This window comes from Cetorhinus maximus, unplaced genomic scaffold (assembly GCF_964194155.1).
Source record: "Cetorhinus maximus unplaced genomic scaffold, sCetMax3.hap1.1 HAP1_SCAFFOLD_260, whole genome shotgun sequence".
NCBI lineage: Eukaryota > Metazoa > Chordata > Chondrichthyes > Lamniformes > Cetorhinidae > Cetorhinus > Cetorhinus maximus.
The window spans coordinates 73,894-362,251 of NW_027596220.1; the positions used below are offsets into that span (position 1 = coordinate 73,894).

Genomic DNA, 288,358 nt, shown 5'->3' on the forward strand with positions numbered 1-288,358 from the left:
TTTTCCCCTATATCATAAGCTGCCTCCAGTTGCTGACCATGAATGGTTAAGGGGGGATTGAAATTGACAACAGGTCTGAACATTTTATAGTCAACATTGTGTAATGGCCGGAGTATATATTTCCATTACAAAAACAGAATTACCTTAAAAAAACTCAGCAGATCTGGTAGAATCGGTGGAGATGAAAAGAGTTGACATTTCGAGTCATCATGACGCTTCAATAGAACTGAGTAATATTTGGAGAGGGGTGAAATATAAACAGGTTTAAGGTGAGGGGGAGGGGGTAGAAAAGTTGGGGAGGGTGGTTGTAGGGACAAGCAAGCAGTGATAGGAGCAGATAATCAGAAAATGTCACAGACAAAGGAACAAAGAGTTGTTGAAGGTGGTGATAATATCTATACGAATGTGCTAATTAAGAATGGATAGCAGGACACTCAAGGTAAAGCTCTAGTGGGGCTGGGGTGGAAAGACTAACAGTGCATTAAAGGTATAGATTTAAAAATAATTCAAATAGGTGGGAAAAGAAAAATCTATATAAATTATTGGAAAAAAACAAAAGGGAGGGGGATGAAACGGAAAGGGGGTGGGGATGCAGGAGGGTGTTCAAGATCTAAAGTGGTTGAATTCAATATTCAATCCGCAAGGCTGTAAAGTGCCTATTCGGAAGATGAGGTTCTGTTCCTCCAGTTTGCGTTGGGCATATTTCCATTGCCTCTTCGGATGTGGGCTTTGCTGGCTAGGCCAGCTTTTATTGCACATCAGTAATTGCCCTTGAGAAGTTGGCGATGAGCCGCCTTCTTGATCTACTACAGTCCATTTGGTGTAGGTACACCCACAGTGCTGATAGGCAGGGAGTTCCAGGATGTTGACCCAGCGACAGTCAAGAAACGGCCGATTAAGTTCCAAGTCAGGTTGCTGTGAGGCTTGGAGGGGAAATTCCAGGCCGTGTCGTTCCCATGAGCCTGCTGCACTTATCCTTCTAATTGGTTTGTTTAATGAGATTGTGAATTGCTTTCAAAGGAGACTTGGAAAGTTGTGATGTGGAATCTTAACGTACGCTGTTTTAGAGAGAGAACATTCATTGTATAAATCATTGCAACTTTCACAATCTGCCAGTGGTTTTATCTGCTCCAGGCTCTGTGTATACAGGGTTGCTTTTAAATTCAAATCCTCAAATACCAGGGGTGAAATATGAAGTCACACTCTCTGGATTAGTAGCCCTGTGACCTACAGATTTTCCATCTCACTCCCAGCTGTCCTTGGCCTGGTGCCTAATAATCTTCATCAATCACCATTCTCATCAAATTTACACTATATACCAATGATTTAATGAGGGGACTGAGTGTTCTGTGTCCAAGCTTGGTCACATCACCAGGCTCGACAGTAAATTGTCCTCAGCTTCGGCTGTCCCTCGACGCGATGATGATGTCTCCTCATGCAGGCAACTTCCTGCTGTGGTTCTTCATGGGGATGAACAGGCCGATTCTCCAGCCACAGAGCTTCGGGCACATTGGGCAGGATGTCCCACCAGGTTGTGGGATTCGCAGAGCAGGATTTGCTTCCTTCCCATTCCTTCCCTGCGGCCGCTCTGCCTCATCATTAAGACATGGCGACTCAAAGCGTGATGGAGAATGATGGACACAGTGTCGCCATTTTGACTGATTGGTAGCGAGCTCCTCCCAGCCATTGACGTCAATGTGTTAACACTTCAAATGTGAGACCTGTAGGGCTTCGTTGATAAGCAGACTTTTCCCTTTGCCTTCCCTTATTAAATATGTGATAAATTTGATAACGTTGATTGATGAGACTTTGATTGTTTGATAAGTGCATAGTAGTTTCATGTTGCTTCTATTCAATAAACCTTAGTATTATTAGTGAATTCAGTGTCTGAGACTCGGCCTGATGGTTCTGCCTATATATGAGCTGAGTGAGGGGAGTGGGATGCAGTGACTGAGGGGAGTGGGATGAAGTGACTGAGGGGAGTGGGATGCAATGACTGAGGGGAGTGGGATGCAGTGACTGAGGGGATTGGGATGCAGTGACTGAGGGGAGTGGGATGTAGTGACTGAGGGGAGTCAGATGCAGTGACTGAGGGGAGTGGAGTGCAGAGAGTGAGGGGTGTGGGGTGCAGTGACTGATGGGATTGGGATGTAGGGACTGACAGGAGTGGGATGTAGGGACTGACTGGAGTGGGATGCAGTGAGTGATTTAGTGACTGTTGGAGATTCGGGAGGAGAAAGCACAGTGACATTGTTGTGTTTCCAACTGTATAAATGGAGAAGTGAATCATTTTTTAAACTTTCCTACCAATTAAATGCTATCTTGAGGTTCTGCGCACTCGTCAATCTCCCATGTCTCCTTACTTCATTGCTGATCCAGGGATATCAACAACTTCTAAATCTGAGGAAGATACTACTAACAATTGCACTGCCCGTGTATTATCCAGCCCAACAGCATCTGAAATAAGAGTTATCATTCTGGAGGGGGTATTCTACAAATACCATGTAGTGACTGAGAGAAGTGGGTTCTCGTGGGTCAGCAGAGTAGGATGAAGTGACTGAGACGTGTGAATGTGAGTGACTGAGCGGAGTGGGATGAAATGACTGAGCAGTGTGAATGTGAGTGACTGAGGGGAGTGGGGTGCAGTGACTGAGGGGAGTGGGGTGCAGTGACTGAGAGGAGTGGTCTGCAGTGAGTGAGGGGAGTGGGGTGCAGTGAATGAGGGGAGTGGGGTGCAGTGAGTGAGGGGAGTGGGGTGCAGTGACTGAGAGGAGTGGTCTGCAGTGAGTGAGGGGAGTGGGGTGCAGTGACTGAGGGGAGTGGTGTGCAGTGAGTGAGGGGAGTGTGATGCAGTGACTGAGAGGAGTGTGATGCAGTGAGTGAGGGGAGTGTGATGCAGTGAGTGAGGGGAGTGGGGTGCAGTGATTGAGGGGAGTGGGGTGTAGTGAATGAGGGGAGTGGGGTGCAGTGACTGAGGGGAGTGTGATGCAGTGAGTGAGGGGATGTGATGCAGTGACTGAGGGGAGTGTGATGCAGTGACTGAGGGGAGTGTGATGCAGTGAGTGAGGGGAGTGTGATGCAGTGAGTGAGGGGAGTGTGATGCAGTGAGTGAGGGGAGTGTGATGCAAAAACTGAGGGGAGTGTGATGCAGTGACTGAGGGGAGTGTGATGCAGTGAGTGAGGGGAGCGTGATGCAGTGAGTGAGGGGAGTGTGATGCAGTGAGTGAGGGGAGTGTGATGCAGTGAGTGAGGGGAGTGTGATGCAGTGAGTGAGGGGAGTGGGATGCAGTGAGTGAGGGGAGTGGGATGAAGTGAGTGAGGGGAGTGGGATGCAGTGAGTGAGGGGAGTGGGATGCAGTGAGTGAGGGGAGTGGGATGCAGTGACTGAGGGGAGTGTGATGCAGTGAGTGAGGTGAGTGGGATGCAGTGAGTGAGGGGAGTGTGATGCAGTGAGTGGGGTGCAGTGACTGAGGGGAGTGTGATGCGGTGACTGAGGGGAGTGTGATGCAGTGACTGAGGGGAGTGTGATGGAGTGACTGAGGGGAGAGTGATGCAGCGAGTGAGGGGAGAGTGATGCAGTGAGTGAGTGGAGTGGGGTGCATCGACTGAGGGGAGTGGGGTGCAGTGACTGAGGGGAGTGGGGTGCAGTGACTGAGGGGAGCGGGGTGCAGTGACTGAGGGGAATGGGTTGCAGTGACTGAGGGTAGTGGGGTGCAGGAACTGAGGGGAGTGGGGTGCTGTGACTGAGGGGAGTGGGGTGCAGTGACTGAGGGGAGTGTGGTGCTGTGACTGAGGGGAGTGGGTGCAGTGACTGAGGGGAGTGGGGTGCAGTGACTGAGGGGAGTGGGATGCAGTGACTGAGGGGAGTGGCGTGCAGTGACTGAGGGGAGTGGGATGCAGTGACTGAGGGGAGTGTGGTGCTGTGACTGAGGGGAGTGGGTGCAGTGACTGAGGGGAGTGGGGTGCTGTGACTGTGGGGAGTGGGATGCAGTGACTGAGGGGAGTGGCGTGCAGTGACTGAGGGGAGTGGGGTGCAGTGACTGAGGGGAGTGGGATGCAGTGACTGCGGGGAGTGGGGTGCAGTGACTGTGGGGATTGGATGTAGGGACTGAGAAGAGCAGAATAAGTGAAGGAGGAGAGTGGGAGGTAGTGACAGGTGTTCAGTGAGGGTTTAGAGAGCAGGCAGGCATTGGTGGGTTTCAGATTGTATGAAAGATGAAGTGATTCATTTTCTGAACTTTGCAACCGAGTAAATGATCTCTTGATGTGAAACACTCTGATATCTTCCATGTCTCCTTACCTCATTGTAGATCCAGAGCCAACACCAACTGCGCAATCTGAGGAACACTTGACTCGAGAATTCACTGTCCCTGCATCATCGACCCCAACAGGATCTGAAATAACAGGTATCAGTCTGGAGGGGATATTCTACAAAATAATCTTCACACAACATAATCATGCAATCTCATACTGAAGGGAGTGGGATGTAGTAACTATGTGGGGTGGAACTGGGACTGATGGAAATCAGTGACCGAGGGTAGTGGGGTTTAGTGAGTGAGGGGAGTGGGATATATTGAGTGAGGAGATTGGGAGTTACTGACTGTGGTACAGAGAGGGGCGACATTGATGGGGTTCAGACTTTGGTGGGTTTCAGACTGTATAAATGATGAAGTGAATAATTTTATAAACTTTCCTACCAAGTTAACGCTCTCTTGCGGTGATCCATCCTCTGCAATCTCCCATGTCTTGCAATCTCCTATGTCACTTTACTTCACTTCAGATCCAGGGTCAACACCAACTCCAGAACCTGAGGAACACTCAAGAATCCACAGTCGCTCTATCATCTGGCCCAACAGGATCAAAAATAACAGGTATCAGCCTGGAGTGAATATTCTACTAAAAATCTTCACACAATCCGGTTGCTGTAAACTCACACTTTAGGGAGTGGGATGGAGAGGCTGAGGGGACAGGGGTGGCATGCATGAGGGGAGAGGGATGCAGCAGCTGAGGGGAGTGGGATGTAGTGACTGAGGGAGTGGGAGGTAGTGTCTGAGGGAAGTCAGATGTCGTGAGTGAGGGGAGTGTGATGCAGTGAGTGAGGGGAGTGTGATGTAGTGACTACTGTACAGTCAGGAGTGACAGAGCAGGGTGACATTGATGGGTTTCAGACTGCATAAATGATTAAGTGAATAATTTTCTAAACTTTCCTCCCAATTAAATGTTCTCTTGCTGTGACTAAAACCAGAGACATTTGCTGTAACTATTTAACTTACTGAAACATCTGTTAGTTCCAGGCCGGAATCTGACTAACTCCACAACTGAACCTGAAACACATTTAACATTTTAATTCTCACTTTAAACCAAATACATAAATATACTCACTCAGTCTGTGTTTAACTCAGGCCAATGTCTCCTCTCACTGACTGTGTGTTATTACTGACTGCACACTGTAAAAGCTCCTGTCTTATGTTGAGCTGTGATGAGGTCCTCTCTACCTGTGGTTCCTGCTACAGTCGACAAAAACTATTCAGGCTAAGGTGATTTAAAAAAGAGACAATTATTTGTTCAGTTATCTTACTTAAAAATCTGGGAGTTCATGGCCAGGTTCTGACCCTTATTCTAAAAATGAACGTGAAACATATTTACCATGCAAATTCTCAAAATGAACCAAATTGCCAAACATACTCACTTTTGGATCTGTCTCAGAAATCTCCAGCCTTCTTAAGGCAGCTGCCTGCTTAACAGAATATTTCTAGGTCAGAATCAGAATCTCTCTCGCTATTCATATTTACAGCTCTATTACCACATAGCATTGATACCCCTCCCTCTCTCTAATTTATAACTTACATTCCTCCTGTCTTTGCACACTGGGTTGCTGTCTCTGTCTCTATCTAATTCATTATTTGCATTTTTCCTCTACTTTCACACTGAGTCCCTCTCTCTTTCTCCAATTCATTAATACATTCCTCCACTCTTTGCAATTTGGGTTGCTCTCTCTCTCTAATTTATGAATTGCAATGGGTTTCACACTGGGTTACTCTCTCTCATTTATTATTGTTATCCCACTATTTGCAGACTGGGTTACTCTCTCTCATTTATTATTTATATCCCACTATTTGCAGACTGGGTTACTCTCTCTCATTTATTATTTATATCCCACTATTTGCACACTGGGATGCCCTGTTGCTCTAATTTATTAATTACATCCCTCCTCTATTTTCACACTGGTTGATCTCTCTCCCTCTAATACATTAATTGCATTCCTACTCTATTTTCACACTGGGATGCTCTCTCTCTCCAATTTATTAATTGCATTCCTCCTCTATTTTGACAATGGGATTTTCTCTCTCTAATTTATTTAGTACATTCCTCCTCTATTTTCACAGTGGGTTGCTCTCTCTCTCATTTATTAATTGCATTCCTCTTCTATTTGCATAATTGGTTACTCTCTCTCTCTAATTTATTACTTACATTCCTCATCTATTTTCACACTGGGTTAAGCTCTTTCTCTTCCACTAATTTATTAATGACATTCCTCCTCTATATTCACACCGGTTTGCTCTCTCTCTCTCTCTAATACAATAATTACATTCCTCCTCTATTGTCACACTGGGTCTCTCATTCTCTCTGTAATATATTAATCACATTCCTCCTCTGTTTTCACACTCGTTTACTCTCTCTATCCCTCTCCAAAAGTCATTAATTACATTCCTCCTCTATTTTCACACTCGGTTACTCCCTCTCTCCCAAATTTATTAATTACATTCCTCCTCTATTTTCACGGCAGTTTCTCTCTCTCTCTAATGTATTAATTGAACTCCATCTCTATTGTCACACTTGTTTACTCTCTCTCTTTAATTTATTAATCACATCCCTCCTATTTGCACAATGGGTTAATCTCTCTTTCTCTCTAATATATTAATTGCATTCGTCATCTATTTTCACACTGGGTCTCTCTCTCACCCTACTTTATTAATCACATTCCTCGTCTATTTTCACACTGGGCTGCTGTCTCTCTCGTTCTCTAATTTAATACTTACGATTCTCCTCTATTTAATGCAGGTTTGCTCTCTCTCTCATTTATTTATTCATGTTACTGCTCTATTTGCACAGTGAATTGCTCTCTCTAACTGATTTATTTCATTCCTCTTGTATTTGCCAACTGTGTTGCTTTCTCTCCCCCTAACTCATTATTTGTACCATTCCTCTATTTGCACACTGGGTTACTCTCTCTCTCCCTCTAATTTATTAATTACATTCTTCCTATATTTGCATAGTGGTGTGCTGTCTCTCGCTCTCTCTGTTATTTATTACATTTCACCTAATTGTCCACTCGGCTGCTCTCCCATTTCTTAATTACATCCTCCTCTATTTGCACACTGGGCTGCTCTCTCATTTATTAATTATTTTTCCCCAATTACACAGTGGGCTGTTCTCTCTAATTGATTCATTGCATTCCTCTTCTATTTGCACTCTGAGTTTCTCTCGCTCTTATTTATTAATTACTTTCCTCCTCTATTTTCACAGCAACTTACTCTGTATCTCTAATGTATTTATTGCATTCATCCTATATTTTCAAGCTGTGTTCCTCACTCTCTCTCTCTCTCTATCTAATGTATTAATTACGTCCCTCCTATATTTTCACTCTGACTTCCTCTCTCATTTATTAATTAGTTTCCTCCACTGTACTCACATTTGGTTGCTCCCCCTCCCTAATTTATTAATAATATTCCTCCACTATTTTCAAACCAGGTCTGTCTCTGTAATTTATTACTTACTTTCCTCCTCTATTTTCATGCCGCCTTTCTCTCTCTCTAATTTATTAATTACACTCTTCCTATGTAATCACAATGGGTCTAACTCTCTCTCTCTTATCAATCACATTCCTCCTCTATTTTCACACTGGGTTGGTCTCTGTAATGTATTAATTACATTCTTCCTCTATTTTCAAGCTGTGTGCCCTCTCTCTAATTTATTAATTATGTTCCTCCTCTACTGTCACACTTGGTTACTCTCTAATTTATTATTCTCATCCCTCCTATTTTCACAATGGGTTACTCTCTCACTCTCTCTCTAAATCATTAATTAAATGCCTCCTCTATTTTCACACTGGGTATCTCACTATCTAATTTATTAATTACATTCCTCGTCTATTTTCACATTGGGTTACTCTCTCTCTAATTTATTAATCACATTCGTCCTCTATTTTCACACAGGGTTATTCTCTCACTCTTGAATTTATTAATCACATTTGTCCTCTATTTTCACACTGGGTCACTCTTTCTAATTATTCACATTCCTCCTATTTTCACATTGGGTTTCTCTCTCTCTCGAACTTATTAATTACATTCCTCCTCTATTTGCACACTGGTTTGCTCTCTCATTTATTTATTATGTTCCTCCTCTATTTGCACACTGAATTGCTCTCTGTAAGTAAGTTATTACATTCTTCTTGTATTTGCACACTGTGTTGCTTTACCTCTCTGCCTAACTCATTATTTGTACTTTTCCTCTACTTGCACACTGGGTCCCTCTCTCTCTCTCTCTCCCTCTAATTTGTTAATTAAGTTCCTCCTCTATTTTCAAACTGGGTTGCTCTCTCTCTCTCTCTCTCTCTCTCTAATTTATTACTTCATTTCCTGCTCTATTTTCACACTGGGTTACTCTCTCTCTTTCTAATTTATTACTTAATGTTGTCCCCTATTTTCACACTGGGTTACACACACTCTCTCTCTCTCTCTAATTTATTCAGTAATTTTCTCCACTATTTTCACACTGGGTTACTCTCTCCCTCTAATTTATTAATTAATTTCCTCCTCTTTACACACTGGGATACTCTCTCTCTATCTCTCTAATTGATTAATTAATTTCCTCCTCTAATTTCACAATGGGTTACCCTCTCTCTCTCTAATTCATTTATTAACTTCCTCCTCTATTTTCACACTGGGTTACTCTCTCTCCCTCTCTCTCGAATTTATTAATGTATTTCCTCCTCTATTTTCACACTGGGCTATTCCCTCTCTCTCTAATTTATTAATTAATTTCCTCCTCTATTTTCACACTGGGTTACTTTCTCTCTATTTTATTAATTAATTTCCTCCTCTATTTTCACACTGGGTTACTCTCTCTCACTCTCTCTCTCTCTAATTTATTAATTAATTTCCTCCCCTATTTTCACACTGGGTTTCCCTCTCTCTCTCCCTCTAATTTGTTAATTAATTTCCTCCTCTATTTTCAAACTGGGTTACTCTCTCTCTCTCTCTAATTTATTAATTAATTTCCTCCTCTATTTTCACACTGGGTTTCTCTCTCTCCCTCTAATTTGTTAATTAATTTCATCCTCTATTTTCAAACTGGGTTACTCTCTCTCTCTCTCTCTCTAATTTATTACTTAATTTCCTCCTCTATTTTCACACTGGGTTACACTCTCTCTCTCTTTCTAATTTATTAATTAATGTTTTCCTCTAATTTCACACTGGGTTACTCTCTCTATCTCTCTAATTGATTAATTAATTTCCTCCTCCAATTTAACAATGGGTTACTCTCTATCTCTAATTTACTAATTAATTTCCTCCTCTATTTTCATACTGGGTTACCCTCTCTCTCTCTAATTCATTTATTAACTTCCTCCTCTATTTTAACACTGGGTTACTCTCTCTCCCTCTCTGTGGAATTTATTAATTTATTTCCTCCTCTATTTTCACAATGGGTTATTCTCTCTCTCTCTAATTTATTAATTAATTTCCTCCTCTATTTTTACACTGGGTTACAATCTCTCTCTCTCTAATTTATTAATTAATTTCCTCTTCTATTTTCACACTGGGTTACTCGCTCTCTCTCTAACTTATTAATTAATTTCGTCCTCTATTTTCACACTGGGTTACTCTCTCTCTAAATTGTTAATTAATTTCCTCCTCTATTTTCACACTGGGTTACTCTGTCTCTCTCTCTATAATTTATTAATTAATTTCCTCCTCTATTTTCACACTGGGTTACTCTCTCTGTAATTTATTAATTAATTTCCTCCTCTATTTTCACACTGGGTTATTCGCTCTCTAATTTATTAATTAATTTCCTCCTCTATTTTCACACTGGGTTACTCTCTCTCTATCTCTCTCTAATTTATTAATTAATTTCCTCCTCTATTTTCACACTGGGTTACTCTCTCTCTCTAATTTATTAATTAATGTTCTCCTCTATTTTCACACTGGGTTACTCTCTCTCTCTAATTTATTAATTAATTTCCTCCTCTATTTTCACACTGCGTTACTCTCTCTCTCTAATTTATTAATTAATTTCCTCCTCTATTTTCACACTGGGTTACTCTCTCTCTCTAATTTATTAATTAATTTCCTCCTCTATTTTCACACTGTGTTACTCTCTCTCTCTAATTTATTAATTAATCTCCTCCTCTATTTTCACACTGGGTTACTCTCTCTCTCTAATTTATTAATTAATCTCCTCCTCTATTTTCACACTGGGTTACTCTCTCTAATTTATTAATTAATCTCCTCCTCTATTTTCACACTGGGTTACTCTCTCTCTCTAATTTATTAATTAATCTCCTCCTCTATTTTCACACTGGGTTACTCTCTCTCTCTAATTTATTAATTAATTTCCTCCTCTAGTTTCACACTGGGTTGTTCTCACCCTCTGGTGTCCATGGGTATCTTCGCTGCTCACGCAGCTCCCTCCTTATTGCGATGACAGACGCAATAGTCGCTTGCTGTGACGTCATGGCCGTCCGAGGCTACGCCCTTTCCTCCGTCGCCCCTGGAGAACTTCTCTGCCTGTCCCAGCCTTACCTAAGATGGCGGCGGTGGCGATCCGCTCTGGAGCCGGGCGGCGTGTGCTTGGCGCGGCCTAACTCCCTCTGGCACCGCGGGGAGAGGCCCAGGCTCTTTTTGCGGCCTGGTCCCGGAGGCAGCCTCTGTCGGTGCCTCAGAGGGAGGATTATTCAATAAGTGATAGAAATTAGCCGGAGGGCAACCGATAATCGTCAATTAACCATTAACATCCCCTAAACTCAAATGTTCAAAAATACTAATTAATTCCCCCAAATATTAACATAATCCAACATTCAGCAATTTCCCTGAGGAATCCTGATACTTTCTATCAGATAATTACAATTCAAAGCTTCAATTCACCATTTGGCGGGTTTAATTTCAATATTAAATTAATATCAGTTCAATATCTATTGAATTCCAATCACATTTAAACAGATTTAATGTTAATGTTTATATAAAATTGAGATTTACCTCAACTGAACAGTTTTAATAATCATATTCAGTTTAAATTTGTGTTTGTTCTGTGAATTAATATATGGACAGATTTAATTGCAACATTTAAGTTTCATTGATCAGTTTGTACAAACTCGTGTCTTTTTCACGCTGTCGATTAACACATTTAATAATCAGATTGAAACATGTTACTTTGATCTGTCAACTGACGTATTTAATGTTAATATTTACTAGATATTCAGCCAAAACTTGAGTTTGTTCCCTCAGTTCACATATTTAATAATCAGGTTTACATTATCTAAACTGGCATTTGTTCTGCCAGTGAACCTATTTAGAATTGGTGTTCAACTCTTTCGAGTTATCAACAGTCACAGATTGCAACTCTTTCGAGTACAATCACAGTTCTTGGTTTCCGGGAGTGGGACGTGAACCCACAACCCTCTGATTCAAAGGTGAGGGTGCTATGAACTGAGCCACAGCTGACACCTCCTCCTTGGTGTTCAAACTCTTTCGAGTTATCAACAGTCACAGATTGCAACTCTTTCGAGTACAATCACACAGTTCTTGGTTTTCCAGGAGTGGGACATGAACCCACAACCCTCTGATTCAATGGCGAGGGTGCTATGAACTGAGCCACAGCTGACACCCCCTCCTTGGTGTTCAAGTTGTCTAAAATTGTGTCCTCTGTCAATTAACATACCAATAGTAAGTAATCTCCACTCGTGCTGTTTCCTATTGATTAACAAAGTAATCTTATTTCAAACGTGTGTGTGTGTGTGTTCTGTCAATTAATGCATATAGTATTGACATTTAATTTATCTAAACTTGCGTTGGAATCATTTGGCAGATTTAATAATCATATTCCATTTAAACTTGCATTTGTTCTGTTAATTTAATTTAATCTATTTTGTGAGATTTAATTAATTTAATTTTCAAATGTAATATATTTTAGATGATTTCTTTAAATCGATATATTCCTGTCAATTAACATATTTAATAATCGCTTTTACTCTAATTAAACTTGTGTTGGTTCTGTCCCTTAACACATGGTAATAATATTCAATTTGCCTAAATGTGAGTGCCTTCCACCAATTAATATAAACATATAGCAGATTTATTCAATGTTGATGTTTAATTTAATACATTTTGGTAGGTATATTTAATTTCAATAGGTACTTTGATAACTGTTGATGATTTAATTTCAGTAATACATTTAATATATTTTGGCATGTATATTTTCAGTATTCAGTTTAACATATTATTGCAGATTCATTTACAATAATAAATTTAATAATTGGTCAGTTTCTTAGCATAAATAACCGTCTCTAGCTCGTGAACCCCTTCAATATCTTAGTAAATCTTCACCAAATAATTCACTTCTTGCTCTGCTCAACCGTCAACAATCATCAAATGACCGGCGCAGCCCAAATAACAATTTGGCTGAACATCTAATCTTCAGGTTTACTTTGTCCAGCTTTGCATTTGATCAACAAATTACCGCGTTTAATAAGCAACTCTGCTTTTCCCAATCTTTTAAAATATTTAGTACACACATTTGTTTTACCTAAACTTGGATTTGTCTTGTCAGTCAACAAATTAATAATTAGATTTACTTTATCTAAACTTGTGGTTGTTCTGTCACTTAACACATTTAGTATTAATATTCAAGTTATCTGAACTTGTATGCCTTCTGTCAATTAATGTAGTCAGGACTAATATTAAATACATTCAAAGTAGTGTTTTTTCTCTCGATTCAAACATTTACAAATTAAATTTAAACGAATAATTTTTTTCTCGATGTATTAATTTAATGTTAATATTTGTTTCTCGATATATTAATTTAATGTTAATATTTAATTTATCTAAACGTGCATTTGTATCAATTGGCAGATTTGGAACATTCGATTTACACTTGCTTTTGTTCTGTTAATTAACAATTAACAATTAACAATTCGTAAAAATATTTAATTTTCTTTAAACATGTCTTTAGTCTACCAATTAACATATTTAAATAATCCAGTACTTTCAATTAATCTATATTAATCAGTAAACAACAGCTCATTCTAAAATTAAATAAAACTTGCTTTTAATAATAACTTGGCTTCATGCTTAACAGCATTTTTTTTCCCTAAACTTCTCTTTGTTCTATCACAACTTTTCAATAAATGACTGATATTTTCGTATTGATAAGATTGTAAAGGTTTGTAAGAATTAGCATAACCTAATATTAACTCAGCTATATATTTAATAACTGTAGTTATGTAAATTTGTGTTGTTCCAATACATTAGAACAATTTACCGTTTATTAGCCTGGCTAAGTCTGTAATAATCAGTAAACATTTGCACAATCAATGGTATAACTCAGCTTAATACATAATACTCATAATATAACTAATCTAAACTTGCCTTTTTCTGCCTAAATAATACATTTGTCAGGTTTTTAGTACTTATAATTAATTTATCAAAATTTGTGTTTGTTCTCTGAATCAACTCGTTCATTAAATAACCCATCATTAATTTTCTCAGTCTGTATTATCAATAGTTAAACAACAACATAAATATTTAATACTTGTTGTACACATTTAAGAATTTTATTGAATATTTCATGATCATATTTAACCTTTGTATTCAAGAAATATTTATTATTTCACATTTTTTCGCTATTTCAATAAATTATTCCGAATCGATCAGTAATAATCTAACAAACAAAATAATTTATGATTTAGGTGAACGTTTAGTAATTTATCGAAATATTTAAAACTCATTCTCAAACTTTGTGAAGGTGTTTAAAAAATAATCTCTTACTGATCCGGCAATGATGCGGAAGAGTTAATCTGCATTTACTTAAACTTGTTAATTCAGAAATAAATAAGTAATCACTTTATCCTTTGACATATATCGGCAAACCAAATCCAATCACATCATAATTGGAACTATACATTATTAATTCCAAATACAGAATAATCTGCAGTAAATAATCCAAGTATTTTGAGAGACTATCTTGAATTGGCCGTTAATAATCAAAGGTTAACCTCAATAACGAGCCTCATTGAAAAGTGAGGCACAGGGCTTGGTTCGTTCGAAACGCGATTTAGTCCAGGCGATTGCAGATATAGAACAATAATCCCCTCCTTTACTTAGGCTGAATTTATATTTTTAACAAACAGAGAGTGTGGGTGAGGCAAAGAAAACTGAAGTGAAGAATGTGAAGCCAGTTTTAAAAGGGGCGCTGGGACAATCGGTCTGAACTGATTGGTAAATCAGCCCAGGGGTTGTTGAAGAGGAGGAGAGTTCCCCCTACATGGCGGATGATGTTGAGGAGGAGTTGTTGGGATAGACGGAGGCAGCAAGAGGACGACAGCTTGCTGGAGGAGCGCTCACGGGGTGAGCCGAGAGGCAGGTTGAGGTGGAGCGAGAGGAAAAGGCCGCCGGAGGGGATAATGACCAGATGAGTGCGGAGGAGACCCAGGAAGGTATGGACACCAATAGTGGTCGTGTGGCTTCACTCTGTATCTAACCCCGTGCTGTACCTGTCCTGGGAGTGTTTGATGTGGACAGTGTAGAGGGAGCTTTATATCTAACCCCGTGCTGTACCTGTCCTGGGAGTGTTTGTTGGGGACAGTGTAGAGGGACATTTACTCTGTATCTAACCCCGTGCTGTACCTGTCCTGGGAGTGTTTGATGGGGACAGTTTAGAGGGAATTTTACTCTCTATCTAACCCTGTGCTGTACCAGGCCTAGGAATGTTCGATGGGGAGGGTGTAAACGGAGCAATGCTTTGTATCTAACCCCGTGCTGCACATGTCCTGAGAGTGTTGTATGGGTACACTGTAGAGGGAGCACATTCTGTATTTAATCCTGTGATCTACCTGTCCTGGGAGTGTCTGAAGGGGACCGCGTAGTGGGAGGTTACTCTTTATCTAACCCCTTGCTGTACTAGTCCTTGGGGTGTTTAATGGGGACTGTGTAGAGAGAGCATTACACTGTATCTAACCCAATGCTGTAACTGTCCTGGGAGTGTTGATGTGGAGAGGGCAGAGGGAGATTTATTCTGCACCTAACCCCGTGCTGTACCTGTCCTGTGAGTGTTTGATGGGGACGGTGCAGAGGGAGTTTTACTCTGTATCTAACCCCGTGCTGTACCTGTCCTGGGATTGTTTGATGGGGACGGTGTTGAGGGAGGTTTACTCTGTATCTACCCCCGTGTTGTACCTGTCCTGGGAGTGTTTGATGGGGAGAGTGTAGAGGGAGCTTTACTCTGTATCTAACCCCATGCTGTACCTGTCCTGCGAGGTTTGGATAGTGCCTCACTTGGGAATTGGGTGGGATTTCTCTCTTTCCAGTCAGCCCCTGAGGCTATATTTTGGGGGCCGGCGCTGGACGGGTGAACGCTTGATTTTCACTCTCAAACTCTGTTTGCTCCACCTCACTCCAACTCTCCGAGATTCTGGGACCAAGGCAGCCCCGACAGTCACTTCGACTACGGGCTGGAAGCGTTCAAGAACTGCGTCTCCCTGCGCCGAGGAGCCTGGGCTAACGCTGTGTGCAGCGCTCCGCAGCACTGGATCTGCAAACGGAGGTCGGACACGGTCCCGATCAAACTGAGGGTCAGTACTCGGGGAGTTACCACTCTGTCGGAGGCTCAGTAAAGAGGGAATGCGGCACTGGCGAGGGTCAGTACTGGCGGAGTACCGCTCTGTCTTTGGGTCAGTACTGAGGGAGCGCCGCACTGTCGGATGGTCAGTACTGAGGGAGCGCCGCACTGTCTGTGGGTCAGTACTGAGGGAGTGCTGCACTGTCGGGGGTCAGTACTGAGGGAGCGCCGCACTGTCTGGGGTTAGTATTGAGTGAGCGCTGCACTGTCGGAGGGTCATAACTAAGGCAGTGCCGCACTGTCGGAGTATCAGTATTGAGGGAGTGCTGCACTGTCAGAGATACATGCTGCCTCTGGGTGGAGATAGCAGCCAGCAGTTACAGCGCTGGAAATGGGAGAAGTTGCTATGCGGTGACTTTGTGTCCAGTCTGGCTGCAAGAAGGTGATTCGCTCGTTTACATCTACCGAAGGATTAGAGAGGAATTCAAGTCTCAACATCAGTAAATCATTTCTGAAAACAATACACTTTGTATTTTAAACTTGTGGACTGTTATCTAACATAAACCAGAATTTAGCAATTATTCAGGTATTAAAGTTGTTTTATGCCAGTGATTAAACGGAAGATCAGTCTCCAGTTCTTATTCACATACTAATATCGATTTTCTCGCTGTTCTGCTCCATTGACTCTGCAGTTATTCATTCATGGGATGTGGGCGCGTCGCTGGCCCGGCCAGCATTTATTGCCCTTTTTCAGAGGCATCTTTAAGATTCAACCACTTTGCTGTGGAAGCCGCCTGCAGATCAGACCAGGTAAGGTCGGATTTTCTAAAGGACATTAGTGAACCAGATGCGTTTTTACAACAATAGTTTCATGGTCATTATTAGACTTTTTATTCCAGATATTTATTTAATTCAGATTCCACCATTTGCCGCGGTGAGGATTCGAAGTCGGGTGTCCAGAAAGTGCTGCTGGGTTTCGGGTAATCCAATGACAACACCACTACCCCATCGCCGCATCGAGTATCGGTTTTCTCTCTATTCTGCTCCATTGAGTCTCCAGTTATTATTAATATATTAATTTTGATTCGCTCTCTATTCTGCTCCATTGAGTCGCCAGTTATAAATATATTAATTTTGCTTCGTTCCCTCTTCTGCTCCATTGAGTCTCCACATTATTAATATATAAATGTTGCTTCGCTTTCTGTATTGCACCATCGAGTCTCCAGTTATTATTAATATATTAACATTGCTTCGCTCTCTATTTTGCTCCATTGAGTCTCCAGTTGTTATAAATATATTAATTTTACTTCGTTCTATATTCTGCTCCATTGAATCTCCAATTATTTTTAACATATAAATGTTGTTTCGCTCATTATTCCACTCCAACCAGTTTCCAGTTATTCTTAATATATTAATATTGTTTCGCTCTCTATTCTGCTCCATTGAGTCTCCAGTTATTATTAATATATTAATATTGTTTCGCTCTCTATTCTGCTCAGTTGTCTCCAGTTGTAATTAATATATTAATATTGTTTCCCTCTCTATTCTGCTCCATTTTGTCTCCAGTTATTATTAATATTGTTTCGCTCTCTGTTCTGCTCCATGGAGTCTCCAGTTATTATTAATATTGTTTCGCTCTCTATTCTGCTCCATTGTGTCTCCAGCTATTATTAATATATTAATACTGTTTCGCTCTCTATTCTGCTCCATTGTGTCTCCAGCTATTATTAAAATATTAATATTGTTTCGCTCTCTATTCTGCTCCATTGAGTTTCCAGCTATTATTAATATATTAATATTGCTTCGCTCTCTATTCTGCTCCATTGAGTCTCCAGATATTATTAATATTGTTTCACTCTCTATTCTCCATTGAGTCTCCAGTTATTATTAATATATTAATATTGCATCGCTCTCTATTCTGCTCCATTGAGTCTCCAGACATTATTAATATATTAATATTGTTTCACTCTCTGTTCTGCTCCATTGAGTCTCCAGTTATTATGAATATTGTTTCACTCTCTATTATGCTCCACTGACTCTCCAGTTATTATTAATATATTAATATTTCTTCGCTCTCTGTTCTGCTCCATTGAGTCTCCAGTTATTATTAATATATTAATATTGCTTCGCTCTCTATTCTGCTCCATTGCGTCTCCAGTTATTATTAATATATTAATATTGTTTCGCTCTCTATTCTGCTCCATTGCGTCTCCAGTTATTATTAATATATTAATATTGTTTCGGTCTCTATTCTGCTCCATTGTGTCTCCAGCTATTATTACTATATTAATATTGTTTCGCTCTCTATTCTGCTCCATTGAGTCTCCAGCTATTATTAATATATTAATATTGCTTCGCTCTCTATTCTGCTCCATTGCGTCTCCAGTTATTATTAATATATTAATATTGCTTCGCTCTCTGTTCTGCTCCATTGAGTCTCCAGTTATTAGTAATATATTAATATTGCTTTCTTCTCTGTTCTGCTCCATTGAATCTCCAGATATTATTAATATTGTTTCACTCTCTATTCTCCATTGAGTCTCCAGTTATTATTAATATATTAACATTGCTTCGCTCTCTATTCTGCTCCATTGAGTCTCCAGACATTATTAATATATTAATATTGTTTCACTCTCTATTCTGCTCCAAAGAGTCTCCAGTTATTATTAATATATTAATATTGTTTCACTCTCTATTCTGCTCCAAAGAGTCTCCAGTTATTATTAATATATTAATATTGCTTTGCTCACTGTTCTACTCCATTGACTCTCACAGCCCAGCCTGTCACGTGATGCCCTGTGTCTCCGTCCCAGCGGTGACCTCCGGGGAATCATTTCCCGGGTCATAACCTCATTCTCGGGGTCGCCACTTCACTTTCGTCTCCTTCCCTCTCCCCAAAATGTCCGCCGGAAGTGCTGAGCCAATAAACCGTCAGAATATTCAATAATCGAATGAATCTAATATTAATATGTTTCATTTTGATGCATATTATCATTAATCGGTTTAATTATTCAATAATATTAGTTATTTATCATTAATATATCTAAATTAGCTTAATAATCAATACTACTCAGTTTAATTGTTGAATAATCTATTAATATAATTATCCATTAATTATTCTATTGCTATTTTTAATAAATCTAATTATTAAACTTAATCGAACATTAATCCAAATATTAAATCATCTCTATTCCCTAGATTAGACCGTCTAATTGTCTGTACTGAGGAGGGCGATAATCTATAATTAGGAGCTGTAAGTATTAATTAAATGTAATTAACTATCACTTATGCATTTTTTAGTTAATCTCAGTAATTTATCATTAAAATAGATAATTATCCATTAATCATTAAATATCACTAATATTTGTATTAATGATTCAATAATCAACATCTAATTATTAATTAATCTTAATAATATGACCTTAATATATCTAATTACAAATTGGTATTATCCATCACATCTGCCGAATTATTAATGTCAACATCCTGTTATTATTTAATACTTCCAATTCATACTAGTTGTTTAATGATTGTATTTCTTATGTAAACATATACACTCTTTAATCTAACTAATTACAAGTTAATGTCAGCAATTTATAGCGGGTGCCTCTTATAACTAATTTCAATGTCCACTGTTAACAATCCGAATTAATTCAACAAAGCTTCGAATTAATTATTCATAACTTGTTATTAATGCAGGTGTAATCATTATGAATTGCTTAACATTGATACATTATAACTTTATAATCTGTTAATATATAAGTTTTAATTTATCCCAGTTATTGATCATTAATCAGCCTAGTGATTAATTGGCTTCACTGATCTCTAATTGTTAATTTTTGCAATAGTCCATCATTAATTTTGCCAGGTATTAATTTTGCTTATTAAATTAACTTTTTCCATACTTAATTATTAATTTACCTTAATCCATTATCTTCAGACTCATTTATCAATTAATCTCACTAATCCATCATTAGTATACTAAATATTTGATTGATTTTAATGTGTTATTAACATAATCAAATAACTCTTAATCTGAATAATCCATCATTAGTTTATTGATAAGACATCTCAAATAATACTTCTATTTCTAACAATACCAATGTAATACTTTATGCAGAGCAATGAATTAAAAAATAATTCAATTCTCAAATCTTTATTGAACAATTAATATGCAATCTCAGACGCAAGCTTTAAACAGTGGTTATGTTGAAATAAATTGCAAAAAAGACACAAAATTAAGAATTCCTCACACTGTAAAACCCGCAAATTGATCCTTAGACACTTCAAAAATAACCTCCACTGCCTGAATCAAAAAGTTAACCCAGCTTCATAGTTGGATTTGTTGAATTACTCATCCGGCTGAGTGAAGTGTTTGAAATTGATCTGTGCTGGTGAAGGTTAGAGTACAGGATAAGATTATAAGGGGAGTTGAGGTGAGTGGACATCTCTGTCTTTGGCACTGGTTGATCAGTTGAGGGTGAAGGTGGAATGAGGGGGTCTAAAGGGCTCCCTAGGAACCCTGGGCGGAGAGGAGTAGATGATGACCGTGCAACAGGAGGGGATGTCGAGTCCCTTGAGTACGACGAAGATAATGACATGCCCGACCTCATCATGGATATCGAAGATGACGTCTCGGACGAACGGGATTACGAGGAGGTCGAAAGCCAAAGTGAGTGCGAGTGAACAAACTCCCGAACGGCACTGGGTCCATTCTCCTCACCCTCGAGCCCCTCCCCCAAACCATCACTGAGTAATACCTGCAAAACATCCCTGCTCCCTGACTTTCATCGTGGCCTCGTGCGCACCACACATTATAATAACTCCAACATTGGTGGCCAATCCTTTGGATTTCCCTTCGCTGACTGGGCGCCGCACTGTTGGAGCGTCATTGAGGGCGTGCCACACTGTCGGAGGGTCAGTCCTGAGGGAGTTCCGCACTGTAGGTGGGTCAGTACTGAGGAAGTTCCCCACTGTAGGCGGGTCAGTACTGAGGGAGCACCGCACTGTCGGAGGGTCAGTACTGTGGGAGCGCCGCAATGTCAGAGGGTCAGTACTGAGGGAGCGCCGCACTGTCGGAGGGTCAGTAATGAGGGAGCGCCGCACTGTCGGAGGGTGAGTACTGAGGGAGCGCCGCAATGTCGGAGGGTCAGTACTGAGGGAACTCATCAAACTGCGGGCCCCACCTGTCACCTGAGGTTGATGTAAATGTCCTCCCGGCCAGCACTGTAAACGAGCTGGGGGATTGGGGACATTGCTCCCCAGGACCCTGGAGCCAAGATTTCCCCCTCAACCCACATCACTGGGAGCACAGATGATTTGGGTCCTTATTTCCTTGCCATTTGGGGTTCTTGCTGTGTGTAAATTTGGTGACGCACTTCCTGCACTGCAACCGGGTCAACTGCTCCGATTCCATGCTCTTTGGCTGGTGAAGTGTGATAGAGGAATGCAGTTTTTATTCTTCCCTTTTCTTTCTGTGATATCAGGGGCAGCTCTCCATGAAAAGAGGGTCCAAACTATCTTCTTGGCATTGGCCATCGCTGGTGTCGTCGCCTGTGTGGGCCTACTTTGCCTAGTGGCATACTTTGCAACGAACTGTAAGTACACAAGCACGGCTGGTGAGACTGCTCTGTCCAGTTTGTTCTCCTTACTTATGGAGAAATATACTTACACTGCAAAAGTTCAGGCAAGGTTCACTGAGCTGATTCCTGGGACGAAGGGCTTTGTCATAGTGGCAAATGAATTAGGAAGAGGACTGGGCCCCTCGAGCCTGCTCCGCCTTTCAATAAGATCACGGCTGATCTGATTGTAACCTTGACCCCACGTTCCTGCCAACCCCCTGATAACCTTTCACCCCCTTGTTAATGAAGAATCAATCTCACTCGGCCTTAATAATATTCAAAGGCTCTGCTTCCACCTCCTTTTGAGGAAGACACTTGCAAATACTCACGACTCTTTGAGAGAAAACACTGCTCCTCATTTCAGTCTGAAATGGGTGACCCCTCATTTTTAAACCGCTTGTTCTCCATTTTCCCACAGTTGGTATCATCGTCCCTATACACTCCCTGTCGACACCCCTCAGGATCTTAAAATTTTCAACCAAATCGCCTCTTCCTTTTCTAAACTCCAGTGGATACAAGCCCAGCCTGTCCAACCTTACCTCATAACACAACCCGCCCATCCCTGGTATTAGCCTGGTAAACCTTCTCTGAGCTTTTTCCAATGTATTTACATCCTTTCTTAAATAAGGTGTCTAATACTGTGCCCAGGACTCCAGATGTGGCCCCACTAATGCCCTGTATAACTGAAGCATAACCTCCTTACTTGTGTATTCGATTCTCCCTCGCAATAAATGATAGCATTCTATGAGTTTTCCTAGTTACTTGCTCTACCTGCAGACTAACCTGTTGTGATTCATACGCTAAGACAGCCAGATCTCTCTGAAACAAAGATTGGACAGTTTGGGCCTGTACAAACCGGCATTCAGAAGAATCAGAGGTGATCTTATTGAAACATATAAGATCCTGAGAGGGGCTTGACAGGGTGGATGCTTCCCCCTCGTGGCGCAATCAAGAACGAGGAGACACAGTTTCTATATGAGGGGCCTCCCATTGAAGATGGTTTTAATTTATTCTTTGGGGTGTGGGCGTCGCTGGCATGTTACCCATCCCTAATCCCCGTTTCCATGGACTGAGTGGCTTGCTTGGCCATTTGAGAGGGCAGTGAAGAGGCAACCACATTGCTGGGGGTCTGGAGTCACATGTAGACCAGGCCGATAAGGACAGCAGATTTCCTTCCCTGAAGGACACTAGTGAACCCGATGGGTTTCTAGAACAATAAATAATAGATTTATGGTGGCCATTATAGAAACTAGATTTCAATTACAGATCTTATTGATTGAATTTAAATTCCACCAGTTGCTGTGGTAGGATTTGAGCCCCAGAGTACCAGCCTGGGCCTGCTGCATTATTAATCCAGTGACTTTACCTCTCACCACCACTGACTCCCCAAATGACATAAGGCATTTTTTTTCCGTGTTTTTCCTGTGTGGCTTGTTAGTCTGCGGATTTCTCACCCCCAGAGAGCAGGGGAGGCCGGGTCATTGAATATATTCAAGGCTTCGTTAGATCTGTTTTTGATCAACGAGGGAGTCAAGGGTTTTTTGTGATGTGGGGGGAGGGTGAGGTGGGTGGGTGTGGAGGGGCAGGCAGGGAAGTGGAGCTGAATCTACAATCAGGTGAGCCCCGATCTTATAAGTCCATAAAGCGTAGGAGTAGAAGGAGGCCATTCAGCGCATTGAGTCTTGTCCGCCATTCAGTGAGATCATGGCTGATTTGATAATGCTCAACTCCGCTTTCCTGCCTTTTCCCCATGCCCCTTGATTCCCTTCCTGATTAAAGATCTGTCTACAACAATCTTGAATATACTTAACGATTCAGCAGGTACAGGTGCAGCACTCCACAGATCCACCACGCTCTGAGAGAAGAATTTCCTCCTCATCTCTGTCTTAAATGGACGTCCCCTTACTCTGATATTATGCCCTCTGCTCCCAGACTCTCCCACATGGGGAATCAGCCTCTCAGCATCTACCCAGCCAAGCCCCCTAATAACATTTCAAGTTTTAGTAAGGTCAAATCTCATTCCTCTAAACTCCAATTACTACAGGCCCAACCGACTCAACCTCTCCTCATAAAAAAATCCCTCCATCCCTGGAATCAACCAAGTGAACATTCTCTGGGATGCCTCCAACGCCAGTTACCTGCTAAGTAAACTAACTAGGACTAAAACTGTTGACACTATTCTAGGTATGGTCCAAATGGTGCCTTGGATAGTTTTAGCAAGATTTCCCTATGTTCATACTCCATTCCTTTTGATATAAAGTCCAACTTTCTATATGCCTTCCCGATTACCTGCTGAATTGTATGTTAGCTTTTTGTGATCCATGCACAAGAATTCCTAAATCCCTCTCTGTCATAGGTTTCTGCAGTCTTTCTCCTTGGAAATAACATTCAGTTCCCCTATTCGTCCTGTCAACGTGCTTAGCTTCACAGTTTCCCACCTTATATTCCATTTGCCAAGTTTCTGTCCACTCAATGAACCTGCCTATGCCCCTCTGTGGGTGCATTTTGATATCCCCACCACTTGCCTTCCCACCTATTTTTGTGTCATCCACAAACTTGGCGATAGTACATTCCCTTCCACTATCTAAGATATGGATGCATATTGAAAATAATTGTGGCCCCAGCACTGATCCTTGTGGCACTCCACTTGTTACAGGTTTCCATCCTGAAAATGCCCCCATTATCCCAACTCTCTGTCCTCTATTAGTTAGCCAGTCCTCTATCCAGACTCATATGCAAACCCTTACACCATGGGTTCTCATCTTTTTAAGTAGCCTTAAGACCGGACCTTATTGAACGTCTTTTGGAAATACAAATATATCACATATACTGGTTCCCCTTTATCTGTCCTGCTTGGTTCCTCCTCAAATACTTCTAATAAATTTGTCAGGCATGATTTCCCTTTGTTGAAGCCATGCTGACATTGCTTGATTATATTTTGAATTTCCAAACGTTCTGCTATTACATCCTTTATAATAGACTCTAATATTTTCTCAATGACAGATGTTAAGCTAACTGGACGATAGTTACCTGTTTTTTTGTCTCCCTGCCTTTTTGTATAAGGGTGTTATTGAATATTATTGAATAATTATTAGTGTTATTATTGAGTTGTTAGTGAATTATCTGATTGAATGGCGAAGCAAGGTAGAGGGGCCGAGTGGCCTACTCCTGCTAATTTGTATGATTTGATGATCCTTACATCCCTTCTTCGTGGGAGCTTTCTGTGCACAATTTGCTAGCTGGAGAGTAGACAGGAAGCTGAGAATTCATTATTTATTCATGGGATGCGGGAGTTGCTGCCTGGGCCAGCATTTATTGCCCATCCCTAACTGCCGCTTGAGAAGGTGGTGGTGAGTTGCAGTGCATCTTGTAGATGGTACACACTGACTGCACTGTGCCCCGGTGGTGGAGGGAGTGAATGTTTGTGGATGGGCTGCCAATCCAGCGGGGCTGCTTTGTCCTGGATGGTGTCGAGCTTCTTGACTGTTGTGGGAGCTGCACTTGTCCAGGCAAGTGAGGAGTTTTCCATCACACTCCTGAATTGTGCCTTGAAGAAATGGCGTATACGTATAATTCCTGGGATGAAGGCGTTTGCTTGATGAGGAAACCTTGGACAGGTTGTGCCTGTAATATTTGGAGCGTCCAATGAAAATATGAATTAGGAGCAGGAGGAGGCAATTCGGCCCCTCAAGCCTGTTCCATTTTTGAATGAGGTCATGATCTGTTTGTGGCCTCAACTCCACATTCTGCCGAACCGCCCCACGATAACCTTTGAATCCCTTGTTAGTCAGGAATCTATCTAACTCTGCCACAAAAAAATATTCAGTGACCCAGCCTCCACCACTCTCTGGGGAAGAGAGTTGCAAAGCCTCACGACCCTCTGAGAGAAGAAATTCCTCCTAATGTCCAATTTAAATGGGAGACCCCTTCTTTTTAAACAGTGCCTCTCCCGCCTCCTTCATTCTGGTCTCCCCCACGAGGGGAAACAACCTTTCAGCACCGACTCTGTCAAGTCCCCTCTTAGAGTTGAGAAGAATGAGAGGCGATCTTATTGAAACATATCAGATCCTGAAGGGGCCTCGACAGGGTGGATGCTGAGAGGATGTTTCCCTCTCATGGGGGAATCTGCAACATGGTGCGGGTGGTCTCGGTTTCTGAATAAGGGGCCTCCATTGAAGACGGTGATGAGGAGTAATTTCTTCTCTCAAAGGGTCGTCAGCCTGTGGAATTCTGTCCCCCACAGAGCAGTGGAGTACGACTCACTGAACATATTCAAGGCTGAAGAAGTCGAGGGTTATCGGTTCCCTGGCGGGGTTGGGGTAAGGCAGGAAAGTGGAGTTGAGACCACAATCAGATCAGCCATGATCTTACTGAATGGTGGAGCAGACTCGAGTGGCCGAATGGCCTACTCCTGCTCCTAACTGTTATGTTATTAAATTAATTTTGGTTTCAAATATGATTTTACTGACACAATTCTAACTTAATATACCGGAAAAAGCATGACAATGCAGCGAGGCCTACTTGAAATTGCAGTGTTTTTCTTATTGACACATCGATTTATTGCCCATCCCTTTTTGCCCTTGAGAGGTAGTTAAGAGTCAACCGTATTACTGTGGGTCTGGAGTCACGTGTAGGCCCGACCGCGGGTAAGAACGTCAGATTTACTAATTCCCCGAAAGGGACAATACTGAACCAGGTGAGTTTTTACTCCAATCGATGGTCATTTCATGGTCATCAGGACTGAGAGGAACTTTCAATTCCAGATTTTATGAATCTGCAGTGGTGGGAATTGAAACCGTGTCCCCAGAGCAGTAGACTGGATTGCTGGTCGAGTGGCTTTACCACGACACTGTCATCTGTCACGCTGAGATTAATGTCTATAATGCATTTGGGAAATATTTTTTAAACCTCGTTTAGTGGTGTATGTGTCTATGTGTGTGTGTCGTAATTGGATTAAATCCAGCTGTTCTGGAGGCTTTGATGAACATAAAGAAGTTGGTTTGAATGTGGTAATTTGGTAAACATGGGGAAGTTTTGTCAAGGGGGCAGTTTGTATTTTTAAAATCCATCTCAAAGTAATGAGTGAAATCTTGCACTTAGCCATATGACGCCAGGCAATGTGTTTCGCTTTTTTTTTCTGGTTACTGATAAAATTCGTGGCATGAAAGGATGTTATTGTTAAAGAGGTAAAGTTAAAAGCCCAATGATAGAATGGGAAATTCACATTCAAAGAGAAAGCTGTGTATAAAGGAGAAAGGGGATTGTGTGCAAGGTAGAGGCTTTGTATTATCCAACAAGTGTGAGAAGCCTCAAGCTGCTGCCTGCAAGGATCCAGAGGTGAAATACTTTCACTTTGATTTTGATTGTCCAGAGTGTGCTTTGCCAGGTATCTGTTTAAATCTATGCGATTTACTGTTGCCTTGCCGGGGATCTAACTCAGTCAGATTAATTAGGGGATTTTTGTAGTTATTATTGTAGTAATTTTTGGATGTATATGTGTTTACAATCCTCCTTGTATTAATAAATGTTTAATTTAGTTTTATAAAAAAATGCCCTTGAGACTCAGTGGTCTTATTACTGCTGAATCAAAGCCTGCCCCTGGAAACATACAAATTGAAAAAATGGGTTATGACAGTTGCTTCAGGTTTCCTTCTGGGATTTGAAAAAATTCAGCCTTTACCACTGTCTGTGTAATAATACATCCCCTGTCGACGAGAGACACTTGACAATCTGGAATTGGTTCAGAAACTGAGAAGCGTGTACTTCGGGGAAAGGAGGTTGTTTATCCCTGGTCCGTGGCCCAGTATGTGTGGGGAGGGCCACATCGCAGTGCAGTGTAGGACTGACCACTGACACATTTCTCTCTTTTTCTCTCACTTTGCCTCCACAAGACGTGGGTGCCTCGGAGAATTTACACAACGCGCGGGACAGAGTGCAGAACGCCACTGACAGCTTACACAAACTCCAAGAGCAGACCCAACTGAAAGACCAACAGGATTGTACACGCTTCCAAAACACTACCGAACACTGGCTACACCTGTTCTGCGAGAAGTATGGTGAGCATGTGCCCCTGTCTCCTCTGACAAGTGGGGTGGTGAGAGAGAGGATCAGGCTCATTTCAGCTCTCCACCACGCACTCTCAAGCCTGTTAGACATGAAAAGAAGGAGGTCCATTCAGCGCCCTCCTCGAGCATGTAACACAGGAACAGGCGGAGGCTCAATCAGCCCCGCGAGTCTAATTGGAAAAGTGAGAAGCCCTACAGTTTGGTTGGGGGGTGGCGGTGGTGGCTGCTGAGGAGTCCAGCATTTTTCAGTCGGTGTGTGGGTGTGACGTTTCCCAAAGTTTCTGGAGGGGATGACAAATCCCACACTTTGTGGGTTAAGGAGTCACACAGTTTAGGCCGGGGGGGTGGGGGTGGTGGTGGGTAGTGAGATGCTGGGGAGTTCCACAGTTTGGTGGGGGGGAGGGGTCAGGTTTCCCACAGCTTTTCTCAGGGAGGGTTGAGGTGTCCAACAGTTTGGGGGGTTGGGTGGTGGTTGAAGTGCTGTGGAGTCCCACAGTTTGAGGGGGTAGCAAAGAGTCCCAACGTGTGTGCAGGAGGGCGAGGTGATGAGTCCCACAGATTGGCAGAGGGGGTGAGGATACACACAGTTTGGGGGGATGGGGTAGGAGTCCCACGGTGTGGGGGAGGGGGGGGGGGGAATTGGTGAAGGGTCACAACATTTAGAGAGCACTCTTAACGTTGCTAGCTGAGCATAGATTCCTGAACGTTACCACTTTTCCCTCTCTCAATGCAGAATGTCCCTCGAGTACTTGTGATCCTGGCTGGCTCCAATACTCAAGAAGCTGCTTCCGGTTAACGGATACCAGACTTAGCTGGGAGCAGAGCAAGGAACTGTGCTCAAGCAAGCAGGGACACTTGGCCATCGTCAACAACGACCGGGTGCAGGTAACATGTCTCCCCTCTGCCCTCACCTCCAACCAGAAGTGCCAGGGCCTCTCTCACTCCCTTGTCAATAAGATTGAGTCTATCCAATCAGTTGCATATGCTGAGTTCCTCTTCCCATCCACAAGCCCACCTGGCTAAACTTTCTCTAAGACCACCTCCCCATTCCCAACACCGCCCAAGACCTGAACACTCATCTTTCTCGCGTATCTCCCATCATGCCCTCTCTGAGCTACAGATTTGTACATAGGCTGAGATGTTCCAACTACCTCTAGCAAGGTGGTCCTTTCAAATCTCTACTGCTGCCCCAAGTTCGCAAACACCACATTCAACATGGACGCTTCTGGGGCCTTAAGCGGAGCCAGCTTGGCTTAGGACATTCTTGGTCCTAATGTTCTTTCACTCTTGAGATTTGTATGTTAAACTATCTCTCTCTTTCTCCCACTCTCTCTATCTCTCTCACATTCAAACACACTCTTCAGCTTGGCTATGTCAGAAATTCAATTCACTATCAATACGAGTCCTTCATTTAACATGATTTTTAACTCTCTTTACACGCAGCCAGAACTTCAATTGAATGGTGCTGGAGAGATAATTCCTCCACTCCAGCTTGTTCTAAACTCTCAACCCCAACTGCTTGAACTGAAAACCACCACTTATCACTCCTTTTCAGCCCTGTTGACCCTTTGTTTCCCTATTGTTCATCTCCCAGGTAACCTGGTCACGTGATCATTAACCGGGGCCCAGCTGTTTTCTCTTTCATACCAGGAATAAGATCTTAGTTCCTGAAGGAACCATCCATAAAAAATGTAGTGCGCACCCCGCAAAATCACGTGAACAGTCACCAGACCGAATATCCCCTCCCCGGCCACCGGTTTTAGCCAAGTGCAAACATCCCTCTTTCCTCAGCCACTGTCTAACTCTCCTTCAAACCTGCCATCATCAGCCCTGTCCTTAAAAACAACCTTGAATTCTCTTTCCCACTCCGTCCTTGCGAGTGACTATCCCATCTCCAAGCTCCTTTTCTCTCCAAAGCTCTTCAACGTGTTGCCCACACCCTATTTCCCCATTCCCATCTTTCCCCAGTTTCACCTTCACCCTATTACTCCCTTTACAACATTTCCTGTTTACCCCGATGCCTACTAACGATGCCCTTCTACTTCCACAGAATTTCCTGTTTGAGCAAGCTAAAGAAGCCTCTTATTGGATCGGAATGACAGACTCGGTGACTGAAGGGATCTGGATGTGGGTGGATGGGACGAAGGTCATGGATGGGAAAACGTGAGTAACAGAGTGCGTCAGTGGTCGGGGTGGCAAAGGGTCAGCCCCATGTTTGTTTTACGGTGGGCAGGGGGGGTGGTGGCGATGGGATTGACCGAGGGGTGGCTGAGGTGGAGATAGGCTGATGCTCTGGGGCTACTGTGTGAGTCGGAGGAGAAAGGCCTAGTAAAGGGTGAGTCAGAGGGTCGTGAGAATCAACATGAGACGCGCGTTCGATGGAGCAGAGATCAAATTAGGTCAGGAGAACAAAGGCCAGCTTGAAGGTCACAGGTTATATGAGGGTGAGGGGATTAGGGGTCAGACTGGGTGACAGGTTGATTAGGGGGTCAGGGGTTATGTAAATGATCCGGGGTTAGGCATGATGTCAGGGGTTAGGCAAAGGGTTGAGTTTAGGAAAAGGGTCAGAGTGAAACAGAGGGTGAGGGAGGGTCAGGGCTTAGGCTGAAGGTCAGGGAGTGGGGAAGACATGAGGGTGTTTAGGCAGAGGGTGAATGGTTATGTAGGGAGCCAGGGGTTAGACAGAGGGTCAGGAGGAATCAGGGTTAGGCACTGGATCAATGGTGCAGAGGTCAGTCTTGGTCAAGAGAAAAGAGGACACTTGAAATTCACAGGTTACATGAGGTTCAGGGGTCAGACTGGGTTAGGCACAGGGTCAGGGGTCAGATTGTTTAATTTGAACGGGGCGGGGTGGTTGTGGGGCTCTTTCTGCTCGTATGAGATAAAGGATCTCAATCCCGCCAGTTGAGCACTGACCGCTTTCATGTTTATTTTTTTGCTTTTGCTTTGCCCTCGGAAGGTTCTGGGGGCCGGGACAGCCGGACAACGCCTTCAGCAGGACGTACAGGATGAGGGAAAACTGCGGCCTGATGAGGCTGCGGCGCTGGTACGACGAGGCCTGCGGGGCGAAGTTCCCGGCCATCTGCGAGAAGAACGCCATCCGCCTCCACCTGATCTTCCAGCGAATGATGCAGAGCCGCTGAGGGAGCGCTGGCCTGGCATCTGCTCCATTATTCCTACCATTGTCCTTCATCTGTGTGGGGGCTGGGGAGGCAAAATAATGGCAAATCGTTCTGCACCCGTTGTTGCGTTTGTTCGTGTTTTACAGAATGGGCCGGGGTGGTGGGGTTTCCCGAAACGCTGAAAAGTGTCTGAAGACGTCCGTCTCTACGGGGCCCTGTGATTGTTCAAGGCCGCAGGTAGTTGACAGGATCCAATCTGGTTTGTGAAGCAGAAACCGAGAACAGACATTTTCTTCATTGAGGAAGTCTGTTGACTTGGTCAGTCTCTCAGCTCTGCTCTCTCACAACCAGTGCCCCAACTATCCCCTATTTATACACTGTTTTATTTTATTAGCTAACTCCAAACTAATTAACAAATTGACAGCCTCTGCAAGGGGCACAGAAACAAAATGCACGACTAGAACTTATCTAATGAAATTGAAATGATGTTTTCCCAATGAAAAATAAGAACCACCACCTGTTTGTCTTGCACTTAACAATGTAATTGACATGACATTAACACAGTTTAACAATATAATTGACTAGATATTGACAGCTGATTGGAGTCATTTGTCTGGAACCCGAGATTCCCACAATCCGCTTTGTCGACCCTTTCACACTCGATCTTTCGCTCATAAACTACAACCTCATCGGTATGAAAGAAGGGCAGACTCTGGCCATCATTCCCTGAGGAACAGTCACAATGTCCTGTCCATGAGGCCAAGGGAATTTACAAGCAGCCCTCCCCCCACCAACCACCTCCTCACCACCACCTGCTACACCACCACCTCCCTAACAAATGACACAGGCCTCCAACACATATGGACTGGACCACGTAGTTTGAAATGTCGGCTCCCCTCAGGTGAGGTTTCAGGCTTTTGCATTTCTGATCTTGGCTTGATCGTGTCATTAGAAGGTTTAACCGGTGTGGAGCCGTGGGGACTGCCGCCAATTTCTTCATGTGTCACTTGGTCTGAATAAGTAGGCGCCCTTCATTCCATTGAAGTGTCTTACGGTTCCTTCCTGCCTGAGCATTGTCGGAGGGTCAGTAATGATCGAGCGCCGCACTGTCTGAGCGTCAGTACTGAGGGAGAGCTGGACTGTCCGGGGGTCAGTACCGAGGGAGTGCCGCATTGTCTGAGCGTCAGTACTGACGGAGAGACGGACTGTCCAGGGGTCAGTACTGAGGGAGTGCCGCACTGTCTGAGCGTCAGTACTGAGGGAGAGACGGACTGTCGGCGGGCAAATACTGAGAGAGAACCGGACTGTCAGAGGATCAGTACTCAGGGAGCGCAGCTCTGTCTAAGGGCCAGTACTGGGGGAGAGCCGTACTGTCGGAGGGACAGTACTGAGGGAGCGCAGCTTTGTCAGAGGGTCAGTATGAAAGGACACATGAAGTGTTGCAGGTTCAGTACTAAGGGAGAGCCGGACTGTCGGAGGGTCAGTACTGAGGGAGCGCTGCCCTGTCGGTGGCACAATACTGAGGGAGAGCTGCCCTTCTGCTAATTAATATAATCTTTCAGCAGATTTTTTTAATTTTGATATTGAATGTAATGTATTTTTGTAGATATATTTAATTTCAGTAGGTGATAACTTTTTATAATTATTCAATTTCAGTAACACATTTAATATAATTTGGCAGATTCATTTTCAATATTAAATTTAACAGTTGAACAGATTATTTGCATAAATCACCGTCCCCAGTTCCCGAGTCCCTTTAATATCTTAGAAAATATTCAGAAATAATTCACTTCTTGCTCTGCTAAAACATCAACAATCATCAAATGTGCGGCGCATCCCGCTGAACATCTAATCTTCAGGTTTAGTTTGTCCAGCTTTGCATTTGTTCTGCAAATTGCCGCATTTAATAAGCAACTCCGCTTTCCCCCCACCATTTAACATATTTAATACTCAAATGTGTTTTACCTAAACTTGGATTTGTCCAGTCAGACAACATATTTAATAATTAGGTTTAATTGATCTAAACTTGTGGTTGTTCTGTCATTGAACACATTTAGTATTAATATTCAAGTTATCGAAACTTGTTTGGCTTCAGTCCATTAATATCCTCAGTTCTCATTTTAAATTCATCTAAAGTTGTATTTTTACTATCGATTCACACATTTATTAATCACATGTAAATGTGCATTTGTTCTGTCAATTGCTGAATTTAATGTTAATATTTAATGTATCTAAACTTGCGTCTGTATCAATTGACAGATTTAATAAAAATTTTCGATGCTGGGCCTAGTGACCCTTTGACAGTGCAGCACTCCCTCAGCACTGACCTTCCGACAGTGCGGCGCTCCCTCAGCACTGACCCTCCGACAGCGCGGCTCTCCCTCAGCACTGACCCTCCAACAGCGCGGCGCTCCCTCAGCACTGACCCTCCGACAGTGCGGCTCTCCCTCAGCACTGACCCTCCGACAGTGCGGCGCTCCCTCTCTACTGACCCTCCGACAGTGCGGCGCTCCCTCAGAACTAACCGTCCGACAGTGGGGCGCTCCCTCAGAACCGATCCTCCGACAGTGCGGCTCTCCTTCATTACTGACCCTCCGACAGTACGGCGCTCCCTCAGCACTGACCCTCCGACAGTACGGCGCACCCTCAGTACTGACCCTCTGACAGTGCGGTGCTCCCTCAGTAATGACGCTCTGACAGTGCAGCGCTCCCTCAGTACTGACCCTCCGACAGTGCAGCGCTCCCTCAGTACTGATCGTCCGACAGTGCGGCGCTCCCTCAGTACTGACCCAGCGACAGTGAAGTGCTCCCTCAGCACTGACACTCCAACAGCGCGGCACTCCCTCAGCACTGACACTCCAACAGCGCGGCGCTCCCTCAGTACTGACAGTCCGACAGTGCAGCGCTCCCTCAGTACCGACCCTCCGACAGTGCGCTGCGGCGCTCCCTCAGTACTGACCCTCCGACAGTGCGGCGCTCCCTCAGTCCCGTACGATGAGCCTGCAAGCCGAAATTGCGACACACCAGGGGACTCCCAGGGACTGAAATGAGGTGAGAGGCCACAATCCTCACGTTGAAGATCAGCTTTATTTCGGAACAGGAACATCACGCGTGCCAGAGAAGAGCAGAACGCCCCTCCCTCTGAGGTTTCGGTGAGGATCACCACCCGATGTCGTTCGAGTCGGATCGATGCGGTGTGAATGGCATCCGAAATTCACTGGGCATCAGAAAAGGCCACAAAGACCTCTTCGACAACCACCACCCCGTCTTCACCCCGGCTGTCCGAAGGTGGTTAGAGGATAGCGTCCGACTTCACCCCAAACACAGGGCACCTGGTTCCCCGCCGCACTGCTCCAGCATGTCCTCTCGCAACAACAACAGCAACTTCAAACACCGAACACGGGAATCGAATTGAGAGAAGCATTTCCAACACCCGCCGTCACATTTTGACGTTCCACCGCCCTCGCTGCCGGGGCCCTGACTGGTTGCGGGGACGGGCATCACAGGCTGATGGGCGGTTTCTCCGCTCTCCGTTTGCAGATCCAGTGACCGGCCTGGTTACAAGCCGCGTTGGCCCAGGCTTCGTTGCGGATCATGCCGCATTTCTTGAACTGCTCCCACTCGTAGTCGAAATAGTTGTCGGGGTAGCCCCTGTCCCAGAATCTGGAGGTGGGGAGGGGACCGAGGGGAGGGAAAAAAGTGAGTCAGACAATGAGAATGAGAGAGCGAAGAGTGTGGGAGACAGATGACGAGAGAGAGAGAGAGACAGATGAGGAGAGAGGGAGAGGGAATGCACAGGAGAGACAGACGATGAGAGAGTGTGAGTGAGTTCAGGAGAGAGAGAAAGCGGGAGACAGACGAGGCGAGAGAGAGAGAGTGGGAGAGACAAACGAGAGAGAGCAGGAGACAGACAAGGAAAGAGAGAGAGCAGGAGAGACAGACAAGAGAAAGGGGTAGAAAGAGGAAGGGGGGGTGGTGAGAGGTGGGGAAGATAAGCAGAGATGCAAGGAGAGAGAGAGAGAGAGAGATCTCACATTACAAACAGGGGAGATAATCTATGCCGTGTAGCCAGCTCACTGTCAACAGCAACACGGCTGTGCTCAGATATTCTCTACTCGGTTTTGCTGTTACTTCTGCGCTCAGTATTGGGGCTAGGACATAGGGGAGGAAAATCCCTCTCACACGTGCTCTTCCCCTTAAAGCTGGTAAAGGACTGTGGGGAATTTGGAGCTTTGCTCGAACAGGACCGATGCCACAGGGGGTCCCTCGGTTTCTCATCTTACAGAGGCGGACGCTCCTCTGACCCCGTGCGGGTCCAGACAGACAGCAGTGATTTGTCAGCAAAATATAATCATTTTCATCATGCAATTGGAATTTGTTGTGAGGAGAGGAATAGTGTGTGTCTGTGTGTGTGTGACTCAATTCGTTCACGAGATGGGATCTTCGCTGGCTGGGCCAGCATTCATTGCCCATCCATAGTTGCCCTTGAGAAGGTGGTGGTGAGCTACACACCATGTGATGTGGGTGCACCCAATGTGCTTTTAGGGAGGACAGTTCCAGGATTTTGACCCAGTACCACTGAAGGAAAGGCCAATATATTTCCAAGTCAGGATGGCGAGTGGCTTGGAGGGGAAGTTCCAGATGGTGTGGTTCCCATATGTCTGCTGCCCTTGCAATTCTAGATGGTAGTGGTTGTGGGTCTGAAAGGTGCTGTCTAAGGAGCCTTGGTGAGTTGCTGCAGTGCATCATGCAGATGCTACACACACTGCTGCTACTGTGCATTGGTGACGTTTGGAATGAATGTTTGCGGATGGGGTGCCAATGAAGCGGGCCTGCTTTGTCATGGATGGTGTAGAGGTTCTTGAGTTTATTTGGAGCTGCACCTATCCAGGGAAGTGGAGAGTATCCCATCACACTCCTGACTTGTGCCTTGTGGAGGACAGGATTTGGGGAGTCAGGAGGTGAATAACTCGTTACAGGATTCCCAGCCTCTGACTTGCTCTTGTCGCCTCAAGTTGCCGTGTACATGAACTGAAGTGAAGGGAAGTCACATTGAATTTGACAGTCCAGGTTATTGTGTTCCGTTGCCTGGGTCTTTTGAATCTGTGTTTTACTGTTGTCTGAATGGAGATATAACTGGGACTTAAATTAACTAGTGAAGCTAGGACTTATCATCTTGGTAATTTGCAAACCTGTGCATCCACTTAAAATCATTTCTTTTTTTTTTAAATCAGAAAAGGTTAAATTTAGTTTTCTAATAAACCCAGAAGATTTTTTGGTCTTATTACTATTGAATTCAAGTCACGCATCTCGAATTAAATACAAATTGTAAAACAGTCGGGGTGCTGGTTTCAAGTTTCTCTCTGGGTTTTGAACAGCTCAGCATTTACCATCTGCTGTGCCATAACAGGTTCAGGAAGGGGACTCACCAACGTCCACTCAAGTGGCAATTAAGGATGGGTAACAAGTGACAGTGACACTAGGCTTTTCTCCTAGTGGAAGAATGAAGAATACTGAGCCCGGAAGTAACCCCTGCGGGATTAGGACCGACTGCAGGTCCCCTGCTGAATAGAACACAATTTGATATTTTTCAACACTCACTTTAGCTCATCCTGGACATCAGTCCCATCGACCCACTTCCACGATCCCCCTTCAGCGGTCTCATTTAACCCAATCCAGTACACCTTCTGTACGTCATAGCCAGCGACGAACTTCTGAAAATGAGAGGGAGAAGCAGTGAGGCAATCTCCTTCTACAGGTACAGCACGGACATAGACACAGTAAAACTCGCTGTAAAGTTACAGCACAGGCATACACACAGAGTGAAGCTCCCTCTACACTGTCCCATTCAAACACTCCAAAGGCAGGTACAGCACGGGGTTAGATATAGAGTAAAGCTTCCTCTACTCTGTCCCTAAAAAGAAACCTCCCAGTTCTCCGCTCACCTGCTCCTTCCTGTTGCGAATGACCAAGAGGTCCGCACCCTGCTCAATGCAGTTCTGCCGACTCCCGTCCCAGTCCAGGACATTCTTGGAGAAATAGTAGCAGTTGCCCCCGTAAGGTTTCCAGAATCGGTGGCACAGCTCACTGCTGCAGTCTGGTGTGTGGGTAGGGGAGAGAGGGAATGATGGAGCAGAAATGAAGTCAGAAAAAAGAGAAAAATGAAATCAACGTAGATCACCATAAGTTGAGCACTGTGCACAGTTCTGGTCGCCTCATTACAGAAAGGAAGTATCTGCACGAGAGAGGGCACAGAGCAGATTTACTAGGATGTTGCCACCCAAGACTGAAAAATTGCTGCGAAGTGGACAGATTGGAAAGGTTGGAGCTGTTCTCCTTGGAAACCAGGAGGATGAGGAGTGGCTGGGTTTGGGGGCGATTTGATCGAGGGGTGCAAAATTATGAGGGGCTGGGATGGAGAAGATGGGAAGGGACAATTTAAGGGGTTGCATTTGATAGAAATTCGAGGGTTAAGCTGGGGGGCGGTGGTGATTCTGGAGTGGGGTTCATTCGATCGAAGTTTAAGATATCAATGGGAGCAGGTGTCCTATGGAGAAGGAAACCTGCCCTCGGTGCCGGGTCCGGCCTACACGTGACTCCGAACCTGCAGCAATGTGGGTCACTCTGAACTGCCTTCAGTTGAAGGGACAATTGGGGAGGGGGCAATACATATTGGCTTTGCCAGCGTCGCTCACATCCCAGCAACAAGTAATAAAAAAACATGAACAGATTCGGTCGAGGGAGGGAAGCTGGTTTATAACCGAGGATAAGTGTAAAAATGAACAACAGGGTGGTAGAAATTTGGCAGCCGCTCCCCAAAGACAAAAGAGGTTATCGGGACAGCACTTACTGACCAACTTGCAGAAGGCCGACAGCCAGTTGCGGAAGACTTCTTGGAACTTGGCGCACTTGCCCGTTGGGACTTTCACAGCGAGTTCGTCCTTCAGTCTGGAAGTATTATCTTCCATGGTTTCAGCAGCCAGCTTCTGCTCAGCGAGGGATCTCTCTACCGACAAGCCTGCACCACAGTCAGGTCGGTACAAATCAGAATTGACGGCGGCCTGTGTGTGACTCCCTCTCAGAGGGTCAGAACCCAGGGAGCGCCGAACTGTCGGAGGGCCAGTGCTTAGGGAGCACCGCACTGTCGGGAAGGTCAGTGCTGAGGGAGCGCTGCACTGTCGGAGGGTCAGCACTGAGACAGTGCCATGCTGTTGGAGGGTCAGTACTGAGGAGTGCGATGCTGTCCGAGGGTCAGTGCTGAGGGAGCGCTGCACTATCGGAAGGTCAGTGCTGAGGGAGTGCCACATTGTCGGAGGGTCAGTGCAGAGGGAGTGCCGAAATGTTGGAGGCTCAGCATTGAGGGAGGAGAGCTCTGTTCGAGGTTCAGTACTGAGGGAGTGCCTCAGTGTTGGAGGGTCAGTGCTGCGGGAGTGCTGAACTGTCGGAGGGTCAGTGATGCGGGAGGACAGTACTGTTGGAGGGTCAGTACCGAGTGAGTGCTGCGCTGTCCGAGGGTTAGCACGGAGGGAGGACCGCACTGTCGGAGGGTCAGTTCTGAGTGAGTGCCGCGCTGTAGGAGGGTCAGCACGGAGGGAGGACCGCACTGTCGGAGGGTAAGCACTGAGGGAGCGCCGCACCGTCGGAGGGTCAGTACAAGAGGCTTTGTAAAACCGAACGAAGGACGGAGTCTTACCCTCAAAGAATAACACCAGGGCAGCAACAGCAAAGAGTCCACACAGTGCAAAGAGAGCCAGTGCCAGCTTGCTCCATTTTGAATTGAGGACTCTTCGTGTCTTTGATGCTGTAAGGAGGTGATGATCAGACATTACTGCCACGCTCAGGAGGATGCCCGCTCATCTCACCCTCGCACCGACCTTCCTGCACACCCCCTCGCACAGACCTTCCTGCACACCCCCTCGCACAGACCTTCCTACACACCCCCTCGCACAGACCTTCCTACACACCCCCTCACACAGACCTTCCTGCACACCCCCTCGCTCAGACCTTCCTACACACCCCCTCGCACAGACCTTCTGGGACACGCTCGCCTCCTCCTTACCCATTACTTCCGGAGCCCTGTCGTTTCACCTCACCCACACCAGAATTTTTGGGGTGCAGCGCCTTGGCGGGTGGATTGGGAGAATTCCAGCGCCTTGTGGGGTGGTTTGGGAGGGGTCCAGCGCCTTGGGGGGTGGTTTGGGAGGGGTCCAGCGCCTTGGGGGGTGGTTTGGGAGGGGTCCAGCGCCCAACGTTTTGGGGTCTTGGCGGCTGCCGTCTCTTGGGGGCTGCCGTGTCTTGGGGGCTGCCGTGTCTTGGGGGCTGCCGTGTCTTGGGGGCTGCCGTGTCTTGGGGGTTCAGTGTTTCAGGGTGTTAGGGGTTTCAGGGTGTTAGGGGTTTCAGGGTTTTTGCGGTTCAGTGCTTTAGCGGTTCAGTGTTTTGGGTGTTCAGTGTTTTGGGGGTTTGGGTGTTCAGCGTATTTGGGTTTGGATGTTCAGTTGATTTGTGGTTTACTGTGTTAGTCGGTTGAGGGTTCAGTGTGTTTGTGATTTGTGGGTTCAGTGTTTTGGGTGTTTGGGGTTCAGTGTTTTGGGGGGGTTTGGGTTCAGTGTTTTGGGGGTTCATTGTTTTGGGGGTTTAGGGGATCATTATTTTGGGGGTTTGGGGGTTCAGTGTTTTGCAGGGTCGGGGGTTCAGTGTTTTGGGAGTTTGGGGGTTCAGTGTTTTGGGTGTTCAGGGGTTTATTATTTTGGGGGTTTAGGGGTTCAGTGTTTTGGAGGGTCATGGGTTCAGGGTTTTGGGTGTTTGGGGGTTCAGTGTTTTGGGAGTTTGGGGGTTCAGTGTTCTGGGAGTTTGGGGATTCAGTGTTCTGGGAGTTTGGGGGTTCAGTGTTTTGGGACTTCGGGGGTTCAGTGTTTTGGGTCTTTGGGGGTTCAGTGTTTTGGGACTTTGGGGCTTCAGTGTTTTGGGACTTTGGGGGTTCAGTGTTTTGGGACTTTGGGGGTTCAGTGTTTTGGGAGTTTGGGGGTTCGGTGTTTTGGGTGTTTGGGGGTTCATTATTTTGTGGGTTTGGGGGTTCAGTGTATTTGGGTTTGGATGTTCAGTTGATTTGTGGTTTAGTGTGTTTGGGATTTGGGGGTTCCGTGTTATGGGGGTGCAGTGTTTTGGGGTTTAAGGATTCAGTGTTTTTGGGTTAGGGGTTATGTGTTTAGGGTTTAGGGGTTCAGTTTTTCAGGGTTTTGGAATTCGGTTTTGGGGCTCAATGTTGGGGGTTGAGTTGTTTTGGGGTTCAGTGTGCTTGTGGTTTGGGGGTTCAATGTGTTTGGGATTTGGGGGTTCAGTGTGTTAGGGTTTTGGTGTTCTGTGTTTAAGCATTGGGGGTTCAGTGTTTTTTGGGTTCACTGTCTCTCAGGGTTTTGGGGCTCAGTGTTGGTGTTCAGTTGTTTTCGGGTTCAGTGTGTTTGGTGTTTGGGGGGTTCGGTGTTTGGGGGCCAAGCCTACCTGCTTGCTTCTCTTCATCCAGCGGATGCACCTCCTCCGAAGGGCGCTCCCTGAAGCCGATCTGGTCCAGGAACCTCACCTGCATCCCCAGCATGGCTTGGGGGAGGCGCTCCAAGTCGCTCTGCCTGTCCGCCAGGGCGCCTGGCAACCCCGTCGGCTCGTCCGCACTGTCCGAGATGTGCATACCCACCATGGTACCTTCGTATTCCTCCAGGGGCATGGAGTCAGGGCGCAGGATCCTATCGACCTCCTCCTCATCCAGCTCCATGCTCTCCTCCCTCATTTCCCTCCGTCCCAACAGCCTCTTCAATTTACCCAACGGCGATGTGGTCATTGTTTCTTTCTGCCTCCGTGTCCCCTCCCTCACTCCCGGCTGTGAAGCCATTCTTCTCAAAGATTAAATATCAAATGTTTTTGGGCTTTGACGAGTTAAGTCGAATTGGACAATTTCCTGAGCAATGGGCAAAGAATTTCAATTCTGGCGAATGTTGCACATCACACATTTCACGGCAAATAATTATTGATGTCTACTTTTAATTAGTGACTTTACATGGGATTTTTAGATTAATCCCTCACCGATATTTAATAAAATTCAAATTATAATTTATAAAAAATTAAATTAACATTTAAATAATGTTCATGTTTTAAAATATTAAAAACAATTACTTATTCTATTAAGATGAGTAATTGATTGACAATACTCAATTAATCGTAAAAAAACTAATATTAGGTGAATAGGGGATTAAAATTCACTGAGAATGTGGTTTGACCAGTGACAATTAAATGAATTTTCTCTTTTAGAATAATTATTGGTAGGTTAGTTTAATTACTTAATTATGACATGTATTAACATTTGCAATTACATGACAAAATTAAGTAATAACGAAATGCATTAGCATGTTTCAGTATGAATTAACAAATATGAAGTGAGACTAACTAACAATCAGGTATATTGATGAGAGACTAATTGCAAAATATATTCAGTTACTGGCGTATGTGAGTTCAGTGTTAGAGGCGTTTGGGAGTTCAATGTTTTTGGTGTTTGGGGGCTGTGTTTGTTGGTGGGGTTTGAGGTTTAGTGTTTAGATAGGTGAATAATATACTTAATTATAGGTCAAGTTTATCATTGAGATGACTGAATATTCTGTCAGATTAGTGATAGATTATTAAAATGAATCTATTACATATATTGAGATAATTGAATATTCAGACAGATTAGTGAAGATTAAGATTAATCGATAATTATATATTATTGAGATTATTGAATACACAGACAGATTAGTGACAGATTATTAAGATTTATAAAGGAGTACATATAGTATTTTTGAGATTATTGAATATTCAGATTAGTGCCAGGTTATTAAGATTAATCGATAATTAGATATATTATTATGATTATTGAATATTCAGACAGATTAGTGCCAGGTTATTAAGATTAATCGATAATTAGATATATTATTGAGATTATTGAATATTCAGATTATTAAGATTTATAAATGATTAGATATATTATTTTGAGATTATTGAATATTCAGACAGATTAGTGACAGATTATTAAGATGTATAAATGATTAGCTATATAAAGGATGGATGTTTGATAATAAAAAGCTATTTAGAGATTTGGATGGATTCCTGATACTATTTGAATTGAATCTTGTTAATGATCTATTATTCTCTGGATTAATATTGATTATAGATATTAAAGACTAATAGAAGATGATTTTTCCTGGTTTCTATGGTGATGAGTTCGGGATGTGCTCCAGCCGGGGGCCTCCTGCTCCTCCACGGGCCCAGTTTGAAGCCTCCGCCTCTCGCAGCCTCTTCAGCCGCCCTCAGGGAACTGGCTGCGCCGCCTGACTCAGCACATCCGGTAGGCAGGGGCGGCCATCTTGGTAACGAAAGGAAGCGGCCGGAAATGAGGTCCCGACCCCGGAAAAGATTCCCGGGAGGTCACCACTGGGATAGAGACACAAGGCATCACGTGACAGACTGGGCTGGAGACACAATGGAGCAGAACAGAGAGTGAAACAATATTAATATATTAATAATAACTGGAGACTCAATGGAGCAGAATAGAGAGTGAAACAATATTAATATATTAATAATAACTGGAGACTTATTGTCTTAACTCACTGGCATAAATAAACTTTAATATCTGAATAAAATTGTCACATTCAATGAGATAAAATTCCCCACACTTTACAACAGTGAAATAATACAAACATATTTCACTCAATTTAAGTATATTGTTTTCAGAAAGGTTTTACTGATCTTGAGACTTGAATTCCCCTCTGATCCTGTGGTAGACGCAGGAGAGCCTATCGCCTTCTTGCAGGCAGACTGGGTAGCGACAGTCACAAAGCCCCTGCGATTGCCGCCTCCCCATTTTCCAGCGATGTAACTGGTGGCTGCTATCTCCACCCAGACGGAGCATGTATCTCTGGCAGTGCAGCACTCCCTCAATACTGAAACTCCGACAGTGCAGCACTCCCTCAGTACTGACCCTCTGACAGAGCGGCACTCCATCAGTACAGAAACTCCGACAGTGCGGCACTCCCTCAGTACTGACCCACAGACAGTGCAGCACTCCCTCAGTACAGAAACTCCGACAGTGCGGCACTCCCTCAGTACTGACCCACAGACAGTGCAGCACTCCCTCAGTACAGAAACTCCGACAGTGCAGCACTCCCTCAGTACTGACCCACAGACAGTGCAGCACTCCCTCAGTACAGAAACTCCGACAGTGCGGCACTCCCTCAGTACTGACCCACAGACAGTGCAGCACTCCTTCAATACTGACCCACCGACAGAGCAGCACTCCCTCAGTACTGACCTACAGACAGTGTGGCACTCGCTCAGTACTGACCCACAGACAGTGCAGCACTCCTTCAGTACTGACCCTCCGACAGTGCGGCACTCCCTCAGTACTGACCCTCAGACAGAGCGGCACTCCCTCATTACCGACCCTCAGAATTTGATCGGGACCGGCTCCGACCTCCGTTTGCAGATCCAGTGCTGCGGAGCGCTGCACGCAGTGCTAGCCCAGGCTCCTCGGCGCAGGGAGACACAGTTCTTGAAAGCCTCCAGCCCGTAGTCGAAGTGACTGTCGGGGCTGCCTTGGTCCCAGAATCTAGGAGTTGGGGAGGGGGGAACAAATAAGGTTTGTGAGTGAAAGTACAACTTGCTCCCTGCCACCCCCATTCCCCCCATTCATTAACCATTAGGGGCTGACGTGAAAGAGAGAAATCCCGCCCAATTCCCAGGTGAGGCACATTTTGGCACCCACAGGACAGGTACAGCACGCGGTTCAGTACAGAGAAAGCCTCCCTCAACACCGTCCACATCAAACACTCCCAGGACAGGTACAGCACGGGGTTAGATACAGAGTAAAGCTCCCTCGACACTGTGCCCATCAAACACTCCCAGGACAGGTACAGCATGGGGTTAGATACAGAGTAAAGCTCCCTCGACACAGTCCCCGTCAAACACTCCCAGGAGTGGGAGAACACGGGGTTAGTCGCAGTCAAACCGGACTTCCGGCCTTATTCTCCATGGCCTGGGATAAGATTGCCGTTGTTCTTGGTTTGATCCCAGATTCACCTGCACAGCTACTTCCCCCCTGCAGCCCACACTTTGGCCTCGCCCGGTACTCACATTAGGTCGTCTTGTCCAGGTGTCCCATCCACCCACATCCAAGCGGATTCCAGCGGATTGTGCTTGATTCCATTCCAATATGCACGGCTCAGGTTGAACTGGGCCACATATTCCTGGAAGGGCAAGTAGTCAGTGAGAATCATTCACATCAAGTGCCAGGTAAATGACCACCTCCAATGAGTCAGAATCCATCCATCGCACTTTCACATTCAATGCCATCACCATCACTGAATCCGCCACTATCAACATCTTGGAGTTTACCATTGACCAGAATATGAACTGGAAGCGCCAGATAAACACTGTGGCTACAAGAGCAGGTCAGAGGCTTGGACTCTATCGAGAGCAACTCACCTTCTGACTCCCGAAGCCTGTCCACCATCTACAAGGCAGAAGTCAGGGGTGTGGTGGAATTCTCCCCACTTGCTTGCATGAGTGCAGCTCCAACACTCAAGAAGCTTGACACCATCCTGGAGAAAGCAGCTGGCTTGATCGGTACCCCATCCACAAACATTGACCCCTCCACCACAGACACACAGTCGCAGCTGTGTGTACCATCTACAAGAGGCACTGCAAGAATTATCCTTAGACAGCACCTTCCAAACCCACTGCCGCTACCATCTAGAAGGACAAAAGCAACACCACCACATGGAAGGTCCCCTCCAAGCCACTGATCATCCTGAATTGGAAGTATATCGGCCGATCCTTCACTGTTACTGGTCCAAAATGCTGGAACTCCCTTTCTAACAGCACTGTGGGTGTGCTTACACAACATGGACTGCAGCAGTTCAAGAAGGCAGCTCATCACCATCTTCTCAAGGGGTAACGGGGAGGCAGTGGTGCAGTGGCATTGTCACTGGACTTGTCACTCAGAGACCCAGAGTCGTGCTGTGGGGTCCTGGGTTCAATTCCCACCATGGCCGATGGTGAAATTTCAATCTGATAAAATAAATCAGGAATTAAAGTCTCATGATGACTATGAAAACCCATCTGGTTCACTAATGCCCTTTAGGGAGGAAATATGTCGCAATAACCTGGTCTGGTCTACATATGACTCCAGACCCAAAGCAATGTGGTTGGCTCTGAATGGCCCTTTGAACAAGGGCAATTAAGGATGGGCAGTAAATGCTGGCCTAGCCAGCGATGCCCACATCACATGAAAGGATTGTAAAGAAGATGGGTCGTCATAGTGAAAATTTCCCTCGCTGGGGTGAAGCCACAGGCAGAATCTAATTGGCCAAATATTTGGGTGGGTGGGAGGACAGGCGGGCGTGGAGATAGAGGAATCTTAATACAAAGATGGTTAGACCATTGAATTAGATAGCTCTTTGAAATAGCCAGGACAGGCACGGCGGCCGAATGGCTACATTCTACATTGTTATATTAAATTATTCCACAGTGGGGAAAATCTCCCTCTGCATTGTGCCCATCAAACACTCCCAGGACAGGTACAACACGGGGTAGAATACAGAGTAAAGGTCCCTCTGCACTGTCCCCATCAAACACTCCCAGGACAGGTACAGCACGGGGTTAGATACAGAGTAAATCACCCTCTACACTGTCCCCATCAAACACTCCCAGAACAGATAATGCACGGGGTTAGATATAGTTTAAAGCTCCCTCTGCACGATCCCCATCAAACACTCCCAGGATAGTTACAGCATGGGGTTAGATACAGAGAAAAGCTCCCTCTACACTGTCCCCATCAAACACTCCCAGGACAGGCACAGCACGGGGTTACATACAGAGTAAAGCTCTATCTACACGCTCCCCATCAAACGCTCCCAGGACAAGTGCACACAGTTTCAGGTTTTACTTACATGTTCCTCCTTGCTGCGAATCACCAAAAGCTAGGAGCCCTGCGATATGCAGTTCTGTCGGCTTTCCTCCCAGCCCAGGATGGTCTTTGAGAAGTAGTAGAAGTTGCCTTTGTAAGGGGCCCAATACTTATGGCACAGTTCACTGGTACAATCTGGGGATGCCAGGGAGAGAATTAAACCAGTCATGATGAGGAGAAGACCGACATTACAAGTGCTGAACGTAGGAGGACAAACCATCACCATGGCGGCACTACGGACTCATCATCATACACCGACCAATGGCTCTTAATCTGGGCGGTGGAGTGGGAATGATGGCGTCCGAGCATATGCAGGAGAGGACAGTGGAGAGAGAGAGTGTGGGATTGTGCAATGGCAGAGACAGTCACGGTGTTTGAGTGCGTGACATTGTATTAATCGTAATACGTGAGAGAGTGGGTGCAAGAGAGACAGAGTGTGCATTTATGAGAGAGAGGGAGAAAGTATGTTGGTGTGTGATATAGGGAGTGAGTGTCAATGTTTGTGTAAGGGAGAGAAGGAGTCTGTGTGCGTGAGAAATACTTTTTCTGCGTGTGTATGTTTGTGAGAGACAAAGCGAGTGTGTCAGTGAGTTTGGTGTATCAGTGTGTGTGTGTGTACATGAGTCAAAGCGAGTGTGTCAGTGTGTGTGTGCGTGTGAGACAAAGCGAGTGTGTCAGTGTGTGTGTGTGTGTGTGAGACAAAGCGAGTGTGTCAGTGTGTGTGTGTGAGACAAAGCGAGAGTGGCAGTGTGTGTGAGACAAAGTGAGTGTGGCAGTGTGTGTGTGTGAGACAAAGCGAGTGGGTCAGTGTGTGTGTGAGACAAAGCGAGGGAGTCATTGTGTGTGTGAGATAAAGCGAGTGTGTCAGTGTGTGTGTGTGAGACAAAACGAGTGTATCAGTGTGTGTGTGTGTGTGAGAAAAAGCGAGTGTGTCAGTGTGTGTGTGTGTGAGAAAAAGCGAGTGTGTCAGTGTCTGCGTGTGAGACAAAACGAGTGTGTCAGTGTGTTTGTGAGACAAAGCGAGTGTCAGCGTGTGTGTGAGACAAAGCGAGTGTCATTGAGTGTGTGTTTGTCAGGCAAAGCGAGTGTCAGCGTGTGTGTGTTTGTCAGACAAAGCGAGTGTCAGCGTGTGTGTTTTTGTCAGACAAAGCGAGTGTCAGTGTGTGTGTGTTTATCAGACAACGCGACTGTGTCAGTGTGTGCGAGTGAGACAAAGCGAGTGTGTCGGTGTGTGTGTGAGACAAAGCGAGTGTCAGCGTGTGTGTGAGAAAAAGCGAGTGTCAGCATGTGTGTTTGTCAGAGAAAGCGAGTGTCAGCGTGTGTTTGTCAGACAAAGCGAGTGTCAGTGTGTGTTTGTCAGACAAAGCGAGTGTCAGCGTGTGTTTGACAGACAAAGCGAGTGTCAGTGTGTGTTTGTCAGACAAAGTGAGTGTCAGTGTGTGTTTGTCAGACAAAGCGAGTGTCAGTGTGTGTTTGTCAGACAAAGCGAGTGTCAGCGTGTGTTTGTCAGACAAAGCTAGTGTCAGCGTGTGTTTGTCAGACAAAGCAAGTGTCAGCGTGTGTTTGTCAGACAAAGCGAGTGTCAGCGTGTGTTTGTCAGACAAAGCTAGTGTCAGCGTGTGTTTGTCAGACAAAGCGAGTGTCAGTGTTAGTTTGTCAGACAAAGCGAGTGTCAGTTTGTGCGTGAGTTTGAGACAGAGCGAGTGTGTCCAATGTGAGTGAGACAGAGAGTGAGTGTGTCCAATGTCAGTGAGACAGGGAGCGAGTGTGTCCAATGTGAGTGAGACAGGGTGCGAGTGTGTCCAATGTGAGTGAGACAGGGAGCGAGTGTGTCCAATGTGAGTGAGACTGGGAGCGAGTGTGTGCAATGTGAGTGAGACAGAGATCGAGCGTGTCCAATGTGAGTGAGGCAGAGAGTGAGCGTGTCCAATGTGACTGAGACAGAGAACGAGTATGTCCAATGTGAGTGAGACAGAGAACGAGTATGTCCAACGTGAGTGAGAGACAGGGAGCGAGTGTGTCCAATGTGTATGAGAGACAGAGAGCGAGTGTGTCCAATGTGATTGAGACAGAGCGAGTGTGTCCAATGTGAGTGAGACAGAGCGAGTGTGTCCAATGTGAGTGAGAGGCAGGGAGCGAGTGTTAGTGTGTGTGAGGAGTAAGGGAGAGAGTATGAGTGAGTGTTAGAGAAGGTGTGAGTTCATCTCTGCCTCTGTGTGTGTGCATATGTGTGTGCATGTGAGTGTGCGGAGGTGTCAGCGTGTTCGTGCACAAGGGACTGGGAACTGTTTAAATCCCCTCGGGCTGTACAGCTGAAAATGAATGTCTGCAAATGATTGTAATATTCATTTATTGTATTGATGCATTTTGTGATACACGTTGTAAAAGTTGAACCTTATTGTAATTTTTTGATGGTGATTTTGAAATGTTGTTGAAGATACTTTGTGAATGAAGTATATTTTTGCAAAAAAAAAGGCGTTTCTTTGGAAAGTGGTGGGGGTTGTGGAAATGGGGTGGGGGTTGTGGAAATGGCATGTGGGGGAATAGTTGCACAGGGAGAGAGGGAGGGAACTTCCTGCTGTCTCGTTGTGAGCAACAACAGGCCCAAAACTTACTGATAATCTTGCAGAAGGAGCGGAGCCAATTCCTCAAGGTGTCTTGGTAATGAGCACAGTCAGATTGTGTGAGCTCCAGCTTCATGGAGTCGCTGACCTTGCTGTACCTGTTGAGGGCGGCGTCCAGGGCTGTTTGTTTCAACAAGATCTCCCGTTTCATCCGCGCACCTGTTGACAGAGCAGCCGAGGGAATGAAAGGACTGCAGGTATCTCTAGCCCCGGGCACCACACGCCCCTCCCCACCCCATGGAACACACCCCCACCACCCAGGGACACCCCCCCACCCAGGGACCACATCCCAAACCCCCAGCCCCTAGCCCTGCCGAACTGCTTCAGGAACGTGTTCAGCGCTGGGACCTTCATCGAGGAAGCAGAGTTTCTGCACGGCAAAAATCACCAAAACAGCTTGGTGATCATGGAAAGACAACCTGTTTGATCAGACTTTTTTCTCCCTCCTTCCATGGGGTGTGGGCTTCGCTGGCTGGGCCAGCATTTATTGCCCATCCCGAATTGCCCCCTTGAGAATGTGGTGGTGAGCTACCTTCTACCGCTGCAGTCCATGTGGAGTAGGTACACCCACAGTGCTGTTAGATTGTACGGCGCTGTCGAACGAGCCTTGGTGAGTTGCTGCAGTGCATCTTGTAGTTGGTACACACACTGCTGCCACTGTGCATTGGTGGTGGAGGGAGTGAATGTTTGTGGATGGGGTTCCAATCAAGCGGGGCTGCTTTTTCCCTGATGGTGTTGACCTTCCTGAATGTTGTGGGAGCGGCATTCATCCAGGCAAGTGGAGAATATTCCGTCACACTCTGGAATTGTGCCTTGCAGATGGTGGACAGTCTTTGGGGAGCCAGGAGGTGAATTACTCTCCACAGGATTCCCAGTCTCTGACCTGCTAGATGGATAATTGTTGGCCTCAAGACAGGCGGGGAGATCTCATGCCCTGTTCTGGCACGAGTTGGCATGGGATCATTCAATTTCACCCCAGGAGGAACATGGCAGCATCAGTTTAATATCTAAATCGGCACTCCCTCAGTATTAACCGACCCACAGTGTGGCGCTCCCTCAGTATTGACCGTCCGACAGTGCGGCGCTCCCTCAGTACTGACCGTCCGACAGTGCGGTGCTCCCTCAGTACTAACCGTCCCACAGTGCGGCGCTTCCTCAGTACTCACCGTACGACAATGCGGCGCTCCCTCAGTACTGACCGTCCGACAGTGCGGCGCTCCCTCAGTACTGACCGTCCGACAGTGCGGCGCTCCCTCAGAATTGACCGTCCGACATTGCGGCGCTCCCTCAGTACTGACCGTCCGACAGTGCGGCGCTCCCTCAGAACTGACAGCCCGACAGTGCGATGCTCCCTCAGCAATGACCTTCCAACAGAGCAGCGCTCCCTCAGTACTGACCGTCTGACAGTGCGGCGCTCCCTCAGCAATGACCTTCCAACAGAGCGGCGCTCCCTCAGCACTGACCGTCCGACAGTGCGGCGCTCCCTCAGCAGTGACCTTCCAACAGAGCAGCGCTCTCTCATTAGTGACAGTATTCGTACCGTGTACTGCCAGCAGGCTCAATCTCCCTTTCACCCCTGCAATGTCCCTGCCCCATTCTCTCTCCCCCTCACTCCCTCTTCTCCATTCTCTCTCTCTCTGTCTCTCTGTGCACCACCGACTCATGTGTAGTGGTCTTGTCCCTGGTATCCTCAAGACCCAGGGTAATGTTCAAGGGAGCAGGGCTCGAATGACAGGTGGGAATGGTAGAATTTTAATTAAATAAAATCTGGAATTAAAAGTCAAATGAAGGAAATCTGCTGCCCTCACCTGGTCTGGCCTACATGTGACTCCAGACTCCCAGCAATGTGGCTGATTCTTAACTGCTCTCTGAAATGGCCTAGCAACCCACTCAGTTGTACCAAACCACTACAAAGTCACAAATAGGAAAGGAAACCGGATGGACCACTGGATCGACCTCGGCACTGGAAACGACAACGGGAATCTAAGCCCTGTTGACCCTGAAAAATCCTCCTTCCTAACATCTGGGACCTAGTGCCATCATTGGGGGAATTGTCTCACAGACGAGTCAAGCAATAGCCTGACACAGCCATCCTCACAAAATCATACCTTAGAGATAATGACCCAGACACAACCATCACCATCCTGGATACTAGCACGACAGGCCCAGCCGAGGTGGGAGCACAGTGGTATACAGTCGGGAGGGAGTTGCCCTGGGACTCCTCAGCATCAACTCCGGACTCCATGAAGTCTCATGGCATCAGGTCATACATGGAAGAGAGCTCCAAAAATATCCCCATGCTTAATGATGTGGGAGCCCAGCACATCAGTGCAAAAGATAAGGCTGAAGTATTTGCTACAAGCTTCAGCCAGGAGTCGATGATCCACCTTTTCCTCCTCCGGAGTTCCCCAGCATCACAGATGTCAGACTTCAGCCAATTCGATTCACTCCACGTGATATAAAGAAACGGCTGAAGGAAATGGATAGTGCAAAGGCTATGGGCCCTGACAATATTCTGGCAATAGTACTGGAGGCTTGTGCTCCAGAACTCGCCGCGCCCTTAGACAAGCTGTTCCAGTTCAGCTATAACACTGGATCCTACCCAGCTTTGTGGAAAAATGCCCAGATGTTTCCTGTACACAAAAAGCAGGACAAATCCAAACCGGACAATTAACACCCAATTAGTCTACTCTCCATCATCAGTAAAATGATGGAAGGGGTCATCAGCAGTGCTATCAAGCGGCACTTGCTTAGCAATAACCTTCTCACTGACAGTCAGTTAGGTTTCCGCCTGGGTCACACAGCTCCTGACCTCATGACAGCTTGGTTCAGACATACACCCAAGAGCTGAACTCCTGAGGTGATGTGAGAGTGACTGTCCTTGATATCAAGACAGCATTTGACCGAGTCTGGCATCAAGGACTCCTTGCAAAACTGATCTCAACTGTAATCTGGGGGAAAATCTCTGCCGGTTGGAGTCATACCTAGCACAAAGGAAGATGCTTGTGGTTATTGGAGGTCAGTCATCTCAGCTCCAGGACAACACTGCAGGAGTTCCTCAGGGTCGTGTCCTCGGTCCAACCATCTTCAGCTGCTTCATCAATGACCTTCCTTCCATCATCAGTTCAGAAGTGGGGATATTCGCTGATGATTGCACAATGTTCAGAACCATTCGCGACTCCTCAGATAATGAAGCAGTCCATGTCCAAATGCAGCAAGACCTGGACAATATCCAGCCTTGGGCTGACAAGTAGCAAGTATGATTCGTGCCACACAAGTGTCAGGCAATAACCATCTCCAACAAGAGAAATCAATCACTGCCCCTTGTCTTCACTGGCATCAGAATTGCTGAATCCCCCACTGTCAACATCCTGGGGGCTATGATTGAGCAGAAACTGAGCTGGACTAGCCATATAAACACTGTGGTTAAAAGTGTAGGTCAGAGGCTGGGAATTCTCCAGCGAGTAACTCACTTCCTGACTCCCCAAATCCAGTCCACCATCTACAAGGCACAAGTCAGGAGTGTGATGGAATACTCTCCACTTGCCTGGATGAGTGCAGCTCCCACAACACTCAACCAGCCCAATTGATTGGCACCAGACTAAACAGCCCAATTAATTGGCACCACGTCCAGAAACATTCACTCCCTCCACTGCCGACACACAGCATTGTGTACCACGTAGAAGATGCACTGCAGAAACTCACCGAGGCTCCTTAGACAGCACCTTCCAAACCCTCAACCGTCTAGAAAGACAAGGGCAGCAGACACATGGGGACACCAACAACTGGAAGTTCCCCTCGAAGCCACTCATCATCCTGACTTGGAAATATATCAGTCCTTCCTTCACTGTCGCTGGGTCAAATTCCTAAAACTCAATCTCTAACAGCATTGCGGGGGTACCTAAACCACATGGACTGCAGTGGTTCAACAAGGCCGCTCAGTACCACCTTCTCTAGGGCAATGAGGGGTGTGCAATAAATGCTGGATATGGCCAGCGATACCCACATCGCATAATTACATTAAGAAGAAAATATCTACCCAGCTTTCTCTCTCTCTCTGTGTCCCGCTTGCTTAATCTGTATCTCTGACACATTGATTCACCATATCAGTCCCGTTTGCTCTCTCTGTCCTGCCCACTGACTGTATCTCTGCCCTGTTCTCTCTCCCTGCCCAGCTCACTGTGTGTGTCTGTGCCTCATGCACCCACCCTCCGCCCTGCTCACTCTATATCGCCTCAGTGATATAGCTGGCCTTACCTTCACTGTACAAGATAACGGCGATGATTGCACAGATAGCAGCGATAGTTAGTGAACCAATTGCAAGCTTCTTCCACCCGCTCCCACAGAACACCTGCCAGGATGTCTCTGCAATGACACGGTCAAAGGAAAGCTCAGGTCCGGGAAGGGGAATGGGAGCATCACTGATGGATGAGGAAGGGTTGGAATGCCAACTGCTTCAAGGAATTAATACACAAAACTAACAGCGATCTACACTGTCCCCATCAAACACTCCCAGGACAGGTACAGCACGGGGTTAGATACAGAGTAAAGTTCCCTCTACACTGTCCCCATCAAACACTCCCAGGACAGGTACAGCACGGGGTTACATAGAGAGTAAAGCTCCCTCTACACCGTCCCCATCAAACACTCCCAGGACAGGTACAGCACGGGTTTAGATACAGAGTGAAGCCACACAACCTCGAATGGTGTCCATACCTTCCTGCGTTTCAATCGGCGAGTCATTGGTCTCCTCCGCACTCATCTGGTCATGATCCAACTCCTGCCGAATGTTCCTCTCGCTCCAACTCACCCTGACTCTCGGCTGATACCGTGAGTGCTCTCCCAGCGAGCTGTCGTCCTCCCGCTGCCTCCGTCTATACCAACCATCATCATCCGCCATGTAGGGATAACTCTCCTCCTCTGCAACACCCCCTGGGCTGATATTCCAGTCAGTTCAGACTGATTGTCCCAGCGCTCCTTTTACACTTGGCTCCACATTCTTCACTCCAGTTTTCTTTGCCTCACCCACACTCCCTGTTTGTTAGAAATATAAATTAGTCCAAAGCACAGGAGGGGATTATTGTTCTATATCTGCAATCGCCTGGATTAAATCGGGTTTCGACTGAACCAAGCCCTGTGCCTCACTTTGCAATGAAGGATTATCGCTGCCAATGTATTTGAGATGAATTTCACATCGATTGGTGAACAATGACTTTTAATTCTCGACTTCGCTTGAAGTGCAGCTTTTCAAATTAATCATTCGCTCAATAATTGTCTCTACAATTCATGAATTATTTGTTATCATTGAAAGCCGATGTCTCTTAATTGATGCTTATTTAATGAGCTTCTTAACGAATTAGAATAACAAATTTTAATTACAGTTTGGTGGAATGATGCTCATTGGAGGCTGGTTCTTTAGGTTAACCATTAGTTATTAATGACCAATTCAAGATAATCTCTCAAAAGACTAGGATTATTCACCGATTATCCTGTAATTAGATTTAATAATTAATAGTTACAATTATGATGTGATTGGATTTGCTTTGCCGAGATCTGATAAAGGATAAAGTGATTAAATAGTTATTTCAGAATTAACTAGGTTAAGTAAATACAGAAAAAGTCTTCCGCATCATTGCCGGATCATTAAGAGAGTTTTCTAAACATACCTCAACAAAGGTGGAGATTGATTTTTAAACTTTTCGCTAAATTATTAAACGTTCACCGACGTGTTAAAGTATTTTGTTTGTTAGATTATTATTACTGATTGATTCGGAATAATTTATTGAACACCCAGAATATTTAGCCAAAACGTTCGATGGTCCAAACATTGAATATTTAGTTAGCGTGGATGATGATTAATTAATTATTCCAAAGTAATGACTGTAGTAGAGAATTAATTTGCATGTGTTAATATATGAAAGGAACACAAGTTTAAAGAAATTTACTATGAATATTAAATAACAAGTGAAATTATTATTTAGACTGCACAAATATTTCCAGATTATTTAGTGATTAGCACAGTTCTAAGCAGAATAATAAATATTTTGTGAACTCAAAGGTTAAATATGATTATTAAGTATTCAATACGATTCTTAAACATGTACATAAAGCATTAAATATTTAGATTGCTGTTTGACTATTGATAGTTACAGACAGGGAAAGAGTAATGATGGATTATTTAATGAATATGTTGATTTAGAGAACAAACGCGAATTTTAATCAATTAATTATAAATACTGAATACCTGATGTATTATTTAGGCAGAAAAAAGTCAAGTTTACATCAGTTATGTTATTACAATTAAGCTAAGTTATTCCATATATTTTCCAAATGTTTTCTGATTATTAAAGATTTGGCCAGGATAATAAACAGTAACTTGTGCTAATTTAATGGAACAACACAAATTTACATAACTACGGTTATTAAAATTGCAGTCGAGTTATTATTTAATCTATGCTAATTCTTACAAACCATTACAATCGTATCAAGACTAACAGATCAGTTATTTGAGAATTTGTGATTGACAGAATAAACACATGTTTAAAAAAAATTAAATGCTTTTAAATATGAATCCAAGTTATTATTAAATGCAAACTTTTTTTTATTTAGATTGAGCTGTTGTTTACTGATTAATATAGATGAATAGCAAAATATATTAAATTCAATATCAAAATTGAATAAATCTGCTGAAAGATTAATTGGCAGAAGGCACACAAGTTTAGGCAAATGGAATATTATTACCATGTGTTAAGGGGCAGAACAACCACAAGTTTTTAAGAAGTAAAAGTGATTATTATTTTTTTTAATTGACAGAAATATGAAGATTAATTAAATCAGCCACAATGTTAAATTTGAAAATTAAGTAATTGTAATTATTGAACTAAAGGTTTCAAAATTTATTTAAACATGTCCCCTCATGTGACTGTGTCACAAGAGATGGGACATGTTTTTATATTTATGAACATTAAACAACCTATCAACAGATATTAAATTAAATGAACAGAACAAATGCAAGTTTAATTGAAATATGATTATTAAATCTGCCAATTGATTCAAACGCAAGTTTAGATAAATTAAATATTAAGATCAGGTACGTTAATTGACACAACAAGCACGTTTTAAATCTGATGACTGTGTTAATCTTTGAGGAAACAGAACGTGTTTAGATGAATTTAATACGAGAAATAACTATATTAATTGGCAGAAGAGACACACGTTTAGACAACTTGAACACAAAAGTGAAAGAGATTCACTAACAGAACCAGCAAAGGTAATTTAGATAAATTAAATCTAATTATTAAATATGTTAACTGACAGGACAAATGTCAGTTTAGAAAAAGGAAAACATTTTATTTAACAAGTTAACTGATTGAACAAACTCGAGTTTAGGCTGAATGTGTGAACTGATATTAACACAATATTAGACGAAGTAAATATAAACATTAAAAATCTCAATTGACAGATCAAACAAACATGTTTCAATGAGATGATTAAATGTGTTAATCGACAGAGTGAAAAAAACACCAGTTTGGACAAACTGATCAATGAGCCTTAAATGTTGCAGTTAAATTAATAGGTTAATTCACAGAACAAACACAAATTTCAACTAAATATGATAATTAAAACTGTTTAATTTACCTAAATATAAGTTTTATACAAATATTAACATTAAATCTGTTTAAATGTGATTGGAATTCAATAGATATTGAATTGATATGAATTTAATATTGAAATGAAACCCGCCAAATGGTGAATTGAAGCTTTGAATTGTAATTATCTGATAGAAAGTATCAGGATTCCTCAGGGAAATTGCTGAATGTTGGATTATGTTAATATTTGGGGGAATTAATTAGTATTTTGGAACATTTGAGTTTAGGGGATGTTAATGGTTAATTGACGATTTTCGGTTGCCCTCCGGCTAATTTCTATCGCTTATTGGATAATCCTCCCTCTGAGGCCCCGACAGAAGCTGCCTCCGGGACCAGGCCGCAAAAAGAGCCTGGGCCTCTCCCCGCGGTGCCAGGGGGAGATAGGTCGCACCCTGCACGCGCCGCCCGGCTCCAGAGCGGATCACCACCGCCGCCATCTTAGGTAAGGCTGGGACCGGAAGAGGCGATCTCCAGGGGCGACGTCAAAAAAGGGCGGGGTCTGAGGCGCAGATGACATCAGGGCGAGCGACTGAAGCGCTGCCATCGCGAGAGGGAGGGAGCTGCGCGCGCAGCCAAGATTCCCATGGACACCAGAGGGAGAAGAACACAGAGTGAAAATAGAGGAGGAAATTAACTAACAAATTAGAGAGAGACAGAGAGAGTAACCCAGTGTGAAAATAGAGGAAATTAATTAATAAATTAGAGAGAGAGAGAGAGAGAATAACCCAGTGTGAAAATAGAGGAGGAAATTAATTAATAAATTACAGAGTGAGAGAGAGAATAACCCAGTGTGAAAATAGAGGAGGAAATTATTTAATAAATTACAGAGTGAGAGAGAGAATAACCCAGTGTGAAAATAGAGGAGGAAATTAATTAATTAATTAGAGAGGGAGCGAGAGAGTAACCCAGTGTGAAAATAGAGGAGGAAATTAATTAACAAATTAGAGAGAGAGTAACCCAGTGTGAAAATAGAGGAGGAAATTAATTAACAAATTAGAGAGAGAGAGCGAGAGAATAACCCAGTGTGAAAATAGAGGATGAAATTAATTAATTAATTAGAGAGAGAGAGAGAGTGTAACCCAGGGTGAAATTAGTGGAGGAAATTAATTAATCAATTAGAGAGAGAGAATGTAACCCAGTGTGAAAATAGAGGAGGAAAATAATTAATAAATTAGAGAGAGAGAGTGTGTAACCCAGGGTGAAAACAGAGGATGAAATTAATTAATGAATTAGAGAGCGAGAGAGAGAATAACCCAGTGTGAAAATAGAGGATGAAATTAATTAATTAATTAGAGAGAGAGAGAGTGTAACCCAGGGTGAAAATAGTGGAGGAAATTAATTAATCAATTAGAAAGAGAGAGAGTAACCCAGTGTGAAAATAGAGGAGGAAAATAATTAATAAATTAGAGAGAGCGTGTGTAACCCAGGGTGAAAATAGAAAATGAAATTAATTAATAAATTAGAGAGAGAGAGTGTAACCCAGGGTGAAAATACAGGAGGAAATTAATTAATAAATTAGAGATAGAGAGAGCAACCCACTGTGAAAATAGAGGAGGAAATTAATTAATAAATGAGAGAGAGAGTAACCCAGTGTGAAAATAGAGGAGGAAAACAATTAATAAATTAGAGAGAGAGAGAGAGAGAGTAACCCAGTGTGAAAATAGAGGAGGAAATTAATTAATAAATTAGAGCGAGAGAGAGAGAGAGAGAGTAACCCAGTGTGAAAATAGAGAAGGAATGCAATTAATAAATAAGAGAGATTGAGAGAATAACCCAGTGTGCAAATAGAGGAGGATGCAATTTATAAATTTGATAGAGCGAGTAACCCAATTTGCAAAGAATGCATTAATGAATTGGAGAAAGAGAGAGGAACCCAGTGCAAAAGTAGGGGAAAAATGCAAATAATGAATTAGACAGAGACAGCAACCCAGTATGCAAAGAGCGGAGGAATGTAAATTATAAATTAGAGAGAGGGAGGGAGATAAATGCAGTGAGCAAATAGAGGTCTAAAAATGAATAGTGAGAGAGAGAAAGCAACCCAGTGCATAAATATAAGGAGATGTAATTAATAAATTAGAGAGAGAGAGAGACAGAGCAGCATAGTGTCCAAATTCAGGAGGAATTTAATTAATAAATTAGAGTGGACAGATTGAAAGCTAGTGTGTAAATAGAGGATTAATGTAATTAATCAATTAGTGGGAAACACATTGTGCAAATGGAGCGGGAATGTGATTAATAAAATGCAGAGAGAGCAACACTGTACAAGTAAAGGTGGAATACAATTAATAAATTAGAGAGATAGAGAGTGAAAGCAACTCAGTGAGCAAATAGAGGAATGCAAATAATAAAGTAGAAAGAGAGAATAATTTAAAAAATTAGAGAGAGAGCAAATACCAGTTCCTGTCTTTTGGCAGTCTAATAATTTCCATTGTTTTTATCTGTCAAAAATGTAGAGTGCATCGCTCAACACATAGTCCGGGACCTTGGAATGTGGCAGGTTGCAACTTTCGTTCGAGAACAAGTATTTACAATGGAGGACCAGCAGGTTTCAGGCAGAGCAAAGAGCGGCTTTAATCCAGTTGGTGATTCTCCAGCTGCAGCTGACGATTGTCTCAGTGTTTGTCCCTGGGAAAAGCCCATGGAGCACAGAGTCCTGTGTCACAGAACTGCTCGGAATGAACCCCAACAAAAAACACTATCTCTCTCCAGAACTTTGCAAATGCGCATTCCACAAGGCACAAAACAGGGTGGCCGGGCGGAGGAGTTGCAATAACATGGAAAAGATTAAATACTGGAGTGTCTGTGTGTGCGTGTCTGTGTCTGTGTGTGTGTGTCTTGGTCAGCAGTTCAGGTACTTGCTTATTCTTTATTCATTCTCTGGATGTGGGTGTTGCTGCCTTTGGCAGCATTTGTAGCCCATCTCTAATTGTTCCTTGAGAAGGTGCTGGTGAGCTGCATTGAGCAATCTACCCTCTGCTGGACACTGTCAGAATCAGACACTCAGACATGCACTCTCACTCACACACACATACACTCCTTTACCAATCTCCCCTCTGCTAGATACTGTCAGAATCAGACACTCAGACATGCTCTGTCACTCACACACACATACACTCCTTTACCAATCTACACTCTTATAGATATTGTCAGAATTACATAAACCCACAAACACTCAGACACATACACACACACGCACACCTTTAACAATCACCCTCTGCTGGATAACTGTCTGAGTGACATAGAAACAAACACCTTTACCAATATACACTGCCTGAATCTTACACACACACCACACACACCTTTACAATTCCCCACCGTGTGTGCGTTCGCGATCCCTGATGTGTGTGTTTCCCCTGTGTGTAATAATACATTCATTATTCTGTTTGTAATTATCAATTGTCAATCAGTCAACAAGCCTAATATTTAACATCTTATGTACATAGTTGAGGATTTTGTTGAATATTTAACAATCATATGTAATCTTTGTCTGCCTTAACTGTACACTTTAAAAGTCCCTGTCTTATATCGAGCTGTGACGAGTCACTCTCTTTAGGAGCAGCTGGTTTAACTATTTAACTCACTTAAAATTCTGCTAGCTCTAGGTCTGAAACTGACTCTCACACCAAAGCTAAACCGGAATCAGCTTTACCATTCAAATTCTCACATTGAACCAAAATTCCAAACATACTCACCCTTGGCTCTGTCTCAGAAATCTCCTCTCTTACTTCTTTTGGCAGGTACCTGTTCAACTGGTTATCTCAAGGTCAGAATCAGACTCTTACTCTAAAATTACTCTCATTTTAAAATTAAACTTCTATCAGGTTTAACTTTTGAATTATCACTTTAAACCAGATTCACAAAAATACTCATTTCAGTGTCTGTCTAACTCAGGCTAATGACTCCCCTCACTGACTGTGTGCCCATTACTGGTTGTGCACTTTAAAAGTCCCTATCTTATATTGAGCTGTGAAGAGTCACTCTCTAGCTGAGCTTCCTACTGCTGTCATCAAAAAATATTCAGCCAAGGGTGATTGACAGTGAACTGCCAAAAAGTCAGTTGCCTGTTGAACTAGGCTGCTGACCAATGTGTGCTGCGATGTTTGAAGGTGAGACTGCCATTGGCTGCTGCCGCTCCTGGGTGAGGGTAGCAGCGTCAATGAGGCAAGGGGGGTTACCTCAGGAGCTGGTGGTTAAAGGGGGATTCAGACCATGAAATCTTCATGTGTGGATTATGAGTTCAGGTTGTAGTTCCTTATCATACATTATGGTTTTACAATCTGGCCGACTCCCATCTAACAGGAGGGCCAAATCTTTCTTTCAGTGATAACACACCTCTCAAATCAAATGGATTTAAAACGCTGGGTGCCAGATGTCACATTTATTCAGCAAACATTAATCAATGAATAAAACGCAAGAGGCAAAGCTTCAGACAAAAAGCTGCCAATTTTTGGTTGAGAATTCAACCGGGTTAGTCACCAGCTCTGAATACAGATCAATTGGACCATACGGACATGGGAGTGAGGAGCAGGAGTAAGGCCATTCAGCCCCTCGAGCCTGCTCCACCTTTCAACAAGATCATGGCTGAACTGTTTGTGGCCTCATCTCCACTTCCCTGCCTGTGCCCCCCCCAGCCAACCAAATAACGATTTGACCCCCTTGTCGAGCAGAAATCTGTCTAACTCAGCCTTCAATATATTCGATGACCCGGCCTCCACTGCTCTGTGGGGGACAGAAATCCATTCCACAGACTAACGACTCTCTGAGAGAAGAAATTCCTTCTCATTTCTGTCTTCAATGGGAGACCCCTTGTTCTGAAACAGTGCCCCCCCAACCCTTAGGACCCTCTCCACCCCACTTGACGGGGAAACATCCTCTCAGTATCTTTGTTTCCATAAGGTCGCCTCTCATTCTTCTAAACTCCAACGGGCACAGGCCCAACCTGGCCAACCTTCCTCCATAAGGCAGCCCCCTTCATCCCAGGTATCAGCCCAGTGAATCCTCTCTCAAAGGCTTCTCATGTGATCCGCCCCTTTCTGAAGTGAACAGGACAAAATTTATAGTAACTGAATTGCTAACTACCAGTTGCAATACCCAACCTTTCAGGCGTCTTATTTTCTCAACTGTACAAGGGACTAGTTAGACCATACCTAAAATACTGTGAACAGTTTTGATCCGCATATTGAAGGAAAGATGTACTGGCATTGGTGCCAGTCCAGAGAAGGTTCACTAGGTTCATCCCGGGGATGGTGGGATTTGCTTAAGAGGAGAGGTCGAGTAGGTTGTGCCTGTACTCACGAGTCTAGACGAATGTCATGCGAGCTCACTGAAACATAAGATTCTTAGAGGGCTTGATAGAGTAGATGCTAAGAGACTGTTTCCCCTTGTGGGAGAGTCTAGGCCCAGAGGGCATAATCTCAGAGTAAGGGTAAGAGTATGAAGAGGAATTTCTTCTCTCAGAGGGTAGACAATCTGTGGAATTCTTTATCGCAGAGGGCTGTAGAGGCTGGGCCGTTGAGTATATTGAAAACTGAGATAGATAGACAGATTTTGAATCAGTAAGAGAATCAAGCATTATGGGGGCAAAGGCAGGAAAGTGGAGTTGAGGATTATCAGGTCAGGCGTGATCTCATTGAATGGCAGCGCAGACTCGATGGGCCGAATGGCCTATTTATGCCCCTACCTCTTATGGTCTTAAATCATAAAACAATTCTTCTGGCGTTATATCAAAAGCTATCACAGATGATGATTCAGCACGCAAACCAAAAATTAAATAATAACCCTGAAATACAACATCCCACCCCACACACCACCACCAATGAGCCCACACCCTCATGCTCCCGGAGACTGTCCCTCAGTCCAGAAATCTGGTTGCAACCCACTCGCTGACCAACCCGGATCTCCCGGGTCATTTCTTCTTCTCCTCACCGGGATCCACTTGTAATTTTGGCAGCAGCTTCTTGCAGGGAAGATATTTTTTCAGCATTTCATGTACCTGGGAATGGACAATTGAAGAGTCAGGTTGGAGGGAAGGGGAACGCTGTTACTGAGCAACTGACAAGGGGATCTCAGGAGACATCCATGAGCCCCTTAGCACGAGGGAAATTCCTTCCATGAACACGAGGGGGAAACGTGCCCCCCCTCTACACCCGAACAATCCCAGCCCCCTCCACACCAGCTCACTCTCTCCTTATTCAGCGTTTCGGAAATTCACTCCCCACTCACCACTATCAGTTCAATCAAACATCTACCAGAGAGTGAGGAAGGGAAATCTTATCCCTGCCCTCGACTCAATGCCAACTGGAGATGGTCAATCAATGAAATGCTTAAATAATGCTGACTCGGGTTTTTGATAAGGTGATGCCCACAGCCTGAGAATGACTGCAGGATGAACCCCCTCACCTGCTGGAGATGGGCCTGCTTTTCCTCGCGAGTGTCCAGTTTGTTCTTCCCGATGTACAAGGCTTGGACTTCGGCATTGTTCTGGTCAGAGTGTACGTTGCTGAGGTGCAGGACCACTGTAACATCGAGAGGACAATGCTTCAGACACACACACACAAAGCCCTGGGCAGGGTTAGAGGTGGGAGTGAGAACTGGTAATAGAGGTGGATTGGAGGGAGGGGTTGTGTAGGGGTGGGAGGAAAGGGAGGGGCATGGCTCGAGGATCAGACTCTGTCCACTCCCCTCGCTGACAGACTGAATGAATCTCCGTGATGAAGTTGTATTGTGATAAGATTATCCTCAAATTGAGTTGACAAGTCAGGTACCTGAGTCTGATGATCCAACTCTGACAAAGGATGGACGCCGAGTGGAATCTCGACTACTTTGTTCCTCAGATCCCTCGTTGTGTGATGTCTCCCGGTCTGTGATAGCAAAAGGGAATGTTACTCAAGTGCTTGCTGAACCCCCAAATCCCCAAAGCGCTGTACCCCAAAACCCCAAAAATTCTGAGCCATTAAACTCCGAAATACTGAACCCCAAAATCACTGAACTGCAAAACCCACAAACACTGAATCTCCAAACTCCACTGACATTGAAACCCCCAAACACCAACTAAGACTGAACACTAAAACACTGAAAAACCAAATACCAAAACATTGAACATTGTTTCAAGTTGACATTTAGAGAGATAGTCAGATTCTGAGATGAGCAGCATTAGTGTCAGTTAACTGTCAACCTCCGTTGTCTCATTAGTTTTTGGTTATTTCAGCAAGAAGCTGAGATGGAGAGTGACTCATCACAGCTCAATATAAGACAGGGAATTTTACAGTAGGCAGTCAGTAATGGACACACAGTCATTGAGAGGAGACATAGGCCTGAGTGATACAAAGACTGAGTAAGTATATTAGTGAATTTGGAATTTGCTTTAAAGTGAGAATTCGAATGGTAAAACTGTTTCAAGTTCAATTTTCGAGTAAGAGTCTGATTCTGACCTAGAAATATTCTGTTTAGCAGGCAGGTGCCATAGGAAGGCTGGAGATTTCAGAGACAGATCCAAAAGTGAGTATGTTTGGACATGTGATTCATTTTGAAAATTTGCATGGTAAATATGTTTCAAGTTCATTTTTAGAGTAAGGGTCAGAATCTGGCCATGGACTCGCAGATTTTTAAGTAAGTTAACTGGACAAACAATTGTCTCAGGTTTAAATCACCTTTTCCTGAATAGTTCCTGACGACTGTAGCAGGAACCAAAGGTAGAGAGGGCCTCATCACAGCTCAATATAAGACAGGAGCTTTTACAGTGTGCAGTCAGTAATAACACACAGTCAGTGAGAGGAGACATTGGCCTGAGTTAAACACAGACTGAGTGAGTATATTTATGAATTTGGTTTAAAGTGAGAATTAAAATGGTAAATGTGTTTCAACTTCAGTTGTGGAGTTAATCAGATTCCGGCCTGGAACTAACAGATGTTGAAATAAGTTAAATAGTTACAGCAAATGTCTCTGGTTTTAATCACCGCAAGAGAACATTTAATTTGGAGGAAAATTTTGAAAATTATTCACTTAATCGTTTATGCAGTCTGAAACCCACCAATGTCACCCTGCTCTGTCACTCCTGACTGTAGCCCTGCTCTGACACTCCTGACCAGTCACAACATCCCACTCCCCTCAGTCACTGCATCCCGCTCCATTCACTCACTGCATAACACTCCCCTCAGTTGTTACATCCCACTCCCCTCAGTCACGCCACCCCTGTCCCCTCAGCCTCTCCATCTCACTCCCTTAAGTGTGAGTTTTCAGCGACCGGATTGTGTGAAGATTTTTAGTAGAATATTCTCTCCAGGCTGATACGTGTTATTTTTGATCCTGTTGGGCCAGATGATAGAGCGACTGTGGATTCTCGAGTTGATTGTTCCTCAGATTCTGGAGTTGGTGTTGTCCCTGGATCTGAAATGAATTAAGGAGACAGGGGAGATTGCGGAGGGTGGATCACTCAAGAGAGCTTTAACTTGGTAGGAAAGTTTAGAAAATGATTCACTTCATCATTTATACAGTCTGAACCCCACCAAAGTCTGAACCCCAACAATGTCACTCCTGAATGTACCACAATCACTAACTCCCAGTCTCCTCACTCACTCTATCCCACTCCCCTCACTCACTAAACCCCACTCCCCTCACTCACTGATTTACACTCCCATCAGTCCCAGTTCCACCCCACATAGTTACTACATCCCACTCCCTTCAGAATGAGATTGCAGTGATTATGTTGTGTGAAGATTATTTTGTAGAATATCCCCTCCAGACTGATCCCTGTTATTTCATATCCTGTTGGGGTCGATGATGCAGGGACAGTGGATTCTCGAGTCAAGTGTTCCTCAGATTCCGGAGTTGGAGTTGTTTCTAGATCTACAATGAGGTAAGGAGACATGGAAGAATTCAGAGTGTGTTTCACCTCAAGGGAGCATTTACTTGGTGTAAATGTTCAGAAAATGATTCACTTCATCTTTCATGCAATCTGAAACCCACCAATGCCAGTCTGTTCTGTCAGCCCTCACTGAACAACTGTCACTACCTCCCAGTCTCCTCCCTCATTTATTCCGCTCTCCTCAGTCCCTACATTCAACTCCCCTCAGTCCCTGCATCCCACTCTCCTCAGTCCCTACATCCCACACCCCTTATTCCCTACATCCCACACCCCTTATTCCCTACATCCCACACCCCTCAGTCCAGATGTCCCAGCTCCCTCGGTCCAGATGTCCCACCCCCCTCAGTCCAGATGTCCCACGCCCCTCAGTCCAGATGTCCCACCCTCCTCAGTCCCGACATCCCTCTCTCCCAGTCCCGACGTCCCTCCCTCCCAGTTCTGACGTCCCTCCCCCTTCAGTCCCAACGTCCCTCCCCCCTCAGTCCCTAGGTCCCTGCTCTCTCAGTCCCGACGTCCCACACATCTCAGACCCGACATCGCACCCAACTCAGTGTCTGTGTCCCACTCTCCTCAGTCTCTAATACCAACTCCCCTCGAAACGCTGCTCACTCACCCCTCAATGTCCAACAGTCACTAACTCCCAGTCCGCTCAGCAACTGCAACCTCACTACACTCCCCTCACACAGGGTACCCCACTCCCCTCAGTGACTGCACCCCACTGCCCTCAGTCACTGCATCCCACCCCCCTCAGTCACTGCGTCCCATCACCTCAGTCAGTGCATCCCACTCCCTTCAGTCATTGCATCCCACTCCCCTCAGCCACTTCATCCCAACCCCCTCAGTCGCTTCATCCCACTCACCGCAGTCACTTCATCCCACCCCCCTAAGTCACTTAATCCCAAGCCCCTCAGTCACTACATCCCGCTCCCCTCAGTCACTTCACCCCACCCCCCTAAGTAACTTTATCCCAACCCCCTCAGTAACATTTTCCCACCCCGCTCAGTCACTGCACCCCACCCCCCTCAGTCACTGCATCCCATCCCCTGAGTCACTGCATCCCATCCCCTCAGCCATTGCATCCCACTCCCCTCAGTCACTTCATCCCAACCCCCTCAGTCACTTCATCCCAACCCCCTCAGTCACTTCATCCCATTCTCCTCAGTCTCTGCATGCCAACCCCCTAAGCAACTTCATCACACCGCCCTCAGCCACTTCATCCCACCCCCTAAGTCACTTCATCCCAACCGCCTCAGTCACTTCATCCCACTCCCCTCAGTCACTTCATCCCTCTCCCCTCGGTCACTTCATCCCACTCCCCTCAGTCACTTCATCCCACTCCCCTCAGTCACTTCATCCCACTCCCCTCAGTCACTCCATCCTACTCCCCTCAGTCACTTCATCCCACTCCCCTCAGTCACTTCATCCCACTCCACTCAGTTCCTTCATCCCACTCCCCTCAGTCACTTCCTCCCACTCCCCTCAGTCACTTCATCCCACTCCCCGCAGTCACTTCATCCCACTCCCCTCAGTCACTTCATCCCACGCCGCTCAGTCATTTCATCCCACTCCCCTCAGTCACTTCATTCCACTCCCCTCAGTCACTTCATTCCACTCCCCTCAGTCACTTCATTCCACTCCCCTCAGTAACTCACATTCACACCCCTCAGTCACTTCATGCTATTTTGCTGACCCACGAGACCCCACTGCCCTCAGTTAGTGGACCCCACTCCCATCAGTCACTTCATTGTATTTTATAGAATATCCCCTCCAGAATGATATCTCTTATTTCAGATGCTGTTGGGATGGATAATACACAGGTACTGCAATTTAAGTCGTATGTTCCTCAGATTTCGGAGTTGTTGATATCCCAGGGTCCGAAATGAAGTAAGGAGAGATGGAAGATTGATGAGTGTGGAGAACCTCAAGATAGCATTTAATTGGTAGCAAAGTTTAGAAAATGATTCACTTCTCCATTTATACAGTCTGAAACACAACACTATCACTGTGCTCTCCACCTCCCCCCCCCCCACCCACCCACCCCCGCCCTACCCCTGAATGTCCAACTCACTCACTGCACTCCAAACCCCTCACTCACTGCATCCCACTCCCATTGGTCCCTACATCCCACTCCGGTCAGTCACTACATCCCAATCCCATCAGTCGCTACATTCCACTCCCGTCAATCACTACATCCCAATCCCGTCAGTCACTGCACCACAAACGCCTCACTCACTGCACCCCACACCCCTCAGTCACTGCATCACACCCCCCTCAGTCACTGCATCACACCCCCCTCAGTCACTGCATTCCATTCCCCTCAGTCAGTGCATCCCACTCCCCTCAATCACTACATCCCACTACCCTCACACTCTGCATCCCACTCCCGTCAGTCACTACACCCCACTCCCGTCAGTCACAACATCCCATTCATTTTAGTCACTGTACTCCACTCCCCTCAGTCACTACTCCCCTCTCCCCTCAGTCACTGAATCCCACTCGCCTCAGTGGAATAATACAGAACCTTAAACGAATACAGATCCTGAAACGAATAGAGACCCTGAATGAATACAATGAATCTAAAACCGACCTGAAACTAATGCACACCTTGCAACTAATACAGATCCTGAAACTAATACAGATCCTGAAACTAATACAGACCCTGATAATAATGCAGACCCTGATAATAATGCAGACCCTGAAACTAATACATATCTTGAAACTAGTATACATCCTGAAACTAAAACAAATCGTGAATTAATACAGAGTCGGAGAAAGAGTATTGGAGGGCACTTGCTGATGGAGACCGAGAGGGACAATAACGCAGCAAGTGTCTTGGAACCATAATCTGGGGCAGACACAGGGACGTAGTAAGTGAGAGAGTGACAAACAAAATGTAGGAGATTCCGGAATTTAATGGGAAAGAGAGTGACAAGTACGTGAAAAAAGAGAGGGAGAGGGACAGATGTAAATCGAATGATGGTATGTGACAGAGAGAAGCAAACAGGGATTGACAATGAGGGTGAAGGAATGGGAGTAAAAAATGGTTTGAGAGAGAGTGACAACAGAGAGTGAGAGTAAAGGAATATGAGTGAAAGAGAGAAGGTGTGTGAGAGATTGACAAACATGGAGTGAGAGTGAAAGAATGTGAGAGGAACAGAGAGTTTGTGAGAGACAGTAACAATCAGTGGGTCGGAGTGAGAGTGAAGCAATGTGCGAGAAAGAGAGATGGTTTCAGGGAGAGTGACAAACAGGGAGACAGAGTGAAAAAATGTGAGAGAAAGAAAGATGGTGTGATAGGGAGTGACAACAGGGAGTGAGGTTAAGATTGAAGGAGAGCGAAACAAGATGGCTTGAGAGAGTCACAAACGGAGTGAGTGTGGGGGCTGAATGTTCCTGGTCCCATTAGTGCCCAAAGGAGGGGGTTACTCTTGTGAGAGTGTGCAGACAAATAGAGCGGCTGGTTACCTCCTCTTCAGTATAGAAATGGTTATTTGGTGATTGATGTAAAGAACAATGAGGGATCCTTCATGTTGTGGCAGATTCGTAGCCACCGACTACCAGGGCTGTGCAACTTTCAGGTGGGGCTGCCCCAGCGCCAGACCTACCGGCTCTCTTAATAATGAGGCTACATGGGGAGTTCCCATTATTCAGCATCTCACAGTGAGCTTCGCAATGGACAATTAGGAGACGGCCTCCAGGAAAGATTGTTCCCTCATCTCACAATCCCAACATCAGTACTCGGGACTCTGATTGGGTCCCGAATTCATGGTTCCGAAGCTCGCGGGAATAGTCAGGTCACAGGGAGAAGCGGAGAGAGAGAGATAGAGACAGATTGAGCTGAAAGGAATTCAGATGAGGTGTGAGCTGTGGATGGAAGTGAGCTCTGTCAGTGGGTCCTTTTCATTTCCCAGTCACTGTGTGAATCCTGAAAACCGGATCACGTTATTTCAAATTGCATTCTAGTTCCATCCAATGTGTCTGTGTGTTTGTGTGTGTGTCTGTGTTTGCATCTGTGTGTGTGTGCGTGTGTGTGTGTGGCTGTGTGTATGCATATCTTTGTAGTATTTGTGTGTGTGTATGTGGGGGTATGTGCCTGTGTGTGTGTTTGTGCCGGGGGGGGGGGAGTGTATCTATGCGCGTTTGTGCCTCTGCGCCTCTGTGTGTGTCTGTCTATATTTATGTGTGTCAGTGTATGTGTGTGTCTGCATCTTTGTGTCTGTGCGTGTGTGTGTGTGTCTGTGTGTTTGTGTTTGTGCCTGTGTGTGTGTCTGCGTGTGTGTGTCGAGGGGCTCACAATTCTTCCCTCTGCTAATGTTCATCATTTCTGATCAGTGGTTTCTAACTCGCTGCTGTCTGATGTTGGTGAGTGTCTGTCGGTTTAAATGATAGAGGGATTTCAGAGACATTGTTGTGCTTTTACTGGCGAACATTTAGATTTGATTTAATCACATTTATCTTTATTGATTCTCCTCAGCATTATTAAAGTACTAAAGGTTACAATTAAAGAGCCCAATGGAAGGCGGTGCAGGAGAAATATTTAGCACGAAGTTTCAAACGCCAGTTTTATTCATATTGTTGTTGTTCCCTTGGATGTTCAGGAGAGCACATGTGGAGGGACTTGGCGGTGAACCTTTGCACTCTCACCTTTTCTCCCTGCGTCAATGGGCGGAGCGGGCGGGAACTTTCGCTCCGACCCCGTCCATTGTGCCCGACACAGGAAGCAGGACCAGGCCCTTTCCATTGTGACGTCATCAATGGGCCAAGATCACTCCCCCGTTCATTGTACAATCTCAGGACTCTCCACACTTTGTTATGACGTCATCATGGGACTAGGTCCCGCCCCCTGTCCATTGTGCCGTCACATGACCCACCTGCCATATTATAACGTTGTCATGGGGAACGGATCTCACCCCCTAGGCATTGTGCAGTCACGGGTGCCGCAACTCCCGTTATGCTGTCGTCATGGGAAACAGCACCACCCCCACCCCCCCGCCCCCCACTTGCTCCCCGGGAACTGTGCGGATTTGGTGCCTCACCTTAATACTCTCACCATGGGCATCAGGCACCTTCCCCACACCCCATGCCGGAGGCCGTGCTATCCAACTCCTCCAGTCACTCTGTCGAACGGCACAGCACCCCCACCCACTGGGAATGTGAATTAAAATGAGAAAATGCTGGACTTTCCCTGAGTCATTTCCTCTCTCCTTTTTGAATGAATTCCACGATTGGTGCAAAGGGACATTTCAGCACCTGCTTCATTTGCTCCCTGAGTTTTCTCAGGGTCAGGGCATAAATACAAGAATTGGTGGAGCAGCTCAAGAGCTGCAACATGAAGCCCAGTTCCTGAACATAAGGATGCAGTAATATGGAGTCATAACCCAAACTTTGCATCCGGATCCATACAGAATACAACATAATTGTTGCCCACAACAGCAGGAAATTTGCCGAGATAGTAAACAGTAAAATCATGGATTTCCTTCGACTCTCCATCTCCGGATCTCTGAGACCCTCTCCACTGCTCTGAGCCCAGAGTCTCCTGCGGGCTCTGCTGCTCACCAAAATGTGTCTGATGGTGAAAACATTGAGCAGAAGAACCAGGACAAATGGGACACAGGGAGTAAGAATGTAATGGACAAACTCGATTGTTACCCAAACCGTAGACAAGTAAACATCTAGCGTTACAGAACAAAACCAGGGCAGGTTCCTCATTTGATACCGTCCGGTGAACATGAAATACCAGAAAAGGTTCTTTAAAAAGCTCAGCACAGTCACTGTTCCAAGTACCACAGCTGCTGTCTTTTCGGTACAGTATCTACATTTCAAAGTTCGGCAAGATATGGCTACAAATCGGTCAAAAGTGAAAGTGACGGTGAACCAGACTGAGCAATCAGTGGCTGCATAAAGCAGCACGGCATGGATATTACAGATACGAAGGAACCACAGGAAACGAAACTGCTCCCGAAAAACAATTGGAATATGCCTCAATACCATGTCGAATATAATCACCATTAAATCCGCAGATGCCATAGCCAACAGGTAGTAAGTTACACATTTGGTGAGACCACACTTTCCGCGGGAAATGATCAGAATTGTCACCGATATAACTGCGAGCAAGGGAAATAAACAGGAAAAGAATACATTAGTTTGGCAGAAAAGTTTAGTTGATAACTTATTGTCATTTTTGATTGTGTCACTGTAACCATTAATATATTTAATTGATTTTACCTGAAATAACAAATGGTGGAGGTTTAAAATATTGTATGTCTGGATAGATTAAATATTCAAAGTACAACACTGATATTGTCGAACTCAATTTTATTGGAGATGCAGGAGCACAGCGGCATTGGGTGCCTGTTCCCAATATTTGAACACGTCAGGCGAGGTTAACAAAAGCAGTTAATAAAGCAGCAAGGACCTTCAGCTTGATGAATGGGTGCAAACTCCAGAAAGCTACTCTACAACTATTCAAAACACTAGTTTGGCCAAACGAAATGTATTGTGCCGAATAATGTGCAGGTCACTTTAGAAATAAGGTGAATAATGTCTAGAGGTTCGAGAGGAAACAGGCTGAATGGCACCGCAGGTGAGTGATTGCAATGAGATGGATAAATTGGAGAAGCTTCTTTATTATCATGAAGAGTGCAATCACAGAATGGGTGCAGCATGGTCGGTTGGTACTCAATACATCTTATCCATGCTGGGCCACTGACGGAGCAATTCGCTGGTGTCACTTCCAAAGCCATCTCCCTTGTTCTACACTTATCCCCTTTTCAGGTACTAAACCAATGCCCCTTTTCCTCGGTTGGGCCTGGCTCCAGCACATTCTCAGCCACCGCATCCAGTTTTCTAATAAAGGTTTTCCTCAGGGGGACATCGCATCTTTTTCCAATTACCTTACATCCTGCCCTCTGATTCCCGATCCTTCCAACAATGAAAGGGTTTCTCCATGCCTACTTTTTCCAGACCGTTTATAATTTTAAATATCTGTTCAAGTCGCCCCTCAATCGTGTGTTTTCCAAGGAGAACAGCCACAACTTTTCCAATTAATCTACACAACTTGGTTTAATCATCTCAGAGCAAATTGTCGTCTGTATTTTCTGTACCATCTTTGGTGCCTTAACATTCTTGTTAAAATGAGATTTCCAGAGGTCGGCACAATGATCCAGCTGAGGACGAAACTGCGTTTTATGGAGGTTCATCATCTCCATCTTCCTTTCATACTCTATGTGCCTCCTCATAATGCCCAGGATGCGGGTAGGTTAATGAACCACTGTCTCAACCCATCCTCCCACATTCACTGATTCAGGCGCATGTACATACAGATCACTCTGCTCCTGCAATTGTGTGCTGAGAAATTAACATTAACGTGTTCAACATTTTGACCAGTTGAGAGAAATTGTAGAAAGATGCAGTTGATTTTCCTTTTGCTGAATGGGTGATAAACGAATGGCTCAGATATAATCTGACTGGCAGAAGGAGCAGACGTCTCATTTGAAATACACTGACACTAATGTGGTGCTGCCTGTTCTTATATTGCTTTTCAAACGTGCATTTGTTAAACATTCGAAGGCGAAAACCTCTCTAAAGTGGTGAGGAGCAACAATATAAGAATGAAAATATTCGCTTTTGGCCTACCAGCCCATGTAACTCTCTGAGCACAGGAACGGTGGTTAAGCGGGATTGATTCCAGTTAGATTACAGGCAGCAGAACGTGGTATCTGTTGAGTTTTATAAAGATTTGTAACCAGGAGGTGAAGTTTGAGCAAGCTGGTGGTGGTGGGTGGTGAGTGAGAGGACGATTCTGGCTCGGTTGACATTGTAATAGACGGGTCTCAATTTGAAAAAAAAAGCCCAGATTTTGTGTTTATGAAGCAGATGTGTCGAGGTAGGATTGGATATATGTGATGTTAGGAGGGTCGTCGTGGGCCGTATTTCAGATAGATGTATATTGGGTAGGAACTGAGCTAAGGCCATCAGCAAACCCTCTGGTTGTACAGGAGGAATTGGGCTTGGTCGCGATATGGGGAGGGGGCGGGGTGTGTGGCTGGTGGAGGATGTGTGGATGGAAGACAAATTTTCGGATGCAGTCAGGTGACACTGGCTTCGATCCTTACAAGGCTCAACTGAAAAATAAGAAACAGGAGCAGCTAATCAGTGAAATGTGGCTTCCAAATATAATAGCTAGATAGAGAGACATCCAGGGATATCAACTGAACCGAAGATACGAATGTGAATTTCAAGCACAGCATTGCAACTGAATATTCTGTACGTACTTAAAAACTGGAGAGAGAAAGACTTACGATGCACACTAACAATAGCGAGCATTGGATAATAAGAACGTCGAATAACTGAAGAAACATTGGGAACCGATATTTCAATGCGATTCCATAATAAATCGCCAACAGATAGTGAACATACCAGGGTAACCCCCTGCCTCTTGTATGATAACAATCGACTGTTCTCAGGTATTATTCCATTGTTCAAACATTCCAACCTACAGTTCTCAGATTCTGATCCATTGTTGTAAAAACAAAATCTATCGTTATCAGATTCTGATCAATTGTTGTAATATTCCAAACTATTGTTCTCAGATTCTGATCTATCTTTGTAATATTCCTCAGGTTCTGATCCATTTTTGTAATATTCCAATCTATTCTTCTCAGATTCTGATCCATTGCTGTTACATTCCAATCTATTGCTCTCAGATCCTGATCCATTGTGGAAAAAGTCCAAGCTGCTGCTCTTGATTCGGACAGATCATTATAATAGTCCAAAGTCTTGTCCTCTGTTTCTAATATATCTTCTCCCTCGCTTTGGATCTGCTGCTCCCTGACAGTGCAGCATTGAGGATCCGTGTTATAGGATGAGATGGCTGATTAGAAGGATTCGCATTTTAATTGAATTTTAATTGCTTTATTGGCACAATTAAGGTCCATGGAGACTGATATTATTATGCCACGAGAAAAGGTTTAACTTAACCCCTTTCTATTGCACCATAATGAAACAGCTTTTTTGCAGCTTTTGTGGGGATGTCTGAGATTTTACGAGGGAAGGAAAGGTGGAAATCGTGGACACACTAAACATTATCCTTCAATCCTCCTTGGATATCGGACTATTCCCAAACTGTTGTCAATGTTGTTCCCTGTTTTTCGAAGGGCAGATGGATAAACCTTGTATCTGCCAATAAATCAAAGAATTGTTAGTGAAACGTTGTGTTATATCAGAGATTCAATAATTTGGGGCAAAATGAGTTTGTTGATTAGAAAACATGGGTTTATAAAAAACTGCCAGAAGAGACACATTAATGAAATAATGCCTCTGACAAACTCGATTAGCGTCGTTGATGAAGTAGCAGGTAGTGTTGTTGATGAAAGTATGTTTTTTATTAACTATACGGACTAAGAGTGACCACGTGCCAATTACGGTATTTGTTGGGAAACAGTAACAGATGGTTCAACAACACAAGCACAATTGCCTGAATGCTACAGATTATAATCAGAGATGCTACACGCTCAAATTTGCTCCTTCCTCCAGAGAATTATCTTAGAACATAAAAACTTTTGAAGCTATTTACTTCTTTAGAGATCACCCAGAATGCCAGTGCTATGTCGCTTGTTTTATACTTTCTCAGTTCCAGCCATCCTCAGCCTTAGGACTTTCAATTAACATGTATTTAGGAGACTCATTCCCTTGTTCTCTTTTCTCCTCAATATTTCCATGTTAATCCACGATTGGCTATATTTTGTCACAAGGCAAAGGTGAGGACCGCTGTAGATTTTTTTCAGTTTTAAACCAGACAACGTTCCAGATTATTTTTCCTCATGTAACCCAGACTGAGATTAAATTTACTTGCATTCCACGTGATGAATCTTGGGTTTAGAGATTTCGCTGCTCACTGCACAAGCCTAAGTAAGTGTCATCAACTGGTTAATTTCTCACAGTGAACTTTCGACGGCACCTGTCCCATTTGCAGCTAAACAATCTCATAAAACAGGCAGATCAATAGAAACCAGAGATTCTCACAAAAGTGCTCACATGCCCGAGGGGCATCTTCAGGTGTCTTCTCAACTAGACCTTTAGTTTACGTATCCTTAAATGGAACATATTTCACTGATTTGAAGCAATACATAGATCTTACTGACCTTCATGGATTATGCTTGAACTAATTTAGATCTAATGCTTTAACAAAACTTCTCGACCGTCGGCCCTGAGTGAAATGATAATAGCCGCTATTTCTTCACAAAAAAAGCCAAGGAGTATTCACCCATTGTTTAGTACCTGCTGCTATATGACTCTTACCCTTCTAATCCGGTCTGTTAGATTTGGCCTGAGGGGAAAGGAAGCCTCTTTCATATAGCAGCTTGTTCTGGTCTGGAGAGCATGTCTGGAATTGTGGTGGAGGAATGTTCAATCGAGGCATTCAAAAGCGCGTTAGATGACAATTTGAATAGAAACAATGAGTAGGGTTATGGGGAAACGGCAGGGAAATGGCATTGAACTGTAATGCTCATTCGGACAGCCAGCGTGGTCCCGATGGGCAGAATGGCCTCCTTCTGCACCATCACAGCTCCGTCATTCTGTGATCCTGAATTTATCTTCACGCGTCCAAACGTTTGAAAGTGAGAGCATTTAATTCTACGCACCTCAAAGTTTTGCGTTAAATGCAGGGTGGGTGAGACGGGGTTGGGTTGGTAAATGCGGGAGGTGGGATAACGACAATCAGATGTTCATTTTTAAGGGAGGACCGCATTGTCAGAGGGTCAGCACATAGGGAACACTGCACTGTCAGAGGGGGAGCACATAGGGAAAACTGTACTGTCAGAGGGGCAGTACAGAGGGAGCGCTGCACTGTCTGAGGGTCAGAACTGAGGAATTGTTGCACTATCGAACTATCAGCACTGAGTTAGCACGGAGCTGTCAGGGATTCAGCATAGAGGGAATGCCGCATTGTCGGAGAATCAGTACTTACGGTGTGCTGCGCTGTCAGAGGGCCAGTGCTGAGTTCAAAGCCCGGTATATCACCCACCCTCCCTCTCTCTACCTGGTATATCACATGGCGCAGCCCCGCTGATGGTGTACTTGGTATAACAGCCTTCCGCAATCGTGATCCTGGAATCTCACTCACACTCGCAACTTTTACTTTTTATATGTTCCCACTTCCCCGGTGCACCTGGAACAGGTACCTCCCCCACTGTAGCTGCTATATACCTTCATGCCCTGGTGTGCCTGGAATACGTCCAACCTCATGTACCTTTATTATCCGTCACCCTGCCAGTGATAGACATCATCCCCCCTAGCTGCTGCTGCTTTTGTTGATGGCCTGATTGCTCTCACAACCAGGGATTTGCGGGACCACTGATGACGCTCCCCTTCCCTCTGTTCTCCAGTCTGTGTGGGTCTCTGTGAAGCGCTGGCAAATAACAGTTTATGGAACAGACTCTGTCCGTTTGTTGTGTCACCATAATGGCCGCACCCTCTCCCACTCCGCCCTCTGCCTGATATCAGCCCAGCAAACATGTCCTTTGCTGATGGAAAGAAAAAATAAAACGGAAAAGTAATGGATATTCTCAGTCAGTGAATGTTCAAATTCTCGGGTGGATTAAAGAATTAGAGTAAAGGGATATTTCAGCACAACTGCTCCCTGAATTTAACCTCGGTCACGGTGTTAATCCCAGCGTTTTTCAGCAACTCAGGAGCTGCAGCATGAAGCCCGATTCCATCACAATATATTCTAGATCAATTTACACATTCCCCAAGAACGATATCTTGCTCCACATAGAAAACAGTAGTAACATTGCCCACAACAGGATGAAATTGGCTGAGATAACGAGCAGTAAAATCATGGTTTTCTTCCGACGCTCCATCTCTGGGTCTCTGGGACTCTCCCCACTGCTGTGAACCTGGAGTCTCCTGCGGGCTCTGCTGTTCACTAAAATGTGTCTGACGGTGAGAACATTGAGCAGCACAATCAGGACAAATGGGAGACAGGGGGTACAAATTAAGTGGGGCGATGGTGTAGAGGGATTGTCACTGGACATGAAACCCGGCATCATGCTCTGGGAACAGGCGTTCGAATCCCGCCCTGGCAGATCGTAGAATTTGAATTTAATAAAAAATTTGGAATGAAACGCACAATGATGACCAGGAAACCATTGCCGACATTTGCAAAATACCACCTGGTTCACTAATGATCTTTAGAGAAGGAAATCTGCTGGGCAACATGTGCCTCCAGACCCACAGCAATGTGGTTGACTCTTAACTACCCTCTGAACAAGGGCAATTCGGGATGGGCAATAAATGCCAGCCTAGCCAGCGACGGCCAAGTTCCATGAATGAATGAAATAAGAATGTGATGAAGGAACTCGACAGCTGTCCAGACGGCAGCTGGTTTTGGAGAGATTATCCTGCAGTCAGCATCGCGGTGAAACAGTCTGCAAAGACTATCCTGCAGATATTTTTGAGAATAAAGATAGTGACATCAAAAAGCAGCGCGAGAGCGATGGAGAGATCAGAACCAGCGCGAGTGCGGGGATGCTTGAAAAAGTGACGTCAGCACAAAGGTGAGAGCTGATTGGTGAGTCACGGGAAAGTGTATTCCCCTGGGTAAGCTAAGGAAAGGTAAAAGTTATGTATTTTTTTAATTTAAAATACATAAATAACATAAAGTGTCTTATTTACTTTATTTAAATTAAAGTAAAGAACGGGTGTTTTTTTCAAACTAGAGGCACGGCAGGGCAGCTCAGTCCCATGTGAGAAGTAGTACAGGCCGCCAAACATCCATAGAGAAATGGATCTTGGCAAATTTCAGAGCAGTGTAAAAATAAAAGGGTAGTAATAGTGGGAGATTTCAATTTCCCCAAGATTAACTGGGTTAGTCATAGTGTGTTAGTTTTAGAGGGAGATCAATTCTTACACTGCACCCAGGAGAGCTTTTTAAGCCATTAAATCGAAGTAGGGGCGGTCTTGGACTTAAGTTTAGGGAATGAAGCCGGGCATGTGGCAGAGGTGTCAGTGGGGGAGCGTTTTGCGCATACTGATCATACTCCATTAGATTAACGTCGTTATGGAAAAGGACAAGAGAGTGCCAGAAATCAGAGTTCTAAATTGAAGAAAGGCCAATTTTAATAAGATCAGGTATGATTTTACCAGTGTTGCCTGGGAGCAGCATATTTTAGGTAAATCTGCTTCAGGGAAGTGTGACTCATTCAAGATAGAAATAGGGAGAGTGCAGGACCAACATATTCGAATAAAAAATAAAGGCCCGGACCAATAAATCCAGGGAAACCTGGATCTCGAGGGATATACAGGATTGGATAAAGAGAAAAAGAGAGGCTTATGGCGGTTAACGAGAGCTCAAAACTGTGGAGGGCCTATAAGAGAATAGAGTGTATAAGGGGCAATTTAATAAGGAAATTAGGAGAGCAAAAAGAGTGTATGAAAAATCATTGGCAGGAAAAATAAAGAAAAATACAAAGTTATTTTACAAGTTAATTAAGAGTAAGAGGATAACTAGGGAAAGATTAGAGCCCATTAAGGACCATGGTGGAAATTTGTGTGTGGAGCCGGAAGACGTAGGTCAGTTTCTAAATGAATGACTTGTATTGGTGTTCACAAGTGAGAGGGGTGATAGAAATCATGCAGCAGGGCTGTGAGATAATTAAATAATTTATCACAGAAAGGGAAGAAGTTGTAAGCGGTCTGACAGGCTTAAAATGAGATGAATCTCCAGGACCAGATGAAATTGATCCCAGGCTGTTGAATGAGGCAAGCGGGGAGATAACAGGGGCGCTGCAAAAAATTTTCAACACCTCTCTGACCACAGGAGAGGTCCCTAGGAGCCAATGTGGCACCGCTATTCAAGAAGGGAGGAAGGGATTTACTAGGGAACTAGAGGCCAGTCAGCCTATCATCAGTGGGTAAATTATTGGAAGTAATTCTGAGGGCGATAGTTTATCTACACTTGGAGAGGCAGGGAAAATCAAGGACAGTCAGCTTGGTTTGTTTAAGGAGATGTAATGCCTGACTAATTTGATTGAATTTTACGAAGACGTGACCAGGTGTGTAGATTATGGCAAAGCATTTGATGTAGTCTACTTGGACTTCAGCAAGGCTTTCGATATGGTCAGGAGACTGATAACGAAGGGAAGAGCCCAGAGTTGCCAAAGCAATTTGGCGAATTAGGCCCAGAATTGGCTGAGTGGCAGGAAGCAGATGGTGATGGTCCAGGGGGACGGGGGCGGTTTGTGACTGGATGCCTGTGTACAGTGCGGTTCCACATGGGTCGTTGTTGGGTCCCGTGCTGTTTGTGGTATAGCTATAAACTATTTAGATTTGATGTAGGGGGGTTGATCAGTATGTTCGCGGATGGCACGAATATAGATGAATATTAATGAATCTTGATGAATATTGATAAATAGTAAGAATATGAGCCATAGATTACAGGTGTATAGAGACAGGCTGATCAGATGGGCTGATCATTTTCAAATGTAATTTAATCCAGATAAGGGTGAGGTGATGCAATTGGGCAGGACGAACAAGACACGGGAATATGATGAATGTTATGATCCTGGGAAGTACCGCGGATCAGAGAGATCATGGTGTGCATGTGCAGCAGTCCATGAATGTAGTGGGGCAGGTAGATAAGGTGATGAAGAAAACATATGGGATACCTGCCTTTATTAGACGAGGCATAGAATATAAGAGCAGGGATGTTCTGCTGAATTATATGAAATGCTGGTTTGGCCACATCTAGTGTATTGCGTGCAGTCTGGAATCCGCATTATAGGAAGGATGTGTTTGCATCAGAGCGTAGAGGAGATTTTCCAGGATGTTGCCTGGCCTGGATATTTTTAGTTATGAGGAGAGATTGAACAAACTGGGGTTAGTTTCGCTGGAGCAGAGGAGATTGAATGGTGACATTATTGACGTGTATTAAAATTTCAGTCTCATACAGAGGGTAGGCGGGATGGAAATTTCCCCGTTGGTGGAGGGACCAATAACCTGGGGGCATAGATTTATGTAAGGGGCAGGAGGTTTAGAGGGAATTTGGGGAAGAATTATTTCACCCGGAGGGTGGTGAGCATCTGGAACTCACTGCCTGAAAGGGTGTTCGGGGCAGAAAACGTCATAACATTTGAGAAGTATTTGGATGTGCATTTGTGATGCCCTGACATACAAGGCTAAGGGCCTATTGCTGCAAAATGGGTTTAGAATATTTAGGTACTTATTTGACCGGCGCAGACTCGATGGGCCGATTTTTCTGTGCTGCAGACGATTTTGACTCGATTACTCTATGTCTGAAATTGTATTATTCCAAAACAAAATCATGGATTGTTCATCAGCAAATAAGAATCTGGTAACATGAAATACCAGAAAATTTCTTTAAAAAACTCCGCACAGTCATTTTTCTCAGAACCATTTTCACGGTTCAATATTTACTTCTCAGTTTCTGGAAAAACATGGCCACAAACCGATCAAATGTGAATGTCACTGAACCACACACAACGGCCAATGGCTGCATAAAGCAGGACGGCATCGGTATGACACAGACGCATGGCCCACGGGAAATGAAACCATTCCCAATAAACAATCAGAATGCTTGTAAATAACAAGTATCAGTTTGTTTGAAGTCACTGAAATTTTCCACTATGTTGCTGCATCCAGTGCCGTATTGACACTATTGTACATGCAATAATATGATTGTCTCTGATATGGTGGGAGGCAATAGAGATTAGATGGCAATAAATATGTTACTGAAATTGCTGAACTCGGATGTTATCATAATCCTGTCCCCCTGGATTCTTTAACTGGTATAAAAATGTTGCAATCTCCAAAACACTTGTAATTTTGATGAAGAAGAAATGAATAATTTCTACACGCTTTATAGAATTAAGAGGCATATACAGTGAGACTTACCAGGGATTCCAATAATAGCGAGGATGGGATAGTAACCGGCCTGAATCACATGGAGTGCCTGATAAATCCGGCTTTCCACTGGCAGCCAATCAAATAATGTAGAAAGTAGATAAAGCGCCTCCAATAAACTCCTACTCATTGTTGTAACATTCTGATCTACTGTCCTCAGATTCTGATCCATTGTTGTAACATTCCAATCTATTGTCCTCAGATTCTGATCCATTGTTGTAACATTCCAATCTATTGTTCTCAGAATCTGATCCACTGTTGGAACATTCCAATATTTTGTTCTCAGACTCTGGTATCCTCTCTCCCAGTTTTATAACCGCGGGTCCTTGTTCCTCATGGAGCTGATGCCCCCGCTGACAATATGAGGTAACACAATGTAGCGACTCCCTTATTAACAACAGTGGGAAGCCCCCCCAGTGAGTTATTTAGGATCCATGGAGACTAACATTAATTACAGCCACTGAACAAACAGGCTCATTTAACCCTTTCAGTCCAATTGTACATGCACCACACTAAATTGGAACAGTTAGCTGGTCCATCTGGGATGTAAGAGGGTTTCTGAGGACGGAATACTGTAAAGATAATCGTGTGAAGCAGAAAATCGGGCAAATGTCGGAGTTGTTTCGTTAAACTATCGCGTGGACATAAGCATGTCGTTGTAGGTGGCATGACAAGCCTTTTAGAGTATTAAAATAGCAATATATTTTTATTGTTAAACAGAATCAGAGTTTATGAAACTAAGAAAATCAGACAACACATATGTAAATATTGGTGAAGCCTCAGCTGGAGTACTTGTGTCTAATCCTGGCCAGCGTTTTTCATGAAGGATGTGAGGGCCTTGGAGAGGGTGCAGAGGAATTTTACTGGAATTGGAACAGGGATGAGGGGCTTGAATTACGTGGGGAGACTGGAGAAGCCGGGATTGTTTTCCTTCGAGCAGACCAGGCAAAGGGGAGGTTTAATCGAGACATTTAAAATCACGAATGTTTTTGACAGAGTAAATAACGAGAAACTGGCGATTCTGTAAAATCAGTCAGTAACCAGAACAGTGAGTTTTAAAGTGATTGACAAAGAGGCAAAGAGCGTTTGAAGAGTTCTTCGTACAAATAAATCTGGAATGTTCTTCCTGAAAGGCTGGCGAATGTAATTAATCAATTAACTGTGAAAATAGAATTGGATGAGCACTTGCAGTGGACATTTGAACAGCTAATGGAGGGGAGGAGCGAAGGGTTGATTAGATAGGTCTGGTAAAGAGTCGAAACGGACAAGCTGGGCCACATGGCGTCTTCCTCAAATTTATGATTCTATGGCTCTGTTGCATCAGAGGCCATAGGGTACCAATATTATGTTTACAGTTGATTTTTAACAGAGTCATCCAGACAGAGGCTGGACATTATTGTATGCTGATGGATGCAAGAGCGCAAGCAGACACACTCACTTCTCTCAGGAAATCGTCTCAGAAACTCCTCTCCGGAACTCCTCTCAGTAACTTCCTCGTATCATGCCGTTCATAGATTACTTCCTTGTCAAATTACTCCTTCCAATGTGTATCACCTCACATTATTGAGGATTAAATTCCATCTGCCAATTCTCTGGCCCTTAGACCATCCCTTGTATATCTTCCGGTAAACCAAGGCACTCGACCCCACTGTTGACCACCAGACCAATCTTTGTATCATCCGCAAATGTACTAATCCTACCCACAACATAGTCATCTATGCAGCCATCTATCTTCTCAGGGACTCCTCTCAGGAACTTCTCTCAGGAACTCCTCTCAGGAACTTCTCTCAGGAACTACGCTCAGGAACTCCTCTCGGTAACAACTCTCCGGAACACCGCTCAGGAAATCTTCTCAGGAACTCCTCTCAGGAACCCATCTATGGAACCAGTCTCAGTAACTCCGCTCAGGAACGCCTCTCAGGATATGCTCTCAGGAGCCCCTCTCAGGAACCATTCTCAGGAACCCCTCACAGGAATCCTCCCCAGGATCCTCTCGAAGGATGCCATGCCAGGAACTCATTCAGTAATTTCTCTTAGGATCCGCACTCAGGATCTCCTCTGTTAAACGTGTCTCATGAAGCGCTCTCAGTGTCTCCTCTCAGGAATCCACTCAGGAATTCCATTCAGTGACCCCACTCAGGAAGCCCCCTTAGGAACACACCTCATGGACGCCTCTCAGGAACCACCCTCAGGATTTCCTCGGAGGAACTCCACTCAGGAACCCCTCTCAAGAAACCCTCTCAGGATAACATCTCAGCAACTCTTTTCAGGAGCCCCTCTCACGAACTCCTCTTCGGAACTCCTCTCAGGAACCCCTCTCAGGAACCCCTCTCAGGAACCCTTCTCTGGAACACCACTCATTAACTTCTCTTCGGAAACCCTGTCAGGAACCCCTCTCAGGATCTCCTCTCAGGAACTCACCTCAGGAATCCCTCTCAAGTACTCCTCGCATTAACTCCTCTATGGAACCCCTCTCCCGTACTACCAATAGCAAATCGCTTTCAGGAACCTCTGTCACGAACTCCTCTCAAGAACTACTCTCAGGAAGTCCTGTAAGGGAATCATCTCAGGGTCCAATCGCCAGATCAATGCTGAGTAACTCCACACAGGAATCCCTCTCTGGAACCAGAATCAGGAAATCATCTCAGGGGCGCCTCTCAGGACCACCTTTCAGTAAACCTTCTCAGTTAATATCTTCTGTAACTCTGCTCATAACGCCTCTCAGGGTCTGCTCAAACAAACTCCTCCCAGTTTCTTCTCTCAGTAAACCCTCTGAGGAACACGTCTCAGGAACTCCTCTCAGTACCATCTATAAGGGACCACTCTCAGGAACTCCTCTCAGTAACTGCTCTCTGGAACTCCAAACAGGAACCCCTGTCAGAAACAACCCTCAGAAACTCCTTTCTGGAACACCTCTCAAGAAATCCTCTGAGGAACCCCTCAGATGAATCCCTCTCACGATATCCTCTCAGGAACCCCTCTCAGGAACGCCTCTCAGTAACTCACCTCTGCAACTAAATCTGTAACTGTTCTCAGGAGCTCCTCTCAGCAACTCATCTCAGTAACTCATCTCGGGAACCCTTCTCAGGAATTCCTCTCAGTAGCTCCACTCAGGAAACCCCCTCAGGAGCCCCTCGTAGTAACATCTCTCAGGAACTCCACTCAGGAACCCCTCTCAGGAACTCATCTGAGCGACTGGACCCTGGACCTCCTTTCAGGAACTCCTTTCAGGGACTCTTCTCCGGAACCCCTCTCAGGAACTCCTCTCAGGAACCACGTTCAGAAACTCCTCTCAGGAACCTCTCTCAGGAACTCCCCTCAGGAACACCTTACGGAGATGAGGAGAAACGTCTTTAGCCAGTGAGTGGTGAAACTATGAAATTCGTTGCCACAGAAGTTTGAGCAGGCCAGGTCATTGAGTGTGTTTAAGACATAGATAGATACGTTCTTGACAGGTATGAGGATCAAAGGTTACAGGGAGAAGGCGCGAGAATGGGGTTGAGAATTTTCTCAGCCATGATTGAATGGCGGAGCAGATTCTATGCGCCAAATGGCCAAACTTCTGCTCCTATGTATTATTGTCTTATGCTCTCAAAAACTCCTTCCAAGAACTCAACTCAGGAACTCCTCTCAGTAGCTGTTCTCAGGAACTCCTCTCAGTAACTGGGCTCAGTAACTCCTCTGAGGTACCCATCTCAGGAACAGCTCTAGGGATCTCCTCTAAGGAACCACATTCATAAACTGCTATCAGCAACCCATCTCAGGTACTCCTTTCTGGAACTCCTCTCAAAAACTCCTCCCAGGAACCGCATTCAGAAGCTCCTCTCAGGTACTTCTCTCAAGGACTTCTCTCAGTAACCCAACTCAAGAACCCCTCCACTGAACGCCCCTCAGGAAACGCCCTCAAAAACTCCGCTCAAGAACTGCTATCAGGCACCCCTGTCAGAAACAACTCTTACAAACTCCTATCAGGATCAACTCTCAGGTATTCCTCTCAGGAACCCCTCTCCGTAACTCCACTAAGAAACCACTCTCAGGAGCATCTGTCAGGAACTCCTCCCAGGAACCCCACTCAGGAACGCCTCTCAGTAACTCACCGCTGTAACTCACTCTGTAACTACTCTCAGGATCACCTTTCAGCAAACCCTCTTTGGGACTCCTCTCAGGAAGTCCTCTCAGTGGCTCCTCTCAGGGACACCAGTCACTAACCTCTCTCAGAATCTCCTCTCAGGAACCCCTCACAGGAACTGCTCTCAGTAACGCCCCTCGGGAACAACTCTCAGGAACTCCTCTCAGGAACCCCACTCAGGAATTCTTCTCAGGAACTTCTCTCTTGAACTTTTCTCAGAAACCCCTTTCAGAACGTCTCTCATAATCTCCTTTAGGAACTCCACTCAGGAACTCCACACAGGACACACCCGCATGATCTACTCTTAGGAGCCCCACTCAGGAGCGTCTCTCAGTAACTCGCTGCTGAAACTCACTCTGTAACAACTCTCATGATCACCACTCAGCAACCCCTCTTGGGGACTCCTCTCAGGAAGTCCTCTCAGTAGCTACTCTCAGGGACCCCTCTCATGAACCTCTCTCAGGATTTCCTCTCAGGAAACCCTCAGGCGAACTGCTATCACTGACTCCACTCGGGAACAAATCTCAGGAACTCCTTTCACGAACACCACTAAGGAATTCGTCACAGCAACGTCTATATTGAACTTCTCTCAGGAACCCCTCTCAAGATCGCCTTTAAGAACTCCACTCAGGAACTCCACTCAGGAACTCCTCTCAGAAGCTCCTCTAAGAAACCACTCTTACGAATTCCGCTCAGCATCTTCACTCTTGGGCTTTTCTTAGGAACAACTCCCTCAGCGACGCCTCTCAGTAACCACTCTCAGGAACCCTTCTGTTCCTACCCTCCCTACCTCCTCTCATAACTTCTCTCAGGAACTCCGCTCAGCATCCCATCTCAGTAACTCCTCACAGAAACCACTCTCAGGAATTCCATTCAGGAACATCACTCTTGAGCTCCTCCCAGTAACTTCTCTCACTAAACCCTCTGAGTAACAGCTCTCAGGAACAACTATGTTTATTCCCACTACGCGAACACTCTGAGGAACTCCTCTCAGAAACAGTTCTCTGGATCTTCTATCAGGAACCCCTCTCAGAAATACCACTCAGCAACTCCTTTCAGGAACCCCTCACATGAAACCCTCTCACGATCTCCTGTCAGGGAGGACAATCAGGAACTCCTCAGGGGAACCCCTCTTAGTAACTCCTCTCAGGAACCCCTGTCAGGAACTCCTCACAGGAACCCCACTCAGGAATGATGCCCAGTAACTCAACTCTGTAACTCCCTCTGCAACTCATCTCAGCAACTCCTCTCATTACCTCCGCTCAGTAAAGACTCTCAGGAACCCCTCTCAGTAACTTCTCTCAGGAAAACTTCTCAGGAGCCCCTATCAGGAGTATCTCTCAGGAATCCCTGTCAGGAACACCTCCCAGGATCCCCTCTCAAGAACACCACTCATCAACTAGACTCAGGAACCCTTCTCAGGATCCCCTATCAGGATCTACTCCCAGGAACCCCTCTCAGGAACTACTCTCAGGAACTCCTCAACAGAAACCACTCTCAGGTATTGTCGCGGAAAACGGAGTGAACACTCAGACCCAGGAGGTTTGTCTCGGAAGCCTTTATTAAATCGTGATATCACGGAGAGCCCAGTAGCATACAATGGAGCTAGCTGACACTCTGAACAAGCATCAGAACAGACACATAGTTATAGTTAAAGTCGTACATATCAAAGAGCTTGAAGGTGATAAGACTGTCTAACCTTCAAAAATTAATTACATTAAGAATCATTGTCTTTGGTATGCAACACACAATTAGTCTATTCTAATTTATGACTATACAGGATATTGGGGGAAGCCCATCTGGTAATAGAAAAGTGAGATAGAGCAAAGATAACCATGCTTGACCTTATCTTTAGTGCTAGGGGGTGTACACTCTAGAGAACAGATTTCCATTGCTTGATCCTTTCTCTTTGTGTTGGGGGCAGACATTCTAGCCTTGTCTCAAGGATTCTAGGAAGCTTGTTTATGATACTCCTTTTCTCCTTTCCTGGTCAATTAGCTGGCAGCTGCAGGTGTGCCTGCTAGAACAAAAGAGGGAACTGTGCTGTTGTAATCCACTGCGGTTTTAACTGTTTGACCCTTAGTTGTCCTGTAGATATATTTTATTCTTCCACAACCCCTCTTGTTAATCTTTCAGATTAATACCAATGAGGAATAGTATCTTCATCATCATAGTGGGGCTCATAACCATAAGGAAAAGGCCGAGCCCTGGCAGGATAAACTTTTTCTCCCCACCAGTGTATTTCGCTGGGGCCAGTGCATGTCAATTGAGGGACAACTTGGAGCTCCTCTTAATCCAGTAGAGACACCGTTAATAACCTCGGAACAGCAAATTCGCAGAGCAAAACATGCACAACACCCTATAACACATGGTATGACCAACCCAATTAAAATGTATAGCAACCAACTTCCCCAACTGGAGAACCAACCTAGTATTAGAGACCACCAAGAATCTTTTTGACAATAATTACTCAAACTTTCTGTTTCAATACATAATACAAGCTTGGTAACATCTGATATATTGTTGCCGGACAATGTATTTTACAGCGAGTGGCGTGGACCCAGTCTTCCTTCTCTTTAACCTTCAAGGCCGTTCGAGTTGTTAGCAGCAAAAGGTAAGATCCTTTCCACCCTCTCATGCAATTCAGTCGCTGTTTTGCATAGATGAAAATGAGTAAAAATCCAACATTTAGTCTGATGAAGTTGCGAGGCTAGGGCCTGCATTCGTTGAACCACAGATTTGGTATTCCATGCCCCCGCAAGGACCACGCAGGACAGGATCCAAATCAGAGTCAGCATTCTGACGGCTCAGTTAAATTTCTTGCACAAGCCCTTCCATCCAAGGTCAGAGTTCACTTGACGTGCGATGCGTGGATCCACTAGTGCGTCCTTCAACCTTCACGGCCATATGGGGGGTGAGCAGGACTTGGAAAGGCCCTTCCTATCGAGGTTCCAAACAGTTCTTTCTCTTGAAGGTCTTCACTAGGACTAGGTCCCCGGGCTGGTATTGATGGCAGTCTTCAATGGTGGGCTTTTTCTGAGCTTCTACTACCTGTATATGTAAGCTCTTCAGAGAATTACTGAGCACTATACAGTATGTAATCATTCCCTCATCCATAGCGTGGATATCCATTTCCCTAGCAGACAAGGGTCGGGTCACTGGGAGGCGCATAGGACATCCCCTTACAACTTCATAAGGAGAGAGGAAGGTGGGGTGAGAATGCATAGCCATGAGCGCCAAGGGTAGAGCTTCAGGCCATTTCAAATCAGTTTTTTCACATAATTTAGTTTGTTTTTCAGAATACCATTTTGTCTTTCCACCGCTCCAGTAGACTGGGGGTGGTAGGGGCAGGAAAGGTGATGGTTGCATTGTAAGGCCTTCTACAGTTCCTTTATAACTTTAGCAGTAAAATGATCAACAATTTTACAACAACAACAGCATCATTTCGTCGGGTGAGATACGCCTCCACCCATCGCGAGAACAAACATACTTGAACTAAAACATAATTATATTCCATACATTTAGGCATTTGTATAAAATCCATTTGTAGGTGTACAAATGGGCCCCATGGCTGGGGTCCCGTACCAGCACACACTGTGGGCGTCATGCCTGGGTTATGTCATTGACATAGGTATGACATGTATTACTAATACAATGCCTATTAGCATATTAATATTCACTATACATTCAACATTCATTCTACATACACGTGTTAAACCCCTGAGCTGGCAACCGGTCAAGTCATGATTCTTTTGTCGTAAGCAATTCAATAGATGCTCATTAGTTACCCATGAAGGGACTACCCCTTCTTTAGTCTGTCTTAAATTTTCTCGGGCTTATTCCAGTGCCCAAGATCCATAGGTTTTGCATACATCATTTCTGCTCGCTTTGTCTAAAATAGTGTTCCCTATTTCAATTAATTTATTGATAGTCCCCGCATGACTTTCGAGCACGGTAGCCAGACTTTGGATTAACCAATGATGTTCCTATATTGAATATCATAGTGGCATCATTTATCAGGCTGCGCTTAACGCAGGTCCCTCACAATCCTCATCGCATCTCGCCACTGAACTGAACTTCTTCAGTCACCAATTGGCGCGTCAGAGCCCTATAGAGTGCTTGGGTATGGATTGAGCACCACTGGGGAGGACGACACCGGATACATTCAAGACTATGGGTACCAGCTCATGGTGTACATTATCATACAATACTTCTGATTAACCAGTACCAAACCATTCGTCGGTCCTGAATGCATAGTTGGCCAAGATGGATTAGTCGGTGTGGTTGAGGGGCTTCAATTATCTCTACTCAGACTGTGAAAGTAGAGGTGGGAGGTTGCTGGGTATTGGCGGACCTCCCATGCTCGATCTGAAGCAAACCCTTACTACAATTTGAAAGCACTTGTTCTCCTACTGTTACATTTATCATTCCCCGTTGCGAGTCAATCGGCACTGTCCATGCTGTACCAAAGTTCCTCCTGCTGTGCAGGATGGGCAGTGATCTTCCCCGACCTTGTTCCCAGTACTGATCGGCCCACGACCAGGATCGTAGATCTGTGGAAACATTAAAATTGGCTCCTCTTCTCTGTGTTACCGCTTGGTCAATTGTCATGTAGCTTTAACTGTGTATAATGCCTCCATTTACTTCCGATTCTCATATCTACAAGTGCGCATGTATCACCTCCATAATTACCTGGTATGGTCCATTGTTGCTCTTTGGATTTGCCTGTTTCCATATCCTTAATCACCTGTCGGTCTCTGACTTCCTCTCTCCTCTCATGTAATTGCCTACTTAATTCCCTTACATTGTCCTGCATTTTTCCGTTCTGTGGCCCTACATCTCCTACTATAATACCTTCAGGTATATGCACGGCCCTTCCTGTTATCATTTCAAATGGGCTGAACCTGGCGGTCCTGCTTGGGGTAGCCCACATTGCATTAGAATATTGGACTGTTCCCTGTCTCTTGATTGATGTTTTTTTTTTAAGTTCAGTTCATTCTTTCCACCATCCCTGGCCTCTGAGCGTGGTAAGGAATATGAAATTTCTGTTTAATCTCCCTAAGATTACACACTTCTTTAATAACTCTCCCTGTGAAATGAGTTACCTGATCTGAATCCATTTGGGTAAACTCCTTCCAGTTTACTCTCTCCTGCTGCTGTCTCATGTCAGACCTCAATTCCTTAAACAAGTCTACAATGCACCTTCTTATCCTATCTTTCAATGGCTCAGTATTTTCACTTCCAGTGATGGTTCTCTCTGGGAACCGCTTAACTCTGCCTGTCGTCAAGGTGTTTATCCTATGGTTTTACATTTTGTAGCTTGCAGGCACATGAATATAGTCAGTAATACATCTATTTAGCCTTTTTCCAGCTTTCCCTTTACCTCTAAGTTTTCTCTCCTGACCATGGTCATCCTTAATTTCTCTGGAGTTCAGTTTCTCTATTGTTTTGATTGTTTAAAATGTTTCCTTACTCTTTAGGCCATGTTAACTATTCCATTTCAACGGGGATCTCTGTGTCTAGAACTTTGCATATCTCCCCCTGTGCAGTTCTAATGCCTCAGCTGATGGCCAGATTATCTTATCTTGTTCATGTTGCCTGGAGAGACTTTAAAATATTTTCATAACAGTTTTAAAAGCAGAAATCAGGTATTGACATGTTTTGCTTCCTTTTCTTCTTCTGAAAGATTTTATTGCCTTAAAAGAAACCCACTAAATTGTGTCTGACCCTTTTCTTTTAGAATTATCCCAGATTCATTAACTCTGCCAAAAAGTAGATTTCTGCTAAACTTTGCCAAGGTCTTGAGCTTAGCTTCATATTTTTGGGAACAGACTTACAAACACAAAAGCTTGCAGCATTTGAATTAGTGCCAATTGTTGTCAGAACTTTGAAAATGAAAATTCCCTTTGAGAACTTTATCAAGAACCAAACCGCAAATTTTTACACTTTGTAAGAACTGTAATTTACACTATCAAAATTAAAACAACCTCTTTTTCATGTGTAATGATTTGTATCCAAGTTATAATTTAAGTATATTTATCGACACATTCTTTATCTTAGATAGCATCCTAGTGATTCAAAAGTAACCTGTTAAATTACACTGCACTTTACATCTCAAGATTGTCCCAAATTCAAATTCCAGTCCTTTTGGAAAGCAAATTTCCTTCAATACTTAATTCGCCTCTTCTTAAGAAACCCCTTTTTATCCATTGGAACCATCTAGATCTTATGTTTATGTCTTTTCGTTTTCCTAGAAACCTTCTGAATTTCAAGCAATTTCTTTTTCTCAGAATTTTAGAATACTAACTCGAATGTATTAATCCCAATCAAGTTGGAAGCTGATGATGAGGGTTATTCCCTACTAGTCTGCGAGGGGATGGTACAAGGGTTTGTTCATCTCAAACAAACGCAAGCCCTGTTTTATCTTTACACTACCTTCAAATTACGATTTTTGCCAGAAATCTCAACTCAAACCATATACTCAAAACTTTGGAATATTTGAATAAACTTTTCCTTTATTCTAATATGGGGCTTTCGACTCTAAAGTGCTCAACTACACACACAAAAGACAATTCAGGGAAGAAAACACATTAAAGCTCACATACAAATGCTTCATTGCACACAAAAAAACACTTATATAAAGGTATGTATCGATACTCCTATAATATTGAACTTAACTCTAAACGAATCTTCGAGTAGCAGTGGGGGAATAAATGGATCTTGAAGGCTCCACCTATAGGGACCTTCAAACTGACGAAAGCTCACATTTTCTCTGCTGCTGCTTGTAAATTGCTCATTAACCCCCTAGCGGTTCCCTCTCTCTCTCTCTCTCTCTCTCTTCAGCACAAACAGCTCTTGTAACTTAGATCAATTCATTTTTTTTTAAGTTACAGAAAATTCAGTATCGGACTATCCACCTCCCTTAAAACATATTATAAGCGCTCAATGTGTCCCGATTAAAAGTTCCAGCTGGTGGAAAGCTCTCTCCTTTACTTTGAGTCCATTTAACCCAATCAGAAACATATTGGCCAATTTCAGGACCGTAATGGACACAAAATAAAACACAGAAATTACTTACTTCTCTCCCCCAGGGCACTCGAACCCCTGGGTATACTACTACTACTTTTTTACCCCCATCCATTTTTCAAAACAACCCATCATATAATCAAAATCCCAAGTCGGAGCTCTGGCCCCATTAGCCACTCCATCCCACCAGGCCTGGATGACGGGTATTTTATAACTCCCACCATACAGCCATTCCCCTTGTGTCCAGCCACATAAGTCACTGCTAAAAGGCACCGCATACCTCTCATCACCCGTCTCTTTTTCAACAATGTCGGCTGGCGACCCCGGAGGGACCAGGCCTCCTAACTTTTGTCGAGCCCTGTTTACCATTTGCATACGTTTTTCCGTTTTCTTGCCCATCTTCAAAGTTCCTGACTTTGACTCTGGCTTTGGTTTGTTTTTGGATCCCCGTGGAACCAGGGAGGCGGCAGATGCCGCTCTGCTGCTGAGACCTCACATTTTTCTGAAAAGAAAACACAATTAGCAGCGCGGCGCGTTTCCTACCCTATGCGCTCACCGGTATTTACGAATTCCTTAACAAGTCCTCCGATTCTTTGGGTCACTTAAGTCTCTTTGGTCGGTAGCTGCCCTTTTACTCGCCGTCCCCTTCTCAGCTGGGACGCTAAATCACTGCAATCCCCTTTCAGCTAGGATGCAGTTCGCACTCTCCCTAACTTGGGAGAGGTATTCCTCTCTTTTTTCCGCGAGGGTTCTATTTTTTTAGAGATCCGACGAGCCAGAATTTCAAGCACCACTTCAACTTAAGAGGCCACTGGACTTCAGTAGGACCCCATCCTCGTCGCCAATTTGTCGCAGAAATCAGAGTAAACACTCAGACCCAGGAGGTTTGTCTCGGAAGCCTTTATTAATCATGATATCACGGAGAGCCCAATAGCATACAAGGCAGCTAGCTGACACTCTGAGGAAGTATCAGAGTACACACAAAGTAATAGTAAAAGTCTTGCATATCAAAGAGCTTGAAGGTGATAAAACAGCCTAACCTTCAATAATTAATTACATTGAGGATCATTATCTTTGGCATGCAACACACAATTAGTCTATTCTAGTTTATGACTACATAGGATTTTGGGGGGAGTCCATCTGGTGATAGAAAAGTGCGACAGAGAATAGATAACCATGCTTGACCTTATCTTTAGTGCTAGAGGGTGGACAATCTAGAGAACAGATGACCATTGCTTGATCCTGTCTCTTTGTGTTGGGGGCAGACATCCTAGCCTTGTCTGAAGGATTCTAGGAAGCTTGTTTATGATACTCCTTTTCTCCTTTCCTGCTCAATTAGCTGGCAGCTGCAGGTGTGCCTGCTAGAACAAAAGAGGGAACTGTGCTGTGGTATTCCACTATGGTTTTAACCGTTTAACCCTTAGTTGTCCTGTAGATGTATTTTATTCTTCCACAAATACAGAACACGGCTAATAACTTACTCCCTGAGTGTTTCCCGGATTTGCTGAGTTTATTCGACATTTCTAGCTTGGAATTTGCTCTTGCACTTTGGGAAAAGATCATCGGAGTCAACTGTCACAATGATGATAGAGTGGGTGTTGGTTGACTCGCTGTGGTGATCGAGTGGATCGGGCCTGTCTTTCTGGAGACCAGATGAGGATCTGGGCTAGTAACTATGAAGACAGTGCAGGTGGCAAAACCTGCACTGCAGTTACCAAACGTTCACGTGTCCTTTCGCTTCCACAGCAGTGGTGGGTCCTGACTGATTCGTGAATATCACTAGCCGCCAAAAACGTGCTCATCCATTGCCACAACACCTGACTGCCCACAAGCTGTCTCCATGACTAACGGGCGCACCGGGGTGGGGGTGGTTGAGTATTGCACCAGGTACATTACAGGATGTGAAAAATTTACATTGACGACAGGTGTTTGGTTTTGATATGCCAGGGACAAGCAATGAGCATAGTGGTGCTAATCGTATAATGGGGCAGATCTTATTTTGGTTGACAAGCAAACATGGGATGATACATCCTGATTTCCTGGCTGATGTACATAACAGACCAGATAGGCTTTTGATTTCTAATGTAGAGTGGAAAATTCTGGATACAACAAATGCTCAAAATAAGGAGGCTCTCCGGATGGAGCGACTGATATGCCAAGTAAACAGGTAAGATGGGGCGATGTATTAGGTAGATAGGAGTAGAGGAAAAAGGTCACGAAGCACAATCCGTGGAGCGTGATATATACCAGCAGCACCAGGAGAGGGGGATGGTGAGCCAGCATACTGGTGCAGGTGTGGTTAGGGAGGAAAGCCATTACACAGGGAGAGGTATAATGGGCATAATGGGATGTGTATATATACCTGTACAGTGGGTTAAGTCTGATTGCAGAACAGATCGAGAGATAAAACAGGCACGGGGCATGTTTTTTTTTCGTGCACAAAGTGGGGGAGTAGGCTATACGTGATGCAATGGGTGGGTTGATATAAAAGGTAAACTGGCAGAGGGGTAAATATATATTACGTGCTGTAGGGCAGGCAATGAGAAACACGATTTTCCAGGGAAGAAGGAGATGTGTACCAGGTACGCTGCGGGGGCTGGGGGTGGCGGAGTATGGGAATATGCCAGGTGCAATGGACGGGGGGTGCTTCGTTCGGTTTTACCCGGGAATGGGTGTAATATGCCAGGTAAATCCGCGAAGAGGATGTATATCAGCTACAACTGGGGGCCTTGGGGATATATTACAGGAAAAGCAGGGAGGAGTAGTTATATACCATGACCACCGGGGGAGGGGCAGTTGCAGAAGTTCCATTGGATGAACGTAGAGTGGTATCCAATGAAAGCAGCGAGTGTGGGAATATATGCCGGCCACACTGGGGGAGTATGAGATTCACACCAGAAGATCGGGAATGACTAAATTTCTCTCTGGAGGGAGCGCTATGAACCGCATCTCGGGGGAGGGCAAGGCCATGGCGGGTCACGAACATAATAAATTCTCTGTCTCTCTCTCTATCTCTCTCGCTCTTTCGCTTCTCTCATTCTCTCTATCTCCCATAAATATACGTTCAACGTCTTAAATAGTCAGTCGAATGCCTATAATACTGGATATTGTTCCTGCATTTCAGCATTTTGGTAACTTCAACTGACAAACTGACAACTGAAAAACTACTTTACAAACCTCATTGATGGTTATTTAATCTGTAAGTGGTCAGGACTTTGCAACATCTATTTCACTGTTTATGGAAATTCGACCAAAAAATTCTCACTGAGCACCAAACATGGAGCAGGGAGATCTCAGGCCCCATCATGGTTTTACCTCTGTCAAGATCGGCACAGGACCTCCTGTCACATTGTCGGATGAGTGATGGAGGCAGGGGATTACGGGATTCATGCAGTAATCCTGACAACCGCACATGTAACATGACACAGAGTCCGAAATGCAGGCAATGGAAGCCCACACGTATTAGTATCGAATATAAACATGGTAAAACAACCAAAGATGCTGCAGAGAGCATTATATGGCAAAGCGACAACAACAACTCATATTCATATTGCACATTTAACACAATCACGTGGCTCAAGTTGCTTCATATTAGCTCCACACAACACAACTTGACAACTGATCAAAGATTTAGTCAAACGGGTCGGTCTGAAGAATTATCTTAAAGGAGGACAGAGAGGCAGTGATTTGGAGCGGTGCTGGGGGCGGGTGGGGGAATTCCAGATCATGGACTGTAGGCAACTGAAGGCAAGTTCAGCAATGGTTGAAAATCACAGTCGAGGAGGTTCATGCAGCCGGAATTAGGCGACCACAGTTATCATGGTGACTTGTCGGGGAGGAAGAAATTACAGAGATAGGGAAGGGAATGCCATGAACAGACGTCACAGACGTAATTGTGACTTTTTTTCGCAACTGACCAACGAGCCAAAGATGAGATTGTTTCCCTCGCCTCCTGTCTGTTTGCTCAAATATTATTGACTTTTAGTGAAGCAAGGACTGGAGGTGTCACAGGTTATCAGATCCAGGTGAGGGCGCAAAATACAGAAATTCCGAATAAGAACACCATGTTTTTCTAAAAACAATGCTCGCCTTTCAGACAAAAAAAGAGATGGGAGAGATCACTAAACAGGCAGAAAAAACAGCTTTCCCAACAGCATTCGCTTGTTTTTGCTTCAAAAGTAAAAAAGCGCGTTATTCCATCTATCTTGTTTAATGTGAATACCTTTGTGGGCTGAATCTTTATTTAGCCTTTAGTGGTAAGAGGGATTATTACACACTTTCCACTCCCCCAGTGAAGCTGACAGGAGTCAGTGTATTTAAATAGATGCTTATTACCCTCTGCTTATTTTTGTCTAAGTCTAATTATTGTTTTAACCTTGTTGCTCTGATCAATGCGCGGAGGAGCGCGGATGGGAACATTAATCTGCCTCAGAACGCCAGGAGGGGACTGATTTAGACAGACAGCATTGATACCATCATTACTTTTAAATTCACCAACACATACCCTCAGTGAAAGGAGAGTGAAATGGAGAGGGCAGGAGAGGGGTTTGAGCCTATGTTTACAATACGGCGCAATAACTCTTCAGATGTTTGCCGAGCAGAGACATAATCAGGTTAGTTACATTATGGTAAAAAAAAAAATCAGCAGCTTCTCTCTCCCTCGGCCTCTGTTTATTTCTCTCACTCTCTCGCTCTCCCACACACACATATCTCAACTCTCCCTCTCTCTCTCTCTTTCTCATTTCTCTCTCTCTCGTTTTGTCTCGTTTGTTTTCACGTTAATAACATTGCCTTCACGTTTTTCTATGTTCCCGAATCCAACTCATCCATATTTCCTGCGCAGTATTCTCGGGACTGGAGCTTTTAAAGAGGGAAGGTTTGGCTTATTTGTGCGTACGTGCCTGTGGTTGTCTCCCTATCTATATGTGTGTGTCTTCTTCTTTGCAGGAGTAACTTTGTTTGTGTGTGTGTGTTTTTTTATGGATGTGTGTGAGTGCGCGTGATAGTGTGTGTGAATGTGAGTATGCCTTGAACGAGTGTGTGCTGTTTGAGTCAGCGTGTGTGCGTGTGTGCAACACAGTGGGAAACAACCCTTCGCGCCGCACACACTCCCTGGATTGGTTCGTCAACTTAAAGCCCCTAGTCACAACTCCTCGACCGAAGAGAATTAAATTTTAATTCCAAAGAAAAAGGAAAAAGAGGCAGATTCGAGAACAGAAATTGCACTCTACAATGCAATTTGAACAAAGGAATGCTGTTTATTGAAGCCCTTTTCATGCAAGTACCGCCCCCACCCCCCAACCCCCTGCCATCCCCCCGTTCTTGAAGATGTGCTACCAAGCATGGAAGTCCCCCGCACACTATAAATATTTACTAGAAAGAGCAGTGTTTTTAAAAGTATCTATTCATATGTAATCTTTATTTATACCCAATACAATGTTTTCATATGTGAATCTGCACGAGGAGCTTTTTTGTGGACCTCTACATTATGAGGGATGACTATTTTTTTGATTATACAGCCAGGTAGTGTGTCCTGCGCTATTAATTCAGCCACCATGAACGATCGGTGACATATATGGAAAACAGCACACTGTGCACCTTGTAGGGGAACTGGGAAGTGCTGACGTTCCAGCTCTTCTTGCCCATCTCAGTGGTGGATATCAGGGATTTGGAGTTGCTATCATAATGTAATCCAGCGAGAGATATGGAAATACAGAATGCGATCGGGTTACAGCATTTCACATAACAGTATTTAGTAAAAGTGCCATCATCCCGTTCAGTTTATCTGCCAGGAATCGCGCAATGCCAGAAGCTTAATCTGCCTCAGGAGGTCACTGAACTCACTGCAGTGAAAAGGAAACGAAATCCTGACCCCGTGTTGTTATTGCAGCATTAAACATATTATTCTGCTGGATCAGAGACCTAGATGGTGAAATTGCAAAGCAATATTCGAGCTGAGGGTTTGCTGTCAGGCGAGTTGGATTTGATTCCTGCACTCAGTCAGTTTATAACCCGTTTTCACAATGACATCGTTAGGAGAACAACGGCACTGAATAAGACAATGAAACACTGTTACATTTAAATGCAGGCTGCCATTTCTAAATATCAAGAGAGGTAAACGAACATATTAAGTCGCCACGCACGGTTTCTCTGACCTGCAACTATGACCATCACACGCTCATTGACCATGGATACTAAGCAGCTTCCAATGACCGGGGAGGAGTGGTGGGTGCTTTATATTCCCACTGGCTCCGTCCTCTTTGCCGCTTTTTGATAACCCTGAATTTTTCAATGGTGTCTTTTGTGAGAATTTCAGATGAGGGCAACCGTGGATTACCCCTCTAAAAGCAGATATGATAGGACTTCACTGTGTCAGGATGCATGGAATGGTGAATCTCTCTCCTTTCAGATCGACTCCAGTTTCCTGATGAGGAATATCCGGGAGTGGTGGCTACCATCTGGTTTAAATCATTTCACTCAATGTAAATCAATGGAACTTTATGCATTGTTGGGCTGTGAACGTCTGCTAATTCATATGAATTTTCCCTGGTAAAGGGGGTAAATTTCAGGTTTGAATGGAATTGGGATCGCCCTATTTACTAGGATAGTGAAATAATTAGAATGTGGGAGACAGAGAGTAGGATGAAAGGTGGTATCCTCTAATCGTTCGGATGTGGCCGAACGTGTCAGCTCAGGCTCTGCACGCAGCCTTAGCTGCCAGTTCGGTAAAAATCACAAACAAATCTGATGCAGCATTATGGAGCCTTATATCAAAGTTAAATGTAGGCACTTAGTGAGACAGTGACCAAATTATATAGATATGTTTGTGAAATTGAGAAGGTGCATTTACCTTTGAAACGGAGTCGTAAACCTAGGAGAATAGAGGCAAATTCTGAGAGAGCAGGAGGCCATTCACTTAGGTCATAAACAAAAGCTACATTATTGCATGAATGGTCATCAACTACGAGAATGGTGCAGCCCCCATGGCTAACTCAGGAAGTTAAGCGTATTGAAAGAAACAGTGCACAATTAAGCCGGAATTAGCTTTATGCCTGAGACTGAGAAAATTTCAAAAAATGGAAAATTGTTCCCAAATACAACTTATTTCTAGACATTAGGAGATGCCTAGAAATAAATGTGATAATAGGCATAAAAAGTGTCTTCAAACACAATGGAAGGAAGAGAGGAACTAAATGTTAGGCACGTAGTGTATGAAATATGTAAATTAAGCAGGGAGGTCAAGGAGTTGGCAGCTGAATGTATTTTAACAAGAGCGAAATCCCATTCACTTATCAACAATCTGCTGAATATATTTTAAGAGCACTAAATTAAATTCACTTATCACAACACTGCTGAATGTATTTCACCCAGCACTGCATCCCATTCACTTATCACCTCTCTGCTGAATGTATTTTACCCAACACTGCATCCCATTCACTTATCACCACTCTGCTGAATGTATTTTACCCATCACTGCACCCCATCCACTTATCACCACTCTGCTGAATGTATTTTACCCATCACTGCAACCCATCCACTTATCACCACTATGCTGAATGTATTTTACCCAACATTGCATCCCATTCACTTATCACCACTCTGCTGAATGTATTTTACCCGGCACTGCATCCCATCCACTTATCACCACTCTGCTGAATGTATTTTACCCAGCACTGCATCCCATCCACATATCACCACTCTGCTGAATGTATTTTAGCCATCACTGCACCCCATCCAGTTATCACCACTCTGCTGAATGTATTTTACCCATCACTGCACCCCATCCAGTTATCACCACTCTGCTGAATGTATTTTACCCGGCACTGCATCCCATCCACTTATCACCACTCTGCTGAATGTATTTTACCCGGCACTGCATCCCATCCACTTATCACCACTCTGCTGAATGTATTTTACCCGGCACTGCATCCCATCCACTTATCACCACTCTGCTGAATGTATTTTACCCGGCACTGCATCCCATTCACTTATCACCTCTCTGCTGAATGTATTTTACACAGCACTGCATCCCATTCACTTATCACCACTCTGCTGAATGTCTTTTACACAGCACTGCATCCCATCCACTTATCACCACTCTGCTGAATGTATTTTACCCGGCACTGCATCCCATCCACTTATCACCACTACGCTGAATGTATTTTACCCTGCACTGCATCCCATTCACTTATCACCACTCTGCTGAATGTATTTTACCCGGCACTGCATCCCATCCACTTATCACCACTCTGCTGAATGTATTTTACCCGGCACTGCATCCCATCCACTTATCACCACTATGCTGAATGTATTTTACCCGACACTGCATCCCATACACTTATCACCACTCTGCTGAATGTATTTTACCCGACACTGCATCCCATACACTTATCACCACTCTGCTGAATGTATTTTACCCGACATTGCATCCCATACACTTATCAACACACTGCTGAATGTATTTTACCCTGCACTGCATCCCATGCACTTATCACCACTCTGCTGAATGTATTTTACCCAGCACTGCATCCCATCCACTTTTCACCTCTCTGCTGAATGTATTTTACCCAGCAGTGCATCCCATCAACTTATCATCTCTGCTGAATGTATTTTACCCGGCACTGCATCCCATCCACTTATCACCACTACGCTGAATGTATTTTACCCTGCACTGCATCCCATTCACTTATCACCACTCTGCTGAATGTATTTTACCCGGCACTGCATCCCATCCACTTATCACCACTCTGCTGAATGTATTTTACCCGGCACTGCATCCCATCCACTTATCACCACTATGCTGAATGTATTTTACCCGACACTGCATCCCATACACTTATCACCACTCTGCTGAATGTATTTTACCCGACACTGCATCCCATACACTTATCACCACTCTGCTGAATGTATTTTACCCGACATTGCATCCCATACACTTATCAACACACTGCTGAATGTATTTTACCCTGCACTGCATCCCATGCACTTATCACCACTCTGCTGAATGTATTTTACCCAGCACTGCATCCCATCCACTTTTCACCTCTCTGCTGAATGTATTTTACCCAGCAGTGCATCCCATCAACTTATCACCTCTGCTGAATGTATTTTACCCAGCACTGCATCCCATCCACTTATCACCACTCTGCCTAATGTATTTTACCCAGCACTGCATCCCATCCACTTATCACCACTCTGCTAAATCTTTTTTAAACAGCACTAAATCCCAATCAATTATTACCACTCTGTTCTCCTACTGATTTGGGTTTGCAATATAGCAAACTCCTCGGTTTAATTATTACCATCTTCTTGGTAAATCCTTAAATGGCATCGCCCTGTCACCATCTTTGAAAAAAAAAATTTTCGGGTCCTCTCAATCTCCGAAATCAGTGCTCCTCCTGTTTTCTTCAGTTGTCTAACACGGACTCCCTTTAACTTGGCTGCCTTCTATTGCCGCTGTGATATGATCTGACATCCCCTTCCCAAACCGTTGCGCCCTGCCACCTGGCTCTGTATTTTAAATCTTCCTAAAAATCGATGTTTTTTTTAGTAAGAATAGGTTCTTCAGCCTTCCCAAGTAGATCATCTATACAGCTGAATTGGTTGATAGCATTAGACTGTGGAAACCATCTTCGGTCGGTTAACAATTTATTATCATTGCCTCGCCCGTTAGACTATGATGCATAGAAGGAGATGTCGGATTTTGGGCACATCGAGACTTACCCAGGATTCAATGTGGTCATGGCTGATCCGATAATAGTCAACTCCACTTGCCTGCCTTCTCCCCATAACCCTTGATCCCTTTACTTATTAGAAACCTGCCTATCTCAGCCTTGGATAGACTTAAAGGCCACCTATACCGCCCTCTCCGGTCGTAAATTCCACAGATTCACTAGCCTCTGAGAAAATAAATTCTTCCTCATTCCTGTTTGAAATCGGCGTCTCCTTACTCTCAGATTATACCCTCTGGTCATAAATTCGGCCACAAATGGAAAGAACCTCTCAGCAACTAGCCTGTCAAGCCCTCTAACGAATCATATCTGTTTCAACAAGGTCGCCCCTCATTCTTCTATAACCCAATGAGTCCAAGCCCAAACAGCAAAACACTCCTCATCAGAAAATCACTCCATACCCGGTATCAAACCTGGTGAACTTTCTCTGGACTTCCCCCAAGGCCAATGTAACTGCCCAAAACTCTCTCCTCATACTTAGAACTGATAACTCAGACTGAATAGAGCCTCAGGCCTGGTCGCAAAGCAGGCAGCCAATCCAAATCCAGACCACGGCCAATTCCGAGCCTCGATAATCCCCCATGATCTGACATGACTGAAATTTTGTGACCGGGCAATGTGGAGTCCAGGTCTCCAGTCTGATTCAGTCGTCACCCCACATTCCGGGTAGGTCCTGCTTTGTTTTAGGAAAATATCTTTTGGTTTGAGTCTTGTAACGTTTCAATGAAAGGTAAATGCTAAGTAAACCTAAGCAAATGGACAATCTAAAGGATAGGTTCATTTTGAGTTAACATGTCACAGCTATAAAGACACGATCACAAGCAACAGAGAGCGTTTCATTAGTTTCGGAATGGTGCCAGTAAGTCTGTGAAACATTGTTTCGCCTTTGATGGAAATATACATTATTCGCATGGTTTCCCAGAATAAATGGGAACTTTGGAATTCAACCTATTTAGTTTGTATTTCTACCTGGAAGTCGGCTGTGTGTGTGTTCGAGTGCGTGTGTGAATTTTTTGCCAAAGAGACAATGATCAGTGTGGAGCCTCGGTTAGAAAGCTATTTTGTTTCATTCATCTCTGTGTTTTTGTGTTTGCTGACAGAAACAATCATTTCAGTTTGGGTACAGACAGTTGCAGCAGTAGTTTTCCATTTGTGCAGTCTGCATGCCACAGAGCCGAGTAATGTGATATGTGAACTTCAATACCGATGTGAGTCCAGATATTGAGGCCATAGGTCCAATACCTGGTGGATCATATCAAACACCTCGTCGCTACGGCTGCTCACAACAGGCAAATCAATCACCATAATCGTCCTCCACGTGTTTTTAAAGCAAAATCAAAGTGTCCAACATTGGATGTCATTCTGCGTTTTGACAGCACTTACTAAATAATCCTGGTTTTGCTAAGAATTACATTGTCAAGCAATTTAAATGTATCAGTCGCGCTCACAGAGTGGCTCACTTACGCGTGATAGATATATTCACACAGGGGGCCCTGTCCCCTGCAAACAGAAAGAACATGCCTATGCATTGTGACTTTTTATTTAGACAAAACCTCGGGGGACAGTCATTCCCTGGTTCATTCCCCATGTTAATACCCTGAGTAATCAGGGCCGTCTTGCCTGGTTCGAATTTTAGGAAAAGCTTGGCAGTTAAGTGTCCGCTGGTTCATTCGGCATAGCAGTGACCCAGTAATCAGCGTCCAGCTAATCACCACCCTCTTTTCATGCAGTATACATTTCACCCTTTGAGATTTGCTATTCTTGCAAATCTTTCCTGATGAGTGCAAGACAAAGAGCTTCAACCGCATTTGCCTTATTAGTGCAATACTCATGTCCTGTAAAACCAAGTGGCTATCGATAACAATGTCAAACTCACCTGACGAATCCTCTCAAAGTTGTGAGCACACCTCCAAATCGTATCCCACGAAAACTCTATGGAAGATGTCATATTGTTGCTCCTGTAGCCATTTCATTACGGAAACAACTTTCAAAAATAACATAAAGCACATTTCTCCTTCACGCTCATTACGTTTATGTGCCGAGCCAATCTGCTCTCCAACAAATAGGAACGAGGTGTGGCCTCTGGATTCCCTGTCCCATGCACTAGCTTGGGGGATTTCCTTCTTCCAATTCTATTTTAAGTGCGCGTATTTCTCTATCAAAAACGTGAATCAACGTTTGTCTTTCTAATTCTCCGCCTTCCTCGATTTCCTTTCTTTCAAACGTCTTCCTCTCTAGTTTGAATTGTCTCACCACGTTAATTCTGGTTAGCAGCAATAGATGCGAGTGCTCTTTTCCTCCTTAAGGTTAATTATAAGACAATATTTCTTCTCTCCAGGAATCCCTGAACAAAGGAAATAACCATGTTGAGATTTCGCTGAAAACAGCAAAATTCAAGGTGAAATCTTGTTGGTTCATATTCTGGAAAATTCCAGCACCCCTTTCCCGTCTTTCCACTGAGAGATCCGGTAACACCCCCGAATTTTATCCGGCCCTTGGCAGACAAAATAACTTGTTCAAAAGAAGTAAATCCCCAAGAGAACAATGGAATGCAAACCAATGTTTTTTTAAAAATTAACTTCACAACTAAATTCACCATTATTAGAGGTTTAACATGTGGATGGTTTTGCAAACTAAGGGGTAAATTTCATTTGAACAAGCGACAAAATAAAGGTATGCTCATGGAGTAAACAGCATTCACTTTGCTTACCCCAGAAACGGGGCACCACGTGAAATCATGCAGTTTTCTAACTCGACCCTCGCTCGGATCTCGCATTTTCCATTCAATTGCCCTTCCGTCGTTTTCATCAGCTGGTGTATTATGTCAGACATCCCCAGACATGGTTACCACCGACAGGCTGCAAGTCTACGAGCCCTCCCTCATTCCGTTCACGACAGCCTGTTGGCACCGAACCCCTTCTCTGTCACAATTTTAAGTTCTAGTGATCCCTGTCAACACTCAAACTGTATCAAAGGGCCTTGCCCAATTCATAATCACTTCCCCTTCCTCCTATCACTATTATGGCCTTTCCCCCCGTACAACACGCATAACAACACGGTCTCTGCTCTATTCTCGGAGAGCTGGTTTTCCACAAGGATCAAATTGCGAAATGACATGAAGAAACCTGTTCTATATGGAGTGAACCATGGCTGTTTTTATCCACATGAATTCTCAGTATGTTCTAAGCTGCCAACTATTAAAATAGACTGCTATCCAGAAAACTCTAATTGGCAATCAATTTGCCCTTTCCTTGTGAAACGCAAGCTATTACACAGACAAGAATTACACAGGAAAAATACATTATTGAGCTTTTGGTATACTCTTCAGTCCACATTGCCCTCAAAGGGGACATTGAACAAATAAGAAAATTAAGGCTTATTTTTCCCAAGGACGTGAATGGGCCATCACATGATCTAATGATGCCAAATCATCATCCTCGCTCTAAACTCTCCCTTGCAAAATCATTAAATTAGTTCTGATTGAGAAAGTACAAATTGCCTTAGGATGAAATTTTGCTATTCCCTCTCCCCACAAGCCAACGTGACTGTTCCGATGTTCTTTCAGCTACCAAGAACTGCAAACTTATTAAACAGTTGTGCAGCAGCAAAAAGTAAAAGGAGGGGGATTGGGGGGTGGGGCGGGGGGTGGGGGGGCGGGGTGTGGGTGGGGGGATTGTTGAAGACAATACCCATGATGAAGCACCATAAATCACTCTGACACTGACAGCCAATTGCTCAGATACTGGCACTGTGTGTATTTTAGAGGGTGGCAGAGAGGGAGATAGAACGCTGTATACTGGAAGTAGGCCAGTGTGACGTAGGACTCAGGTCTTTGGATTGCGTGGTGGGCCATGAGTTCTGCTGCATTTCATTCAGAGAAGGAGGTCGATGTGACAGCATTTCGAAAGATGCTGAGGGATATGTTCACATGGATGTTTGGTCCATCGCCAGGTCCAATAGTGCACTATGTTCTATGTAAAGCAGTATGGAGGAATCCAGCAGCATAACTTACTCATTGCTTCACGCAGAGCTGGGGAGCTATCCTCAGTGTAAATGTGATACCAGCGTCATTACCACAGTTATTGATTTAACAGCGTCACAACCGATGCCAGATGGAGCAGATTCCATTGCAGTACAATCTGAAGGCATCTCACGTCTGAGTGATTCAGTCGAAGCGAAGAGTTCAGTAATGCAGGCTTAGCTTGTTGCCATGCCTGCACAAGTTATTGCAATGCCAGCTCAGGCTGCTGCCATCAGAAATGTTGATGTCACTATTCAAAAGGGCTTGCAGGGCTTCACAGCAGACAGGCAAGCCGCCCTCCAACACATTAAAAGGGCAACTGAAGCACGTCCCCGCCGGAGCAGGAATGACTCCGTGCATCAAACAATTGCTTTCCGCTCTTAGGTACATATCGTTCATTCTCCCAGAAGAGACAACCTTTTATTTCCCGGCGCCTTCCTGTCGGCCTGTGTACGCTGCTGCTGCCAAGCCGAGGTCGGGCAATCTGAAGCACGGCCTCTTAGGAACAGGGCTGCTCGAGGGTGTGCACCAGCACGACCTGCACACCGACCAACTGAAAGTCAGTATTCTTCCAACCACCATGCTGCAGCCACTGGGCCCAGACTGGGTCGGGGCTCTAGGCCAGGTGTGGGCACATGGACGTATAAGACTATGGATTCGGGGGCCACAGAGACCTTAGATGGCCAGTCGACTATCAGTAACGAAGTTTAAGATAATTTAATAAGCAACAACAGTTTATGTATGATGCATGAATTAATTCGGCAGAAAAAAGGAATTTGGTTCGTGAGAACTGGAAGCTGTTTATTGATCTCATGGGGCGAACAGGCAGTTGGCACACAGCTTGCTAAGCTCAGTATGTTCTGACAGGAGCATCCTGCACTCCAATCCAAGGGTTAGGCAACTCTTCCCGGGATCCTGCTCCTCCCCCTCCTATCCATATTTCATATTCAGAGTTCAGCTGCCTGTATAACACTAGAGCCTCCCCAAGTGTGCCCCTGCTTCTCGAGTGCTTTTTAATGTACCTTAGTTTACCGGGGGCTGGTAGCTTACACAGTGTCCATTACATATTTAAACTCTTCTGATCAAGGGATATGGGACAGGTTCCAAAACTGTCAGTGTCGTTACCTGCTCCCCTTTTAGAGGTCGGAATTTCTAGCTTACACCATGCTGATGGACATACCCTGGCCTCTCGTGAAGACTTGCACAGATAAGGGAATGCAAAAGCCCCCATCCTATGCACTTAGGAATGTCAACGTAGAAACCTGAATCAACTGTCCCTGACGTGTCTGGAGGCTGATTAAAAATGTTTTATGTTTAGAAATGGAATTTGTAGAAAATGTTTTTCTGGAGAGAGAAAATCGATGCTGTTTCGCTAACCTGAAAAGAGTTCTTTGCAATGAGGAAATTATTTGTCCTTTTTGCGCCATGATTCCTTACAGATGGCAGTTACAAAGGGAAAACAAAAGATAATTTGTTGATTTCTGAATGAAACTGATTAACGGTTTGGTTTATAAAGTTGCAAGATTTATTTGTGTGGTAGCTTCCATTTCTGAATTGTGCCGAAGAGGGCACAGTGTTGGGGAAAGAAAGGTCTGCGTCTAACGTTCACTGAGGGGTTGTTTTTGGATTCACTGGTGCGACAGTCAGATGAGGCTATGATCGGCTGTCCAGTCAGAGAGGATCTGCGTGGGTTTGTGGGATCCCTTCCTCTCCATCTTCCCCTTCCGCCTCCTGCTTCTGCTTGGCTTCTCTGCCTCCTGCTAAGTGAAGAGGAAACATAGTATGCATTCGTTGCATAAAGAGCATCATTATCTTCCCCTCTAAAACAGTGGGTAGTGACCAGTTAGATGTCTCGATAAAATAGCCTTTATCACCTTCATTAGCAATAAAAAGCACTGTTCACCCTCCCGGCAAAAGGGTAGATTGCAGTGAGAAATGGCACAGGGAAGCAAATATATTTCATACTGTCCTTCGCTGAGGACAATTTGGAGCATTTATGCCTGTTGACCTAAAGCTGAGAACACATTGCTCCCTCTTACAGGACCCTGTCGCAGTCTGAGCCTCCTCTGTCCATTCTACCGGCCAAACTACAGACCAAGGTAGGTAAAAACATTTGCTCCCGTGATAGGGTGCGGGAGTTCAGAGCAGAAACATTATTTTCAGATCCATAGCCTTCACAACGCGAAAGAAAACTTCCTGTAAGCTACATTTACTTGAAGTAGCAGTACAAAACACACCAATGACTTTAATCCACTTAACAACCACCAGTAGAAATCAATCAGCAACTCTACAACAAAGGGTACTGTTTAGAGGAGTGCGGGTCATTTTCGTTCTTCATCGTATGTCCATCACTGAGGGGCGAAGGGAGGGCGATTTATGGAGGGTTGAAGTCCGAAATGGCGGCTTTAGAACGGGGAGGCGTGCACGCCTATCAATGGAGCTATTAAATCAGTCAAACAATGAAAGTTGTGCGCTGCGCTTATTTAGCCCATAAGCTCTGCATATTGGAGACTCGATACAACGCGTCCTAAGGGCAGATGGACTATTTTGTTCTTGGACAGGGAGGCAATCGCACTGGTTTCCAAATCCCGTCGACCCTGGTACATAATAAAAGGGGGAGGCCATTCAGCCCTTTGGGCCTCTGGCACTGCGACAGGAAGAGGCCATAAATTCACTTGAACATCTATTTTGGAACAGGTGAGAGGCAAGGAGCACCTGGAGTCTGCACCAGAGTGTAATATCATATATGTGACCTGTTCACTAACTCAATTCCACCAACATACCTCCAAATACCTTCATACTCTTTCTGCTAAAAGTCTCAGCCTCAGTCTGGAAAACCAAAGTTTACCCCTTTGTGGGAGTGAGTTCCAAATTTCCACTAACCGTGGTTTCATATTTTGTTTGTTGCTGTTTCCTGGAATGTCGGTGGATTGACAAGTGCAACTTATTATTCCCATCCCCAATTGCGATTGAACTGAATGCTGTTCTCGGCTATTTAATAGCCAACCACATTGCAGTGGGCGTGTAGCCACATTTCTCGCAGAGCTCCTACGTGCTGAAGATTTCATACCCTTACGGACATTAATGATCCAGATGGGTCCTTACAGAATCCGTCACTATTAATGGGATGAGTTTATAAGTCCAGATGTATTAACTGAGTTTAGCTTCCACTGGTTGCCGCAGAGAGTTTTGATTAAATTGTGCCACTATCTCCCCGAGCTGCCTGCCGTGCCTCCTGAATGACACACCTGTAAAATCACTTTGTTCTCGACACGGCCTTCAGAGAGATTCATTTATCTTAAACACACAATCATATTGCTTAATCATCCATTATCAGCATTGTTAATTCAACCGCTCCACTATATAACTCATGCATCGCACAGCAGCGTTCGCGTACACCCGGGCAGTGTCCCCCCAGCTGCCAAGATCAATATATCATCTGTGAGATGAGGAGCGAATATCTGAACAAAGTGATCCAGTTGCAGTTCGCTGCTGGCAGGATCCGACACAGGCTCTGTAAACTTCAGTGTGCTTCCCCCAGCTTTGCATTCCAAGCCTTTGTAGATTAAATGGGGGGCGGGATTTCTCTTCTTGATTTTGGCTTCATTCCACTCGATAAGATCTGAACTTCGATCAGCTGGTGTTTGCACTTCTTGGCGGATCCACTTTCACGATATAGGTCTGAGAAGCTTGTGGTGTGCAAGCAGAAAGCAGTGATCCAAGGTAAGTAACACGTTTCTCTCAAAGAATTAATGTGAGCAATATGATCTGGTTCAAACTGCTGTGCGATTGATTGTATGTTGGGAATTTTCTGTAGATGTATGTTTAATTCATTTTCGCTCTGTGAGCGTGAGTGCAAATCTCAATTCCCACCACCAGCCCCACAGCCCCGATGAGTTGCTGAAGTGTTGCTGCTCTTGTCTATCCAGGTGTTTAGAGTCGAGTGTTTCGAAAATGTGAGCGAACACGAATGCTCTTTTTAAAAAAAACTGTTTCCATTCGAATGATGGGATATAGAACAGTGCAGCCCTCACCTATCACCGAAACCTGGAGTAACGCAGAGTTCTTCTGCACTTTTGGCGAACGAATGTCCGCTCATTACTGATCAAGAAGCTATGTTTTATCTGTCAGAACAGCCCGTCCAAAAGTGCGGAGCTCATTATGATCTGGCCCTCCGACAATGCAGCACGACCTCAATACAGAAGGTTGACAATGCAAAACTGCCTTAATAGATCCCTTCCGAAATTGCAACACTCTCTCAGCACAGAGCCTCAAAAAGTGCAGCACTCTATAAGTACTGATCCCCAGCAGTGCAACGCTGCCTCAAAACTGACCCTCTAACAGTGCAGCACTCGCTCAGTACTGAAACCCGACAGTGCAGCGCTCCCTTAGTACTGACCTTTCGAGAGAGCAGCACTCCCTCAGTACTGACCCTCCGACAGCGCAGCATCCATCAATACTGACCCTCTGACAGTGCAGCGCTCCTTGAATACTGAACATCCAACCGTGCAGAACTCACTCAGCACTGACACTCCGATAGTACAGCGCTCCCTGGTTGCTCACCCTCTGACAGTGTAGCTCTCTGTTAGTGCTGCTAAACAAAAAGTGCAGGCAAGGAGTATTGGGCTCAAGTTCCTCGAGTGTGACTTCATCGCTCGATATTCCTCCTTAGAGTCGAGACTTTTGTCGACATTTTATTTACACAGTTGTAATATAATGAAAAACCTTAACCAATATTACAGAGCACGAAGAAAAAACATATATTGCCGTTATCACTGAAAAAACGATTATGCACTGGACTTTGAATTCTATAAGGTCAATTGACTTAGTGATTTGCAACAGCTTTGAATCAGGGAACTGGAGCTTATTTTATTGTGATTCAGTTTCACTGTTTCCATCAGACCTGAATTCAATTCATTTCTCCCTCATTCCTTCACTCCCCTGGCCTCCCACTCCGTCTATCACTCACTAACTCACCTCATTGCTCACCCATCAGCATGAAGGTGTAAAACATTCCTCAGATGCATTCGGCGAAACACAGGGTGTTGTTGTTCTTATTAATCACTCATTCAAAGGATGTGGGCGCTGATTAGACGAGCGTTTGCTGAAAACCCTAATTATCCCTTGAGAATGTGGTGTTGAGCTGCCTTCTTGAATCACAGCAGTCCCTGTAGTGTAGGTGCACCCACAGAACTGTGAGGGTGGGAGTTCCAGGATTTTGACTCAGTGACAGTGAAGGAATGATGATATAATTACAAGTCAGGATGGCCTGTATCTTGGAGGGGAACTTCCAGGTGGTGGTGTTGCCATATATCTGCTGCCCTTCTCCTTCTAGATGGTCGTGGTCGTGGATGTTGAAGGTACTATTTAAGGAGCCTTGGTGAGTTCCTGCAGTGCATGTTATGGATCGTACAAACTGCTACTGCTGTGCGTCAGTGGTGGGGGAATTAATGTTTGTGGGTAGGGTGACATTCAAACAGGCTGCTTTGTCCTGGATGGTGGCTTCTTGATTGTTGTTGTAGCAGTGCTCTTCTGGAGAAGTGGAGAATATTCCATCACACCCCTGACTTTTGCCTTGTCGGTGTTGGGCTGGGATTGGAGAATCAGGCGGTAGGTTTCCAGCGGGATTACCAGCCTTGGCCTGCTCTTGTAACCTAATCATTTATATGTCTGGTCCAGTTCAGTTTCTGATCAATGTTGCCTCCCAAGATCTTGATGGTCGGTGTTTTAACAATGGCATTGGGTTTGAATACCCCTACTGTCCTGGACCGAATGCTTTCCGCATAAGTGAACATTACTGAAATATGAAGATATTTTCTGTGTACTGATTGGGCGCCACAATATCTACTTTTCAACAGAGAGTGCGGCATTTTCTAAAATATAATTATCAGGCTGTGAAAACATTTAGGGCGAACTGTAATCCTGACGGGCGCTACGTAATTGCAGGTTTTTAGGGATAACAAATGATTCTCCCGCAGACATTGATCATTCTGACTCCCAGCTGCGGGGAGATCCATTGTTTCATGGCACCACTTGTGTTATCACTGTTTAGGTCGCATCTGATGTCTGGTTTGACCAATCAGGGACCGAGAAATGTTGATCTGTCTTTTCAGCAATGGCGTCCATGAGTGATGAAAACCCTCGCGGGAAGATTGAGGACATTTTGAATACGTTCGACAATCCGAATCTTCAATTCGTCTTGAGGCACATGTTAACCTTCAGAGACTTCATCACCTGTAAGGCCGACACTATCGCTCTAAGTTATGGTTTCCTTGAATTTATTTGTTGCTTGGCTAAGAATAATAGAGCTGAAACATTTGCTTAATTTTGATTCCAATTTTGGAGGCTTTAATTGTCGTCTCTTCCTTTATACATTTTATGCCTCCACCCATTCTTCAATCCTTCCTTTCTTCCTAAATCCTTGCAGTGATTCCCCACGTGTTCCTGAATAGCATGGCAGGTTTACAAAGTGTTTAAGAGGGCCTATGGAATCCTTTTATTTCTTAACTGAGGTATAGAACAGACAAGCATGGCGCATATACTGCATCTGTGCAAATCATTAATCAGGCATACATGATTCCTGAGTGCAGCGCTGGTTACCGTATTACAACAAAGATCTGATTGTATTGGAGAAGATACGGTGGAGGCTTTTGGGGATCGGACTGGAAAACTGCAGCTGTGCAGAAAGAATGGATCGGCTGTGATTGTTCTCCATCAAACAGCGGAGCCAAGGGGTGAATTGGTTGAGATGTACAGAATTATTAGGGGCCTGGCTCAATAAGATATGAAGGAGAAATTTCCTTTACCAGAGAGAGCAGTGATTAGGTGGCATAGATTTTAGTTGATCTGTGTTAAAAAATGGAAAGGGAGTTGAGATTTTTTTGTTTCAGACAGTGGGATGCAGGGTTCCGCAACTCATTGCCAGAAAGTGTAGTCGAGGCAGAACCGCTCATCTCACTTAAAAAGGGTGTGGATACGCACATGAAGTGTTGTTGGCTGCATGGTTACATAACAAATGCTGGATGAGGCGAGACGGCTCGTTTTCCAGCTGGTGCAGACACGGTGACCCAAGTGGCCTCTTTCTGTATAGTAACCTTTGCAAAATTCTATAGTATTGAGCAGGTGGTGACTATTGTAATAAAGTTAGAGATTATTTTGCGTTGACTTTTAAGAGGATGAATCCTTTAAGTTTATGAATGGTTAGGACAGGGTTGAATTGGAGTGAATGCACTCAATTGCCGTGGAAAGGAATTATCTCCCTATCCATAATCATTATTGACTGATGCTTAGAGAAGGACTCATTTCTTCATTGAGTAAGTGGGTGTACTGTGTAACGCATGAGCACAGGAAATGTTTCTGGCAGGCAGTTTAAAGTGACACTGGGAGAGCACTTGTATAAAGGTGATTGGAAATATGGGATGCGAGGCTGAGATGAGAAGCGAGAATGGGATGAGACTTGGGTGAAGTCTAAACACCACCCCTCGTTAACTTGGCTAGGTGAGCAATTACGGCGCTCTATATTCTATGTACTTCCAAGAACTTTCCTTCTTCCTTCCCCCCTTAAATTTCATCCCTCTTCCCAGCATTCACTACCTTACATCATTCATTTCTTCCAAATTTACTTCCCTCCTTCCCCGTTTCTATTCGGTATTGTCTGCTGGAGTGAATGACCTCATGCACTCTGACAAATGCTTCTCTCTTATTTCTAGTTAAGGTCTCTGGAGGTCTGAAGAATTCACGGCAGAGGATCAGTGATCTCCTCGACCGGTGTGATGACAATCTGCTCGCCTTCTTCTTTAATCAGTTCTTAGTCTTCAGAAAGGACGTTCAACGTGAGTTCTGCAGATAGATTGTAACTGTTCAGTTGAGTGATAAAGTTTCCTGCTCGTATGAAGTCCACATTCCACCATTAACCTGGGATCCACAGTCATTCACTGGATAGGGATACAGAACTTTAACATTTTCATATATGCTATTAGCAAATCGCTCTGTCATTTCAATCCTCCAGGCATTCAAGCACTCCTGGCTCCTGGCAATCCTCCATATCCAGGTCATTGTACATTTTTGATGATCATCACTTCGCTATTGGCAGACATGTCGTGATGTACCTTGCACATCACCTCCGTGGCACACTCCCCAGTCAATGAAATGCCCAGTCCTCGGTCTCCGATCTCAAGCAGTTTTCAAATTCTAACTCCACAGTGCGAACGTTTGGCAGTGGATTCTGTGACTGCTCTTCATTTCACTTACAGGAATTATCTCCAGTGGCGACCGGGACAATGCAAAGACTCGTCGACAAAATCTCGTCTGTCTCCTCGACCAGGCAGAGGAAGGAGATCTGATCGCTTTTGAGCAGATTATATCAAGCTACATCTCCATTGCTCGAGGTGAGTCACAGTTCCTATCGTCTAAGATCTGTCAAAGCCCACGCGTGCCAACAGTTTATTATTATACAATCAAAGTTCATGGAAGTCCACAATTTATTGTTATACACACAAAGCTCATGGAAGCACATAGGTTATTATTATACAATCAAAGTTCATGGAAGTCCACAGTTTATTATTATACACACAAATCTCATGGAAGGACATAGGTTATTATTATACAATCAAAGTTCATGGATGCCGACAGAACACTGTACAATCACAAACATGTTGAGATTGACATGTGCACATTCGATGCCACATCAAGGCCATGGGCCTAGTGGTGCAAAATTGGATTAGAATAGTTGGGTGATTGAATGGCGCAGGCCCGATGGGCCGAAGGGCCTTTTACTGTCCCTTAAACCTCTGTGAATCTATGATTATATTCATCATGCCTTGGGGCCTGCGTCTGCTGGCAAAGGAGGCGAATCAGATTCCCAATATGCATAGTGTTTAACTTCTGTTTGAGGTTTTGCCTCATGCTGTTAACCATTGGTCAGCCATGAAAAATGTGTATGATAATGATAACCATTAGTTATAGAGCACCATTTAGAACACAAACTCATCGCAGCGATTGACAGCAATGATATCAAACAGTTATTTAACACCACTTCACATAAGGAGGTGTGAGCACAGGCTAATGAGGCTTCGGTCCAACGGGGTGATTTTAAGGAACAGAGACAATTGAAGAGACACGAAGGCTTGGGAAAGGGATACAGATGTTTAGAATATAAGCAGTTGGTAACTAATGTTGGAGCAGTTAATAATGATGGTGCTCAAGAGGCCAGAAACCAAGGAGCAGAAATGGAGGGTTTGCCATCCGGTGTTCTCTGTGTTCCGCTTCATCCCATTCTCTAATAAGCCTCCGCTGTTGGCACTACCATCTCTGTGTATCTCACGTAAAGAAATACGAACACGAGTAGCCCATTCATCCGTTCAAATCTCTGTCCTCATTCAATGACCTAAATTTATCTAGACGATTGTGGTTTAAGATAAAGCAGATAAAAAAGGCCCTGTGACAGGCACAAGCAGAGTAAAACTGTAGACAGCCTATAGAAGTATAGGACATACAGGTGCGAGGTTAAAAAAGGAAAGTAGGAAAGCAACAATGTGGTAACAATAAAATTTGGCAAGTAAAATCAAAGAAAACTCCATTATTCTTTATCAGTAGATTAGGAACAAGAGAATAACTGAGGACACGGTCCGGCCTAACCGAGGCCTCCATGGAAACTTGTGGGTTGATGCTGAAGATGTGGGCAGGGTCCCAAATGTGTACTTTTTCTCTGTCTTCACTAAGGAGAGGGATGATGCAGACATTCTACTTAAGGTGAAGACATGTGAAAGCTTACATGCAATAAGCATAGTTAGAGAGGGCGCACTGAAGGACTGGCTTCACTGAAGTTCGATAAATTACCAGGGCCAGATGGATTATATGCCAGGCTGTTAAAGGAAACCAGGGAGGAAATAACGAATGCCCTTAAGACTACTTTCCAATCCTCACTAGATACAAGCAAGGTAGAAGAGGATTGGGAGACTGCAAGGGCTGTACCAAATTTTGAAATAGTTTGTGTGGGAGCGGCCATAAAATTATAAACCAATTAGTATGTCTTCACTGGTGGGCAAATAATTGGTATCAATTGTGAGATGCAGGATATATTGTCACTTTGAAAGGAAGAGATTGATTACGGATAGTCAGAATGGTTTTCTCAATTGATGATAGTGCCATACCAAATTAATAGACATTTTTCACGAAGTAACAAGTCGGATTGATGAGAGCAGTTCACCGGATGTTATAAACAAGGATATTCCCAAGGCACTTGACAAGGCCCCGCATGACAGACTGGTCAAACAAGTGTGATCCCATTGGATACGGGGGAAGGTGTCAATCTCGATCCAAAGTTGTCTCATTGACAGGCGACAAATTGCAATGGCCGATGGCTGTTTTTGCAAATGGAACGCGGTTCCCAGTGGATTTCAATGCGCTCAGTGTTGGGGCTCTTGCTGTTTGTTGGATATATCAATGATTTGCACTTAAATGTGCGATCGGGAAATTTGCAGAGGAACCAATAATTGGCCCTGCATTTAGTAGTAATTTGGAAAAGTGCTGCCTCCAGGAAGCTATCAATGGTTTGAATGAGTAGGCAGAAAGTTGCCAAATAGAAATTAATCCAGAAAAAGGGTGAGCTAATGCATTTGGTGAGGGCAACCCAAGCAAGGGGATACTCAATAAACAGGAACTTATTGATAGTGGCTGAGGAAGTGAAGACCTGGGAGTGCTTATCCACAGGTCCTCCAATGTTGCAGGGCACGTGGATAAGGTGGTAAAGAACGCAGATGGAATGTTCCCTTTATTGGATGAGGTGTTGAATACAAAAGCAGAGATGCAATGTTGGAATTGTCCAAAAAGCTGGTTAGGCCGCAGCTGGAATTTTGTGTAGAATTCCGGTCACCACATTATAGGAAGGACAACAGAGTTCTGAGACAGTGCAGAACGGATTTACAGGAATGTTGCCAGGTCATTAAACGTGGCGTGCGGTGTGGCGGGGTCTGTGGGATTAGGGTGACACAAAGAAAATACATTTCACCCAGAGGATACTGGGTGCCTGGGATTCACTGCCTAAACTGGTGGTTGAACCTGAAACCTTCAACTCAATTAAATGGTACCTGAAACGCTGTAACCTGAATTGCTACGGAACAGGTGCGGGAAACTGGGGTTTAAAATGAGCTACTGGTTGATTTATTTTTCTCTTTCCATGGCCGGTGCAGACACCGTGCGCTGAATAGGATCCTTCTGCGCTTTATCTTTTCCGTGGTTCATAACTCTCACCCCTTGTCCCCCTAACCCTCTGGACATATGGTTGACAAAGCTGCGAATCTACACCTCAATTGTAATAATTGTTCAAGCGCAAATTCCCATTTTTGGAAGATCTCTCTTCACAACATTACAGTACCTTTACAGTGCAGGAGGAGGCTATTCGGCAAATCGATTTCTCTCTGGCTATCTGAAAGAGCATTCCGCATAATCCCCTATCCCTTGCATTATCCGTGTAACCTTCTATATTCTCTGTTTTCAGGTAAGAATCCAATTCCCTTTTGAAAACCTCGATCGGAATTGTATCTAGCAAATTCCAGGAAGTTTGTTCCGGATGCCAAATGCAAGCTGGCCGAAAAAAAAACAATTTCCCTCCCGTCCTTTCTGCACGTTTTGCTAATCGTTTTGAATATGTGCCATCTAGTTCTTGATGCTCACTTAGGTGGGAACATTTCCTCACTATTTACCCTGTTCATACTCCTCAAGATCTTGAATACCTCAACCAAGTCTCCACTCCTCTCTTTCTTTTCTTCAATGGAAATTTTTCTTCAATCTTCATAGCTACATTTCTACATCCCGGGGATACTTCTTGTGAATCTCCTCCGTACTCGATATATTGTCTTCACATCCTTCCGCAAGTACAGTGCCCGAAACTGGACCTGCAATCCATATGAGGCCTAATTATTGTATTATCCAAGTTCAACATGATCGCCTTACTCTTGTACACAATGCCCCTATTAATAAAGCCTAAGATAGTATATGATTTACGAACTGTGCTGTCAACACACCCTGCCACCTTCAAAAAACCTATGTACGAATACACTGAGATTCCTATTTTCATGCATCTCCTTTAGAAGCTCTCCCTTCATTTCATACCGTCTCACCATAACATTCCTGATGAAACGGATCATCTCACTCTCTCTGCAATGAACTTTATCTGTCTCTTCTATGCACAATCCTCGAGCACGTCTATGTCCATTTCAAGTTCAAGATTGTCCCCATCACAGTTGACAACAAGTTCAATCTCCATATCATGTGTAAATTTGAAATCATGCCCTGCCCACCAGATTCTGGGCCATTAATATATACCAGGCAGAGCAAGGGGGCCCCAGAACTGATCTCTGAGGAACTCCAAACCTTCCACCAATCTGAAAAACAGCCATCTATCGCTCCTCTCTGTTTCCTTTCAATCAGCCAATTCCATATTTAATTGCCTACTTTCCTTTTTATTCCATGGCCTGGAATTTCGCTCACAGGTCTGTTGTGTGGCACTGTATTAAATTAATTTTGAAAAACCTTATAGACAACATCAACAACCTTCCCTTTATCGAACTCTTAACATTTAAATGACATTTCCTTTTATTTCAATCAGAGAAGTTCAGGCCTAGTTTTTTATTTACCTTTTGTACCCACCCACCCAACGAACATCCCCAAAAAGCCCCACCGTGCTAAAATGTCCAACAAGCAGATCTATTTATTTATTCATTTATTTTTGTCAATCCTCCATTTCAGCTCTAGTTAATACCGTGAAAATGGCGGGTAGGTTATTTCTGAATGTTCAAAATTCAAGGGATAACATACAATTTGCTTGATCCCCTGCCTCCCAAAACACCACCACACCCACACCCCACCACACCCCAGACCCCCACCTCCCCTTTTTTATATCTTTCTTTCAGCCCAAGGCAATGTTGCCCTTAGCCTACCCTGACTTGCTCCAAGTTATAGGCAAATACATGGCAGAAACACTTCAGGTGTACTCGACCCAGGTGTTTATTTAGCTGAGGCATGACTGATCAGACACCCGTGTCGCCTCTTTAGTTTCATTTCGCTACGTTGAAAGTCGCCTTGTGAAGGTCACTTTATTTTGTTGGTGCAGAAATGTAAAACCAGTGTTTAAGCCACAAACATTGCTGTATGTTTCCAGCAACAGCAGCTGGCAGGGCAGAGAATCCTCGTCAAATCATCGACTCTCTTCTGGATAAGTCTCAGCGCCGTCTTGCAACATCTTCTAACGATGCGGGAGCACGGTGTCCGTAAGCATCCGTTTACATTAACATTCTTCAAATGATTCGGGGCTCATTGTGAGATACAGGAAAATCATCCACCCTTACCCAATTTCAAAGAAATTTTTGTATATCTTTATTTTTACACACGGAGGGAAGCGGGGGTGGGTGGTGGGTGGCGGGGGGGTGGTTATTGAGGAGCCCAATATGAACGCATGTACATAAGTAACTAAAGGCCAATGGACAAGTAGATAAAACTGGGACGTATTAAGGGTACAAGCTGATGAGATTTAGCGGGATTCTTCGTGGGATCAGGGCTTTCATCACGTGGTGGTTTCTTGCTATTCACCGGAGAGTATAAATAAAAACAGGCCAGTTCCATTGCCCGAAGGGTGGTTAACAACTCGCTCTAAAAAAAATAGGGTTTCAATGGATAGCGATTGTACAATGCTGCGGCATGGAGAGATCCGAATTTCCTCTTACATGAGACACAAAGCATTCGTCTGCAGGTGAAACAGCTACCGGAGGGAAACTGAATGTTCACCTTTATTGAAAACGGTTGGATTATAAGTGTAGGGATGTATCGGGGCAACGGCGCAGAATGCGAATGAGCGTTTTTCAGGCAATATTGATCACATTATGTGAGGAATAATATAACTGAATTGGAACTACTCCATAATAGGTTCAATATTTTTTATTCTTCGAATGATCAGCTTAGCTCGATACTCATGGGGGTGTGGAAGAATACGAGGAAACGCTTTGAAATCGTTTCGTAATCTTGATGGGAGTTAAGGAGGTGGATAGTGTGTGAATGTTCCCCTCATGGGGGATTCTAGAAGAAATGGAGCGTCGATTGGGAATCAGAGGGCGTCTATAACTGATTACGCCCAGGAGCATGTTCTCCTCACAGATGGTGCTGATTTGTTACCATTATCCATTCCAGAGAGCTGCAGAGACCGTCATTACACCTCAGAAACATAGAGAATAAGAGCTGGAAACGGTCATTCGTCCCTTCAAGCCTGCTCCAACATTCGATGTGATCATGCATGACCAATTACCTCAACGCCGTGCTACCACTCTTTCGCCACACACTTTTGACATCTTTAGAGAAGTGAAACCTGTCTATCTCCTCCATTAATATATTCAGTGCGTTGGCCTCCATAGCCTTCTGTGGTAGAGAATTGCACACGTTCACAAACATCGGAGAGAAGAGGTTTCTCCTCACCTCAGTTCTAAATGGCCCACCCTGTATCCTGAGACTTTGACCGCTTGACCTAAATCACCCCCAGCCAGAGGATGCATCATCCGTTCATCCAGTCTTTCCAGCCCTGTCATAATTGTTTATGTGTCAATGAGATTCCCTCTCTGTCTTCTAAATTCCAGTGAGTACAGGCCTAGTCGGCCCAGACTGCCCTCTTAGGACAATCCTGTATTCCAAGGAATCATTCCAACGAACTTTCGCTGCAGTCCCCCTATGGTAAGCATGTGTTTTATTAGCTAAGGAGAGTAAAACTACACACAATACTCCAGTTGTTGTCTCACTGTGGGCCTTTCCAGCTGCAGTAATGAATCCTTGCCCCTGTACTCAAGGACATTGATGGCTGAAATAGGCAGAATTTGAAACAATCAAGGTGTCAAGGGTAATGGTGAACAGGCAGGTAAGTGGAATTGAGATTAAAATAATATCAGGCATGAATGGCAGAGCAGACTTCAGGGGCTACGCGCCCTGCTCCTGAATGTATAATAATAATAATTATTAATATTATTGCAATTATTATTATTTTAATTACTATGCTCTTATACATTAGAGCTCATTCATCAAACAGCCAGTGTTGAGATAAAATGCGGGGGTGGGGTGGGGTTAGGGGGGAGTAAAGGGGGTTGGTGGTTGGGGAGGACGGGCAAGAGCTGCGAATAATTTAGCAGCTCGTCCTGAAAGCCAAAAACGACACACCAGGCAGAATGGGCTCCGTCATATCTGCAACAGACTGTGGTAATTTCATGTTGCTCTTTGAGCAAAAAGTTCTGGAACATGGAGAGATTAAATTTGTGATTCGGTAATACTGAGCACTGAATACTCCACATGTGGAATATTCAATCCGATTTGGGCATTGCACTACTGGTCTGATCTATTGACCATGGAGAGAGGGTGCGCATGTTTATAGAATGATATTGCAGTTATCCGGCAGGTTAGTATTGTTTTAATTATGTGCATTGTTTTGCTCCACAGGCATTTCTGCTCAGCTTAATCCCTGATGTTTTACAGCTGCTGACTAAAAATCACACCCTCACAGTTCAAGTGCACTATCATCCTAACGCTGAAAAGCACTCATTAAAAACTGTACTTAAAATTGCACCTGTCGTTCCCGGTCCCTGATTAAAACAGCTTTGGAATCGACACACAGGGAAAGGGCTGGGCCTATGAGTCACGTGGCAATGCAAGAGGCATGAGGAGAATTGTGTATAATTCGAGTCAATCACCTGTGGAGTGGAATACGAGCCTAGGATCCGGTCACTGCTCTTATACCAGTGAATTACCCTTGAAAGTGTCTTTAGTGAGATGGTGCCAAGACAATGCGGCCCCCTTGAGAACTTAGGATATGCAGAACAACAAAAAAATCCTCAAATTCACATTGGCATGAGTTTTGACCACACGCTGTATAATCCCTTCCTGGTTGCTCAGCTTTCTATTTTTACAAATATTCCAGTGCATTTCATTCGGTCCAACAGTAAAGGTCATGCTTATCAGCTAGCTCTCTGTGATTGTAAGTGCTTAAGTAACCATCACTCAACTGCCCAAACCATGATAGTGCCCCAGCTATATCAGTTCACTTTGTTCATTCGCTCCATAGTACTCTTCACTGAGGGTTTTACTCTGTGAGCACTCCCCTGGCCTATGCCTGCGGGAATCCCGTCTCCCTGCTCCCTCTTGCACTGGGACACAGTTTACTCCACCCCTCCCTGACCAATCATCCTTCCTCTCTCCTCACTGCTGCATTGCTGTCTTTTTCAGCCGCTCTCTGCCACATTTGCTCAATTTTGCCTTGTGATCCATTTAACCCATAACTTTATCTTTCTACTGTAGTTTTCAGTTTCTCACTGAACTCTCTCACAGTGACTTCACCTGTCCCAGGATGCATTGGTAAGACTGTTCTTCACCGCAAGGCGGTTTAATTGGTCAGAATTAGATGGGTTTTACACGTTGTCTCCGGTAGGGAATGACTGATCAGTGTTGAATGAAATGTATGCCATCTTAGTTTAGTGCGTTTGCTTGGAGATTATTCTGGGGCCGTGACCTTCTTATTGCAGGGAATGTTGAGCGGAAAGCGTTTATTAGTTCTTCCCTCTCAAATGGGAGGGCTGATCTGGCTGTGCTTAGAGACCTGAATATCGACCCGATTGATTGTGCAGCGTTTAGGGAAAAGCACATTCTCCTGTCACATTCGATTGGGCAGTGTCAATGGATCGTAACACTCTGATGGAGCATTAAACTGAGTCTCTGGGATTTTTAATTATTTATTTATTATCTCGGGGGATCTGGGCGTCTCTGATAAGACCAACATTACTTGTCCTATTAAGTTTAGCGCTTTGCCAGCCATTCCAAAGGGAAGTTGACATTCAACCACATTAATGTCTATGCACTCACATATATTAGATCTGATCGCGAGATAGCTTCATGGGACAGTGTTAGGAGACCTTACGGTGCCTGGTAACATTGATTGCCTGATATTTGTATGGCGCGAATGCTAATTGCCAGCTACCAACCCAAGCTTGAAAGTCGTCCATATTATTCCATATGAACACGTTCTGCAAATACAGAGGAGGTGTGGAGCATTGTGCAGTCATCCAGGAATATTCCAACTTAATGGTGATGATGGTGGGAAGATTATTGATGAAGCAGCTGAAGACGGTTGGGCCATGCAAACCACTCTGAGGATCCCCTGCAGCAATATCCTGGTACTGAGATGCGTGATCTCATACAACGGCCTTCCGTTCTGCTAGGAATGATCCAAACAATGCAAACTTCTTTCCGCCTGCCTCACCACCCGCTCCCACAACCACCAATAACCCCCACCCCCCCCACCCCCATCACACACACACCTTCCCCACCCCTCCCCCCCCCCCCACCCCCCACCCCCCCCACCACCTCACCACAGACCCCAAGCCGCTCCTTTTTCCAATGAATACGAGTTTTGCTCGGGCTCCTTGCTGCCTCATTCGTTCACGTGGTGCTTTCATGTCAATGACTCGCGCCTGATCCCTTGAGTTCAGCTATTTTGTCCCCGGTTGAAACAGTGCTGCAAGCCTTTAATGAGGTCAGGAGCTGATTGGACCTGGTGTTACACAAAGGGAGAGAGAGAGAGCAGATTTCTGCTGATTATGAGCCGCTTCATGGAGCTGTCAACCACATCTTCCGTCTTTCAGATGAGATTACACGGTAGGATTTAAACAGGTGAAAAAGTGCCTTGCACTCTGAATGATTATATCAGTGACAGTGCTATTATGCAAAGATGCACTGAACATTTTTTTTTTGCAGAGCATCATTGTGCTGTGTTGTGTTGTGTGTTGGAAGTGAATTTTAACCACTTTTCCAACTCACAATGCGCATCATAATAAATAATTTAATTTGAGTCAGAATAATGTAATTAATTTTCTATCTCCCCAAGATGCCGGGTCTAAAGCTCCCGGAGTTAACACCATTTATGTTGCTCAGTTCCACAGTGAATCCTGAGTCGCTTCTGAGTCAGCCTCCTTATGCATTCCTGTGAGCAACGGTTGTGAAACCGCTTGTCACAAATCAGAAAATGTCAGCCTTTAAAAAAGGAGGGCCACTTGTTTACGAGAGACTGGGAAGAATAGACTCTCCCTATCAGCAAGCACCAGTAAGACCACCTGAACGGAAAAAAGTTGGACGATTACCAACATATGAAATCAGCAACAAAACCGAAAGTGCTGGGGAATGTCAACAGGTCCAACAGCATCAGTAGAGAGAGAAACAACAGAGTTAACGTTTCGTGTCCTTATTACTCTTCGTACTCTCATACTTCAGTGTAAAAGAGAAATATATTTTTTTATTAATTTTAATTATCTTTAACTGTCTTACTGTTCAGTGAGAGAAATAGTCTGCTAGAATACGTCAATAAGCAGAATGAGCATTTTGCAGCACATTATTGCACTGTGTGTGAAGAAGACCACCTGCCTTACTATCTCAGTACCAAGCTGCCCAGGTCACTGCCTTTTTAGCCTCTACTTTCCCCGATATATCCATTGCCTCGAGCCCCTTGCGTTAACACTAGCTCCACACTGAAACCAATTTCACGTCATTGATATACCGCTTGATATTTGCATTCCATGTGCTTAAGATAGCTGTATGTTATACATTGTGTCACATGTTGTAACATATCAGCCTTTAAAATAAAGAGCATGTTTTATTTTCATAGAGTGAGAACAATGTTCGCTTCAGATCGGAGGCAGAGATGAGATCTCTGGACAAAGTTGGATGATTAAAAACATAGGCAAATAGGAGGGAGAGTGTTGGCTGTTTTTCTGTTTGCATCAATTTTAGCATTGCCGAGGCTATGTGAGAAAATAAGCGCAGGATACAAAACTGTATGATGCTCCTAATAGGCTGCATCCGAAGTGAAAGCAGAGTAGTAGAGAACTTACCGCATATCATGAGGCCACTCTGCCCATCGTTTCTGTGGCACCCGAAACACGAGCCACCCGGCGTATTGCCACTTTTCCCCCTTGCCATTGGTCCCTCTGCAATAGTAATTCGGCCCTTCCTACCTACTCTATCCAGGCCCCTCACAGTCCTGTAGTTCCCCCTATTCCAATCGCTGTTGTTCCAAGGATACCAACCCTATGCTATCCAATCTTTCCTCAGACCAGAAAAGAGAGTGCTGATTCGTTGGGAAGTGGAATCTCTGATTGTAGAGGCGTTGGCATGGAAAATGCAGCACAGAAATCCTAACTGTACCAGCTGTTAACTCTACCAATCAGAGTCCAATTACGCACCCATGTTCACTCTCTTCTCATGTGGTATAAATTGTTGTTCACTTCACCGTTTGTTTATCTGGTGAACCATACTGATGAGTGCAAGTTGAAAACCTGAAACATCAGATTCGCTATGCAGACACCAATTTAAATATCATTGTAATATAAATATGTATTATCTGTGATAGATGATAAGACATTCTTTACTTAATCCTCTGAAGAAGAGTCATACCGACTCGAAAAGCTAACTTTATTTCTATCTCTACGCATGTTACTAGACCTGCTGAGTTTTTCCAACATCTTCTGCTTTTCGCCTACCCAGCATCTGCAGCAATTTGCTTTTATGTTAAATAATTCTCCCAGTGCGGATGGGGACAAAGGAAGTTATCAGGAACTCTCATGATAATGCAATTCAAAGAGTATCCGAGCTTTAGCGAACAATTACAGCCTAGTTTCTATGCATTCTCCCTATATCAGGATAGTCATTGTTCTGTTACTGAGATACTTGCAACTATGAGAAATTCTCTCATCCGTTGCACGGAGGACACTTTTACTGATGCTGGTGCAGTAGCGTCTGGTACCCAAAGATCACAGAATGGCAATGTCAGTATTGGTCCAGCGAAAACACGTGGCACTGCCCAGTGAGTTGAATGAACTGGCGCTCTTTTAGCTATTCACATTCAGAGTCTGTTAAGTCCGAAGTACTGAGAAAAAGAAACATTGCAGAAGCAGAGTCATATCCAAACCAAAAACACAAACAGCCTTCTGCCTCCCCAGAGTTGGTGCACTATCACGAGGCTTCCCTTCGCGCTGTGAAGCTTGTATTGCTTCATCTTCACTTTCCTTGTATTCAGCAGGGTCTCCTCGATTTTCCTCTGCTCTTCCTCCCTTCTACTGTTTAGGTGAGATTTTATTGCATTAATGCTGCTGAAGAGTAAAGCCCTCAATTTTGCTTTGTGAACACGCCGGATAATTAGCTGTGTTCCGACTATTTATTTTCTTGGCCAACGAACGACAACTCACCCTGAGCTTCAGCACGTTCCTTTGATGCTGCTGATAGTTCCAATGCAGCTTTTTTTCCCCCTCAAATAATATTCAACATCTTGTTTTTAGATGATTTTTTAACGAATATTGGTTCATCCTGCAGAGAGCCCTTCATTTTCGCAACTTCTTTGAGTCTGTTTACTCTCTACTGTTTTGCCTGGCTGTATATATGGATGAGATTTTCTAACTCTCCGTTTGATTTGCCTACTGTGGAATTGAGGGTGCTTATACCCCCCTTCTCCCTTTACTTGACCTCAAATTTCTGTTTGTTCAGGCCTCGAAAAGTCTGGCTCATTGAAGACTGCGTTGTGCGGTGCTTTTTTAAATCTACATGCCCAGCCTGAATCTGACACTTCCAATCATCCAGATCAGCTTTGAGACAAGCAATATCTTATTTTTTTTGCTGATTTTTCTCCTCCAAGTGCCACATCGCTATTTATATTGATTCCCCTCTGGCTAACTACCAGCTGTTTGTACAATCCTGGAAGCAATTATGTGTATTTGAAAGGGAAATAAATTAAGAATCATGCCTCAGGCTCCCCATAAAGATAGATTCCTGGGATTTCCAGGAAGTTTTGACCTTTATGGTGCCTCATATATCCTGTTCAAGGACGTCATTTCGCCGTTTGTTAGTTTGATAAGGGTGTTCAAAGCACCTTGTAAGGTTCTACAGAGTACTCAACTTGATGTTTCAAAGATTCATGATCGGCATTTAATGTTTCATTTGAAGATGGTTGATGAACTACATTGGGCGTGAAAGATCAGCAAATGAGTGTAAAGGTAGTGCTGGCCTGGACGTCTCCAGATATTGTGCTTAGACCTGATCCATCCAATAATTTAAATAAAGAACAATATCCTTTCAGCCCTTGCAGAAACAAAAGTGGGGCTCTGTTGGAATTTCCTAACCATGGCCATTTTGTTTTCATTTCCTGATTTCATTATTTTAAATGCCGTTGCGCATTTAAGGCTGTCTGTGCCACATCCATTTTTTGTCCACTTCAGGATGGCTCTGCAGCTGTTAGTTACCCGGCTGTGAATTTCCATACTTTTTAGTATTCGGCGGTATTGCTCTATGTCCATTGCATTTTTGTTCAAAAGGTTAGGCCTGTTAACCCCACATTCATTTTTCAAAAGCAAGAACACAGGGTTCTAATGAAAGGACCATTTTTAAAAAATGCTTCAGGTTTCTCTCTACTCTGCCTGTCGTTAAAATTAACGGCATTAATTGTATAAACAAAAACTACGTTCACTTCAGCCGCGCCACCTGGTTGAACGCTGCCAGCTGTTGTTACAGCTTTATCCAGCTGCCCACTTGATGTGCTAAGCCCTGAGTCTGCTGCCTACTTTAAAACATACCTACAGCTTCATTTTGCATTTTGCTCAGCCTTTAGTGATTTGGCCAGGTCTGTGGACTCTGCCTCTCTCAGCTGTTTCTCCTCATCAAAGTGGATATCCCCCAAAAATGGATAAATCTGTCATCCTTTTTCATTTCTTCGGTTTGTTTGTGAATTTGCACTGTCTTTTTTGTGATCAGCACATCTTCCTCGATTCTGCACTTTTGAGCAGCCTGGCAATGGACTTCCACATGCCCAATTGCAGTCCTTCGCCCGCTACATCTCAAAGGAAGCTTCATAACTTAGCAAACTTCAAACTTCTTGTGCCTTCTGTTTTCATTTTGTAAAACTAAATCTAACTCCACCAGCAATGTTGACAAGTTATCTCCGGTCACACCATGGGAATCCGTGGACTTATTACAGCTATTTGGAGATTCTAGCAACATTCATTTAGCTGCCACCATGTTGAAAAGTCTCATTAGGCGTCTCTAGAAGGCGGCGTTGAGGCTTGTATGATTATACATGAACTGTTTATTGCTAATAACTACTCCCATACCCGAGATACTGCCATGCATGTGGGCTGCCTTAATAATGACTCCGTCCAGACTCCACCACAAAGTAATGTGACTCCATTCATCATACCAGCATTACTAGGAGCTACTATTCTCCAGTAACACACCACCTCTTCCACTGCCAAACAACACTGCATTAAAATGCTATGCTACTCGCGCTGAGATGTAGCTACATCAGGACCTTTTGTCAGGGACGTTGCCCTCTCCTGAAAGTGTTTGATGGGGGCATTGTAGAGGGAGCTTTATTCGGCATCAAACCCAGTGCTTTTGCTATCCTGGTGGTGAGTATTTGGGACAGTATAGAGAGAGATTTAGGCTGCATTTAGCCTGTGGCGTTAAAGTCCAGGGATTGATTGATGGGGGCAGTGTAGGGGGAGCTTTGCTCTGTGACGCTCCCAATGCTATACCTCTCCTGGGATTGTTCATCGGTAAAATTTTAGAGGGAGATTTTCTGTGTATGTAATCCCCTGCTGAAACTGTCCTGCATGTGGTTACTGGAGAGAAACAATTGTTCTGTATAAAATACATTGTTGGTGCTAATCTGAGAGTGTTGACTGGGCCATTATGTTTAATTCTTCTATCACATACATGCAAATCGCTAGCTACACCAACATTTTTATTGCCCAAAAGTGGCTGCTTTCTTGAATGGCCGCACTCCTTGTGGTGTAAGTGTACTCTCAGTGCTATTGCGATTTCATGACTTTAACCCAGGGACAGTGCAGAGGCGACGATGTATTTCCAGGTCTGGATGGTGAGTGGCTTGGTTGTGAAGTTCCTGGTGGTGCTGTTCTCATGTACCTGCTGTTATTGTGCATATGTGTATTCGAGGCCGAGCGGTTGGAAGGTCACTTCGTGAGTTGACCCCGTGCAGATAGTTGATGGAAAAACTGCTGATATTGTGCTTCTGTGGATGAGGGAGCGTATTCTAAAGGTGGTAGATATGGTACCAATCAAGAGGGATTCTTTGTCCTGGACGGCGTACAGGTTCCTGAGTGCTGTTGGAGCTGCAGTCATGCAGGCAAGTGCAGGTTATACCAACGCAATCCTGAGTCTAAATTGTGGACCAGCTTTGTGGTATGAGGGGCTGAGTTACTCTCTGTAGAATTCCAACCTCTGCACTGGCCTAAATTCCATAGTACTTATTTGGCTACTTCAGTACAATTGTGGTCAATGGTAACCTCCAGGATATTGATAGTTGGGGATTCAGTGACAGTAACGTCGTGGAATTCCCAATGCAGATAATGACGTTCCCTCCACTTGGAGATGGTCATTGACTGGCAATTATGTGGAGCGAATGTTGAGAGGAAAATCGCTCTAAGGTCATGAGTAAGTTGCTTCGCCGATGAGTATTGAACGTTAGGGATTTAACCCAAAACAACTTGCAGCCTCAAAGCGGTAAAACTATTATGTATTAACAATGAGTAACTAGCGAGCCTAATATTTTATTATCAATAATGGTGCGCTAAGTATCATCCGTATTTAGCAGTATCAGTAAGCTTTATTCATAGCGGAAAGATCTATTAGTATTACTAAGTTTTATTCGTGTTGGGTAGGTTTATTTGCATCAATAAGCTTAACGAAGACACGGAAGAATTGCAGACTTCTCCAACCTCTGGAGTGTACGTTATGTGAAATGTGGGAACTCCAAAATGTCCACGGTGTCCTTGGATAATAATTTCTGCAGGAAGTGCCATCGAAGGCAGGATATCGAGCTCCAGGTTTTCGAAGTACATCGGCAGCTGGCATCGATGGTCTTAATCCAGGTTTCTGACAGATTTGTGGGTTTTTCACTGATAGCTGTGGTCACCTTGCAGCTTATGTCTATGCGTTGACATTGGGAATATATGTCCACCAACCATTCAAATAAGGAAAGGTAGGTGGCAGGCAGTCTGCGTGCCTCATATTCTACAACCAGAATTCAGATCGGAGTAATAATGACAATCTGGTTTCACTGAGGAGCGGAACAGGAGGGAGGGATATGGCATCATTGATGGATTATCTATAAAGGGGGTTAAAAAGGAAGCATAGAAGAGCATTAGTGTTAGTTGTTCCTAACGTTAGGGAGTAGTTAAGCATTACTGTGGCCCATTCAGTCCAGGCTGTTGTGTTCCCTCCCAGGCGCCAAGATCGAGGTCTGTGGTCGGCTACAAATGCATTCTGAAGGGGAAGCTTTCAACAACATAAAAGACAACTGTTCCAAGGGCGCGGGTAGGAGGAGTGCTGTGGCCCTGCAGTCTGAATTCAGGGATCCAGATTGGAAATTCGCAAGCAGGGCCTCAAATATTTTGATCTCTAGATTAATCCAAGTGTCACGTGCAAGGGAGTATCGAAATAGAAAGATCAAAAAAAATGAATGTGTTTCGAGGAAGATGCAACTTGAGAAATGACTTTAGATTCTTATGTCATTGAGGCTGGCTCGGGAGGAGAAGGGTTCAGCAATAGCCGGTACATTTGCACCTATAGAGACCTTCTTGTGGGCGTTCTAGCTGTGCTACTGGGGTGCGTTTGAACTAACGTGAATTGTGAAGTGGGAACCACGAAGCAATATCGTAGATGAAAAACAATGCATACAGAAAATTGTGAGGGATACATGGCACCTGTGTATGGAATAGAAAATTAATTGGTATGGCCACATTAATCAGAAAGTATTAAAGTCTACTTCTGGGCTGTGGCATTTTAGTGTGAATGTCCTGGCTGTATTAACTAAGGTTGGTGAATTACACAAGCAGGTTTCCATGTGGAAGTATGATTTTGTGGACATAACAAGAACATGGTTGAATGAAGGTCTGCTCTGTGTCTGGAATACTCCTGGATTCAAAATATTCAGGAAATTTAGTTTAGCAAGAAGTGGAGGATGGTTGGTGGATATGTTTAAAGGGAGTGTTGCAGTGCCGGAGAGACGGGATAACCCAATGGGGCAATGGCACAATCTATTTGTCTAGAGCTAAGGAACAAAATCGGCGTGGTTACATTTCTTGGTGTGGTGTATAGGTCATCAATAATTGGGAGTGATGTGGTGGAAGAATTTGGCTAGGAAATTACAGTGAGTTGCAAAGATTGTAGAATACTTAAAATGAGCGAGTTCAATTTCTCGAATGTAGACAGTGATTTTAGCAGTTCCTAAATTGTGCACAGGAAATATTTCTACTGCAGTGTGTTTCCAGTTCCAAGAGAAAGGAGGCACTGCTGGACCTCATTCTTGGAAATGAAGTGTACAAGCTAGATCAACATTCTGCAAGAGACCTTGTATGGATTCATTGAACCAGAATATTTAGACTAACTGCGAAAAATGTCAATGGCAATCCATATTAATAATGCTGACTATCCCTGAATAATCACCGCTTCTCCAAGCGGAGGTTTAGCCTGTTGTCAATCCGAATTTTTTGTGCAAAAGCTTCCCTACCGCTGATTTTAGATCCACCAGCTTAGAGCTCCCTGGTTTATCGGCACCTATTTTGAATAATGATACCCCATTCGCTGGCATTCAGTCATCAGGAAGTCTCCTGTGGCGAGGCTGGATATTGAAATTAATGTCAGGGCCACTACAATCTCCTTCCTTGCCTTCCACGGCAGCCTGGAAAACATCTCATCTGCCACTGGGGGTTTATGTACTTCAAAGCCAGCTAAAACATCTAATGTCTCCTCCCTCGCACTCCTAAATTGTTCAAGTGCATCACAGTCCCCGTCCCTGGTTTATATACCTACATCACCCTTCTGTACACTAAATACAGATGCAACGTGCACATTTAAATTCCCATCTACGTCTCCCAAGTCCGCACACAATTGGCCAATTTTGTCCCTAATGCGCCCTGCTCTTTCCCTGGTTACCCTCTGCACCATAACAAACTTATAAAACCCCTTTTAGCATGACTTTATTTTACCTGCCGGTGTTTTCCAATGCCCCCGCTTCGTTCTCCTAACTTTCTTTTTTAAGTAACCACACACACTTTCCATATTCCTCTAGGCTTCCGCTATTTTGTGCCCTCGGCATCCACGGGGAGCTTCCTGTTTTTCCTCATCCAATCAGCTACATTCCTCGAATTCCGGGGCTCTCTGGAATATTTTGTCTCCACACTCTATTTCATTTTTGCAAGTATCCCTCTGCCCTGATGCAGCTTTTTGGACAATTGGATGCTCCCAGTCCATTTTGCCAGGATCGTGTATTAAATTATTTAAAAATGCCTTACCCAAATTCAGGAGCTTTATATCTGCTATATTTTATCCTTCTCAATATCTACCTTAAATCTGACTGAATTATGGACATAATCAGCGAAATTCTCCCCCGTTGAAACTTCTACCATTAGCCCAGCTTTGTTCCCAAATGATAGGCCCAGCAGTGCTCCCTTTCTTCTGGGATTCATATTTGCCGGATTAAAAAACTCCCCTGGGTACATTTTGAAAATTCCGCCTCCTCTAAGCCTTCCACACTTTGCATATTCCGGTTAATAGGGGGAAGTGGAAACCTCCGACTATTGTTAAACTGTTATTTTGTCTTGTCTGAGATTTGCCTACATATCTGCCTTTCCATCTCTCTGGCTGTTTGGGGTTGGCAAGGTTATTGGCCCCTTTTTGAATCGAAGGGCGAACCATATGGCATCATCTGAGGAACCTTCTAAGGTATCAACCTTCCTCTTTGCAGCAATTGATTCATTGATCAACGTTGTGATACCAACTCCTCTATTCCGACCTCCCTCCCCCCAACGCCAGCCTCGTCTCGACTGAGGATTCCGTACCCAGAATATTGAGCTGCCAGCCCTGCCCTTTCCTTCACCAGATCCCTGTGGGAGGAAAAGTATCGTATTCCCCAGTGTTAATGAACACCCTCAATTCATCTGCCCGAGTCACAGGACTGCTTCTATTAAAATAACTCCCATCCATCCTTGCCAAGCTCCCTTGTGCCTTAACTTGATGATATACTCTCTGTCTTCCCGGCTGAATTGGTTTATCTTCTATACTTGCCTGTAAATCACATCCTACTTTACCTCCACTGCGTATCCTATGCGATTCCCAAATTAGTTTAAACACGCACTAAGAGCAACAGCAAACCTCCACTAGCCAGCTTCCCCACCTCGCCCCCACCCCCTCACCACCCCGACCACCTGCCCTACCAAAAAATAATTGTGCTTCATTTCCGGTTCAGATAAAACATCCCGGACTTCCCCACATTCCACCTCTACGAGAAACAGACTCAGTGACCCAGGAACCTACAGCAGTCCTCTTGCACCAAATCTTCAGTCACACATGCATTTCCTCTATCCGCCTATTCCTCTTCACAATAGCACGTGGCATCGGAATTAAGCCAGAAATTACAATCTTCGTCGACCTGCCTTTCAAGCTGCTACCTTGCTCCCCAGATTCTTGTTGCAGGTCCGCATCACTCTTTGTACAAATGCCGTTAGGACGAATGTGAACCACGACATTTGGCTTCTCGCCCTCCCAATTCAGAATTCCATGCAGCAGGTCAATGACCCTGTCTTGACCCTGGCTCCAGGGAAGCAACACACAGTCCTGGAGTCACGCCTATGGCCGCTGATACGCCTGACTCTGACCCAAACTTTTGGTCCCCTACATTATTGTTGTTCCTCGCTTTCTCCACTCCCCCAGATTGTGCAGCTGGGGTCTGGCTGCATTCCCCATAGGAATAAACACTTTCACCATTTTCCAACACAGAATAAGAAACTGTTCATAAATGAGACGTACTCTATGCGTTTCCTGACTACCTGCTTGCATCCGTTCTTCTGACTGTGGTTACCCATTCCTTCTCTGCCTGCACTTCGTTTGCACTGTGTGTAAAAAAAAAGATACGCTATCTATATAAGTCTCCGCCTCAGAAAAGGACCACTGTGCATCCAGCCGACGGTTTAACTCCAAAACCCGCTTCTCAAGCGCGTTAAACGGGTGCCACAATCTGCAGATATGGTCATCCATGCAGCCAAGAGTGCCTTATCTCTGTCAGCCTGTATATAAAACTTGCTGATCAGCTGTAACGACCGTGAAGCACCGGAAACAGCTGCCTGATTGGGGAAGACGGCCCCGAGTTACCAAATGAATTCCTGATTGGTTGCTGCGTCCTTTAGCCATCAAATGGTGCTCCCTGATTGGCTGAGAAAGGTGTCGGTCACCGGGCAGATTTCTCTGATTCTGTCAGGCGAATATCAACGAAATGCCTAATAGACTGAGTGAATCGGGGGTCACCTGATGAAGCTTTCCGATTGGATGAGGTGGCTTTCAATATCTGGGTGCGTGAATTAAAAGAGTGGCTGTGGAGATGTTGGTTCGGGTTAGTGGTTGTTTGAGTCACTGGATGAAGTTCCGGCTTGGCTGTGCTGCCTGTGACAGAGCGGGTGAAGCTCCTGGATTGGCTGAGTCTCTGAATGCTGTGCGTAACCGATATTTCACCAAAGTCATTAACTGCTGTCTGATCTTGGACTGACTCACCGCATAAATTAATGTGTTTATGCAGCAACTTTAATTCATCAGCATAAATTCGGTACGTTGACATGTATTCAGGATATATTTAGTAAACTAATTCTCTAATTTTATTCTTTACGAATTTTATAAGATACCCCGACCAGGAATTTGATTTATTGTTGGTTAAAATACATTCAGCAGATTGTTGATAAGTCAATGGAATTTAGAGCTGGTTAAAATAGAGGCAGCAGAGTGGTAATATGTGAGTGGATTTTGCGCTGTCTAAAATACATTCAGCAGAGTGGTGATAATTGAATGGGATTTAGCGCTGGTTAAAATACATTCAGCAGTTTATTGATAAGTTAATGGAAGTTAGTGCTGGTTCAAGTAAATTCAGCAAAGTGGTAATATGTGAGTAGGATTTATTGCTGGTTAAAATACATTCAGCTGTTTGGTGATAAGTGATTGGGATTTCACACCGTTTAAAATACATTCAGCTGCCATTTCCATACCCACACCCCCTGCTTAATTCCCAAATCTCATCCACTCTGTGACTAACATTTAGTTCCTATTTTGCTTCATGAGTGTTTGAAGGCTCTTGTTATGCATGTTTCCACATTTCTTGCCAGGCATGTCCTAACGTCTCCAGCTGAACTGGCTTTGGGAACTGTTTTGCTTGTGCCAACATTTTCTAAGTCATCTGGCCTAATGTGAATCTTGGCTTCATTGTACACCGTTTCTTTCCAGGTATAACACGCTTGCCTTTCTCAGTTAGCCATGGGGACAGCGACCTTCTCGTAGTTTTTGAGCATTCCGAGAATAACCTAATTTTTATGTATTGCGTACGTGAATGGGCCCCGCTCTCTCAGACTTTGCCTGTATTGTCAAAGATTTGCAAACCGATTTAATCGTTTAAAGCACCTTCCCAATTTTCCACACACATCTCGATAATTTAGTCACCATCTCACTGAGCGCCATCAACAATCTTTGACATAAAGCTCCATGTTGTTTCATGTTGTATGTGCATTTTACTGAACTGGCAGCTGAGGCTGCAGAACAGATCCTGGGTTAACACATTCAGTCACATACGAACGATTGGAGAAGACCCCATTTCTTCTGACTGTCTGTCTCCAGCTTTTTAATTTATTCCATATGCTGGCCTATAGGGCGCTTCCAATTCCATTCAACCCGAAAATCTACCCACTTTATCAGGGAAGAATCTCTATGAATTAGCAGACGTTCACGGCACAATAATACGGAAAGTTCCATTTATTTACATTGCTTGAACTAATTTAACGAACAGGACAGCTACCACTCTCGGATATTCCTCATCAGGAGACTGGAGACGATTTGAAATGAGAGATACCATTCTCTGCATGCTGACAGAGGGAAATCGTTCCAAATCTAATTTTACAAGTATAATCCCCGCCTCCCTCTGCTAAAACCCTCACAGAAGTCACCATTGGGACATTCAGGATGTCCAGAAAGCGACATCGAGCACGGCAGCAGTGCGTAAATAAAGCGCCCACTCCCCTCCCCGGTCACTAAAAGCCGGTTAGTATCCATGGTCAATGAGCCTGTGATGGTCATTATCGCAGGCGAGGGAAAGGGTGCTGGGAGACGTAATGTGTTGGATTAGCACTCTTGATGTTCAAAAATGGCAGCCTGTATTTCAATGTAACAGTGATTAATAGTCTGATTGAGTGTCGTTGTTCTCCTGACAATTGCAGTGTGAAAAAAGGGTCCTAAACTCACTGAGTGCAGGAATCGAATCCAACTCGCCTGACAGCAAACCCTCAGCTCCATTGTTGCTTTCCAAATTTACCAGCTAGTTCTCTGATCGAGCAGTATAATATGTTTAACCTCACAATAGCACCACAGGGTCAGGATTTCGTTTAATTTTCACTGCAGTGAGTCATGTGACTTCTCCTAAAGCACTTCCAGACAGTTTAGCCTTCTGATATTGCACGTTTCCTGGCAGATTACCTTAACTCTGTGATGAATCTTTTGACAAAATACAGTTATGTGGAATACTGTAACTCATTTGCATTCCGATGCACTACTAATGGATTTCTGCACTGTCGGATTGCCAGTGCTGAATAGTATTCTGATGTCTGTGTTTCACTACGGAGGAATTGCGGCACTGCCAGTGAGTCAGTATTGAGGGAGCCGGACACCGTCAGAAGAACAAAAGCGGGAGCAGAGCTGAATTGCCCCATGGCCGGTAGAGGACGAGTGATGCGTTGTTGAAGGATCAGTACTGAGGGAGTGCTGCAATTTTGAAGAGAGAGATAGGGTGTCAAAAGTGCACAGAGAGAGAGAGTGAAGGCAGAGGTGTTGAGAAAAAAAAGAGGTAACAGGAAGAGAGAGGGTGAGATAAAAAGGCGGGCCGAACTGAGGGAGTGCTGCACTGTCAGTGGGTCAGTACGAAATAATTCTGCACTGCCAAATTTCAAAACCGTGGGAGTGCTGCACTGTTGCACAGTCAGCGCTGTAGGATCATTTCTGTTTATCTGTCTCCCGGTCTCCCCCTTTCCTTCTTGCTCTTGCCTTCCTGTTATCTCTCTTTTTGATTCTATTTCTTTCTCAACATATCTGTCTGTCTGTCTCTCCCACACTCTCTGTCCTTTTCTCATCCTAACCATCTATTATCTCCAATTCGCCCCGCCCTTCCCTGTCACTCAACATCTCCCTCTCTCCCTTCTCTTACTGTCCGTCTCTCCCTTTCTCACTTTCATTCTCTTCCAGCCTTTATATCTCTCTGTATCTCTTTCTCTTTCTCTGTCGTTCTGTCACTCTCCATCCCAGTATGTTGATCTCTCACTGTGCCTCCACCTCTCTCTATCTCAGCCTGTATCTCTTTCCCCATCTCTCACACTCTCTATCTCTTTCTCAACTCTTCCTTATCTTTCTCTGTCTGTTAAACAGCCTGCCGGATTCTCTTTATCTCTCACTACGTCAATCTGGATCTCTTTTAGGGAGATCGTGGTGCAGTTGTGCCGCCTTGCCCCACACACACACCCCAAATCCCCTGCAACTCCGCCCCCTGGCTGAATCTCAATTGACTCCCACTCCCCTCATAAACACTAGCATCCAGTGAGAGCTGGTCTGCTGCCCATGCACAGGTATCCTCTGATACCTCACTTTCACTTTGTGATCTTAATTCCGATGTTGGTTACCATAATTCCAAGCTGTGAACGCAGCTCCTCTGACAAGACCGCACCACATTTCCCTCTGGGAATTCCATTTCCAATCAGGTGTTGGAAGTAGGATTCCTGTCCAATCACTGAGAAGCAGTGGAAAGTTGCACCAGCATTTTTGGAAATTGACTTCAGTGGCTGAGTTTTCTGTTCAATCAGTGCTATAGAGAAGAATAAAGAACATGCGTTGTGGGCAATGGAAGTGTGCAAATGGCTTGAGCTGTGTTTCCTGCCCTTCCTGTGTGAAGGGAGGGGACGAAGGGCTTTGCATTCGGCCAATGGGATGGGAGAAGTTATTCAGTGAGTGAACATTCACGGCCTCCACCACCACCCCCCTCCCCTCCCCCGCTCTAAATATGAGAACATTCTGTAATTCTGGAAAATCTAGCTGTCTTTGTTCCCCCAGTGAGCGCAATTCTCCTCCATTGAAAATGAGCAATGAAATGAGAAAATATTGGAAGCGCTGATTGATACGGTTCCGTTCATAAGGACCCCTTGAACGCACTACACAGCCCCATCACACCTCCACACCCCCGTGCCAGCTGGAGATATGAAATTCAATGACAGAATTCAGGAAACTCCCCGTAATTTAATCCACCCAGATAATGAACCCACTCACACCTCCACAACAACCCAACTCCCACCACCATCCGCTGAAAACTTTCAGTTTAATGTGAAAAGTCAGGAAGTTCCCTTTGATTCATTCCGCCGAGCGACAGACCCATGTCCCCTGCTGGAAATGTGAAATTATGTTCTCGGAATGTCAGTGATTAAGCTCTTCGAATCATTGAACTAAATAAAGAATTTAAGTGAAGGGATATTTGAACATTTTCCACAACTGCTCCCTGAACTTGGTCTGTGTCACAGCATAAATCCAAGTGTTTGTGCAGCAACTCAGGAGCTGCAGCATGAAGCCCAATTCCAGAACAAAAAAATGTAGATACAGAGAATTATAGCCTAATCCATGCATCCGGATCCATATGGAAAAAAACATTAACATTGCCCATAAAACGATGAAATTGGCTGAAATATAAAACAGTAACATGATCGCTTTCTTTCGATTGTCCACCTCTGGGTCCTTGGGGCTTTCCCCACTCCTGTGAGCCCGGAGTCTCCTGCGGGCCCTACTGGTCAATAAAATGTACTCGACGGTCAAAATATTGATGAGCAGAATGAGCACAAATGGGACACAAGGTGTTAGAATGTGATGGGTGAATTCGATTGTTACCCAGACAGGAGAGAACAGAACCTCTTCTGTGTAACCGCAAAACCAGGGGAAATTTACCAGCCTGTACTGACCTGTGAGCAAAAAATACCAGAAAATGTTCTTTGAACAGCTCAGTGCCATCACGGTTCCCAGAATCGCAGCTGCCGTTTTCTCGCTGCAATATTTTGTTTTCAGCTTCGGGCAACAAATGGCCACAAATCGATCGAAGGTAAAAGTGACAGTGAACCACACAGAACAGTCAGTGGCTGCATAAAGCAGGACGGCGTGGATATTACACACGTTGATTGATTTCAGGAAAAAGAAATACCTATCAAACACAATTGGAATATGCCTCAGTATCAGGTCCAGGACAATGACCAGTAGATCAGCCACTGCCATGGCCACCAGGTAACGGGAAACACAATTGGAGAGGCCACACCTCCTGCGCCTGAGGATCACAATCGTGATTAGGTTCACTGCAAAGAAAGGTAATACACGTCAAAACGATATATCACTCTGGTACCAAAGTTGTCAGTATGATTGATATGTGATGGAGATGTCTTACAGCATCCTCCGGTGTATTGAAATCAATGGTCCTGAAAGAAGATAGAAAAAATGTCTGTGATACAGTGGAAGGCAGGATACATTAAATGGTTAAAAGAAGGAGCTGTGAATAGTGTGGAGATGAGAGTTGCAGGTTAGCGGGAAATTTTGGGAGACAAAGGGGCGAAGGAGGAATCGGGGGATAATAGATACACTTAGCGGTGATAGAGGCTCATGGCGTGGCCGGTGAGCGTGCAAATTACTGGAGGTACCCATGGGTGATGGTGGAAGTCATGAGTGCGAGGGGAGACGCGTTTGAGTGAGAGGAGCCAGAGGTGATGATTGCGTTAAGTGCAAAGAAGAGAAATGGGGTAATTTATTCTGGTTCTCAACATATCTCCTGACACGAACGCTATGCAGTTACGCGAGGGACTGTTTCCTCCGTCCACTGATGTTATTATAAGAAATCCGAAGCGAGCATTCTTGCGAATTATCAATTCAAATGAAAGGATAAACATCCGTTCCTTACAAAATACGAAATGCAAATCATAACGACCCCACAGACACTCATAAACCTTCACCCAAAACATGATGATTTGTTTAAATGTAGCACGTACTTAAATTATTACGAGTATAGAACATGAACAGGTCATTCCTTATAATGCTTAATGTGTTGGTTGAAAACGTTGCAGGACTGAAGTGTTCGTTCCTCGGTGGTTGAAGACAAATGGAGTTTGTAAATATCTGGCTTTTAGTCTACAGTGTGGTGGAGCCTCGGTATTGAAGAAATGTACTAACAGGTAAAGCCTATCAGCCTCTTTTAATGCCTGAAATCTTCAAAAATGTCTCTAAACGAATGTTATTTTGAAGTGAACCTTTTATCAGCAAGAATCTCCCTGTCCTTTGATTCGGTGTTGGATTTCCATTGTCCAAACAATAAAATTTATGTTGTGAACAACTTCAGAAAAGGAAGCTATGTGCAAACTGGATTCTTAGCGGGCACATGTAGAAAACCTGTCAAAGGCGAAGGCATCCAGGATATGTCTTACTGCAATCTCCCCTTCTCCTGCATTGTCCTCCGGATTCCTGGTGACAATGCCTGTGTCCTTATGATGGTGATAATATGAAGGATGCAGCAGAACACTATGAAAATTACCACCTGCTCCAGCGTGTAGTAGAGGGAACAAACCGAACGGCTCAGGAAGCAGAAGCTTTTCTTTCCCACTTTGGCATGCTTATCAACAATGCTCGATGCGACTCCATTGCTCTCGGATTGAGATGTTATGTTCTCCTGCTTGGTTGGAGGTTGGGAATGGCAAAGGTGTGTTTTTTTTGATCCACGCACCGACGGGGCAGCCTTAAACTCCGAAAAGCCACTGGGTGGTTCTCTATGGAGCTACGAAGATGCTGGAACCGTCCGAGTGCTTCATAATGAAGCTATTGTGGCTCTAGTCAGGACATTGGCTATTCACCAACATGATGTACTGTGCATAGACATACATCAACTGCATATCAATGCAGTGAGAATTCTTTGAGAGCCTTTAACCCTTTCGTTCTAATGGGGACACGACAGAATCACGTACGCCAGCGGGAATCCCTCTGCCCTGGGAAACTATGGGACCGATCATTCTGCTTCTCACCGTTGAGTGAGCAACAGTACAAACGTGTCACACAGCATAGATTTTCTCTGTCAGCTAGTGGATACACAGTTAGACAAAATACTGGGAGATAATGAATATATCACCTGCCCCTGCCTGGAATCTTCCGAATCAATCGAGGGTTCAATGACCCTGTAAACGTAGTGTCCAAAGACAGCACCGCCCTCACCCTGGTGTGCGGCCCCAGACCTGCTAAAAGAGGTGACACGGCTCTGTAACACCTCATTGTTCTGTCAGAGTTATATCCGTCTCCGCACCTGTTTTAGGTGTAGGTTTGTAAAGTGTTGCTGACAATCCAGGGGTACTAAGGGCTGGGCAACCCCCCTCCCCCCACCAAATGTTAACAGACGTTCCCTTCCCTCTTCACTCCGATCCTTTCACCAGTCATGGTACAGGTCCAGATGCACTGTAAATACAGCCCCAAAACCTCTTCCAAGGTTGGGCCTATAAATCCTATTTCCTCTCTCAATGTATGCAGCCCCTCACAGCACAACACCCTGAACACCATCTACAGCACCTCAATGGACTTCGCAATAACAGAAGTCAGTCAAAAGCCCTTCAGCTGACAGTGAGATGTCTGGCCCGTTTCAATTAAACTGGAGAGGGTGCCGCGTGTTGTTTAACAAACATTTAGCTGAGACTGATTAACACAGGCTTTCGGTGGACAGGTACAGACAGTGTTTCAAAGGCATGTCAAACATGCTGAAAACCTCTGCACAACATGAGGCACCTTGTGTGAGTTTCTGGACATGGGATTGATTGGAGAAGTGAGATTAAAGCGTGATCAAATAACAGGATTTGGAATATTGAAATTGACGAGCTGAAAGACCTGGAAGCAATGTTGGCCCTTGAGCGCAGGGATAATGGTGGACTGAGAGTTGGCATGGGTTAGTTTACAGAAATCAGGGCTTTCTATGCCGTATGTTTAAAGAAGGTTTTTAACTGCAATTGTCTGGCCAGATTAACATTTTAATAGCCGAGTCTGGTTTTGGCAAATGCACAGCTGAGGGACCATTCGGGTGTTGTGCTGATGCAGCGCGGATAGTGGGCCAGGTTAAAGAGCTGGTAGAAGACAGGCTTAAGGATGGAAAGGGTATGGGCTTAGAATTCAGCTGAGGGCCAAATGGAGCGTGATGGTCGAAGACACTATGGTTCATGTTTAGATATTGGCACGGTAGGTGGGTGGAGCGACTGGATAGGGAACGATCATTAAAACGGGAACAGCAGCAAATGACTTCCATCTTCCTGAAATGTAAAAGACAGTAACAGTAATGCAGTCAATCTGGTTTAAAGAACAGATTGTTGCATACAGGTTCTTACCGGTCACACCAAAAAGAGCCAGGATGGGAAAGTAACCCACTTGAATTACCGAAATTACACCCTCGATCCTATCAGCTAATGATATCCGATCTTGAGAAAGATAGTAAAGCCCCGAGGATAAACTCCTGTCCATTTTTGTAAAATTCCATGAATTTGTTCTAAGATTCTGATTCATTGTCGTCACGTTCCGATCTATTATTCTCAGATTCTGGTATTTTCTCTCCCCCTCTCAGGAGTCGTTGATCCTTGCGAGTGCTGAATGCGACTGTTCCCTTGACATTATGGGACAGCAGTTTGAAATGAGCCCCGTATAAATAGCAGAGTGAAACCCTCCTGTGACACAATTAGGATGCAGGGAGATTGAAATTACTTCCAGAGACTGAACAAACCGGTTCAGTTAACGCGTTGCTATCCAACAATTTTTGTATCACAACATGGTACAACATTTTCCTGGCCTGGTCGTCCCGTATGTGGGTCGCTAAGGGAAGGAAGTCTGCGAATAGATGTTTGACTGACCATGACGTGTAAATGCACCTTGGAGTGATATCCGCGGACAGGAGGGTTGTCAATGTTCCACGCTATTTATAAAAGCAGAGTTACAGAGCAGAATGGAACCAGGATTGATGGCCCATTTTAAGAAATCATTAATTTTGAAAGCGTGGCGTTCTTTACTGAAACAGGTTCACAGGAGTCTGATTTGACTTTGCAAGACTCGCAAAAAAAATATAATTTATCATGATCATATTACACATAAGACATCTCGAAATTATTTTCCTGGAAATTAGCGTAACATGGCAGTGGAATCAAAGGTTATCCGGGTTACCTGGGAATATGGAAATCCAAACACTGGAAGATCAATCATTATCTTATTGAATGGCGAAGCAGGTTCGAGGGACCGAGTGTTCTACCCCTGTTGTTATTTCTTATGCTCTTATCTAAATTTTAACCACCTCTGTACTGTTCAATATAACGGCTGGAAGGTCGAGTTTAGAATTTCCGATTTCTGGTTCATTCTTGAAATAGTTTGAGAATTTAAGTTCTCCCCTTTCTCCTTTCACTAATGCAAACACATTCCTCCCATGGTTACCTTCCCTGCCATTATATGGCTTTAACATATTAACGCGACACACTCAGTTTATTTTCCCCCTGTTTGGAATGCTGACTATATGATTCACAGAATTGAGTTTTTTTGTGATTTGATAAAGGCCCGTCAACCTTGCTATTCTATTTTAACTAGCGAAAGGTCACCATACTCACATTTTCTCCAGCAAGAGAGCTTCGACCTTTGGAATAGATATCTGCTCTTGCTTCCATTGTTTGTGGAGCATTTCTACTTTTAAACATTTTTTGGCCAACCCACAGGCCTTGGTTTGTCTTTCCCAGCTATTTGACACGTTGGTATAAAGTGAAGTCTCGGAACTTTGGTTGATAACTTTTCGTTCAATTAATTTCTCTGGATCTCCCGCCTCTTCCTCAAATATGAGGTCAAAAACACTGAATACTGTGGACTCCTACTGGCCATCGCTTAGCAATACAAATGAAAGGACTTTATTCCAAAAATGGAACATCATTGACAATATAGTTTAATCGTGGTCTTTAAGTTTGATTTCATCTTGCTAAATTTCCTTATGATTATGGATAATACGCTGAAGGCTGAAAATATGTTTTTTTCCTATCCCAAACCTGTTATTTTTTTATTTGAATATCTGTGACATAAAATTTGAGCCTTGATCTGATTGCTTTTCCTGAGGCAACAAAAATAATGTAAAGAAGATAAAAGGCTTCTCCACTCCAATTTTCACCATAATCTTCCCGAAATGCACTGCCACTGGAAATCTTGTAAGAGCTACCATAATTTTTGAAATACACTGTTTCCCACTTCTGCTACAGCTGGGGTCCAATACAATCTATTAAGGAATTGCTAAACAGTTCTGTACAAGCTGGTATTGGAACGAATAAAGGGTGTGCTATAATTGCTGATTGTGGTTTCCCTACTACTTGGCATGTATGTCATGTCTGGCAGAAATTAGCAGCACCTTTATGAAAGCATGGGCAATACAAAATGTTCCAGTATATTGGCCTGTGTTTTCCTAAAGCACGCATGAACTGCCATTGGAACACCATAAACCACACGTGATGGAACGTCCACCTGATGAACAAGTGCCAATTGCCGATCGGCTCGTATTTGAGGTGGCCTCCCTTTCCTCATTAGCACTTCATTTTTTAAATAATTACACTCAGGTATTGATTCTGATTAAGTCTCTGAATAGGCTGTTTTATCAAATTCTCTCAACCTACGATCAGCCTGTTGCATTTCTACTAAAGTAGAAGCACTGAACTGTCATCCCCATTCTCTTTACATTCTTCATTTTGCTTCAGTTCCTTTTATGGCTTCGTTATTTTGGCCTGAGATCTCGCCATGAAGCAGTGAAGAAACATCCCATGGTGTTCCTAAAATCGCGCCTCAGCTACTTTCAGTTCCAGTGGTTGTTATAACACTCTTGGTGAGGCTAATGTATTTGAACCAGCCGTGTCAAACCCCAAGATAAAATCAATTACTTAGCTAGTGATTTGATGCGATGCTCCCACTGCAGCCTCTCCTCTCTCTAAGTGATTTATTAATCATAAATTATGGGCGCAGTCTTCCGAGCCCACTGGCGGCGGGCGTGATATCTGGCGGGCATGTAAAATATGGTGGGGCCCACTTCACGACGGCATGAAGGCAGGTCGCGATCTTCTGCACAGCCCACCGTTAGCGGTCTGCGATTTCCAACATCCGTCCACGGGAAGCCAATTGCAATGATTAGCATATAATTTAAAGGCCATACCGCCAGGCGTATGGAATCCACCGTATCGCCTGTCCATATCATCAGTATAGGACAACGATGTGTTTCACAATAGCACCAAGTGACCTGCACTGCGCAGCTTCACTTTGGGTGGGCTGCGGTGATTGAGTCGCAGTGTTCTCCACTACTCGCCCGTTCTTTACAGTCCTCAATGGCGCCGACGTCTGTGTAAATTGATGCCTGGTCATTCTGGCTAAGGCTGAGGGTTGGGGGTGTCAGCGGGCAAGTGCTGGCCAGCCAGGAAGGTGACTGTTGAGGGGTGGTGGTTGCTGTCTGGGGCATGTGCTGCCAGCCAAATGAGGCGACTGCTGACGTGGCGGGGTGGTGCTGTAATGTGCTGCCCTGGCGGAGGCGGGTGTCTAATTTGCTGAATCTTACTAATGGTCAATAGAGGTGGAAGGCAGGATAAGTGAGGGAAATGGCCAAACATGAAAGACACATGCAAAATGTTACCATGTCTCTGCAACTGAGGCAGATCAGGTGCAGCGACTGTGATATGATTTGGTTCAGGTTCCAATCCTACCCACGCTTTCAAACATCCAAGAGGCTCCAAAGTGCCATCAACCGCTGCATGTCTTACCCACCGTCCCCGCCGACCCCCACACAAACCGGCACTGGCTTCGAATCCGTCAACACTTCATTGCACTGCACAGCAGTTGGACTGCACACGTTGTATAATCTCTTCGCCAAGACTGGCCATGTAGTAGTCACTGCTGGAGGCGCCCTCAGCTCCTTGTATTTTCAGCATCATTGTTTGTACCAGTGTCCCCCTTGCCGCAAGTTGACACGGCACCCATGGAGAGCAATCTCCTCTGGCAATCCGAGGGGTGACCAACAATCTCCGGGAAGCATTAATGGTTTTTACTACAGGGCCAGCGATGATTACCACGTGTCCTTCTCATTCGTGCTGCAGGAGGACCACGTCAGGATCATCGATCCTGGTTACCTCGCAGTATGCCTGATCGCCTACAGAGACCGTTTAAGATGGTGGAGGGAGCGAGTGGTCAGGCAACGGCAGGAGCAGGATACCGGAGTTAAAGGCTGCCTGCTGACTGTGACGCCCTGCCTGTGATGTCTTTGGCGTGGGTCCTCTCAGAGGCCGAGATTTGCAGGTCACCAGTCTGTTTTCATCGCCCTGCTGTGGGGCAGTGACATCCTCCTCGGTCTGTGAAGCTAGATCTGTATAGGCTACAGGAAGAGGGAAGCCAAGAGGGCCGGTCACTCGATGAGTAAATTATTTGTATGGCCCCGACGTGTGCAGATGCTGACCTTCCTCCCTATGTGTGTCCGAGATACCCCTGGGTGACTCGGTGAGAGGAAGCAGCAGCTGGATAGCGATCATGCATCCGAGGACATATCTTATATACGGTCTGTTGGAGGGCTACTATGGCAGCAGCGAAGGAGTTAAGCCTATGCAGCAGTGCATGAGTGGATGACCTGGACCAAAGTCACCATGGCAAAGCCACAATGCCAGTGTTGGGCTCGGTATGCTGCAATGCAGGCACTCCCATCTCAGCCTGAAGATGGATGGTCTCCTCCATCATGCATTATAATTTGAGGAGTGCAGCCGACATGACTTTCTGATGTTGGTTGGCTTGCCTTTGCAGGTCCAGCTTCTGAGAGATGACCAAGTCCAGGTGCTCAACAACTGACTCGTTTTCAGCATCATACTGGCGGGGACCTGGGAAATCCGTGCCTCAACCTGCTGTGGAGGGGGCAGGTGGTCACCAGATTATGATCCCGAGGCTTCTCTAAAGCTATGCCCCACGGAGGCGTGTGTCTCTAAGCTGGGAGAGGCCGTGGGTGAGCGCTCTGACGGCACATAGGCAGGGTGCCTTCAGATTCCTCTTCAGACTTTTCATCGGAGGTTGATTGGGGGCACTGGGTCATGCAATCTGTCAGCTGTTTGGCAGGTGTACCTGAGAAAGCAAGGGGAAATAATCAGTCCATGACAGTGGCATATGATAGAGGATGCATCACACACAGAAGTGTTGGCTGATTAATGCTGCACTGCTGGATCCTCACTTTGTAAATCATTGCTGACCTCAACGTTAGCACATGAGAGGTCCCAGTTATAATTGGCCAGATGAATGACTCTGTTTTCCAATTCCATCAGAACGTTGATGTCCAGCAAGCCATTCCTGCCTGCGATCCAGCCGTCCTGTTGTGATCCAGTTTGTCCATCATGGATAGAGATGTGAGGCTGTATCATGATTCCTGTCGGGCCAGATGACAAGTATGTCTGGACTGTGTGGGTGGTGAGTGACCTAATGGGCTGGATGAACACAGTGATGGCCTGTGTGAAAGAGTCAATGTAGCGGTCCCTTTGCATTGGCATTGAGTGAGGGCCCTGTGCATCAGCGATATGTTTGTGATTGTTTGTTATGAGTGAAAGGAAGAGTGACTTACCCTGGAGGGACAGAGGAGATCAGTCATCCTTATGTGACTCTTGGTGGCTGTCTTTATCTGCAGGGCGTTCGCTCTGACCAGCGATGCCAGTGCTGCCTAGTCTGGGTTTGTGACATTGCTACCCATCCTGCGGATAGTAGGGAACATCCCGGCGGCCCTCCAGCAGTTTCCCGAAGCATCCACCATGGAAGAGGGGGTGCTGCAGGCTTCTTTCCTTTGTTGGCCTAATCTCCCAGACAGTGGTGGTGAGCTGGTGGCTGTGGGAGAATAAAATACATATACAGGATAACAAAGGGTTAAGTGGTTAAATTATAAAAAAAATAATATTACAACGAAGTGTCCTTGAAACTAGGCCCATCCGTTTTGTCACTAGCACATAAAATAATAGACTAGTCGCGATATCAGCTACCTTCCCAGACTAATGGGCGCCAGATGGGTTGTGAAAGCGTCAGATGTGGTTGTAAACTAAAATAACTATTGTGTGCATGCCAAAAGATATGTACTTCTTTTGCTATAACTATGTGTGTACTCTAATGCTTCTCAGAGTGCCGGCTAGCTCCGTTGTATGCTGCTGGGCTCTCCATGATATCATGATTCAATAAAGACTTCCAAGACAAACCTCCTGGGTCTGAGTGTTCACTCCGTTTTCCGTGACAAATTGGCGACGAGGATGGGATCCGACTGAAGTCCAGCAGCCTCTTAAGTTGCAGAGGTGATTGAAATCCTGGGCCGTCGGATCTCTAAGAAAGAACCCTCGCAGAGAAAGGGAAGAATACCTCTCCTAAGTTAGGGAGAGTACGAACTGCAACCTAGCTGAGAGGGGGAGTGCTTGAAAAAGGTAGCTACCGACCAGACTCAAAAGACCCAAGGAACTGGAGGACTTCTAATGGAACTGTTAAACACCGGTGAGTGCATAGGGTAGGAAACACGCCGCGCTGCTAATTGTGTTTTCTTTTCAGAAAAATGTGAGGTCGCAACAGCAGAGCGGGCTCTGCCACTCCCCGCGCTTCGCAAAGTACTAAGATCAAACCAAAAGCGGCGAAACCGGAGCTTAGATCAGGAACTTTGAAGATGGGTAAGAAAACGGGAAAACAGAAGTAGTATAGCCAGGGGTTCGAGTCCCCTGGAGGTGAATAGTAAGTGATTTCTGTGTCTTCTTACGGTCCTGAAATTGTCCAATATGTTTCTGATTGGGTGAAATGGACTCAAAGAAAAGGAGAGGGCTTCCCACCAGCTGGAACTTTTAATCGGGACAGATTTGAGCGCTTATAATATGCTTTAAGGGAGGTAGATAGTCCGCTACTGAATTTTCTGTAACTCAAAAAAAAGAAATAATTGATCTAAGTTACAAGAGCTGTTTTTGCTGAAGAGAGAGAGAGAGAGAGAGAGAGATAAAGGGTACCCCTAGGGGGTTAATGTGTAGTAGACAAGCAGCAGCAGAGAAAATATGAGCTTTCGTCAGTTTGAAGGTCCCTATAACTGGAGCCTTCAAGATCCCTTTATTCCCCCACTGCTACTCGAAGATTCGTTTAGAGTTAAGTTCAATATTATAGGAGTATCGATACATACCTTTATCTATGTTTTGTTTGTGTGCAAGGAAGCATTTGTATGTGAGCTTTAATGTGTTTTCTTCCCTGAATTGTCTTTTGTGTGTGTGTAATTGAGCACTTTAGAGTCGAAAGCCCCATATTAGATTGAAGGAAAAGTTTATTCAAATATTCCAAAGTTTTGAGTATAAGGTTTGAGTTGAGATTTCTGGCAAAAATCGTAATTTGAAGGTAAAGATAAAACAGGGTTTGCCTTTGTTTGAGATGAACCAACCCTTGTACCACACCCTTGCAGACTAGTAGGGAATAACCCTCATCACCAGCATCCAAGCTGATTGGGATTAATCCATACGAGTTAGTATTTAAAAATTCTGAGAAAAAGAAATTACTTGAAATTCAGAAGGATTCTAGGAAAACGAAAAGACATAAACAAAAGGTCTAGATGGTTCCAATGGATAAAAAGCGGTCCCTTATGAAGAGATGAATTACATATTAAAGGAAATCTGCTTTACAAAAGCACTGGAAGTTGAATTTGGGACAATCTTGAGATGTAAAGTGCAGTGTAATTTAACAAGTTACTTTTGAATCGCTAGAATGCTATCTAAGATAAAGAATGTGTCGATAAACATACGGAAATTATAACTTGGATACAAATCGTTACACATGAAAAAGAAGTTATTTTAATTTTGATAGTATAAATCACAGTTCTTAAAAAAGTTTAAAAATTTGAGGTTTGGTTCTTGATAAAGTTTTTAAAAGGGAATTTTCATTTTAAAAGGTCTGACAACAATTGGCACTAATTCAAATGCTGCAAGCTTTTCTGTTTGTAAGTATTTTCCAAAAAATATGAAGCTAAGCTCAAGACATTGACAATGTTTGGCAGAAATCCAATTTTTGGCTGAGTTAATGAATCTGGGATAATTCTAAAAGAAAAGGGTCAGACACAATTTGATGTTTTACTTTTAAGACAATAAAATCTTTGCGAAGAATAAAAGGAAGCAAAACATTTCAATACCTGATTTCTGTTTTAAAGCTGTTATGAGAATACTTTATTGGATTGTAAAGTCTCTCCAGACAACCTGAACAAGATAAGATGGTAGTGCTTACAAATGTAATATGGTATGAGGCAAGTAGGAGAATGAGTCAGCGAAAGAGGACATAATGTACAAATTGTTTTAAGGGAAATGAATTTGATAATCTGGCCATCAACTGAGGCATTGGAAACGCACAGGGGGAGATAAGCAAAGGTCTTGAGATAGAGATCCCCTTTGAAATTGAATAGTCATTATGGCCTAAAGAGTAAGGAAACATTTTAAACAATCAAGACAATAGAAAAAAACAAAAAGCTAAAAGCTACTGCGGATGCTGGAAATCCAAAACAAAAACAGAATTACCTGGAAAAACTCAGCAGGTCTGGCAGCATCGGTGGAGAAGAAATCAGTTAACGTTTCGAGCCTTCACGGCCCTTCGGCAGAACTGAAGCATAGTGAGGAGAGGGGTGAAATATAAGCTGGTTTAAGGTGGGGGGCGGGGGGGGGTGGGTAGAGAGAAGTTGAGGGTGTGGTGATTGTGGAGATAAGCAAGCAGTGATAGGAGCAGATAATCAAAAGATGTCACAGACAAAAGGATCAAAGAGGTGTTGAAGGTGGTGATATTTGTCTATGAAAAGTGCTAATTAAGAATGGAAGACAGGACACTCAAAGTACAGCTCTAGTGGTGGGGGGGGGGGGGGGTGGAAAGACTAACAAGGTTTTAGTTTTAGATTTAAAAATAATGAAAATAGGTGGGGAAAGAAGAATCTATATAAATTATTGAAAAGAAAGTGGGGGGGGAGAAAAGGGGTGGGGATGGGGGGAGGGGGAGTTTAAGACCTAAAGTTGTTAAATTCAATATTCAGCCCGGAAGGCTGTAAAGTGCCTAGTCGGAAGATGAGGTGCTGTTCCTCCAGTTTGCGTTGGGCTTCACTGGAACAATGCAGCAAGCCAAGGACAGACATGTGGGCAAGAGAACAGAGTGGAGTGTTAAAATGGCAAGCGACAAGGAGGTTTGGGCTTTTCTTGCGGACAGACCGCAGGTGTTCTGCAAAACGGTCGCCCAGTTTGCGTTTGGTCTCTCCAATGTAGAGGAGACCGCATTAGGAGCAACGAATGCAGTAGACTAAGTTAGGGGAAATGCAAGTGAAATGCTGCTTCACTTGAAAGGAGTGTTTGGGCCATTGGAGGGTGAGGAGAGAGGAATTGAAGGGGGACGTGTTGCATCTTCTGCGTGGGCATGAGGAGGTGCCATAGGTGGAGCTTGAGGAGTAGGGGGTGATGGAGGAGTGGACCAGGATGTCCCGGAGGGAACGATCCCTACGGAATGCCGTCAGGGGGGGTGAAGGGAAGATGTGTTTGATGGTGGCATCATGCTGGAGTTGGCGGAAATGGCGGAGGATGATCCTTTGAATGCGTAGGCTGGTGGGGTGATAAGTGAGGACAAGGGGGACCCTACCATGTTTCTGGGAAGGAGGAGAAGACGTGAGGGAGGATGCGCGGGATATGGGCCGGACACGGTTGAGGGCCCTGTCAACGTCCGTGGATGGAAAACCTCGGTTAAGGAAGAAGGAGGACATGTCAGTGGAGCTGTTTTTGAATGTAGCGTCAACAGAACAGATGCGACGGAGGTGAAGGAATTGAGAGAATGGGATGGAGTCTTTACAAGAAGCGGGGTGTGAGGAGCTGCAGTCGAGGTAGCTGTGGGAGTCGGTAGGCTTGTAATGGATATTGGTGGACAGTCTATCATCAGAAATTGAGACAGAGAGGTCAAGGAAGGGAAGAGAAGTGTCAGAGATGGACCATGTGAAAATGATGGAGGGGTGGAAATTGGAAGCAAAATTAATAAATTTTTCCAGGTCCCGACGAGAGCATGAAGCAGCACCGAAGTAATCATCGATGTACCGGAGAAAGTGTTGTGGGAGGGGGCTGGAGTAGGACTGGAACAAGGAATGTTCCACATACCCCATAAAGAGACAGGCATAGCTGGGGCCTATGCGGGTACCCATAGCCAAACCTTTTATTTGGAGGAAGTGAGAGGAGTTAAAGGAGAAATTGTTCAGTGTGAGAACAAGTTCAGCCAGATGGAGGAGAGTAGTGGTGGATGGGGATTGTTGGGGCCTCTGTTCAAGGAAGAAGCTAAGGGCCCTCAGACCATCCTGGTGGGGGATGGAGTTGTAGAGGGATTGGACATCCATGGTGAAGAAAAAGTGGTTGGGGCCAGGGAACTAGAAATTGTTGATGTGACGTAAGGTGTCAGAGGAATCACGGATGTAGGTGGGAAGGGACTGGACAAGGGGAGAGAGAAGGGAGTCAAGATAACGATAAACGAGTTCCGTGGGGCAGGAACAGGCTGACACGATCGGTCTGCCAGGACAGTTCTGTTTGTGGATTTTGGGTAGGAGGTAGAAGCGGGCCGTCCGAGGTTGGGTGACTATCAAGTTGGAAGCTGTGGGAGGATGATCTCCAGAGGAGATGAGGTCAGTGACAGTCCTGGAAACAATGGCTTGATGTTCTGTGGTGGGGTCATGGTCCAGGGACAGGTAGGAGGAAGTGTCTGCGAGTTGACGCTCAGCCTCCGCGAGGTAGAGGTCAATGCGCCAGACAACAACAGTACCACCCTTGTCAGCGGGTTTGATGACAATGTTGGGGTTGGACATGAGAGAACGGAGTGCAGTGAGTTCAGAGAGAGACAGATTAGAATGGGTGAGAGGAGCAGAGAAATTGAGACGGCTAATGTCACGCCGACAGTTCTCAATGAAAAGATCAAGAGAAGGTAAGAATCCAGAGGGAGGGGTCCAAGTGGAGGGAGAATATTGGAGGTGGGTAAAAGGATCCGTTGAACGGGGAGAGGACTCCTGCCCAAAGAAGTGAGCACGGAGACGAAGACGGCGGAAGAAGAGTTCAGCATCATGCCGAGCCCGAAATTCATTGAGATGAGGGCGTAAGGGTATGAAACTAAGTCCTTTGCTGAGCACTGAACGTTCAGCATCGGAGAGGGGAAGGTCAGGGGGTATAGTGAATACGCGGCTGGGGCTGGGATTGGAAGATGGGGTGAGGACGGAGGGACAAGCAGGGGTGGAGGGTCCCAGATGGGTGTTAGTGTCGATGAGTTGTTGGAGCTTGCGTTCCTTAGCACTTGAGAGAAAGAAAAAAACTTTCTTGTTGAGGCGACGGATGAGGCGAAGAATAAAATGAAACTGGGGGCACGCGCAGCTTTGAAAAAGTGTGCGGCGGTGCTGCTGGAGGGAGAGGTCGAGTGTGTTCATATGGCGGCGCATGGCACTGAGTGTGGATCTCAGAATGCGACGGGAACAGCAGTCCGAGAACTGTTTTATGTCCCGGAGATACCTGTAATCCTGGGTGGGTTCGAAACAAGAGGGATGGAATTTCAGTTGAAATCCACGTGGGGTGAGTCGGAGACGGAGACAGTCACTGAGAAAGGAGATATGGCTGTGAAAACGGGTTTTAGTAAACACCTTGTCAAACACCAGGAGAGAAATGGAAAGCAATGAACGTGAGCAGGGCAGAAGAGACAGTCGGAAATCCTGTCGGAGGACAGAACCGTACTTTTTCAAAGAGGGTATTTCTTGAAGAGAGATGACAGTCAATTAAACACAGAGATAAAAACAAAAAGCTAAAAGTTACTGCGGATGCTGGAAATCCTAAACAAAAACAGAATTACCTGGAAAAACTCAGCAGGTCTGGCAGCATCGGCGGAGAAGAAATCAGTTAACGTTCCTTCGCCTCCGTCGCATCTGTTCTGATGCCGCTACCTTCAAAAACAGCTCCTCTGACATGTCCTCCTTCTTCCTTAACCGAGGTTTTCCATCCACGGTCGTTGACAGGGCCCTCAACCGTGTCCGGCCCATATCCCGCGCATCCTCCCTCACGCCTTCTCCTCCTTCCCAGAAACATGATAGGGTCTCCCTTGTCCTCACTTATCACCCCACCAGCCTCCGCATTCAAAGGATCATCCTCCGCCATTTCCGCCAACTCCAGCATGATGCCACTACCAAACACATCTTCCCTTCACCCCACCTGACGGCATTCCGTAGGGATCGTTCCCCCCGGGACACCCTGGTCCACTCCTGCATCACCCCCTACTCCTCAAGCTCCACCTATGGCACCTCCCCATGCCCACGCAGAAGATGCAACACCTGCCCCTTCACTTCCTCTCTCCTCACCCTCCAAGGGCCCAAACACTCCTTTCAAGTGAAGCAGCATTTCACTTGCATTTCCCCTAACTTAGTCTACTGCATTCGTTGCTCCCAATGCGGTCTCCTCTACATTGGAGAGACCAAACGCAAACTGGGCGACCGTTTTGCGGAACACCTGCGGTCTGTCCGCAAGAAAGACCCAAACCTCCCTGTCGCTTGCCATTTTAACACTCCACCCTGTTCTCTTGCCCACATGTCTGTCCTTGGCTTGCTGCATTGTTCCAGTGAAGCCCAACGCAAACTGGAGGAACAGCACCTCATCTTCCGACTAGGCACTTTACAGCCTTCCGGGCTGAATATTGAATTCAACAACTTTAGATCTTAAACTCCCCCTCCCCCCATCCCCACCCCGTTTCTCCACCCCCACCCCTTTTTTTTCAGTAATTTATATAGATTCTTCTTTCCCCACCTATTTCCATTATTTTTAAATCTAAACTAAAACCTTGTTAGTCTGTCCACCCCACCCCCACTAGAGCTGTACTTTGAATATCCTGTCTTCCATTCTTAATTAGCACTTTTCTTAGACAACTATCACCACCTTCAACACCTCTTTGACCCTTTTGTCTGTGACATCTTTTGCCTATCACTGCTTATCTCCACAATCACCACACCGTCAACGTCTCTCTTCCACCCAACCGCCCCGCAACCCCGCCCCCACAACCTTAAACCAGTTTATATTTCTCCCTTCTCCTAACTATGGTTCAGTTCTGCCGAAGGGCCATGAAGGCTCGAAACGTTAACTGATTTCTTCTCCGCCGATGCTGCCAGACCTGCTGAGTTTTTCCAGGTAATTCTGTTTTTGTTTTGGATTTCCAGCATCCGCAGTAGCTTTTAGCTTTCTGTTTTTATCTCAGTATTATTCGTTAATTCAGTGCCTTAGACTCTGCCCGATGGTACTAACTCTGTCCAACTAAATTATTTTTGAAGGCTGAATTCAGGTTCAACTGATGAGCCTGTTCACTGTTGAATTACTTCAAGTCTATGTTTCTATAAACAGGCAGCCCTTTTTAAATGTAAACGCTGAGATTAACCTCCTTCTGCTCCTATTTCTTATGTGCTTCAATGGCCGGTTCAGTGAGCTAACCCCCGGGTCCAGGGTAGTTTTTCACCTTCCCCCCACCCACACTGTGGGGCCATTGTCAATAATCAGGTTGTGTGATGGAGACAGGCGCTGTGCGGAGCAGATTTGAATTCTGCAGTCCGTGTATCAGGAACAAGGAAAGGTCAGCCTATAAATATTTGTGATGTTACTCTGTTTGACAGCGACTGCTCACAAGAGAGGGGGAGATAAGATCTCTCAGAAACCACACATCCAGGAACATGTTCAAACAGGACAAAGGGAATAGAGAGCTGTATTATATATGAGAACAGGAGAAATTAATACACCCCCTTAGCTTTGTTCAAGTAATCAAGGGGTCCAAAACACATCTGTATTATTACAGCGGTGACCCAGCTTGCACCCGGAACCTTTCATATTCTGATTTAAAAAATACCCACTAATGTTTGTCTTGACCTTCCAAATTGACACACCGAACATCTTTCCACTGATTAGTTTACGATTGTATGATTACTGACCTTAACCCTTAATGGCCCAAATCTAAATTTAAAGTTATGTCCTACAGGAGCAGATTACTCAGTGATTTCAATATATGGCCAACAGATTATTCGCGCAAGTTAGAATTGCTGCCAGCGCAGCTCCCCGTCAGTACTGACCCGCCGAAAGTGCAGCAGTACCATAGTACAGTTCCTCAGTAAATTCCCTCCGACAGTGCGGCAATCCCTCAGTACTGATTCTCTGACATTTCGGTATTCCCTCAATCCAATTCCTCCAACATTGCGGCGCTTGTTCAGTACTGCCCATCCAACAGTGCGGTGCTCCCTCAGTATTGCCCATCCAACAGTGCAGCACTCCCTCTGTAATGCCCCTCCGATACTGCACTCCCTTAGTCCTGACACTCTGAATTCAAACAATCCCTCAGTAGTGACCCTCCAACAGTTCTGCACTCCCTCAGCATTGACCCTCCGACAGTGTGGCTGTTCCTCAGTCCTGGCCCTTCGGCTGTTCGATGTTCCCTCAGTACTGTCCTTCCAACATTGTGGCACTCCCTCAGTCCTGGCCATCCGACAGTGTGGTACTCCATCAATACTGACCCTCTGACGGCATTTCTCGCCCTCTGCAGAGAGACTCCGACAGTGCTACACTCCCTCAGTACTACCCTGCAAGAGCTAAGCATTCACTCCGATAATTGCAGCAATCCCCCACTAATGACCCTGCGAGGGTGCGGCACATCCTCAGTACTAAGCCTCAGGCAGCTAGGCGTTCGCTCATCAATGACCCTCCGACAGTGCAGCACTCCCCCTGTATTAACCCGCCAATCCTGTGGCACTCGCTCAGCACTGACCATCCGACAGTGCAGCACTCCCTTAGTACTGAACCTCCATGAAAGCTTAATGCCTTCAGTACTGACCCTCCAACAGTGCTGCACTTCCTCAGTAATTTCTCTCCGACAGTGAGGCAAACAATCATTGCTGACCTTCAGAAAGCTAGGGTCTCCCTCAGTATTGCCACTCGAACAGTGCGGCACATCCTCAGTCCTGACACTCAGACAGCAAGGCGGACCTCTGTACTGACCCTCAGACAGTATGCCGCTCCCTCAATACCGACCATCTGCCAGGGCAGCACGCCCTCAGTATGGATCATCTAACAGTGCGGCACTGCCTCATTATTGACCCTCCCACAGTGCGGTGCTTCCTTAGTACTGACCCTGAAACAATACAGCACACATTTTTACTGACCCTCTGACAGTGCAGCACTCCCTCAGCACTGACGCTCCGAAGGTCTGGGACTCCCTCATTACTGAGCCTCCGGTAGTGCGGCAATCGCTCAATATTGACCCTCTGACAGTGCGGCACTCTCTCAGTACCGACCCGCCGACAGCGTGACACACCCTCAGTACTGACCCTCTGACAATGCGGCACTCCCTCAGTATTGACCCTCCGACAGTGTGGCACCCCCTCAGCACTGACACTCGGTCAGTGTGGCTCTCCCTTTGTACTGATCCTCCGAGAGTGCTGCACTCCCTCAGTACTGACCGTCTGTCAGTCTGGCTCTCCCTCTGTACTTAACCTCCGAGAGTGCTGCACTCCCTCAGTACTGAACCTCTGAGAGTGCGGCCCTCCTACCGATAATTGGAAGGTTATATTTTTTGAATAAATATCTACAGAGTCGCTATTTTGCAGAGAGCATTCACACCAGCATCTATATTTCACAACAATGGATCATGTTGTGTTTAATATTTGATCATAATAAACAGTTTACACATCTCAAAATTGGCAATTCATTCAGAGATGAGGAGATATATTTTATGTCATAGCTTCGTGAGTCTTTGGGACTCTCTTCCTCTAAAGGTGGTTGAAACAGGGTCTTTGAATGTACATAAGGCCAGGCGAGATATGATCTCGACGAACAAGGGGCTGAAAGGTTATCTGTGGGGACGCGGGAATGCGGGATTGAGGTTACCATCAGATCAGCCCTGATCTTATTTAAGGGCGGAGGAGGATCCCCTTTTCCTCATTCGTATATTCGTAGGTACAGCTTATAATCAATTTCAACAAAATATTATCAATAAATACGTTTAATTATTAATTGATTGCAATATATTATGAGTTAATAAATCCAATTATTAACTAAATCAGCATAATATGTATAATTGGTATGAATATTAATTTATTTCAAAAATGCATTATGAATTAATTCTTGAATTCAATAACATATTTTGAGTTGTTCACCAGTTTATTAATTTCAATTATGAATTAAAACGTCTAATTATGAATGATCAATTAAACATCGGATTATCAATTAATTTTTAAAAATATATTATAAATCATTGGTCTAATTATTAAAATCAATTCCATCAATATATTATGCATTAAAAATACAATTATTAATTAATCGAATTCCATCTCCAATATATCTACTGATGAATTCATATCATTGCCTCACTGTCCGAGGGTCAGTACGGTGGTAGTGCCGCACTGTTGGAGGGTCATTACTAGGGGAGTTCTACACTGCTGGAGGATCATTCCTGAGGGAGTGTCTCACGTTGGAAGGTCATTACTGAGGGAGTGCCACACTGTTCTTGGGTCAGTATTTGGGGTTTGCCGCACTGTTGGAGTGTCATTAATGAAGGAGTACCGCACTGTCAGATGGTCAGTACTTAGAGAGCGCTGCACTGTCGGAGGGTCAGTAATGAGGGAGAGCCGCACTGTCAGAGTGTCACCGATTGTGACATGGAGGAATAATCTGTTGTCGATCTATTCAGGTCACTTACTGGTCTGCTTCTGAGGGACATAACCTTAAAATTAGATTTGGGCCATTCCGGGTTAATGTCAGGAATCACACAATCGCACACAAGCCAGTGGAATTCTGTTCAGTGTGTAAAGTGGGAATGTCAAGGCATATATTGTTAGGTCGGTAGTACGTAAGGATATTCAAGGTTCTGTGTGCCAGCCAGTCACTGTTGTTACAATAGATATGTGCTGTAGACCCTCTGAAAACTGGAACAAATCTAAGGGATTGTACTTCCTTCTCCTGTTTTCATAATGCAAACAGCTCTCTGTTCCCTTGCCCCTGGTTGTACATACTCCTGGATATGTGGTTTCTGAGAGATCTTATTTCCACCTCTGTTGTAAATAGTCGCTGTTAAACACTGTAACCTCACAAATAATTATGGGATGACCTTTTCATGTTCCTGATACAAGGTGTGCAGCATTCAAATCTGCTCAGCACAGTATCTGTTTCCATCACGCAATCAGAGGATTGACATTGGCCCCATAGTGTGAGTGGGGGGAGTTGAAACCTTCCGTGCACCCTGGAGTTGGCTCACTGAACAGGCCATTGAAGAACATTAGAAATGGGAGAAGGAAGAGTTTAATCTTATCATGTACGTTTAAAAAGGGCTGTTTGTTGTTTTTATAAACTTCGACTTAAGTTAATTCAGACGTGAATAGCCTAATCACTGGTACGTGAATCAAACTGGTTTACTTCAGCAGAGACAGATCCATCAGGCAGAGTCTCAGACACTGAATTCATAAATAACACTGATTTTGACTAAACAGACGCCCAAGCTGTAAGAAGCGGATGACAACCTCAACCACAGCACACCCGCCCTCCGGCCCACCCCGCACGGACAGCTGTTCACCGAAATACACGGCACCTCCTTGGGATCCGCACTGACAGGAATTCTCCGCTGTGAGTCCCTGGGGTCAAGTGTCACACTCACCACCTTTTCTAACTCATTCGTGGGATAAGGGATTTGCTGGCTGGGCCAGCATTTATTGTCCACCACAAATTGCCCAATTTGAAAGTGTGTGTGTGCGGCCTTCATGGACATCTTCAGTCAATGTGGTCTAGGTACACCCACAGAGCTGTGAGGGATAGACTTCTAGGATTTTGACCCAGCGACAGTGAAGGAGCGGATGATATAATTCCACGTCAGGATGGTGTGTGGCTTGGAGGGTTACTCCTAGGTGGTAGTCTTCCCATGTGTCTGCTGTAATTGCCCTTCTAGATGTTAGATGCCATGTGTTTGGATGTTTCTGTCTAAGGAGGTTAGGTGAGTTGCTGCAGTGCATTTTGTAGATGATACACAATGCTGCTACTGTGGGTCGGCATTGCAGGGAGGGAATGTTTGTGGATGTGATATCAGTCAAGCGGGACTGCATTGCCCTGGACGATGGCGAGGTTCTTGAGTATTGTGGGAGTTGCACTCATCTAGGCAAGTGGACGATATTCCATCACACTCCTGACTTGGGCCTTGTCGTTCGTGGACAGGCTTTGGGGAGTCAATAGGCGGGTTACTCGCTGCAGAAATCCCAGCATTTTACCTGCCCTTGTCGACAAAGTACTTATTTGGCTACTCCAGTTCAGTTTGTGCTCAATGGTAAACCCCAGGATGTAGATATTGGAGGATTCAGTGATGTTAATGCCATTGAACATCAAGCGGCGATGGTCCGATTCTCCCTTCTTGGAGGTGGCCATTGCCTGACACCTGTGTGACGTGAATGTTATGTGCCTCTTGTCAGCCCGAGCCTGGATATTATCCAGGACTTGCTGCATTTGGACATGGACTGATTTCGTATCCGGGGTGGGATGGGGAGTGTGGTCACCGTTGTGGGGGGGTGGGGGGGGTCGTCTGGTTCTGGGGTGGGGGTTGCGTGTGTTCATGGTGTGGGGTGGGGGAGCGTGTTTCCTGGGTGGGTGGGGGCGTGTGGTCCCCGGGACGCTGCAGAAACACGCGATCCTTTTATTCCATCGACTGCTCTGTCAACAGGTGTGTGGATGAAACCGGAGCTCTCGTTGAAAATGGAGCCCTGGACTCCGCCTTCAACAATTACAGGGAGGCCAGAGACTTCATTCAGCGGGTGCTAACACAATATGACTGTGCTCATTACCAAGACACCTTCATGAATTGGCTCCACTCCTTTTGCAAGTTTATCAATTAATTTTGGGCCTGTTGTTGCTCTCACCCAGACAGCAGGAAGTTCCATCCCTCTCTCCCTCAGGATTCATTGCACCCACCCCATTTCCACGCCCCCGCACACACATACTGGAGACACTCCCTCTCTGTCTCCCACACACGCTGACACATTCGCTCACTAACTCAAACACACATGCTGACACACTCGCTCTTTGTCTCTCTCACACACAGTGCCACAATTTCTCACTGCCTCTCACACACACTGACACACTCGCTCTTTGTCTCTCTCACACACACTGCCACACTCTCTCACTGTCTTTCACACACACTGACGCACTCGCTCTCTGTCTCTCAAACACAGTGCCACACACTTTCATTGTCTCTCACACGCGCTGACACACTCGTTCACTGTCTCTCACACACAATGTACAAACTCGCTCTCTGCCTCACACACACAATGACACACTCGCTCTGTTACACACAGTGAAACATTGTTACACTCAGAATTACAGAATCAAACAGTGTAAAAGAGGCCCTTCCGCCCATCGAGTCCGCACCAGCACATGAGAAAAACATGACCTACATACCTGCTCACATTTTCCAGCACTCGGCACGTAACCTTTAATATTATGACGTGCCATGTGCTCATCCAGGTGGTTTTAAAGAATGTGAGGCAAACCGCAACCACCACCCTCCCAGGCAGCGCACTCCAGACCAGAGCCACCCTCTGAGTAAAAAGCATTCCTCGCATCTCCCCTGAACCTCCTGCCCCTCATCTTGAACTTATGCCCCCTCGTGCCCGGCCCTTCAACTAACAGCCCATTCCCCTCATAATCGTGTACACGTTGATCTGGTCGCCCCTCAGTCCTTTCTGCTCCAACGAAAACAGCCTAAGTCTATCCAATCTCTCTTTATAACTTAAATGTTTGATCCCTGGCAACATCCTGGTTAATCTCGCCTGCAACCCCTCCACTGCAATCACATCCTTCCTAAAATATGGGGACCAGAACGGCACCCAGTACTCCAGCTGTGGCCGCAACAATGTTACATACAACTCAAACAGGACCTCCCTACTTTTGTAACCTAAGCCTCGATGATAAAGGCAAGGGTCCCATATGCCATTATCACACCCCACTAACTGTCAATTCCGCCTTCAGATATGGACACACACGCCAAGGTCCCATGGTTCCTCAGTACTTCTTATTGTCGTGCCGTTCATTGAATACTTCCTTGTCAAATTAACCCTTCCAAAGTGTATCACCTCACACTTTTCAGTGTTAAATTCCATCTGCCACTTATCTGCTCATTTGACCATCCCGTCTATATCATCCCATAGCGTAGACAATAAAAATCACGGTAAAACATGGGTCAGTCTTTGTGTCATCCACAAAAGTACTAATCCTACCCCCCACATAGTCATCTATGTCGTTTATATAAATGACGATAAACAGGGTACCCAGCACAGCTCCCTGTGGTACACCACTGGGCACTGGCTTCCCGTCAATAAAACATCCTTCTGTGATCACACTCTGTCTCCTACAACTGAGCAAATTTTGAATCCACCTCATCAAATTTCTCTGTACCCCATGTGCATTTGCCTTCTTTATAAGTCTCCCGTGTGGGACCGTGTCAACGGCTTTGCTGAAATTCTTCTAAACTACATCAACTACATTACCCTCATCTACACAACTGGTCAACTCCTCAAAAAATTCAATCAAATGCATTAGGAATGACAACCCTCTGACAAAAACATGCTGACTATCCCTGATCAATCATTGCCTCTCCAAGTTGAGATAGATTCTTTACTTCAGAATTGTCCCCATTAGTTTCCCTACTGCTGTCTTGAGACCCACTGGCCTGTCGTTCCCTTGCAAATCTCTACAACCCTTCTAAAATAGCGGAACGACATTAGCTGTTCTCTAGTCCTCTGGCACCTTCACCATGGCAAGAGAGGAATTCATAATTTGGTTCAGAGCGCCTGCGATCTCTTCCGTTGTTTCCCTCAGCAGTCTGGGACAGTAATCATCCGGACCTGGAGATTTGTCCACTTTTAAGAGTCCCACCATCTCCATATTTTGCCACTCCCGATATCAATTTGTTTAAGAAACTCGCAGTCTCTCTCCCCGAATTCCATACTTTCATCCTAATTGCAGAGGGAATTCCAGAGCTCTAAGCCGCGCAGCTGAAGGCACGGCGGCCAATGCTGGATCAATTAAAAATGGCGATGCACTTGTAGCCTCATTTATCGGAGTGCAGAGATTTAGTGCAATTCTGAAGCTGCAGGAGATTAAGGAGATAGAAAGACAATAAGGCCATGGAGGGATTTGAAAACAAGGCTAAGCGGTTTAGAACCCAGGCATTTCTTAACCCAGACATTTCTGACATGATCTAACATTGTCAATGAGCACATCATTTTTAACGAATAATGTTAACTGTTTAGAGTCAGGATGTGGTCTGCAAAATATTTGATGGCCTCTAATTTATTGTGGTCTGTATGTGTGGGACCAGCAAGAAATTCGTGTGAATATTCAGTTCCAATTTGAACTATTGCCTAATTCAGGATTTCAGCAACTGACGACTCAACACCCATAGTCAGGGGATGTTACACAGTGGAATAAATTGATCATAAGAGTGAAGAATATATGTGGTAGGAGTCATATCTTCGAATGAATTACTTCACCAAGGTGAGAACAGTGTCCCTTCACTTCACATATTCAATTGGGACAAGACAGTCGTTGGAAGCAAGGCAATAAACTATAGTCCGTTGTTTGGAAACCATGGCTTTGGTCTTCCCAGTATTAAATTGTGGGACCAGGTCTTCACGTTCGCTATTGGATGTCGCATAAACAAGTGGAAACAAGCAAACAAGAGGAAACCAAAGGAGCGCACAGATATGTTGTTGAGACAGAGCTTGTTGCTATAAAGGTGAAAAAGTAACCCTGTATTCTTAGGTGATTTCGCCGTGAATCTCCGTGCATATGAGAATTGTGTATATGTGCGGGCAAGTGCAGGCCACTGGAGGACAAGAAAAAATTAAAGTTATTGGGATAATTTAAAGATAAGCAAAGTTCATTATTTTACAAAAATGCATCACTGAGATTAATAGAGCATTTTTTCAGGTTGAAAAATATATTGAGAGTTGCAGCGCCAATGACTATAAGTGAAGTTAGGGTGCTCATAAGCAATGAGCCAATTATGTGCTAAAACAAATATGAGGGAGCAAATGACCTCCTCCTGTTCATATGACTGGTTCTAGATATTGACTACTAAGAAATATACTGGAATGGAAAACAGGAGCGAAGCACATGGGTACAATATTACCATTAATGCATCAGCACCAGTACACAAAGCAGCAAGAGCAGTGCATTCCCCATCTTCCACTAAGTTGCTCAGAGTAGCAATCAAATGAATGAATCATATAAGCTCTTTATATGAATTCAGGGAGTATTCTGTGTTTAATAAGGAAACACAAACAATGGGTAGTGGCGCAATTTTTACTTGTTAAATGGACAGTTCATTAACTAAGTCCAAGAGCCACTACAATCAAAGATTGAACGTGTCGCCAAAGCAAGTCATTGATTCATAAACAAAAGGTCCAATCTGAGTAACGTTTCCTCTGGAGGCGATTTAGAAAATTACTGCGTATAATAAACGGAGGAAACATACAACAGAGCAGGCCATTGGGCAACTGTGCCTGTAACACCTCTCTAATAGATCTATCCGATTACACCTAATTCCAACTTGCCTGAACTGCACCGCTCGACAATCCATTCATCTTCAAGTATTTTTACAATTACACTTATTTAAAGCTGTTATTGAATCTGTTTCCACAGCCCATTAATGCTGCGCATTTCAGGTCACAACAACTTGCGGTTAAAAACGAAACTATCCTTATTTTATATACAATTCATTTTCCAATAATATCCATGTGTTTCTACTTACAGTACCTGTATGGTAACTCTTTATGATTCGTGTTCGAGAACATCTAGAGCCCTTCTGCTGCGACAGACAGAACTATTTTTCTACCTTTAAATCTTCAGCCTCTATTATACCTACCAAAGTGACAATGTGACATTCACCTATGTTCTCCTGCAACCTGTTTTTTTTTTATTATTTTTGCACAAGCACTTAATATTTATTTTTTCAGACTCTTCGCAATGGTATCAAAATTATTTCTGAAAGCACATTTATATCGTCAGTAAATTTGACCGCACTGCACTCTATTTCTTTATCCAACTCAACATTGTAAAACGGTTCGTGTAAACATGAGGCCATTGGACTGACCCCTATGGCACCCCCACTCGTCTAGATACAGTTTGCCAACGTTAAAACGGGCCAGTTATGTCGACTCTGTTTCCTGTTAAGCCACACGATAGACATGATGTAATGTTACCCTTAAACCATGACGATGAAACATGTTTAATAACCTTTTGTTTACGTGGTATCGCATACGTTTTAGTAATTCAAAATAAAACTGCATCGAATATCCCTTCTTTCCTCATCCTGCTTGTTACATCCTGAAATAACTGGAAAAAAAATGGTGCACTATTGTTATTTCAGAATATCGTGTTCACTCTGCCTGATTGGATCATGAATGCCTACATTTTCTGCGATCAGTTCCTTAAAAATGCCTTCCTGCTGGATTTTAGCAGAAGAGAACAAACAGAAAAAGATCTCACCTGCCTCGGTAACCTGCTCAAACTGGGCGCAGAACGATTTCTGTGGCTATTATAAGAGGGCACCTTGCACTGAGGGAAAAACAATCAAACGAAAAAAAAACATCAAGATTAATGTTTAATTAATTGTAAAAGTAACTAATAACATTTTATTTTAAAAGAACGTTAACGCTTAAGCCATTTGGAAAATCATCGCTCGCTAATGTCATGAATTCAGTAATTTTTTCGAACATGTCTTTTCGGCCGTGCAGACCTCCGGGCCACTTTTCCAGCGGACAGTTAAAAGTTAATGGCACTATTGTGGGTCTTGAGGTACACGTCACCTAGGCCTGTTAAAGTCTCCCATAAAAATCGCCAGAGAACTAGATGGATTCATATAATTCAAAATTATTTAAAAAAAAACAACGTGCTACTTATTCCAGATATGTAACGTTAAAAGTAAAGGCAGGTGGATTTTTAGTGTTCGTTTCCTTTGTAATTCAACGTTGGACTCATCCAAACCTGTGAAGGACAGACTTCCTGAACGTTCTGTGCAATGTTTCTGGTCAGTGTTACTATTTCGGCACATTGAATGTGTAATTTTACCAGGTAGGCACTTATTTATTAAGTCTGTCAGATTGAACAAACTGGTATAAAATAACGATCAGGATTTCTGTTTTCGTTTTTGTCCCCAGATGTGACTGAGCCTCGACTGCGCAGGGTTGGTTTAATTGTGCTTTGCCCTCTTCGTTCATCGGCGGCGACCATCGCAGCCAAGACCTGCTTTTGTTGCTGATCTTTAATTGCAATAGAGAAGCGGGTGCTGAGCAGTCCCGCGGTTCAAGCTGGATAGGCAGTCCGATTTCATCCTTATCCGACCTTCCTGCAGCGTGTTTATACAACTGATTATTTCCTCGGCCATTTCAAAGGGCACTTAACATTCAACCACGTTACCTAGAGAGTGGGATCACTTGTAGGCCGGGCAGTGTGAGGCCGAAATATTTTCTCCCCTAAATGGCATTACAGAACCGGATATAAAAATACACTTCAATAGTTCCATTGTCACAATTAGTCGGCATATTATGCTAAGATTTTATTTGCTGATTTTGTAGAATTAAAAGCTTTCTGTGCTCATAAAAACTTTAATGTTTCAGAGAGTGTCCAAATGTATGAGTTCTCTCCGAGTCAAATCCACCGCTGCATTTATAAATAGTTTAAGGCACTTCACTGCCTGGAGAACGGTAAGGCCTCAGACCGTGCATCTGCTCCCTGTGTCTGCAGACATTTCTGTGTTATGCTCTCTAACCAGAGCCAAATGGCCTCCCATGGTGTACCCCTTGTCTGTGTTTATAAACAGTTCAGTTCCCTGGGTTAGAGTTTGCTTTATCCCGTCTTTTTGAACTGACTACCTAGTCCAGCTAACTTTCCCTTTTTTAAAAGCTCCAGACCCGAGAATACTGCGTAAGAATGATGGATGAGTTTGATTCAGGAACATTGGAAAAACGTGAAGGCGATGTTATTACAGGGAAAACATACGAGACAAGAGGATTTTGAGAGAAATGAGAGAGAGAGAGAGAGAGAGAGAGGGAGATGAGAGGTCTGTGTGCGTGAGAGAGAGGAAGAAAGAGAGGCCGAGAGAGAGAGAATCTGTTGATTTTTTACCCCACTGTACCTAACCTGATTAAGTCTGTGCTCGGCAAACATCTGAAGAGTTATTGCGCCGCATGGTAACCACAGGCTCAAACCCCTCTCCTGCCCTTTCCATTTCACTATACTTTCACTGAGAGTATGTGTTGGTGAAAGAAAAATTAATGATGGAAGCAATACAGTCTTCCTAAATCCGTCCCCTCCTGGGGTCCTGACGCAGATTAACGTTGCCTTCCTCGCTCCTCCTCGCCCTATCACTTTGATAAGAGCAACAAGATTAAAACAATAATAAGGCTTAGAGAAAAGTATGCAGAGGGTAATAAGCATCTGCTGATATACACCGCCTCCTGTCAGTTTCACTGGGGCAGGGGAAAGGGCGAAATAATCACTGTTACCACTAGAGGCTAAATAAAGATTCAGCCCACAAAGGTGTTCACATTAAACAAGATCGATGTAATAACGCGCGTTTTTTTTTACTTTTACAGCAAAACCAAGCAAATACCGTTGGGAAAGCTGTTTTTTTCTGCGTGTTTAGTGATCCATCCCATGTCTTTTATATCTGAAAGGCGCGCATTGTTTTAAGAAAAACATGGTGTTCTTATTCAGACTTTCTGTACTTTGCGCCCTCACCTGGATCTGATAACCAGTGACACCTCCAGTTTTTGCTTTACTAAAAGTCAATCATATTTGAGCTAACAAACAGGAGGCGAGGGAAACCTTCTAATCTTTTGCTCGTTGGTCAGTTGCAAACAAAAACTCACAATGACGTCTGTGATGACTCTTTATGGTTTTCCCTTCCTTATCTCTGTAATTTCTTCCTACCCCACAAGTCACAGTGATAACTGTGGTCCTCTAATTCCGGCTGCATGACCCTCCCCGACTGTGATTTTTCCACCATTGCTGAACTTGCCTTAATTTGCTTACAGTCCATGCTCTGGAACTCCCTCCCAGCACCGCTCCAAATCTCTGCCTCCCTTTCCTCCTTTAAGATAATTCTTAAGACCGTCCCGCTTGACTAATCCTTTGATCAGTTGTCAAGTTCCGTTGTGTGAAGCAATTTGGGCCATGGTATTGCGCTAAAGGTGCCCTATGAATATGAGCTGTTGTTGTCGCTTTGCCATATAATGCTCTGTGCAGCATCTTTGGTTGTGTTACTACGTTTACATTAAATACTAATACGTGAGGGCTTCTATTGCTGCATTTCGGACTCTGTGTCATGTTCCATGTATGGTTGTCAGGATCACTGCATGAATCCCGTAATCCCCTGCCTCCATCACTCATCCGACAAAGTGACAGGAGGTCCTGTGCCGATATTGACAGAGGTAAAACCATGATGGGGCATGAGATCTGCCTGCTCCATGTTTGGTGCTCAGTGAGATATTTTTTCTCTTTTTCCATGAACAGTGAAACAGATGTTGCACAGGCCTACCATCATAGAGATTAAATAATTATCAAGGAGTCTTATAAAGAATGTGTCAGTTGAGCTTAGCAAAATGCTGAAAAACAGAAACAGTAACGATTATTATAGATATTCGACTGGCTATTTAAGGTGTTGAACTTATATTTATGAGAGAGAGAGTATGAGAGAGAGCGAGAGAGAGAGAGGGAGAGAGAGAGAGAGGATTTACCATATCCGTCACCCGCCATGACATTGTCCTCCCCCGAGAATCGGGTCATAGCGCTCCCTCCAGAGAGAAAATTGGTAATTCCCGATCGTCCGGTGTAAATCTCATACTTCCCCAGTGTTCGTGCCATATATACCCCCCTCGCTGCTTTCATCGGATATCGCTCACCTAATAGAACTTCTGCAGCTGCACTTCCCCCGGTGTTCATGGTATATATCTACTCCTCCCCGCTTTTCCTGTAATATATCCCCCAGGCCCCCAGATGTAGCTGATATACATCCTCTTCGCGGATCTACCTGGCATATTTTACACATTCCCGGGTCAAACCGAACAAATCGCTCCCCGTCCAATGGGACCAGGCATATCCCCACATTCCCCCACCCGCAGCCCCTGCAGCGTACTGGTATACATCTCGTTCTTCCCTGGAAAATCTTGTTTTTCATTGCCAGCCCTGCAGCACTTACATATTTAGCCCTCTGCCAGTTTACCTTTTATATCAACCTCCTCTTCCTTTGCTTCACTTATATCTTATTTCGCCACTTTGTGCACGAATAAACACTTTGCACCATGCCTAGTTTATCACTGAACCTGTTTGGCAACCAGACTTATCCCACTGTACAGGAATATCTGAACATCCCATTGTATCCATTATACCTCTCCTAGTGTTCTTGTTTCTCCTCCCTATTCCCACCTGAACCAGTATCCTGGCACAGCAACACCCTCTCCTGGTGCTGCAGGTATGTATCAGGCTCAACTGATTGTGCTTCATGACCTACTTCCTCTACTTCCATCTATGTGATATATCGCCCTATCTCACCAGTTTACGTGGCATATCAGTCTCTCCATCTGGAGAAACTCCTTATTTTCAGCATTCCACGCAGCAGAACTTGTATCTCATTTACCCCTATCTCCCTCCATATGCGCATCACCACAATTCAACAAGGTTTTTCCCTCCACCCTTTGTCCCTGGTATCTCTTTCCATAGTGAAACTGGTATGCCTCCCCCGACAAGCTTTGCGTCTGTTGTATCCGCACTTTTTCACTCTACATTAAAAATCAAAAGCCTCCTCTGGTCTGCCAGGTACATCAGGCATCAGCCACGTAAACTGTATCATCATATGTTTGCTTGTCAATTTGGTATATAATATCTGCCCCATTATACCATTAGCACCACTATGCTCATCGCTTGTACCTGCTATATCAAAACCACCCCTATCGTCAATGTAAGTTTTTCACATTCTGCAATGTACTTGGCGCAATACTCAACCACCCCCACCCCGGTGCGCCCGTTAGTCATGGAGACAGCTTGTGAGCAGGCAGGTGTTGTTGCGATGGAGCAGCACGTTTGTGGCGGCCAGTGATATTCACGAATCAACCAGGGCCCACCACTGTTGTCGGAGCAAGAGGACACGCTAATGTTTGGTCACTTTAGTGGCCGGTTTTTACACCTGATCTGCCATCATAGTTACTAGCCCAGATCCTCATCTGGTCTCCAAAAAGACAGGCCTGAACTACTCAATCCCCATTGCGAGGCAACAAACACCCATCTATCTTCATTGTAACAGGTGCCTCCGATGATCTTTTCCCAAAGCGCAAGAGCAAATTCCATGCAAGAAATGTGGAATATACACAGCAAATCCGGGAAACACTCAGTGAGTAAGTTCTGTGCCGTGTTCTGTACTATTCAATTGATTAGGGAACTGAATATTTAGAGTAAAGGGATGTTTGAACACATTCTTGAACTGGGCTCTGAACCTTGCCTGGGAGATTGCAAGTGTCTGTACGGCAACTAAGATGCTGCAGCATTAAACCCAATTCCAGCACAAACACATCTGTCATCAGAGATCGATACCCCAAATATACCATCCGGTCCAAAGAGAATAAAGCATTAACACTGACAATAACAGGATGGAATTGGCTGAAATTGCAAAGACTATATTAATGTGTTTCTTTCTACTTTGCATTCCTGGGTTTCTGGGATTCTTCCCACTGTTGTGGGGCTTGAGTCTCTTCCTGTTTCAGCTGCTCAGCAACATGTGCCTGACAGTTTATGCAATGAGCACCAGAATCAGGAAAAATTGTACTACGGGATTTAGAATTTCACGTGTGTACTCAATTGCTGCCCAGTACCGAGACAAGCAAACTCCCCCGCGTATTCAAAAAATCCAGGCGACCTTCCTCAGCACAGGTCTATTACCATAAAATACCACAACATGTTTTTTGTGCAGTTCAGCACAGCCACTGTTCCCAGGACGACAGCCGCAGTTTTTCCGGTGCAATATTTACATTTCAGTTTCGGGCAACAGATGGCTTCTAATCGATCAAACGTGAACGTTGCAGTTAGTGGCTGCATAATTCAGACTGGCATGGACATGGCACACAGGAATAGACTTCAGGAAAAGAAGGTGCTTCTGGTAAAGAATTGGAATGTGTGGTAATATCATATCGAGGATAATGACGAGTCGATCCGCCCCTGTCATGGCCACGAAGTAGCGAGTGATATATTTCGAGAGCACAGACTTAACACGCGACATAATCCCCATCGTCACCAAGTTAGCTGCAAGGCAGAGAAACGGCAGAACAATTATGATCAGACAAGGAGCAAAGTCGCCAGTTTTCTTGATGACTTCATTATGATTTCCAATTTTGCTATTGCATCCAATAAAACATTTGCAAATCAGAAATGATTGTGCCAGTTCCAACTTTATGTGTCTTAGGCAACGATAAGCTTACCATGAAATCGATTGTCAAATGGTAAGTAATATTGAGGTGCAATAAAACATGAGGAGTCACAGTTTTTTGGGCGATTTGATACATGCCAGCATTCAGCTGACATTTCATTACTTGTCCACCTACAAAGAGCAGCCTGGAGGTGGGAATATAGTCATGGCAGAGTGGGCCAAGGCCAGCAGTGAAAGAGCGGAAAATTCTCGCCTTGATACCAAGGGCGGTCACTCTCACCTCAGCTCCTGAGTTTACCTCATTTGCGCATATCTGCCCCCAGGTTTGAAATTAGGTCAGGAGCTGAGGGATCCTGGCAGATTCCAAACTGAGCGTGAGCGAACAATTTATTGCTGAATGAATGTCAATTAGAAGCTTTGTCCACGGCCTCCACCATCATTTTATTCTGATGATCGAGAGTAGATTAATGGGGTAGCACTTTGTCGACTTGAATTTTTTCTTAAATTAGTGGACAGAACAAACCTGGGCACTTGTCTACATTTCCCGGTAAATTCGCGTGTTTCAGCTGCTGGGAAGCAGCTTGCCTAGCTCAGGAACACACGTCCTCGGTAATGTGCCAGCGTTTTTTCATGGTCCTTACCCTTAGCAGTATCCAATGCCTTCAGCATTCTCTTGATAGCACGTGGAGTAATTTTATTCGGCTAAAGAATGGCATTTGTGATGCTGGGGACAAAACGTGTTGCCTATTTGACGCGCCATTTATGGTTGAAATTGTTGCCAATATTTCCGCCTAGTCGTATGCGCTCGTGTGTTCAGCTCCGCCATCAATGAGGTTGGGGATATTTGCGCAGCCTCCGCCTTCAGTTAGTTGTGTTTTTGTTCACTCTCACTCATGTCTGGATGTGGAAAACCTGAAGATTTAACAACTGGTCCGTTTTTTGTGGGATCATTTTGATCTGCATACCATATGTTTCTTTGTAATTGAAGTTTCAACGTGTTGCAGCTTTACAACGTGTATTTGAAAGTATTTCATTTCACTTTTACGAATGTCTGGTAGTCTTCCCACATGCCACCATCCAACATCACACCCTCACCCCCCACTGCCCGCGCTCTTCTGACAACCAGAGTTTAGCTACAGATTGATGTTAATTGCAACGTGAGGTATATGCAGGGCCAAGGGGTTACCGATTGTGGTTACATACAATACTGCTGCCCTTGTTCTTCCACGGCTTGAAATGGATATCCATTTTCCAGTTGGTAGAATAGTATAACTCTATTCAATTTAACACGCTCATAGAGCCACATTACATGATGGAGGTTATCTCAATGTGAGCACGGGGGGTTAGTCCACAATGCAATTATGAGGTGCTCACTCTTACTTCTGCTTTCATGTTTACATGCATCTAAAACAGATAGATTGGCGAGAAGGAGGTAACGTAGAATTGTGTTCTTTTTTGCTGGTTCCCTCACCAGCTGCTACTGAGCCATTCCAGCAGCAATGTGTTTTATGAGTCGGCCAGTTTGCAAAGCAATAGTGCGACTGGATGATACGCATTGAAGTTCATCAAGCAGATTGCGGTTTGTGTCCTTGCCAACCTCAATGCTTTTTCTAATTGGTCCTCAACGAGGAGGGATACTGATTCTTCAATTAAACAGAGAACGTTTCAGGATCTTATAATTTTCTCGTTTTTTTCTGCCTTTTCTCCACACCCGAGCAATATTTCGTCCGTTTGTTTCTCTCTCTGCACGTGCTAAACATTGCATTCTAAATACGAATAGGGCCGCACATTTGCGTCAATTAGAATTCCTCCAATCATCTCCAAAAAGGTAAGGTCTCTCGCATTCAAATGTCAGCACAGCGCGCTGCACATCCCGCCCCCAAAGCGCAGTGCCAGACGTGTTCGCCACAATTATCCATACCCAAGGCACGGTTGTGTCCACCACATTCAAACATCGAAGCATATACACCCTGGACCCACTATTCAGCCACATTCTTTAGAAGAGTGACATTCTGCTTCCATTACCCCTCTCTGCACCTACTGCCCACGTGTATTATTTTACCCAGCAATGCATTAACTTGCATCTGGTAATTCCCTGCCAATTCTGCGCGTTTCTCCGTGTCCAACTGCAACGGATTCGTATCATCCTCACTGGTTAACCCCCACTCCCATCATATCTGTATAATGCACACATTTTAAGACGTTGTGCTGTATTCCAAGATCCAACTGGTTTATATACTGCAAAACGAACACCAGCCCAACACAGGTTCTTGTGGAGAAACCGTGGCTACTATAATCCAAACTGACACAAAACGATTACCAACAGTTTCTATTTTCGGTACGTTACCGAATTGTATCCAATTGGACAGAGACCCTCCGCTTCTGCCCTCTTTCGTGAGCCTAAATTTTCTTATCAGCCTTATCTGCGCTAAGTTGTCAATTAATACCTCAAAATCCAGTTAGCCAACAACCCCTGTATTATCTTCCTTAATTTCCCCTGTTGTGACATCAGATTGCAAATTATGTTATTCAAGGATGTTCCTAGTCAAATGCATGCCTTTTACAAATCCGTGATCATTCTCAATTAATCTCAACCGTCTCCAATTCCTGGCTGGAAGCTTGGCTGTAAGGTCAGATTTAGTTACATTTTTAGTACTGCAGCTGAAAAGTGAGAGCAGTGAATTAGAAAGAGCTGGGGGCTGAGCACCAACAGGTGGTATTCTTAAAAAGAGGGGAGCGTTGAGACATCGGGACTTAAATTGAGCGGGAGCTGAGCTGCTATAGGAGTGATTTAAAAGGACCGGGAGCTAGGTAATCAAAGCACAGACTGAAAGGTAACAGGGGCTGTTCCCCCAGGGCAGGGATTTAATAAAAGAGCGAGAGCTAAGTAGCTAGAGCAGAGTGTCAAAAGAAGCTGGAACATTGATGTGACTATGGTAGAGCATGGTTCTCAGAGTGGAGAATTGGCAAGCGCAGTAGTTGTGCAGCCACATAAACAACTTTTTTTAATTATTCATTTACGTGATTTTGGCTCCAATCGCTGGCACGACATTTATTGCCAATCAGTAGGTACCCTTGTGAAGATGGTGATGAGCTGCCCTCTTGAACTGCAGCAGTCCGTGGTGTGCCCTTACACCCACACTGCTGATAGGGATGGATTTCCAGGATTTTAACCCATGGATATTGAAGGCACAGCGATATATTTCCAAATCAGGGTTGTGAGTAGCTTTGGGGGGGATCTTCTGGATTTTTGTGTTCCCGGTAACCTGCTGCCCCTTATCCCACAAGGTGGGAGCGGTTGTGAGTTTGGAAAGTGCTGCCTAAGGGGTCTTTGTGAATTCCTGAAGTGCTTCTTGCAGATGGCACACACTGCTTCCATTGTTCGTCGGCGGTGGAGGGACTCAATGATTGTCGATGTGGTGGCAATCAAGCGGCTGCTTTGTCCTTGATGCTGTCAAGCTTCTTGAGTTTTGCTGGAGCTGCACGCATTTAGGCAAGTGGAGATTATAGCATCACAATCCTAACTTTTGCCTTGAAGATGGTGGATAGGATTTCGGGAGCCAGGAAGTGTGTCACTCGCCGCAGGATTCCTGGCCTCTAAAGTGGATTTGCAGACATCATGTTTTTATGCCTAATCCAGTTCACTTTCCGTTCAGTGATAACCGTTACAATGCTGATAGTGGGACATTCGTTAATGCCATTGAACAACAACAGGCGTTGGTTAGATTATCTCTTATGGAGACGGTCATTGCCTGGCACTTGTATGGTGTGAATGTTGATTGCCAATTGTCATCCAAAGCCTGTATATTGTCCAGAACATGCTGAATTTGGCCAGGGGCTGCCTCACTGTCTCAACAGGCGGCAATGGTGTTGAACATTGTGCATCATCAGCGAACATCCCCATTCCTGACTTTGCAAAGGAGTGCAGATCCTTGATGAGCGAACTAAACATGGTTGGGCCTCGGTCACTACCCTGAGGAAATCAGCATCCCTCGGGAACTAAAAGGACTGGGAGCTTAGCAGCCAAAAAGTCAGAGGAACTATTTAGAAAAGAGTGCTAGCCTAGCCGTCGGTGTGGGTATTTAGTAATTCAGGTACTAAGCATCCTGTGCGAATATATCACATTCACTGTAGCTGCTCGAAAAGGCGGTTCACTTTTACTTTGCTGTAAGAGCAATTAGAGGTTGGCAATAAATGCTTTTCTTGCCAGCTATGCCCCTCATGCCATGACCGAATCATTGTTTTACATTTAATTTATTCCTTGACAGCGGATGTAGGTTTGTATCTAACGCCACTGTACATTTGCCATTTTAATTCGCCGTTCTTCTGGCTAAACATTTTCTCGGATGATTAGACTGCTCGACTAGGAAAGATCAAGGCGATTTTGTGTTAGTACCTGAGAAAACCGAATGATCCAGACAGAATGCGCAAGGAGGAGGAGTGGATGACGGCTGCATCTTCGCTTCAGAGAGCCAATAGGGAAAGGGTGGGTCAAATTATCTGCTCTATGCTGTAAAATGCATATGGTTGCATTCTACGAACTTTGTTTAAGTAAAGTAAATGAGAATAAATGAGAAGAATATGTGAAGAGAAGAATTACATTATATTTGTTCATTTTCAAAATGCATAGGAATACAAAGGAAGATGATTAGGGTAGGGCCATGAGCGAGTGGACGTTTCATAGCTGGGAGTTCGTGCGGATATCTGGTTGATGCTTCACTCGTCATTTTGATGAGTGGATTTCAGTTTAATAATTTTCAGACGCCACAGCATCTGTGAATTGTGTTATCAACCATTTGGTTTCCGTGTGTGTGAAAGGGCCAGAGAACCTGAAACACCGACTGTAGAGAATGAGCATGTGGGGAAGAGGCAGCCCCTATGTTCGTGAATAATTAAGTTTGAGCTATGTAAGCTTTCAAAGGAATCGTAGGGAAATCCGCAGTCAAAATATGGAACCGTCTCTAAATCCTGTACATCTTCCGAATGAGTGATACAAGGTACCATGTGATCAATTGCGCCAATGTCCAGTCTTTCACAAAGCACGTGATGGCCAGGCATTGTTTTAATCATGTGAGGTATATGGAACTCTGAGTAGCAGCTCATTGTGCAACAGTCCGATATTTGGAGGGTTCCAGGTTTCATGAAACCTGTTCTGAAAACCGCCCCATTTATTATTCGGCCCAGAAGAGACATTGAAGGTGTATTTGTGAAGTTTTTCTATGTTACGCTTGTCCGAGTTATTGTGATCCAGCTGGTGATGTTTGTGCTGTTCTCTTGTTGTTCAGAGCAACTGTTCCAATGAGCTCTATGGTTTCAGAACCTGGCATCACTGTCCTGTCAAACTCTGCAATAATAATACCGGCTGTTCAGAAATTTTCTTTTTATTATTATCATCACGCCTCATGTTCACTATTTATTACAGTATACTGTGAAAAGGGGTCCAATTTGTAACTATTCTATAAAGGAGTATTTTTATCAGGGATATAATTTTATGCAGAATGGCCATACATTGCTTCAAGAATTTTGCTAATGTGAGTCCCTTCAGGCACAATGTTTATGTCCTCCTGCATATGTCAATGGCTTTTCAGCTGTACTTTGACTAATTTTACGCACCATTCCATAAGGTACTGCATTCCGTTCTTCAGCTCCTCCCTAAACTTTGCCTGTGTCAGCACATAAATCAATGTATTTGTGCAGCAACTGAGGGCCCCAAGCATGAATCCCATTGATTCAAGGTCATTAGTGCCAGAATATGAAATGATTTCTGTACGCAGAGAGAGAAAATAAAATAAAACTGGAGTTGCCCAGAGCAATATAAAGCTGCCGGTTATACATATATTATGGACTTCCTTCGGCTTTCAATCTCTGGATCGTTGTGATGGTCTCCATTGCTGCAACTGCGGATACCCCTGCGAACTTTACTGGTGGCTAAAATACGTCTAGCCGTCAAAACATTTAGCAACAAAATTAAAATGAATGGAACAAATGGGGTTAAAGTAAGCGTAAACATATCAAATGCAGCCCATTCAGCATTAATGAAAAATGTCTGTTTCAGAATGCAACCGCGAGGTATGTTGTCAATTACAAATGCAGGTTCATAAGCAAAATACCAGGGAATGTTTGTCAAACAACTCAAAACACTCACTACTGATATAACAACTACGCCTGTTGTCTCTGTGCAATATTTTTTTCTCAGCTCCTGACAACATATCGCCACAAAACGATCGAAGGTGAACACCACTGTTAACCAGACAGTGGCTGATGTGACTACATAAATCAATGTCTCAGTTAGATGGCACGCCGTGCTCATGGTCAAGAATGAATCCGGAAAATAAATACCCAGCATTTCCTTCAGTATAACTTCAGTACAAATAAACAGGAGATCAGCCGCTGCCATTGCAATCATGTAGAGTGTAATTCATTTGGAGAGACCACACTTTCTTCTGGAAAGGATCACAATCGCAACAACATTAGCTGTAAGTGAGGGATAGAGAGAGAAGGAGATAGACATCACAGATGAACAAGGCAACCTCTCTTCCAGTTGCAACATAAGATCATGCATTTGACCCAAACATTCGCAGCCTGCTTCCCTACACGAGCATGTAATACATGTGGATTCGATTTAGTAAATGTGGACAGGGAATTGTTCATTCCTCTTTTGGTAGGAACATCGTCAATTTAAACTGGGCAACTACTGTGCAACAACAATTGAGCATTTTGAGGGAGAATCTGACCTGGACAATTTGAAGGTACAAAAACGGCTGGGCAAGTTGAATTTTAAATAGTAAATGGGAGATGTAACGAGATAATTCATGTGTGAAGGTGCTATATCAATTGGGAAATGAAGACACAAAATGATACCTGGGCTAAGTAGAGATATACTCTGGGAGAGATAGTGGTGCATTGTGTGCTGCACGGTTTCTGGATACGATAATTTTTTGAATGGGTTACTGTGAAACAGGACTGACAGCTCGAAGGTAAAGTGTTGCCCAGAAGCATGGGCATACTCTGAACGCTTGGGAGTTTAAAGATGGAATAGTAGTTGCACAGGATATGTTAGAATGGTGACTGAGCTACAAAGAAACACTAGTATAGACGAGGCCGAAAAAAAGTTTACCCAGGAGTCCTCACAGATGCGGTCCAATGACCATCAAAAGAAGGTGAAATTTTTATGCAGATTCGCAACGAAACGTTGTGGTAGGGGATGAGGGCTGATGCGGTGATTTAAGGCAGACTGACTAATGTAAGATTAATATGCAAGCTGGGCATTGTGAAGTTATAAGTCAGATGAATACATCACTAATTCAATGCAGAAAAAGTAAAGCAACATTGCATTGCCGAATGGGTGTACATGGCGCTGATCAAGGGGGCAGTTGAATGTCCGAATGGAAACCGTGACATTGCTATCAGATTAAGTGTGCCATATTTATTGGCCATTGGGAAGGCAGAGTAGGTATTGTGGAGGACCATGCTCCTTTCTGGACAGACGAGATTTGAAGTGTAAAGCATGGTTATCGCAAAATGCAGGGACAATAGAAATCACAGCGATGCAATTGTTGGTAAAGTGTAGTGAGCGAGCAATTCGAAGATGTGATTCCAATGAGGTTAACATCAACTATTTATTCTGAGGAGACAGGAGAACGTTCCCATTGATTGATCGGCTGTTGATGAAAGCACTTTGTTTCCGATAGGGCATAAGGGAGTCAGTTGCGTGTCATTCACAGTATCCGTGAGAAATGGTTTGAAATGTGAAGCTGAACACCGACCCTTGCAGGACACGAAGTGTAAATGTTCCAGGTCGACATGGACCGTGATGGGCACATCGAATTGAGTAGGTAGATTATTTTAGGTCTAATATATGATTAGAAGAGGAAAACAACAAAGTATCGATTACCTGATGATAAAGAGCTAACTCCTATCATATGCATTGTTAAATTATCATACTTTGCAGCTATTTTCATTTTAGATTGGTTTGGATCATAACACCCTTAAATTTTAGCATTATTTGGTAAAATGCATATTTCTTTTTCAAACTGCAAGAACATTTCTGTGAATTCGCGACGTCATTCAATGTTCTTTTATTATATTGAAGATGAATTTGAAACATTTCTACTAATTACTGATTAACTTCAATAATCTTTATAAATGAAGCAAAATTGACATGAGCCTCAAATAATCAAGGCTGTATCAAGGTCTCTTTTGTTATTGTACTAAAACTCCGTTGAATTCTGAAGAATAGAGTTTCTCAGTGAATCTCAATGAACCAATTTGTTACTGCCATACAGTTAATAACTTAATGCACACGTGTATTTTTTTTTATCTGCATTTCAAAGCTATTTAAATAACTCTAGTCTTAATTAATATGAAAGGTAAGTAATTGGTTCCCTTCTGAAATTGTGTTTGAAGTTCGTGTGCCTATGGTGTAGGATAGGATTTCTTCGCTCTTGCAAGGGGACAGAATAGCTTTTCGGATGACATCTACGGTCAGAGTCAGGATGCCCAGATTAAGGAATAGAAAGTGTACATTCTCACAATCAAGGGATGATTGAATAGAGACTTCATTGAAGTACCAATTGCTACCAAGCCTTTGCAACCTGGAGCAGACTGAACGTGTGGTTTTCGCAACCTTGCAATGGAGCAATGTCTATAAACGGGGTGGTGAGTTAACACTTTGAATCATCTTAATTCCTCAAGAAATTTGTTAATTATTTACATGAACTTTGAAAAATGTAATTCGTATTGGTCGGATAAAGATAAACAGAATTTTACATTTCTGTATCAGCTTGTAAGTTGGCAAGCTCTAACAACACAAAAAAAGATTTTCATCAGGGGACATACACAGCCCAGTTGGCAGCTGCTGCCTCCAATTCACAATGTTCTAACTCGAATGAAAGCGTCAAACTTTGACTTGATGGGAACTGTCACAGGTAATCACAAAGAGCCTTGAAATCGCCAGGTAATGTATTTCAGTTGAAGTTTGATCTTCTGTTGACCATGTCGGCTGCACATGAAAGCGGGGGAAACATTAGAAAATCAAAGCCGTTTTGACTCAATTATAGCCCAAAAGAAACGTCAAATGATGACGTTTACATTCATTTATCCTATACCCGTTATTCCATGAGCAAATCTAGTATTCATATCCCTACAATGTCATTAATTTTCACTGAGAGTCAGAATTATCAATTCGATTTTTTGAGTTATACATTGATGGTTAACCAAATTATCTGCACCTGAAGCTGTACTGGCCAGAACTGTAAATAAGGAAACAGTTAAAAATAGGGAAAAAACAGTAATTTACACAATTATATAGTGAAGCTTCCAATGTTTAAACAAATTAATTATCAAAACTATTACCCAATAAGTTATCAACTTATTTCCCTTCAAATTAAACATTGAAATGCCCCAGAAATGAACCACGCAATTCTCTACCGAATTTAATAGTGAACTATACAAACCATTATGCACTATTTTATCCGTCAAATTACATATACAGATATCAAGTATATTATCCAGGTAAGCCCCTGATAAATCAACTAGAGAAATGAACATGTATATATGCTGCGGAATTGATCTCTGCAAATGCAATCTGCTTCTGACCTGTTATTGATTTGCTGTTTGTGAAAAGAAACATAGAGCAGGTTCAGTGCACTTTGACTTATGTGCCTCTTGGTGTCCTTCCCTCAAACACCCCATTCTGAGGAACCACAGAGTGATGCAGTCTCTTCCACGCTCCTAACTCCATATCAGTTCAAGAGCGATGTTTGCTTCGTAATGTAAACACAAAATAACAATTTTATATGTTCGTAAGTAAAGCAGATCCTAAAGCTCCAATTCATTTCAGGGACGTTGTGAATGATCTGGCTAATGCAACACAGAGTGAGATCCACTGAACAGTGTTTTTCGTTATGACACATTGCTCTAGACTCGGTAGCAACAGTTACAGTAGAAATGCAGGACAAGTTCCCCCGCTGCAGGTTTAAAACGCTAAAAGTGATCTAGGTTTATAAAGCAACATTACATTAAGTAGGCATCGGACTGGGTTTTACGTTTTTCGGCAACGTGAGATTGTGGAAATGCAAAATGAGTGGTCTGCTCCCTCTTGTCCCACTCACCCTCCCTTAGATGCCGCCCCCACCCCCTCCTCAACTCATCAGATTCCGTGGAACAGGCAATGAGTGATGAAAAATGGCGTCGACGTCCAATCGGCAGTGAACACCTGGGGCTCATGTGGCAGAGTGTAATGCTGTGAGCAGATAATCCGTATGGCTACAAGCTCAAAACAACCTACTCTCAGAAAATTTTTCGAAAAATATTTTTCATTGAAAGGTCAGGCAAGAAACAAAAAAGTGAGAAAAAAAGCATGAAGATGCTCCCATCTTCCCCAGCACAATCTGCTGCTGCATTCGATCATGCTCCCGGAGGCAGGAGTTCCCTTCCGCGCATTTGCCATCTCACAGTAGCTGCACAAAAACACATATTTTTCTCGCCTGAGCCACTGCAAATGCAATGCACCAAACGGGAGAATATACGATTAGTTCGCTCACAAGCTCAATATCCTGTTAATTAGTAACTTGAGAAAGGTGGGCCCGGGCGTTCTCCATCTGTAGTTGGGGAGAATTAAGAACGCGACACCATTATACCCGATGCACGTCATTGATCTTCGTGCGAACTCGAGGTTTTTGAGGGGGGTGGGTGATGCGGGGGAGGGTGAGGTGGTGGGCGTGGTGGGTGCGAAGCGTGATGGGGACTGTGAGGGTGGGGGTTCGGGGTGCGATTTGGGGAAGAAATTTCCAGCCAATCGTTTTGGCTACAGATTTACTTATTCAGGAGCGAATTGAGATATAAATCCTCAGTTTGGAACCAGAGTACTGCGATCGGATTTGAATTAAAACATGCAAGTTGTAGTTAGCCTTAGCTTAGTCCTACAAAGTACACAAGCATGGACGTCCTTTCTTTATCAAATGACAAAAATATTCATAGATTCGGCATTATGCAGCACATACTTATCCTGGGATACATTGGCAAGATGAGCATTTTTTTCGGATATCACATATTCTTCTTGTTGCTGTCCATGTGATGCGGGTGCACACCCACGGTTACGAGCGATGGATTTATAGGTGTTTGATCCAGTGGCCGTCAGGGAACGCTGATGTATCTCCAAGTAAGGATGGGGTGTGAGTTGGAAAGCATTTTGCAATAATTGTGTTCCCATGCCACTTCTGCTCTTGCCCTTCCAGGCTTTCGAGGTGAAGTACTCGAACGGATGTCCTTTGTCGACATCTGTCATATATCAGGAACAGCCGCAATCATACCTAACAACGCGGCTTTGACCTGCTGAAAGACATGACGACTTGCATGCAAAGCAGCGGATGCAGCGTGCCATTGACAGGGCTAATTGATCCCACAAGCAAATAACGTTAACTTAGCTCTGACGTTCTGCTCATGCCATCTTGAATGGTGTTGGACAATTCAAAAACTAAATGGTGGTGGACACCCCACCAATATCCACATCTGCAATGATTGTGGAGCTCAGCACCTCAGTGCATATACATGGCTGAAGAACTTGCTGCCATATTCAGACTGACGTGACGGGTGGATGAATCATCCCGGCCCCCATCTGAGGATGAGGGCATCACAGATGCCAGTTTTGAGCCAATGTGATTCAGCACACTTGATGTTAAGGAATGACTGAAGGAACTGGATGATGCAGAGACTATGGGTCCTATCAGATACCGCCAATTGTACGGGAGATCAGTGCTCCCGAATAAACCTTCCTAGACAACCTAGTATAGTACAGCTAAAACACTGGCATCAACGCGAAAATATGAGCAGTTTCACAACTGGGCCTATCCACAAAAACAAAACACGAAAAATCCAACCAATCGAATTACCGCCCCAGCTGCCTAATCTTCATCATGAACAAAGTGTTTGAATGTGTCATGGGCATTGCTTTCAATCGCCACGTACTCGAGAGTAACCTGCTCACTGGCGACCATTTTTTGGCTTTGGACACGCCCCAGCTCTCGGTTCAGCCTTAAACCAAACATGGTCAAAAGTGCTGAATTCACGAGTTGAGTTGGGAGCGGCTGTTATTTATATTAAGACAACATTTGACATACTGTGGTATCAAGGAGATATGTCAGGATTGGGGTAAATAAAAATAATGGGTCACCTTCTCCATTGAATGGAGTCATACCAATTTCTAAATATTACATGCGTCCAGAGATATGAGATAGTGTAAGGGAATGACGTGAAGGCATGATTACAGACAAGATATACTTGAGCAGTGGAGAAAGCTCGAGCGGCCAAATTGTTAACTTCTGCCCGTATTGCCTATGCCTCTATGTTCTTTTGCCATCGCCTGCATGTCACTTAGCAATGCGAGATTCACAAAGAGACAGGGGTGTCCGAAAATACTTTAAACCAATTTACTTCGATACTCAATGGAAATCAGTTAGATCTGGAAGTTTGATTTACACCAGCAGGTAGTGGAGGGCGAGAAGTTGAATGGAGCAGAATAATGACAACCAGATAAGTACTCGGGGTGCGTAGGTGTTTCAAAATCGGACCACTTATGGCTCAGTCAGCTGAAATCTCCGTGCTGAGATAGATGTTTAACGATTTACTTCCTGCGCCAGGATATCAGAACAAAGTTCTCGGCTAACGCTCGATAATCGTAGTGAAGTAATTCTGCACTATCGCAAGTAGGACCTTTAAGAACAGATGTCAAATCGATTCACGAGGAAAACGTAAAAAATTCAATTCCACTAATTCGAAGAGCAACATTTTCGTAGCCCCTTGTGTCCTGACCGATATTTCTACTCTGCTAAAATCCACAAAATGAAAAACCCGGTCATTGTCAACATGTTGTCTATGGAATCTTCCCGAGCACAAAATAATGGTTACGCTTACTTTATGTAATTCCATCAATGTGGTCGTGGACAAGGGCTGTTCAAATTCATGTCTATCAATATACAAGTGAGTAAGACATGGGAATGTCTGAAGCGCACACAGCATTGTGTGTTTCAGGCAAGTTTCCATATATCCTCACTTCACACTGATTTGTAAAAATATCGCTGTTGAAAAGTATGTGATTTGACAGGGATTCTGTTGCTTGCGATATTGGAAAACTGTGAAAACCGTGAGCAAACACGTTCAATTAGTTCAAGCTCAATTCTGCAGAACGCGAATTTGCCCCTGCATTGATTTTCATAGTCATGTCTTACCTCCAAGTTTAAACACGGTCTGCACTTGGTTATGGCAATTATTGCAGAGCCCACCCAAATTCAACACAATCCCCAAAGAATGAATTTGGTGCCAAGACTGTAGAACGCGGCGTGAAAGATAAAGCAACAGTAAGAAAACAGGTAACCTGACTCCTCAACTTTGATGAGTCTCGAACAGAAAAGGAACGATTTCACGTTACCAGAAACGCCGTTTGAGAAGAAAGTCAATATCCATTTATACATCCACTGATTGTGTTTAGGCTCTTACCTGGTACACCGACAGCTGCGAGAATAGGGTAGTAAATGGCTTTTATCTTGGGAAGAATCAGTTCTCCCATCTTTACGAGAAGCTGTCTTTCCTCCTGAGATGGGTAAACAAGATGGAATGGAACGATGCGAGCTGAAACATACAAACCCCATCTCCTTTCGATTAATTTCATAAAAATAAAATAAACAAAGTAAAATTATTGTCGAGACTCGGAAGCAGATACCACAGTAATTAAACCCAGAATATCAGGATAAAACTGGCACCAAAGCATTCGTAATAGGGAAGAGAGAAAAGCTGCTACATTTTACAGACATGAAGCCCTGTAGATAAACTTCCAAACCCACGCCCGCTACCACCTAGAAAGGCAAGGGTAACATAGACATGGGAAAGCCAGCATCTAGTAGCTCCTCTCCAAACCACTCACCGCCCTGATTTCGAAATATATCGCCGTTCCTTCACTGCCTCTGTGCCAAAGTACTGGACCTCTCCCTTATAAAACAGAGTACAGCAACTCAAAAATGCATCTCACTACAATCTTTTCAAGGGCAATTACGGATGTGCAATAAATGCTGGCCTCGCCAGCGTCGCCCACATTCAATGAGTAGATAGAATAAGAGAAATTCATATTTCTAGCCTGTGAGTATGTAAACAAACGTACATTAGACAACGAGAACTTCGAGAATGGGTTTGTAAATGTCCCGTATCTGACGAAGTGCAACAAACGCTATTCGCTGTGAGAAGCGCTACCTGAAGCAGAAACACTGAGTCTGTTGGAGAACATGAAATAAAACATTCAGAGAAACTCTTATTTATACAGCAGGTAAATCCCCATTAGCACATTCATGCTCCCTGAAGAAATAAATCAGTTTCAGTCATTGAACAAACAGGTTACGTCAGTCTCTCTCCTTGTGAAAACAACCACTTCAAAGTGAAGCGTCAAATATTGGACTGATGTCTGCGGTCAGAGGAATGGAAGGGGCTGTATGTTACTGATCGACGGGTAAATATTATCGGAGATGGTCAGGGCGGGAAATGTATAAACCACAAGGCGTTGTTGCGGGATAAATCGTCACTACATTACATCAAAATGAATCTTAGCAAATCAATGATCTTGACCCTCCAGAAGTATTGGGGAAATTTCAGATGTTCCTTACTGTTTAGTGTATCGGGACTCATTCTATGTTTCAATAAAGCGCAAGTTTGTGGCTTCTCTTTGACATTCAAGCTCCCAGAGGGAAGACATACGCTGCCCAGATCCTTCCATTGATTAGGCTGGCACTGACATCTCTGTCGGTGACTAGGCCTACATTCCATGGCGTTGCACAGAAAGTTGCACCATTCCGCCTGGAAATTATAAATGCAACCATAGGACTTGGAGGGTTTGTGTTGGTGATTACGTGAAGTATAATACAAGCTGTTGGAGAAGGCTTTTGTTTTCTTAACCATAATATTTCAAAATAAAGCGTTAAAGACGATGCCGATCCCAAACACTCTAAGTAGCCATTCCCCGCGACAACCAATCATCCTTCTCCACCCACTCACATACTCCATCCAGAGAGACGTTTGGGCTGATTGAAATATAGTTAATTGAATAAAGTAATAGGATAACGAGAGTACAACGCTGGGAGAATATACCACAATGAGCATTAAACTCTTGGCCCTCACATGTCTTCTGCCGACAATCATTGGCAGATGGAGACACTCACTGTAATGAACTCGGATCGCCGTCGACTCCGGCTGTTGGTTTGCGTTGCATTTCATACACCAAAAACACAAGAATTCAGGGCAGGCGCAGGTAATTCGCCCTCTTGAGCCTGTTCTGCAAGTCGGAAAGAAAATGGTTTACCTGATCGTGGCCTCAGCTCCACTTTCTTGCCTGCACTCCTCCAACCAGTGTCGCAGGCCCGCCCCCTCCACCACCCCTCTCAAAACACACACGTACATCCTTATGACCCCAATAACCATTAATGGCAAATAAACTGTTCAACTCAGTCTGGAATATGAGGCAGCCATGAAAAGATGAAAAACATGATCAGTGTCATTTGCTGTTTTGAAGATGACATTATAATCAGAGTTATACAAAGTGGCTCGTCATTGTGGTCCCCTTTCATGTGACTTGCGGAGCCAAGTAAGACTCTGTCACGGCTTCAGCTCTGTTTGTCATATATTTGCCGGACATTCTCCAGTCTGCACTCAGAGAGCTTGACACAGGTTTGCACATTCATTTCAGGACAAACGGCAACGTTTGCAAAGAGCCAAAAGTAAAACCTTGCAAATAGGTCACTGAACAGCGACTGAGTGAAGCCTTATTCGCGGACCACCGCCCTCTCATAGGGCAGAATCCGGCGATATCCCGCTGCGGGCTGAGCGCTTTATGTGGACTTAGAACACTTTCGATTAACAGTATATCCGCAGATAGAGAAGCGGTATCAAACCGCCGCTAGTCACGTGATCCAAGATGCCACAGCCGCTCAGAACAAAACACCCATCTGTTCAGTGCGGAAGTTTGCTATGTTGGCAGCATGCTCTCCAAGAGAACTCACTGAATGAGCAAATTAAACATCGCCTGACATGAACAAGTTCGGCATTTGGCAGGTTGCACTCACTGACTTCTGTAAGAAAAACATGGAGCTTCCCTCAGATGGAAGATCAAAGCCTGTCTGGCGGTGTTTTTTTTTCAGAATTCTGTCAGTGCGAGATTTGTAACACCGATCGGCCTCATTGAAAGCTTATGGAAACACTCCTATTTCACTGTCTGTAATCCATTTCCAACGGTTATTGGCAGGACAGATTCCCCCACACAAATGTTCATGCAAAGTGCAGCGTACGGGGCATCGATAACATGTTCATTAGAGCCCCGATTCCCTAGGTCAGTCATGTGGTTCATATGGAGAATGACTACATAACAAAGGCCGCAATAGGTGAACACGGGAAGCTGCACGACAGGATGTTTCAAATTTAAAAGCCAAACCCAGAGATTGGAAGCTGGGTCCCAGTGCGTGGACTCCTGATTATCCCTTGCTAACAGCCCTGTGGCGTATCTGAACCATATGAAGCATACGCCCAGCGCACCAGAATTCTGATGCTAAACTACACGGTGCACAGGCCTCCTTTAGGCGACAGGCACTGTGGGTATGGAGGATTGTGGACAGGTGCAAGGCTGTGATACCCGGATAGCTTTGTTACCAGCCAAGACTTCTGCATAAAGGCCGTAAATGTGTGCCGGTCGCCGGCACATGTTTCGGGAAAGTGGTGCCTTTCGGCAGCTGCATCTGCCAGTCCTCTTCCAAAGGGCGGCCAAATATAAAGTTAGCAGGGTACGCTCAATGTCGCCCTAAAGCACGGAGGCATTAACACCACTGAGCAGGAGGAGAAAGCTGCCCATCTCTCGGCCTGGCACCACCATGTCCATCAAGGCGAAAACCACTTCACGGCTCAGCGACTCGACAGAGAAGTGGAATGGCAGATGCACAGCAAGCAGAAGGAACCCAAATGGGCCAACAACGTGTCCCACGGTGTGAGAACATATAGATCCAGAACTGGGCTTCTCAGTCATCTGAATTCTCCCTGAGCCTGAAGGAGCCGCATTACGAGGGACGGCCATTGACGAAAATCACATGAAATCCACAATGTCAGGATGGTGGGGCACCAGAACCTTCTCAAGGGCAATTTGAAAAGAGCAATAACTTCTGGCCCATCTAACCACATCCCCGCCACATGAAAGGATGCATTTGATAACATAATTATGAACAATAAAACAAACCTTCGGCACACCCACAATGGAAATTCATTCTTTGATTTCAGAATTTGTGGAGAACAGATTCAAGTGTCTTAAAGACAAGGAAGGCCGGGAAAAGTGAATTTAACACGGCTGTACAGACCGTGTAAGCAGAACTTAGCAATCGATTGTGCAAATTAAGACTTTGCCTGACCTCGAACATGATTCCACGCTGACGTTTTTTTGAGCGCTCACCTGTCGAAGCGCCAGGAGAATCAATCATCAAGATCATTAGATAGACAAACGGACAGCCAGATAGACAGACAGATATATGGATAGAGATTGACATATCGATAGATTAATTGGAAGAGAGAGATAATATGTGAGAGAGAGAGTGAGAAAGAGAGCGAGCGAGTGAAAGAGCAAGATAGATAGATAGACAGACAGACATACAGACAGACAGACAGACAGACAGACAGACAGACAGACAGACAGACAGACAGATACAAAGATAAACATATAGATAGATAGATAGATAGATAGATAGATAGATAGATAGATAGATAGATAGATAGATAGATAGATAGATAGATAGATAGATAGATAGATAGATAGATAGATAGATAGATAGATAGATAGATAGATAGATAGATAGATAGATAGATAGATAGATAGATAGATAGATAGATAGATAGATAGATAGATAGATAGATAGATAGAAAAAAATAAAGATTGATAGATAGGACTAGTGTCAGGGCGCTATGGACATGATGGCATGCTATACATCGGCTTCATGCAACAAATATCCGCTAACGGATGCTAGGTAAAGTCAACTGTGAGGCTGAAAGAGGTGTTTGTGATTGACACAAAAAAAAGAACAGAAACGAAATTAATTTACACATGCGAGTATTGTGCTCGCATAGAACTGGATATTTCGCCTGACAAATCCCCCTTAATATGGGATCAGAAATAACGACCTAGAATCCGGTCCCTGCATTCGCTCCAGGTAGCAAATAATACATTTTGAGATGCAACAGTTGCCTCGGGACAGGAACAAAAGTGTCATCAAGTTTCCTGGAAGAGATAAGAACCAGAAAAAAAAACAGAAGTGTTTCACCAGGCCTGGAGCCAAGGGAACAGTTTGCCTCGAACTGTCCTAAAATACTCTAAATCACAAAAATGTATCTAAATACCATTATCAGAAATTGTTCGAAGAATCAACAACATAAAGTGAACAATGTTTGCATGCAATCCACTGGAAGTTCTGAGTGAGGGCGCTGTGATCAATTAACGAAATCAAGTGAACGCGAATATACGGATGCAAATGAGACTTAGCTCCACACTCAATATCGGGATGTAACAAAACAGTCGGAGCTGCAGGTGGTTTGCTCCTGTGCGTTCCAAAGATCAACAGCGGGTTTTAGAAAACAGGAACAGCCTGAGAGCCACGGCCGGGAGCTTCAGTTTCCAGATGGAGTTAGATGCGGAAGCTGGAGGTCGAGCCAGTGAGTGATCGAGATTGGGGGAAGATAAGGAACGCGGCTTTCAAGACCTTGAGGCGGGCTCGGTGTTGGGACATGAGGACATGGTTTAGGAACGAGGGCAAACTGAAGTCATGCAGGAGGAAACGGTGGATTAAATGCAAGGGGAATAGATTTTCTCTTTCAAAAGGAGATAAAGCTGCACTGGGTAATGGAAAATGATAAATATAAATCAAGAGCAGAATTAGAGAATCCGGCTCCTCGACCATTCTCGCCATTCAATAACATTGTGGCTCATCTGATTGTGGACAAAACTCCGCATTCCGCCCAGCTCCAATAACATTTGACACCCTTGGCACTGAAGAATCTATCTGCCTCTGCCCGAAAAATATCCAATTAGCCTCCCTCCAGAGCACTTGCGGGAAGAGAGGTCCTAATCCGTTCATCCCTATGACTGAAATAAATCGCTTCCACGTCACCTTTAAACGGGATACCCACAACTTGAAAACTCCCCGACAAGGGAAATATTCTCATTGAATCCAATATGGACAATCCCTCAGGGTCCAACCTATTTCAATCAAAGCACCTCTCATTTCCCAGACTCCAATGGATAAAGTTTAGCCAATCTTTCTGAATAAGGTAACACCCAGACCACTAACACCCTCCACCAACTCAGCATCCCAGGTATCTGCAGAGTGAACGCTATCTCAACGGATTCTAATTAATTGATATCCTTTCTTAAAGTTGGAGACCAAAACTGTGCACAATACTTTAGATGCGATATCGGCAATGTTCTGCTCAACTGTAGTAAAACATCACTACTTCCATAACTTTTGAGTTCCTAATAAATTAGGGTATTAGCAAATAAACATGAAGAGAATGTTAAATTGGGCATGCACACGTTGTCAGATTTACCGCTAGTAGTTGACCTGGAATTGATACTTAATGCAAAGGGGTTATGAACTTTCCGTTTATTGTTAAACAGTTGAATACGATTACGTTTGATTTTTAAATTGCACATGACCATCAATACCAACAAAGAAGGATTTACAATTAAGCTTTACCTTCTTCCAACTTCACACGAACGATGCCCTCCATCTGGCTGTGTAGCATTGCCACGAACTTATTGACAGAGATGCTGAACAGACATTGTATAGTAAAAGTGGGAATCTGGGAGAAGCTGCGGATCTCCAGTATCATCAAAATTATATTAAATTGCTCACTTTAAGCTCATGCCCCGGCATATTCCTCATTCCACCATAGTTTCCGTCGCGGGATTATCACGGATAAAATGACGAGTGCAGGTAGCAGTACAAGAGCAGCAGCAAATAAAACACACAGTGGGAAAGGTGGTGAATCTTCAACACACAGCTACCTGCATTTTAAACAACGGAAGTAAACTGCAACAATAAGAACACCTCCCACAAACAGTGCACCGAATCTAAACCTTGAATTCCTGTCTCATCCAGCGGTTAATGATAGTGCCAGTAAGACAACTTTAAGGATGAGGAGGCTTCAAAAGTATTCCCATCGGCCATGGTGGGAGCCAAATGACCTCAGTACAATCGACAAGGATGAAACATTTGTAGCTCGTGTGTGTCAGGATTGTGAATGATTCATCCCCCTAATGTCCCTGACACTACAGACGACAGATTGGATATAAAAACAAAATATTGCTCATCATGGAAATCTGAAAGAGACACAGGTTAGGCAGGAAAACCTGAACAGGTTTGGCAGAATCTGCGGAGAGATGTTTCCATCAGGTGGTAGAAAATGTGATTTACTTGATATGATCGCAAGAATGGCTCAAAGGACTGGACACAGCAAAAGCTGTAGGGGTGACACAATCCCGGCAGTTTTACTGAAGATTTGTGGTCTATAGCCAGCCGAAATCGCAGACCAAAAGCTTCAGCGCAGATACACCAAAAGCACCAGCTACCGAACATGTGGAAAAAATGCCCAAGTGTGTGCTATACGCAAGTACCATGAGAAATATAACCTTGACAAATAACGGTCCATCAACCTAACCTGGGACATCAGCAATACAATGGAAGTTGTCATTTTGGTATTAAGCGGCAGTTGCTTAACACCACCAGTTCATTGATGCCCGGATGGTGTTCTGCCAGAGCTATTCGGCTAATGGCTTCATTGTAGCTTTATGAGTATCACATACAAAATGGCTGAACTCATGAGCTGCGATGATAATGACGTCTCTTGATATCAACGCAACATTTGTCCATGAGCGACATGAAGGGAACTCCGATGTTACTATCACCGTACAGAATACTTGGGTCTTCATGATAGCAAAAGAAATAATCCGAACGTCAATATTTATCTTTAAATATATATATATATTGCAACGATCGACCCAAACTCAACATAATTAAAAAATGTATAGGTCAATGGTACTTCAGGTGAGATGTAAATTTCAATGTTAGATAGTTACAAGAACAGAAGAAATTGGAACATGTGGTATATCAAATGCCCCTTCGAGCCTGCACCGCCATTTATTACTAGGGTGGCTTATCTTGGGGTTAGATTCCATTCCCTGCCCTTTCCAGGCACCAGTTTTGTGCAACTTCTCTCTACCACCTCCAAAGATAGCGTAACTTCTCTTCAATGTGAAGACAAAAACTCTACAATACTCCAGGTGTCGTCACACCAAAACATTATGCAGACCACTTAAGATTTCTTCATCCCTCTACTCCAATTCCCGATGAATCAAATACACCCACTGCTCTCAGTGTGTAAGATATAACTGCACTTATAGAGTGTTTCACATAAATCCCTATTTCTCCAGTGTAGACCAAATAGCTTTACTCAGTACAGGTCGGCCTGACGTCCCTTCAGACAACAGACACACTGCATCCGATTTCCAGCAGCAATCCAAATGCCAAATCCCCTTCTCAATTGTCATTGTTCTATCCAGAATCCACCTAGCTTGTTCTCCCTATCTGGTTCTGTTACGAATTCTCACCTTGACTTCCTTTAATACACCGATTCAAAGTCCCTGTCATGTTTTCAAATAATTATCCCCACGGTTTCACGCTGAGATATATGTTTGTTGTCTGGAATTGTGTCCTTCTTCCAGCAGCAGGGCACCAGCTGCAATTAAAATCCCAATTTGATTAATTTGCAGTTTTAGCTTCCACCGCCTTGCAACTTGAGCCTGAGTTTAACATCTCAGAACTGTAATGACATCATAATGATGAATTCAATTGTTCTTCCTTCCAAAAGTCTTTCGTACTTTCACTTAGGATTTAAAGTGTCCTTTACATAAATAAAACGCCGGCGTTGCAATAAAGCACCAAGTTTTATTTCCAAATAGAGGTTCAGCATTTGCGTGTGTCACGCTGTGTGTTAATTGTATTAAGACCAAGAACTCTCGGTGCTTTGATGTATAATAGTGTTGAGAAGTAAATAGAGGCAGAGGTAAATTTGCATTTTCTTGAATGGAGCATTCAGGAGGGGAGTGGACTCTTTCATCTAGTTAGGAGAAGCCAATCAATGTTTATATTACTAATACATTTGGTGCAATGAAATGGGTTTTATTGTTGGAAGAGGTCATGCCCAAAGCGCCAGGTAATTCACTGAGGTTTTACATTCAAAGAGACGTGTTGTGTATAATAGAAGGGAACTTGGGTGTGAAAGGTAGAGACAGCTAACATCAAAGCAGTTGTAAGCCTCCAACAGTCTGCAATGGAAAGAGATTGAAAGGAATCTCGTTTTGAATTTGTAAGGAGAAAATGCTTTGCTTAAGTGTATTAGATATTGATGCCTTAGTGGAGAATCCCTTGGTATTTTTCAAAAATGCTACGACGATAGTAATTTCTAGCCTCGTGTATGTGTTTAATCTATTGCAAAGTAATAAATGTCTCATTTGGTTTGATAGAGGACCTCTAGAGAACCGGTGGTTTTATCTCTGAATTTAGAGCAAGAACTCAAAACATACGAATTGAAAATACAGGTTATGACAGTTTTCGAAATTTCCCCTCCAGGACTTTAACTAGCTCAGCCTTTAAATAATGTTGAAACTTAGCATATATTAAGTTTACAAACCTGATGTTCGTATTCCGTTAACCTAAACTAAAAGGTTAGTTAGAATTGGCCAATCTGCTTGCTGGTGAACCTCTTTTTAAACTTGTCACAGCTCGCGGAACAGTGGGGCTTGTTATTACTGCGCTATTCCTAGTATTTCGAGACAATATTTAATGACCTAGAGTCTACTGTTGTTTTTTTTTTTTTTGGAACACAGAATTCCAAACAGCGACGGCCCCCTGAGAAAAGAAATACACCCTATTCTCTGTTATGGAAGGTAGACTCTTTAACATGAAACATTTCTCCTAGTTGTAGATTCCCCCACTAAATAATCATCCTCTCAACATCTACCCTGAAAAAAATGCCCTAGAACCTGATAGGTTTCAAGAATATATCTACCCACCCACCCTTCCAAATTCTAATTTCTCGTTTCCTGTTAAGCCACCCTATAGATATGATGGAATGTTACCCTAAAACCATGACGATGTAACACGTGTAATAACCTTTTTTTTAACGTGCACAAGTATCGGATACATTTTGATGATTCAAAATAAAATTGAATCTAATAGTCCTTCTTTCCTCATCCTGCTTGTTACATCCTGAAATAACTGGAATAAATTTGTGCACGATTGTTATTTCAGGAAATCATGTTCACTCTGTCTGATTGGATCATAAATTCTAACATTTTCTGCTTTCAGTTCCTTAAAAATGCCCTCCTGCTGGTGTTTAGAACAAGGGAACAAACACAAAAAAAACACTCATGAGCCTCGGTAACCTGCTCAAACTGATCGCAGAACGATTTCTGTGGGCACCACAAGAAGGGACCTTGCACTGAGAGAAAAAAAAATCAGACGAAAAAAATCAAGATTAACGATAAATGAATTGTAAATGTAACAAATAACATTTTATTTTAAGAGAACGAAATGTTTAAGACATTTAGAATTTCGTCGCTCGCTAAAGTCAAGAGTTCAGTAATTTGTTCGAATATGTCTTTTCGGCCGTGCAGACCTCCGGGCCACTTTTCCAGCGGACAGTTAAATGTTACTGGCACTGTTGTAGGCCTTGAGGTACATGTCACCTAGGCCTGTTAAAGTCTCCCATAAAAATCGCCGGAGAATTCAATGGATTTATATAATTCATGATTATTTTAAAGTGAACAAACAACTTACTACTTATTCCAGATATGTAACCTTAAAAGTAAAGACAGGTTGACTTTTTGTATTCGTTTCCTTTGTATTTTATCGATGGACTCATCCAGGCCTCTGAAGGACAAATTCCATAACGTTCTTTCCAATGTTTATGGTCAGTGTTACAATTTAGGCAGATTGAATGTTCAGCACTACCAGGTTGGTAATTATTAATTAAGTCTGTAAGGTTCCACAAGCTGGAGTGAAATAACGATCAGCATTTCTATTTTAGTGTTGGTCACCAGAAGTGACTAAGCCTTGACTGCGCAGGGTTGGATAATTGCACTTAGACCTCTTCGTGCATCGGCGGTGATCATCACAGCCAAGACCTGCTTTTGTTGCGGATCTTTAGTTGCACGAGAGAAGCGGGTGCTGAGCACTCCCTCGGTTCAAGCTGCGTGGGCAGTTAGATTTCATCCTTATTCGACACTTCTGCAGCGTGTCTATAAAACTGATTATTTGCTCGGCCATTTCAAAGGACAGTTAAGAGTCAGCCATGTTACTGTGAGACTGGAATAACTTGTTAGCCGGGGATTTTTAAAGACAATCCAATAGTTCCATTGTCACAATTAGTGGGGATATTATGCCAGGATTTTCTTTCAATTTTTCGTTTAATTGGAAGCTTTCTGGGATAATAAATAACTTTAATGTTTCTGAGAATGTCCAAATGTGCGAGTTCTCTCCGAGTCAACTCCACCGCTTCATTTATGAATAGTTACCTTCCTTTCAACTGCCTGGAGAAGGGTAAGTCCTGACACCGAGCATCAGCTCCCTGTGTCTGCAGACATTTCTGTGTTATGAACTCCAAACAAAGCCATAAGGCCTCCCGTGGTGTAGCCCTTCTCTGTGTTTGTAAATACTTCAGTTCCCTGGGTTAGAATTGGCTTTATCCCGTCTTTTTGAATTGACCACCGGGTCAGGGCAACCGTCCCTCTTTAAAAGCTCCACTCCCGAGAATACTGCGCAGCAAGTATGGATGAGATGGATTCGGGAACATAGAAAAACGTGAAGGCGATGTTATTAACGTGAAAACAAACGAGACAAAACGAGAGAGAGAGAGAAATGAGAAAGAGAGAGAGAGAGAGAGTTGAGACATGTGTCTGTGGGAGAGCGAGTGAGAGAGAGAAATAAACAGAGGCCGAGAGAGAGAGAAGCTGCTGTTTTTTTTTTTTTCCAGACTGTATCTAACCTGATTAAGTCTCTTCTCGGCAAACATCCGAAGAGTTATTGCGCCGCATTGTAAACACAGGCTCAAACCCCTCTCCTGCCCTCTCCATTTCACTATCCTTTCACTTGAGGGTATGTGTTGGTGAATTTAAAAATAATGATGGTAACAATGCTGTCTGTCTAAATCAGTCCCCTCCTGGCGTTCTGAGGCAGATTAATGTTTCCATCCGCGCTCCTCATCGCATTGATCAGAGCATCAAGATTAAAAAAATAATTAGACTTAGACAAAAATAAGCAGAGGGTAATAAGATATGTTTAAATACACTGACTCCTGTCAGCTTCACTGGGGGAGTGGAAAGTGTGAAATAATCACTTTTACCACTAAAGCCTAAATAAAGATTCAGACAACAAAGGTATTCACATTAAACAAGATGGATGGAATAACGCCCTTTTTAACTTTTGAAGCAAAAACAAGCAAATGTTGTTGGGAAAGCTGTTTTTTCTGCTTGTTTAGTGATCCCTACCATTTCTTTTTTTCTCTGAAAGGCGAGCATTGTTTTTAGAAATAACATAGTGTGCTTATTCGGTCTTGCTGTACTTTGCGCCCTCACCTGGATCTGATAACCTGTGACATCTCCAGTCCTTGCTTCACTAAAATTCAATAACATTTGAGCAAACAGACAGGAGGCGAGGGAAACAATCTCATCATTGGCTCGTTGGTCAGTTGCGAAAAAAGTCACAATTACGACTGTGACGTCTGATCATGGCATTCCCTTCCCTATCTCTGTAATTTCATCCTCCCCCGCAAGTCACCATGATAACTGTGGTCGCCTAGTTCAGGCTGCATGAACCTTCCAGACTGTGATTTTTCCACCATTGCTGAACTTGCCTTCAGTTGCCTACAGTCCATGATCTGGAATTCCCCCCCAGCACCGCTCCAAATCACTGCCTCCCTTTCCTCCTTTAAGATAATTCTTCAGACCGACCCGTATGACTATATCTTTGATCAGTTGTCAAACTGTGTTGTGTGGAGCTAATGTGAAGCAGCCTAGGCCACGTGATTGTGTTAAATGTGTAATATGAATATGAGTTGCTGTTGTCGCTTTGCCATATAATGCTCTCTGCAGCATCTGTGGTTGTTTTACCATGTTTATATTCGATACTAATACGTGTGGATTTCCATTGCCTGCATTTCGGACTCTGTGTCATGTTATATGTGCGGTTGTCAGGATTACTGCATGAATCCCGTAATCCCCTGCCTCCATCACTCATCCGACAATGTGACAGGAGGTCCTGTGCCGATCTTGACAGAGGTAAAACCATGATGGGGCCAGAGATCTACCTGCTCCATGTTTGGTGCTCAGTGAGAATCTTTTTGCCGAATTTCCATAAACAGTGAAATAGATGTTGCAGAGTCCTGACTACTTAGAGATTAAATAACCAAGAAGGAGGTTTATAAAGCAGTTTGTCAGTTGTCAGTTTGTCAGTTGAAGTTAGCAAAATGCTGAAACGCAGGAACAATATCCATTATTATAGGCATTCGACTGACTATTTAAGACGTTGAACGTATAATTATGAGAGTTATAGAGAATGAGAGAGAGCGAAAGAGCGAGAGAGATAGAGAGAGAGAGAGAGAGAGAGTTTATTCTGTCCGTCACCCGCCATGGCTAAGCCCTCCCCCGAGAAGCGGTTCATAGCGCTCCCTCCAGTGAGAAATTTGGTAATTCCCGATCGTCCAGTGTGAATCTCATACTCCCCCAGTGTGGCCGGCATATATTCCCCTACTCGTTGATTTAATTGGATACCACTCTACGTTCATCCAATGGAACTTCCGCAACTGCCCCTCCCCCGGTGTTCATGGTATATAACTACTCCTCCCTGCTCTTCCTGTAATATATCCCCAAGGCCCCCAGTTGTAGCTGATATATATCCTCTTCGCGGATTTACCTGGCATATTACACCCATTCCCGGGTCAAACCGAACAAAGCAGCCCCCGTCCATTGGACCTGGTATATTCCCATACTCCGCCACCCCCAGCCTCCGCAGCGTACCTGGTATACATCACCTTCTTCCCTGGAAAATCGTGTTTCTCATTGCCTGCCCTGCAGCACGTAATATATATTTACCCCTCTGCCAGTTTACCTTTTATATCAACCCACCCATTGCATCACGTATAGCCTACTCCCCCACTTTGTGCACGAAAAAAAAACATGCCCGACGTCTGCTCTATCTCTCGATCTGTTCTGCAATCAGACTTAACCCACTGTACAGGTATATGTACACATCCCATTATGCCCATTATACCTCTCCCTGTGTAATGGCTTTCCTCCCTATCCACACCTGCACCAGTATGCTGGCTCACCATCCCCCTCTCCTGGTGCTGCTGGTATATAACACGCTCCACGGATTGTGCTTCGTGACTTCTTTCCTCTACTTCTATCTACCTGATATATCGCCCCATTTTACCTGTTTACGTGCCATATCAGTCGCTCCATCTGGATAACCTCCTTATTTTGAGCATTTGTTGTATCCACACTTTTCCACTCTACATTAGAAATCAAAAGCCTCATCTGGTCTGTTAGGTACATCAGCCATCAGCCAGGAAATCATGCTTTATCATCCCATGTTTGCTTGTCAACCAATATAATATCTGCCCCATTATACCATTAGCACACTATGCTCGTTGCTTGTACCTGGCATATCAAAACCAAACCCCTGTCGTCACTGTAATATTTTCACATCCTGCAATGTACCTGGCACAATACTCAACCACCCCCACCTCGGTGCGCCCGTTAGTCATGGAGACAGCTTTTGGGCAGTCAGGTGTTGTGGCAATGGATGAGCACGTTTGTGGCGGCCAGTGATATTCACGAATCAATCAGGACCCACCACTGCTGTGGATGCGAGAGGACACGTGCATGTTAGGTAACTGTAGTGGCAGGTTTTGCCACCTGCACTGTCATCATAGTTACTAGCCCAGATCCTCATCTGGTCTCCAAAAAGAGAAGGCCACTCCACTCTATCACCATTGCGAGGCAACCAACACCCCCTCTATCATCATTGTTACAGGTGCCTCCGATGATCTTTTCCCAAAGTGCAAGAGCAAATTCCAAGCTAGAAATGTCGAATAAACTCAGCAAATCTGGGAACCACTCAGGGAGTATGTTATGCGCGGTGTTCTGTACTTGTGGAAGAATAAAATACATCTACAGGACAACTATGATTTAAACGGTTAAAACCATAGTGGAATGCTACAGCACAGTTCCCTCTTTTGTTCTAGCAGGCACACCTGCAGCTGCCAGCTAATTGAGCAGGAAAGGAGAAAAGGAGTATCATAAACAAGCTTCCTAAAATCCTTGAGACAAGGCTAGGATGTCTGCTCCCAACACAAAGTGACAGGTTCAAGCAATGGTCACCTGTTCTCTAGAGTGTCCACCCCCTAGCACGAAAGATAAGGTCAAGCATGGTTATCCATTCTCTGTCTCACTTTTTATCACCAGATGGACTCCCCCCAATATCCTGTGTAGTCATAAACTAGAATAGACTAATTGTGTGTTGCATGCCAAATATACCGATTCTCAAAGTAATTGATTATTGAACGTTAGGCAGTTTTATCAACTTCATGCTCTTTGATATGTACGACTTTTACTATAACTATGTGTGTACTCTGATGCTTCCTCAGAGTGTCAGCTAGCTCCCTTGTATGCTACTGGGCTCTCCGTGATATCACAATTTAATAAAGGCTTCCGAGACAAACCTCTTGGGTATGAGTTTTCACTCCCATTTCCGCGACAAATTAGCGACGAGGATGGGATCCGACTGAAGTCCAGTAACCTCTTAAGTTGAAGAGGTGTTTGAAATCCTGGGCAGTCGGATCTCTAAAAAAAAGAACCCTCGCGGAAAAAAGAGAGGAATACCTCTCCCAAGTTAGGGAGAGAGCGAACTGCATCCTAGCTGAAAGGGGATTGCAGTGAATTAGCGTCCCAGCTGAGAAGGGGACGGCGAGTAAAAGGGTAGCTACCGACCAAGGAGACTTAAGTGACCCAAAGAATCGGAGGACTTGTAAAGGAATTCTTAAACACCGGTGAGGGCATAGGGTAGGAAACGCGCCGCGCTGTTAATTGTGTTATCTTTTCAGAAAAATGGGAGGTCGCAACAGCAGAGAGCCATCTGCCGCCTCCCTGGGTCCACGGGGTTCCAAAAACAAACCAAAGCAGGAGCCCAAGTCAGGAACTTTGTAGATGGGCAAGAAAACGGAAAAAAAACAAATGAAAATGGTAACCAGGGCTCGACAAAAGTTAGGAGGCCCGCTGGTCCCTCCGGGGTCGCCAGCCGACATTGATGTAAAAGAGACGGGTGATGACAGGTATGCGGTGCCTTTTAGCAGTGACTTTTATGGCTGGACACACGGGGAATGGCTGTATGGTGGGATTTTTAAAATACCCCTCATCCAGGCCTGGTGGGACGGAATGGCTAATGGGGCCAGAGAACCTACTTGGGATTTTGATTATATGATGGGTTGTTTTGAAAAATGGATGGGAGTAAAAAAGTAGTAGTAGTATACCCAGGGGTTCGAGTGCCCTGGAGGTGAAAAGTAAATAATTTCTGTGTTTTCTTTTGTGTCCATTACGGTCCTGAAATTGTCCAATATGTTTCTGATTGGGTTAAATGGACTCAAAGTAAAAGAGGGAGCTTCCCACCAGCTGGAACTTCTAATTGGGACAAATTGAGCACTTATAATATGTTTTAAGGGAGGTAGGTAGTCCAATACTGAATTTTCTGTAACTTAAAAAAAAATGAATTGATCTAAGTTACAAGAGCTGTTTGTGCTGAAGAGAGAGAGAGATAGAGAGAGATAGAGGGTACCGCTAGGGGGTTAATGAGCAATTTACAAGCAGCAGCAGAGAAAATGTGAGCTTTCGTCAGTTTGAAGGTCCCTATAGGTGAAGCCTTCAAGATCCCTTTATTCCCCCACTGCTACTCGAAGATTCGTTTAGAGGTAAGTTCAATATTATAGGAGTATCGATACATACCTTTATATATGCGTTTTTTTGTGTGCAATGAAGCATTTGTATGTGAGCTTTAATGTGCTTTCTTCCCTGAATTGTCTTTTGTGTGTGTAGTTGAGAACTTTAGAGTCTAAAGCCCCATATTAGAATAAAGGAAAAGTTTATTCAAATGTTCCAAAGTTTTGAGTATAAGGTTTGAGTTGAGATTTCTGGCAAAAATCGTAATTTGAAGTTAGTGTAAAGTTAAAACACGGCTTGCCTTTGTTTGAGATGAACCAACCCTTGTACCACCCCCTCGTAGGGAATAACCCTCATCATCAGCTTCCAACCTGATTGGGATTAATACATAAGAGTTAGTATTCTAAAATTCTGAGAAAAAGAAATTGCTTGAAATTCAGAAGGTTTCTAGGAAAACGGAAAGACATAAACATAAAATCTAGATGGTTCCAATGGATAAAAAGGGGTTTCTTAAGAAGAGGCGAATTAAGTATTGAAGGAAATTTGCTTTCCTAAAGCACTGGAATTTGAATTTGGGACAATCTTGAGATGTAAAGTGCAGTGTAATTTAACAGGTTACTTTTGAATCACTAGGATGCTATCTAAGATAAAGAATGTGTCGATAAATATACTTAAATTATAACTTGGATACAAATCATTACACATGAAAAAGAGGTTGTTTTAATTTTGATAGTGTAAATTACAGTTCTTACAAAGTTTAAAAATTTGCGGTTTGGTTCATGATAAAGTTCTCAAAGGGAATTTTCGTTTTAAAAGTTCTGACAAGAATTGGCACTAATTCAAATGCGGCAAGCTTTTGTGTTTGTCAGTCTGTTCCCAAAAATATGAAGCTAAACTCAAGACCTTGGCAAAGTTTGGCAGAAATCCAATTTTTGGCCGAGTTAATGAATCTGGGATAATTCTAAAAGAAAAGTGTCAGACACAATTTAGTGGGTTTCTTTTAAGACAATAAAATATTTGAGAAGAAGAAAAGGAATCAAAACATGTCAATACCTGATTTCTGTTTTTAAAACTGTTATGAAAATATTTTAAAGTCTCTCCAGGCAACATGAACAAGACAAGATAATCTGGCCATCAACTGAGGCATTAGAACTGCAGAGGGCGAGATATGCAAAGATCTAGAGACAGAGATCCCCGTTGAAATGGAATAGTTAATATGGCCAAAAGAGGAAGGAAACATTTTAAATAATCGAGCCAATAGAGAAACTGAACTCCAGAGAACCTAAGGATGATCATGGTCAGGAAAGAAAACTTAGAGATAAAGGGAAAGCTGGAAAAAGGCTAAATAGATGTATTACTGACTATATTCATGTGCCTGCAAGCTACAAAAAGTAAAACCATAGGATTAACACCTTGATGACAGGCAGAGTTAAGCGGTTCCCAGAGAGAACCATCACTGGAAGTGAAAATACTGAGCCATTGAAAGATAAGATAAGAAGGTGCATTGTAGAATTGTTTATGGAATTGAGGTCTGACATGCGACAGCAGCAGGAGGGAGTAAACTGGAAGGAGTTTACCAAAAAGTATTCAGATCAGGGAACTCATTTCACAGGGAGAGTCATTAAAGAAATGTGTAATCTTGTGGAGATTAAACATAAATTCCATATTCCTTACCACCCTGAGAGTCCAGGGATGGTGGAAATGATGAACTGAACTTAAAAAAAAAATCAATCAAGAGACAGGCAACAGCCCAATATTCTAATGCACTGTGGGCTACCCCAAACAGGACCGCCAGGTTCACCCCATTTGAAATGATGACAGGAAGGGCCATGCATTTACCTGAATGTATTATTTTAGGAGATGTAGGGCCACAGAAAGGAAAAATACAGCACAATGTAAGGGAATTAAGTAGGCAATTACATGAGTTGAGAGAGGAAGTCAGAGAGCGACAGGTGATTAAGGATATGGAAACAGGCAAATCCAAATAGCAACAATGGACCATACCAGGTAATTATGAAGGTGATACATGCGCACTTGTAGATATGAGAACGGGAAGTAAATGGAGGCATTACACACAGTTAAAGATACATGACAATTCACCAAGCGGTAACCCAGAGAACGGGAGCCAATTTTAAAGTCTCTACAGATCTACGATCCTGGTCGTGGGCCTATCAGTACTGGCAACAAGGTCGGGGAACATCACTGCCCATCCTGCACAGCAGGAGGAACCTTGGTACAGCATGGACAGTGGCGATTGACTCGCAACGGGGAATGATAAATGTAACAGTAGGAGAACAAGTGCTTTCAAATTGTAGTAAGGTTTTGCTTCAGATAGAGCATGGGAGGTCCGCCAATACCCAGCCACCTCCCACCTCTACTTTCACAGTCTGAGTAGAGATAATTGAAGCCCCTCAAACCACACCGACTGATCAATCTTGTCCGACTATGCATTCAGGATCGACGAATGGTTTGGTACTGGTTAATCAGAAGTATTGTATGATAATGTACACCATGAGCTGGTACCCGTGGTCTTGAATGTATCCGGTGTCGTCCTGCCCCAGTGGTGCTCAACCCATACCCAAGCACTCGATACGGCTCTGACGCGCCAGTTGATGACTGAAGCAGTTCAGTTCAGTGGCGAGACGCGATCAGGCTTGGGAGGGAACCGCGTTAAGCGCAGCCTGATAAATGATGCCACTACGATATTCAACATTGTTGGACATCATTGGTTTATCCAAAGCCTGGCTACCGTGCTCGAAAGTCATGCGGGGACTATCAATAAATTAATTGAAATAAGGAAAAATATTTCAGTCAAAGCGAGCAGAAATGATGTTTGCAACACCTATGGATCTTGGGCACTGAAACAAGCCCGAGAAAATTTAAGACAAACTAAAGAAGGGGTATTCCCTTCATGGGTAATTAATGAGCATCTATTGCATCTGTCACGATACAAGAATCATGACTTGACCGGTTGCCAGCTCAAGGGTTTAACACGTGTATGTAGAATGGATGTTGAATGTATAGTGAATAGTAATATGCTAATAGGCATTGTATTAGTAATACCTGTCATACCTATGTCAATGACGTAACCCAGGCATGACGCCCACAGTGAGTGCTGGTACGGGACCCCAGCCATGGGGCCCATTTGTACACCTACAAATGGACTTTATACAAATGCCAAAATGTATGTATGTTTAAGTTCAAGTATGTTTGTTCTCGCGATGGGTGGAGGCGTATCCCACCCGACGAAATTATGCTGTTGTTGTTGTAAAATTGTTGTTCATTTTACTGCTAACGTGATAAAGGAACTGTCGAAGGCCTTACAATGCAACCATCGCCTTTCCTGCCCATACCACCCCCAGTCTAGTGGAGCGGTGGAAAGACAAAATGGTATTCTGAAAAACAAACTAAATTATGTGAAGAAACTGGTTTGAAATGGCCTGAAGCTCTAACCTTGGCGCTCATGGCTATGCACTCTCACCCTAACCGTACCACCTCCCTCTCTCCTTATGAAGTTGTAATGGGATGTCCTATGCGCCTCCCAGTGACCCCACCCTTGTCTGCTAGGGAAATGGACATCCACGCTATGGATGAGGGAATGATTACATACTGTATAGTGCTCACTAATTCTCTGAAGAGCTTGCATATACAGGTAGTAGAAGCTCAGAAAAAGCCCACCATTAAAGACTGCCATCAATACCAGCCCGGGAACTTAGTCCTAGTGAAGGCCTTCAGGAGAAATAACTGTTTGGATCCTCGATGGGAAGGGCCTTTCCAAGCCCTGCTCACCACCCTTATGGCCGTGAAGGTTGGAGGACGCCCTTGTCGATCCACACATCGCACGTCAAGTGGACGCTGACCTTGGACAGAAGGGCTTGTGCAAGAAATTTAACTGAGCCGACAGAATGCTGACTCTGATTTGGATCCTGTCCTGCGTGGTCCTTGCGGGGGCATGGAATACCAATTCTGCGGTTCAACGAATGCAGGCCGTAGCCTCGCAAGTTCATCAGACTAAATGTTAGATTTTTACTCATTTTCCTCTATGCAAAACAGCAGCTCAATTGCATGAGAGGGTGGAAAGGACCCTACCTTGTGCTGCTAACAACTCGAACGGCCTTGAAGCTTAAAGAGAAGGAAGACTGGGTCCACGCCACTCGCTGTAAAATACATTGTCCAGCAACAATTTAGCAGCTGTTATCAAGTGATCTAACTTGTATTATGTATTGAAACGGAAAGTTTGAGTAATTTTTGTCAAAAAGATTCTTGGTGGTCTGTAATACTAGGTTGGTTCTCCGGTTGGGGAGGTTGGTGGCTATACGTTTTAATTCGGTTGGTCATACCATGTGTTATAGGGTGTTGTGCATGTGTTGCTCTGCGAATTTGCTGTTCCGAGGTTATTAACAGTGTCTCTACTGGATTAAGAGGAGCTCCAAGTTGTCCCTCAATGGACATGCACTGGCCCCAGCGAAATACACTGGTGGGGAGAAAAAGTTTACCCTGCCAGGGCTCGGCCTTTTCCTTATGGTTATGAGCCCCCTTATGATGATGAAGATACTATTCCTGATTGGTATTAATCTGAAAGATTAACAAGGAGGGATTGTGGAAGAATAAAATATATTTACAGGACAACTAAGGGTTAAATAGTTAAAACCGTAGTGGAATACTACAGCACAGTTCTCTCTTTTGTTCTGGCAGGCACACCTGCAGCTGCCAGCTAATTGACCAGGAAAGGAGAAAAGGAGTATCATAAACAAGCTTCCTAGAATCCTTGAGACAAGGCTAGAATGTCTGCCCCCAACACAAAGAGACAGTATCAAGCAATGGTCATCTGTTCTCTAGATTGTCCACCCCCTAGCACTAAAGATAAGGTCAAGCATGGTTATCTATGCTCTGTCTCACTTTTCTATTACCAGATGGGCTTCCCCCAATATCCTGTATAGTCATAAATTAGAATAGACTAATTGTGTGTTGCATGCCAAAGACAATGATTCTCAATGTAATTAATCATTGAAGGTTAGACAGTCTTATCACCTTCAAGCTCTTTGATATGTACGACTTTTACTATAACTATGTGTGTGCTCTGATGCTTCCTCAGAGTGTCCGCTAGCTCCATTGTATGCTTCTGGGCTCTCCGTGATATCACGATTTAATAAAGGCTTCTGAGACAAACCTCCTGGGTCTGAGTGTTCACTCCGCGACAATACCTGAGAGTGGTTTCTGTTGAGGAGTTCCTGAGAGGAGTTTCTGAGAGGAGTTCCTGGGAGTGGATCCTGATAGGGGATCCTGAGACGGGTTCCTGAGTGTAGTTGGTGAGTGGTGTTCTTAAGAGGGGATCCTGGGAGGTGTTCCTGACAGGGATTCCTGAGAGATGCTCCTGATAGGGGCTCCTGAGAAGTTTTCCTGAGAGAAGTTACTGAGAGGGGTTCCTGAGAGTCTTTACTGAGCGGAGGTAATGAGAGTTGCTGAGATGAGTTGCAGAGGGAGTTACAGAGTTGAGTTACTGAGAATCATTCCTGAGTGGGGTTCCTGTGAGGAGTTCCTGACAGGGGTTCCTGAGAGGAGTTACTAAGAGGGGTTCCCGAGAGGAGTTCCTGATTGTCGTCCCTGACAGGAGATCGTGAGAGGGTTTCATGTGAGGGGTTCCTGAGAGGAGTTGCTGAGTAGCGTTTCTGAGAGGGGTTGCTGATAGAAGATCCAGAGAACTGTTTCTGAGAGGGGTTCCTCAGAGTGTTCGCTTAGTGGGAATAAACATAGTTGTTCCTGAGAGCCGTTCCTCAGAGGGTTTAGCGAGAGAGGTTACTGGGAGGAGCTCAAGAGTGATGTTCCTGAATGGAATTCCTGAGAGTGGTTTCTGTGAGGAGTTACTGAGATGGGATACTGAGCGGAGTTCCTGAGAGAAGTTATGAGAGAAGGTAGGGAGGGTAGTAACAGAGGCGTTCCTGAGAATGGTTACTGAGAGGCGTCGCAGAGGGACTTGTTCCTAAGAGAAGCCCAAGAGTGAAGATGCTGAGCGGAATTCCTGAGAGTGGTTTCTTAGAGGAGCCTCTGAGAGGGGTTCCTGAGAGGAGTTCCTGAGTGGAGTTCCTGAGTGGAGTTCTTAAAGGCGATCTTGAGAGTCTTTTTGAGAGGGGTTCCTGAGACAAGTTCAATAGAGAAGTTGCTGAGAGGAATTCCTGAGTGGTGTTCGTGAGAGGAGTTCCTGAGATTTGTTCCCGAGTGGAGTCAGTGAGAGCAGTTCCACTGAGGGGTTCCTGAGAGGAAATCCTGAGAGAGGTTTATGAGAGGAGTCCCTGAGAGTAGCTACAGAGAGGACTTCCTGAGAGGAGTCCCCAAGAGGGGTTGCTGAGTGGTGATCATGAGAGGTGTTACAGAGTGAGTTTCAGCAGCGAGTTACTCAGAGACGCTCCTGAGTGGGGCTCCTAAGAGTAGATCATGCGGGTTTGTCCTGAGAAGAGTTCCTGAGTGGAGTTCCAAAAGGAGATTATGAGAGACTTTTTGAGAGGTGTTCCTGAGAGAAGTTCAATAGAGAAGTTCCTGAGAGGAATTCCTGAGTGGGGTTCCTGAGAGAAGTTCTTGAGAGCTGTTCCCGAGGGGCGTTACTGAGAGCAGTCCCTGTGAGGGGTTCCTGAGAGGAGATTCTGAGAGAGGTTAGTGACTGGTGTCCCTGAGAGGAGCCACTGAGAGGACTTCCTGAGAGGAGTCCCCAAGAGGGTTTGCTGAAAGGTGATCCTGAGAGTAGTTACAGAGTGAGATACAGCGGTGAGTTACTGAGAGGCGTTCCTGAGTGGGGTTCCTAAGAGGAGTTCATGAGGGGGGTTCCTGGGAGGAGTTCCTGACAGGTGCTCCTGAGAGTGGTTTCTTAGTGGAGTTACGGAGAGGGGTTCCTGAGAGGAATTCCTGAGAGTTGATCCTGATAGGAGTTTGTAAGAGTTGTTTCTGACAGGGGTGCCTGATAGCAGTTCTTGAGCGGAGTTTTTGAGGGCGTTTCCTGAGGGGCGTTCGGTGGAGGGGTTCTTGAGATGGCTTACTGAGAGAAGTCCTTGATAGAAGTACCTGAGAGGAGCTTCTGAATGCGGTTCCTGGGAGGAGTTTTTGAGAGGAGTTCCAGAAAGGAGTACCTGAGATGGGTTCCTGAGAGGAGTTTATGAATGTGGTTCCTTAGAGGAGATCCCTAGAGCTGTTCCTGAGATGGGTACCTCAGAGGAGTTACTGAGCCCAGTTACTGAGAGGAGTTCCTGAGAACAGCTACTGAGAGGAGTTCCTGAGTTGAGTTCTTGGGAGGAGTTGTTGAGAGCATAAGATAATAATACATAGGAGCAGAAGTTTGGCCATTCGGCGCATAGAATCTGCTCCGCCATTCAATCATGACTGAGAAAATTCTCAACCCCATTCGCGCGCATTCTCCCTGTAACCTTTGATCCTCATACCTGTCAAGAACGTATCTATCTATGTCTTAAGCACACTCAATGACCTGGCCTGCTCAAACTTCTGTGGCAACGAATTTCATAGTTTCACCACTCACTGACTAAAGACGTTTCTCCTCATCTCCGTAAGGTGTTCCTGAGGGGAGTTCCTGAGAGAGGTTCCTGAGAGGAGTTTCTGAGCGTGGTTCCTGAGAGGAGTTCCTGAGAGGGGTTCCGGAGAAGAGTCCCTGAAAGGAGTTCCTGAAAGGAGGTTCAGGGTCCAGTCGCTCAGATGAGTTCCTGAGAGGGGTTCCTGAGTGGAGTTCCTCAAAGGAGTTCCTGAGAGAAGTTCCTGAGAGGAGTTCCTGAGAGATGTTACTACGAGGGGCTCCTGAGGGGGTTTCCTGAGAGGAGCTACTGAGAGGAATTCCTGAGAGGGTTTCCTGAGATGAGTTACTGAGATGAGTTGCTGAGAGGAGCTCCTGAGAACAGTTACAGATTTAGTTGCAGAGGTGAGTTACTGAGAGGCGTTCCTGAGTGGGGTTCCTGAGAGGAGTTCCTGAGAGGGGTTCCGGGGAAGAGTCCCTGAAAGGAGTTCCTGAAAGGAGGTTCAGGGTCCAGTCGCTCAGATGAGTTCCTGAGAGGGGTTCCTGAGTGGAGTTCCTCAAAGGAGTTCCTGAGAGAAGTTCCTGAGAGGAGTTCCTGAGAGATGTTACTACGAGGGGCTCCTGAGGGGGTTTCCTGAGAGGAGCTACTGAGAGGAATTCCTGAGAGGGTTTCCTGAGATGAGTTACTGAGATGAGTTGCTGAGAGGAGCTCCTGAGAACAGTTACAGATTTAGTTGCAGAGGTGAGTTACTGAGAGGCGTTTCTGAGTGGGGTTCCTGAGAGGAGATCGTGAGAGGGATTCATCTGAGGGTTGCCTGAGAGGAGTTCCTGAGAGGTGTTCCAGAAAGGAGTTACTGAGGGTTGTTTCTGACAGGGGTTCCTGTTTGGAGTTCCAGAGAGCAGTTACTGAGAGGAGTTCCTGAGAGAGGTCCCTTATAGGTGGCACAGAGACGAGTTCCTGAGACGTGTTCCTCAGAGGGTTTACTGAGAGAAGATACTGGGAGGTGTTTGTTTGAGCAGACCCTGAGAGGCGTTATGAGCAGAGTTATAGAGGATATTAACTGAGAAGGTTTCCTGAGAGGTGGTCCTGAGAGGCGCCCCTGAGATGATTTCCTGATTGTGGTTCCTGAGAGGGATTCCTGTGTGGAGTTACTCAGCATTGATCCGGCAATTCAACCCTGAGATTATTCCCTTACAGGACTTCCTGAGAGTAGTTCTTGAGAGGAGTTCCTGACTGAGGTTCCTGAAAGCGATTTGCTGAGGGTAGTACGGGAGAGGGGTTCCATAGAGGAGTTAATGTGAGGAGCACTTGACAGGGCTTCCTGAGGTGAGTTCCTGAGAGGAGATCCTGAGAGGGGTTCCTGACAGGGTTTCCTAACATAAGTTACTGAGTGGTGTTCCTGAGAGGGGTTCCTGAGAGGAGTTCCGAAGAGGAGTTCGTGAGAGGGGCTCCTGAAAAGAGTTGCTGAGATTGGATCCTGAGAGGGTTTCTTGAGAGGGGTTCCTGAGTGGAGTTCCTCCGAGGAAATCCTGAGGGTGGTTCCTGAGAGGCGTCCCTGAGGTGTGTTCCTAAGGGGGCTTCCTGAGTGGGGTCACTGAATGGAATTCCTGAGTGGATTCCTGAGAGGAGACACTGAGAGCGCTTCATGAGACGTGTTTAACAGAGGAGTTCCTGAGTGCGGATCCTAAGAGAAATTACTGAATGAGTTCCTGACAGGGCATCCTTCGAGAGGATCCTGGGGAGGATTCCTGTGAGGGGTTCCTGAGAATGGTTCCTGAGAGGGGCTCCTGAGAGCATATCCTGAGAGGCGTTCCTGATCGGAGTTACTGAGACTGGTTCCATAGATGGGTTCCTGAGAGGAGTTCCTGAGAAGATTTCCTGAGCAGTGTTCCGGAGAGTTGTTACCGAGAGGAGTTCCTGAGCGTAGTTCCTGAGAGAAGTTCCTGAGAGGAGTTCCTGAGAGAAGTTCCTGAGAGGAGTCCCTGAGAAGATAGATGAATGCATAGATGACTATGTTGTGGGTAGGATTAGTACGTTTGCGGATGATACAAAGATTGGCCTGGTGGTCAACAGTGGGGTCGAGTGCCTTGGTTTTCAGGAAGATATACACGGGATGGTCTAAGGGCCAGAGAATTGGCAGATGGAATTTAATCCTCAATAATGTGAGGTGATACACTTTGGAAGGAGTAATTTGACAAAGAAGTAATCTATGAACGGCATGATACGAGGAAGTTCCTGAGAGAAGTGAGTGTGTCTGCTTGCGCACGTGCATCCATCAGCATACAATAATGTCCAGCCTCTGTCTGGATGGTTCTGTTAAAAATCAACTGTAAACATAATATTGGTACCCTATGACCTCTGATCAACAGAGCCATAGAATCATAAATTTGAGGAAGACGCCATGTGGCCCAGCTTGTCCGTTTCGACTCTTTACCAGACCTATCTAATCAACCCTTCGCTCCTCCCCTCCATTAGCTGTTCAAATGTCCACTGCAAGTGCTCATCCAATTCTATTTTCACAGTTAATTGATTAATTACATTCGCCAGCCTTTCAGGAAGAACATTCCAGATTTATTTGTACGAAGAACTCGTCAAAGGCTCTTTGCCTCTTTGTCAATCACTTTAAAACTCACTGTTCTGGTTACTGACTGATTTTACAGAATCGCCAGTTTCTCGTTATTTACTCTGTCAAAAACATTCGTGATTTTAAATGTCTCGATTAAACCTCCCCTTTGCCTGGTCTGCTCGAAGGAAAACAATCCCGGCTTCTCCAGTCTCCCCACGTAATTCAAGCCCCTCATCCCTGTTCCAATTCCAGTAAAATTCCTCTGCACCCTCTCCAAGGTCCTCACATCCTTCATGAAAAACGCTGGCCAGGATTAGACACAAGTACTCCAGCTGAGGCTTCGCCAATATTTACATATGTGTTGTCTGATTTTCTTACTTTCATAAACTCTGATTCTGTTTAACAATAAAAATATATTGCTATTTTAATACTCTAAAAGGCTTGTCATGCCACCTTCAACGACATGCTTATGTCCACCCGATAGTTTTACGAAACAACTCCGACATTTGCCCGATTTTCTGCTTCACACGATTATCTTTACAGTATTCCGTCCTCGGAAACCCTCTTACATCCCAGATGGACCAGCTAACTGTTCCAATTTAGTGTGGTGCATGTACAATTGGACTGAAAGGGTTAAATGAGCCTGTTTGTTCAGTGGCTGTAATTAATGTTAGTCTCCATGGATCCTAAATAACTCACTGGGGGGGCTTCCCACTGTTGTTAATAAGGGAGTCGCCACATTGTGTTACTCATATTGTCAGCGGAGGCATCAGCTCCATGAGGAACAAGGACCCGCGGTTATAAAACTGGGAGAGAGGATAACAGAGTCTGAGAACAAAATATTGGAATGTTCCAACAGTGGATCAGATTCTGAGAACAATAGATTGGAATGTTACAACAATGGATCAGAATCTGAGGACAATAGATCGGAATGTTACAACAATGGATCAGAACCTGAGGACAATAGATTGGAATGTTACAACAATGAGTAGGAGTTTATTGGAGGCGCTTTATCTACTTTCTACATTATTTGATTGGCTGCCAGTGGAAAGCCGGATCTATCAGGCACTCCATGTGATTCAGGCCTTTTACTATCCCATCCTCGCTATTATTGGCATCCCTGGTAAGTCTCACTGTATATGGCTATTAATTCTATAAAGCGTGTAGAAATTATTTATTTCTTCTTCATCAAAATTACAAGTGTTTTGGAGATTGGAATATTTTTATACCAGTTAAAGAATCCAGGGGGACAGGATTATGATAACATCCGAGTTCAGCAATTTCAGTAACATATTTATTGCCATCTAATCTCTATTGCCTCCCACCATATCAGAGACAATCATATTATTGCATGTACAATAGTGTCAATACGGCACTGGATGCAGCAACATAGTGGAAAATTTCAGCGACTTCAAACAAACTGATACTTGTTATTTACAAGCATTCTGATTGTTTATTGGGAATGGTTTCATTTCCTGTGGGCCATGCGTCTGTGTCATACCGATGCCGTCCTGCTTTATGCAGCCACTGGCCGTTTTGTGTTGTTCAGTGACATTCACATTTGATCGGTTTGTGGCCATGTTTTTCCAGAAACTGAGAAGTAAATATTGAACCGTGAAAATGGTTCTGAGAAAAATGACTGTGCGGAGTTTTTTAAAGAAATTTTCTGGTATTTCATGTTACCAGATTCTTATTTGCTGATGAACAATCCATGATTTTGTTTTGGAATAATAGAATTTCAGACATAGAGTAATGGATTCAAAATCGTCTGCAGCACAGAAAAATCGGCCCATCGAGTCTGCGCCGGTCAAATAAGTACCTAAATATTCTAAACCCATTTTGCAGCAATAGGTCCATAGCCTTGTATGCCAGGTCATTACAAGTGCACATCCAAGTACTTCTTAAATGTTATGACGTTTTCTGCCCCGAAAACCCTTTCAGGCAGTGAGTTCCAGATGCCCACCACCCTCCGGGTGAAATAATTCTTCCCCACATTCCCTCTAAACCTCCTGCCCCTTACATAAATCTATGCCCCCTGGTTATTGGTCCCTCCACCAACGGGGACATTTCCATCCCGCCTACCCTATCTATGAGACTGAAATTTTAATACACGTCAATAATGTCACCATTCAATCTCCTCTGCTCCAGCGAAACTAACCCCAGTTTGTTCAATCTCTCCTCATAACTAAAAATATCCAGGCCAGCCAACATCCTGGTAAATCTCCTCTACACTCTGATGCAAACACATCCTTCCTATAATGCGGATTCCAGACTGCACGCAATACACTAGATGTGGCCTAACCAGCGTTTCATACAGTTCAGCAGAACATCCCTGCTCTTATATTCTATGCCTCGTCTAATAAAGGCAGGTATCCCATATGTTTTCTTCATCACCTTATCCACCTGCCCCACTACATTCATGGACTGCTGGACATGCACACCATGATCTCTCTGATCCGTGGTACTTCCCAGGATGATAATATTCATCATATTCCCGTGTGTTGTTTGTCCTGCCCAACTGCATCACCTCACCCTTATCCGGATTAAATTACATTTGAAAATGATCAGCCCATCTGATCAGCCTGTCTCTATACACCTGTAATCTATGGCTAATATTCTTACTATTTATCAATATTCATCAAGATTCATTAATATTCATCTATATTCGTGCCATCCGCGAACATACTGATCAACCCCACTACATTCAAATCTAAATAGTTTATATATATACCACAAACAGCACGGGACCCAACAACGACCCATGTGGAACCGCACTGTACACAGGCATCCAGTCACAAACCGCCCCCGCCCCCCTAGACCATCACCATCTGCTTCCTGCCACTCAGCCAATTCTGGGCCTAATTCGCCAAATTGCTTTGGCAACTATGGGCTCTTCCCTTCGTTATCAGTCTCCTGACCATATCGAAAGCCTTGCCGAAGTCCAAGTAGACTACATCAAATGCATTGCTATAATCTACACACCTGGTCACGTCTTCGTAAAATTCAATCAAATTAGTCAGGCATAACATCTCCTCAAACAAACCAAGCTGACTGTCCTTGATTTTCCCTGCCTCTCCAAGTGTAGATAAACTATCGCCCTCAGAATTACTTCCAATAATTTACCCATTGATGATAGGCTGACTGGCCTCTAGTTCCCTAGTAAATCCCTTCCTCCCTTCTTGAATAACGGTGCCACATTGGCTCCTAGGGACCTCTCCTGTGGTCAGAGAGGTGTTGAAAATTTTTTGCAGCGCCACTGTTATCTCCCCGCTTGCCTCATTCAACAGCCTGGGGTCAATTTCATCTGGTCCTGGAGATTCATATCATTTTAAGCCTGTCAGACCGCTTACAACTTCTTCCCTTTCTGTGCTAAGTTATTTAATTATCTCACAGCCCTGCTGCATGATTTCAATCACCCCTCTCACTTGTGAACACCAATACAAGTCATTCATTTGGAACCTGACCTACGTCTTCTGGCTCCACACACAGATTTCCACTGTGGTCCTTAATGGGCTCTAATCTTTCCCTAGTTATCCTCTTACTCTTAATTAACTTGTCAAATAACTTTGTATTTTTCTTTATTTTTCCTGCCAATGATTTTACATGCCCTCTTTTTGCTCTCCTAATTTCCTTATGAAATTGCCCCTTATACACTCTATTCTCTTATAGGCCTTCCACAGTTTTGAGCTCTCGTTAACTGCCATAAACCTCTCTTTTTCTCTTTATCCAATCCTGTATATCCCTCGAGATCCAGGTTTCACTGGATTTATTGGTCCGGGCCTTTATTTTTTATTCGAATATGTTGGTCCTGCACTCTCCCTATTTCTATCTTGAATGAGTCACACTTCTCTGAAGCAGATTTACCTGAAATATGCTGCTCCCAGGCAACACTGGTAAAATCATACCTGATCTTATTAAAATTGGCCTTTCTTCAATTTAGAACTCTGATTTCTGGCACTCTCTTGTCCTTTTCCATAACGACGTTAATCTAATGGAGTATGATCAGTATGCGCAAAACGCTCCCCCACTGACACCTCCGCCACATGCCCGGCTTCATTCCCTAAACATAAGTCCAAGACAGCCCCTACTTCGATTTAATGGCTTAAAAAGCTCTCCTGGGTGCAGTGTAAGAATTGATCTCCCTCTAAAACTACCGCACTATGACTAACCCAGTTAATGTTGGGGAAATTGAAATCTCCCACTATTACTACCCTTTTATTTTTACACTGCTCAGAAATTTGCCAAGATCCATTTCTCTATGGATGTTTGGCGGCCTGTACTACTTCCCACATGGGACTGAGCTGCCCTGCCGTGCCTCTAGTTTGAAAAAAACACCCGTTCTTTACTTTAATTTAAATAAAGTAAAGACACTTTATGTTATTTATGTATTTTAAATTAAAAAAATATATAACTTTTACCTTTCCTTAGCTTACCCAGGGGAATACACTTTCCCGTGACTCACCAATCAGCTCTCACCTTTGTGCTGACGTCACTTTTTCAAGCATCCCCGCACTCGCGCTGTTTTTTGATGTCACTATTTTTATTCTCAAAAATATCTGCAGGATAGTCTTTCCAGACTGTTTCACCGCAATGCTGACTGCAGGATAGTCTTTCCAAAACCTTCTCCCGTCTGGACAGCTGTCGAGTTCCTCCATCACATTCTTATTTCATTCATTCATGGAACGTGGGCGTCGCTGGCTCGTCTGGCATTTATTGCCCATCCAGAATTGCCCTTGTTCAGAGGGTAGTTAAGAGTCAACCACATTGCGGTGGATCTGGAGGCACATGTTGCCCAGCAGATTTCCTTCTCTAAAGAGCATTAGTGAACCAGGTGGTATTTTGCAAATGTCGGCAATGGTTTCCTGGTCATCATTGTGCGTTTCATTCCAAATTTTTTATTAAATTCAAATTCTACGATCTGCCAGGGCGGGATTCGAACGCCTGTTCCCAGAGCATGATGCCGGGTTTCACGTCCAGTGACAATCCCTCTACACCATCGCCCCACTTAATTTGTACCCCCTGTCTCCCATTTGTCCTGATTGTGCTGCTCAATGTTCTCACCGTCAGGCACATTTTAGTGAACAGCAGAGCCCGCAGGAGACTCCAGGATCACAGCAGTGGGGAGAGTCCCAGAGACCCAGAGATAGAGCGTCTGAAGAAATCCATGATTTTACTGCTCGTTATCTCAGCTAATTTCATCCTGTTGTGGGCAATGTTACTACTGTTTTCTATGTGGAGCAAGATATCGTTCTTGGGGAATGTGTAAATTGATCTAGAATATATTGCGATGGAATCGGGCTTCATGCTGCAGCTCCTGAGTTGCTGAAAAACACTGGGATTAACACCGTGACCGAGGTTAAATTCAGGGAGCAGTTGTGCTGAAATATCCATTTACTCTAATTCTTTAATCCACCCGAGAATTTGAACATTCCCTGACTGAGAATATCCATTACTTTTCCGTTTTATTTTTTCTTTCCATCAGCAAAGGACATGTTTGCTGGGCTGATATCAGGCAGAGGGCGGAGTGGGAGGGTGTGCGGCCGTTATGGTGACAGAACAAACGGACAGAGTCTGTTCCATAAGCTGTTATTTGCCAGCGCTGCACAGAGACCCATACAGACTGGAGAACAGAGGGAAGGGGAGCCTCATCAGTGGTCCCGCAAATCCCTGGTTGTGAGAGCAATCAGGCCATCAACAAAAGCAGCAGCAGCAAGGGGGGATGATGTCTATCGCTGGCAGGGGGACGGATAATAAAGATACATGAGGTTGGACGTATTCCAGGCACACCAGGGCATGAAGGTATATAGCAGCTACAGTTGGGGGAGGAACCTGTTCCAGGTGCACCGGGGAAGTGGGAACATATAAAAAGTAAAAGTTCCGAGTGTGAGTGAGATTCCAGGATCACGATTGCGGAAGGCTGTTATACCAAGTACACCAGCAGCGGGGCTGCGCCATGTGATATACCAGGTAGAGAGAGGGAGGGTGGGTGATATACCGGGCTTTGAACTCAGCACTGGCCCTCCGACAGCGCAGCACACCGTCAGTACTGATTGTCCGACAATGCGGCATTCCCTCTATGCTGAATCCCTGACAGCTCCGTGCTAACTCAGTGCTGATAGTTCGATAGTGCAACAATTCCTCAGTACTGACCCTCAGACAGTGCAGCGCTCCCTCTGTACTGCCCCTCTGACAGTGTAGTGTTCCCTATGTGCTGCCCCTCTGACAGTGCAGTGTTCCCTATGTGCTGACCCTCTGACAATGCGGTCCTCCCTCAAAAATGAACATCTGATTGTCGTTATCCCACCTCCCGCATTTACCAACCCAACTCCGTCTCACCCACCCTGCATTTCACGCAAAACTTTGAGGTGCGTAGAATAAAATGCTCTCACTTTCAAAAGTTTGGACGCGTGAAGGTAAATTCAGGATCACAGAATGACGGAGCTGTGATGGTGCAGAAGGAGGCCATTCTGCCCATCGGGACCACGCTGGCTGTCCGAATGAGCATTACTGTTCAATGCCATTTCCCTGCCGTTTCCCCATAACCCTACTCATTGTTTCTATTCAAATTCTCATCTAATGCACTTTTGAATGCCTCGATTGAACTGCATCCACCACAATTCCAGACAGTGCACTCCAGACCAGAACAAGCTGCTATATGAAAGAGGCTTCCTTTCCCCTCAGGCCAAATCTAACAGACCGGATTAGAAGGGTAAGAGTCATATAGCAGCAGGTACTAAACAATGGGTGACTTCTCCTTGGCTTTTCTTGTGTAGAAATAGCGGCTATTATCATTTCACTCAGGGCCGACGGTCGAGAAGTTTTGTTAAAGCATTAGATCTAAATTAGTTCAAGCATAATCCATGAAGGTCAGTAAAATCTATGTATTGCTTCAAATCAGTGAAATATGTTCCATTTAAGGATACGTAAACTAAAGGTCTAGTTGAGAAGACACCTGAAGATGCCCCTCGGGCATGTGAGCAGTTTTGTGAGAATCTCTGGTTTCTATTGATCTGCCTGTTTTATGATATTGTTTATCTGCAAATGGGACAGGTGCCGTCGAAAGTTCACTGTGAGAAATTAACCAGTTGATGACACTTACTTAGGCTTGTGCAGTGAGCAGCGAAATCTCTAAACCCAAGATTCATCACGTGGAATGCAAGTAAATTTAATCTCAGTCTGGATTACATGAGGAAAAATAATCTGGAACGTTGTCTGGTTTAAAACTGAAAAAAATCTACAGCGGTCCTCACCTTTGCCTTGTGACAAAATATAGCCAATCGTGGATTAACATGGAAATATTGAGGAGAAAAGAGAACAAGGGAATGAGTCTCCTAAATACATGTTAATTGAAAGTCCTAAGGCTGAGGATGGCTGGAACTGAGAAAGTATAAAACAAGCGACATAGCACTGGCATTCTGGGTGACCTCTAAAGAAGTAAATAGCTTCAAATGTTTTTATGTTCTAAGATAATTCTCTGGAGGAAGGAGCAAATTTGAGCGTGTAGCATCTCTGATTATAATCTGTAGCATTCAGGCAATTGTGCTTGTGTTGTTGAACCATCTGTTACTGTTTCCCAACAAATACCGTAATTGGCACGTGGTCACTCTTAGTCCGTATAGTTAATAAAAAAACATACTTTCATCAACAACACTACCTGCTACTTCATCAACGATGCCAATCGAGTTTGTCAGAGGCATTATTTCGTTAATGTGTCTCTTCTGGCTGTTTTTTATAAACCCATGTTTTCTAATCAACAAACTCATTTTGCCCCAAATTATTGAATCTCTGATATAGCACAACGTTTCACTAACAATTCTTTGATTTATTGGCAGATACAAGGTTTATCCATCTGCCCTTCGAAAAACAGGGAACAACATTGACAACAGTTTGGGAATAGTCCGATATCCAAGGAGGATTGAAGGATAATGTTTAGTGTGTCCACGATTTCCACCTTTCCTTCCCTCGTAAAATCTCAGACATCCCCACAAAAGCTGCAAAAAAGCTGTTTCATTATGGTGCAATAGAAAGGGGTTAAGTTAAACCTTTCTTCGTGGCATAATAATATCAGTCTCCATGGACCTTAATTGTGCCAATAAAGCAATTAAAATTCAATTAAAATGCGAATCCTTCCAATCAGCCATCTCATCCTATAACACGGATACTCAATGCTGCACTGTCAGGGAGCAGCAGATCCAAAGCGAGGGAGAAGATATATTAGAAACAGAGGACAAGACTTTGGACTATTATAATGATCTGTCCGAATCAAGAGCAGCAGCTTGGACTTTTTCCACAATGGATCAGGATCTGAGAGCAATAGATTGGAATGTAACTACAATGGATCAGAATCTGAGAAGAATAGATTGGAATATTACAAAAATGGATCAGAACCTGAGGAATATTACAAAGATAGATCAGAATCTGAGAACAATAGTTTGGAATATTACAACAATTGATCAGAATCTGATAACGATAGATTTTGTTTTTACAACAATGGATCAGAATCTGACAACTGTAGGTTGGAATGTTTGAACAATGGAATAGTACCTGAGAACAGTCGATTGTTATCATACAAGAGGCAGGGGTTTACCCTGGTATGTTCACTATCTGTTGACGATTTATTATGGAATCGCATTGAAATATCGGTTCCCAATGTTTCTTCAGGTTATTCGATGTTCTTATTATCCAATGCTCGCTATTGTTAATGTGCATCGTAAGTCTTTCTCTCTCCAGTTTTTAAGTACGTACAGAATATTCAGTTGCAATGCTGTGCTTGAAATTCACATTCGTATCTTCGGTTCAGTTGATATCCCTGGATGTCTCTCTATCTAGCTATTATATTTGGAAGCCACATTTCACTGATTAGCTGCTCCTGTTTCTTATTTTTCAGTTGAGCCTTGTAAGGATCGAAGCCAGTGTCACCTGACTGCATCCGAAAATTTGTCCTCCATCCACACATTCTCCACCAGCCACACACCCCACCACCTCCCCTTATCGCGACCCAGCCCAATTCCTCTTGTTCAACCAGAGGGTTTGCTGATGGCCTTAGCTCAGTTCCTACCCAATATACATCTTTCTGAAATACGGCCCACGACAACCCTCATAATATCACATATATCCAATCCTTCCTCGACACATCTGCTTCATAAACACACAATCTGGGCATTTATTTTTTCAAATTGAGACCCATCTATTACAATGTCAACCGAGCCAGAATCGTCCTCTCACTCCACACCCACCACCACCACCTTGCTCAAAGTTCAAATCCTGGTTACAAACCTTTATAAAACTCAACAGATACCACGTTCTGCTGCCTGTAATTTAACTGGAATCAATCCCGCTTAACAACCGTTCCTGTGCTCAGAGAGTTACATGGGCTGGCAGGCCGAAAGCGAATATTTTCATTCTTATATTGTTTACCCTCACCACTTTAGAGAGGTTTTCGCCTTCGAATGTTTAACAAATGCACGTTTGAAATGCAATATAAGAACAGGCAGCACCACATTAGTGGCCTGTGTATTTCAAATGAAACGTCTGCTCCTTCTGCCAATCAGATTATATCTGAGCCATCCGTTTATCACCCATTCAGCAAACGGAAAATCAACTGCATCTTTCTTCAATTTCTTTCAACTGGTCAAAATGTTGAACACGTTAATGTTAATTTCTCAGCACACAATTCTGACATTGGTGCAGGAGCAGAGTGATCTGTATGTACATGCACGTGCATCAGTGAATGTGGGAGGATGGGTTGAGACAGTGGTTCATTAACCTACCCGCATCCTGGGCATTATGAGGAGGCACACAGAGTGTGAAAGGAAGATGCAGATGATGAACCTCCATAAAACGCAGTTTAGTCCTCAGCTGGAGCATTGTACCCACCTCTGGAAATCTCATTTTAACAAGAATGTTAAGGCACCAAAGATGGTACAGAAAATACAGACGACAATTTGCTCTGAGATGATTAAACCAAGTTGTGTAGATGAATTGGAAAAGTTGTGGCTGTTCTCCTTGGAAAACACACGATTGAGGGGCGACTTGAACAGATATTTAAAATTATAAACGATCTGGAAAAAGTAGGCATGGAGAAACCCTTTCAATGTTGGCAGGATCGAGAATCAGAGGGCAGGATGTAAGGTAATTGGAAAAAGATGCGATGTCCCCCTGAGGAAAACCTTTATTACAAAACTGGATGCGGTGGCTGAGAATGTGGCAGAGCCAGGCCCAACCGAGGAAAAGGGGCATTGGTTTAGTACCTGAAAAGGCGATAAGTGTAGAACAAGGGAGCTGGCTGTGGAAGTGACACCAGCGAATTGCTCCGTCAGTGGACCAGCATGGATAAGATGTACTGAATATCAACCTTCCATGCTGCACACATTCTGTGACTGCACTCTTCATGATAATAAAGAAGCTTCTCCAATTTATCCATCTCATTGCAATCACTCACCTGCGGTGCCAGTCAGCCTGTTTCCTCTCTACCCTCTAGACATTATTCACCTTATTTCTAAAATGACCTGCACATTATTCGGCACAATCCATTACGTTTGGCCAAACTAGTGTTTTGAATAGTTGTAGAGTAGCTTTCTGGAGTTTGCATCCATTCATCAAGCTGAAGGTCCTTGCTGCTTTATTAACTGCTTTTGTTAACCTCGCCTGATGTGTTCAAATATTGGGAACAGGCACCCAATGCCGCTGTGCTCCTGCATCTCCAATAAAATTGAGTTCGACAATATCAGTGTTGTACTTTGAATATTTAATCTATCCAGACATACAATATTTTAAACCTCCACTATTTGTTATTTCAGGTAAAATCATGTAAATGTATTAATGGTTAGAGTGGCACAATCAAAAAAGACAATAAGTTATCAACTAAACTTTTCTGCCAACCTAATGTATTCTTTTCCTGTTTATTTCCCTTGCTCGCAGTTATATCGGTGACAATTCTGATCATTTCCCGGGGAAAGTGTGGTCTCTCCAAATGTGTAACTTACTACCTGTTGGCTATGGCGTCGGCGGATTTAATGGTGATTATACTCGACATGGTATTGAGGCATATTCCAATTGTTCATCGGGAGCAGTTCCGTTTCCTGTGGTTCCTTCAGATCTGTAATATCCATGCCGTGCTGCTTTATGCAGCCACTGATTGCTCAGTCTGGTTCACCGTCACGTTCACTTTTGACCGATTTGTCGCCATATCTTGCCCAACTTTGAAATGTAGATACTGTACCGATAAGACAGCAGCTGTGGTACTTGGAACAGTGACTGTGCTGAGCTTTTTAAAGAACCTTTTCTGGTATTTCATGTTCACAGGACGGTATCAAATGAGGAACCTGCCCTGGTTTTGTTCTGTAACGCTAGATGTTTACCTGTCTACGGTTTGGGTAACAATCGAGTTTGTCCATTACATCCTCACTCCCTGCGTCCCATTTGTCCTGGTTCTTCTGCTCAATGTTTTCACCATCAGACACATTTTAGTGAGCAGCAGAGCCCGCAGGAGACTCTGGGCTCAGAGCAATGGAGAGGGGCTCAGAGATCCGGAGATGGAGAGTCGAAGGAAATCCATGATTTTACTGTTTACTATCTCGGCAAATTTCCTGCTGTTGTGGGCAACAATTATGCTGTATTCTGTATGGATCCGGATGCAAACTTTGGGTTATGATTCCATATTACTGCATCCTTATGTCCAGGAACTGGGCTTCATGTTGCAGCTCCTGAGCTGCTCCACAAATTCTTGTATTTATGCCCTGACCCTGAGAAAACTCAGGGAGCAATTGAAGCAGGTGCTGAAATGTCCCTTTGCACCAATCCTGGAATACATTCAAAAAGGAGAGAGGAAATGAATCAGGTAACGTCCAGCATTTTCTCATTTTAATTCACATTCCCAGTGGGTGGGGGTGCTGTGCCGTTCGACAGACTGACTGGAGGAGTTGGATAGCACCGCCACCGGCATGGGGTGTGGGGAAGGGGCCTGATCGCAATGGTGAGAGTATTGAGGTGAGGCACCTAATCCGCACAGTTCCCGGGGAGCAGGTGGCCGGTGGTGGGGGTGGTGGTGCTGTTTCCCATGACGAGGGCATAACGGGAGTTGCGGCAACTGTGACTGCACAATGTCTAGGGGGTGAGATCTGTTCCCCATGACAACGGAATAATATGGCAGGTGGGTCATGTGACGGCACAATGGACAGGGTTCTTCATAACGACTGCATAATAGAAAGGGCGGGAAATGTGGCGGCATCGTAAGAAGGGCCTGCTCGCATTGGTAACAGCTTAATTGGAGGGATGGTCCCTCTGGCACAACCGAAATGGGGGCAGAACCTAGTCCCGTGATGACGTAATAACAAAGAGTGGAGGGCCCTGAGGTTGTACAATGAACGGAAGATTGGTTTTGGCCCATTGATGACGTCACAATGGAAAGGGGCTGGTCCTGCTTCCTTTGTCGGGCACAATGGACGGGGTTTGGAGCGGAATTTCCCGCCCGCTCCGCCCATTGGCGCTGGGAGAAAAGGTGAAAGTGCAAAGGTTCACTGCCAAGTCCCTCCACATGTGCTCTCCTGACATCCAAGGGAACAGCAAGGATATGAATAAAACTGGCGTTTGAAACTTCGTGCTAAATATTTCTCCTGCACCGCCTTCCACTGGGCTCTTTAATTGTACCCTTTAGTACTTTAATAATGCTGAGGAGAATCAATAAAGAGTAATGTTATTAAAGAAAATCTAATTGTTCGCCAGTAAAAGCACAACAATGTCTCTGAAATCCCTCTATCATTTAGACCGAGACACTCACCAACATCAGACAGCAGCAGTTAGTAACCACTGATCAGAAATGATGAACATTAGCAGAGGAATTGTGAGCCCCTCGACACACACACACACACAGACACACACTCACACAGACATACTTACAGTCACACACACACACACAGTCGCACACACACACACGCACACAGACACAAAGACGCAGACACACATATACACAGACACACAAATATAGACAGACACACACACATGCGCACAAGCGCATAAATACACACCGTCCCACACACGCACACACACACACACAGGCACAGACACACTCACAAATGCTACACAGATAAGCATACACACACACAGCTACACACACACATGTACGCAGACACACACACACAGACGCACAGACCGACAAGCAGACACACGCGCACACATACACACAGATGCACACACAGACACGCACACACACACATACACAGACACATTGGATGGAACTAGAATGCAATTTGAAATAACGTGATCCGGTTTTCAGGATTCACACAGTGACTGGGAAATGAAAAGGACCCACTGACAGAGCTGACTTCCATCCACAACTCAGACTTCATCTTAATTCCTTTTAGTTCAATCTGTCTCTATCTGTCTCCCTCCGCTTCTGCCTGAGACCTGACTATTCCCGCGAGCTTCGGAACCATGAATTCGGGACCCAATCAGAGTCCCGAGTACTGATGTTGGGATTGTGAGATGAGGGAACAATCTTTCCTGCAGCCCGTCTCCTAATTGTCCATTGCGAAGCTCACTGTGTGATGCTGAATAGTGGGAACTCCCCATGTAGCCTCATTATTAAGAGAGCCGGTAGTTCTGGCGCTGGGGCAGCCCCACCGGGAAAGTTGCACAGCCCTGGTAATCGGTGGCTACGAAGATGCCACAACATGGAGGCTCCCTCATTGTTCTTTTCATCAATCACCAAATAACCATTTCTATACTGGAGAAGAGGTAACCAGCCGCTCTATTTGTCTGCACACTCTCACAAGAGTAGCCCCCTCCTTTGGTCATTAATGGGACCAGGAACATTCAGGCCCCACACTCACTCCCTCTGTGACTCTCTCAAGCCATCTCTTTTCGCACTCCTTCAATCTTAACCTCACTCCCTGTTGTCACTCCCTATCACACCATCTTTCTTTCTCTCACATTTTTTCACTCTGACTCCCTGTTTGTCACTCTCCCTGAAACCATCTCTCTTTCTCGCACATTGCTTCACTCTCACTCCGACCCACTGATTGTTACTGTCTCTCACAATATCTCTGTTCCTCTCACATTCTTTCACTCTCACTCCATGTTTGTCAATCTCTCACACACCTTCTCTCTGTCACTCATATCCCTTTACTCTGTCTGTTGTCACTCTCTCTCAAACCATTTTTTACTCCCATTCCTTCACCTTCACTGTCAATCCTTGTTTGTTTCTCTCTGTCACATACCATCACTCGATTTACATCTGTCCCTCTCCCTCTCTATTTTCACGTAGTTGTCACTCTCTTTCCCATTAAATGCCGGAATCTCCTTCATTTTGTTTGTCACTCTTTCACTTTCTACGTCCCTCTGTCTGCCCCAGATTATGGTTCCAAGACACTTGCTGCGTTATTGTCCCTCTCTGTCTCCATCAGCAAGTGCCCTCCAATACTCTCTCCCTCCGACTCTCTATTAGTTTCACGATTTGTTTTAGTTTCAGGATGTATACTAGTTTCAAGATATGTAGTAGTTTCAGGATCTGCATTATTATCAGAGTCTGTATTAGTTTCAGGATCTGTATTAGTTTCAAGGTCTGTATTAGTTTCAGGATCTGTATTAGTTTCAAGGTGTGCATTAGTTTCAGGTCAGTTTTGGATTCATTGTATTGATTTAGGGTCTGTATTCGTTTCAGGATCTGTATTCGTTTAAGGATTTTATTATTCCACTGAAGCGAGTGGGATTCAGTGACTGAGGAGAGAGGGGAGTAGTGACTGAGGGGAGTAGTGACTGAGGGGAGTGGGGTACAGTGACTGAAGGGAGTGGGATGCAGAGTGTGAGGGTAGTGGGATGTAGTGACTGAGGGGAGTGGGATCCACTGACTGAGGGGAGTGGAATGCAGTGACTGAGGGTGGTGTGATGCAGTGACTGAGGGGAGTGGGGTGCACTGACTGAGGCATTTGTGGTGCAGTGACTGACGAGAATGGGATGCAGTGACTGACGGGAGTGGAATGTTGTGACTGATGGGATTGGGATGTAGTGACTGACCGGAGTGGGATGTAGGGACTGATGGGAGTGGGATTAAGTGAGTGAAGGGTTTGGGGTGCAGTGAGTGAGTTAGTGACTGTTGGACATTCACGGGGGGGTGAAAGAGCACAGTTATATTGGTGTGTTTCAGACTGTATAAATGGAGAAGTGAATCATTTTCTAAACTTTGCTCCCAATTAAATGCTATCTTGAGGTTCTGCACATTTATCAATCTCCCATGTCTCCTTACTGCATTTCGGACCCAGGGATATCAACAACTCCGAAATCTGAGGAACATACGATGTAAATTGCAGTACCCGTGTATTATCCAGCCCAACAGCATCTGAAATAAGAGATATCATTCTGGAGTGGATATTCTACAAAATACAATGAAGTGACTGATGGGAGTGGGGTCCACTAACTGAGGGCAGTGGGGTCTCCTGGGTCAGCAGAATAGGATGAAGTGACTGAAGGGTGTGAATGTGAGTTACTGAGAGGGGAGAGATGAAGTGACTGAGGGGAGTGGGATGAAGTGACTGAGGGGCGTGGGATGAAGTGACTGAGGGTGTTGGGATAAAGTGACTTAGGGGGTGGGATGAAGTGACTTAGGAGGTGGGATGAAGTGGCTGAGGGGGGTGGGATGAAGTGAATGAGGGGGGTGGAATGAAGTGACTGAGGGGAGTGGGATGCACTGACTGAGGGGATGGGATGCAGTGAATTAGGGGGGGTGGGATGAAGTGACTGAGGGGGTTCGGATGAAGTGACTTAGGGGGGTATGATAAAGTGACTGAGTGGGTTGGAATGAAGTGACTGAGGGGAGTGGGATGAAGTGACTGAGGGGAGTGGAATGAAGTGACTGAGGGGAGTGGGGTGCACTGACTGAAGGGATCGGATGCAGTGACTGAGGGGGGTGGGATGAAGTGACTGAGGGGGGTGGGATGAAGTGACTGAGGGGAGTGGGATGAAGTGACTGAGGGGAGTGGGATGAAGTGACTGAGGGGAGTGGAATGAAGTGACTGAGGGGGTTGCAATGCACTGACTGAGGGGAGTCGGATGCACTGACTGAGGAGAAGGGACGCAATGATTGAGTGGATGGGACACAGTGACTGAGGGGGGTGGGGTGCAGTGTGTGAGGGGTGTGGGGTGCAGTGACTAAAGGGAATGGGGTGCAATGACTAAGGGGAATGGGTTGCAGTGAATAAGGGGAATGGGGTGCAGTGACTAAGGGTAGTGTGGTGCAGTGACTGAGGGGAGTGGGATCAAGTGACTGAGGGGAGTGGGATCAAGTGACTGAGCGGAGTGAGATGAAGTTCCTGAAAGGATTGGGATACAGTGACTGAGGGGAGTGGGATGCAGTGACTGAGGGGAGTGGGGTACCCTATTTGAGGGGAGTGTAGTGGGGTTGCAGTGGCTGAGTGGACTGGGAGTTAGTGTCTGTTGGACATTCAGGGGTGGGTGAGAAGCGTTTCTAGGGGAGTTGGTATTAGAGACTGAGGGGAGTGGGACACAGGGCCTGAGGTGGGCGGGATGTCGGGTCTGAGATGGGTGGGATCTAGGGACTGAGGGGTGTGGCTTGTAGGGACTGAGGGGGGAGGGACGTCGGGACTGAGGGTGGTGGGTCGTCTGGACTGGGGGGGGGTGGGAGGCCTGGACTGAGGGGGGTGGGACATCTGGACTGAGGGGCGTGGGATGTAGGGAATAAGGGGTGTGTGATGTAGGGAATAAGAGGTGTGGGATGTAGGGAATATGGAGTGTTGGATGTAGGGACTGAGGAGAGTGGGATGCAGGGACTGAGGGGGAGTTTAATGTAGGGAGTGAGGAGAGCGGAATAAGTGAGGGAAGAGACTGGGAGGTAGTGACAGTTGTTCAGTGAGGGGTGACAGAACAGACTGGCATTGGTGGGTTTCAGATTGTATGAAAGATGAAGTGAATCATTTTCTGAACATTTCAACCAAGGAAATGCTCCATTGACGTGAAACACACTCTGAATTCTTCAATGACTCCTTACCTCATTATAGATCTAGAAAAAACTCCAACTCTGGAATCTGAGGAACACTTGACTGGAGAATCCACTGACCCTGCATCATCGAACCCAACAGGATCTGAAATAACAGGTATCAGTCTGGAGGGGATATTCTACAAAATAATCGTCACACAACATCATCACTGCAATCTCATACTGAAGGGATTGGGATGTAGTAACTAAGCGGGGTGGAACTGGGATTAATGGGAATGTAAATCAGTGAGCGAGGGTAGTGGGTTCTAGTGAGTGAGGGGAGTGGGATAGTGTGAGTGACGAGACTGGGAGTTAGTGACTGTGGTACATTCAGGAGTGACATTGTTCAGGTTCAGACTTTGGTGGGGTTCAGACTTTGGTGGGGTTCAGACTTTGGTGGAGTTCAGACTGTATAAATGAAGTGAATCATTTTCTAAACTTTCCAACCAAGTTAAAGCTCCCTTGAGGTGATCCATCCTTTGCAATCCGCCATGTCTTGCAATCTTGCAATCTCCTATGTCTCCTTAATTCATTTCAGGTCCAGGGACAACACCAAAACCGGAACCTGAGGAACACTCAACTCGAGACTGAGGGGAGTGTGATGCAGTGAGTGAGGTGAGTGGGATGCAGTGATTGAGGGGAGTGGGGTGCAGTGACTGAGGGGAGTGTGATGCAGTGAGTGAGGGGAGTGTGATGCAGTGAGTGAGGGGAGTGGGATGCAGTGAGAGAGGGGAGTGGAATGCAGTGAGAGAGGGGAGTGTGATGCAGTGAGTGAGGGGAGTGTGATGCAGTGACTGAGGGGAATGTGAAGCAGTGAGTGAGGGGAGTGGGATGCAGTGAGTGAGGGGAGTGGGATGCAGTGAGTGAGGGGAGTGTGATGCAGTGAGTGAGGGGAGTGTGGTGCAGTGAGTGAGGGGAGTGTGATGCATGTGAGTGAGGGGAGTGGGATGCAGTGAGTGAGGTGAGTGGGATGCAGTGAGAGAGGGGAGTGTGATGCAGTGAGTGAGGGGAGTGTGATGCAGTGAGTGAGGGGAGTGGGATGCAGTGAGAGAGGGGAGTGTGATGCAGTGAGTGAGGGGAGTGTGATGCAGTGAGTGAGGGGAGTGGGATGCAGTGAGATAGGGGAGTGTGATGCAGTGAGTGAGGGGAGTGTGATGCAGTGAGTGAGGGGAGTGTGATGCAGTGAGTGAGGGGAGTGGGATGCAGTGAGAGAGGGGAGTGTGATGCAGTGAGTGAGGGGAGTGTGATGCAGTGACTGAGGGGAGTGGGATGCAGTGACTGAGGGGAGTGTGATGCAGTGACTGAGGGGAGTGTGATGCAGTGAGTGAGGGGAGTGGGATGCAGTGAGTGAGGGTAGTGTGATGCAGTCAGTGAGGGGGGTGTGATGCAGTGAGTGAGGGGAGTGGGATGCAGTGAGTGAGGGGAGTGTGATGCAGTGAGTGAGGGGAGTGTGATGCAGTGAGTGAGGGGAGTGGGATGCTGCGAGTGAGGGGAGTGTGATGCAGCGAGTGAGGGGAGTGGGATGCAGCGAGTGAGGGGAGTGTGATGCAGTGAGTGAGGGGAGTGTGATGCAGTGAGTGAGGGGAGTGTGATGCAGTGAGTGAGGGGAGTGGGATGTAGTGAGTGAGGGGAGTGGGATGCGGTGAGTGAGGGCAGTGTGATGCAGTGAGTTTGGGGATTGGGATGCTTTGAGTGAGGGGAGTGGGATGCCGTGAGTGAGGGGACTGTGATGCAGTGAGTGAGGGGAGTGGGATGTAGTGAGTGAGGGGAGTGGGATGCAGTGAGTGAGGGGAGTGGGATGCAGTGAGTGAGGGGAGTGTGATGCAGTGAGTGAGGGGAGTGTGAAGCATTGAGTGAGGGGAGTGTGATGCAGTGAGTGAGGGGAGTGTGATGCAGTGAGTGAGGGGAGTGGGATGCAGTGACTGAGGGGAGTGTGGTGCAGTGAGTGAGGGGAGTGTGATGCAGTGAGTGAGAGTAGTGTGATGCAGTGAGTGAAGGGAGTGGGATGCAGTGAGTGAGAGGAGTGTGATGCAGTGACTGAGGGGAGTTTGATGCAGTGAGTGAAGGGAGTGGGATGCAGTGAGTGACAGGAGTGTGATGCCGTGAGTGACGGGAGTGGGATACAGTGAGTGAGGGGAGTGGGAAGTACTGACTGGTGTACAGTCAGGAGTGGCAGAGCAGGGTGACATTGGTGGGTTTCAGACTGCATAAATGATTAATTGGATTATTTTCTAAACTTTCCTCCCAATTAAATGTTCTCTTGCGGTGATTAGAACCAGAGGCATTTGCTCTAACTATTTAACTTGGCGAATGTTCTGTTAGTTCCAGGCCAGAATCTGACCAACTGCACAACTGAACTTGAAACACATTTACCATTTTAATTCTCTCTTTAAACCAAATTCATAAATATACTCACTAAGTCTTTGTATCACTCAGGCCAATGTCTCCTCTCACTGACTGTGTGTCCATTACTGACTGCACACTGTAAAATTCCGTGTCTTATATTGAGCTGTGATGAGTCACTGTCCATCTCACCTTCTTGCTACACTAATCAAAAACTAATCAAACAATGGAGGTTGACAGTTAACTGCCGCTAAGGCTGCTCATTCCATCTCCGAATCTGAGTATCTCCCTAAATTTCAACTTGAAACAATGTGCAGTGTTTTGGCGTTTGGGGTATCAGTATTTTGCGGTTCAATCTTAGTTGGTGTTTGGGGGTTTCAGTGTCAGTGGAGTTTGTGGATTCAGTGTTTGTGGGTTTTGCGGTTCAGTGATTTTGGGGTTCAGTGTTTTGGAGTTTCATAGCTCAGAATTTTTGGGGTTTGATGGGTTCTAAGTTTTCGGGGTTTTGGGGTACAGCGCTTTGGCGATTTGGGGGTTCAGCAAGCACTTGAGTAACATTCCCTTTTGCTATCACAGACCGGGAGACATCACACAACGAGGGATCTGAGGAACAAAGTAGTCGAGATTCCACTCGGCGTCCATCCTTTGTCAGAGTCGGATCATCAGACTCAGGTACCTGACTTGTCAACTCAATTTGGGGATAACCTTCTCACAATACAACTTCATCACGGAGATTCATTCAGCCTGTCAGCGAGGGGAGTGGACAGAGTTTGGCCCTCGAGCCTTGCCCCTCCCCTATCTCCCACCCCTACACAACCCCTCCCCTCCAATCCACCTCCGTACCCAGTTCTCACTGCCACCCCTAACCCAGCCCAGGGCTTTGTGTGGTTGTGTCGGAAGCATTGTCCTCTCGATGTTACAGTGGTCCTGGACCTCAGCAAGGTGGACTGTGACCAGATCAATGCCGAAATCCAAGTGATGTACATCGTTCAGAACAAACTGGACACTCGCGAGGAAAAGGAAGCCCATCTCCAGCAGGTGAGGGGATTCATCCTGCAGTCATTCTCGGGTGGTGGGCATCACCCATTTAATAACCTGAGTCAGCATTATTTAACCATTTCATTGACTGAACATCTCCAGTTGGCATTGAGTCGAGGGCAGGGATAAGAATTCCCTTCCTCACTCTCTGGTAGATGTTTGATTGAACTGATAGGAGGGGTGTGGGTAGTGGATTTCTCAGACGCTGAATAGGGAGTGAGTGAGCTGGTGTGGAGGGGGCAGGGATTGTTCGGGTGTAGAGGGCGGGGGGCACGTTTCACCCTCGTGTTCAGGGAAGGAATTTCCCTCATGCTAAGGGGCCCATCGATGTCTCCTGAGATCCCCTTGCCAGTTCCTCAGTAACAGCGTTCCCATTCTCTCCAACCTGACTCCTCAATTGTCCATTCCCAGGTACATGAAAGGCTGAAAAAATATCTTCCCTGCAAGAAGCTGGTGCCAAAATTACAAGAGAATCCCAGCGAGGAGAAGAAGAAATGACCCGGGAGATCCGGGTTGGTCAGCGAGTGGGTTGCAACCAGATTTCTGGACTGAGGGACAGTCTCCGGGAGCATGAGGGTGTGGGCTCATTGGTGGTGGTGTGTGGGGTGGGATGTTGTGTTTCAGGGTTAGTATTACATTTTTGATTTGGGTGCTGAATCATCATCCGTGATAGCTTTTGATATAACTCGAGAAGAATTGTTTTGCGATTTAAGGCCATAAGAGGTAGGATCAGAAATAGGACATTCGGCCCATTGATCTGCTCCGCCGTTCAATGACATCACGCCTGACCTGATAATCCTCAACTCCACTTTCCTGCCTTTGCCCCATACCCCTTGATTCCTTTACTGATTAAAAATCTGTCTGTCTATCTCAGTTTTGAATATACTCAACGACCCAGCCTCTACAGCCCTCTGTGGTAAAGAATTCCGCTGACTGACTACTCTGAGAGAAGAAATTCCTCCTCATCACTGTTATAAATGTGGCCCTCTTACTCTGAGATTATGCCCTCTAGTCCTAGATTCTCCCACAAGGGGAAACAGCCACTCAGCATCTACTCTATCAAGCCCCCTAAGTATCTTATGTTTCAGTGAGATTGCATGACCTTCGTCTAAACTCGTGAGTTCAGGCACAACCTACTCGACCTCCCCTCATAAGCAAATCCCTCCATCCCCGGGTTCAACCTAGTGAACCTTCTCTGGACTGCCACCAATGCCAGTACATTTTTCCTTCAATAAGCGGACCGAAACTGTTCACAGTATTCTAGGTGTGGTCTAACTAGTGCCTTGTACAGTTGAGAGAATAAGACGACTGAAAGGTTGGGTATTGCAACTGGTAGTTAGCAATTCAGTTACTATACGTTTTGTCCTGTTCACTTCAGAAAGGGGCGGATCACATGGGAAACCGTTGAGAGAGGATTCACTGGGCTGATTCCTGGGATGAAGGGGGCTGCCTTATGGAGGAAAGGTTGGCCATGTTGCGCCTGTGCCCGCTGAAATTCAGAAGAATGAGAGGCGACCTTATTGAGACAAAGATACTGAGAGGATGTTTCCCCGTCACGTCGGGTGTCGGGGGTCCTAAGGGGGTGGGGGGCATTGTTTCAGAACAAGGGGCCTCCCATTGAAGACAGAGATGAGAGGGAATTTATTCTCTCAGAGAGTTGTTAGTCTGTGGAATGGATTTCTCTACCCCACAGAGCAGTGGAGGCCGGGTCATTGAATATATTGAAGGCTGAGTTAGACAGATTTCTGATCGACAAGGGGGTCAAATCGTTATTTGGTTGGCGGGGGGGCACAGGCAGGAAAGTGGAGATGAGGCCACAAGCAGTTCAGACACGATCTTGTTGAAAGGTGGGGCAGGCTCGAGGGGCTGAATGGCCTAATGCTGCTCCTCACTCCCATGCCCGTATGGTCCGATTGATCTGTATTCTGAACTGGTGACTAACCCGTTTGAATTCTCATCCAAAAATTGCAGCTTTTTGTCTGAATCTTTGCCTCTTGCGTTTTATTCATTGATTAATGTTTGAATGTTTGCTGAATAAATCTGTGACATGTGGCACCCAGCGTTGTAAATCCATTTGATTTCTGAGGTGTGTTATCAGTGAAAGAAAAATTTAGCCCTCCTATTAGATGCGAGTCGGCCAGAATCCAAAACCACGATGTATTATATCAAACTACACCCTGAACTCCTAATCCACACATGGAGGTTTAATGGTCTGAATCACCCTCTGACCACCAGCTATGGAGGTCCCCCACCATTGCCTCATTGACCCTGCCACCCTCAGCCAGGAGAGGCAGCAGCCAATGTCAGTCTCACCTTCAAACATCGCAGCACACATTGGTCAGCAGCCTAGTTCAACAGGCAACTGACTTTTTGGCAATTCACTGTCAATCACCCTTGGCTGAATATTTTTTGATGACAGCAGTAGGTAGCTCAGCTAGAGAGTGACTCCTCACAGCTCAATATAAGACAGGGACTTTTAATGTGCACAACCAGTAATGCGCACACAGTCAGTGAGGGGAGAAATTAGCCTGAGTGAGACAGACACTGAAATGAGTATTTTGGTGAATCTGGTTTAAAGTGATAATTCAAAAGTTAAATCTGATACAAGTTTAATTTTAAAAAGAGAGTAATTTTAGATTAAGAGTCTGATTCTGACCTAGAGATAACCAGTTGGACAGGTACCTGCCATAAGAACTAAGAGTGGAGATTTCTGAGACAGAGCCAAGGGTGAGTATGTTTGGAATTTTGATTCAATGTGAGAATTTGAATGGTAAAGCTGATTCCAGTTTAGCTTTGGTGTGAGAGTCTGTTTCAGACCTAGAGCTAGCAGAATTTTAAGTGAGTTAAATAGTTAAACCAGCAGCTCCTAAAGAGAGTCACTCGTCACAGCTCAATATAAGACAGGGACTTTTAAAGTGTACAGCTAAAGCACACAAAGATTACATATGATTGTTAAATATTCAACAAAATCCTCAACTATGTACATAAGATGTTAAATATTAGGCTTGTTGACTGACTGACAATTGATAATTACACACAGAATAATGATTGTATTATTACACACATGGGGGAAATGCACAAAGCAGGGATCGCGAACACACACACGGTGGGGATTTGTAAACGTGTGTGCGGTGTGTGTGTGAGATTCAGGCAGTATATATTGGTAAAGGTGTTTGTTTCTATGTCACTCTGACAGTTATTCTGCAGAGGGTTGATTGTTAAAGGTGTGTGTGTGTGTGTGTATGTGTGAGTCTGAGTGTTTGTGGGTTAATGTAATTCTGACAGTATCTAGCAGAGTGTAGATTGGTAAAGGAGTGTATGTGTGTGTGAGTGAGAGAGCATGTCTGAGTGTCTGATTCTGATAGTATCCAGAAGAGGGTAGGTTGCTCAAGGCAGCTCATCAGCACCTTCTCAAGGGGCAATTAGGGATGGGCTTCAAATGCTGTCAGAGGCAGCAACACCCACACCCAGAGAATGAATAACTAATAAATAAGTACCTGAACTGCTGACCAAGACACACACACACAGACACACACACACAGACACTCCAGCATTTAATCTTTTCCAAGTTATGGCAATCCCCCCCCCCCCCCCCCCCCCCAACCACCACCACCCCGCTTTGCGTGGAACGTAATTATCTGTTTCTCACCTTCAGCATCCTCTGTGCTTCCGCCGTGTGGTTTTTTTTGCATTGAATCGTAAGAGAATGTCGTTCACCTCCTTGTGGAATGTGCCTTTGCAAAGTTCTGGAGAGAGATGCAGTGTTTTTTGATGGGGTTCATCCCGAGCAGTTCTGTGACACAGGACTCTGTGCTCCATGGGCTTTTCCCAGGGACAAACACTGAGACAAACGTCAGCTGCAGCTGGAGAATCACCAACTTGATGAAAGCCGCTCTTTGCTCTACATGAAACCTGCTGGTCCTCCAGTGAAAATACTTGTTCTCGAACGAAAGTTGCATACTGCCACATTCCAAGGTCCAGGACTACATGCTGAGCGATGCACTCTACATTTTTGACAGGTAAAAACAATGGAAAAAGCTAGACTGCCAAAAGACAGGAAATGGTATTTGCTCTCTCTCTCAAATTTTTTTAATTGTTCTCTCTTTATACTTTATTATTTGCTTTACTCTATTTGCACAATGAGTTGCTTTCACTCTCTATCTATCTAATTTATTAATTGTATTCCACCTCTATTTGTACACTGGTTGCTCACTCTGCATTTTATTAATCACATTCCCGCTCCATTTGCACAATGTGTTTCTCCCTCTAATTGATTAATTACATTAATCCTCTATTTCCACACTAGGTTTCAATCTGTCCCCTCTAATTTATTAATTAAATTCCTCCAGAATTTGGACTCGATGTTGCTCTGTCTCTCTCTCTCTCTAATTTATTAATTACATCCCCTTATATTTATGCACTGGGTTGCTTTCTCTCTGTCGCTATTCATTTCTACACCTGTATTATCACACTGAATTGATCTCCCTCCCTCTCTCTAATTTATAACTTACATTCCTCCTATCTTTGCACACTGGGTTGCTGTCTCTGTCTCTATCTAATTCATTATTTGCATTTTTCCTCTACTTACGCACTGGGTTCCTCTCTCTTTCTCCAATTCATTAATGCATTCTTTGCAAATTGGGTAACTCTCTCTCACAAATTTATGAATTGCATTCCTCCTCTATTTTCACACTGGGTTACTCTCTCTCATTTATTATTTATATTCCACTATTTGCACACTGGGTTGCACTCTCTCTCTAATTTATTAATTACATCCCTCCTCTGTTTTCACACTGGGTTGTTCTCTCTCTCTCTTATTTATTAATTACATTACTCCTCTATTTTCACACTGGGTCTCTCTCTCCCCCTAATGTAATAATCACAATCCTCCTATATTTTCACACTGGGCTGCTCTCTCTCACTCGCTCTCTAATTTATTACTTCCATTCCTCCTCTATTTCACACTGGTTTACTCTCTCTCTTTCTCCCATTTATTTATAATGTTCCTCCTCTATTTGGACACTGGATTGCTCTCTCTAACTGATTTATTACATTCTTCCTGTATTTGCACACTGTGTTGCTCTCTCTCTCCCTCCCTAACTCATTATTTGTACTACTCCTCCATTTGCACACTGGGTTACTCTCTCTCTCTCTCTCCCTCTAATTTATTAATTACATTCTTTTTATATTTGCACAGTGGTTTATTGTCTCTCGCTCTCCCTCTTATGTATTACATTTCAACTAACTGTCCACTCGGCTGCTCTCCCATTTCTTAATTACATCCTCCTCCATTTGCACACTTGGGCTGCTCTCTCGTTTATTAATTACTTTTCTCCATTTGCACACTGGGCTGCTCTCTCATTTATTAATTACTTTTCTCCATTTGCACACTGGGCTGTTCTCTCTAATTGATTCATTGTATTCCTCTTCTATTTGAACACTGGATTTCTCTTGTTCTTATTTATTAATTACTTTCCTCCTTTATTTTCACACTAACTTTCTCACTAACTCTAATTCATTAATTGCACACATCCTCTATTTTCATGCTGTGTTCCTCTCTATCTCTCTCTAATGTATTAATTACATCCCTCCTCTATTTTCACTCTGTCTTTCTATCTCATTTATTAATTAATTTCCTCCAGTGCACTCATATTTGTTTGCTCCCCCTCCCTAATTTAATCATAATATTCCTCCCCTATTTTCACACTGGGTCTCTCTCTCTCTAATTTATTAATTACTTTCCACCTCTATTTTCACGCTGCATTGTCCTGTCTCTCTATAATCTATTACTTATATTCCTCCTTTATTTTCATGCTGTCTTTCTCTCTCTCTCTAATTTATTAATTATGTTCCTCCTATGTAATCACAATGGGTCTCTATCTCTCTCTCTAACTTATTAATTACATTCCTCCTCTATTTTCACACTTGGTTAATCTCTAATTTATCAATCACATTCCTCCTGTATTTTCACACTGGGTTGCTCTCTCTAATGTATTAAGTACATTATTCCTCTATTTTCACGCTGTGTTTCCCTCTCTAATTTATTAATTACATTTCTCCTCTATTGTCACACTTGGTTAATCTTACTCTTTAATTTACTATTCTCATCCCTCCTATTTTCACACTGGTTTACTCTCTCACTCTCTCGCTCTGAATCATTAATTAAATTCCTCCTCTATTTTCACACTGGGCATCTCACTATCTCTGATTTGTTAATTACATTCCTCCTCTATTTTCACACTGGGTTACTCTCTCTCTAATTTATTAATCACATTTGTCCTCTATTTTCACACTGGTTACTCTCTCTCTAATTTATTAATTACATTCCTCCTCTATTTTCACACTGGGCATCTCACTATCTCTAATTTATTCATCACATTCATCCTCTGTTTTCACACTAGTTACTCGCTCTCTCTCTCTCTAATTATTCACGTTCCTCTGATTTTTACACTGGGTTGCTCTCTCTCTAGAATTTATTAATTACATTCCTCTCTAACTAATTTATTACAATCCAACTTTATTTGCACACTGTTGCTCTCTCTCTCTTCCTAATTCATTTTGTACTATTCCCCTACTTGCACAATGGGTTCCTCTCTCTCTCTCTCTCTCCCTCAAATTTATTAATTACATTCCTCCTCTATTTGCACACTGGTTTGCTCTCTCTCTCATTTATATTATGTTCCTCTTCTATTTGCACACCAGATTGCTCTCTCTAACTGATTTATTACTCTCTTTATCTAATTTAATAATTAATTTCCTCCTGTATTTTCACACTGGGTTACTCTCCCTCTCTCTAATTTATTAATTAATTTCCTCCTCTATTATCATACTTGGTTACTCTCTCTCTCTCTCTCTAATTTATTAATTAATTTCCTCCTTTATTTTCACACTTGGTAACTCTCTCTCTCTCTCTCTCTCTAATTTATTAATTAATTTCCTCCTCTATTTTCACACTGGGTTACTCTCTCTCTCGCTATAATTTATTAATTAATTTCCTCCTCTATTTTCACACTGGGTTACTCGCTCCCTCTCTCTCCAATTTATTAATTAATTAATTTCCTCCACTATTTTCACACTGGGTTACTCTGTCTCTCTAATTAATTAATTAATTTCCTCCTCTATTTTCACACTGGGTTAATTTCTCTCTCCCTAATTTATTAATTAATTTCTTCCTCTATTTTCACACTGGGTTACTCTCTTTATCTAATTTAATAATTAATTTCCTCCTGTATTTTCACTCTGGGTTACTCTCCCTCTCTCTCTAATTTATTAATTAATTTCCTCCTCTATTTTAACACTGTGTTACTCTCTTTATCTAATTTAATAATTAATTTCCTCCTGTATTTTCACACTGGGTTACTCTCCCTCTCTCTAATTTATTAATTAATTTCCTCCTCTGTTTTCACACTGGGTTACTCTCTCTCTCTGTCTAATTTATTAATTAATTTCCTCCTCTATTTTCACACTGGGTTAATTTCTCTCTCCCTAATTTATTAATTAATTTCTTCCTCTATTTTCACACTGGGTTACTCTCTCTCTCTCTCTCTAATTTATTAATTAATTTCCTCCTCTATTTTCACACTGGGTTAGTCTCTCTCTCTCTAATTTATTAATTAATTTCCTCCTCTATTTTCACACTGGGTTACTCTCTCTCTCTCTGTCTAATTTATTAATTAATTTCCTCCTCTATTTTCACACTGGGTTACTCTCTCTCTCTCCCTAGTTTATTAATTAATTTCCTCCTCTATTTTCACACTGGGTTACTCTCTCTCTCGCTATAATTTATTAATTAATTTCCTCCTCTATTTTCACACTGGGTTACTCGCTCCCTCTCTCTCTAATTTATTAATTAATTAATTTCCTCCTCTATTTTCACACTGGGTTACTCTGTCTCTCTAATTAATTAATTAATTTCCTCCTCTATTTTCACACTGGGTTAATTTCTCTCTCCCTAATTTATTAATTAATTTCTTCCTCTATTTTCACCCTGGGTTACTCTCTCTCTCTCTAATTCAATAATTAATTTCCTCCTGTATTTTCACACTGGGTTACTCTCCCTCTCTCTCTAATTTATTAATTAATTTCCTCCTCTATTTTAACACTGTGTTACTCTCTTTATCTAATTTAATAATTAATTTCCTCCTGTATTTTCACACTGGGTTACTCTCCCTCTCTCTAATTTATTAATTAATTTCCTCCTCTATTTTCACACTGGGTTACTCTCCCTCTCTCACTAATTTATTAATTAATTTCCTCCTCTATTTTCACACTGGGTTACTCTCTCTCTCTCTGTCTAATTTATTAATTAATTTCCTCCTCTATTTTCACACTGGGTTAATTTCTCTCTCCCTAATTTATTAATTAATTTCTTCCTCTATTTTCACACTGGGTTACTCTCTCTCTCTCTCTAATTTATTAATTAATTTCCTCCTCTATTTTCACACTGCGTTAATCTCTCTCTCTCTAATTTATTAATTAATTTCCTCCTCTATTTTCACACTGGGTTACTCTCTCTCTCTAATTTATTAATTAATTTCCTCTTCTATTTTCACACTGGGTTACTCTCTCTGTCTAATTTATTAATTAATTTCCTCCTCTATTTTCACACTGGGTTACTCTCTTTCTCTGTCTAATTTATTAATTAATTGCTTCCTCTATTTTCACACTGGGTTACTCTCTCTCTCTCCCTAATTTATTAATTAATTTCTTCCTCTATTTTCACACTGGCTTACTCTCTCTCTCTCTAATTTATTAATTAATTTCCTCCTCTATTTTCACACTGGGTTAGTCTCTCTCTCTCTAATTTATTAATTAATTTCCTCCTCTATTTTCACACTGGGTTACTCTCTCTCTCTGTCTAATTTATTTATTAATTTCCTCCTCTATTTTCACACTGTGTTACTCTCTCTGTCTAATTTATTAATTAATTTCTTCCTCTATTTTCACACTGGGTTACTCTCTCTCTCTCTAATTTATTCATTAATTTCCTCCTCTATTTTACTCCGGGTTGTTCCCACCCTCTGGTGTCCATGGGAATCTTGGCTGCGCACGCATCTCTCTCACTATTGCGATGCCAGACGCAACAGTCGTTTACCCTGACGTCATGTCTGCCCGAGGCTACGCCCCTTCCTTCCCTCGCCCCTGGAGACCTCCTCTTCCGGTCCCAGCCTTACATAAAATGGCGGCGGTGGTGATCCGCACTGGAGCCGGGCGGCGCGTGCAGGGTGCGGCCTAACTCTCCTTGGCCCCGCGGGGAGAGGCCCAGGCTCTTTTTGCGGCCTTTTCCCGGAGGCAGCTTCTGTCGGGGCCTCAGAGGGAGGATTATCCAATAAGTGATAGAAATTAGCCGGAGGGCAACCGAAAATCGTCAATTAACCATTAACATCCCCAAAACTCAAATGATCAAAAATACTAATTAATTCCCCCAAATATTAACATAATCCAACATTCAGCAATTTCCCTGAGGAATCCTGATACTTTCTATCAGATAATTACAATTCAAAGCTTCAATTCATCATTTGGCGGCTTTAATTTCAATATTAAATTCATATCAATTCAAAATCTATTGAATTTCAATCAAACTTAAACAGATTTAATGTTAATGTTTATATAAAATTGACATTTACCTCAACTGAACAGTTTTAATAATCACATTCAGTTTAAATTTTGTTTGTTCTGTGAATTAATATATGGACAGATTTAATTGCAACATTTAAGGTTCATTGATCAGTTTGTCCAAACTCGTGTTTTTTTTCACGCTGTCGATTAACACATTTAATAATATTGAAACATGTTTCTTTGATCTGTCAACTGACATATTTAACGTTAATATTTACTACATATTCAGCCTAAACTTAAGTTTGTTCCCTCAGTTCTCATATTTTATAATTAGATTTACATTTTCTAAACTGGCATTTGTTCTGCCAGTGAACTTATTTAGTATTGGTGTTCAAACTCTTTCGAGTTATCAACAGTCACAGATTGCAACTCTTTCGAGTACAATCACAGTTCTTGGTTTTCCGGGAGTGGGACATGAACCCACAACCCTCTGAGTCAAAGGCGAGGGTGCTATGAACTGAGCCACAGTGTTCAAACTCTTTCGAGTTATCAACAGTCACAGATTGCAACTCTTTCGAGTACAATCACAGTTCTTGGTTTCCAGGAGTGGGACATGAACCCACAACCCTCTGATTCAAAGGCGAGGGTGCTATGAACTGAGCCACAGCTGACACCTCCGCCACAGTGTTCAAACTCTTTCGAGGTATCAACAGTCACAGATTGCAACTCTTTCGAGTACAATCACAGTTCTTGGTTTCCAGGAGTGGGACATGAACCCACAACCCTCTGGTTCAAAGGCGAGGGTGCTATAAACTGAGCCACAGCTGACACCTCCACCACAGTGTTCAAGTTGTCTAATATTGTGTCCTCTGTCAATTAACATGGTCAGTAAGTTATCTCCACTCGTGCTGTTTCCTATTGATTAACAAAGTAGTCTTATTTAAAACGTGTGTGTGTGTTCTGTCAATTAATGCATATAGTATTGACATTTAATTGATCTAAACTTGCGTTGGAATCATTTGGCAGATTTAATAATCATTTTCATTTAAACTTGAAATTGTTCTGTTAATTCAATTTAATATATTTTGTGAGATTTAATTAATTTAATTTTCAAATGTAATATATTTTGGATGATTTATTTAAATCGATATATTCCTGTCAATTTACATATTTAATAATCGCTTTTACTCTAATTAAACTTGTGTTGGTTCTGTCCCTTAACACATGGTAATAATATTCAATTTGCCTAAATGTGGGTGCCTTCAGCCAATTAATATAAACTTATAGCAGATTTATTCAATGTTGATGTTTAATTTAATACATTTTGGTAGGTATATTTAATTTCAAAAGTACTTTGATAACTTTTGATTATTTAATTTCAGTAATACATCTAATATGTTTTGGCATATTTATTTTCAGTATTCAGTTTAACATATTATTGCAGATTCATTTACAATATTAAATTTAATAATTGGTCACTTTCCTAGCATAAATAATCGTCTCTAGCTCCTGAACCCCTTCAATATCTTAGTAAATCTTCACCAAATAATTCACTTCTTGCTCTGCTAAACCGTCAACAATCTTCAAATGACGGGCGCAGCCCAAATAACAATTTGTCTGAACAACTAATCTTCAGGTTTACTTTGTCCTGCTTTGCATTTCATCAGCAAATTACCACGTTTAATAAGCAACTCCGCTTTTCCCCCATCATTTAAAATATTTAGTACACACATTTGTTTTACCTAAACTTCGAATTGTCTTGTCAGTCAACAAATTAATAATTAGATTTACTTTATTTAATCTTGCGGTTGTTCTGTCACTTGACACATTTAGTATTAATATTCAAGTTATCTAAACTTGTATGCCTTCTGTCAATTAATGTACTCAGGACAAATATTAAATACATTCACAGTAGTGTTCTCTCGATTCAAACATTTACTAATTAAATTTAAACGAGTAATTGTTTTCTCAATTGATTAATTTACTGTTAAGATTTAATTTATCTAAACGTGCATTTGTATCAATTGGCAGATTTGAAACATTCGATTTACACTTGCGTTTGTTCTGATAGTTAACACATTTCGTAAATACATTTTACTTTCTTTAAACATGTCTTTACTCTACCAATTAGCATATTTAAATAATCCAGTACTTTCAATTAATCTATATTAATCAGTAAATAACAGCTCATTCAAAATTTAAATAAAACTTGCTTTTAATAATAATTTGGCTTCATGCTTAAAAGCATTTATTTTTTCTTAACTTCTCTTTGTTCTATCTATCATAAATTTTCAATAAATGACTGATATTTTCGTCTTGATAAGATTGTAATGGCTTGTAAGAATTAGATTAACCTAATAATAACTCAGCTACATATTTAATAACCGTAGTTATGTAAATTGTTTCAATACAATGGCACAATTTACTGTTTATTAGCCTGGCTGTCTGTAATAATCAGTAAAGATTTGCACAATTAATGGTATAATTCATCTTAATACATAATGCTCATAATATAACTGCTCTAAACCTGCCTTTTTCTGCTTAAATAATACATTTTTCACGTTTTAAGTATTTATAATTAATTTATCAAAATTTGTTTGTTCCCTAAATCAACTCGTTCATTGAATAACCCATCATTAATTTTCTCAGTCTGTATTATCAATAGTTAAAGAACAATAAAAATATTTAATACTTTTTGTACACATTTAAGAATGTTATTGAATATTTCATAATCATATTTAACCTTTGTATTCAAGAAATACTTATTATTCTGCATAGACCTGTGCTAATCACTAAATAATCTGTAAACGTTTGTGCAGTCTAAATACTAAATTCGTTTGTTATTTAATAATCATAGTTAATTTCATTAAACGTGTGTTCCTTTATATATTACCACATGCAAATTATTTATCTACCTCGTTGATTAATTTGGAATAATTAATTGATCTTCACCCGCGCTAACCAAATATTCAACGTTTGGCTCATCGAACATTTTGGCTAAATATTTAATAATTAATCACCATATTACGGAATCTGGGTGTTCAATAAATTAATCCGAATCCATCAGTAATAATAATCTAACAAACAAAATACGTTATGATTCAGGTGAACGTTTAGTAATTTATCGAAATATTTAAAACTTATTCTCAACCTTTGTGAAGTTATTTTTTAAAAAAATCTCTTATTGATCCGGCAATGATGCGGAAGGGTTAATCTGCATTTACTTAAAGTTGTCAATTCAGAAATAAACAATTAATCACTTTATCCTTTAACATATATCGGCAAACCAAATCCAAACACATCATAATTGTAACTATTAATTATTAATTCCAAATACAGAATAATCTGCAGTACATAATCCAAGTTGTTTGAGAGATTATCTTGAATTGGCCGTTAATAATCAATGGTTAACCTCAATAACGACTCTCTTTGAAAAGTGAGGCGCAGGGTTTGGTTCGTTCGAAACGCGATTTAGTCCAGGCGATTGCAGGTATCGATCAATAATCCCCTCTTTTATTTTGGCCGAATTTATGTTTATAACAAACAGGGCGTGTGGGTGAGGTGAGTGAGAAAACTGGAGTGAAGAATGTGAAGCCAGTTTTAAAAGGAGCGCTGGGACAATCGGTCTGAACTGATTGGTAAATCAGCCCAGGGGCTGCTGAAGAGGAGGAGAGTTCCCCCTACATGGCGGATGATGATGAGGAGGAGTTTTTGGGATAGACGGAGGCAGCAAGAGGACGACAGCTCGCTGGAGGAGCGCTCACGGGGTCAGCCGAGAGGCAGGTTGAGGTGGAGCGAGAGGAAAAGGCCGCCGGAGGGGATAATGACCAGATGAGTGCGGAGGAGACCCAGGAAGGTATGGACACCAATAGTGGTCGTGTGGCTTCTCTCTCTATCTAACCCCGTGCTGTACCTGTCCTGGGAGTGTTTGATGGGGACAGTGCAGAGGGAGCTTTACTCTGTATCTAACCCCGTGCTGTACCTGTCCTGGGAGTGTTTGATGGGGACAGTGTAGAGGGAGCTTTACTCTGTATCTAACCCCGTGCTGTACCTGTCCTGGGACTGTTTGATTGGGACAGTGTCGAGGGAGCTTTACTCTGTATCTAACCCCGTGCTGTTCCTGTCCTGGGAGTGTTTGATGGGGACAGTGTAGAGGGAGCTTTACTCTGTATCTAACCCCGTGCTGTACCTGTCCTGGGAGTGTTTGATGGGGACAGTGTAGAGGGAGCTTTACTCTGTATCTAACCCCGTGCTGTACCTGTCCTGGGAGTGTTTGATGGGGACGGTGTAGAGGGAGCTTTACTCTGTATCTAACCCCGTGCTGTACCTGCCCTGGAAGTGTTAGATGGGGACGGTGTAGACGGAGCTTTACTCTGTATCTAACCCCGTGCTGTACCTGTCCTGGGAGTGTTTGATGGGGACAGTGTAGAGGGAGCTTTACTCTGTATCTAACCCCGTGCTGTACCTGCCCTGGGAGTGTTTGATGGGGACAGTGTAGAGGGAGCTTTACTCTGTATCTAACCCCGTGCTGTACCTGTCCTGGGAGTGTTTGATGGGGACGGTGTAGAGGGAGCTTTATTCTGTATCTAACCCCGTGCTGTACCTGCCCTGGGAGTGTTTGATGGGGACAGTGTAGAGGGAGCTTTACTCTGTATCTAACCCCGTGCTGTACCTGTCCTGGGAGTGTTTGATGGGGACGGTGTAGAGGGAGCTTTATTCTGTATCTAACCCCGTGCTGTACCTGTCCTGGGAGTGTTTGATGGGGACAGTGTAGAGGGAGCTTTACTCTGTATCTAACCCCGTGCTGCACAGGTCCTGGGAGTGTTTGATGGGGACAGTGTAGAGGGAGCTTTGCTCTGTATCTAACCCCGTGCTGTACCTGTCCTGGGACTGTTTGATGGGGACAGTGTAGAGGGAGCTTTACTCTGTCTCTAACCCCGTACTGTACCTGTCCTGGGAGTGTTTGATGTGGTCGGTGTTCAGGGAGATTTACTCTGTATCTAACCCCGTGCTGTCCCTGTCCTGGGAGTGTTTGTTGAGGACTGTGTAGAGGGAGCTTTACTCTGTGTCCAACCCCGTGCTGTATCTGTCCTGGGAGTGTTTGATGGGGACAGTGTGGAGGGAGCTTTACTCTGTATCTAACCCTGTGCTGTACCTGTCCTGGGAGTGTTGGATGTTGCCTCAGCTGGGAATTGGGTGGGATTTCTCTCTTTCCCGTCAGCCCCTGAGGGCTAAATTTTGGGGGCTGGCATGGACGGGTGAACGCTTAGTTTTCACTCACAAACTCTGTTTGCTCCATCTCCCCCCACCTCTCCGAGATTCTGGGACAGAGGCAGCCCCGACAGTCACTTCGACTACGGGCTGGAGGCTTTCAAGAACTGCGTCTCCCTGCGCCGAGGAGCCTGGGCTAACGCTGTGTGCAGCGCTCCGCAGCACTGGATCTGCAAACGGAGGTCGGAGCCGGTCCCGTTCAAATTCTGAGGGTCAGTACTCGGGGAGTGCCGCACTGTCTGAGGGTCAGGACTGAGGGAACGCCGCCCTGTCGGGGGTCAGTACTGAGGGAGCGCTGCACTGGCGAATGTCAGTACTGAGGGATTACCTCACTCTCGGAGGGTCAGTACCGAGAGAGCGCCGCACTGTCAGAGGATCAGTCCTGAGAGAGTGCCGCACTATCGGTTTATCAGTCCTGAGAGAGTGCCGCACTGTCGGTGTATCAGTACTGAGTGAGCGCCGCACTGTCGGAGGATCATCACTGAGGCAGTGCCGCACTGTCGGAGTATCAGTATTGAGGGAGTGCTGCACTGTCAGAGATACATGCTGTATCTGGGTGGAGATAGCAGCCAGCAGTTACAGCGGTGGCAAATAGGAGAAGTTGCTATCGCGGTGGCTTTGTGACTGTCGATGTCCAGTCTGCCTGCAAGAAGGTGATTCGCTCGTTCACATCTACCAAAAGATTAGAGAGGAATTCAAGTCTCAACATCAGTAAATCATTTCTGAAAACAATACACTTTGTATTTTAAACTTGTGGACTGTCATCTAACATAAACCAGAATGTGACAATTAATCAGATATTAAAGTTGTTTTATGCCAGTGATTAAACGGAAGATCAGTCTCCAGTTATTATTCACATATTAACATCGATTTTCTCCCTGTTCTGCTCCATTGACTCTGCAGTTATTCATTCATGGGATGTGGGCGCGTCGCTGGCCCGGCCAGCATTTATTGCCCTTTTTCAGAGGCATCTTTAAGATTCAACCACTTTGCTGTGAAAGCCGCCTGCAGATCAGACCAGGTAAGGTCGGATTTTCTAAAGGACATTAGTGAACCAGATGGGTTTTTACAACAATAGTTTCATCGTCATTATTAGACTTTTAATTCCAGATATTTATTTAATTCAGATTCCACCATTTGCCGCGGTGAGGATTCGAAGTCGGGTGTCCAGAAAGTGCTGCTGGGTTTCTGGTAATCCAATGACAAAACCACTACCCCATCGCCGCATCGAGTATCGGTTTTCTCTCTATTCTGCTCCATTGAGTCTCCAGTTATTATTAATATATTAATATTACTTCGCTATCTGTTCTGCTCCATTGAGTCTAAAGTGATTATTAATATATTAATATTGTTTCGCTCTCTGTTCTGCTCCATTGAATCTCACAGCCCAGCCTGTCACGTGATGCCCTGTGTCTCTGTCCCAGCGGTGACCTCCCGGGAATCATTTCCCGGGTCATAACCTCATTCCCGGGGTCGCCACTTCACTTCCGTCTCCTTCCCTCTCCCCAAAATGTCAGCTGGAAGTGCTGAGCCAATAAACCGTCAGAATATTCAATGAATCTAATATTAATATATTTCATTTTGAAGCATATTATCATTAATCTGTTTAATTATTCAATAACCTTAGTTATTTATCATTAATTAATCTAATTTACCTTAATAATCTAATACTACTCAGTTTAATTGTTGAATAATCTATTAATATAATTATCCATTAATTAGTCTATTGCTATTTTTAATAAATCTAATTATTAAACTTAATCGAACTTTAATCCAAATATTAAATCATCTCTATTCCCTAGATTAGACCGTCTAATTGTCTGTACTGAGGAGGGCGATAATCTATAATTAGGAGCTGTAAGTATTAATTAAATGTAATGAACTATCACTTATGCAAGTTTTACTTAATCTCAGTAATTTATCATTAAAATAGCTAATTATCCATTAATCATTAAATATCACTAATATTTGTATTAATGACTCAATAATCAACATCTAATTATTAATTAATCTTAATAATTTGTACTTAATATATCTAATTACAAATTAGTATTATCTATCACATCTACCAAATTATTAATGTCAACAACCTGTTATTATTTAATACTTCCAATTAATAATAGTTGTTTAATGATTGTATTTCTTATGTAAACATATTCCCTCTTTAATGTAGCTAATTACAAGTTAATGTCAACAATTTATGGCGGGTGTCTCTTATAACTAATTTCAATGTCCACTGTTAACAATACTAATTGATTCAACAAAGCTTTGAATAAATTATTCATAACTTGTTATTAATATAGGTGTAATAATTCTCAATTGCTTAACATTGATACATTATAATTTCGATTTTATAATCTGTTAATATATAAGTTTTAATTAATCCCAGTTGTTGCTCATTAATAAGTATAGTGATTAATTGGCTTCACTGATCTCTACTTCTTAATTTTTGCAATAGTTCACCATTAATTTTGCCAGGTATTAATTTTGCTTAATCAATTAAATTTTTCATAGCTAACTATTAATTTACCTTAATCCATTATCTTCAGACTCTTTTTTCAAATAATCTCAATAATCCATCATTGGTATAGCAAATAGTAAATTGATTTTAATAATATGTTATTAACATAATCATTCATTCTTAATCTGAATAATCCATCATTATCTTATTAATAAAATATCTCAAATAATACCTCTATTTCAAACTATACTACTGATGTAATACTTTATGCAGAACAATGAGTTAAAAATTAATTCAATTCTCAAATCTTTATTGAGCAATTAATATGCAATCTCAGACACAAGCTTAAAGCAGTGGTTATGTCGAAATAAATTGCATAATAGACACAAAATTAAGAATTCCTCACACTTTAAAGCCCGCAAATTAATCCTTAGACACTTCAAAAATAACCTCCACTGCCTGAATCGAAAAGTCAACTCAGCTTCACAGTTGGATTTGTTGAATTACTCATCCGGCTGAGTGAGGTGGTTGCAATTGATCTGTTGCTGGTGAAAGTTAGAGTATAGGGTAAGATTATAAGGGGGAGTTGAGGTGAGTGGACATCTCTGTCTTTGGCACTGGTTGACCAGTTGAGGGTAAAGGGGGAATGAGGGGGTCTAAAGGGCTCCCCAGGAACCTTGGGCGGAGAGGTGTAGATGATGACCGTGCAACAGGAGGGGATGTCGAGTCCCTTGAGTACGACGAAGATAATGACTTGCCCGACCTCATCATGGATATCGAAGATGACGTCTTCCATGAACGGGATACCGAGGATGTTGAAAGACAAAGTGAGTGCGAGCGAACAAACTCCTGCCCGGAATTGGGTCCATTCTCCTCGCCCTCAAGCCCCTCCCCCAACCCATCACTGAGTCATACCTGCAAAACCTCCCTGACTTTCATCGTGGCCTCGTGCGCACCACACATTATAATAACTCCAACATTGGTGGCCAATCCTTTGGATGTCCCTTCGCTGACTGGGCGCCGCACTGTCGGAGCGTCATTGATGGAGCGCCACGCTGTCGGAGGGTCAGCGCTGAGGGAGCGCCGCGCTGTCGGAGGGTCAGCGCTGAGGGAGCGCCGCGCTGTCGGAGGGTCAGCGCTGAGGGAGCGCCGCGCTGTCGGAGGGTCAGCGCTGAGGGAGCGCCGCGCTGTCGGAGGGTCAGCGCTGAGGGAGCGCCGCGCTGTCGGAGGGTCAGCGCTGAGGGAGCGCCGCGCTGTCGGAGGGTCAGCGCTGAGGGAGCGCCGCGCTGTCGGAGGGTCAGCGCTGAGGGAGCGCCGCGCTGTCGGAGGGTCAGCGCTGAGGGAGCGCCGCGCTGTCGGAGGGTCAGCGCTGAGGGAGCGCCGCGCTGTCAGAGGGTCAGCGCTGAGGGAGCGCATCAAATCGCAAGCCCCACCTGCCACCTGAGGTGGATGTAAATGTCCTCCCAGCCATCACTGTAAACGAGCTCGGGGAGTGGGGACATTGCTCCCCAGGACCCTGGAGCCAAGATTTCCCCCTCAAACCACGTCACTGGGAGCACAGTTGATCTGGGTCCTGATTTCCTTGCCATTTGGGGTTCTTGCTGTGTGTAAATTTGATGACGCGCTTCCTGCATTGCAACCGGGTCAACTGTTCCGATTTCATGCTCATTGGCTGGTGAAGTGTGATATAGGAATGCAGTTTTTATAATTCCCTTTTCTTTCTGTGATATCAGGGGCAGCTCTCCGTAAAAGGAGGGTCCAAACTGTCATCATGGCATTGGCCATCGCTGGTGTCGTCGCCTGTGTGGGCCTACTTTGCCTAGTGGCATACTTTGCAACGAACTGTAAGTACACAAGCACGGCTGGTGAGACCGCTCTGTCCAGTTTGCTCTCCTTACTTAAGGAGAAATATACTTACACTGCAAGAGTTCAGGCAAGGTTCACTTAGCTGATTCCTGGGACGAAAGGCTTTGTCATAGTGGCAAACGAATTAGGAACAGGACTGGGCCCCTCGAGCCTGCTCCGCGTTTCAATAAGATCACGGCTGATCTGATTGTAACCTTGACCCCACATTCCTGCCAACCCCCTGATAACCTTTCACCCCCTTGCTAATCAAGAATCAATCTCGCTCGGCCTTAATAATATTCAAAGGCTCTGCTTCCACCTCCTTTTGATGAAGACACATGCAAATACTCACAACACTTTGAGAGAAAACACTGCTCCTCATTTCAGTCTGAAATGGGTGACCCCTCATTTTTAAACCGCTCGTTCTCCATTCTCCCACAAGGGGAATCATCCTCCCCACACCCTCCCTGTCGACACCCCTCAGGATCTTAAAGTTTTCAACCAAACCGCCTCTTACTTTTCTAACCACCGGTGGATACAAGCCCAGCCTGTCCAAACTTACCTCATAACACAACCCGCCCATCCCTGGTATTAGTCTGGTAAACCTTCTCTGAACTTTTTCCAATGTATTTACGTCCTTTCTGAAATAAGGTGCCTAATACTGTGCACAGGACTCCAGATGTGGCCCCACTAATGCCCTGTTTCACTGAAGCATAACATCACTTTTGTATTCGATTCCCCCTCGCAATAAATGATAACATTCTATTAGTTTTCCTAGTTACTTGCTCTACCTGCAGACTAACCTGTTCTGATTCATACGCTAAGACAGCCAGATCTCTCTGACACAAGGTTTGGGCCTGTACAAATCTGCATTCAGAAGAATCAGATGTGATCTTATTGAAACATATAAGATCCTGAGAGGGGCTTGACAGGGTGGATGCTTCCCTCACGTGGCGGAATCAAGTACGAGGAGACACAGTTTCTATATGAGGGGCCTCCCATTGAAGATGGTTTTAATTTATTCTTTGGGGTGTGGACGTCGCTGACAAGGACAGCATGTGTTACCCATCCCTAATCCCTGTTTCCATGGACTGAGTGATTTGCTTGGCCATTTCAGAGGGCAGTGAAGAGTCAACCACATTGCTGGGGGTCTGGAGTCACATGTAGACCAGGCCGATAAGGACAGCAGATTTCCTTCCCTGAAGGACATTAGTGATCCCGATGGGTTTCTAGAACAATAAATAATAGATTTATGGTGGCGGTTATAGAAACTAGATTTTAATTCCAGATTTTATTAATAGAATTTAAATTCCACCCGTTGCTGTGGTAGGATTTGAGCCCCAGAGTACCAGCCTGGGTCTGCTGTATTAGTAACCCAGTGACTTTACCTCACACCGCCACCCACTCCCCAACTGACATAAGGTATTTTTTTTCCTGTGTGGCTTGTTAGTCTGTGGATTTCTCACCCCCAGAGAGCAGTGGAGGCCGGGTCATTGAATATATTCAAGGCTTCGTTAGATCTGTTTTTGATCAACGAGGGAGTCAAGGATTATTTGAGGGGGGTGGGGGGTGGGGGTGGGGAGGGGCAGGCAGGGAAGTGGAGCTGAGTCTACACTCAGGTCAGCCACGATTCTATAAGTCCATAAAGCGTAGGAGTAGAAGGCGGCCATTCAGCGCATTGAGTCTTGTCCGCCATTCAGTGAGATCATGGCTGATTTGATAATGCTCAACTCCACTTTCCTGTCTTTTCCCCATGCCCCTTGATTCCCTTCCTGATTAAAGATCTGTCTACAACAATCTTGAATATACTTAACGGTTCAGCAGGTACAGATCCAGCACTCCACAGATCCACCATGCTCTGAGAGAAGAAATTCCTCCTCATCTCTGTCTTAAAAGGGCATCACCTTACTCTGATATTATGCCCTCTGGTCCTAGACTCTCCCACAAGGGGAATCATCCTCTCAGCATCTACCCTGCCAAGCCCCCTAAGAATATTTTATGTTTTAGTAAGGTCACCTCTCATTCTTCTAAACCCCAATGAATACAGTCCCAACAGACTCAACCTTTCCTCATAAAAAAAATCCCTCCATCCCTCGGATCAACCTAGTGAATCTTCTCTGGGCTGCCTCCAATGCCAGTTATCTCTTAACTAAACTAACCAGGACTAAAACTGTTGAAAGTATCCTAGGTGTGGTCCAACTGGTGCCTTGAATTGTTTTAGCAAGACTTCCCTGTGTTCATACTCTATTCCATTTGATATAAAGGCCAACATTCTATATGCCTTCCCGATTACCTGCTGAACTATATATTAGCTTTTTGTGATCCATGAACATGGACTCCTAAATCCCTCTATGTCATAGCTTTCTGCAGTCTTTCTCCATGCAAATAACAATCAGTTCCTCTACTCGTCCTGCCAAAGTGCTTAGCTTCAAATTTTCCCACTTATATTCCATTTGCCAAGTCTCAGCCCACTCATTTAACCTGCCTATTCCCCTCTGTAGACTCAATTTGTTATCCCCATCACTTGCCTTCCCACCTATTTTTGTGTCATCCACAAACTTGGCGATAGTACATTCCCTTCCGCCATACAAGTCGTTAATGCATATTGAAAATAATTGTGTCTCCAGCAGTGATCCCTGTGGCACTTCAACTGTTACAGGTTGCCATCCTGAAAACGCCCCCATTATCCCAACTCTCTGTCTTCTATTAGTTAGCCAATCCTCTATCCATACTTATATGCAACCCCTTACACCATGGGTTCTCATCTTTTTAAGTAGCCTTATGACTGGTACCTTATTGAACGTCTTTTGAAAATACAGATATATCACATCTACTGGTTCCCCTTTATCTATCTTGCTTGTTCCTTCCTCAAATACTTCTAATAAATTTATCAGGCATGATTTCCCTTTGTTGAAGCCATGCTGACACTGCTTGATTATATTACGAATTTACAAACGCTCTGCTATTACATCCTTTATAATAAACTCTAATATTTACTCAATGACAGATGTTAAGCTAACTGGACGATAGTTACCTGTTTTTTGTCTCCCTGCCTTTTTGTAGAAGGGTGTTATTGAATATTATTGAATAATTATTAGTGTTATTATAATTATGGAACTATTGACTTGTTTTTGGATTATCTGATTGAATGGCGAAGCAAGGTCGAGGGGCTGAGTGGCCTATTCCTGCTAATTTGTATGGTTTGAGAATCCTAACATCCCTTCTTCGTGGGAGCTTTCTGTGCACAAATTGCTAGCTGGAGAGAAGAAGCGAAGCCGAGTGGGGGGAATCTACAACATGGTGCGGGTGGTCACGGTTTCAGAATAAGGGGCCTCCATTGAAGGCAGTGATGAGGAGGAATTTCATCTCTCACAGGGTCGTCAGCCTGTGGAATTCTCTCCCCCACAGAGCAGTGGAGTCCAGCTCACTGAATATATTCAAGGCTGAGGAAGTCAAGGGTTATCGGTTCCCCGGTGGGGTAAGGCAGGAAAGTGGAGTTGAGACCACAATCAGATCAGCCATCTTAGTGAATGGTGGAGCAGACTCGAGTGGCTGAATGGCCTACTCCTGCTCCTAATTCTTATGTTAGTAAATTAATTTTGGTTTCAAATATGATTTTACTGACACAATTCTAGCTAAATATACCGGAAAAAGCATGACAATGCGGCGAGGCCTACTTGAAATTACAGTGTTTTTCTTATTGACACATCGATTTATTGCCCATCCCTTATGGCCCTTGGAGGTAGTTAAGATTCAACCGTATTGCTGTGGGTCTGGAGTCACGTGTAGGCCCGAACGCGGGTAAGAACGGCAGATTTACTAATTCCCCTAAAGGGACAATAATGAACCAGGTGGGTTTTTACTCCAATCGATGGACATTTCATCGTCACCAGGATTGAGAGGAACTTTCAATTCCAGATTTTATTAGTTGAATTTAAATTCCACCGGCTGCAGTGGTGGGAATTGAAACCGTGTCCCCAGAGCAGTGGACTGGATTGCTGGTCGAGTGGCTTTACCATGACACAGTCATCTGTCACGCTGAGATTAATGTCTATAATGCATTTGGGAAATATTTTTTAAACCTTGTTTAGTGCTGTATGTGTCTATGTGTGTGTGTCGTAATTGGATTAAAGCCAGCTGTTCTGGAGGCTTTGATGACCATACAGAAGTTGGTTTGAATGTGGTAATTTGGTAAAAATATGGAAGTTTTGTCAAGGGGGCAGTTTGTATTTTTAAAATCCATCTCAAAGTAATGAGTGAAATCCTGCATTAGCCATATGACGCCAGGAAATGTGTTTAATTTTTTTTTCTGGTTACTAATAAAATTGGCATGAAAGGATGTTATTGTTAAAGAGGTAAAGTCAAAAGCCCAATGATAGAATGGGAAATTCATATTCAAAGAGAAAGATGTGTATAAAGGAGAAAGGGGATTGTGTGCAAGGTAGAGGCTTTGTATTATCCAACAAGTGTGAGAAGCCTCAAGCTGCTGCCTGCAAGGATCCAGAGGTGAAAGACTTTCACTTTGATTTTGATTGTCCAGAGTGAGCTTTGCCAGGTATTTGTCTAAATCTATGCGATTTGCTGTTGCCTTGCCGGGGGTTTAACTCAGTCAGATTAATTAGGGGATTTTTGTCGTTATTATTGTAGTAATTTTTGGACGTATATGTGTTTACAATCCTGCTTGTATTAATAAATGTTTAATTTAGTTTTATAAAAAAAAGCCATCGAGACTCAGTGGTCTTATTACTGCTGAATTCAAAGCCTGCCCCTCGAAACATACAAATTGAAACAGTGGGTTATGACAGTTGCTTCAGGTTTCCCTCTGGGATTTGAGAAATTCAGCCTTGACCACCGTCTGTGTCATAATACATCCCTTGTCGACGAGAGACACTTGACAATCTGGGATTGGTTCAGAAATGGAGAAGCGTGTACTTCAGGGAAAGAATGTTGTCAATCCCTGGTCCGAGGTCCAGTATGTGTGGGGAGGGCCAGATCGCAGTGCGGTGTAGGACTGACCACTGACACATTTCTCTCTTTTTCTCTCACTTTGCCTCCACAAGACGTGGGTGCCTCGGAGGATTTGCACATCGTGCGGGACAGCCTGTAGAACGCCACTGAGAGCTTATACACACTCCAAGAGCAGACCCAGCTGAAAGACCAACAGGATTGTATGCGCTTCCAAAACACTACCGAACACTGGCTACACCTGTTCTGCGAGAAGTACGGTGAGCATGTGTCCCTGTCGCCTCTGACAAGTAGGGGTGGTGAGAGAGGGGATCAGGCTCATTCAGCTCACCACCACGCGCTCTCGAGCCTGTTAGACATGTAAAGGAGGAGGTCCATTCAGCCCCCTCCTTGAGCATGTAACACAGGAACAGGCGGAGGCCCAATCAGCCCCTAGAGTCTAATTGGAAAAGTGAGAAGCCCTACAGTTTGGGTAGGGGGTGGTGGTGGTGGCTGGTGAGGAGTCCAGCATTTTTCAGGCGGGGTGTGGGTGTGACATGTCCCAAAGCTTTGGGAGGGGATGAGGAATCCCACACTTTGTGGGTTGACAAGTCACACAGTTTAGGCCGGGTGTGGGGGGTGGGGGGGCTGCTAGTGATATGCTGGGGAGTTCCACAGTTTGGTGGGGGGGAGGGGTCAGGTGTCCCACAGCTTTGATCAGGCACGGTTGAGGTGTCCCACAGTTTGTGGGGGGAAGAGAAGAGTCCCAAAGTTTGTGAAGGAGGGTGAGGTGATGAGTCCCACAGATTGGCAGAGGGGGTGAGGATACCCAGAGTTTGGTGGGATGGGGTAGGAATCCTTCGGTGTCGTGGGGGTGGGTGATTGGTGAAGAGCCCCACCATTTATAGAGCACTCTTAACATTGCGAGCTGAGCACAGATTCCTGAACGTTTCCACTTTTCCCTCTCTCAATGCAGAATGTCCCTCGAGTATTTGTGATCCTGGCTGGCTACAATACTCATGAAGCTGCTTCCTGTTAACGGATACCAGACTTAGCTGGGAGCAGAGCAAGGAACTCTGCTCAAGCAAGCAGGGACACTTGGCCATCGTCAACAACGACCAGGTGCAGGTAACATGTGTCCCCGCTGCCCTTACCTCCAACCAGAAGTGCCAGGGCCTCTCACACTCCCTTGTCAATAAGATTGAGTCTATCCAATCAGTTGCATCTGCTGAGTCCCTCTTCCCATCCACGAGCCCAGCTGGCTAAACTTTCTCTAAGACCACTTCCCCAATCCCAACACCGCCCAAGCTCTGAACAATCATCTTTCTCACGTATCTCCCCTCAAGCCCTCTCTGAGCTACATATTTGTATATAGGCTGAGATCTTCCAATTACCTCCAGCAAGGTGGTCCTTTCAAATCTCCACCGCTGCCCCAAGTTTGCAAACACCACATTCAACATGGACACTTCTGGGGCATTAAGCGGAGCCAGCTTGGGTTAGAACATCCTTGGCCCTAATGTTCTTTCACTCTTGAGGTTTGTATGTTAAACTATCTCTCTCTCTCTCTCTAACACTCAAACACACTCTTCAGCTTGGCTATGTCAGAAATTCAACTCACTGTCAATAATAGTCATTCAATTAACATGATTTTTAACTCTCTTTACACGCAGCCAGAACTTCAACTGAATTGTGGTGGAGACATATTTCCTCCACTCCAGCTTGTTCCAAACTCACAAACCCAACTGCTTGAACTGAAAACCACCACTTATCACCCCTTATCACCCTTGTTGACCCTATGCTTCCCTATTGTTCATCTCCCAGGTGACCAGGTCACGTGGTTATTTACCGGGGCCAAGCTGTTTTCTCCTTCATGCCAGGAATCAGATCGTAGTTCCTGAAGGAACAGTCCATAAATAATGTGGTGCGCACCCCGCAAAATCACGTGAACGGTCACCAGACCGAAGTTCCCCTCCCCGGCCACCGGTTTTACCCAAGTGCAAACATCCCTCTCTCCTCAGCCACTGTCCAACTCTCCTTCAAACCTGCCGTCATCAGCCCTGTCCTTAAATACAACCTTGACTTCTCCTTCCCACTCCGCCCTTGCGAGTGACTAATCCGTCTCCAAGCTCCTTTTTTCTCCAAAGCTCTTCAACGTGTTGCCCACACCCTTTTGCCAAATTCCCATCTTTTCCCAGTTTCACCTTCACCCTATTACTCCCTTGACCACATTTCCTGTTTACCCAGATGCCCACTAATGATGCCGTTCCACTTCCACAGAATTTCCTGTTTGAGCAAGCTAAAGAAGCCTCCTATTGGATCGGAATGACAGACTCGGTGACTGAAGGGATCTGGATGTGGGTGGATGGGACGAAGGTCATGAATGGGAAAATGTGAGTAACAGATTGCGTCTGGGGTCGTGGTGGCAAAGGGTCAGCCCCAAGTTTGTTTTACGGTGGGCAGGGGGGGTGGTGGCGATGGGATTGACCGAGAGATGACTGAGTTGGAGATAGGCTGATGCTCTGGGGCTACTGTGTGAGTCGGAGGAGAAAGGCCTAGTAGAGAGTGAGTGAGAGGGTCGTGAGAATCAATGTGAGACGCACGTTCGAAGGAGCAGAGCTCAAACCGGGTCAGGAGAACAAAGGCCAGCTTGAAGGTCACAGGTCATATGAGGGGATTAGGGGTCAGACTGGGTGACGGGTTGGGTAGGGGGTCAGGGGTTATGCAAATTATCCTGGGTTAGGCAGGGTGTCACGGGTTAGGCAACGGGCTGAGGTTAGGCAAAGGGTCTGAGTGAAACAGAGGGTAAGGGAGGGTCAGGGTTTAGGATGAAGGTCAGGGAGTGGGCAGACGTGAGGGTGTTCAGGCAGAGGGTGAAGGGTTATGTAGGGAGCCAGGGGTTAGTCAGATGGTCAGGAGGAATCAGGGTTAGACAGAGGGTCAGGAGGAATCAGGGTTAGGCACTGGATCAATGGGGCAGAGGTCAGTCTTGGTCAAGAGAAAAGAGGACACTTGAAGCTCACAGGTTACATGAGGGTCAGGGGTCAGACTGCATTAGGCAGAGGGTCAGGGGTCAGATTGTTTAATTTGAACGGGGCGGGGTGGTTGTGGTGCTTTTTCTGCTCTGTTAAGATAAGGGATCTCAATCCCGCCAGGTGAGGACTGAACACTTTCTGGTTCTTTATTTTTGGCTTTCGCTTTGCCCACGGAAGGTTCTGGCGGCCGGGACAGCCGGACAACGCCTTCAGCAGGACGTACAGAATGAGGGAAAATTGCGGCCTGATGAGGCTGCGGCGCTGGTACGACGAGGTCTGCGGGGCGAAGTTCGCGGCCATCTGCGAGAAGAACGCCATCCGACTCCACCTGATCTTTCAGCGAATGATGCAGAGCCGCTGAGGGAGCACTGGCCTGGCATCTGCTCCATCATTCCTACCATTGTCCTTCATCTGTGTGGGGGCTGGGGAGGCAAAATAATGGCAAATCGTTCTGCACCCGTTGTTGCGTTTGTTCGTGTTTTACAGAATGGGTCGGGGTGGTGGAATTTCCCGAAACGCTGAAAAGTGTCCGAAGACGTCCGTCTCTACGGAGCCCTGTGATTGTTCAAGGCCGCGGGGAGTTGACAGGATCCAATCTGGTTTGTGAAGCAGAAACCGAGAACAGACCTTTTCTTCATTGAGGAAGTCTGTTGACTTGCTCAATCTCTCAGCTCTGCTCTCACACAACCAGTGCCCCAACTATCCCCTATTTATACACTGTTTTATTTTATTAGCTAACTCCAAACTAATTAACAAATTGACAGCCTCTGCAAGGGGCACAGAAACAAAATACACGACTTTAAATAGAACTTATCTAATGAATTTGAAATGATTTATTCCCTATGAAAAATAAGAACCACCACCTGTTTGTCTTGCATTTAACGATGTAATTGACATGACATTAACACAGTTTAACAATATAATTGAGTAGATATTGACAGCTGATTGGAGTCATTTGTCTGGAACCCGAGCTTCCCGCGATCCACTTTGTCGACCCTTTCAGACTCGATCTTTCGCTCATAAACTACAGCCTCATGGGTATGAAAGAAGGGCAGACTCTGGCCATCATTCCCTGAGGAACAGTCACAATGTCCTGCCCATGAGGCCAAGGGAATTTACAAGCAGCCCTCCCCCCACCAACCACATCCTCACCACCACCCGCTACACCACCACCGCCCCAACAAATGACACAGGCCTCCAACACATATGGACTGGGCCGCATAGTTTGAAATGATGGCTCCCCTTGGGTGAGGTTTCAGGCTTTTGCATTTCTGATCTTTGCTTGATCGTGTCATTAGAAGGTTGAACCGGTGTGGAGCCATGGGGACTGCCGCCATTTTCTTCATGTGTCACTTGGTGTTAATAAGTAGCCGCCCTTCATTCCATTGAAGTGTCTTACGGTTCCTTCCTGCCTGAGCATTGTCGGAGGGTCAGTAATGATCGAGCATCGCACTGTCCGAGCGTCAGTACTGAGGGAGAGCTGGACTGTCCGGGGGTCAGTACTGAGGGAGTGCCGCACTGTTGGAGGGTCAGTACTGAGGGAGTGCCGCACTGTCGGAGGGTCTGTACTGAGGAAGCGCAGCTTTGACAGAGGGTCAGTACTGAGGGAGAGACGGACTGTTGGAGGGCAAATACTGAGAGAGAACCGGACTGTCAGAGGATCAGTACTCAGGGAGCGCAGCTCTGTCGGAGGGCCAGTACTGGGGGAGAGCCTTACTGTCGGAGGGTCAGTACTGAGGGAGCGCAGCTTTGTCAGAGAGTCAGTACTGAGGGAGAGACGGACTGTCGGAGGGTCAGTAATGAGGGAGCGCAGCTCTGTCAGAGGGTCAGTATGAAAGGACACACGCAGTGTTGCAGGGTCAGTACTAAGGGAGAGCCGGACTGTCGGAGGGTCAGTACTGAGGGAGCGCTGCCCTGTTGGTGGGACAATACTGAGGGAGAGCTGCCCTTCTGCTAATTAATATAATCTTTCAGCAGATTTATTTAATTTTGATATTGAATGTAATGTATTTTTGTAGATATATTTAATTTCAGTAGGTGATAACTTTTTATAATTATTTAATTACAGTAACACATTTAATATATTTTGGCAGATTCATTTTCAATTCTAAATTTAACAGTTGAACAGATTATTTGCATAAATCACCGCCTCCAGTTCCCGAATCCCTTTAATATCTTAGAAAATATTCAGAAATAATTCACTTCTTGCTCTGCTAAAACATCAACAATCATCAAATGTGCGGCGCATCCCGCTGAACATCTAATCTTCAGGTTTAGTTTGTCCAACTTTGCATTTGTTCTGCAAATTGCCGCATTTAATAAGCAACTCCGCTTTCCCCCCACCATTTAACATATTTAATACTCAAACGTGTTCTACCTAAACTTGGATATGTCCAGTCAGACAACATATTTAATAATTAGGTTTAATTGATCTAAACTTGTGGTTGTTCTGACATTTAACACATTTAGTATTAATATTCAAGTTATCGAAACTTGTTTGGCTTCTGTCCATTAATATCCTCAGTTCTCATTTTAAATTCATCCAAAGTTGTATTTTTCCTATCGATTCAGACATTTATTAATCACATTTAAACGCGCATTTATTCTGTCAATTGATGAATTTAATGTTAATATTTAATGTATCTAAACTTGCGTATGCATCAATTGACAGATTTAATAAAAATTTTTGATGCAGGGCCTAGTGACCCTTCGAAAGTGCAGCACTCCCTCAGCACTGACCTTCCGACAGTGCGGCGCTCCCTCAGCACTGATCTTCCGACAGTGCGGCACTCCCTCAGCACCGACCCTTGGACAGTGCAGTGTTCCCTCAGCACTGACCTTCCGACAGTGCGGTACTCCCTCAGCACCGACCCTCGGACAGCGCAGCTCTCCCTCAGTACTGACCCTCCGACAGTGGGACGCTCCCTCTCTACTGACCCTCCGACAGTGGGACGCTCCCTCAGAACCGACCCTCCGACAGTGGGACGCTCCCTCAGTGATGGTGCTCTGACAGTGCAGCGCTCCTTCAGTACTGACCCTCCGACAGTGCGGCGCTCCCTCAGCTCTGACACTCCGACAGTGCGGCGCTCCCTCTCTACTGACCCTCCAACAGTGGGACGCTCCCTCCGTACCGACCCTCCGACAGTGCGGCGCTCCCTCAATCCCGTTCGAGGAGCCTGCAAGCCGAAATGGCGACACACCAGGGGATTCCCGAGGACTAAAATGAGGTGAGTGGCCACAATCCTCACGTTGAAGATCAGCTTTATTTTGGAACAGGAACATAGCGCGCCAGAGAAGAGCGGAACCCACCTCCCTCAGAGGCTTCGGTGAGGATCAACACCCGATGTCTTTCGAGTCGGATCGATGAGGTGCGAGTGGCATCCGAAATTCACTGGGCATCAGAAAAGGCCACAATGCCCTCTTCGACAACCACCACCCCCCCTTCACCCCGGCTGACCGAAGGTGGCTAGATGTTAGCGTCCGACATCACCCAAAACACAGGGCACCCGGTTCCCCGCCGCACTGCTCCAGCATGTCCTCTCGCAACAACAACAGCAGCTTCAAACACCGAACACGGGAATAGAATGGGGAAAAGCATTTCCAACACTCGCCATCACAATTTGACGTTCCACCGCCCTCGCTGCCGGGGCCCTGACTGGTTGCGGGGACGGGGATCACAGGCTGATGGGCGGTTTCTCCGCTCTCCGTTTGCAGATCCAGTGATTGGCCTGGTTACAAGCCTCGTTGTCCCAGGCTTTGTTGCGGATCATGCCGCATTTCTTGAACTGCTCCAACTCGTAGTCGAAATAGTTGTCGGGGTCGCCCCTGTCCCAGAATCTGGAGGTGGGGAGGGGACCGAGGGGAGGGAAAAAAGGGAGTCAGACAACGAGAATGAGAGGGCGAAGAGTGTGGGACACAGATGAAGAGAGAGAGAGACAGACAGATGAGGAGAGAGGGCGCGCGCAGGAGAGATAGACGAGAGAGTGTGAGTGAGTTCAGGAGAGAGAAAAAGAGGGAGACAGACAAGGCGAGAGAGAGAGAGACAGACGAGGAGAGAGGGAGCGCGCAGGAGAGACAGATGATGAGAGAGTGGGTGAGTTCGAGAGAGACAGGAGAGAGAGAGAGCGGGAGACAGACAAGGAAAGAGAGAGAGTAGGAGAGACAGACAAGAGAAAGGGGTAGAAAGAGGAAGGGGGGGGTGAGAGGTGGGGAAGATAAGCAGTGATGCAAGGAGAGAGAGAGATGTCACATTACAAACAGGGCAGATAAGCTATGCCACATGGCCAGCTCACTGTCAACAGGAACACGGCTATATTCTCTGCTCAGTTTTGCTGTTACTTCCGGGCTCAGTATTGGGGCCAGGACATAGGGGAGGAAAATCCCTCTCACACATGCTCTTCCCCTTAAAGCTGGTAAAGGACTGTGGGGAATTTGGAGCTTTGCTGGAACAGGACCGATGCCACAGGGGGTCCCTCGGTTTCTTGTCTTACAGAGGCGGACGCTCCTCCGACCCCGTGCGGGTCCAGACAGACAGCAGTGATTTCTCAGCAAAATATAATCATTTTCATCATGCAATTGGAATTTGTTGTGAGGAGAGGAATAGTGTGTGTCTGTGTGTGTGTGTGACTCAATTCATTTTTAAAAATTCATTCACGAGATGGGATCTTCGCTGGCTGGGCCAGCATTCATTGCCCATCCATAGTTGCCCTTGAGAAGGTGGTGGTGAGCTGCAGACCATGTGATGTGGGTGCACCCAATGTGCTTTTAGGGAGGACAGTTCCAGGATTTTGACCCAGTACCACTGAAGGAACGGCCAATATATTGCCAAGTCAGGATGGCGAGTCGCTTGGAGGGGAACTTCCAGGTGGTGTGGTTCCCATGTGTCTGCTGCCCTTGCAATTCTAGATGGTAGTGGTTGTGGGTCTGAAAGGTGCTGTCTAATGAGCCTTGGTGAGTTGCTGCAGTGCATCGTGCAGATGCTACACACACTGCTGCTACTGTGCATTGGTGACGTTTGGAATGAATGTTTGCGGATGGGGTGCCAATGAAGTGGGGCTGCTTTGTCATGGATGGTGTAGAGGTTCTTGAGTTTATTTGGAGCTGCACCTATCCAGGCAAGTGGAGAGTATCCCATCACACTCCTGACTTGTGCCTTGCGGAGGACAGGATGTTGGGAGTCAGGAGGTGAATAACTCGTTACAGGATTCCCAGCCTCTGACTTGCTCTTGTCGCCTCAAGGTGTTGTGTACATGAACTGAAGTGAAGAGAAGGTAAGTTAGATTGATTTTGACAGTCCAGGTTATTGTGTTCCGTTGCCTGGGTCTTTTGAATCTGTGTTTTACTGTTGTCTGAATGGAGATATAACTGGGAGTTAGATTAACTAGTGAAGCCAGGAGTTAGCATCTTGGTAATTTGCAAACCTGTGCATCCGCTTAAAATCATATCTTTTTTTTAAATCAGAAAAGGTTCAATTTATTTTTCTAATAAACTGAGAAGATTTTTTAGTCTTATTACTATTGAATTCAAGTCACGCATCTCGAATTAAATACAAATTGTAAAACAGTCGGGGTGTTGGTTGGAAGTTTCTGGGTTTTGAACAGCTCAGCACTTACCATCTGCTGTGCCATAACGGGTTCAGGAAGGCGACTCACCATCGTCCACTCAAGTGGCAATTAAGGATGGGTAACAAGTGACAGTGACACTAGGCTGTTCCCCTAGTGGAAGAATGAAGAATACTGAGCCCGGAAGTAACCCCTGCGGGATTAGGACCGACTGCAGGTCCCCTGCTGAATACGACACAATTTGATATTTTTCAACACTCACTTTAGCTCATCCTGGACATCAGTCCCATCGACCCACTTCCACGATCCCCCTTCAGCGGTCTCATTTAACCCAATCCAGTACACCTTCTGTACATCATAGCCAGCGACGAACTTCTGAAAATGAGGAGAGGGAGAAGCAGTGAGGAAATCTCCTTCTACAGGTACAGCACGGACATAGACACAGTAAAACTCGCTCTTCAGTTACAGCACGGGCATACACACAGAGTGAAGCTCCCTCTACACTGTCCCATTCAAACACTCAAATGGCAGGTACAGCACGGGCATAGACACAGAGTGAAGCTCCCTCTACACTGTCCCATTCAAACACTCCAAAGGCAGGTACAGCACGGGGTTAGATATAGAGTAAAGATTCCTCTACTCTGTCCCTAAAAAAAAACCTCCCAGTTCTCCGCTCACCTGCTCCTTCCTGTTGCGAATGACCAAGAGGTCCGCACCCTGCTCAATGCAGTTCTGCCGACTCTCCTCCCAGTCCAGGACATCCTTAGAAAAATAGTAGCAGTTGCCCCCGTAAGGTTTCCAGAATCGGTGGCACAGCTCGCTGCTGCAGTCTGGTGTGTGGATAGTGGAGAGAGGGAATGATGGAGCAGAAATGAAGTCAGAAAAAAGAGAAAAATGAAATCAACGTAGATCACCATAAATTGAGCACTGTGCACAGTTCTGGTCGCCTCATTCCAGAAAGGAAGTATCTGCACGAGAGAGGGCACAGAGCAGATTTACTAGGATGTTGCCACCCAGGACTGGAAAATTTGATCGAGGGGTGCAAAATTATGAGGGGCTGGGATGGAGAAGATGGGAAGGGACAATTTATTTTAAGGGGTTGCATTTGCCAGAAATTCGAGGGTTAAGCTGGGGGGCGGTGGTGATGCTGGAGGGCGGTGGTGATGCTGGAGTGGGGTTCATTCGATCGAAGTTTAAGATAGCAATGGGAGCAGGTGTCCTATGGAGAAGGAAACCTGCCCTCGATGCCGCGTCCGGCCTACACGTAACTCCGAACCTGCAGCAATGTGGGTCACTCTGAACTGCCTTCAGTTGAAGGGACATGAACATGAAAAACATGAACAGATTAGGTCGAGGTAGGGAAGCTGGTTAATAACCGAGGATAAGTGTAAAAATGAACAACAGGGTGGTAGAAATTTGACAGCCGCTCCCCAAAGACAAAAGGGGTTATCGGGACAGCACTTACTGACCAACTTGCAGAAGGCCGACAGCCAGTTGCGGAAGACTTCTTGGAACTTGGCGCACTTGCCCGTGGAGACTTTCACAGCGAGTTCGTCCTTCAGTCTGGAAGTATTATCTTCCATGGTTTCAGCAGCCAGCTTCTGCTCAGCGAGGGATCTCTCTACCGACAAGCCTGCACCACAATCAGGTTGGTACAAATCAGAATTGAGGGCAGCCTGTGTGTGACCCCCTCTCGGAGGGTCAGAACCCAGGGAGCGCCGAACTGTCGGAGGGCCAGTGCTTAGGGAGCACCGCACTGTCGGGAAGGTCAGTGCCGAGGGAGCGCTGCACTGTCGTAGGGTCAGCACTAAGGAAGTGTCACGCTGTTGGAGGGTCAGTACTGAAGGATTGCGATGATGTCCGAGGGTCAGTGCTGAGGGAGCGCCGCACTATCGGAGGGTCAGTGCTGAGGGAGTGCCACATTGTCGGAGGGTCAGTGCAGAGGGAGTGCCGAAATGTTGGAGGGTCAGCATTGAGGGAGGAGAGCAGTGTTGGAGGTTCAGTACTGAGGGAGTGCCTCAGTGTCGGAGGGTCAGTGATGCGGGAGGACAGTACTGTTGGAGGGTCAGTTCTGAGTGAGTGCCGCGCTGTAGGAGGGTCAGCACGGAGGGAGGACCGCACTGTCGCAGGGTAAGCACTGAGGGAGCGCCGCACCGTCGGAGGTTCAGTACAAGAGGCTTTGTAAAACCGAATGAAAGACGGAGTCTTACCCTCAAAGAATAACACCAGGGCAGCAACAGCAAAGAGTCCACACAGTGCAAAGAGAGCCAGTGCCAGCTTGCTCCATTTCGAATTGAGGACTCTTCGTGTCTTTGATGCTGTAAGGAGGTGATGATCAGACATTACAGCCACGATCAGGAGGATGCCCGCTCGTATCACCCTCGCTCAGACTTTCCTGCACACTCCCTCGCTCAGACCTTCCTACACACCCCCTCGCTCAGACCTTCCTACACACCCCCTCGCTCAGACCTTCCTACACACCCCCTCGCTCAGACCTTCCTACACACCGCCTCGCTCAGACATTCCTACACACCCCCTCGCACAGACCTTCTGGGACACGCTCGCCTCCTCCTTACCCATTACATCCGGAGCCCTGTCGTTTCCACTTACCCACACCAGAATTTTTGGGATGCAGCGCCTTGGGGGGTGGTTTGGGAGAGGTCCAGCGCCTTGGGGGGTGGTTTGGGAGAGGTCCAGCGCCTTGGGGGGTGGTTTGGGAGAGGTCCAACGCCTTGGGGGGGGGGGTGGTTTGGGAGAGGTCCAGCGCCTTGGGGGGTGGTTTGGGAGAGGTCCAGCGCCTTGGGGGGTGGTTTGGGAGGGGTCCAGCGCCCAGCGTTTTGGGGTCTTGGGGGCTGCCGTGTCTTTGGGGCTGCCGTGTCTTGGGGGTTCAGTGTCTTGGGGTGTTAGGGGTTTCGGGGTGTTAGGGGTTTCGGGTATTCGGGGTGTTAGGGGTTTCGGGGTGTTAGGGGTTTCGGGGTGTTAGGGGTTTCGGGGTGTTAGGGGTTTCGGGTGTTAGGGGTTTCAGGGTGTTAGGGGCTTCGGGGTGTTTTGGGGTGTTAGGGGTGTTTCGGGGTGTTAGGGGTGTTTCGGGGTGTTAAGGGTTTTGGGGTATTAGGGGTTCGGGGTTTTAGTGGTTCGGGGTTTTAGCGGTTCGGGGTTTTAACGGTTCGGGGTTTTAACGGTTTGGTGTTTTGGGGGTTTGGGTGTTCAGTGTATTTGGGTTTGGATGTTAAGCTGATTTGTGGTTTACTGTGTTAGTGGGTTGAGGGTTCAGTGTGTTTGTGATTTTTGGGTTCAGTGTTTTGTGTGTTTGGGGTTCAGTGTTTTGGGGGGGTTTGGGTTCAGTGTTTTGGGGGTTCATTGTTTTGGGGGTTTTGGGGTTCATTATTTTGGGGGTTTGGGGGTTCAGTGTTTTGGAGGGTCGGGGGTTCAGTGTTTTGGGAGTTTGGGGGTTCAGTGTTTTGGGTGTTTGGGGGTTCAGGGTTTTGGGGGTTTGGGGGTTCGGTGTTTTGGAGGGTCGGGGGTTCAGTGTTTTGGTGGGTCGGGGGTTCAGTGTTTTGGAGGGTCGGGGGTTCAGTGTTTTGGAGGGTCGGGGGTTCAGTGTTTTGGAGGGTCGGGTGTTCAGTGTTTTGGAGGGTCGGGGGTTCAGTGTTTTGGAGGGTCGGGGGTTCAGTGTTTTGGAGGGTCGGGGGTTCGGTGTTTTGGGAGTTTGGGGGTTCGGTGTTTTGGGTGTTTGGGGGTTCAGTGTTTTGGGAGTTTGGGGGTTCAGTGTTTTAGGAGTTTGGGGGTTCGGTGTTTTGGGAGTTTGGGGGTTTTGTGTTTTGGGTGTTTGGGGGTTCAGTGTTTTGGGAGTTTGGGGGTTCGGTAGTTTGGGGGTTTGGTGTTTTGGGTGTTTGTGGGTTCAGTGTTTTGGTCGTTTGGGGGTTCATTATTTTGTTGGTTTGGGGGTTCAGTTGATTTGTGGTTTAGTGTGTTTGGGATTTGGGTTTCAGTATGTTAGGGTTTTGGGGTTCTGTGTTTAAGCATTGGGGGTTCAGTGTTTTTTGGGTTCACTGTCTCTGTGTTTTGGGGCTCAGTGTTGGTGTTCAGTTGTTTTCGGGTTCAGTGTGTTTGGTGTTTGGGGGGTTCGGTGTTTGGGAGGTTCGGTGTTTGGGGGCCAAGCCTACCTGCTTGTTCCTCTTCATCCAGCGGTTGCACCTCCTCCGAAGGGCGCTCCCTGAAGCCGATCTGGTCCAGGAACCTCACCTGCATCCGAAGCATGGCTTGGGGGAAGCGCTCCATGTCGCTCTGCCTGTCCGCCATGGCGCCTGGCAACCCCGTCGGCTCGTCCGCACTGTCCGAAATGTGCATACCCACCATGGTACCTTCGTATTCCTCCAGGGGCATGGAGTCAGGGCGCAGGATCCTATCGACCTCCTCCTCGTCCAGCGAAATGCTCTCCTCCCTCATTTCTCTCCGTCCCAACAGCCTCTTCAATTTACCCAACGGCGATGTGGTCATTGTGTCTTTCTGCCTCCGCGTCCCCTCCCTCACTCCCGGCTGTGAAGCAATTCTTCTCAAAGATTAAATATCAAATGTTTTTGGGCTTTGACGAGTTATTTCGAATTGGATAATTTCCTGAGCAATGGGCAAAGAATTTAAATTCTGGCGAATGTTGCACATCACACATTTCACGGCAAATAATTATTGATGTCTACTTTTAATTAGTGACTTTACCTGGGATTTTTAGATTAATCCCTAACAGATATTTAATAAAATTCAAATTATAATTTATAACAAATTAAATTAACATTTAAATAATTTTCATGTTTTAAAATATTAAAAACAATTACTTAGTCTATCAAGATGAGTAATTGATTGACAATACTCAATTACTCGTAAAAATCTAATATTAGGTGAATAGGGGATTAAAATTCACTGAGAATGTGGTTTGACCAGTGACAATTAAATGAATTTTCTCTTTTAGAATAATTATTGGTAGGTTAGTTTAATTACTTAATTATGACATGTATTAACATTTGCAATTACATAACAAAATTAAGTAATAACAAAATGCATTAGCATGTTTCAGTATGAATGAACAAATATGAAGTGAGACTAACTCACAATCAGGTATATTAATGAGAGACTAATTGCAAAATATATTCAGTTACTGGCGTATGTGAGTTCAGTGTTAGAGGGGTTTGGAAGTTCAATGTTTTTGAGGTTTGGGGGCTGTGTTTGTTTGTGGGGTTTGAGGTTTAGTGTTTAGATAGGTTAATAATATATTTAATTATAGGTCAAGCTTATCATTGAGATGACTGAATATTCTGTCAGATTAGTGATAGATTATTAAAATGAATCTATTACATATATTGAGATAATTGAATATTCAGACAGATTAGTGAAGATTAAGATTAATCGATAATTATATAGATTATTGAGTATTCATACAGATTAGTGACAGATTATTAAGATTGATAAATGATTAGATATATTATTATTGAGATTATTGAATATTCAGACAGATTAGTGAGAGATAATTAAGATTTATAAATTATTAGATATAGTATTATTGATATTATTGAATATTCAGACAAGATTAGTGACAGGTTATTAAAATTTATAAAGGATTAGATATAGTATTGAGATTATTGAATATTCAGTTTAATGACAGATTATTAAGATTAATCTTTAATTAGATATATTATTATTGAGATTATTGAATATTCGGACAGATTAGTGACAGATTATTAAGATTTTTAAAGGATTAGATATATTATTATTGAGATTATTGAATATTCAGACAGATTAATGACAGATTATTAAGATTTTTAAAGGATTAGATATATTATTATTGAATATTCAGACAGATTCGTGACAGATTATTAAGATTTTTAAAGGATTAGATATATTATTATTGAATATTCAGACAGATTAATGACAGATTATTAATATTTTTAAAGGATTAGATATATTATTATTGAATATTCAGACAGATTAGTGACAGATTATTAAGATTTTTAAAGGATTAGATATATTATTATTGAATATTCAGACAGATTAATGACAGATTATTAAGATTTTTAAAGGATTAGATATATTATTATTGAATATTCAGACAGATTAGTGACAGATTATTAAGATTTTTAAAGTATTAGATATATTATTATTGAATATTCAGACAGATTAATGACAGATTATTAAGATTTTTAAAGGATTAGATATATTATTATTGAATATTCAGACAGATTAGTGACAGATTATTAAGATTTTTAAAGGATTAGATATATTATTATTGAATATTCAGACAGATTAATGACAGATTATTAAGGTTTTTAAAGGATTAGATATATTATTATTGAATATTCAGACAGATTAGTGACAGATTATTAAGATTTTTAAAGGATTAGATATATTATTATTGAATATTCAGACAGATTAATGACAGATTATTAAGATTTTTAAAGGATTAGATATATTATTATTGAATATTCAGACAGATTAGTGACAGATTATTAAGATTTTTAAAGGATTAGATATATTATTATTGAATATTCAGACAGATTAATGACAGATTATTAAGATTTTAAAGGATTAGATATATTATTATTGAATATTCAGACAGATTAGTGACAGATTATTAAGATTTTTAAAGGATTAGATATATTATTATTGAATATTCAGACAGATTAAGGACAGATTATTAAGATTTTTAAAGGATTAGATATATTATTATTGAATATTCAGACAGATTAGTGACAGATTATTAAGATTTTTAAAGGATTAGATATATTATTATTGAATATTCAGACAGATTAGTGACAGATTATTAAGATTTTTAAAGGATTAGATATATTATTATTGAATATTCAGACAGATTAGTGACAGATTATTAAGATTTTTAAAGGATTAGATATATTATTATTGAATATTCAGACAGATTAGTGACAGATTATTAAGATTTTTAAAGGATTAGATATATTATTATTGAATATTCAGACAGATTAATGACAGATTATTAAGATTTTTAAAGGATTAGATATATTATTATTGAATATTCAGACAGATTAATGACAGATTATTAAGATTTTTAAAGGATTAGATATATTATTATTGAATATTCAGACAGATTAGTGACAGATTATTGAGATTTTTAAAGGATTAGATATATTATTATTGAATATTCAGACAGAGTAGTGACAGATTATTAAGATTTATAAATGATTAGCTATATAAAGGATGGATGTTTGATAATAAAAAGCTATTTAGAGATTTGGATGGATTCCTGATACTATTTGAATTGAATCTTGTTAATGATCTATTATTCTCTGGATTAATATTGATTATAGATATTAAAGACTAATAGAAGATGATTTTTCCTGGTTTCTATGGTGATGAGTTCGGGATGTGCTCCAGCCGGGGGCCTCCTGCTCCTCCACGGGCCCAGTTTGAAACCTCCACCTCTCGCAGCCTCTTCAGCCGCCCTCAGGGATCTGGCTGCGCCGCCTGACTCAGCACATCCGGTAGGCAGGGGCGGCCATCTTGGTAACGAAAGAGACGCGGCCGGAAATGAGGTCCCGACCCCGGAAAAGATTCCCGGGAGGTCACCACTGGGACAGAGATACAGGGCATCACGTGACAGACTGGGCTGGAGACTCAATGGAGCAGAACAGACAGCGAAGCAATATTAATATATTAATAATAACTGGAGACTTATTGTCTTAACTCACTGGCATAAATAAACTTTAATATCTGAATAAAATTGTCACATTCTATGAGATAACATTCCCCACACTTTGCAACAGTGAAATAATACAAACATATTTCACTCAATTTAAGTATATTGTTTTCAGAAAGGTTTTACTGATCTTGAGACTTGAATTCCCCTCTGATCCTGTGGTAGATGCAGGAGAGCCTATCGCCTTCTTGCAGGCAGACTGGATAGCGACAGTCACAAAGCCCCTGCGATTGCCGCCTCTCCCATTTTCCAGCGATGTAACTGGTGGCTGCTATCTCCACCCAGAGGGAGCATGTACCTCTGGCAGTGCAGCACTCCCTCAATACTGAAACTCCGACAGTGCAGCAATCCCTCAGTACAGAAACTCCGACAGTGCGCCACTCCCTCAGTACTGACCCTCCGACAGTGCGGCACTCCCTCAATACTGAAACTCCGACAGTGCGGCACTCCCTCAGTACTGACCCTCCGACAGTGCGGCACTCCCTCAGTACTGACCCTCCGACAGTGCGGCACTCCCTCAGTACTGACCCTCCGACAGTGCGGCACTCCCTCAGTACTGACCCTCCGACAGTGCGGCACTCCCTCAGTACTGACCCTCCGACAGTGCGGCACTCCCTCAGTACTGACCCTCCGACAGTGCGGCACTCCCTCATTACCGACCCTCAGAATTTGAACGGGACCGGCTCTGACCTCCGTTTGCAGATCCAGTGCTGTGGAGCGCTGCACACAGCGTTAGCCCAGGCTCCTCGGCGCAGGGAGACACAGTTCTGGAAAGCCTCCAGCCCGTAGTCGAAGTGATTGTCGGGGTTGCCTTGGTCCCAGAATCTATGAGTTGGGGTGGGGTGGGGGGGGAATAAAATAAGGTTTGTGAGTGAAAGTAAAACTTGCTCCTTGCCACCCCCGTTCCCCCCATTCATTAACCATCAGGGGCTGACGAGAAAGAGAGAAATCCCACCCAATTCCCAGGTGAGACACATTCTAGCACCCACAGGACAGGTACAGCACGGGGTTAGATACAGAGAAAAGCTCCCTCAAAACTGTCCCCATCAAACACTCCCAGGACAGGTACAGCACGGGGTTAGATACAGAGTAAAGCTCCCTCTACACTGTCCCCATCAAACACTCCCAGGACATGTACAGCACCTGGTTAGGATACAGAGTAATGCTCCCTCTACACTGCCCCCATCAAACACTCCCAGAAGAGGTACAGCACGGGGTTAGATACAGAGTAAAGCTCCCTCTACACTGTCCCCATCAAACACTCCCAGGACAGGGACAGCACGGGGTTAGATACAGAGTAAATCACCCTCTACACTTTTCCCATCAAACACTCCCAGGACAGGTACAGCACGGGGTGAGATACAGAGTAAAGCTGCCTCTACACTGTCCCCATCAAACACTCCCAGGACAGGTACAGCACGGGGTGAGATACAGAGTAATGCTCCCTCTACACTGTCGCAATCAAACACTCCCAGGACTGGTACAGCATGGGGTTAGATATAGAGTAAAGCTCCATCTACAGCGTCCCCATTAAACACTCCCAGGACAGGTACAGCACGGGGTTTAGATACAGAGTAAAGCTCCCTCTACACCATCCCCATCAAACACTCCCAGGAGTGGGAGAACACGGGGTTAGACGCAGTCAAACCGGACTTCCGGCCTTATTCTCCGCTGCCTGGGTTAAGATTGCCGTTGTTCTCGGTTTGATCCCAGCTTCACCTGCACAGCTACTTCCCCCCTGCTGCCCACACTTTGGCCTCGCCCGGTACTCACATTAGGTCGTCTTGTCCAGGTGTCCCATCCACCCACATCCAAGCGGATTCCAGCGGATTGTGCTTGATTCCAATCCAATATGCACGGCTCAGGTTGAACTGGGCCACAAATTCCTGGAAGGGCAATTAGTCAGTGAGAAGCATTCACATCACGTGCCAGGCAATGACCATCTCCAATGAGTCAGAATCCATCCAAACCACCAATTCACTTTCAATGGCATCACCATCACTGAATCCGCCACTATCAACACCTTGGAGTTTACCATTGACCAGAATATGATCTGGAAAATCCAGAAAAATACTGTGGCTACACGAGCAGGTCAGAGGCTTGGACTCTATCAAGAGCAACTCACCCTCTGACTCCCCAAGCCTGTCCACTGTCTACAACGCAGAAGTCAGGGGTGTGGTGGAATTCTCCCCACTTTCTTGCACGAGTGCAGTTCCAACAACACTCAAGAAGCTTCACACCATCCTGGAGAAAGCAGCTGGCTTGATCAGCACCCCTTCCACAAACATTCACCCCCTCCACCACAGACACACAGTAGCAGCAGTGCGTACCATCTACAAGAGGCACTGCAAGAATCATCCTTAGACAGCACCTTCCAAACCCACTGCCGCTACCATCTAGAAGAACAAAGGCAACACCACCACATGGAAGGTCCCCTCCAAGCCACTGACCATCCTGAATTGGAAATATATCGGCCGATCCTTCACTGTTACTGGTCCAAAATGCTGGAACTCCCCTTCTAACAGCACTGTGGGTGTGCCTACACAACATGGACTGCAGCAGTTCAAGAAGGCAGCTCACCACCACCTTCTCAAGGGGTAATGGGGAGGCAGTGGTCCAGTGGCATTGCCACTGGACTTGTCACTCAGAGACCCAGAGTCGTGCTGCGGGGTCCTGGGTTCAAATCCCACCACGGCAGATGGTGAAATATGAATCTAATAAAATAAATCAGGAATTAATATCTCATAATGACCATGTAAACCCATCTGGTTCACTAATGCCCTTTATGGAGGAAATATGTCGCCCTTACCTGGTCTGTGCTACATATGACTTCAGACCCAAAGCAATGTGGTTGGCTCTGAATGGCCCTTTGAACAAGGGCAATTAAGGATGGGCAGTAAATGCTGGCCTAGCCAGCGAGGCCCACATCACATGAAAGGATTGTAAAGAATATGAAAACAAAAAGCTAAAAGCTACTGCGGATGCTGGAAATCGAAAACAAAAACAGAATTACCTGGGAAAACTCAAGAAGAATTTCTTCTCCACCGATGCTGCCAGACCTGCTGAGTTTTTCCAGGTAATTCTGTTTTTGTTTTGTAAAGAATATGGTTCGTCATAGTGAAAATTTCTCTCGCTGGGGTGAAGCCACAGGCAGAATCTAATTGGCCAAATAATTGGGTGGGTGGGAGGACAGGCGGGTGCAGAGATAGAGGAATCTTAATACAAAGATGGTTAGACAATTGAATGAGATAGCTCTTTCAAATAGCCAGGACAGGCACGGCGGCAGAATGGCTACATTCTACACTGTTATATTCAATTATTCTACAGTGGGGAAAATCTCCCTCTGCATTGTGCCCATCAAACACTCCCAGGGCAGGTACAACACGGGATTAGATACAGAGTAAAGCTCTCTCTACACTGTCCCCATCAAACACTCCCAGAACAGGTACAGCACGGTGTTAGATACAGGGTAAAGATCCCTCTACACAATCCCCATCAAACACTCCCAGGATAGGTACAGCACGAGGTTAGATACAGAATAAAGCTCCCTCTACACCATCCCCATCAAACACTCCTAGGACAGGTACAGCACGTGGTTAGATACAGAGTAAAGCTCCCTCTACATCGTCCCCATCAAACAGTCCCAGAACAGGAACAGCACGGGGTTAGATAGAGAGTAAAGCTCTATCTACACGCTCCCCATCAAACACTCCCAGGACAGGTACACACAGGGTCAAGTTTTTCTTACCTGTTCCTCCTTGCTGCGAATCACCAAGAGCTCAGAGCCCTGCGATATGCAGTTCTGTCGGCTTTCCTCCCAGCCCAGGATGGTCTTTGAGAAGTAGTAGCAGTTTCCTTTGTAAGGGGCCCAGTACTTATGGCACAGTTCACTGGTACAATCTGGGGATGCCAGGGAGAGAATTAAACCAGGCATGATGAGGAAAGGACCGACATTACAAGTGCTGAATGTAGGAGGACAAACCATCACCATGGCGACACTACGGACTCTTCATCATACACCGATCAATGGCTCTCAATCTGGGCGGTGGAGAGGGAATGATGGCGTCGGAGCACATGGGGGAGAGGACAGTGGAGAGAGAGAGTGTGGGATTGTGTATAGGAGAGACAGTCACGGTGTTTGAGTGCGTGACATTGTATTAATCGTAATACCTGAGAGAGTGGGTGCAAGAGAGACAGAGTGTGCATTGATGAGAGAGAGGGAGAAAGTATGTTGGTGTGTGATATAGGGAGTGAGTGTCAATGTTTGTGTATGAGAGAGAAGGAGTCTGTGTGTGTGAGAAATACTTTTTCTGTGTGTGTGTTTGTGAGACAAAGCGAGTGTGACAGTGAGTTTGGTGTATCAGTGTGTGTGTGTGTGTACATGAGACAAAGCGAGTGCGTCAGTGTGTGTGTGAGACAAAGCGAGTGTGTCAGTGTGTGTGTGAGACAAAGCGAGTGTGTCAGTGTGTGTGACAAAGCGAGTGTGTCAGTGTGTCGTGTGTGAGAGACAAAGCGAGTGTGCCAGTGTGTGTGTGTGAGAGACAAAGCGAGTGTGTCAGTGTGTGTGTGTGTGTGTGAGAGACAAAGCGAGTGTGCCAGTGTGTGTGTGAGACAAAGCGAGTGTGCCAGTGTGTCTGTGAGTCAAAGCGAGTGTGCCAGTGTGTGTGTGAGACAAAGCGAGTGTGCCAGTGTGTGTGTGAGCCTAAGCGAGTGTGCCAGTGTGTGTGTGAGACAAAGCGAGTGTGCCAGTGTGTGTGTGAGACAAAGTGAGTGTGCCAGTGTGTGTGTGAGACAAAGCGAGTGTGCCAATGTGTGTGTGAGACAAAGCGAGTGTGCCAGTGTGTGTGTGAGACAAAGCGAGTGTGCCAGTGTGTGTATGTGTGTGTGTGTGAGAGAGACAAAGCGAGTGTGCCAGTGTGTGTGTGAGACAAAGCGAGTGTCAGCGTGTGTGCGTTTGTCAGACAAAGCGAGTGTCAGTGTGTGTGCGTTTGTCAGACAAAGCGAGTGTCAGCGTGTGTGCATTTGTCAAACAAAGCGAGTGTCAGCGTGTGTGCATTTGTCAGACAAAGCGAGTGTCAGCGTGTGTGCGTTTGTCAGACAAAGCGAGTGTCAGCGTGTGTGCGTTTGTCAGACAAAGCGAGTGTAAGCGTGTGTGCGTTTGTCAGACAAAGCGAGTGTCAGCGTGTGTGTGTGAGACAAAGCGAGCGTCAGTGTGTGTGTGAGACAAAGCGACTGTCAGTGTGCGAGACAAAGCGACTGTCAGTGTGCGAGACAAAGCGACTGTCAGTGTGCGAGACAAAGCGACTGTCAGTGTGCGAGACAAATCGACTGTCAGTATGCGAGACAAAGCGACTGTCAGTGTGCGAGACAAAGCGACTGTCAGTGTGTGTTTGTGTGAGACAAAGCGACTGTCAGTGTGTGTTTGTGTGAGACAAAGCGACTGTCAGTGTGTGTTTGTGTGAGACAAAGCGACTGTCAGTGTGTGTTTGTGTGAGACAAAGCGACTGTCAGTGTGTGTTTGTGTGAGACAAAGCGACTGTCAGTGTGTTTGTGTGAGACAAAGCGACTGTCAGTGTGTGTGTGAGACAAAGCGAATGTCAGTGTGTGTGTGAGACAAAGCGACTGTCAGTGTGTGTTTGTGTGAGACAAAGCGACTGTCAGTGTGTTTGTGTGAGACAAAGCGACTGTCAGTGTGTGTGTGTGAGACAAAGCGACTGTCAGTGTGTGTGTGTGAGACAAAGCGACTGTCAGTGTGTGTGTGTGAGACAAAACGAGTGTCAGTGTGTGTGTGTGTGTGAGAGACAGAGAGCGAGCGTGTCCAATGTGAGTGAGAGACAGAGAGCGAGTGTGTCCAATCTGAGAGAGAGACAGAGAGCGAGTGTGTCTAATGTGAGTGAGAGAGAGAGCGAGCGTGTCCAATGTGAGTGAGAGACAGAGAGCGAGTGTGTCCAATGTGAGTGAGAGACAGAGAGCGAGTGTGTCCAATGTGAGTGAGAGACAGAGAGCGAGTGTGTCCAATGTGAGTGAGAGAAAGAGAGCGAGTGTGTCCAATGTGAGTGAGAGAGAGCGAGCGTGTCCAATGTGAGTAAGAGACAGAGAGCGAGCGTGTCCAATGTGAGTGAGAGAGAGAGAGCGAGCGTGTCCAATGTGAGTGAGAGAGAGAGAGCGAGTGTGTCCAATCTGAGTGGGAGACAGAGAGCGAGCGTGTCCAATGTTAGTGAGGGACAGAGAGCGAGCGTGTCCGATGTGAGTGAGAGAGAGAGCAAGTGTGTCCAATGTGAGTGAGAGACAGAGAGCGAGTGTGTCCAATGTGAGTGAGAGACAGAGAACGAGTATGTCCAATGTGAGTGAGACAGAGAACGAGTATGTCCAATGTGAGTGAGACAGAGAACGAGTGTGTCCAATGTGAGTGAGACAGAAAGCGAGCGTGTCCAATGTGAGCGAGAGAGAGAGCGAGCATGTCCAATGTGAGTGAGAGACAGAGAGCGAGTGTGTCCAATGTGCGTGAGTCAGAGAGCGAGTGTGTCCATTGTGAGTGAGAGACGGAGAGCGAGCGTGTCCAATGTGACTGAGACAGAGAGCGAGAGTGTTCAATGTGAGTGAGAGTCAGAGAGCGAGCGTGTCCAATGTGAGTGAGAGACAGAGAGCGAGCGTGTCCAATGTGAGTGAGGGACAGAGAGCGAGTGTGTCCAATGTGAGTGAGGGAGAGAGAGCAAGTGTGTCCAATGTGAGTGAGAGACAGAGAGCGAGCGTGTCCAATGTGAGTGAGAGACAGAGAGCGAGCGTGTCCAACGTGAGTGAGAGACAGAGAGCGGGCGTGTCCAATGTGAGTGAGAGACAGAGAGCGAGTGTGTCCAATGTGATTGAGAGACAGAGAGCAAGTGTGTCCAATGTGAATGAGAGACAGAGAGCGAGTGTGTCCAATGTGAGTGAGACAGAGAGCGAGCGTGTCCAACGTGAGTGAGAGACAGACAGCGAGCGTGTCCAACGTGAGTGAGAGACAGAGAGAGCGGGCGTGTCCAATGAGAGTGAGAGACAGAGAGTGAGTGTGTCCAATGTGAGTGAGGGACAGAGAGCGAGTGTGTCCAATGTGAGTGAGAGACAGAATGCGAGTGTGTCCAATGTGAGAGAGAGACAGAGAGCGAGTGTGTCCAATGTGAGTGAGAGAGAGAGCGAGCGTGTCCAATGTGAGTGAGAGACAGAGAGCGAGTGTGTCCAATGTGAGTGAGAGACAGAGAGCGAGTGTGTCCAATGTGAGTGAGAGAAAGAGAGCGAGTGTGTCCAATGTGAGTGAGAGACAGAGAGTGAGTTTGTCCAATATGAGTGAGAGAGAGAGCGAGCGTGTCCAATGTGAGTAAGAGACAGAGAGCGAGCGTGCCCAATGTGAGTGAGAGAGAGAGAGCGAGTGTGTCCAATCTGAGTGAGAGACAGAGAGCGAGCGTGTCCAATGTTAGTGAGGGACAGAGAGCGAGCGTGTCCGATGTGAGTGAGAGAGAGAGCAAGTGTGTCCAATGTGAGTGAGAGACAGAGAGCGAGTGTGTCCAATGTGAGTGAGAGACAGAGAACGAGTATGTCCAATGTGAGTGAGACAGAGAACGAGTATGTCCATTGTGAGTGAGAGACGGAGAGCGAGCGTGTCCAATGTGACTGAGACAGAGAGCGAGAGTGTTCAATGTGAGTGAGAGTCAGAGAGCGAGTGTGTCCAATGTGAGTGAGAGACAGAGAGCGAGCGTGTCCAATGTGAGTGAGAGACAGAGAGCGAGCGTGTCCAATGTGAGTGAGGGACAGAGAGCGAGTGTGTCCAATGTGAGTGAGGGACAGAGAGCAAGTGTGTCCAATGTGAGTGAGAGACAGAGAGCGAGCGTGTCCAATGTGAGTGAGAGACAGAGAGCGAGCGTGTCCAACGTGAGTGAGAGACAGAGAGCGGGCGTGTCCAATGTGAGTGAGAGACAGAGAGCGAGTGTGTCCAATGTGACTGAGAGACAGAGAGCAAGTGTGTCCAATGTGAATGAGAGACAGAGAGCGAGTGTGTCCAATGTGAGTGAGACAGAGAGCGAGCGTGTCCAACGTGAGTGAGAGACAGACAGCGAGCGTGTCCAACGTGAGTGAGAGACAGAGAGAGCGGGCGTGTCCAATGAGAGTGAGAGACAGAGAGCGAGTGTGTTCGATGTGAGTGAGGGACAGCGAGCGAGTGTGTCCAATGTGAGTGAGAGACAGAGAGCGAGTGTGTCCAATGTGAGTGAGAGACAGGGAGCGAGTTTGTCCAATGTGTATGAGAGGCAGGGAGCGATTGTTCGTGTGTGTGAGGAGTAAGGGAGAGAGTATGAGTGAGTGTGAGAGAAGGTGTGAATTCATCTCTGCGTCTGTGTGGGTGCATATGTGTGTGCATGTGAGTGTGCAGAGATGTGAGCGTTTTCGTGCACCGAGTGACTGGGAACTGTTTAAATCCCCTCGGGCTGTCCAGCTGAAAATGAATGTATGCAAATGATTGTAATATTCATTTATTGTATTGATGCATTTCGTGATACACGTTGTAAAAGTTGAACCTGATTGTATTTTGGTGATGGTGATTTTGAAATGTTGTTGAAGATATATTGTGAATAAAGTATATTTTTGCCCAAAAAAAAGTGTGCTGCACATGTTGGATGAGCTCCAAACAGGATGTGCAGCTGAGTGACTCACCCTACCCGCCCCCCCCAAATAACAGCACAGACAGAGAACTGGGGGTGGGGTGGGAAGCAGAAACCAAGGGAGTGAGGAGGCGTTTCTTTGGAAAGTGGTGGGGGTTGTGGAAATGGGGTGGGGGTTGTGGAAATGGGGTGGTGGCGAAATGGTTGCAGAGGGAGAGAGGGAGGGAACTTCCTGCTGTCTCGTTGTGAGCAACAACAGGCCCAAAACTTACTGACAATCTTGCAGAAGGAGCGGAGCCAATTCCTCAAGGTGTCTTGGTAATGAGCGCAGTCAGATGGTGTGAGCTCCAGCTTCATGGAGTCACTGACCTTGCTATAGCTGTTGAGGGTGGCGTCCAGGGCTGTTTGTTTCAACAAGATCTCCCGTTTGATCCGCGCACCTGTTGACAGAGCAGCCGAGGGAATGAAAGGACTGCAGGTATCTCTAGCCCCGGGCACCAGACACCCCTCCCCACCCCGTGGAACACACCCCCTTCCCCAGGGACCCCCACCACGGGATACAGGCCCCACCCCCAACCCCCAGCCCAGCTGAACTGCTTCAGGAAAGTGTTCAGCGCTGAGACAGGGAGCATCGAGGAAGCAGAGTTTCTGCATGGCAAAAATCACCAGAACAGCTTGGTGATCATGAAAAGACAACCTGTTTGCTCAGTCTCTTATCTCCCTCCTCCCATGGGGTGTGGGCTTCACTGGCTGGGCCAGCATTTATTGCCCATCCCGAATTGCCCCCTTGAGAATGTGGTGGTGAGCTACCTTCTACCGCTGCAGTCCAAGTGGGAGTTGCCCTGGGAGTCCTCAGCATCAACTCCAGACTCCATGAAGTCTCATGGCATCAGGTCATACATGGAAGAGAGCTCCAAAAATATCCCCATGCTTAATGTGTGGGAGCCCAGCACATCAGTGCAAAAGATAAGGCTGAAGTATTTGCTACAATCTTCAGCCAGGAGTCGATGATCCACCTTTTCCTCCTCCAGAGTTCCCCAGCATCACAGATGTCAGACTTCAGCCAATTGGATTCACTCCACGTGATATAAAGAAACGACTGAAGGCAATGGATAGTGCAAAGGCTATGGGCCATGACAATATTCTGGCAATAGTACTGGAGGCTTGTGCTCCAGAACTCACCGCGCCCTTAGACAAGCTGTTCCAGTTCAGCCATAACACTGGCTCCTACCCAGCTTTGTGGAAAAATGCCCAGATGTTTCCTGTACACAAAAAGCAGGACAAATCCAAACCGGACAATTAACGCCCAATTAGTCTACTCTCCATCATCAGTAAAATGATGGAAGGGGTCATCAGCAGTGCTATCAAGCGGCACTTGCTTAGCAATAACCTTCTCACAGACAGTCAGTTAGGTTTCCGCCAGGGTCACACAGCTCCTGACCTCATGACAGCTTGGTTCAGACATACACCCAAGAGCTGAACTCCTGAGGTGATGTGAGAGTGACTGTCCTTGATATCAAGACAGCATTTGACCGAGTCTGGCATCAAGGACTCCTTGCAAAACTGATGTCAACTGTAATCAGAGGGAAAATCTCTGCTGGTTGGAGTCATACCTAGCACAAAGGAAGATGCTTGTGGTTATTGGAGGTCAGTCATCTCAGCTCCAGGACAACACTGCAGGAGTTCCTCAGGGTCGTGTGCTCGGTCCAACCATCTTCAGCTGCTTCATCAATGACCTTCCTTCCATCATCAGTTCAGAAGTGGGGATGTTCGCTGATGATTGCACAATGTTCAGAACCATTCGCGACTCCTCAGATAATGAAGCAGTCCATGTCCGAATGCAGCAAGACCTGGACAATATCCAGCCTTGGGCTGACAAGTAGTAAGTATCATTCATGCCACACAAGTGTCAGGCAATAACCATCTCCAACAAGAGAGAAATCAATCATTGCCCCTTGTCTTCACTGGCATCAGCATTGCTGAATCCCCCATTATCAACATCCTGGGGGCTAAGATTGAGCAGAAACTGAGCTGGACTTGCCAGAAAAACAGTGGTTAAAAGTGTAGGTCAGAGGCTGGGAATCCTGCAGCGAGTAACTCACTTCCTGACTCCCCAAAGCAAGTCCACCATCTAAGTCAGGGGTGTGATGGAATACTCTCCACTTGCCTGGATGAGTGCAGCTCCCACAACACTCAAGAAGCTAAACATCGTCCATGAAAAAACAGCCCAATTGATTGGCACCACGTCCACAAACATTCACTCCCTCCTCCGCTGATGCACAGCAGTGTGTACCATGTAGAAGATGCACTGCAGAAACTCACCGAGGTTCCTTAGACAGCACCTTCCAAACCCACAACCATCTAGAAAGACAAGGCCAGCACATACATGGGAACACCAACAACTTGAAGTTCCCCTCCAAGCCACTCACCATCCTGACTTGGAAATATATCACTCCTTCCTTCACTGTCACTGGGTCAAATACCTAGAACTCAATCCCTAACAGCATTGTGGGGGTACCTAGACCACATGGACTGCAGTAGTTCAACAAGGCCGCTCAGTACCACCTTCTCTAGGACAATGAGGGGTGCACAATAAATGCTGGATCTGGCCAGCGATACCCACATCCCATAATTGCGTTAAGAAGAAAATATCTACCCAGCTTTCCATCTCTCTCCGTGTCCCGCTTGCTTAGTCTGTATCTCTGACCCATTCATTCACCATATGTGTCCCATTTGCTCTCTCTGTCCTGCCCACTGACTGTATCTCTGCCCTGTTCTCTCTCCCTGCCCAGATCAGTGTGTGTGTCTGTGCCTCATGCACCCTCGCTCTGCCCTGCTCACCCTTATCGCCTCAGTGATATTGCTGGCCTTACCTTCACGGTACAAGATAACGGCGATGATTGCACAGACAGCAGCGATAGCTAGTGAACCAATTGCAAGCTTCTTCCACCCGTTCCCACATAACACCTGCCGGGATGTCTCTGCAAAGACACAGTCAAAGGAAAGCTCAGCTCCGGGAAGGGGAATGGGAGCATCACTGATGGATGTGGAAGGATTGGAATGCCAACTGCTTCATACACAAAACTAACAGCGATCTACACTGTCGCCATCAAACACTCCCAGGACAGGTACAGCACGGTGTTAGATACAGAGTAAAACTCCCTCTACACCGTCCTCATCAAACACTCCCAGGGCAGTTCAACACGGGGTAAGATACAGCGTAAAGCTCCCTCTACACTGTCTCCATCAAACACTCCCAGGACAGGTACAGCACGGGGCTAGATACAGAATAAAGCTCCTTCTACACTGTCCCCATCAAACACTCCCAGGACAGGTACAGCACGGGGTTAGATACAGAATAAAGCTCCTTCTACACTGTCCCCATCAAACACTCCCAGGACAGGTACAGCACGGGGTTAGATACAGAATAAAGCTCCTTCTACACTGTCCCCATCAAACACTCCCAGGACAGGTACAGCACGGGGTTAGATACAGAATAAAGCTCCTTCTACATTGTCCCCATCAAACAATCCCAGGACAAGTACAGCACGGGTTTAGATAAGAGTTAAAGCTTCATCCACCCTGTCCCCATCAAACACTCCCAGGACAGGTACAGCACGGATTTAGATACAGAATAAAGCTCCATTCACCTTGTCCCCATCATACACTCCCAGGACAGGTACTGCACGGGTTTAGATACAGAGTGAAGCCACACAACCTCGACTGGTGTCCATACCTTCCTGGCTCTCGGTCGGCGAGTCATTGGTCTCCTCTGCACTCATCTGGTCATCATCCAGCTCCGGCCGCGTGTTCCTGTCTCTCCAACTCAACCTGCCTCTCGGCTGACCCCGTGAGCGCTCCTCCAGCGAGCTGTCGTCCTCCCGCTGCCTCCATCTATACCAACCATCATCATCCGCCATGTAGGGATAACTCTCCTCCTCTGCAACACCCCCTGGGCTGATATTCCAATCAGTTCAGACCGATTGTCCCAGCGCTCCTTTTACAATTGGCTCCACATTCTTCACTCCAGTTTTCTTTGCCTCTCCCACACTCCCTGTTTGATAGAAATATAAATTAGTCCAAAGCAAAGGAGGGGATTATTGTTCTATATCCGCAATCGCCTGGACTAAATCGGGTTTTGACTGAACCAAGCCCTGTGCCTCACTTTGCAATGAAGGATTATCGCTGCCAATGTACTTGAGATGAATTTCACGTCGATTGGTAAATGATGACTTTAAATTCACTACTTCGCTTGAAGTGCTGATTTTCAAATTAATCATTCGCTCAATAATTGTCTCTACAATTCATGAATTATTTGTTATCATTGAAAGCCGATTTCTCTTAATTGATGCTTATTTAATGAGCTTCTTAACGAATTAGAATAACAAATTTTAATTACAATTTGGTGGAATGACGCTCATTGGAGGCTGGTTATTTAGGTTAACCATTGGTTATTAATTACCAATTCGAGATAATCTCTGAAAATACTAGGATTATTCACTGATTATCCTGTAATTGGATTTAATAATTAATAGGTACAATTATGATATGATTGGATTTGGTTTGCCGAGATCTGTTAAAGGATAAAGAGATTAATTATTTATTTCTGAATTAACTATGTTAAGTAAATACAGAAAAATTCTTCCGCATCATTGCCCGATCATTAAGAGAATTTTTTAAACATACCTCAACAAAGGTGGAGATTGATTTTTTAAACTTTTCGCTAAATTATTAAACGTTCACCGAAATATTAAAGTATTTTGTTTGTTAGATTATTATTACTGATTGATTCAGAATAATTTATTGAACACCCATATTCCTAAATAGGATGATTAATTATTAAATATTTAGCCAAAACGTTTGATGGTCCAAACATTGAATATTTAGTTAGCGCGGGTGATGATTAATTATTCCAAAGTAATCACTGTAGTAGAGAGTTAATTTGCATGTGTTAATATATTAAAGGAACACAAGTTTAAAGAAATTAACTATGATTATTAAAATAACAAGTGAAATTATTATTTAGACTGCACAAATATTTCCAGATTATTTAGTGATTAGCACAGGTCTATGCAGAATAATAAATATTTCATGAACACAAAGGTTAAATATGATTATTAAGTATTCAATACGATTCGTAAACATGTACATAAAGCATTAAATATTTAGATTGCTGCTTGACTATTGATAGTTACAGACAGGGAAAGAGTAATAATGGACTATTTAATGAATATGTTGATTTCGAGAACAAACGCGAATTTTGATCAATTAATTATAAATAGTGAATACCTGACGTATTATTTAGGCAGAAAAAAGGGAAGTTTACATCAATTATGTTATTGCTATTAAGCTAAGTTATTCCATATATTTTGCAAATGTTTTCCGATTATTAAAGATTTAGCCAGGGTAATAAAGAGTAACTTGTGCTAATTTATTGGAACAACACAAATTTTCATAACTACGGTTATTAAAATTGCAGTCGAGTTGTTATTTAAGCTATGCTAATTCTTACAAACCATTACAATCATATCAAGACTAACAGATCAGTTATTTGAGAATTTGTGATTGACAGAACAAACACATGTTTAAAAAAAATTAAATGCTTTTAAATATGAATCCAAGTTATTATTAAATGCAAACTTTTTTTTATTTAGAATGAGCTGTTGTTTACTGATTAATATAGATCAATAGCAAAATATATTAAATTCAATATCAAAATTGAATAAATCTGCTGAAAGATTATTAATTGGCAGAAGGTACACAAGTTTAGGCAAATGGAATATTATTACCATGTGTTAAGGGGCAGAACAACCACAAGTTTTTAAGAAGTAAAAGTGATTTTTTTTAATTGACAGAAATATGAAGATTAATTAAATCAGCCACAATATATTAAATTTGAAAATGAAACAATTCTAATTAATGAACTAAAGGTTTCAAAATGTATTTAAAAATGTCCCCTCATGTGACTGTGTCACAAGAGATGGGACATGGTTTTATATTTATGAACATTAAACAACCTATCAACAGATATTAAATTAAATGAACAGAACAAATGCAAGTTTAAATGAAATATGATTATTACATCTGCCAATTGATTCAAACGCAAGTTTAGATAAATTAAATATTAAGATCAGGTACGTTAATTGACACAACAAGCACGTTTTAAATGTGATGACTGTGTTAATCTTTGTGGAAACAGAACGAGTTTAGCTAAATTTAATTCTGGTAATAACTATATTAAATGGCAGATGAGACACACGTTTAGACAACTTGAACACAAAAGCAAAAGAGGTTCAAGAACAGAACCACCAAAGTCAGTTTAGATAAATTAAATCTAATTATTAAATATGTTAACTGACAGGACAAATGTCAGTTTAGAGAAAGGAAAACATTTTATTTAACATGTTAACTGATTGAACAAACTCGAGTTTAGGCTGAATGTGAGAACTGATATTAACACAATATTAGACGAAGTAAATATAAACATTAAAAATCTCAATTGACAGATCAAACAAACATGTTTCAATGAGATGATTAAATGTGTTAATCGACAGAGTGAAAAAAACACCAGTTTGGACAAACTGATCAATGAGCCTTAAATGTTGCAGTTAAATTAATAGGTTAATTCACAGAACAAACACAAATTTAAACTAAATATGATAATTAAAACTGTTCAATTTATGTAAATGTAAGTTTTATACAAATATTAACATTAAATCTGTTTAAATGTGATTGGAATTCAATAGATGTTGAATTGATATGAATTTAATATTGAAATGAAACCCGCCAAATGGTGAATTGAAGCTTTGAATTGTAATTATCTGATAGAAAGTATCAGGATTCCTCAGGGAAATTGCTGAATGTTGGATTATGTTAATATTTGGGGGAATTAATTAGTATTTTTGAACATTTGAGTTTAGGGGATGTTAATGGTTAATTGACGATTTTCGGTTGCCCTCCGGCTAATTTCTATCACTTATTGGATAATCCTCCCTCTGAGGCCCCGACAGAGGCTGCCTCCGGGACCAGGCCGCAAAAAGAGCCTGGGCCTCTCCCGGCGGTGCCAGGGGGAGTTAGGCCGCACCCTGCACGCGCCGCCCGGCTGCAGAGCAGATCACCACCGCCGACATCTTAGGTAAGGCTGGAACCGGAAGAGGCGATCTCCATGGGCGACGGCAGAAAAGGGCGGGGCTTCGGGCACAAATGACGTTAGCGCGATCGACAGATGCGCTGCCATCCCAAGAGGGAGGGAGTTGCGCGCGCAGCCAAGATTCCCATGGCCACCAGATGGTGACACCAACCCAGAGTGAAAATAGAGGAGGAAATTAATTAATAAATTAGAGAGAGAGAGTAACCCAGTGTGAAAATAGAGGAAGAAATTAATTAATAAATTAGACAGAGAGTAACCCAGTGAGAAAGTAGAGGAAAAATGCAAATAATGAATTAGATAGAGACAGAGACAGCAACCCAGTGTGCAAAGATAGGAGGGATGTAAGTTTTAAATTAGAGAGAGGGAGGGAGATCAATGCAGTGTGATAATAGAGGTGTAAAAATGAATAGCGAGAGAGAGAAAGCAAACC

General features: G+C 44.4%; 1 long non-coding RNA gene across 1 annotated transcript; it reads right to left on the bottom strand.

Annotated features, from left to right (window-relative positions):
- Window positions 1–2,330: 2,330 nt before the first annotated feature.
- LOC144673097 (uncharacterized) lies at window positions 2,331–235,444 on the bottom strand. The gene is made up of 3 exons (XR_013574255.1): window positions 235,406–235,444; window positions 5,690–5,734; window positions 2,331–2,400 (listed from the first exon to the last, which is right to left on the bottom strand). It is a non-coding gene; the product is annotated as an uncharacterized LOC144673097 (long non-coding RNA).
- Window positions 235,445–288,358: the final 52,914 nt, after the last annotated feature.